This window comes from Schistocerca americana, chromosome 8 (assembly GCF_021461395.2).
Source record: "Schistocerca americana isolate TAMUIC-IGC-003095 chromosome 8, iqSchAmer2.1, whole genome shotgun sequence".
NCBI classification, from domain to species: domain Eukaryota; kingdom Metazoa; phylum Arthropoda; class Insecta; order Orthoptera; family Acrididae; genus Schistocerca; species Schistocerca americana.
This window is the reverse complement of record NC_060126.1, coordinates 260,199,746-260,488,103: the sequence shown is the minus strand read 5'-3', so window position 1 is coordinate 260,488,103 and position 288,358 is coordinate 260,199,746. Positions and strand designations below refer to the sequence as shown.

The following is a 288,358-nucleotide window of genomic DNA, read 5'->3' as shown; positions in this document are numbered from 1 at the left end:
AAATCTAATTTTAGGACTTGGGATTCATAGGAATTCGACTTTGTCACTATTCGCGTGTGGTTTGGCTGTTCGCATTTCATTCACGGGATATAACATTAGCATAGTATGTGATATGTTGTGAACTCATATAAGAGTCTTTTATTTTGGGAGCGGCTTTCATGGAAAGTCCGTTTCGTCAAACTGCAGCGGGATGTTGTGCTAGTACATTTAACGCGTTTGTTGCGCCATTGGACGTTGACACAGTCTGATTGTTAGAACTGAATCGCAACTCGAGGCGCTCACTAGCCTCCTCGCGGTATTTCAGCTTTTCCGCGCACGGTTCAGTGAACACGTTGTGTCGATGGTGTTGTGGTATTTTGTTGTTTGCTGAGCTGGTGCGGAGGGACGAGGATTACCGGGGACAGAGACTCCATTGAAACCATCCCTGCCTCCACATTTTCCAGCCGATTTTGAAGATTTTAAGGTAGGCTAGCACTCGCGCTTTGCAAAGCATTTAACACACTTGATTTCCGATGCACTGCACGTAATCACATCACCGCCTTCGGTTACACAACCGGACTATCACTGTCCGTCGGCCTATCTGCACGTTTAACACTTTTTATCATCATCGTGAATGAAATTATCACTTACTTATAACAACGATGCATTGTTTCGTGTCTGTGGCAGACTTCCACAGCATTTTAAGCCTTCACTTATACACTACTATGTACACAAATTTTTTACAGTTTATAATCAAATAGTTTGTCTTACTTTGAAGCTTGCTAATTGAGAGCTTCGATAATCATGTCCACTTCAATTTCTGTTGCTTTGTTGGTAATTTCCCTAACATTTCGCTTTACATTGTTCATCATCTTTCTCTAAGACTAATTATGCTTTTAGTTCACAGTCACAATACATTAGTTTCTCCGATCTGTTTGCAATTATTATTATTATTATTCTAATTCATTTGAATCGTTCTTTCTATTCATTAGATTCATTAAAGTTATCACTGTCATTTCAACAAAAATTTCCTTTTTACTAGATGTGAGGATATTCACATTTGATCGCCCCCTCACATGAGAACAGAACACCATTCAAGAAAATATTCAAATTCCTTGTCACGATCTCGGTTTGCGTCTCGGATTGACTTTAAAAGGAAAAATAAAGACATTTCAAAACTAGCTTTTCCCGATTTCGTTCACGCGTTTCCTTTTGAAAATCGTATGCCAAACAAGCCTTCCAGGTCAACCGCATTTCTCAATCTGTGACGTCAAGTCTACGGGACGCGCATAGGCACTTTGTAAATAATGTCCAAACTCAGTTACTATTTGTATGTTTTATCACCATGATCCCACTAATTATACATTTCAGCATTGGGTCTGATAACTGCTTGCTGTTTAGTGTGTATCTCAATGACATCTTAATGACATCTTAATCGTCAACAGCGACCGCAGCAGGTCTTCCAGAAAACATTTGCACTTACATACTACAATCGTAGAAGTGGAAGATTGGTCAGCTTCGAAAGAAGCCCTTTCCATGACGTAGGTGAGAATTTATTTGCACCACTTCATCTTCTAGATGCAAAACAGGTTTTCTTTATACCCTCCTCCAATGGTCCCATAGATTATCACCAACTATTGTTTTTGCCTCATTGATGTCTTTATTTACACAAATTCAGAAGAAAGACATTGATATAATAGTACATAGAAGAAGAAATCTAGCAAACAACTCCTTGTTCCTTATGACTTAGAAATTAATTTTCCTTTGCGCCGTACGTCTGCGTACGCGCTGCAATTAAGAACTAGCTGCTTTGTTTTGCCGGCGGTTTCATTGTCATTTTATTCTCGCTTTGACGCCTGCTTGCGCTACACTGCATTGACCTCTATACATGACCTTAAGTCATCATTGCTTTGTCCTGTCACTTTACGCTCTTAGTATTTATTTCACTTATGGCTTTGAATGTATCTGACCTGCGTATTGCAATTACAATTAATGCTACTTTGTTTATCTAGCTGAAGGATAGCGCTTTCGTGGTCATGTTGGTACTTACATTGTATCTCACATGCTTCGTAAACATTACGTTATTTTAATGCAGAGATGAACCTGTTCCAGATTTCTCTGTACATTAGAACTTATCTAGACATAGCTGACTTAGAAACTAGTTACTTGTTGTCCTTTTTAGTGCGATCAGGAACCAATAATTGTCAAGCGACCCTTGTCCTTGACGAAAATAAATTTCGTTTCTCGATCATTGCTCCTTCGACTTAAAAAAATATTTCTTACATACTATGTTTTATTTTCACTTTTTTACATTTCATATCGCAGAAGCCGCCTTGTGAGGCACATCCTTCGCTTTATATTTCATTTTTCTCTCTTAAATATTATCTCCTTAAAACCAAATCTTAAAACTAGAGTTCTTGGAGTTGATTACTTTCTTTTTCAAATAAGATTTTTTTTAATCAGCTTGTCTGTACTTAAATTATGGCTCAAGATAACATATTTTAAATTCTCTGCTGTATAGCAAGATAGACTCACTGTCGTGTAATTTATTCTAACCATTTTTTTTAACGAAGTCAGATCAGTTGTCACTTAGTCACTAGCGGCTAACCTTCACTTGCCATTGTAAAGCTTTCCTTTTGACTTATTTTATAGCATGATACTTTTTAAGATCAGAGTGATGGTATAACCCTTTTATTTTTCCATTTGCGGGATCAGAAATCAGATGATAACCTGTGTGCGGTATATGAAGGATCTCGTGAGGTCCCTCAAAAAGACTTAGCCATTTTCGATTTTTGCGTAAGAGCAACGATGGTTTAAAGTGTGTTTTTAGCAATACCTTTTCGCCTACTTAATATGTTTGTCATACGCCTTCTTGCGTAAATTGGCTTGGGTGGTCAACGTTGTTAGAGCTTGTCTTATTCTGGCGTCTAAACTAGCGCTTGTGTTGTTACACAATTGAATTGACCCATTCATTTTTCTCTTGGTCAGAAGACATCAACTCACCCGGAGTGAAACCAGTAGACAGGTGTGGTAGATTATTCACAATTTCCTGGAAAGGTGACACAAAGTCAGCCCAGCGAATCTGCTAATTTGGTATATACGTACGAATGAAACGATTAAACTCCTTGAACACGCGCTCAGTTGGGTTCGACTGCGGTCTAAACATAAGGATTTGCCTAATTTGATGACTAGCAAGGAAAAGTCTCCATCTTTTGCAGACAAAGTTAGACCCATTGTCTGAGAGAATTGATTCAGGTTTTCCGAATCTAGGAAAGTAATCACGTTCTAAACGATTGATGATTAGTTGAGTGTTGCAGACCTCATAGCATACAATCTCAAATGTTTGGTAAATAGATCAATGATAGCTACAAGGTAGCTTAGTCCTCCACGACCTCGTGGGAGGGGTCCTGCCAAATCTATACCTAGGGTTTGCCTAGGTTTCTCTGTGATAATACGATTCAGAGGCAGTATATTCGAAAGATTAAAAGGTTTTGCCTTTTGGCAAATGATACAGTGTTTCTAGAGTTTGTGAATTCTGCTATGAGGGTTAGGGATGTAGCAGTACTTTGCTATTTTACGCTTACATTTTTCTCGACCAAAGTGTTTACCAGAGTAAGTGTTCTAAATATTCCTGTGGAATGCATACTAGTCAATTATCTGATGACAATGATGTTCGGTGGAAAAGAACTTGATTATCAATTTGTAATGTTTGCACATGCGATGGGTAGGATTAGTTTCGATGATCTGTTTCACACCTCTCCATTTTGGATCAGTTTCCTGCAATTGGAGAGTCTGGTTACAAAGATCAAGAAAATATTTCCGATGTATTGGATCCTTCATCAAAAGAATTCTGTAATTTGACATTTGTTCCAAAAGTTCAGTACTGTCCGAAGAGCCTTCAGGCATGCGAGATAGAGCATCCGCAATAATGTTATCTTTGCCTTTTATATAGATTATTTCGAAGTCATATTCCTGTAAGAAAAGACACCACCTCGTTAAGCGAGGATGTAGGAGTTTACACGTCAGAAGAAAACTAAGAGCCTGATGATCAGAATAGACTTTGATTTTCTTGCCATTGATGTAGTAGTTGAATCTCTTGAAAGCCCAAACTACTGCAAGAGCTTCCAATTCAGTAACAGAATAGGATCGTTCAGTTTCTGTAAGAACCCTACAAGTTACAAGAGACAAGAGAAAAATGAGTAGCTGTTCTGTTCGGTCGCCAGTTATAACGATATGTTTACGTAATGTGTATACATAAATATACAGTTATAAATGTCCCCGTTCGTAGTCGCTAATTATAACAATATGTTTACTTTTGTGCTGTAACATGTAGCTATAATCAGCGGTGGAAATATATTTGCGAACGCCGACCGTGTGCGGCTGTTTCTTGTTGGATCGTCTGATCAGTCGGAAGTTGCATTGCAGAGGAGAGTAAATGCCTATTCAAAATATAATTATTTTTGGGTAGCTCAACATGAATTTTCCAAGGGACCGTAGTTTTATCATGTATTTACCAGTAGAATATGGCACGGAGAAAATATTTCGCCGCATGCAACTTCCGTCCGATTTCGACGAAAGAATTCGTGACTATGAACTCTCTATTTGGCAGAAACATAAAGAAAATTAAATAACTTCATGAAGGAGTGAGACATAGATTCTATACTAAATAAATAGTCCATACAACAGCTCCATTTAACTCTGAATTTATGGCAATTAATAGATCTTAACACTGCAATGAAGGATTTAACATGGATGCCGTTTTGACTGGCACTTCTCTTCTCGTAATGAAAATAATTCCTTTGACGTTTCACATACACGTCGCACAATACATCTACTGCTATGCAGCATTGCCCTTTTAGTATTGCACTTTTACTTTACACTAAAATAATAATATTTTTAACAATAATAATACGGCGGCAAGACATACGCGTTCGACTCAAGTTACAAGAGACAAGAGAAAAATGAGTAACTGTTCACCGAGAATATCTCGTACATCCAAAAAAAATGTGTAAAAGTGTTCTTCTTCTGTCCGTTTTTCGCGCCGCGGTTTTCAAAGTGAGTAACTCAATGTATCTCTGACAGCGGTTCGACAATAAACACGTTACGTCACAGGACGCTCACCTTTTACATTCTCGCAACATTATTTGCTAACTGTAGCTGTTGCCGAGCGACTGCTCGATTAGTGAATGATTTAAAATGATAAGGCAATCACATAATGTTACAAGGTGTTGCATGGAAGCATAATGATAGGGGTGCAGCCCTTGCTCGTGCAGCACGTTAACGACCGTGCATTGCGAGACATGCAGCTAGCCGCCTTGCTACGCTACATGTACTTTGCTGAGGTTCTTGATGGATGACTCCAGTATAGCTTCCTCAGTAGGTGGAGTATGGCCACTCCGTGGAAGACCTCTGTCACGCGATGGTGGAAGGAGAGAATCTGACTCCCAAAGGTGCAGCTCCAGATCATGAAACATTTGTACCTGGATGGCATCAACAAGGATATCTAGCAGCATGTTCACGAGCAACAACACCAGCCCAGTTATCAGATGCATCAAGGACCAGAAGCATATCCACATATTCATCATTTGTGTATATCATACGTCTGCCACACTGGTTTAGAGGTTTACAGTGAGAATATTTGATACGTGTATGCATATACATTGCAGTCTGTCACAGGCACGTTACTCTGCTCGCAACCAGTCTCTGTCTGGTGGACAGCGCATAGAGTATAAACATGCCGTCAGTCCTGCATGCTGTTCCACCTAATGCGCATTAACCCTCTGACGGATATTCTTCTGCATGATTCATCCCGACACCGCTAACTGTAAAATGTTCGGTTTCGAATTACCCTATTTCCCTAATGGTAATAGACGTGATGTTTCCACAATATATTGATAGAATAATAATAATAATAATAATGCAACAGTAAACGATGCAGAAAATAGAACTGAATTCAGGAACATCATCAAAAAAACATAAATTTGACGCATTCGGGAGGACGACGGTTCAATCCCGCGTCCGGCCATCCTGATTTAGGTTTTCCGTGATTTCCCTAAATCGCTCCAGGCAAATGCCGGGATGGTTCCTCTGAAAGGGCACGGCCGACTTCCTTCCCCATCCTTCCCTAATCCGATGAGACCGATGACCACGCTGTCTGGTCTCCTTCCCCAAACCAACCAACCATAAATTTGACACCACAACACAGAAGGACCAGGATGCAAATGGACAGCGGAGCGAAAGAAACAACACAGTGAACACATGAAGAAAATTTGGGCTCAGAAAAAACATAAAAATTAATAATAAAGGAATTCAAGTTCAAATGCTCTCTTAAATGGGAATCATCGAAAATAATAATAATAATAATGCATTGAGATACACACTAAACAGCAAGCAGTTATCAGACCCAATGCTGAAATGTATAATTAGTGGGATCATGGTGATAAAACATACAAATAGTAACTGAGTTTGGACATTATTTACAAAGTGCATTGCTAGTCCTACTGATAACATAAGGCCCTAACGAAAGGTAATAGACATCAATGAGGCAAAAACAATAGTTGGTGATAATCTATGGGACCATTGGAGGAGGGTACAAAGAAAACCTGTTTTGCATCTAGAAGATGAAGTGGTGCAAATAAATTCTCACCTACGTCATGGAAAGGGCTTCTTTCGAAGCTGACCAATCTTCCACTTCTACGATTGTAGTATGTAAGCGCAAATGTTTTCTGGAAGACCTGCTGTGGTCGCTGTTGACGATTAAGATGTCAGATACCGTACCACCTGGACTACATTTACCAAATACAAAATATATGCTTCAACCCAGGATCGAACCATCGACCTCCAGCATAGCAACACAAGATCCTATCTGCTGCACCAACTGTACAGTAGGAAGAACAACTGCTGACAGAGGTAGTTACCATACATGTGGTTTCAGTGTTGCCAGATTGCCACTCTTTCAACATCATTTTTCTGCCAGATGTACTCGCCGGCCGAAATTTTGTGATAGACATTTTTTTATCACTGGCATGTGAGGAATCGTGCTGCGAAGCCCGAGTGTGTAAATTTCGCTTCCCCCCCTATATTAAAAACAATACTGATTGTCAAAAGCTGCTCTCGGGGACTCCTACATTAATATACAAAAAAAAATCTGGCGTTATTTGAAGCCCACACTATCTCTATCTTTGTGTTCCGTTTTTCAGATATGATTGAAAGCAGTCATTCACTCATTGGCAATTCCCCTTATCCATAATGATTCTATTTTTTAACAGAATTTTACGGTCAACAGCATCGAAGGCTGATAGATAAAAAAAATATGCTTGTGACAGATTCATCTTTGTATAGTTCATCAAGTACCACTTTTATTAATTCTGTACTTCTGCTACTCTGGAAACAGAAATGTGCATCTTGGAGGATGTTATATTCATTCAAGTAATTCATTTTTCTGCCTTTCATAATAGATTCTATTATTTCTGAGAATGATGACAGCTGAGAAATGGGCCGATACCTTCTGCATCAACTTTCCTAAGTAGAGGTGCAGCTCTTGTTGTCTTAAATATTCCGGAAAGTTACATGAGCTGAAAGACTGACTTATTATGTCAGTTAACGGGACCTTGTCTATACATTCTCTATACTCAGATGAGAATAACAAATTTGGGTGGCAGTTAATTGTTTACATAAAAGCTGCAATAGTAACAAGAAACCAGAGAACAAGCTTAATTGCACCTTCTGTTTTGTTCACTATTGTCACATTGCACTACAGATGACAATTATGATTGCTAATATGATTTCTTTTTATCATAGGATTTGTTTCTTTGTACAGTTTTTTCGTAATATGCAAAAGAATGTCTGCAACTAATAGCAAAATTGAGCAGCACAGCAATAAAGCTATTATGGACCTGCAACATGAACTCAGTACTACAGGTTAATGGAAAACCTTCCTGAGGAATTCAATACTGGATTGCACAACTATTGCTGTGGCCATATTTGGGGTGTGGATAATAGTGAACTGAGAGTACTGCCCCTTTGAATGTCTAATTGTCAATCACTTTGTTTATCTGATCCAAGTATAAGAAGACTGATTGGCATTTACAAATCATACGCTTGCTGACACCTTTTTCTTTTTTTTTTTTTTTTTAATTTTTGTATATTTTGCTGACTTTGTACTCTGTTGTGGGTAGTAACAGCGTTGTAGTTTCACCATAACTTTTTACTGGAACAGCATTTGATTTTTGGAATTTTTGCTGTAGTTTCCCTGTGATACCTGAACACTATTCATTGGCAAAATTTGCTAGTTTCTATGGTCATTTATCAACTTACTTCTGTCATTTATTTGTAAGTTACTGAGTTTCTGTTTTTTCCCATTTCTTATTTTACATCTTTCTAGACTGCTTTGCTTTTATCTTTAGCATTAAATATTGCTTTGTTATTTTCTTTTTTGCAGCGGGCAACACCTTTCTGTAAAGCTTTTCATATCTTTGATAGTTGTTTAAGAACTCGTGTTTAGTATGGGCTTTTCTAATGGAACTGAGATGGTGTGGGAGGACTTTGCAATACCTGCTACTATCCTCTTGTTTTTAATGGGAATCACTGTTGATGTGGATGTTTTTGGAAATGATTGCTTGAACTTCAGTTTAAATTTTGTGGAGGACTTAGATAATTTTGCATCCACAAAGTTATTTTCTGTATACATTTCTTCCCAGCTTTGGTTTAGCAATACTCTCCAAAAATTTTGAATTTCAGTTTTTGAAAGAGATCTTCTGGACGTCTGCTGTCTGGTTGACTTACCCAACACAGTTTTTACTTTCATTAGTTTGCAGAAATGATCACAATCTATAATATTCCACATGTGGAACACAGTATTCCCTATCTTGATGAACTGTTGACCCACTGCCACTTGCTAAAACTAAGAAGAAAGTTTATGATACTGTTGCTGGTTTCATTCATGATACTTGTGTATATATTTATGTCTCCTTATAATATTATTTTGTGGTCATTCCATGTTGATTTAACCATTCAACCAGAAGGAAAAAATAATAAGAAGAAAAAGTAGTAATAATCTATCAAATTTTAACATTTTATTCCTCTCTGTTTCCATTATATGGTACTTCAAACTTTTGAAGTTAAAGTTTTTTATGTATCATCCAAACAATGTGATATTTGGAGATTCTTTGCTCTATAGTGTGCAGTTCGTAGGAGAAAAATAAATAAAATTAAAAAAAAAAATCTCATACCTGTAAGTAAAAGCATAAAGGAAATATAAACTTACATTTTCTGTATTTTATATTTCTTTTGCAAAAAAGTAAGGCTCATCATCACACTGAATATGACACAAAGGGAAAATTGTAATCACTTTTGTGCAAATAATTCTTAAAGCATGGGCTATCACTTGGGAAAATAAAATTAATAGAATTTTTGTTCTTTTGTCTTTTTCTGTGAGAAGCTAAAAGAAACTATTTTTCAAGTGCCCCGAGTAGTAGAATTTTGAACTTCTGAAAATTTAAGTGAGTAAACTTCAAATTCAATAACAGAATTTAAATGAGCTCAAGCTAACGTAATTTTCTTAACAGCACTACTCACAGTAGAATTAATTTATAACAGTAATTTTTTTCTGAATAGAGCATATACATTCCTGAAAATTGGTATGTTCTTCCAGTTAATGTTTCAGGACATTTAACAAAAGCAAGCATATGAGGATTGAGGACCATGCAAATAACCTCTCGTTTGGGCCAAAGAAATGGTGCTAAAGGTCCTGAAACAGGTGTATATTGTGTGGTAACATTATGTGTTGTTGTATTTAGTTACATGATTATCGCAGAGTACCACAGACTGAAATATTTACAAGCTACATATGTTGATGAGATCACATTTTCTTCTCTCACAAAAGATGCAAATTATTCTTTCAGTTATATTTCAAGGTGGGCTCTGCATAAGTACTAATCATCCTTGCTTCCAAATTCCCTAAACAATCAAATGGCTTAAAATTATCTAAGTTTGTGGTTCCTATAAGTCTCTGAAGTTTTGCGGCTTAAAATTATCTAAGCTTGTGGTTCCAATAAGTGTCTGAAGTTTTGCAAAGCGCGCTATTACGTAAGAATGTGCATGATTTACAGATTCTTCAGCAATAAATTAAAACTATGGTGATGTAAAATAACAAAACTGGAAAGAATGCAGATAGAATTCAATTTCCCAGGAGTTTTTTTGTAAAAAATCCTATTGTGCTAATCTTTTAACTCTCCCTCTTACGCCAACACACTCATTTTTTCCTGTGGCTAATTGCAAAGAATGATCACTCAGCACAAATAGCAAAATCATGTTGTTGAATACATGGGTTTATAAAATTAAATTTATTTTTTTATTGACCTACAGAGCCATCAATGAAATCGTCTTCATCTTTTCTTTGATGAATTCAGTCACAGTTTCTTGAATGTTGTTAACCATGCAGATGTCATATTTCATGTCATAAGATATAACATACACATTTAAATAAATTTTACCTTTATTTTTTAGGTAAATTATAACAGAATGGGAGTGTCCAATAGTATCATTTGGCTTTGTCCTGGTTAGTAAAAGAGTTATTTTCACTAAGGTCCATCGATACTGTGGTAATATTTACACAAGATGAGTCTCTAGGTGTCTTATACTGTAACATTTTGATTGAAATTCGGTGACAAAAGTGTATGGAACAAGTTATTTTCCAATTTAGACGAAAGACCCCCAATAAAATAAATAATCAACCATTTTCTTTTATACTGTTTTTCTTCTGCGCTTTCAGCATCTTTTATACTTGGTAACTCTTTAGACTGTTCATCAGCCTGGTAAAAAGTTATTACTAAATCAGTTCCTCCATGTTTTAGCTACTTTCCTCTTTCCAGGTTTGGCTCTTTTAAAAAGATTCAATTCTTATTGCAAGAAGTAATCAGGAACTTGAAAAATATTTTGAATTTTTCCCAATAACAATTCAGTGATGCTGGTACAGTTAACAACTGAATTTGTTTCTTCTTTGTAGTTTAGTATAAATTTCTCTTTATGTTATGAAGCAGCAAGTCCCTATCAACAGCTTTTTCTTCTACAGTATTTTCTAACAGAGTAGCATTTTCTGGCACTTCAACATCTAATGCAACTTTTATTTGCCTTTTTTACATCTTTCTCTAATTGTAAGAGATTTTCCTTTTGCATATTCCTTTCTAGTCTTCATTAAATTTCAAAGGTGAGTATACTACTTCTGTGAAAGTAGCATTTAAAGAGTTCATAGATTAGAAAATGTGGCCACCAACATGCAAGTATTTGCAGTTTTTTACTAGGTCTTATGATACCATTTTAAAAACAAAATAGTATTTATTAAAAAGGATAGAGATACTGAAAACATACAGTTGTAAATACTTATTTGTATAACAAAAACAAAGAATTACAAAGGATCAAAAACGCCATTCCAAAAACTATCCTAAGTAACAGCACGTGCTTTGAGCATTACTTTGGAAAAAAAAATAAAAACAAATAGAAATTATCCTTTTCCCTTTGTGTGGCATTCAGTGTAATCATGATTCATGTTATCTGCAAAATAAAATACAAAAATGTAAATATACACTGTGTGATCAAAAGTATCCGGACACCCCCAATGTCATACGTTTTTCATATTAGGTACATTGTGCTGCCACCTACCGCCATGTACTCCATATCAGTGACCTCAGTAGTCATTAGACATCTTGAGAGAACAGAATGGGGCACTCCGCAGAACTCAGTCAGGTGATTGGGTGCCATTTGTGTCATATGTCTGTACAAGAGATTTCCACACTATTAAACATCCCTAGGTCCACTGTTTCCAATGTGATAGTGAAGTGGAAATGTGAAGGGACATGCACAGCACAAAAGTGTGCAGGCCAACCTTGTCTGTTGACTGACGAGAGACTGCCAACAGTTGAAGAGGATTGTAATGTGTAATAGGCAGACATTTATCCAGACCATCACACAGAAATTCCAAATTGAATCAGGATTCACTGCAAGTGCTATGGCAGGCAGGAGGTGAGAAAACTTGGATTTCATGGTCGAGCAGCTGCTCATAAGCCACACATTATGCCAGTAAATGCCAAATGATGCCTCACTTGGTGTAAGAAGCATAAACATTAGACGATTGAACAGTGGAAAATTGTTGTGAGGCATGACGACTCACGGTACACAATGTGGCGATTCAATGGCAGGGTGTGGCTATGGCAGATGCCTGGTGAACATCATTTGCCAGTGTGTGTAGTGCCTAGAGTAAAATTTGGAGGTGGTGGTGTTATGGTGTGGTCGTGTTTTTCATGGAGGGGGCTTGCACTCCCTGTTGTTTTGCGTGGCACTATCACAGCACAGGCCTACATTAATGTTTTAAGCACCTTCTTGCTTCCCACTGTCAAGAGCAATTCGGGGATGGCAATTGCATCTTTCAGCATGTTCAAGCACTGTTCATAATACACGACCTGTGGCGGAGTGGTTACATGACAGTAACATCAAGGACTGGCCTGCACAGAGTCCTGACCTGAATCCTATAGAACACCTTTGGGTTTTTTTGGAATGCCAACTTTGTGCCAGACCTCACCGATTGACATCAATAGTGCTCCTCAGCGCAGCACTCCATGAAGAATGGGCTGCCATTCCCCAAGAAACTTTCCAGCACCTGATTGAATGCCTGTCTGCGAGAGTGGAAGCTGTTATCAAGGCTAAGGGTGGGCCAACACCATATTGAATTCCAGGATTACCGATGGAGGGCGCCACGAACTTGTAAGTCATTTTCAGCCAGGTGTCCGGATATTTTGATCACATAGTGTACATCTTTTTTTGTCTTGATGACTGTATTTAAAGGTATGAGATACACAGGTCTGCAGACCCAAGGTTTTCGATGAGTACATGAACAATTTATAACAGAGTCCCTGAGGATCCAAACTGCAGATATACACTTGAAGACAAACACTTTACAACAAGAGTTTACATGCCCACCGTTCATGTGAAGGCAGGCTTCAGCACATCTCCACATCAATGTCCAAACACATTCAGAAATCCCAGGTGTGTTTCAATTGCATTGTCAACCATCCACATGGAGTTCATCGGCGCTATCAACAGGACTGGAATGCATTATAGCTTTCAAATATCCCTATACAAAGAAAACCCAATGGGTTCAAGTTGGTGGGACCTGGTAGGCCTTGATATTGGTGAACCACAACTGATGTACTTGTTATCAAAGATTCATGCTATGTATTCCTGAACTACCAAACGGAAGTGTGCATTTGTACTATCGTGCATGTACCACATACATATCCTTTCATTATTAAGAAATATTATTCAACTGTAGTCTTATACATTAGCAGTGTCATAACACTGACATGACAATATTTGTGCATGTGCCAGTTTGGGAAAGATAATTGGCTTCCAGACTTTTGACTATTAGGAGTATTTGCTTGTTTTAATGTTCTGTACTCAACCTTTTCATTCGCTTCTATAATAATCAAACACCCTGTACACCTGATTCTCCCTCTGTATGTGGATGATTTTATATTGTTGGGTTTTGTATATCTATTGCAGTGCTCCATGTTGCAAATTACATAACATTGCCCTTTTTTTTTTTACTGAAGTTTTGATGACTGTTAGATCTGTTTCAGTTCCAGTGTTATTTGTCCTTGTGGCTTCTTTCTGGTTCTGATGCCCAATAAGCAAGCTTCTTGAATGATATTTTCATTCTGCAGCAGAGTTTGCACTGATATGAAACTTCTTGGCTGCTTAAAACTGTGTGCTGGACCGAGACTCAAACTTGGAACCTTTGCTTTTCGTGGGCAAGTGCTCTACCAAGCACGACTCACGCCCTGTCGTCACAGCTTTACTTCTGCCAGTATTTAGTCTCCTACCTTCCAAACTTCACAGAAGCTCTCCTGCGAACCCTTCAGAACTAGCACTCCTGGAAGAAATGATATTGCAGAGACATAGCTTAGCCACAGCCTGGGGGTGTTTCCTTAATGAGATTTTCACTCAGTGGAGTGTGTGCTGATATGAAACTTCAACTTGGGACCTTTGCCTTTCACGCGGGCAAGGTAGGAGATGAGATACTGACAGAAGTAAAGCTGTGAGGACAGGACGTAAGTCATGCTTGTGTAGCTCAGTTGGTAGAGCACTTGCCCGAGAAAGGCAAAGGTCCCGAGCTAGAGTCTCGGTCTGGCACACAATTTTTACCTGCCAGGAAGTTTCAGCAAGCTTCTTGTTTTGTTGGAATCTATCTGTTGTGAGTCGACAGGAGAAGTTTCTACACCTATGAGCAAAATTTTAAACAAAGTACTTGTTGTCTGGGTTAATTCTGAAAAGGGCCTAGCCTTCCTACCAATAACATGTATTTGACCATGTGTGACCTGAAACTCATACAAAATGTATTCACTAATTAACTCAACCAATCTCCCCTTCCTAATATTGTTCAGTTGTAGACCTTGCCTTTTGAAGCTCCATCTGTCAATAGTCTCAACCGGTACCAGTGTAACATGCCTGAGGTCATTGGAGTCATCCTCAGCCCTGCAGTAGCAAGGTTTACAGCTACTTTAAGGCAAGGTCAATAAAGATGCTGGAACAACTCAACAATGTGCAGTTTGTCCCCCAAGTCTGGGAAGCTATTCTTTCCAAGCCAGCACCTGTATCATATGCCCGGTTCCTATCCAAACTGTGGATACAAAGGCTGTAAGTCCTCTATCACTTGACTTAGCCCTACACTAGCTTTAAAAATGCTAGTGATCTGGTACCTTGACCCAAGCATTTCCTGCAACTGAGAGCCTACAGCTTGCCAGTGGCTCTATTGTACTACCCTACATGGAAGAATTTCACTCTAGATACACAGTAAATCCCATTTCGCAATAACACAGTGTGTGGCAGCCATGTTTCGTCCACACTGTGACAGAACATCAGTAGTGGAATACAAAGTCCACAGGAATATCTGTCGGTGAGAAACAAACACAAGAATAAATTGTGAAAAATTTGCTAGTAATTTTTTTTAATTACTGAGTCATTACTAGGCTAATAGCACATCGCCATAGCTGTTTTTATATTTACAATATACAGAATTCATACAGTGAATGTAAAAACTATTTAGGCACCTTGATGTTTATATCTTGATGCTCATTCAGGAGACAAATCACTGAAACAACAGGGACACAGTGTGGGGCGGCGGGTGAAGTAATATAATAAATGTTTTGTATTTATGCTGTTTGCCGTTCTCAACACTGGCTCTCTAACTACAATATTGGCAACCAGAAAGTGATTAGCAAAACGTGAAGCCTTTCATTAGAATTCCTAGTGCTCACTTCATCTGAGAAATACATTTATAGCTATAGCTTACAGCTCTGAGGAATTAGGAGATTGTCTGGGATTCATAATCAAAAACCATTCTCTCTAAAATGTTCACTATATTCTGAAAGTCTCAGACCAAAAAGAATCCACACAATCTAACTACCAGAGCAGCTCAGAGTCTAATGCGCTGATGCCACTATAACTGTTCAAATTAAATGTTTAAGTGAATGCTCGCGATAATTTGATGATAATGTTCATCAAACGCCATGCTAATAATGGTAGAATGTCTGTCCTGCGGCGGCACGTGAAAATACGACATACGCAAACTAAAGATAGATCATTAACGTCATCCCAAAATTAACACTTCACTCGAAAACCATTTCATGGTTACGCGTATCCCGAGTAACTTATTACTGCATCCGAGGCTGTTTATATCAACGATACCGACGCGACGCGACTACTGGCTCAGGTGGTGCGCTAATCAGCATCTGGAAAGAACTGAGGCTTTCTTCCTCTTGCGCAGCGTTCTTACGTATAAAGCCGCGGTGTGGACAGCTAAGGGAACGCCTGATCAAATCTGCTCTCCCAACTAGCCGCTGGGCTAGTAATGCACCACTTTAAGTTATCGAATAAATCATTGCTTCCTTTGCTGATGGCCAATGAAGCTTTCAATTTAATTGTGCAATCAGCACACAAGTAAATAATCATAAAAGTCTGACGAGGCTAAGTCAAATATTTTGGGCGAGAGAATTAATGTAATTACACTACACGCAGTAGACGAGCTCTGAACTTGCTCTGTGGAGATACGATATAGCTATAGTTTTATAGTTATTCTGTTGAAACTTCTCACATTTTTATGATTATAGCGGATCTCCCTTCTACTTAAATTTAAACATCCTAGCTTTATTTATTCGCCTACTTAATCTATCTTGCTTCCTTAATTTCTAAGACAAAAACCAGAAAATCATGAATTTCAACTCAAATTTTAATTTGTGAGATCCAGAATACAGTTTCTACTAAATTATTATGCAAAAGGGATCTAAATATAAATTTTTAAGTTTCTAGCTCTTTTCTGTTGCGCCAATGATTTTTGCAGAAAAACATCCAAATTTCGAAAATGGTTAAAGTTATTGAACTGTTATCCAACACATATTGATTTTGTATTACTCCTGACATGCTAGAAACGTTTCAGGTTATTTACTTCATTTTAAAGTATTGCGCAATATTTATGACGTCAGAGCTAGTTACAGCGGGTTACGCTGGCACACAATGGAAAGACTGATGTGAATTTTATAAGGCGTGAATATGTTGCTTCCCTACAACAGGCTACAAATTTAAGTGTTAAGGAATTTGTTTTCCGCTTCAAGTGAAAAAAGTTGAAAATGCAACAGTTTCTAAATGCCCCGCAAGTATTTGAAGGTATAACAAACAGTAATCATATAATGTTTCTACAAAATAATTTGGGGTGAACGCTCTTCATGGGTAACTCTTCAAATAAAAAGTGCTTCTGAGGCCCTGTAATGTTACAATGCACTGCAGTAACAAAATGAAAGAACGAATATAACAAGGAAACTGTCTATACTCCACATTAAATATTAATGTCTTAATTTAGATAATAAATCTGCAGGGGTATTGAACTGACGAAACTGTAAAAGTTTGTTCAGCAAAGATCTTCATTTGGATGCTTACTTATAGTGAACAGTGCTTTGGCAACCCACCAATTATGAGGAAAAAAATTCCTAACAATTTATTTGGGCCAACAGTCAGCAATAATACCAAAACTAAAATCAAGTCTGGTGTTCTAGTCAGTCAATCAGTTTCATTTTCCATGGATCATTTGTGTGATTAATCGTAATGATGTAGAATTAGTCATTTTACATTCATATTACATGTCCATTTGTAAATATGACCGCATGCTGAAGATATGCAACTATTTTATTATTATTATTATTATTAGTGCAGATGTGAGATAGTAATTCCTACCCACCAGTTCTTACACATTATAACAATAGATAAATAGTTCCACTGAAAGTAAGGAGGTGTCAAGGATAAACTTTATCAGTTTGTTTACAAATTTAACTTCATTGTGTGTCACACATTTTATATCACTGGGTGAGTGATTAAAAATTTTGGTTGCAGCATTGTGTACCTCTTTTTCTGTTGAAGGTGAGCATACTGTGTAGTAGTGAATGTCATCTTTCTTCTGGTATTACAATTATGAAAATCGTTGTTCAGCAACTCCTTAAACAGATATCTATAAAATGATTGTAGGTGACCACCACATATTGTTTGTACAGCACATATTTGAGCAATGAAGACTTTCTTTCTTAAAGATGAGCTAGCCCAGAACATTTTTCCATATGACATTACTGAATGAAAATGTGCAGTATATGTCAACTTGTTGATTTGCCTCCCTCCAAGAGTTGCAGTGATTCAAAACACAAATATGGCTGAACTAAGTTGCCTTGGGGTTCCAAAATGTGTGTTTTTTTTTCTTTTTTCAATTTAAATTCTCACTAGCATGGACACTTAAAATTTTTGAAGTTACCACCCTTGTTATTATTTCCTCACCATGTATTACACTTTTCGTTGGTGTGGTACCTCTAGATAGTATAGAACTGAATATGTTTTTGTAACTGAGAGTCAGACACCTGGCTGAAAATGACTTACAAGTTCGTGGCGCCCTCCATCGGTAATCCTGGAATTCAATATGGTGTTGGCCCACCCTTAGCCTTGATGACAGCTTCCACTCTCGCAGGCAGGCATTCAGTCAGGTGCTGGAAAGTTTCTTGGGGAATGGCAGCCCATTTTTCATGGACTGCTGCACTGAGGAGAGGTATTGATGTCAGTCAGTGAGGTCTGGCACGAAGTTGGCGTTCCAAAACATCCCAAAGGCGTTCTATAGGGTTCAGATCAGGACTCTGTGCAGGCAGTCCATGATGTTGCTGTCATGTAACAATACTTTTAAAAACATTACTTGCCATTTTTTCTATTGCTGTATGTATGTTTAGACTGGTTACAATACTAGTGTCATCTGCAAAAATAAGTGATTCTTCTTGTTGTATATTAGATAGAAGATCGTTTACATACACAAGAAACAATAGTGGACCTAAGACTGATACCTGGAGAACCCTATAAATGAATTCTCCCCAGTCAGAAGAATCTCCCCTGCTTACACTGGTTGAATTATTAAGTACAACTTCCTGCATTCTTTTAGTTAGATATGACACTATCCACTGGTTGATTGTTCCATCAGTTCAATAAAACCTTAGTTTATAGAGGGTGTTTGAAAAGTCCTATTACGGACTTGTAGGACTTGTAGGACTTGTAGAGGAGAGTGAGTAGATAATATTTTGATTTGGAACCCATTTCTGGAAATGTACCAATGTGCTACAACCATCTGAAAACATGTTGGTAACGTGACCACTTTTACAAGTAATTGATTAGATGTGACCCAGTACATCACTTGTTTTAAAATTTCACTCGTTAACAGGAGAGAAATTGCATTTGTACTCACTGAAAGGTTCTCTCCAACATGACGCAGTATGGCCTCTTCCAATTTGTATGTTCAGCATCTCTTTGGAGCACTACACCTAATGGAGGTGAAGGTACCATTTCTAGAAGCCATTCCATAATTTTAGCAAAAAGTGTATGTGGTGGATGTTGTGGAAAATAATCTCAATAAAGGTGATGAGCATCTCTTCCATTACCATGAGCTTTGCCATTCAGAAGGATCATGTTGGTGTATTCTGCAAATGCGTAATTAGCCATATTGATTTAATTCACACAGACACATGACTGAGGCTTGAAACAGGCCAGAGAGAAACTTCCTGGCAGATTAAAACTGTGTGCCGGACCAAAACTCATACTTGGGACATTTGCTAGTGCTGCAAGGTTCGCGGGAGAGATTCTGTGAAGTTTGGAAGGTAGGAGACAAAGTACTGGCACTGAGTCATACTTGGGTAGCTCAGATGGTAGAGCACTTGCCTGCGAAAGGCAAAGGTCCCGAGTTAGAGTCTTGGTCCGGCACACAGTTTTAATCCGCTAGGACATTTCATATCAGCACACACTCTGCTGCAGAGTGAAAATCTCATTTCAGGCCAGAGATGTTGGACAGACATCAAATGACATCAGCCGATCCAACGTAACCACCCTTCAGCAATCCTACCCTGTTTCATATCTATATCTACATCTACATTTATACTCCGCAAGCCACCCAATGGTGTGTGGCAGAGGGCACTTTACGTGCCACTGTCATTACCTCCCTTTCCTGTTCCAGTTGCGTACGGTTTGCGGGAAGAACGACTGCCGGAAAGCCTCCGTGCGCACTCGAATCTCTCTAATTTTACATTTGTGATCTCCTCGGGAGGTATAAGTAGGGGGAAGCAATATTTTGATACCTCATCCAGAAACGCACCCTCTCGAAACCTGGACAGCAAGCCTCGCTTGCAGAGTCTGCCACTTGAGTTTGCTTAACATCTCCGTAACGCTATCACGCTTACCAAATAACCCTGTGACGAAACGTGCCACTCTTCTTTGGATCTTCTCTATCTCCTCTGTCAACCCAACCTGGTACGGATCCCACACTGATGAGCAATACGCAAGTATAGGTCGAACGAGTGTTTTGTAAGCCACCTCCTTTGTTGATGGACTACATTTTCTAAGGACTCTCCCAATGAATCTCAACCTGACACCCGTCTTACCAACAGTTAATTTTATATGATCATTCCACTTCAAATCATTCCGCACACGTACTCATTTTACAGAAGTAACTGCTACCAGCGTTTGTTCCGCTATCATATAATCACACAATAAAGGATCCTTCTTTCTATGTATTCGCAATACATTACATTTGCCTATGTTAAGAGTCAGTTGCCACTCCCTGCACCAAGTGCCTATCCGCTGCAGATCTTCCTGCATTTTGCTGCAATTTTCTAATGCTGCAACTTCTCTGTATACTACAGCATCATCCACGAAAAGCCGCATGGAACTTCCGACACTATCCGCTAGGTCATTTATTATTGTGAAAAGCAACGGTCCCATAACACTCCCCTGTGGCACGCCAAAGGTTACTTCAACGTCTATAATGTCTCTCCATTGAGAACAACATACTGTGTTCTGTTTGCTAAAAACTCTTCAATCCAGCCACACAGCTGATCTGATATTTCGTAGGCTCTTACTTTGTTTATCAGGCGACAGTGCGGAACTGTATCGAACACCTTCCGGAAGTCAAGGAAAATGGCATCTACCTGGGAGCCTGTATCTAATATTTTCTGGGTCTCATGAACAAATATAGCGAGTTGGGTCTCACACGATCGCTGTTTCCGGAATCCATGTTGATTCCTACAGAGTAGATTCTGGGTTTCCAGAAATGACATGATACGCAAGTAAAAAATATGTTCTAAAATTCTACAACAGATCAATGTCAGAGATATAGGTCTATAGTTTTGCGCATCTGCTTGATGACCCTTCTTGAAGACTGGGACTACCTTTGCTCTTTTCCAATCAATTGGAACCTTCCGTTCCTCTAGAGACTTGCGTTACACGGCTGTTAGAAGGGGGGCAAGTTCTTTCATGTACTCTGTGTAGAATCGAATTGGTATCCCATCAGGTCCAGTGGACTTTCCTCTGTTGAGTGATTTCAGTTGCTTTTCTATTCCTTGGACACTTATTTCGATGTCAGCCATTTTTTCGTTTGTGCAAGGATTTAGAGAAGGAACAGCTTTGGAAAAAGGTGTTTAGTATTTCAGCTTTATGCGTGTTATCCTCTGTTTCAATGCCATCATCATCCCACAGTGTCTGGATATGCTGTTTCGAGCCACTTACTGATTTAACATAAGACCAGAACTTCCTAGGATTTTCTGTCAAGTTGGTACATAGAATTTTACTTTCGAATTCACTGAATGGTTCACGCATAGCCCTCCTTACACTAACTTTGACATCGTTTAGCTTCTGTTTGTCTGAGAGGTTTTGGCTGCGTTTAAACTTGCAGTGAAGCTCTCTTTGCTTTCGCAGTAGTTTCCTAACTTTGTTGTTGAACCATGGTGAGTTTTTCCCGTCCCTCACAGTTTTATTTGGCACGTATCTGTCTAAAATGCATTTTACGATTGCCTTGAACTTTTTCCATAAACACTCAACATTGTCAGTGTCGGAACAGAAATTTTCGTTTTGATCTATTAGGTAGTCTGAAATCTGCCTCCTATTACTCTTGCTAAACAGATAAACCTTCCTCCCTTTTTTAATATTCCTATTTACTTCCATATTCAGGGATTCTGCAACTGCCTTATGATCACTGATTCCCTGTTCTGCACTTACATAGTTGAAAAGTTCGGGTCTGTTTGGTCCAAGATGTTATCTCCACGAGTCGGTTCGCTGTTTAATTGCTCGAGGTAATTTTTGGATAGTGCACTCAGTATAATGTCACTCGATGCTTTGTCCCTACCACTCATCCTAAACATCTGAGTGTCCCAGTCTATATCTGGTAAATCTCCACCTAAGACTATAACATTCTGAGGAAATTTATGTGAAATTTATTCCAGATTTTCTCTCAGTTTTTCTGCCACTAATGCTGCTGAGTCAGGAGGTCAATAAAAAGAGCCAATTATTAACCTAGCTCAGTTGTTGAGTGTAACCTCCATCCATAATATTTCACAGGAACTATCCACTTCTACTTCACTACAGGATAAACTACTACTAACAGCGACAAACACGCCACCACCGGTTGCATGCAATCTATCGTTTCTAAACACCATCTGTGCCTTTGTAAAAATTTCGTCAGAATTTATCTCTGGCTTCAGCCAGCTTTCCGTACCTATAACGATTTCAGCTTCGGTGCTTTCTATCAGCGCTTGAAGTTCCGGTACTTTACCAACGCAGCTTCGACAGTTTACAATTACAATACCGATTGCTGCTTGGTCCCTGCATGTCCTGACTTTGCCCCCGCACCCCTTGAGGCTGTTGCCAGTTCTGTACTAACCGAAAAAACCGCCCAGTCCACGCCACACAACCTCTGCTACCTGTGTAGCCGCCTGCTGTGTGTAGTGGACTCCTGACCTATCCAGAGGAACCCAAAACCCCACCACCCTATGGCACACCCTGGCAAACATGTTTGCAAACAGCTATAGCACACAAATGGTTCTTTACCAGACCTGGGTTCCTATTCTTTCTACACATCCTAGAAGTTTGTAATGGAAATTTCTGAACAAGGTCACATAAAATACCAACCAGTGCTATCTTGTTATTTAATGATTGTAAAATTTGGTGAGAGTTGTCTTTGACTTTTAATACCTTTTCTAAGTAATTTTGAGAAGTTTCTGTAATGTGAAACTACTGCACAATCTTTATTTGTTCTTGCCGACACATACATCTCCCTTTTCCTTCCACAAGTCACTTTAATCCCTCTAGTGATTCAAGGTATGTGGCCTGTTAATCCCCTTTGTGATTAGATTATGCAGAAAGCTATTTTCAAATAATGATATGTGGAATAGATTAAATTTTATGTCAACACCTGGTTCATTATAAATTTCATCCCAGGTCATCTCTTCTAAAATGTTCTTAAAAGCATTTGGCCTTGAGTCACTAATTATTCTAACTGATTTCCACTGAGGAGTATCTGTGTTGTAAGGCACAATCTTATTTATCCTGATGAACTCTGCATCATGAACAAAGTGAGTATTTGTTTCTGGGTATACAGTTATTTTCTTGTGTTGAACTTAATCAAAGAAAACATTAATGGTTAGGGCCTACCATCTGTATCCACCTGTGTTGGAAAATTAATTACTGAGATAAAATTTCAGGATCCAAATAAGGTTTCCAGATGACTTTTTGTATAAAAATCCTATAGAAAATCTACACTGACATGACCACAGACTGTTAACTGCTTGTTGCTGTCTGCAGATAGCATAATATTGAATCCATATGCCTCATAAACAGTTCAAAATACCACAGGGGGTATCTATTGCATTTACAATTAAAAGTGGACTCTTTTTCAGTATTAATTCACAAGCATGCACTTCTCTGTGCTGGTGAGTATAAAATCTATTTGTTTTCATGTCTTTAAATGGATATTTGTCTTCATATATGTAACGACTTCTCTTTTTCCCATATAAGATGCTAGAGGTTGCCAGTGTAGCTTTGGAGTGTGAGTAGTGTCAGCTAATGCCATGTTTTTAGTTTTTATATTGGGTTTGTACAGGAACTGTGAATTGTTATGGCATGGGTATGTTATTAAATCCAAAAGTCTGACTGCTTGAATGAACCAAAGATAACAGGCTTATGCTCATTATCCATCAGATATAGAACATTATTTTTGGTTGCCCTAGTAACAAACATAAATAGTGATTAAAATTTATGTGAACTTGGAAATATAAGAAATTCATCTTCCTTACAACACTTACTATTTCTCAAACGAGAGTAAGCCTGCAACATAATGCTCCGGCCCCGGACTGAATCCATCTGGTGGATTAAAAGTAGGATCAGATGTGTTGCCCAACCAGGATGTGGTTCTAGATGGTTTTCCACATCCACTGAGATAAATACTGGGCTGGTTCGCAAGTCCTATGTCAGTTACATGATTCACAAATGCTTCAAAAACATTGAGAAATTTGACCCCACAATGTACTTTAGATGCATACAGAAGGATACACTGATTCCTTCCCCTGCTCAGCCTTTGGGAGTGGCAAAATTTTCATAATAATAGTCTACATACAGGCATGGTAGTTAGAGGTACAATACCAGTCCCAGCAGTGGCAGGATATGGGGCACTGGAATGGTTGGATCATTGAAATAAGAAATCTTATACCTCATCAATTACAAAATACACAACTCTGCAGAAGTCTGGCAGCAAATGAAGATCTTTTAATGTAAAGGCTAAGAAATGAATTTTAATAATTGAAAATACACTGTACTGAGGTGTATCAGCATTAGTTGAGCTGAGAGTGTACAACATGACCCACAGGGATAGAATAAAGTAAATCGTCATTGAGAGGTCTGCCTGAGTGTGTAAAATCTTATGCCTAAGTGATTCTTCTTCGTGGCTCTGCAGCCCTTGATGGGTCTTGACCTGCTCTAGGAAATCATTCCAGTCAACCTTGTCCAGTGCCTTCTGTCTCCATCCTCTGACACTAATTATTGTTAGATCTTCTTGTATATCATCCAAGTATTGAAGTTTTGGTCTTCCCCTGCTTCTTTCCCATTGGGTTTAGTAGCAGCAATATTTTTATTTGATTCCCTTGTTCCATAAGGAAAACATAGTCAATACATTTCAGGCAGTTCATTTTAATGAATTTTGTTCTTTCAAGATCTTTGTATAATCTATAAAGGTCGAAATTGTGTTGTCTACACCATATGCCACATTCATTAGTTGCCCCGTAGGTTTTGCATAATACGTCCTGTTCAAAATGTCCTATTAACTCTTCACATTGTTGTGTCAATGTCCAGGTTTCTGAGCCATATGTTAGTACTGGTCATATTAATATCTTATACAGTTCACATTTTGTTCTTCTGGACAGATTTCAGTATTTACGCTATGTGGCCAGCATATAATAGGATTTGTTAGCCAATTTTTTGCAGTTATTTATTTCCAAACTAATCTCATTCCATGCTGTTACCGGTGTTCCCAAATTGACAAATTCACTAACAAATTCTATTTGTGCCTGGTCAATTTCTAGCATCGTATTTAGTTCTGGTCTAAGTTCTGTCCTTGAAATATCAACCTGCACCACTCTGTTGTATATTGTGACTATATTGTTGATCTGAGCTGACCTTATTACCTTCTCTAGTGCTGTATTAAAAAGGATACATGAGACTGCATTCCTTTGCCTCAGTCCACAGCTCATCTCAAAACTTGGTGTAAATACCTTTGTATCCATACTTTACATACCACTCTTTCCATAGTCAAACTTACGAGGTGTATTAACTGTTGTGGTATGTTGGTTCTTTCATGACTTCTGTAAGTTTTTCTTTTTATACTATCATTTCCTGCTTTAAAATCAACAAATACATGATGTGTTTCTGTATTGTATTTCATAGTTTTTCCAGTATTTGGCTCAGGTTGAGCGCTCGGTCAATAGTTCATTTGGCAGATCTAAGACTTGCCTGATATCTCCTAGCCACTTTTACATTTTACACAAGTGTAAACCTGGGAGGAGAATATGTTATATATGGTGTTCAGTGTCATAATTCCTATGTAGTCTGTACATTTCAGAATGCCGCCCTTTTATGTATAGCACATATTACTTCCATATTTCAATCATGTGGGATGGCTTATTGTGTCCACATATCTGAGATCAGAGTGTGTAGACATCTAAGTGGATGATTTACACCACACTTCATAATCTTGACTGGCAGTTATCAATGCCAGGTGACTTATTGTTGGCTAGTTTCTTGATTGCTTGCTAAATCTCTTGCATTGAGGTGTCCAAGTTTCCTCTTCTTTCACCTATTAGTTTTCAGTCAGTTCCTATACTAAAGCATTCTCTGAGTATAGTAATTCCTTAAAGTGCTCTGCCCAATAGTGTAACATCCTGTGTTGCTATTAATTCACCATTTTTCCTTTTACATTACATTTTTGGGTTAAAAGTCCCTTCTAAGCTCTAATTAGACCCTTCCATACAATTTCCTGCTTTCATTAGTCTTTTTCATTAAGTCAGTATCCAGTAACTGCCTTCCAAAAGCCTGCCTAAATGATATTAAATATAATTAATTTCTGCAACTTTGGCCTTCTTTATTGGTATTAGGTTTTTCAATTGATATATATAGGTGAAGTCATGTTTGCGATTTTGTGTTCTCTGCACTTGTGCCTTACTTGGTTTTCTGTACTGGTATCGGACTTTTCAGCTGTATAGGTCAAGTCATGTTTTTGAGTCCAGTTTTGTCAAAGTCGACATGTGGTATCAAAGACACTGCTGTATCTGAATATGCAGAGTCATTTTTCCTTACTATGAATTTTGTGATGGTGTGGCATTCTTCCCCCAAAAATTTAGCCACTCAAAATTCTAAATCAATCTCATGGTTAACTCCAGGTACAAATCAGCACGCACACTTAATAATCTGAGGGAGTATGCAAAGCATAATACAGCGATATAGCTAAGCCTTAGATGTTACAGAAAAATCTTTATGAAAGATATATGTGCTGTACCAAAGTTGAACAATGACATGTTTATTACTTGAGGCAGTAACAAAATAAATTCAATTTGGAATGTAAAAAGTAACAACTTGGGTAAATGTAAAGTGGAAAACAATAAGCTCATTATAAAAAAAAGAAAGATAAGTTATCAAATATCCCCTTTCCATGATATTTCTAATATATGTATTCATCACTATACAAATACAATGCAAAACATGACTAAGAACTTGTAAAATGCAAATAATGAAAACATAAGTTATGAGAACTTAAAAGAGAATTTTTTGTCCACTGTACCATATTCAGAGCCAAAAAGGGCCGGAAATGAGATAAAAAAAATTTATGTCAATTTTATGGCATTCCTGACTAGGAGACTGGTGTATTCCCAATAAACAATAAAAACATTATAAAAAAGACTATTCATTTAACAAACAAAATTATAGACTGGTATCACAGCTGTTGTGATTTTCTAAAGTAATTGAAAGAATATTGTTTGAGATGGTTAAACTTTCTGAACAAATACAAAATACTCACTGGAGTTCAGAATGGTTTCAGAAAGAACATGTCAACTGAAACAGTTGTATATCTCATCTCAGAACAAGTTTGCACTGAAGTCGATAAGGTTTAAATAACTTAAGGGTTATTTCCAGATATGTCAAAGGTACCTGATATTATTAATTATGACCTGTTACTGTTATTTGTAGGTATATCAAAGGTACCTGATATTATTAATTATGACCTGTTACTAGAGCAACTGTATTGATATAGCATCTGGGAAGTTGCCCAAGTCATATCTCTGTGACAGCTATTAAAGAGTTAAATATCTCATGACAGTAGACAGTAATCCTCAACATACCAGGAAGTTAACTATGGTGTGCCTCAAGGTTCTCTTTTGGGTCCTCAGTTCTTAGTCTTCATGAATGATTAACAAACCACGTAATAAGGGCACAGGCAATCCTTCTTGCTCACGATACAGGCCTCTTTATCAAGGGATCAAGTGTAGCAGATTTACAAGAAAACATCTCTGTAACAACAGAACAGGTGGGGAAATGGTATAGGGACAACAATATCATTGTAAGGAACTGTATTGATAAAACAGTTCATGGATGAATACCCAACGTCAGTATATGATGGGTACAATATTTCGGCAAATGAATACATTGCCATTATCAGATCTCTAATGAACTGACTGCTTAGGAGGTGGCTTGGCACTTTTATCTCTTCTCTCTCTCCATTCCAATATGCCTCTATTGTCTGCTGTCTGCACCCAGGGATCACCACGTGTCTGGCATGTCCTCCCACCATTAAATCTGTGGTTTGCATCCATGGGCATGTGATAACAGCGTCTTACCTGTTGCTCTGCCTGCCCCTGATGTCATTTCATTGTGGCATGTAGCCTCTTCTTCTTAATCAGACTCAGTGCAGGTTCCAAGGCATTACTAAGGGTGTAGCCACTATCACAACTCATCAGTGGTTTACTTATTCAAATCTCGATAGACCGACATTTATCAGTACCTTAGTCTGGTCATAAGTCATTCCATGTTACTTTGATAGGCAATGTTCCCCAACCACTGATTTTTTATACTACAATCTAGAGTGCAGTTGGTGTTTTCAGAAACAGTCTTCGACAGTACGCACTGTTTGAACTACATATGTCATGCCACATTGGCATGGTATCTGATAGACCTGGACTTCCATAGGTTGAAGTCGTCTTTGAAACTACCAACTATTGCCCATGTTTTAGCTGGCGGATGGAAGACCCATCTTCACTTGGTGTTTCCGGAGAATTCATCCAATCTCACTGGCTGTGCACCACAATATGGAATAGGTGCTACAGCTGCATACTTCTGAGGTTCTTTTTCTATTTCCACAGGTTGTACCATCAGTGTAGGATGTAGGGCTCTCTTGAGTTTGCCACTCCAGCTGTTCTTCTGGAACGCTGCCCTCAGATATTCAAATCCTTTGTTGAAACATCCCTTGTTGGAGAGGGTGCGAGCCCCATGTACCAATGTTTTCAGCACTACATTTCCCTGCACTGGAGGGGGGAGGGCAGGGGAGGTAGCAGCTGTCCACGTGTAGCTATTGTCGGTGTGTATCTTCTTACGGCACATGCTGTGTGCTCACCACAATTTGTGAATCATGTTGAAATCTGTTTTATGTTGTGTCATCTGTCATGTGTATTATGTCAAGAAATTTCACTTTTTTATGTGCATGGTGTAAGAAAACTTATTTTTAAGCATTTCTTTGCAGATAATGAGTTACTTATTTTCAGTTAACAAAAATGTTCAAATGTGTGTGAAATCTTATGGGACTTAACTGCTAAGGTCATTAGTCCCTAAGCTTACACACTACTTAACCTAAATTATCCTAAGAACAAACACACACACCCATGCCCGAGGAAGGACTCAAACCTCCAGCGGGACCAGCCGCACAGTCCATCACTGCAGCGGCTTAGACCGCTCGGCTAATCCCGTACGGCAATTAACCAAAAACACTTATGTGAAATGGCAAACAAATATGAATTTAAAACATAAAATAACAATATAAATAATGAACTTTTAGATACTTGAACTAGATATGCTGAAATACTCTGACAGCGCATTGTGTACAGCTTATTTTCCAAAAATGGTTTTCAGAAACCAGCTTTATTACACATGGGTGGATAAGGTATGAAAGCTTCTTTACTTTATAATGAAGCAAAGTTTCATTTTTCATAGTTAAATAATAGTGGTGGGGTATTTCACAAAATTGCAGATTATTACAGAAGTTGATTATACAGTTTTTTCAAGGATACTAATTACATTTTGACTTTTATGTGAAACTCATTTTTTTACATCATTGTTTTGTAGATATTCTCTGTACACTTAATATGCCACATTACCTTTCAGGATGTCTTGGCTGAAAAAAAGTATATATTGTATTAATTTGACCCCTGTACATAGTGAGCAAGATTCATCAATAGCATTTGGGTATGTTCCCTTGTAAATGAGGGTTCCCAGGCCTTACTAAGGATGTTGCCACTATCACAACTGATCTGTGGTCCCCTTACCTGAATCTTGATAATTATTTAATGACACAGTCCCAGAAGATAGACATCTGTGCCAGAGCTTTAGAATTGTCATAACCCATTCCATGTATTTCTGAAAGGCAGTGTTCCGTGAATGACAACTTATCAAGCCCACTGCACTAGGCTGAGGTTGTCCTTGACACTACCGACTGGTGACGATGATGGCTGGAAGACCTTATTACTTGAACTTTCCTGATAATTGGTTCTGTCTTTCCAGATAATGCACAATAAATTGGAATAAATGAGCTCCATCCTTCCAAGGTTTCTCATCTTTTTTTGCTTGTTATAAAATCAGTGCTATCACGATAACAAAACCTATGAAAGTGAGCATCTCTACCAGGGAGAGGGCAGCTATACAAGAATTAAGAGAAGATCCAGATATCCTGTTCTTACTAGCTGACACAGGCACAACTGAGGTCCTATCTCATCAGAATTATGTTGAGAAGATGCAGGGCCTGCTAGCAGACAGTGCATAATGGAAGACTGACACTGATCCTGCTGAGAAGGTGGAGAGGAAGACTGGTTCTTCTCAAAGAACCCAGCTTGCCAGACAAAGTTGTTAAGAAGTTAACAATGGAGAGAACTGGTTCCATCGAGACTTAATGGATTTCTGAGCGTTCATAAAGATGGAGTAGCTTTACATCCCATTGTTAGCAACATGGGATGCTAAATACCAGAAGTATTTGCTTAGCACTTACATTGTAAAATGTCCACATCACATTCAAAACTATGTGTATTTTGTTGAAAGACAATGACAGAGCTCACAAGGGATCAAAATCTTTAAGATTAAAGTTGTCAAGTTGCATTTTTCACCAGAGTGCCTTTACAAGAATCCTTGGAATTTATTGGCCAGAAATATGACTTGGAGATGACCAACATTTTTAAACATGAAACTCCCTAGCAGATTAAAACTGTGTGCCAGACCGAGACTTGAATTCGGGCGAGTGTCCATGAAAGGCAAAGGTCCCGAGTTCGAGTCTCGGTCCGGCACACAGTTTTAATCTGCCAGGATGTTCCATATCAGTGCACACCCCACTGCAGAGCGAAAATCTCACTCTGGATTTTTAAACATTTCTTGATCTTGACATAGTACCTTTTTTACTGTGGTTTCTGGCCTGGAATCAGCCTAATAGAAACCTACCTGTTTTTATCAGTATGTCGATGACACCTTTGTCATGTGGCCAGATGGAAGAGACAAGCTGAATTGTTTCCTCATACATCTCAGTTCCATAAACCAGAACATCAGTTCTACCTTCGAAATATAAAAGAAACCATGTTCAAATAAATTTAATTTTATAAACCTTTCTCTTCATCAAATCTGTTCTATTATCAGTGCTGGTTGGGTATTATGTGCAACTAGCAATGTAAAATTTGAATGTGATGGAAAAGAACTGACAGTTAAAAGATTAGCACAAAAGGAAAATTTACAAATTTCCCAATGAAATCATATGCTATCTGCAGAAGATTTGTTTCAGTTTTACAATGTTAAAATCACCAAAGTTAAGTTTTTTTTTTATTGCTACAGAGTCTGTAAATCAGACAAACTGCAAAGCTACAAACACTCCTTGAACCAGAAGTTCCCACAACATTGAACCATTAGATTAATTAGGGAACTTAGAAGCAAGGAGGACCCTTAGGGATGCAGAGCCCTCCTTGAACCCTGAAATGTAGTTTATGGAACAAATTGGCATCTTTTGGGGGAAAAGAAAATTTGATCCGATCAAGACATATAGCTTGTAAAGTGTTGAATCTGTGGTACTTTGGGATAATCAGTGAAGTAACAACAGCACAACATGATGTTACTGTCCAGTTCACATCCTTCAGAACCTTTGCCATCATTGCTTTGGCACAAATGAAAAGACGATTGCACAGTTGCCATTCCTGATGTGCTTGCTATTGTTGAACGTTCAAAAACATCAGCTCGAAGAACTTAGAAATTGTCATAAAAAAATTACTGTTATAAATTATGTTCATTGTGAGTAGGATTTTTTTTAAAAAATGAATGAACTTGAGCTTTTTTAAATTCTGTTTATTGTTTAACCATTTAACATTTCAGTTATGTCAAATGTACATAGTGCATGAATAGTAACTAAATTTGAAAAATTTGAATAAATTCAACATTTACAACACTAATTTACTGAAATTTTTACTTTACAAATATTGTTGTATAAGAATGTGGATGCGTACTTTAAAATTCAATGTAGGCACCTGTGACATCAACCAATTGTTTCAAATGACCAGGTTTGGAATTCACTGTCATCTGAAAGAAGTTGGTCTGATATTGCTGATAACGTCCCAAATCCATGCTTCCAATGCTTCCAGTGTGTAATGTTTCACCTGGCACACCTCACAGTTTGCCTAGCCCCATAAAGGAAAGTCACATGGTGTTAGATCTGGAGTTCTTGCAGTCTATTCGTGAGGTCTGCATCTTCCCAGCCAATATTCTGGAGACTCCTCATCCAGCCACACACAGACAACATTTGCAAAGTGAGGTGATGTTCCATGTTGCATAAAAATAATTTTTCAGTTCTATCCCATGCAGATACTTCGGACAAACACAATCTTCAAGCATCTGCCAGTAGCATTCCGCTTTCATTGTCACGCAAGATAAATGGCATAATAACATTTGTAGCAGTCATACTACACAGTCACTGTTGGGTAAGACTGCACCTTCTCCAACGTCACACCAGGAAGCCATTCCGTCCAATAATGGTAATTGTGTCTGCTGATAAAACTTCCCACATGGAATATGGTCTTGTCCCTCCAGAGAATGTTATTAAACAATTGTGCCAACTCAACATCAACTCCCTGTATTCCTACTGCAATCTTAGTCTTCTGGTGCCAGTTGTTGCATGTAATGAGGTTTTGAGGTTTTTTTCCATATTCCATAATTCAATTATTTATTCAAGATATGACATACTGTGTACCTTGCGAGTCCACTTTCATTGCTGCCTGGTGTGCTGACTTCAAAAGGCTGCATAAAAACGTTTCCTGCACCATTTCCACTTTATCATCATATAAAGATGTGACTGAATGAGCAGTTTTCTTGCCTCTTTTACCAAGCCAGTGATCGTTAACTTTCTGTGACAATTGTTTATTGTGTGTAGAGGAGATGCGGTACTCTACCACCTCTACAACAGTACGACGGAATTCCGCACTTCATACAGTGCAACAACTTGTGCTCGCTGTTGAAAATTTGGCCATCTATTCAGTTGCTTTTTGCAGCTCCTCTCACAGCAACTGCACTGCAGAAAACTTAAAAAAACTAGCGCTCACTGAAGGGAAGAAACAGGAAGGGGAGAGAGTGATGGAGATACAGAACAAATGCTGAGGGTTGAGCACAAGTCTGGCCTGACAGCCAGATGTTTGCAGTTCTATTGTCAGTATGTTCCATGAACCAGCTGACAAATTCCTGCACAGTGACTGCAGAAATCTGTATCTTATTTAAGGACCCATATGTACACAATATTTCGATTATGATTCCATTGATAGCAAAACTTTTACAGCCATTTTATAATATATAGTTACTTTTGAGACACCCTGTACATTTTTCAGGACCCCAAATCTTTCAGTAATTTATTTTAGGTTCTCAAAAAAAAATTGAAAGCTATTATTTATTACAAAAACAAAAAGGGGGCATTCCATACCAAGTGGTCCAGGAAAAAAATTATTTGGTGCTTGATCAATCAGAAAAATTTGACGTTGACTGGGTGAATTCCCTGATGATCAAAACTATATTTACAAAATTTTTCTGTTTCTCATTTAGAAACGGCAGTCATTTTTGTTTCAGGCCACAAGTGTTTTTTCCCATTTGCAAGCATCTGTCTTTTTTAATTATTCAGTAATGGGTTGCCTAAGCCTTTTAAATAAAAAATCATTCAGTTCAGCACACACCAGCCTACAAATCAGAACCATTATCACCTATCTGAATATATCCCTCAATACATTTTGAATAGCTCAAAATTGATTAGTCACAATTTTTAAAAAACAAAAACTCAGTTTTTGAACAGCAGTTTTCTAAAGAGAAAGTAATTTCTCAGACTTCATATTTTTGTGCTTTTAGACTACATAGCAGAGTTACTTTTTAAAGTGTGTCAGTGGTTGAGAAACTTACACTAAAAAAAACACACTATTTAAAAAAAATGATTTTTTTGAATTTTTTCGTATTTTGGCCTGAAATATCTTTGTTAGGGGACCAGGTAGAAATCTAGAAATTACACACTTAATAGATCTTTAAGATACCAAACTTCAGTTTAAATTTCAACTTTGAGATTCAATTGAAAGTTATGAAAAAAATTACAAACATTAGTCAAAAATACATTCCTTAACTTCTGCATCACCTAGGCTAATGGAATAAAGTACATCAATCGTATAATTTAAACACGTCAAACTAAACCAACTAATGATTATTTGTTGAGACAATCCTCTGCTGAAAGTTTCAGCAGGCTGGCAGACAGCAACTGCTAGTCTGTACAGACTCATAGGCAAGTCTGTACAGTTCTGTGCATTGTCTTCTCTCTTCCATAAACATCTGTCCTCACGCACTCAGCTCTTGAATCATGCAGTGCAAAAACGGAGTCTCAGTGTTCTATTGGTGTTATTATTAACCAAGCTTCTCATAAAAGTATGCAGGAGAGTTTTCTAAAGGCTACTTGAGTTGAAGATTACAGTAAAGAAGAAAAAGTGTTGTTTTACTTAGATGTTGTTAAATCAAAAAATGGTTCAAATGGCTCTGAGCACTATGGGACTTAACATCTCTGGTCATCAGTCCCCTAGAACTTAGAACTACTGAAACCTTACTAACCTAAGGACATCACACACATCCATGCCCGAGGCAGGATTCGAACCTGCGACCGTAGCGGTCACGCGGTTCCAGACTGAAGCGTCTAGAACCGCACGGCCATTGTTAAATCAACTTGCAAGTACCATGAAATGAAATACTTAAAAAAATTTCATCATCTTTTTGGCAAGTCTTGCTTGGAAATTTTTAAGAAACATAAGAAGTCTGTAACAAAAAGTCTGGAAAAAATAATTTTTGATCATTATTCTAAGACTAAAAGCCCTTTTATCAGTACAGTACCATGATATGCAAGTTTTAAAAATTCACCAACTAAATATGATGATTTGATAGAAAAGCTAAAATCTAAATACCATATTTCAGACAAAGAGAATAAAATTAAGATTATCAGTTTACTGCTTAATTCTTGAAGTTGAGCAAAATGATGAATTTAATGTGTGTGAACATTTGGTTAAATTAACTAGGCATTTAGTAAAAGAGCATGAATTTTACCTGTATCACAAAAGAAAAGTGATCTAATTTGATGGATGGAAAACCAATTGAAAAGATTATGAGGTTTTATGAAAATGACAATAACAGCTATTTGATACCTGGGAAAAACAGTTGTGTTCTGTGGCAGAAAATGGTACTTAGGTTCAAAGACAAAAAAGGTTAATATTGTGTAATTTAAATGACTATTCACTGAATTCAAAAAAGAAAGTACTGACATTGAAATTGTAAGGTCAGAATTGTGTGAGTTGAGACTGAAATGGTGTATTGTTGCAGGGACATCTTGCACCCATAATGTTTGCATTTGTCTGTATCACCAAAATATAAACTTGATGATTGGTGAGGTCAATCCTATAGTTGACTATTAGGACTTTTTGGAAGTTCTGTTATGCAATATTGACAGTTACAATTGTATAATCATGGGATAATGTCAAGATTGTCCAAGCAAACAATATTTACTTGACATGTTTGAATAATTGGAAGAAGATGATTTGATGCCAGATAATACATAATGCTCAATGAATGTTTGGAATACTACTGTAAAATGTAGCCTCATTGACCTAGACACTTTGTGCATTATCCAGTTAGAGCCCGTATAGTGGACAGTGTTATCGCTACTGCAATGGCATACCGCGAGCAGTCCAGTATCAATAACAGCTTCATTCAGTTTGTATTCAGCACTGCAATAACATGCCTTGTAGAGGCACACAATACTTTGATAGTGTCAGGACAGTGGCTTTATTTTCAGTGGGTCATACACGGCAAGATGTTGCCGATTGGTTACATGTCTTTCAAAGTGGTGTGACCAAGGTGCGGAGAAAGTACAGAGACAAGGGAAATGTGAACGATTGACCTCGGAGTGGTCAACCTCATATGACAACACCAGTGCAGGATTGTTTCCTCCAACTTTTGGCATCCAGGCAACCAGTATCAGCTGCCAGAAATATTGGAAATGACTTCTCCGAAGTTTTGCACTGAACCAATGGAACTGATGCAATCGAAGGACCTAGGCTCTTGCACATCAATATTGGACTATTGCAGAATGGAGTAATGTCATGTTTGCTGACAAGACCAGGGTTGGTTTGCGACCAGACACTAGGCGTGTTAGGGTTTGGAGAAGTGCTAGACAATACCAAGAATGGCAATACATTCGGGAAGTATATCCGTTTGTAGGTTGAACTGTGATGTCCTGAGCAGCAGGAAGATGTGTCGCAAATGGAGCTTCAGGGATACCGGGTGACCTCCCTGAGTAAGTAGCCTTACACCGCGTGGGGTATTCGTGGTGTGGACCTTGTAGATCCCCAAATCTCATGAGACTAATATGGAAACGAGTAAAGAAAACATAGAAAAACAAACTGAGGGGCAAACTGAGACCTCAGATATCCAAACATCGGGGTCAGTACCAATGGAAGTCACTCTCACTACTGAATCAGGGTCTAGACCTGAGTCAGAAGTGGGAACTTTAACCGTGAAGCTGGACCAGATTAAGATCAAAGGCTTGTCCGTGGTCCAGAGATTGAAACTACTCAGGGAACAGAGGAAAAAGGAACGGAAAGAATGGCTTCCTAAAGACAAGTGGAGGGAATTCACAGGACTTGAACTTGAGTCCCCCCAGGAAGAAACTATCTCAGGCTGAAGGGGGTAAGCAGACCCCCACTACATGAAAGACAGGTAGCAAGTGGATAAGGGAGGAATCAAAGACTCCCTCCTCCCTGGATAAGTGAGTCCAGAAAAAAACTGAGGCAAGAAATGGGGAACCAGACCTATAGTGCTGCAGTCTCAGTTTCTAGGATGGCACTTATCCAGGAAGGCTATCCACTGGTGGCTATCACCTCGCAGCAGGAGGAATTGGTACAGATGACCCTCTTTGAAAAGATTGGGGGAACCCTGGCCAGGACCCAACTTCAGGAGGGTCTATCTACATTGTGGTGCCCCCATTTTTGTCTGTGAGGGGGTGCACACAGTGGAATGGCTCAAGCAAAAGGTGCCCATTATATCACCATGGGAAGATGCGAAACTGCTGGTTAAGATGGCAGCGGAGCTTCTTAAGACCACAAAGATATGAATATGTGTACCAAAGATCCTTAAGGAAGTCTCTCCTAAGACACTGTTCAGGAAAATAGGGGCCCAGAACCCAAAAGTCTCGACAGAAGACTGGAGAGTGATCAACCAGAAGGTTGCACCAGAAGGACGAACCCTGGTTGTGGAGGTCAGGGATAAGTCCCTGAAGGTGATGCGGGAGCAGGACCTGAAATTGTTTTTAGGGTTCTTGCAGGTCACTATCAGGGTTCTCAAAGACCTCAAAGATGGCAGCAAGACGGAGACTGGAGGTGCTGCAGATTAATCTGCAGCACAGTAAAGGGGCCTTTGCTGCCCGAGTTGCAGCCTGGGGAGGCAGGAAGTGGACGTGGGCCTGATACAGGAACCCTATTTATATAAGGGGGGTGTATTCGGCCTTGGTGGCACTGTAGGTAAGCTGATTTATGCTAGAAATCTAAGAAACTCCAGAACATGCATCTATGTAAGAAATGGAATTTCTTTCATGCCAATGATGGATTTCTGCTCTAGGGATTAGTGACCATTAAAATGCAGCAATGTGAGGAAGGTATCACAAGGGAAATTGTTTTGGCTTCAGAATACCTTCCTTACGAAGACAGCTCTCCTCCTCCCTAGGAGGTGAGGAGACTGGTGGAGACTTGTCATTGGCAAGGTGACCAACTGCTGGTGGGATGCGATGCCAATGCCCACAACCTAATGTGGGGCAGCAAGGACACCAACACTAGAGGTGAGTACCCTCTTGAATTCCTTTTAGCTAACAACTTAGAGATCCTGAATAGGGGCAACTAACCTACATTCAGGAGTAGCAGAAGGGAAGAAGTAATTGACACAATCTTTAGTTCCATGATGATGGGCAGCTATGTCAAACAATGGCATGTGGTGTTGGAGCCATCCTCATCGGACCACATGTACATTAAATTCAAGGCTGAAATGGGAATCAGACAGACCATGGCCTATAGGAATCCCAGGAAAACAGACTGGGAGACTTATAGGAGGGACCTCGATTTAGGCTTATCGGATATTAAAACCTCGATAAGGAATCCAGTAGAATTTGAGGAAGTAGCAGAGGCTGTTACCTCTCCCATAGTGGCCTCATATCAAGACAACTGCACAACAACCTAGAAGTGCACAAATAGGAGTGTGCCTTGGTGGAATAACAACTTAGAAATCCAACGAAAACAGGTACGGAGACTGTTTAATATTGTGAGACGTAAAGGACAACGGGCTCAATATTGTGAGGTCCTTGTCAGCTACAATCTTGCAATCAGACAAGCAAAGAAGGCATCCTGGGAGGTATTCTGTGAGGAAGTGGAGAACACAGCTGCACAAGCCAGACTTCACAAGATTCTCACTAGAGTACCCACCAATCCAGGAGGTACATTGAGGAAAGTGGATGGGGAATAAAGAAAGACAGATCATGAGATGCTGGAACTGCTCCTCAAAACTCACTTTCCTCAATATGCTCTGCTGGACAACACAGTCCAGAATGTGATCCAGAATGTGAAGCACATGAAGAGAGGACTGGGAATTGGCCAAGGAGTGTGTGAACATTAATAAAATCGAATGAGCAGTGGGAACATTCCAACCGTTCAAGTCACCTGGCCCAGATGGAATTTTTCCAGCTCTCCTGCAACAGGCAGGAGAGAAGCTCATAAGAGTCCTAGACAGGCTGTTCAGCGTTAGCTTTGCAGTGGGAATCATTCCCAGTGCTTGGAGGGCAGTGAAGGTTGTCTTCATTCCAAAGCCAGGGAGAATTGATCATACCAAGGCGATGAGACCAGTCAGTCAGTCCTCCTTCATTCTCAAAACATTGGAAAAACTCGTTAATGTATATGTTGGGGAGAGGAGGCTAAGTAGGGCCCCTCTACATTCTAACCAACACACATATCAACCAGGTAAATCATGTCATTCAGCTCTCCACCAACTTGTTGACAAGGTGGAAGAAGCACTTCACTTCCAAGCAGCCCTCTGCATCTTCCTGGATATCGAGGGGGCCTTCAGTAACACAACCTTTGATTCCATGGTAAGGGCAGCAGAGGTGCATGACCTGGGGACCTGGGGACCACTATATGCAGGTGGACCAGGGCCATGCTTAGTGGAAGGAAAGTGGAGGCTACCATGATGAATGAAAAGATGGTAATTAACACCACTAGAGGCTGCCTACAAGTATTAGTTTTGTCCCCTCTATTGCCTCTATTGTGGAATCCAGTGGTGAATGAACCCATTGAGGGATTAAATTCCAGACAGTGCTTCTGCCAAGGGTACATAGATGACTTTGTCATATTAATACTTGGCAAATTTACTGACACAGTTAGAAATATGGCACAAGGAAGTTTGGACATTGTGCAAAATTGGTGCATCAAACAGGATCTGGGGTTAATCCTAAGAAGACTGTTGTGGTGCCATTTATGAAGAGACATATTCAACACTCAAGTTGGAATCGAAAGCTCTTCAATGAAACTCTACCCGTGAAGGGGACAGTGAAATATCTAGGGGTAACCTTAGATGAGAAGCTAACATGGACCCCTCACACTAAGAGTATCTGCTCCAAGGCAAAAAGTACTCTAGTGAGTACTAGAAGGGCTTGTGGCAAAAACTGGGGCCTAAGTCCCAGTGGTATGCGCTGGATATACACCACAGTGGTCAGACCTAGGATTTCCTGTCGGGCCGTAGTGTGGTGGAAAAAAACTGTCACAAAACAGATTCTAAAGCTGTGCTTACACGCTATCATCACTCTGTATTTCTTCTGCAGCCTCTAAATGACAATCTCCGTGATATGCCTCGTCCTCGCTACACAGAAAATCACTGTCGTCTAGTACACTAAGTAACTGTTCCTCTGCCAATTTAACACTTTTCCTGCTCCTTTTCACATAGGAAGGTCTAGGTGTCGGTTCATTAGCCGCCATTACGAACAATATACGTTCGATAACTGACCCCACAAAGCAAAATTTACGCGATTTGATGCTAGCTTAGATGCTGCAACAAGACTGAGTAATCCGACAGTGAGCACGGACGCTTATAAGTGTCAGCCGAACTGGCTCGTGGTTTTCGTTTTTTTCTTTATTGTCATTTTGAAACCTTATACAGGTAGGCAGGCAGCGGCAAAACTACGCCGCTCTTCGGCCACAGATATTACAATTAGTACATATGAAGACATAGAAAAACAAAACAAAATGGTGGATAAAAAACAGTAGACACACAAAGTAAAATACATGGAGCTGTTCACAGGCGTAGTGAAATAAAAAACGTTCAGCACTTGTACACGAACGTAGATGACAGAAATGACACATGTGAACGATGGAGCACGGACGGTGAAACACGAAGGCGCGCGTGCGCACACACACACACACACACACACACACACACACACACACACACACACACACACACACACACACAAAATCCGGGGACCTGCCAGAGGGGAAAGTGTGGGGGTGGGGGTGGGGGTGGGGGTGGGGGTGGGGGTGAGGGACGAGGGAGAGGGGGAGGGGGAGGGTGGAGATGACAGAGGCAGAGGAGAGGAGAGGGGAGTGGGAAGGAAGGTAGGGGAAGCCTGCGGGGAGAGAAGGGAGAGAGGGTGACCTTGGGAAAAAAACACACGGAGAGGAATGGGAGGATCAAAGTTGGTAGGAGGGGTAGATGGAGGGGATGAGGGCATCATTAGGGAGGAGGAGTTGACGGAAGCCACCTTGGACAAGGTTATGGAGGGTAGAGAGAGATGGAGAGCGGGTGGGATGTGGGAATACAGGCGTGGCAGGAGACGGGGGTGGAAAAGGATGGGAGAGACAAGCGGGTGAGGGGGATCAAGTTTGCGGGAGGTGTAGAGGATCTGTATCTGTTTGAGGAAAGGAGGAGGTGTGGGAATGGAATTAGGTCATACAGGACCCGCGTGGGGGAGGGGAGGTGGATGCAATAGGCGAGGCGGAGCACATGGCGTTCCAGGGTTTGTAAAAGGTAGGAGGGGCGGAGATCCAGGCGGGATGGGCATAGCAGAGGATAGGGCGGATGAGGGATTTATAGGTGTGGAGGGGTCCAGACCCCATGTGCGGCCGGAAAGGAGCTTGAGGAGGCGGAGTTGGGAGTGTGCCTTGACTTGGATTGTCCGGAGATGGGGGGGGGTCCAGGAGAGGCGACAGTCGAGGGTGACGCCAAGGTACTTCAGGGTGGGGGTGAGGTTGATAGGACGGCTGTAGATGGTGATATAGAAATCGAGGAGACGGAAGGAAGCGGTGGTTTTGCCTACAATGATCGCCTGGGTCTTTGAAGGATTGACCTTGAGTTGAGCAACCACTGGTTACACCAAGTGGTGAACAGGTCAACATGGGATTGGAGAAGGTGTTGGGAGCGTTGCAGGGTGGGGGCGAGGGCAAGGAAGGCGGTGTCATCGGCATACTGGAGAAGGTGGACGGGGGGTGAAGGCGGCGGCATGTCGGCCGTATAGAGAAAGTAGAGAAGAGGGGAGAGGACGGAACTTTGGGGCACACCGGCGGAGAGGTAGAAGGTGTAGGAATCCGTGTTATGGATGATGACAAAGGAAGGACATTCGGAAAGAAAAGACCCGATCAGATGGATTTAGTTAATAGGAAGGGCGTAGGTTTGGAGCTTGAAGAGGAGAGCGGAATGCCATACACAGTCATAGGCATGTTCAAGGTCAAGGGAGAGGAAGATGGCGGAGCGACGGGAGTTGAGTTGTTCGGAGAGGATGTGAGTGAGGTGAAGGAGAAGCTCATCGGGAGAGAAGGACGGTCGAAAGCCACACTGCGTAGCGGGAAGGAGTCAGTGCTGTTGGATGCGTCGGGTGAGGATGGATTCCAGGACCCTGCTGAAGACTGAGGTTTATCGGGTTTGAGGAACATCAGGATCCGGGAGGTTTCCCACAGGTCGGGGTAGAGGCTGGCCATGGTGGAGAGGAAGGAGGCGGGAGCTTCACGGAGGTGACGATAGGTAAAACGATCGTGATCCTGAGTGGTGTTGTGTTTTGTACGGAGTGTAATGATGATATCCTGAGTAGTGATTGGGGCGTTGAGTTCGTTGTAAGTAATGTTGTCCAAGTACTGGAAGCCAGGAGCGAGTGGAGGGGCAGAGGTATCAGTTCGATCGCGGACATCAGGGAAGAGGGAGTAATCGAACTGGGGATCGTCAGGGAGGGTAAATATATCGGAGAGGTAGGAGACAAAGTGATTGGCCTTACTAAGGTTATCAGGGAAGGGGTGGTCATCATGAAGGAGAGGGTAGGTGGGGGGGGTTAGATCCGGTATGGCGGCAGGAGGCTGACCAGTACTTAGATGAGTTGATAGGTAGGGTAGCATTAAGACGGGTGCATGTCTGTCGCCAGTCCCGGCATTTCTTAGCCGCAAGGAAGTTTCGGACGAGTCATTGTAGTTGCCGGTGGCGTCATAGTGTGTCCCGGTCACGCGTATGAAGGAAGGCATTGTAGATATGGCGGGATTCACCGAGGAGGAGGACGGCCTGTGGGAGTAAAGTGGGATGGTGCAGGTGGATGGCGACGGTAGGGACGTGGGCCTCCGTGGCCTCAGACAAAGTCTGCTGGAGGAAAGAGGTGGCATGGGTAACATCATCAAGGTGGTGGTAGGCGAGGGGGTGGCCATCGACCTGGGTAGAAAGGGTATCCTGGTAGGCATTCCAGTCGACACGGGAATAATCATGAACATATTTCGGGGGAGGGTCAATGCGAGGATCAGGATGGGGGCAATAACCTACTGAAATGGTGAGGAGGACAATGAGATGGTCACTGGCAATGGGTCGTGGCTTGTTTTGATGCTTATCAGCGTCAGCCGCAGTGGCTCATGGCTTGTTGTGACGCTTATAAGCATCAGCCGCAGCGAAAGTGTTAATGTGTATTTCGTCTAACATGAGTGTCACAAAACAATCATGAGGATTCATTCAGGTTTGATACTTTCTCCCTAATGTAAACTAGAAAGTTTGGACTGTTAGGATCAACATTAATATTTGCACAGAGGTTTCTAATAGTACTAGGATGAGGCGGAATAATATTTTTAGTGCTCGGTATGAATCTGGAAGCGTGGCTTGAAATAAAAAACAACAAAGAAGTAAATACTAAAACATGTGGAGAACACCTATGTTTCTCAGGAGGCTTAACTGAAACTGGCTTCTTATGAATTCAGCAGCAGGTTTAATTTTCCCCTCACATTCTAAGTTATCTATCAACTCAAAAATGATGTCTTGAAGATAATTTTCTTCCTTTTTGCACACTAAACTTTCAACAAATATTATGATATTGTCTAACTCATGGATATTATTTACAGTTCTTGAAACTTTCTTGGAAGTGATTTCACAACTCTTAATGCATATGCTTACGCTGAATTCCTGATTAATAATTATGTACAAAATATGATGTGGTATTCTTTCAGTGTCTACATAAAAAAACAGTATATATGAATCTTTCACTGCGTTTGACTACTTTTCACTACAAGTAACAGAGTCAAGCTTCTTCATCAGTTCCTGAAATGAATTGAGGGAAAACTTCTTATATTCTTCTAGAGATTTAATACTGTCCTCTATGGATGCTCTCAGAGCAGCAGCTTCCCTTTTCTCCTGTTTTTCAGAAGGAGATTCTCTGGTTTTTGTCATCACTTTCGAAATATACGAATGACAGTTAGTAAATTTGCTTGGGACTGCATTTTGTCAGAGTTGTGGCTTGCTTAGTGGTACGGTTATTGTAGCCCCAGTTTTCCAGTCTACTGCTTGTGTTTCCCACAGTATATCATCTTCACAGAATGCTAATGGCAGACCTACAAAGCGAAAAATAATATACTACATGCATGTCACTGAAACTTGTACTGATACTCTAACTTCAACTGCCATATACTTTCGTCGATAAGTACGGCTTAAAATGAAAGGTCCCCTAGGAATGAATTTCTCTCTTTTGATCACAGATAACCATTTTCCTTCGTGTATTCTCATCGGCTGGAAATTTAAAAATGTGAACCTTCTTCTTCACATCGTAATTACCGTCACAACCAGGAACACAACACTTATTCACCATGGTGGTGATCACTTCTGAACTGCTGCAGGCAGTATACACTTAAAACAGCAGTAAAGCAATTCCAATCCCTTAAAGCATTTATTGATGGTTCTGTCAACAGTTGCAATATTTATTGGTTACCGATACTTTAAATAAAGTTGCTGTTCCCTGTCAATGAAATGTTGAAACTGAAGAGAGCTTCCAATGACACTGTGGCATCCACAGTTAAAGCAGATGAAGAAATTCCGGCCTTGGTCAGCTTTATATATCCCCATAGGCTTGTCCATTCCTTTCACAGACCATCTACTAAAAATACATGCTGGATTCCCGAGCATCATATACAGGGTGATTATAATTAAAGTTAAACTTTCAAAATGCTGTAGAAGTAACACCACTGGTTAGAATGACGTCAAATTGTAACAGAATATTATCGGAGAAGGGGTCAAAAATATGGCAGAAGAAAAAAAATAGTGTGAAAATTGATCAATAGATGGTGCTGTATGTGTCATAATACGTAGATGAAAACACCTGTCACGTGCATGACCCATTGAAGTTGGTTCAAACATGCAGAGTACAAGGCTTTTCCTCCTTTCACATCAGTGACATTCACCATGACTGTCTCAATACAGCATCATGCGCTGCTTGTAAAGCTGTGTTTCAAGAATGACGACTGTGCACACATTGCTTTGCAGAACTTCAGGACACTGAAGGGTTTGAAAAAAGGCGTTGGTTTGATGACTGCCATAGGTCTGGAGAAAATGATTCAGAAGTTTGAAAAGATGGGTTCTTTTGGTGTGCAACCTGGTAGAGGGAGGAAACAAATTGATTCGACATCAGTGAAAGCAGTGACCACAGCAATGCAGGAGAAGACGAGTGGTGGTGTCCAAACGTGTAGTGCATGGAGAATTTGCCCGAACACTGGACATACCCATGAGCACAATACCTAAAATCCTTCAAAACAGCCTTCTTTGTATCCATGCTACCCATGTGCACAAGTTGCTTCCTGTTGACCTGCCAGCAAGAGAGACCTTTGATTTACAATTTCTTGCTCACATGGAACTGGGCAATGATTGGACATGGAAGATCTTGTGGACAGACGAAGCCCACTTCCAGCTAACAGGATATATCAATACACAGAATTGTCAAATATGGGCAATGGAAAATCCATCACAGGGCCATATTTTTTCGAAGAGAGAGGTGCTTCCAGTCCTGTCACCTGCACCATCACTGGTAAGGGATACAAGTGTCTTTTGTGCATCCACATCATTCTAGCTCTCCAACAGCGAGGATGGGATCAGTTTTATGCAAGATGGCACACGTATGCACATTGCAAATCCAGTTAAGCAGCTGCTGAAGCGCCATTTCGGAAATGCTAGAATTATCAGCCGCCATTTCCCTACAGCCTGGCTATCCCGATCACGTGATCTTAACCTGTGTGACTTCTGGCTATGGGGCTATCTGAAAGACGTTGTGTTCAGTGTTCCGATTGCAAATGTGGATGCATTGAAGGCAGGCGTTGTGCAACACATTCTGAACATGACCTCTGAAACACTTTGATCAGTTGTGGAACATGTTGTTTCTCGATTTCAACTCATTGCAGAAAACAGTGGACAGCATAGAACATGTTTTGTGCCAGTCACACAGAAATTAATAATCCAGTTTGATTTTTGGCCTCAGGACAATCAAAAACCAATGTGAGTGGTGCTTTTTATGTGGTTTTTGGCCTCAGGGCAACTAAAAATGATTTTTCCCATCCGATGTGATATGACCTTGCCATGGTGGATCGGCTTACGTAACTAACAGTATCACATTGTACATCCATGCACACCAAGTAGTCAAATGTATGCCTTAGGCATTGTTGTATGATTCATTTGTCATTTGTAGTCGACCACTATTAAATTATGATGCTTACAGCATCATCTTTTGCTACATTTTGCAACTATTTATTTTTCTTCTGCCATATGGTTTCCCCCTTGCAATTTGATGTCATTTGGATCAGTGGTGTTATTTCTACAGCAGTTTGAAAGTTTAACTTTAATTATAATTACCCTGTATTTCTTCTTCTTCTTCTTCTTCTTCTTCTGCTTTTACGGCCTCATTGGACCACTTCAGTCAATCATTTCTGGTCCTCTTCTTTGGTATTTTCCCCTTCCGAGTGGCCCAGTATCTCTTCATTCGTTCCGATGCCTTTCGTCGTTCCTCATCTGTAAATACCCTTTTCATTGTATGTCGTTTGTCAATTTTTGGTTTAAATCTTATTTCTGTGTCCCTCAACTTCTTTAAATTTGGCGTTTTGTTCTGCAAATCATCCAGAGTTATTTCCAGTTCTTCCATATCCTCTCTTATTTCCTTAAGCTATCCTCCTTGTTGTTTCAAATTCCAGAGTTTCTCAATAATTTTCCTTGATAATCTGGTTTCTGGTGTCCTCAGAATGTGACCACAAAAAGAGATCCTTTTCTTTCGTATAGTATCAGTGATGGGCTCCAGTTCTCTGTATACCACTTCATTTGGAACTATCCGCCATTGCCCAGCTTTTTGATATTTCTTATTTATGCATGTTCTAGCAATTCTTCTCTCTACTTTTAAAATTTTGTCAATTCTGTTTTTCTGGGTGACTTTAAAAAGAGTTTCACTTCCGTATGTAACCTCTGGTTGAACCACCGTCTTGTAATGTTTTAATTTTGTTTTAATTGATAGACATTTTTTATTGTACGTAGACCATGTTAGTTTTTGAGCTTTTATCATTTTATTAGTTCTTGCTCGCCATGCGGGTTTCTCGTCCAATTTATGTGTTATAATTTCACCCAGGTATTTAAATTGTTTCACTATTTTAATTTCCCTATTGTTCACTGTGATGTGATCTATTACAAGTGGATCCGTTACCATTATTTCAGTCTTTTCAAATGATATCTGGAGTCCTAATTTTTGTGCTATATTTTGTAAGCTTGTTATTTGTTTCGTGGCTTCCTGAATATTATTAGCTAGTAATGCTAGGTTATCAGCAAATCCCAAGCAATTTAGGTTTATTTTATCTTTCTTAGTTCCAATTTTAATATTCATAGGATTTTCCTTGTACCATTCTCTCATTACATATTCAAGAGCACCATTGAATAGCAATGGTGATAAACAATCTCCCTGTCTCAACCCTGTTTTAATCGTAAATGGTTCAGATATTTCTCCTCTAAATTTTACTTTGGATTTGGTGTTTGTTAAGGTTAACTGTATCATTTTTATTAATTTAGGATGAAGTCCAAAATTCCTTAATATTTTCATCATTGAAGATCTATGGATGCAATCATACACCTTTTTGAAATCTACAAAGGTTATGACTAGTTGTTTTTGCCTTCTTTTGTAGACATCCATAACTAACTTCAAGGTGATTATCTGTTCTGGGCAGCTTCTCCAGGATCTAAATCCTCCTTGATATTCTCCCAGTTCCAGTTCTAATTGATCTTTACAGCGGTTGTATAGTATTCTTGACATGATCTTATACGTGCAGTCCAAAAGGGAAATTCCTGTATTTATAATCATAAAAGCACCATCAAAAACATCAGGAAGACAATATGTAAATATTTACTCAGGATCTGAACAAGACAGTACTGGCAATTTATTAAGTCTGAAGTGGAAAAGAATTATCCAGTAATATAATGTGTTTAAAGTTCTATCTTTCTGGATTTTCATTTGTTTTATTGCCACTTATTGCTTGAAGTTGATTTGTACACGACTAGACTTGTATTTTGATGAAAGCAGTTTTCACTGATTTTACTTTCTGTTTACTCATTAATGTGACATTCGAATATACATACTGGGTATGAATAGTAATAACAATGAGCAATATTTTTCATCCACAAGCAGGTGTGGGTCAAAAATTAAACTATATAGCTTCTAAAGCTGAAAGACTACTCTTTCTAGATATAACAAGATATAACAAGATAAAAAAGATTAAAGAGCATATGGTTGAGATAAGGGCCCCCCAAAACTACCCAAAATTTGGCACCCAAAACGTTTTCATCAAATTGGCAGGTGTATGTATTTTGATAGAGAAGGACTGAGACTACTCTGCAAAGCACAAGAAGACAGCATGGCTGCGTGCCATATTACCAATATTTTGCTGAATCTGTTGATAAAATTTTGATTTATGGCTGGTTAAAGAGGAACTCTCCAAGTTCCACAATGAATGTTCTGCCATTTTTGAAGTACAGCTGTCAGTAATATATTTTAATTCAGCACAAAAAGTTATTAAACTGTACAGAAGCAAGGACTTGTAAGTTAAAGAGTACCTTCCATACAAGTAATCCAAAGCTGACACACTGACTTGCAAGTAGGTGGTGCAAACTTGGGACACCTATCTATAAGAGGCTGTAGTAATTGAACAAAAGGAGGTGTCAAACTGAAACTTTTTACATATCTATCCAAGACATTGTCGAACCTACTCCAATAATTTTTCTGAATTTGGAAGTGGTTGAGTGGGAACCACCTCTAAATAATGGTTCACTTGATGTGGAATGACCCAGCTGTCAGTAAAATGAAGTCAAATAAAGCTCACAGCATTGTTTACCTGAAAGCTGGGAAGATTTAACAGCTTGATCTGGAACTGGCACAGATGGTTGGTTTGTTTATTTATCAAGTCAAAAGCAAATAACATACAACCCATCTATACACAAATAATAGAGAAACTGAGAGAAGTTGGGAAGCAGAATTGGTAAAATCACATGGGAAGAAATGGAAATAGCTGTGAAGAAGATGAATGGGGGGGGGGGGGGGGGAGGGGGAGGGGGGGGGGAAGTCCCAGGACCTGATGAAGTATCAGTGGACATGATAAGAGCAACAGGTCCAGTGGCAATGCAGTGGCTGTTTAGAGTACTGTCAAGTGTGTGGAGAAATAGTACAATACCTGACGATTGGAGAAGAGGAGACATTGTTCCCATCTTCAAAAAAGGCAATAAAAGACTTTGTAAAAACTGCAGAGGAGTAACCCTTATCAGTCATACAGCCAAGATTTTTAAAGCGTTTTACTAAATTGAATAAGTGAAAAGATAGAAAAGGAGCTGAGTAAAGAACAGCATGGGTTTAGTAAAGGTAGAAGCACGATCAACCTGATATTTTCTATCCGTCAACTGATGGAAAAAAGTTGGAAGTATAACAAAAGGGTGATAATGGTTTTTATAGACATAGAAAAGGCATATGACTCAGTTAACAGGGAAAGACTCTGGGAAGAAATGAAGAAGATAGGTATAGAAGATGGATACATTAATGTAATAAAGACAATGTACAGAAGACACAATTGTAAAATAAGAACACCATTGGGGAACTTTGAATACTTCGAAACAAGGCAAGGACTTAAACAAGGAAGTATTCTATCTCCTGCACTTTTTAATGTTGTGATGGAGGGAATGAATAGGGCAGTTAAAGATATAGTAAAAGAAAAAGACAAGAAGATGATTTTTGCAGACAATATGGTAATACGGGGTGATAAAGAGGTAGATGTGCAGTTACAACTTGATGCATTCAAGGAAATAATGAAAAAGTATGGATTAAAAATAAATAAAGATATGAGTGAAGTAATGGTATTTGGAAGAGACAAAGGGATCAATGGGAATATTACTTTGAATGGAGTACCCCTCAAAGGGTTAGACAGTTTCACTTATTTAGGCAGTGAAATATCTAGTGATGGAAGAATAACTAACGAAATTAATAGGAGGTTACACAAGGAAAGCAATTTCTACCAAATAATAAAACATCTGATTTGGAATAAGGAGGTTTCAGAAAAAGCAAAGCTCCTTATGTATAAGAGTTATTACTTTCCTATTTTCACCTATGGAGGAGAAACATGGACAATGACAGAAAGGAAGTGGAGCAGACCGCAGGGGAAATGATATTCCTCAGAGCAGTTAAGGGAAAAACAAGAATGGAAGGAGTAAGGAATTTAGATATTAGAAAGGACCTTAAACAAGAAAGTATAAGAGAAGAAATCGAAAAAATGAGATTAAGATGGTATGGGCATGTTAAGAGGATGCGTGGGCAGAGACTTCCCAAAATTATGGAAGAATTTAAGATGGATGGAAAAAGACCAAGAGGGTGCCCAAGAACACAGTGGAAAATGGGGGTGAGAACATCTGTGGAAAGGAGAGGTGTGACCTGGCAGCAAGTGGAGGAATAAAAGTGGTGGGAGGAATGAGCCAAATGGAGAGGACTCGTCAGCACCCAGACCCGGCAGTAGCTGGAGCAGATCCAGATACAACAACAACTTGTATACACAACTTCACTAGAGGCAAAATGTGAACATTATACATCTTAAACAACTGGAAACTGTAACTTGGCAACCTCAAGTGGACTGATCATAGCTTTTGTTTACTCTTCTGTGGTACACAAGACTGGGTCTTAGCTGACACTGCAAGAAGTGGTCATTCAAAGTCCTACATTCACAAAACTCAGTTTCTACACTGAGAATCCGTCTTTCTGACATCATAATGAATTTGCTTGAGTGACATCCAAGCAGCTTGATCTAATGAATATTTTTTCACCACCATAGGAGAAGTCAGAGAGATGTTTTGATTTGTATATAGTGGACCAGATAGTAAAAGTCGGGATGTAGCAGAGGACTAAGATGATAGTCTTGCTTACACCAAAGAAGGAACTACACGATTTGATACACTACTACCCAGTACTGCTGCTCTACCAAGCATTCCAGAATCTTTAGAACATGGCAATCATGGCAAAAATGTGATCGATTACTAGTCTATTGACAAACCAACACTATAATTACCAAACTTTTCATTTAAGCAAATGACTAGGTGATAGCTATAGACAGCTTGACCTCCTTGCAGGTTCAAGAAAAAATGGAAATAATCAGTGTTTATAATGAATCTATAAATTTTGCAAGTCCAGGCAAGGTGAAAGTCAGTACATTTCACTTAACAACAATGAGGAAATTCAATAATTAAATGTGATGTGGCAGCACTCCACAATTTTGGAATATGTGGGAGAGACTTTCAATCACACTTTGATTTTCAAACCCACTGCAGAAATAAAAAGAGTGAATATTATTGATTTTAAAACTATCATGGCACACACGCCAGCAGAACGCAGGATGCAGATACACTTGTTGACAGAACACAGTCTGCATAGTGAGCAGAATGCATCGTGTAGTTTGGCAGAAGTCTTTTCTTTATTTTGGGCAAAATCAAAACAAAAAATATTACATCTAAACTCATAGAGACATGTAAACTCACTATCTTCGCGGACTAATTATAACAACTTTAGTAGCATCAATATTTTGTACTGTGAATAAATTCATGAAATAGCAACAGGATGCCTCAGACAAACTCTTATGCATAAATACACTCACTATTTGGTATAGCTCACAGTCAGAGACAAAATGTTGGGAACACAAACAGAGCTAAGAGAAAAAATCCTTGCCTTCTTGTGCATGTGGAGCAGGGAGCAATATATGTCTAGGACATCTTTTCTCTGTATATCAACATGTGGAGGGTTGAGGAAACCAAGAAGAACAGTGCTTGGCAAAATATACAAGTGACCTACAGAATGCAGATTTTCACCACACCAGCACACAAGTGGCATTTGGCAACCTGCCTTTTGTGGTATAACCAAGAGAAATGAATGACAAGGTTAAGACAAATCAGTAGATGTGGAATTTACATTAACATAGTGGGATACACTGTGTGAAAGATAAGAGCCATGCCACCTATTCTGATGCCACCTGCAAGGCAGAATATATTTCATTTGCTAATGACAAAGCCACTGTACCTGCAAAAGTTTGTCGGCACATTGGTCATACAGTTTTTTGTATGTTCCTTGTCTCACACTTGATGAATTTTTATGTTGTTCCACACATATGATATAGAGTATCTCTCTCTCTCTCTCTCTCTCTCTCTCTCTCTCTCTCTCTCTCTTTCTCATGAAAAATTTGCAAATGCGGGCAGCCTTTACATAAAATTAAAATTAGTGTTTTACCAGGCAACACACATGTCTTCAAAATAATGAACAATATAACATCTTAATGAATGCCAGGTTTAAATTATGGTATTTAGGATTTAATTTGACTGCGAATAAAATGTTATGATTGTGAAAACCCAGTAAACAGTAATCTCCTGATTATCCACATGTGGATTACCTGCACATACTTCAGCAGTTTTGAAAAAAATGAAAAACAAAGCCTGAAATATTCTTTTATAATTAGAGTGAATATTTTTGTTTAGCATTCAAATTCCTGGTGGTTAAGACGTAGAAGGCAAAAAGATCAAATTACTGGTTAAATAATGATAGCTATGAATGGAGATATGAGCTGCTATGTGAGCAGATATGGTATCTGCTGGAGGTAGAATGCAACAACAAAGTGATTAAGTACTCCGAGGTGCTGAAATGCATTGATCTGTCATTAGAAAAAGTAAGAAAAAATTCGTTTCACTATACTGGTGTTTGACTCTGCAGAAAATGAGGACTACTGTCAGGAGTAAGTGAAAAAAAAAAAAAATAAATAAAAAAAAATAATAAAAATAAAAAATAAAAAAATAGGGCAGTTACTTCCCGAAAGTGAAATGATAGCAATTGATATCACATACAGGGTCTGAAGAGTAATTTTGTAAAAGTTACAGTCTCCAGCAAGTAATTAATAAGTAATGCAGTGGGTTTCAAATGTGAGGTGTAGTATGTTTTGTAAATGCAATAAATAGCAGTTTCCAGTAAAACATGGTCATTTTGGATTATCTGTGTTTTTCGGATATCCATATTAACCTGGATAATGGAAACATTGGTGTATATATTAAGGTATTCAGATGAATCACTTGTTAATTTTTCATTTATTCCGAGTTCATCCTTATAACTGTTAAAAAGTACAGTATATTCATAACAGCCTTGTTTGATTCTTTGTTTTCTTGTGATTTCTTTTATTGTCACCATGCAACTCTCTTATCAATGATGTGTTAAGGTACAAGCTCCAGTTTATGTTTATGACATCATCTCTTTCCCATTTATGCCAATAATTTGAAATAAGATGTTATTCAAGCATTTAGAAAACTTATACAGGAAACATACATTTCACATTGATTTATGGTTTTTATTAGTTATTACATTGTAAAGACTGCATCTCTACACAAACTTCTTTGAGCTGAATCATATCTCCTCTTATGATTTTGCTCTCAGTTATTGCTTTTAATATATTTTTGAAAACGGAATTCGTAACTAGTCACAAAGACTAATTTATGTACAGTACAAAGACCTTTTTCTGTTCATACATTTAGAGATATTGCTATATTGTCATTTAAGACATGTGGAGTTAATAGAATTTTATGAAAAACAAGTTGAAGACAATACTGGAGAGTCCTAAGTGGAGGAAAGGTAATAGTTCAGCATATACTGAGGCAATCACAGGTATGTTAACATGAAAATTGTTGCCAAGCTTTTGAAAAATGTTCTTTTTTGATAGTACTTTTTTTGTTTCTTTTTTAGTGGTATTTAGAATATTTGATTGAAATCTGTGTATATTGTAATTCACTTTTTATGCACACATAGAATTAGGAAAATTATCTTTAGGATAAGGAGAAATTGAGGAATAAGAAGTTAAATTACACTTTTGTTCTATTTATTTACATTTAAATTCAACCATGGCTGAGAAAGTGATGTCATTGCCATCTGCCAATTACTAGCAGAAGTACTTAAGCCATGTATGAAGCAGAGTAAGTGTGCATTGACCAGAGAAGATAGAGTTGGCTATTCCACTTTCACTTTGTGGCAGCTGAGAAATTATTAATATCTACAGTAATATGACGAATAATTTTGTCCCGAGGAAACATTCAGAAGAGCTGTAAACATTAAATTCGCCTTACCTCTCTTTAAGTTTGTTATGTATTTATCCAATTTTCATGTGAACTATTTACCACCACCACAATTAAAAAATTTAGTAATGAAGAAAACGAACAAAAGAACAATACAAAGCAATTCATGTCTTCTCCATAAACGTAGTTCCTCCATAACCATTAAAAAGCTGCTCTACAATAGTTGACTCCTCTGGTGTGTAACTAGTCTCATTGGCAGGAAAGCCTTAAATCTGGATTCCACATTTTGTCATCCTGACAATCATCCAACACAGGCAACGAGTAGTTATTTGGGCAGGGCTGCACAAATTCAACTTATATTGTCATATCCTTGTGACCCTAATGACTATAACTTTCTTAGCACACACCACAGGTTGGATTTGTTTTAACTTACATAATCCTCTAGTGACCAAGTTTCTTGGTCTTCAGCTTTGATTTTGGTCGAATTTTTGTTTCTTTTATCACCACAAGCATACTAACTTTGCACGTGAAGGATGTCTTCCAATGTGAATTGAAGGTAGTACAATTTTCTTCTAGCACCTTGCTGGTTTTTAGTATAGCATCTTCCCTCAGTTCATTACATCTTTCTTCAAATGAATTAATAAATTCTTTTTCTAATAATTTTATTATCTCCTGTCAAAAGTTGAAATCGAGTTTTCTCAATAGCTATGTAGTATGTTGAATTCTCGGCATATTGAAATGGTGGTACCACTTGGCACCATTCAGTAGGGTTGTCAATACTAAGCTTAGCAATGACTGCACAGCCAAATCTCAATTAATCCTCTTGATCTGTCCATTGCATCTAGTGAGTCCTCCATTATTAAAATGTGTTTCATTTCCTTCTGTCCTGGGGTATTACTTGAATTCTTGAGAAGTAAAGCAAGTCACACAGTTCAAGACTGCCCACACTCAGGGGTAAAGGGCGGGGAGGAAGGCACACATCCCCCCTTCCCCTGCCCCTTAGCTCTCAGAGACACCAATGTAGGAGAAGACAGATTGTTGCTTACTGTAAAGAAGACACATTAGGTTGAAGACTGGAACAATTTAAAGACACTTACATGAAGATTTCGGCCACAGTCTTCATCAGCAAAAGAGAAGCACACACCATTCACACACACACACGCAAGCACACCTCATGCACACATGACCACCATCTCCAGCATCTCGAGCTGGAGATGGCACGCCAGTCGAAGATGCTGGAGTTGGCTGTTATGTGTGCATGAGATGTGCTTTTGTGTGTGTGTGTGTGTGTGTGTGTGTGTGTGTGTGTGTTTTTTGCTGATGAAGGCTGTGGCCGAAAGCTTTATGCAAGTGTCTTAATTGTAACTGTCTGCAACTTAACGTGTCTTCTTTATGGTAAGTAGCAATCTGTCTGTTCCTACATTGTGGATATAGTGTAGTCGTGTGTTTTTCTTTCAAGAAAATGATTTAAAAGCCGGTGTTATGCAGGTTTTTAATGGGATCAGAACTGGAAATTTTTTATGGCTACTTACAAGACGCTATTCATCTTCCAAAATATTAAGGTACTCTATACCCTCGGGTACAAACTATCATACAGGCACCCTTGTATCAGTTGGTCATTACTAGGACTGCGTTTCTGAAATTAGTTTTCTAGATTCTGTCTTACTAATGGCTTCTGCTGATTTTGTTGTCTTTCTTGAATATAGCCAAGAAAACTTGGTAAATGCATCATTAATACTTAGAATCTAGTTGTATCTTGTGTCAGTTGACAGAAATGGTCCCAGTTGATTGAAATGATCCAATATGATACATGTTATATAACAGCTCACTCTCATTGAATAAAGAGTAAAGGAAACTTTCCTTCTTTCTTATTCACAATCAAGCATTGTACACAATACAAAATCATTCTTTTTCACCTTGTCAGTCACATCTTAGTATATAAGAATCTTGTTTTCCTTCCTTTTTAGTTCCCTTAACAGCATAACATATTTTCTTATGCACAAGCATGATGATTTGATGCTGCATAGTGTACGGAACACTGAAGTCTCTATTTTGCCATTGGATTTGAAAAGAATTCCATGTCTCGCTAAAAAGTTTTCACAAGGTTGTTCTTTGAGAATGTTCTTGACTGCTGGCAAAGCATCGTTTCTCTCGAGCTTCCCTGATCTGAGCTGGTAAAGCATTTCTGAAAGCAAACAGTGGATTTACACAGCAGGTTAGAGCATCTACATGTTTCACCCTAGGAACATGCCAGAGTTCAATAGTGCAGGAATACTCTTCTAAGACTAAGGCCCTTCTTGCTATTTTTAGTGCAAGTGCTTCTAATCCATGGTCTTTTGTACTGAAACATGATCTGTTACAATTTAAAAATGTAATCCCAGTAACTACACCAAGAATTACTTTAAGATATTAACAGCTGCCAAGAGTTCAAGCTCATAACTATTGAGTTTTTTCGTTTTGGGGTGATGTTCTTTTACTTATGTAAAAAGCTAGATGAAAGTTATCATCTGGTGATTTTAGTAATAACACAGCTCCAAAGCTTTCTTTGCTAGCACCTCAGTGTAGCTCAGTATTGTATTTTGGTTGTAGACTTTTAAAGCTGGATCTTATGAACGGATATCTTGTATGCTCAAATCTGCTTGACTTCAAACTTATCTTCTTGATTATTCCTCAGTAAATTACTCAAGCATTTGACAACTGTAGAGTAATTTGAGATGAACATCATAAAATATACAGTTAGCTTTATAAAGCACATCTTTAATTTTCAAGTCATTATCAGTGTTGGATACATAAAAAATTTTGATAGCAATTTCATTTTTCGAGCCACTGTCTATAGGTTTAATAATGAATAAGAATATAGGAATGTTGGTAAGCTACTATGAAAAGCACAGTGAACACATTATCGCAGCCAAGACAGACAAGAAGCCAGGCCTACCACAGTAGTACAAGTTAATGTACCAACTACATCTGCAGATGATGAAGAGATTGAAGAAATGTTTGAGGTAAGAAAAATGATTCAGATAGTGATTTAATTGTGGTAGGAGACTGGAATTCGACAGTAGAAAAATGAAGAATAGGAAAAATTATAGGTAAATATGGACTGGGGGAAAGAAATGGAAGAGGGCATCTGGTAGAGTTTTGCACAGAGCACATGTTAATCATCACTGACATTTGGTTTAAGAATCATAAAAGAAGATTGTATATGTGGAAGAGATCTGAAGACATCAGAAGGTTTCAGATTGATTATATAATGATAAGGGAGAAATACAGAAACCAGATTTTAAATTGTAAGACATTTCCAGGTCCAGATGTGGACTCTGACCACAATTTATTGGTTATGAACTGTAGATAAAAACTGAAGAAATTGGAAAAAGATAGGAAATTAATGAAATGGGACCTGGCAAGTTGAAAGAACCAGAGATTGTTGAGGGCTTCAGAGGGAGCATCAGGCAGTGATTGACTAGAACAGGGGAAAGGATTACAGTTGAAGACAAAAGGGTAGCTTTAAGAGATGAAATAGTGAAGACAGAAGAGGATCAAATAGCTAAAAAGATAAGGCCTAGGAGGAATCTTTCAATAACAGAAGAGATACTGAATTTAACTGATGAAAGGAGAAAATGTAAAAATGAAGCAGACAAAAGGGAATACAAACATCTAAAAAATTGAGATTGACAGGAAGTGCAAAATTGCTAAGCAGGAATGGCTACAGGACAAATGTAAGGATTATGAAGCATATTTCAGTAGGGGAAAGATAGACACTGCCTACAAGAAAATTGTGGAGGCCTTTGGGGAAAAGGAGTTGTCTGAATATCAAGAGCTCAAATGGTAAACCAGTCCTAAACAAAGGAGGGAAAGCAAAAAGGTGGAAGGAGTATATAGAGGGTCTATACAAGGGAGATGAACTTGAAAGCATTATTTAGAGAGGGAAGTGGACGTATATGAAGATGAGATGGGAGATGATATACTGTGAGAAGAATTTGACAAAGCTCTGAAAGATCTATGTTGAACCAATAACCCAGGAGTAGATGACATTCTGTTGGAACTACTGATAGCTTGGGAGAGCCAGCCATGACAAAAAATTTTCATCTGGTGTGCAAGATGTACGAGACACGCGAAATATTCTAATATTTCAAGAATAATGTGGTAACTATAATTCCAAAGAAAGCAGTTGCTGACAGGTGTGAAAATTACTGAACTGTCAGTTTAATTATCCATGGTTGAATGATACTAACACAAATTCTTTACAGAAGAGTGGAAAAAATGGTAGAAGCAGACCCCAGGGAAGATCAGTTTGGATTCCAGAGGAGTGTAGGAATATGTAAGTCAGTACTGACCCTACAATTTATCTTTGAAGATAGATTAAGGAAACGCAAACCTACATTTATTGCATTTGTAGACTTAGAGAAGCATTTGACAGTATTGACTGGAATACTCTCTTTGAAATTCCAAAGGTATCTGGGGTAAATTACAGGGAGTGAAAGGCTATTTACAACTTGTACAAGAAATTGATGGCAGTGATAGTAGTCAAGGGTCATGAAACGAGAGCAATGGTTAAGAAGAGAGTGAGATAGGATTATAGCCTGTCCCCAGTGTTATTCAATCTGTATATTGAACAAGCAGTAAAGGAATCCAAAGAAAAATTTGGAGTAGGAATTAAAAGTTCATGGAGAAGAAATAAGAACTTTGAGGTTTGCCAACAACATTGTGATTCTATCAGAGACAGCAAAGGACTTGGAAAACCAGTTGAACAGAATGGAATTTTTTGAAGGGAGGATATACGATAAACATCAACAAAAGTAAAATGAGGATGATGGAATGTAGTCGAATTAAATCAAGTGCTGCCAAGGGAATCAGATTAGGAAGAGAGATACGAGGGCGAGTCATATTTTGTTGTTGTTGTTGTTGTTGTTGTTGTGGTCTTCAGTCCTGAGACTGGTTTGATGCAGTTCTCCATGCTACTCTATCCTGTACAAGCTGCTTCATCTCCCAGTACCTACTGCAGCCTACATCCTTCTGAATCTGCTTAGTGTACTCATCTGGTCTCCCTCTACGATTTTTACCCTCCATGCTGCCCTCCAGTACTAAATTGGTGATCCATTGATGCCTCCGAACATGTCCTACCAACCGATCCCTTCTTCTAGTCAAGTTGTGCCACAAATTTCTCTTCTCTCCAATTCTATTCAATACCTCCTCAATAGTTACATGATCTACCCTTCTAATCTTCAGCATTCTTCTGTAGCACCACATTTCGAAAGCTTCTGTTGTCTTCTTGTCTAAACTATTTATCGTCCACGTTTCACTTCCATACATGGCTACACTCCATACAAATACTTTCAGAAACGACTTCCTAACACTTAAATCAATTGATGTTAACAAATTTCTCTTCTTCAGAAACGATTTCCTTGCCATTGCCAATTTACATTTTACATCCTCTCTACTTCGACCATCATCAGTTATTTTGCTCCCCAAATAGCAAAACTCCTTTACTAATATAAGTGTCTCATTTCCTAATCTAATTCCCTCAGCATCACCCGACTTAATTCGACTACATTCCATTATCCTTGTTTTGCTTTTGTTGATGTTCATCTTATACCCTCCTTCAAAGACACTGTCCATTCTGTTCAACTGCTCTTCCAAGTCCTTTGCTGTTTCTGACAGAATTACAATGTCATCGGCGAACCTCAAAGTTTTTATTTCTTCTCCATGGATTTTCATACCTACTCCGAACTTTTCTTTTGTTCCTTTTACTGCTTGCTCAATATACAGATTGAATAGCATCGGGGAGAGGCTACAACTCTGTCTCACTTCCTTCCCAACCACTGCTTCCCTTTCACGTCCATCGACTCTTATAACTGCCATCTGGTTTCTATACAAATTGTAAATTGTCTTTCGCTCCCTGTGTTTTACCCCTGCCACCTTCAGAATTTGAAAGAGAGTATTCCAGTCAACATTGTCAAAAGCTTTCTCTAAGTCTACAAATGCTAGAAACGTAGGTTTGCCTTTCCTTAATCTTTCTTCTAAGATAAGTCGTAGGGTCAGTATTGCCTCACGTGTTCCAACATTTCTACGGAATCCAAACTGATCTTCCCCGAGGTCGGCTTCTATCAGTTTTTCCATTTGTCTGTAAAGAATTCGTGTTAGTATTTTGCAGCTGTGACTTATTAAACTGATAGTTCGGTAATTTTCACATCTGTCAACACCTGCTTTCTTTGGGATTGGAATTATTATATTCTTCTTGAAGTCTGAGGGAATTTCGCCTGTTTCGTACATCTTGCTCACCAGATGGTAGAGTTTTGTCAGGACTGGCTCTCCCAAGGCCGTCAGTAGTTCTAATGGATTGTTGTCTACTCCCGGGGCCTTGTTTCGGCTTAGGTCTTTCAGTGCTCTGTCAAACTCTTCACGCAGTATCATATCTCCTATTTCATCTTCATCTACATCTACATCCTCTTCCATTTCCATGATATTGTCCTCAAGAACATCGCCCCTGTATAGATCCTGTATATACTCCTACCACCTTTCTGCTTTCCCTTCTTTGCTTAGAACTGGGTTTCCATCTGTGCTCTTGATATTCATGCAAGTGGTTCTCTTTCCTCCTAAGGTCTCTTTAATTTTCCTGTAGGCAGTATCTATGTTACCCCTCGTGAGATAAGCCTCTACATCCTTACATTTGTCCTCTAGCCATCCCTGCTTAGCCATTTTGCACTTTCTGTCGATCTCATTTTTGAGACGTTTGTATTCCTTTTTGCCTGCTTCACTTACTGCATTATTGTATTCTCTCCTTTCATCAATTAAATTCAGTATCTCTTCTGTTACCCAAGGATTTCTACTACCCCTCGTGTTTTTATCTACTTGATCCTCTGCTGCCTTCACTATTTCATTCCTCAAAGCTACCCATTCTTCATCTACTCTATTTCTTTCCCCCATTTCTGTCAATTGTTCCCTTATGCTCTCCCTGAAACTCTGTACAACCTCTGGTTCTTTCAGTTTATCCAGGTCCCATCTCCTTAAATTCCCACCTTTTTGCGGTTTCTTCAGTTTTAATCTACAGTTCATAACTAATAGATTGTGGTCAGAGTCCACATCTGCCCCTGGAAATGTCTTACAATTTAAAATCTGGTTCCTAAGTCTCTGTCTTACCATTATATAATCTATCTGAAACCTTGTAGTATCTCCAGGGTTCTTCCATGTATACAATCTTCTTTCATGATTCTTGAACCAAGTGTTAGCTATGATTAAGTTATGCTCTGTGCAAAATTCTACCAGGCGGCTTCCTCTTTCATTTCTTAGCCCCAATCCATATTCACCAACTACGTTTCCTTCTCTTCCTTTTCCTACTGTCGAATTCCAGTCACCCATGACTATTAAATTTTCGTCTCCCTTCACTACCTGAATAATTTCTTTTATCTCATCATACATTTCATCAATTTCTTCATCATCTGCAGAGCTAGTTGGCATATAAGCTTGTACTACTGTAGTAGGCGTGGGCTTCGTGTCTATCTTGGCCACAATAATGCGTTCACTATGCTGTTTGTAGTAGCTTAACCGCACTCCTATTTTTTTATTTTCGAGTCAAATGAAAACCTTAAATATTTTTTAAAATATTATTTATTGTGCAGAAGTGGTACAAACCTGTATCACTTTTCAACATAATCTCCCCCATGCTCAATGCAAGTCCTCTAACACTTACAAAGTGCATAAATTCCTTTAGAAAAAATTCTTTTGGTAGTCCGCCCAACCACTCATGCACCGCGTGGCGTACCTCTTTATCAGAACGGAACTTCTTTCCTCTCATTGCGTCTTTGAGTGGTGCAAACATATGGAAATCACTTGGGGGCAAGGTCTGGTGAGTATGGTGGATGAGGAAGACACTCAAAATGCAGGGCTGTGATTGTTGTATGGGCAGTGTGGGGCCTTGCATTGTCATCCTGCAAAAGGACACCTGCTGACAGCAATCGCTCTGATTTGATTGCAGGCAGCAGATGATTTTTTTAGGTGATCTGTGTATAATGCACTGGTGACAGTGGTCCCTCTAGGCATGTAATGCTCCAAAATGACGCCTTTTGTTGTCCCTAAAGTGTGTCAGCATAACCTTCCCTGCTGATGGTTCTGTTCGAAACTTCTCTGATTTTGGTGATGAGGAATGGCGCCATTCCTTGCTCGCTCTCTTCATTTCCGGTCGGTGGAAGTGAACCCAGGTTTTGTCCCCAGTAACAATTCTTGCAAGGAAGCCATCACCTTCTTGTTCAAAGTGCCGAAGAAGTTCTTCACAAGCATCAACGCGTCATTCTCTCATTTCAGGAGGCAGCTGCCATGGCACCCATATTGCAGACACTTTGTGAAACTGGAGCACATTATGCACAATGTGATGTGCTGACCCATAGCTAATCTGTAAACATGCTGCAATGTCATTCAGTGTCACTGCAGTTTTCCTTCACTATGGCTTCAACTGCTGCAATTTTCTGCAGAGTCACAACTCGTTGTGCCTGACTTGGATGAGGAGCATCTTCCACAGAAGTCACACCATTTGCGAACTTCCTACTGCATTCGTATACTTGCTGCTGTGACAAACATGCATCACCGTACTAAAGCTTCATTCGTCAATGAATTTCAATAGTTTTCACACCTTCAGTATGCAAAAACCGAATAACAGAACGCTGTTCTTCCTTGGTGCAACTCACAAGTGGGGCGGCCATCTTTATATTGATACTGCGACGGTACGCATGCATCTGCACTGTTTAGATAAAAAGAGAATAGAAGCTTTCAAAATGTGGTGCTACAGAAGAATGTTTAAGATTAGATGGGTTGATCATGTAACTAATGGGAAGTACTCAACAGAATTGGGGAGACAAGGAATTTGTGGCACAACTTGACCAAAAGAAGGGATTGGTTGATAGGACACATTCTGAGACATCCAGAGATTACCAATTTAGTATTTGAGGGTAGTGTGGGAGTAAAAATCAGAGGGGAAACCAAAGGATGAATACAGGAAGCAGATTTAGAAAGATGTAGGTTGCAGTAGTTATTTGGGTAGGATAGAGTAACATGGAGAGCTGCATCAAATTAGTCTTTGGACTGAAGACCACAACGACGACGACCACTATCTACATACAATTTATTGAAGATTGCTCCCAATTCCACTAATGAAAATGAATCTTCAATTAACGATTTCGTAGCATCAAGTTTGCCAGCTTTTGACAAAAAAGCAAAATGAAAAAATTCTCAAGCATTTATGATTTTTCCGTCATCTGGAACTGCTTTGAAAATTGACTTGGGTAATGATTTAATGGCTTCAACGAATGGGAAAGCTATATTTTCATTTACTTTTTTGATTTCACCTGATGATGTCATTCTCTGATATGTTATCAACTTGCTTCACTCTTCAAAATGTTCCAAAATTGCAAATAGTGAATGCTGTACAGTATAATGTCTCAAAATTAATGTGAAGATAAACCAGTCACTGTGAGTTACAACTCAACAGACAACATTTAAATAAGTTTCATGTGTGTGTTTTTGTTTCAACAGGTACTACTACTTTCATCACAACATTTCAAAGTTATCCTTGCATCATCCTGCAACTGTTAATCATTGATAAAAAGAGAATTCTTGTCGTAGATATGAAATCCATTGTCACAGGCAAAAAGGCACTCAGGAAAGTTTGCCGTAAATGCAGATTAGGCAGCCAAAACAGTGTCACTGCTCATTCAGTTGATTCTGGTTGTGTTCCAGAAATTTGTTGGAAAGACTGCTTCAGACTTTCACATAAGCTATTTATCATCACCATGTTTATGAACTGTAATAATTAAAACAAAACAAAACAAATAAAAGAAGAACACAGTTTGACTCTAATCTTCTCCATGAATGTAGTTTATCCATGACCATACAAAATCCCTGCAATATTTGGCTTCTTTACTGTGTCACTAGCCTCGTCAGTACAAAAACTTGAAATCCCCATCTGAGTCCGACACTATGCAGGGTAAAGTAAAATTGTACGGCACAATTGGCTGGGAGTCCCTAAAGAGGGATGTTGAGCTGCCTGTTTGAAGTTCTTTCAATGGGGCACCACTTCAGTGACTTGTGTACTCTTAACCTATCAAGTAACCTTCTAGGGAAAGGGCACCTAAGGTTTAACGTCAGAGCGAAACTATGTGCTGTTCCTTTGTATCTCCACGTTGCTGAGAGGTGAAGGCAGACTGAAAAATTTCCATGGTCCACCCAGGATTTGATTCCGTAACCTCTCTGTTTCCACTTATTTGTGTTAGCACTAGACCACAAGGGCTCGACATTGCGTATGATGTTTGACTATTGTGGATGCAAACAATGGGGGTGAGTACAAGACAATGAAACAAACAGATAATCCTAATAAACATCAGTCTGGAAACCAATCCTTTCCATAATATGATGTACGCACAAGTACAATTATGCCAGTATTACAACACTGTTAATGTCTCAGTGTACATTTATTTCGAAACACTACAATTGATGCATAAAATTACAAAGTGATAAACTATCCTTATTTGACTACCATATTACCAGATACCTAAATACCGGTGTATAACATTTCGAAAAATGTATTGGTCATGCCTCATCAGTACCATGGCTTTCCAATATCCCCCAACTTGAACATAGTGGATATTTTTCGTGGGGATAGATAAAAGCTTTGGTTTATTCCAGTGCTGTTGATACTGCCCATGAACTCCAGGTATACATTGTGTATGGTTGTCAGAGCATTTAGAACACACCTGGAATTCCTGAAAGTGTACAGGCAGCGATAAGGAGATGTGGTAAAATGTTTGTCTTCAAGTGCATATCTGCAGTTTGGATCTCAAGAATTCTGTTATAAGGTGATCATACAATGAGGTGACCTCCTAGTATCGTATTGGACATCCCTTTGCCCAACTTAGTGCAGCAACTCGGGATGTGGCATGGACTCAACAAGTCATTGGGAGTACCCTGTGGAAATACTGAGCCATGCTGCCTGTATAGCTGTCCATAATTGCGAAAGTGTTGTTGGTGCAGAATTTTATGCACAAATTGAGCTCTCAATTCTGTCCTATGAATGTTCGATGGGATACGTGTTGGATCTGCGTGGCCAAATCATTTGCTCAAATTGTCCAGAATGTTCTTCAAACCAGCTGCGAACAATTGTGGTCCAGTGACATGGTGCATTGTCATCCATAAAAATTCCATCTGTGAATGACTGCAAATGGTCTTCAAGTATGTGTACATGAACATTTCTAATCAATGATCAGTTCAGTTTGACCAGAGGATGCAGTCTACTCTGTGTAAATACATTCCACGCCATTATGGAGCCACTGGCAGCTTGCAGTGCCTTGATGACAACTTGGGTCCAGGGCTTTGTGGTGCCTGGACCACACTCGCACCCTACCATCAGCTCTTATAATCCGAAATTGGGACTCATCTGACCAGGCCACGGTTTTCCAGTCACATAGGGTCCAACCGATATGATCACAAGCCCAGGAGAGGCACTGCAGATAATGTCACGTTGTTAGCAGAGGCACTCTGCATTGGTTGTCTGCTGCTGTAGCCTATTAATGACAAATTTTGCCACACTGACGTAGCAGATATGTTCATTGTACAGCCCACAATGATTTCTGCAGTTATTTCACCCAGTGTTGCATGTCTGTCAGTACTGCCAACTGTACGCAAAGGCCACTGCTCTAGGTCCTTAAGTGCAAGCCATCGGTCACTGTGTTGTCTGTGGTGAGTAGGCTGTTGTCGGATCCAGGCCTGGACCCAGTCAAACACATCATCGACTGTTGCGAATCGATGTCTGCGAATGGCTTGTTTTAGAGGTCCAAACATTGAAAGTCACACAGTGAAAGGTCAGGACTGTATGGTGGATGTTCCAGTGTTTCCCACCAAAGCTGCTGCAATGTTGTCTTCACTGCATTGGCCGTGTGTGGGCGGGAATTGTCATTCAGGAGGATAATGCCAGTAACTGATGAATCTCGCCCACAGTGATTCTGCAGTTGTCCAAGACTAAAGCATTCACTTTCGTAACCATTTCTGATGTGATGACACGATGAGCCTGTCCAGGACGAGTATCTTCTTCCAGTGACATGCGCCCCTGAAGGAATCATTTGCACCATTCCACAACACTTGAATGACTCGGACTATACTCACTGTACCCAGCCTTCATCCGTCGGTACATTTCACGGCCTCCACCTCCCTCTGCCACCAAAAGTCGAATAACTCCTCACTGTTCCTGCTTACTCACCTGCACGTTCGGTAGTGGACGATAACTTGTGTGACCACCTTCTCTTCGACGTGAAACCACACTGGCACAATGCAACATCAAATGCTGTGCATGCATCAGTCTCTCTACCAATAGATGGCGCCACCATACCCGCAGTTACGTAGTGCCACCTTACGTGTAGGGGCAAAGGTAGACGCACTGACCAGGTTTCATTTACATGAACATCATCTGACAAATTTTGTTTGATGTGACTGAAGTTAGGTTGGTGAAAATTCAGATACTGCAAAATGGATCATTTGCTTTAAGGAGAAATCCACTTGCGGCAGAGACAGGGAAGCAGGAAGCAAATTTATATATTTCCGTGTGTGTCACATGACTATATAGCACATAAGTGGTTAGGATTGTTTTCAAGTTAACACACCAGTCCACATGCACGCCAATGCATGCACACACAACCACACATACTAGCTGTTCTGTCGCTGTCTCTCTCTCTCTCTCAGCCATCACTGTCCCCCCTTCCCTGACCCCCGTTGCAGTAATGAAAAGTCAAAATGTTAATCTTCTTTATGTATCTGCCATCCACTCAACACCTACTCTACACAGTGATTGATAACATTTATTCCCATTATTTATAATTTGACCATTCCATTTTGAAGCATCTTGTTTTCATACATAAAAATGTTTGGATTTCGGCCTGTGATACTGTATTTTCACTCCACCTTCTGTTATTAAGTTGTCTTGAGTCCCACATTTAACTTCCTTGTCAACTGATGAAACTGGCTTACAAAGTTTACCATAATTGATAAATGATGGGTACAAACATTTTACTGCTAAAAAAAAGTAAAGATTTTTTATGATTGAATACCAGTTAGAATACATATCACAGCCTCTGATAATTGTTGTGCCACAAACTTAGCTTGGACACTGTCACAGCATTGACTACATTTGAAAATGTTCCATTTGTTACACCACAAGTGGCTTACCAAACATGAAGATTTGTGTTTCATACTAAGTAGAAAGTAACAAGTTAATAATACCCAGGTAATTGTATATTATACGAATTCTTCCCGTTGACAGTTAAACTTAGAAAAAGTCCATGTCCAAGTAATAAATGAAGTTGTTAATGATGCAGTGGCAATGAACATATGAAAATCATTTTCCTTCATGTGCATTCTGTTTCTTTGTAAGCTCATGAAGGCTCCAAACATTGCTGAAAGTAGTTAGGCAGCAACTTTTAGAAAAAAAAGTTCTGAAGTAACTTAAATATGTTTATCAGAAGGTACAAATCAAACCTTCAATGTAAAAAGAAAAATCACTTAAAAGTTTTTATTCTATGGCAATATGATCAGCATTTGACAAAAAGTAGGAGGCAGTGTAGTTTTATATATTTTTTTCCCATTGCTTACTGGAAAAGTGGTATCATATGTGTATGAACATATGTATTTTTCTATGAATATTGATAAATTTGTTTTTCAATGGCTCTTTATTACAATAATTATTCATATATCACCATAAAAAGTATGGGTCTACAACACTGTTATGTTCGCACACAATTCCACATAGAAAATTTAGTGTTTTGGCTACTTTACAGCTTTTCTTTACTCCAAAATGAAGTTATTCCAATACACAAATCAAGTGAAAGATAGAAAGTCAGTAAAACAACAGATATTCAAAATAAATAGTGAACTGAATAATATAACATTATAATTTGTCATGTAAATTGATTATAATCATTTTCTGATAAGCATTTACAATTTAGCCTATTATTAACATACAAGACATTTCGTAGCAAATGCGAAATACATGGCAGTTATGTACAAAAACCAGTGCTGTTCTGATGCTATAAGTATTAATTAATTCTACAGCATAATATAAAATAGTCTTTCGAAATTTTGTTTCCTGTGTGTCTAATGTAACACTTGTCATTCACCCGCGGCCTGAACAAACTGAGTATGTGGTAAAAGTAACTTTTTATCACAGTAAAGAATGATGAAGATATTTATATTGCAATGTTTTACATATTACCAATATGCTTTATAAAAGTACCATTTAACAGTCTTTGCAAATGGTATTGTGCTGCAAGAGTACCTGTAAACAAAGATTGATAAGGCACCAGGGGCCCTGAATCATGAAATGTGAATCCTGTTCACAAAAAAATCTGTTACCCCAGCATAAATCTCCAGTAGTGTCACAATACAACAGGCACCATATGCTACATTGTATAAAATAATGAGCCATTGAAAAGCATAGCTGGCTGAACAATATGGCTAAAATTTGCATAAACATCTTCCAATATTTCAACTGTGTTGCAGTATGATGAAATGTGTCACATGCAACCAATACAAAAATACTTCATCCAGTTTCTTATCTTTTTCTCCATCATTCAAAATTACATTTGAATTCATGAAAATGTATTACTAAATATTTTGGCATATATGTTTTCTACAGCTTTATACGAATTAAGACTACCTATGCATACCTCATACACACACATTCTTGCATCTGACAATAACTCAAGAAAAATATTGACACGTTTTGAAATACAACAACATATTGTTTGATAAAATAGAGATTTTTCCCAACAAACAGCAAACTGAACAAAATACACTATATTATTACCAATGCTGTAGTGAAGTAAGTGTCATTAAAGATGTGAAATCTGATTGTCTTTTGAATTACTCCTGAGTATGGAAAAACTTTACTGCAAAGGACTAGAAATAAGCTGCTGTTTAACTGCAGTAACAGACACTTTGTTACATAAACATGTACCAATGATTTGCTAGTAATAATCTGATATAATTCACTTAAAACCACAGGATAAGGGCAGATGTTTAGTTTATTAGTCTGCTTTTCAACTGCACCTTGTTAACTGCTGACTCACTTCATGCTGCCAGATATACATTTTTTGCTAACTATTCATGTGAGACATGTACAGATCCCACAAAAGATGGGACATTCACTAAGTATGCAATAGAGCCAGAAATGTTTCATTCTGACATTGAAACACCTTCAAACAAAGGGAATAAACTTTCCTTAAAGCAACGTTCTTGCTGCAGTGGTAGCAGCACAAATCATACTGTTATTTTTGTTTTCAAATTTACTGTTCTTAATTTTTGCAATGCAGTGCTTTGATGCTAATTTTATAAAAAAAGTATATGAGGAAAATGGATTTATGGTCTGCTTATATACCAGTACCATTATGTAGTTTTATTTACCCTACTACAGTATACTTGATTTTATAGAGGTTATAATGTTACTTGACAGCTAAAAGATATTCAAATATATTCATATATTATGTTTTCACTGTATGAGCTGGAATGACTCTACATGCTTCACATGAAATACCAAAAACTGAGACAGATGCTGGTAATTTTTCTGTGTCACAGCTGTATGTGTCACCATGTTGAGAAGAAGCTCTGCTGACACTGAACAACACTCTGCTGACACTGAACAACATAATCAAGATAACTACCAGTGGAAAAAGAGAGCAAAGTGTGACCCAATACACCACATGTAATTTCAAGCTGGTTTGTGACAACCGTTTACTAACAATACACTTTGAGGTTTAACAGTTTCATTTTATTTCAAACTCTAATTTTAGTGGAGTACTAAGTACGTTGAAAAGTGGGAAAATTGTTCCTGTTTAATTACAAGAGGACAGATACAATTTTAGAGAGTTTCATTTATATTACAAAGTTGGCCGACATACTCTGCTGACTTCTGTCTTTTCCAGTCAGGCTACTGATGAGTGATGACAGTTTAGAGAAGTTCCTCGTGTGTAATTTATTTGTAAATCTTTCAGAAAAAAGAAGTAACATTGTGTGCATTTCCAAAAGGGCAAGAAGATTGTTAGATCATGATAGTCCTCATAAGCTTCCTTCCTCACCCCTAATACATTCATATTGCTATTGAATCTTTGATAATAACTGAATATTGTAACTGAATTATCAGCAAATGAATGGTTTATATGCAGCAGCAGAATTATTCAGAAAATCAGATTCAAAATATTGATATTCTCTCTAGTCCTTATCCTTGAAATAAGAAAAAAAGAATTATTAATGTCAGAGAGACAAACTGAAATTAATGATGTAATTGGCATGTATTGGCTATACATATTCAATATTATCTGGGCAGCAAATATCAGAAATGTGGTACTTCATGAACTTGTCAATGGCCAATTATCTTCATGAACTTGTCAAAGACCGATTATGATAGGAACAGTTGAGTTAACCAGAAGTTAATCACTAAGGTAAGAGGTAACAAAACAATTTTATAACCCACTAAGTGTTCTCCAAACTAATATCATCATACCAAGCTTATATGTAGGTCTGGAAGTCTGATAACTGTAAATTAGCCTTGCACAATGAAAACCTATAGTCAACCTCAAACAGATATAAAACAATCACTTTATATTAATCCCATACACAATAAATAGTCAACAAGCACAAACATACTGAATGGCATACATCTCTGAGGCACTAACATATGCTAGTAAATCTCTGATACAAACTGCACAGTAGCAGACAAAATAAACCATCAATATTAACATCTTTTTCACTTATGCCCCTAACCTGTTTTTACAAGCAATCACTGATACCTGGTCATAACAATAGTTCAAACTTTGTACTAGTATGTCAGATAGCCTGTAACACATTATGTTACAGTACAGTACATCACAGTAAAGAATCACTGAAGCAGCAATCCTCAGAAATATAAAGCAAAAACAGCCCTATTCAATGTCTGATACCTGAGGCAAGTTTGACAATAATTAACCTCCCCTCCCCCACATGTGCTGTCAAATACAGAAAAAAAAGAATTGTTTAATTTCAGGTTTTTTTCATAAAAAATGTTTTTTCTTCACAATCAGAATAAGATAAAGAAAGAAAACAAACACAAGACAGTATCTGCACTTTTTTTAAATGTGAGAACAGGTTGTACAGTTGGGAGAGGGGAGCACAGAGCATTAAAATTTGAGATAAGTTCGAGTAGTTTATCATGCACAGTAAAAGATGAACTTGTCACATTGAGTTCTAGAATGTGAGCAGAATCCAATTACCACATCCCTATACATGTTATTATAGACTGGTTTAGGTCTCAGCTTTATTTCAAATTTTAATTGCTATCAGCAGAATCCTTCAAAACTTTTATTTTAAATGCATTCAATTAATCATTTTCTGAAATACCTCTGCTATATTTTCCTCCTTTCCGTTATTACGAGAAGAAGTTATTATGACTCAAATGTGGAAGATTCCATTTCAGAAGTTCAATATTAATTAATTACTTCTGCACATTTAGCCAACCCTACCCCAGCTATCACTTTGCTTTCTAGGGCTTTTTCCCTATCTTTAGGCTTTTTTTTTTTTAAAGATTTCATGTTTGACGTTCAGTAAATTTTATCAGATACTAATGACTTTGATAAATACTGAATAACTAGTTTCATTCTATAAAAAAGATAAACACTTTTTTTCAGTATGAGGTATTTGACAATCCACTTGTTATAACAGTGAATCATAAGTCTATATATAATTACACAATACCACTCGAACAGAACACTTCAAGCTGTTTGTATAAAATCAACCTTTCTCTGTCAACAGACCAAAGACAACACACCGTTCAGTTGCTTATGACATTTTAACAGGCTAGTAAAAACTATCCAGCAAGCAATAAAACAAATACTGAAAATATTATCTATGTTTCTACTTAAGAGTTAATACTAGTTTCACATATACAGTTTCACTTACAAATGCCACACAAGACACATTCTGCAACAAATATTGGTTGCTGACTACACAACAATTCATTTTGAATATGTTACAATTGAATACTGAGTTCATTGATCTCTCTGAAAAGCATTCACCATCACAAACTGAAACAACTGTCAACGGCATACTACTTCTCTGAGTTGTTAGCCATTTCCATCCTTAAATTAATTGCCATCTTCAAAAATCCAGTGGCCTGCAGTTTTCTCTGTGGGTATTCAACAGTGATAAGATAAAGCATAACAACAAAAAAAGCAATGTAACAAACAAAAGCCTCTACTTTCAGAACACGATTAATACTGCAAATTGAAATTTTTCAGTTCATCATCATCATCATCTTCTTCTTCTTCCTTTGAAGAGTCAACCCACACTTCACTCATATTATGTTGCAAAACATTTTTCAATTTCAACTTCAATATGTTGCTTTAACTCCAAAGGTACAAGAGACATTAAAAGTACCAATTGTCCAAAACTTTTTTAAAACTAGGTGTAACACAAAGTGTCTTGAAATAATTACTGCATTTTCAAGGTTGCCTACTGGACTATCATACAAATAATTTTAAACTTTTATAAATATTATACTGGTTGACCACCCAACAGAATGTTACAGGTAATGCCAACAATGCTGCAGCTATGTGTACCCCTTTAAATATTTCAAAACAAACCAAAATAAACACTTATTGCCTCTACAGTTACTTAACATCCAATACAATTTCCTGTCAAAGGCCAACAACTACTTATAACTTCCCTATTATAAGTAGACACTTATTCCAGGAACAGAAGCATGCGAGTAGTGTTATATTGCAACCACTGAAAATTGCAAGCTGACATCAATATACCAAAGAATGGTGCTCTGGTACAGGACAACAGTATGTACATGTAATATCATTTGGTGTATGCTGTTCCGACATGTTTACACAGTACTCTTCAGGCTACTCCAACAATGTGCAGAACTCTAATAAAAATAGTTCATATATGAAAACATTTATTACCTTCCATACAAATGTGCCTCACACAATAAATATGGTACAGCAGAAAGCCATGACCATTCAATACTTAGAAAAATTATCAGTTAAGTACTGCACTGTCATCATTAATGGTGAGCAAAAAGCCTCCATTGGCAAGAAGCCACGATTAACATATTTGTGCTAAGTCATTTAATAACCAAATACATTAAATGTACAATGAAGAATACGCTATAGAGAATGAGTAGACCTCTCAGTTGCACAGAAAATGCTGTTTTAAAAACACAAAAATTCAGAAGACAGTCCATCAATTCTTTAAAACAGAAATCAGTAAATATTCATGGCTAGTATGTAACTGTTTAGCCATAAACCACTATGGATACTCACAGTTGTGATATTTGTCTACCAACAGCCACCAAATTACTTTGACTTCATGACTGGTCATGGCTATCTTTCATTCAATATTATATCCTCATCTGGACATTCACAAATGTACTTTGTGCCCATTTGCCACTGACACATGAAACAAATTTGTAACAACTAAAATGTTTAACTGTTACAAGATAACTGAGAAAATACGAAACAGCATTAACAACATTAATCTACAGACTAATGCTTAATGTCTCCATTAATTATATTTCAGATCAGCAATAAAAAAAAAGAGTAAAGTTACAAACGAGATTCACATCACACAAATACAGTAGCAAAAATGCATGCACAGTTAAGGTGACATATTCAGAGAAAAAACTCTGCAAGAAAAAAAAAAGAAACCTAATAAATATATTTTCTATGCGCAACACAATTTACAGCATTATACAGCATAGAGAGGAAAAAATTAAAAAAAATCTGTCCTATCTACCCTCCCTTCCAGTTAAGTTCATTAAAATGCAGGAATATACCAGCAAAAATTCTTCCAAACTGCATTAAAATATTTCTTTCACTAACCTACAATGTTTTTGTCTCTTGTGATACTATTTACGGTACAGCACGAAATGTATAACCTACTCAAAATGATGCTCCAGTTCTTCAATTTTAAACACATCTTCTCATACTCAAAAACAAAACTCGAGAAATATTACATTCTTTTAACTTATATGGTTCTAAAAAGTAGAAATTATGTGAACAGCTGCTTGTAATAGAACTTACATCTCAGTTTTTAAGTGGTAAAACACAATGTCCGAGTCACAAATGGCATGAAGTCTGAAAATGAACAGGGAACTAAATATCATAGCATGTCTGCTGTCAGGCTGTCTACAAGTCAGGTGAGACTCACCAGCCCATACCAATATAGTGCTCTGGTTCAATTATCTGAAGTCTTCCATCCAACAGAGGCAGTTGTTGGCACAGTGACAGTTCCAGATGTCTGTTGCTGCTGCTGCTGTTGTTGTTGCTGTTGCTGCTGAATATGGACCTGGCCAGGAGCCGGCAACTGCTGTTGACCTTGGCCCATATCAGGCAGTTTGTAGTGCAATAGCATGTACGAAGGTGGCTGTGCATGTGCCGAGGCAACTGGCGTAGCTCCAGAATTTGAAACACGGCCCCGCCGTCTCTGTGGAAGTATGCCTCGCCGTGCCATGTAGAAACGTATTGTCGAGATTGGAATATTAAATATGTCTGAAACATTCTGGAAGGTCATCCCTTTCTGCACACACTCCGCTGCCTTTTGCAGTTCTTCTTCTGAACGGCGAACTCGCACTGTGGGAGTAGAATGCTGTAATGCAGCTGAAATGTGACTAATATCCTTACTGTCAGCACTGTTGCTGAGACTGCTGTTCCCACTGGGTGCTGGCAATATGGCTGCAAACTGTGGCATAGATTGCTGCATTTGAGCCTGTTGCTGTGGCTTCAGGACACACATCACATTCTGCAGTGCTAGTGCTGAACCCAGATCTGTAGGGACAAAGAAAAAAAAATTTATTTGATACATATCCTCAGATAATATTTTTTTACAGCTTAATGAAACAAGAAATATTAATGTTTAAATGATGTAAAGACCTGGAATGTCAGTTTTCAAAATATCATAATCAGAACAATAATTTAATTGAATAACAGACATCAAAAAAGTGCAATAAATACATAAGTTTGTAAATAAAACTATTACCATAATCTGGAAAAGAGGAATAGAATATTCGGTACAAGATACATACCTCTCTGTGAAAAGTAGGCCACCAATTATGCTCTTATGAAGTCATGGGTGGTGACAACAATACAACAGTGTCAATGGTTTCTTTAGGATCTGAAATAGCTACTGCTTCCTTAAAATCTATGTTAACAATGAACTAAGAAACTATTTCCTACAGCTGCAGGAAACAGTGTAACTCTCATTTAATACTCAGCTTTTGTGATTAACTACTCAGTCTTTGAGTTTAACAAATCCATTTCCCTTTCTTGTCATACTGCATTTGTTATACAAAACCTCAGGTACAATAAGGAAAACTTATTTACTTTTTGTAAACATACTAGTTCTTGACCACACTATTTCGAGTCTATCTGATTTACCTGTACGAGATATCAATGTCTGTATCCACTAATGAAGGTAAGTAAGTTGTAAGAGATGTAGATCTATTCTGCTGTTAATGATGAAACATATTTTTGATTAACATTAGAACTGATATTGTGACCTTCAAAATTTGCAACTACTAATATTCTTCATCAACATAAATATTATTTTCTGTGCTCCCTCTGTGCTGTATGTAGGGAATATAGATATGGTGCCCTGTTGACTTATAGATTGTCAGCAATTATGAGAAGTTTGAAAAAAAGTAACAGGAAAAAAACCATAATCATGATGGCAAATTAAAAGTAAGGAGAAAATCTGACAGCCAAAGTGAAAGAAATAAGATATAAAGTGGACAAATTTTGTTACTTACAAGGGAACCTCCCCATCGCACCCCCCTCAGATTTAGTTATAAGTTGGCACAGTGGATAGGCCTTGAAAAACTGAACACAGATCAATTGAGAAAACAGGAAGAAGTTATGTGGAACTGTGAAAAAATAACCAAAAATACAAACTAAGTAGTTCATGGGTAAGATATGCAACATCAAGGACATCTGAAATGCAGGAGCGCCGTGGTCTCGTGGTAACGTGAGCAGCTGCGGAACGAAAGGTCCTTGGTTCAAATCTTCCATCGAGTGAAAAGTTTAATTTTTTATTTTCAGTTTATGTGACAAACTCTTATGTTTTCATCACTTTTTTGGGAGTGATTATCACATTCACAAGAAAACCTAAATCGGGCAAGGTAGAAGAATCTTTTTACCCATTCGCCAAGTGTACAAGTTAGGTGGGTCGACAACATATTCCTGTCATGTGACGCACGTGCCGTCACCAGTGTCGTATAGAATGTATCAGATGAGTTTTCCTGTGGAGGAATCGGTTGACCTATGACCTTGCGATCAAATGTTTTCGGTTCCCATTGGAGAGGCACGTCCTTTCGTCTACCAATCGCACGGTTTTGCAATGCGTCGCAAAACACAGACACTAAACTTATTACAGTGAACAGAGACGTCAATGAACGAATGGACAGATCATAACTTTGCCAAAATAAATAAAAACTTTTCGCTGGAGGGGAGACTTGAACCAAGGACCTATCGTTCCGCAGTTGCTCATGCTACCACGAGACCACGGCGCTCGTGAGCTAACTGTCTCCATGATATTGCCTATGTCGCCCATGGGCTACTCAGTTTGTATATTTTGCTTATTTTTTCACAGTTCCACACAACTTCTTCCTGTTTTCTCAATTGATCTGTGTTCAGTTTATCAAGGCCTATCCACTGTGCCAACTTATAACTAAATCTGAGGGGGGTGCGATGGGGAGGTTCCCTTGTTAGACATTTCAATTACAGCACACTACAGAAGCAGCTTTAAAATCAGGAAAAGAATTTGAACTCCTAAATGTGCTTTCAGTGTGCTTTCAGTGAACGAAAACAACTCCCAGCGAAGAAGCTTAAGGTGCAACAAAGTTGTGCAGGATGTCTGCAAGCATTATATGGACAGTGGACAAGTCTTTTTCAGTGATTTTTGTCTGCTAACAATAACATTCCACTTGTCAAAACTTTATTTACTGGTATGTTTAAGGCCTAGCTCATCATCAGAATATAATGAGAAAGGGCTATGCCCAAAATGTGTCAATAAATGAAGTTTTAACAAAATGTTGAATGTTGATCTTAGCAATTGAAAAAGATATGATTAACATTCTTAGACAAGCTGCTTAGTGTAAAAAAAGAAAAGAGAGAAACTAAACTCCACCCTAACAAGCCATGAGGACCCAACAGTACCAACTGACCGCAGTTTTATCCTCAGCCCACAGGCTTCACTGGGTGCTGATATGGAGAACCACGTGGTCAGCACACCGCTCTCCTGACTGTATTTCAGTTTATGATACAGGAGCAACTACTTCTCAATCAAGTAGCTCCACAATTTGCCTCCATCCTAGTACTAGCCCAGTCCGACAGCCCTTAACTTCAGTGATCTGATGGGAACTGGTGTTACCACTACGGCAAAGCCGTTCCCATAATGTTTAGTATAGAACGGGGGGAGGGGGGGGGGGGCAATTTGTCAAGGCATTTATGTAAAGAGAGCTCTTATACAGCTGTGCATGCTGAATACTGTTCGAGACTGACACAAAGTGCTTGGAACCAGTGGATCTGTGCCTTTGTGTTAATTTAACATGGCACACCTAGACAGAAAGAAGAAGCAATGAAGACGTTCCAAAAGAGAACAGTGAACTAAGAAATATCCAAAATATAAATTGTTTTCCATTTTTTGTATCTATTAGCTCCAGTAATTTTTTTAACAGTCATAGTGCAATAAGAAATGCTAGGAAAGAAAACCAAGAAGTAAAAAAAATGGGTGAATAGTCTACTGAAAGTAACAAAACGCTAAACTTATCAAGAAATGAAGAAAACAGCACAATATAGGGAAGAATGGTTGCAGTGATAAGGCATAGGCTTTCGAAGATGAACTTCCTTTAACCGAAAACATTCAAACACACACAGTAAGCACAATGAGGATTAAAACCAGAGGAAGACAAAGGTACTGTTAGTAATTACCTATCTTCCATACTAAATTTTAAGGTGACAAATTAAAATCTTGATACAGTTTTTGGTGGTCTTACACACACTTGATAACCTGTGCATCAGTGAAGCATTAACTCAACTGCCCCAACAGTTACTGAGCTTCTCTCTCCAGAAATATTGACAAGGAGTTCCCAAAATTCCAACTCTACATTTATGTTAGTAATTGCTTGTGGTAGCCACAGAATGAGCAAAGACCCAACTGACGTTTCAATGAGTGATATAATCATAATCTTCTGGCAAAGTGGCAAGATTCTGCAGATGCTGTCCTACTTATATCTGCAGCTTGCCCCCTCTTCACATGGCTTCAGGAGGCTAGTTTCACATAGACCAGTGGGCATGAGGGGGGGGGGGGGGGTTGAGTCGCATTGCAGGGGGAGGAGGAAGCACCATTCACATCTGTCTGAGCATTCTGGTCCTGTCTCGCAAGGGTGGACATGCTCTCGAAATATCGCTATCAGTGGATTCCATGCTGCACTCAGTGGGTATCCGCCATATCCGCTTACTAGATTCTCATGAACGCAAATTTCGATGGACTCTTATGGTGCTATCCCAATAGCCGGTGGCTCAGCAGAGCACCTAGGTGTTCTTGAAGTCAAATGTCTGATCTTCATTGATGCTATGTTCTGCTGTCATTGATTTCTCTGTCCGTCCAAGCCTCACATGCCTGATATGCTTCTCACAGCGTTTAGAAATACGTCGCTGAGTTTGTTAATGTACTATTGTGATACTGTAAATTCCTGTTGTGCTGCAGAAGAACTCAGATCTACCAGAGGCAGTGAGGAAATGGCTCTATCCCAGTGTCTATATGGATTGCCCTTGACACCAGAATGAAGTGGTGCCTCTACAGCCAATGCTCAACACCATCAATTTGCAGAACTATAGACAGGCCAAATATCTGGCGAGACTCCTAGAACCCCTTGTGGGGCACTGCTGTCGTCATGTGAAGAACTCAGCAGATTTTGTGAGAATGCTTAAGGCATGCAATAACAAAGAGATGACCTCCTAGTGAACTTCAATGTCACTTCGGTCTTCAAGAAAGTACCTCTGCAATACCTCTGCAAGACTCCTTGGCTCTGCTGAATCAACATTTCGAGCCTCTTTGAACATACACTAATGACCACCTACTTGAAGTGAATTGGAGAGTTTTATGAACAGACAGATGGAGTGGCCATAGGATTCTCTCTTGCTCCACAGATCACAAATCTATACATAAACACTTTGAGAAGTTGGCCCTCCAAACTGTTCACCAAAAACTCCAGCACTTGTACTGCTATGTTGTTGATACTTCTGCGATTTGGGAGCATGTCAGGCAGGCACTGGATGAGTTTCTGGACCACCTTAACAGCATCCATGAAAACATCACCTTCACTACAGAAATAGAGGAGAATGGCTGTCTCCCGTTTTTGGATATACTAATAAGGAAGAAGGCAGATGGCACACTAGGCCATTAAGTATGTCTGAAGAAGACTCTCACAGACCTGTACCTGTGTGCAACAAGCTGCGGCCATCCAGCACAGCAGCAAACAGTACTGTCAACCTTGGTATACAGTGGCGCATGTCATCTGTGATTAAGAAAGCCTGTCAGATGAACTGCAGCATCTGAAGGAGATATTTCACCAAAGAAATGGGTACAGCGAAGTGCAGATTAGGAGGGCTTTCAAGATGAGATGGGTTGGGAAAAATCGGGAAGAGGAAGCAGAAGACAAGACACTCACTTTTCTTCCATACTTGGGACTGCTGTCAGCCAAAATTGGGAGGCTTCTGGAAAAATTGAACATAAAAACCACCTTTTGACCACTGCCGAAGATAAGAGTGGCTTGGCTCTGTGAAAGACACATTTAAACTCAATGTACTAGGAATTTACAGCATTGGTTACGGATGCAGTCAGCAGCACATTGGACAAATGTGGCTATGTATTTCTAAATGCTGTAAGGATGTATCAGGCATGGCGGCTGGGACAGAGAGAAATCGGCGATAGCAGCCCAGAGCATCAAGGAAGAACACACATTTGACTTTTAGAACACCAAGGTGCTCTGCTGAGCTGCCAGCCATTGGGACAGTGTCATAAAAGAGACCATCAAAACTTGGATTCACAAGAATCTTGTAAACAGAGATGAAAGATACCAACTGAGTGCAGCACGTAATCCACAAATAGAGATGGTGTGTCTGCTATCCCCATCATAACAAATTAAACCCTCACCCTGCCCACTAGCCTCTCTGTATGCAGCCTCCTGCAGCCAGGAGGAGGGGGAACGCCACACAGATAAGTAGGACGGCATCTGCAAAAACTTGACACTTCGCCAGAAGATGATGAGTACGTCAAACGTCGAAACATTACAGTTTTATACTACTGACAACCGACTAGAAACCAGAGAGCTTTTCATCATGTATACACTGGGAAAGTCTACATTCAGTTGCAAACTTGACTTCAGAAAGATTGTTCCAGATTCATATTTCTGAACAGCTCTTAGCCCCAATACATTTTGTGAGAATTAAGGACGAAATATTAATACCAGTTCTGAGATTGTTAGTTTTCTGTTCGAGTTTAGATAGTCCCAAGAAAGGAGTGTGCTTACGCTTACTGTCAAGGTTTCTTTTATATTGCTACTTCGTGGAAGAACATAAGCTGAATTTCAAGGTTTGATATTTATTTATCAAAATATATTCTTATGTGCTTATCTCTAACATTAGTGTCTGATTTTTACACACTTTTCATTGCATTAAAAAAGGTAAGCCGATAATGGCCTTCTTAAACTTGCTTATGGAAAAAGCAAAATATGATTTACTTATAAAAAAAGAGTGAATACATAACAAGACAAATATCTAAATACACTAGAATGCCAAATACTGATCATCTGTTGTACTTGTTACACATTACCAGTACAGACATTATAAGAAGTACCAACTGTAAAGCGATTGGTGTTCTTTAGCTCTTCAAGAAATGATGCATAAATAAAATTGCAACATAAGACATAACAGCAAAGGCTAATTATGCTGCAGGTTATATCAAACTACTTCAATTTGTTTTTCATTATTACATTAGCTATTGTCATTTTAGCGTCTACTGAAGTAAGTATATCTTCAAAGCCACAACTCTTGATAGAAAAACCATGCTTAGTTACAAAAGGCTAAAGTAGAATTCAATAAAGACAAAATATAAAATGCGTGGTTCACAGCACAGTTATTAATAGTGTTATTAGACAGATACTGTCAAACATAAGTTCTGTTCTCAAAGCAATCTAGATCCAAGACATTACTGTAGCTATATTGTGTAATTATATGCACAAAATTGACTCAGGAAAACATGCAGGAAAATAATAAACTAAACATATGAATTTGTAATATATGGTTACTCTGACTTATCAAGTGCAAAGATTTGTCTGGTGATAGAGTAATGAACCCTGTAACATAAATGTGTCATTCACAGATATTAGACCAGTTATGAGCTTTGAAGTTTCACATAAATTTTCTAAGATGTGAATGATGACAAAGGATTCATAGTGCATTATTTAAAATACAGTATAATAAAAAGCAGCTTTTATTTCTGTAATATACAAACATTCTTCCCCATATATACTCCCAAAGTCACTGCTTGCACATTTATTAGTTCAAATCCTCTGAATCATATGTATTTCCATTCCAGCAGTGTCTGTAAAATAGGCAATGGCAAATGGATGCTTTTTGTAAAGGAGGCGGCATTTGATGTAAAAATAAAAAAATGTTTGAATATCAAAACTAATATCAGAGACAAATACATACGAAAACCACACACGCACTATTCTGTTGTTTTCTGCCTTTTCTAGTCTTTTTGCTCTTTCACCAGTTGCAGTCTCTGTTATTTATTTCCACAAATGTGCCACTATTCAAAGAAATATGAGGGGACACTCCATTGTTTTGTGTGACTGCCAATTCAATTGTTCCCATGATAACTAAACATAAGTATTTGTTGAGGATCTATAAACACAGGCACTGTGCCATGTGTGTGTCCTTGTAGTACTCAGTTTGTCCGTTTCCTCTAATCCTCTCTTTTTCATCCTCTCCAGGTGAAGAGAACTACTTATGAAAGTAGGTTTTCCTGCCAGTCTTTTGCCACCTGATATAGCATAAGCTCTGTTTTCTGTCGTCGTGATTCTCTTTACTGAAGTGTATATAGTGTCTGACAAACATTATTTTGCTTAGAATTATTTTCACAAAAAATTATGTTTCAACAAATATCATGTAACCCCACATCCTCCTAAAGGATGATGACAGAATGGAGCCAATTTTCTTATCATCATACTGAAGTATTTTCTTTCAGTGCTAATAAATTTTCTTCTTATGATATTTCACCGTGTAAAAACTGAATATGACGTTAGACAAAGGCAACTCTGTGTTCGAACATCAAAAATATCAGGAAAAAGATGGAGTGCTACTCACAATAACGGTGACACACTGAGTTGCAGACTGAATGTGTAACAGTCTATTCCTTGTGCGTCTGTAACTCAACATGTCCTCTTTATGATGAGTAGCAATCTTTTTCCTTTTATTGTTAATACGAAGTTCAGGGTTTCTAAGTCTACATATACTGTCACACTCTGCAATCTAGCCGCATATTATCAGCACCAGATCTTTCAGACTTTTTTATTGCTACCATTTGATCATTAATCTATTTTGGATGAAGGTAGGTGCATCAAACATTTAAGTGATTTTGGAAACATAATCCTCATTAATGTTGTCCTCAGTATATTTTACACATCCTTATCCTTGTAATTAAATCGAGTTGGTGTCTTATTTAAGATAATTGCATTTTACAGTGTAGAGCAAATTATCTCATTACCGCAGTTGGTAAATTCTTTAGAGTAAACTTATTGAATCAACCTTGACCCAAAACTTAATTACTGCTGATCATTTGCAGTTTTTTTTTTTTTTTTTAAGTTGATTCCATACCTGAAGTGCAATACTGAAAATCCACAAAATACTTCACACACACACACACACACACACACACACACAGAGAGAGTATCTCTTTTAAAGCTACACATCCTTCCTGCTGTCAAATAGGTGTAATTCTGACAGACACACGCCCAGTGAAGAGAATATATGTTACATCAATTCATCTTTCAGATCCATCAGTTTTCCAAATATCAAAGCACCTTTGTTGAAAGGTGCATTATTTTGATAAGCTATCCTGTTACCTACTAAAATCCACAACAGATGTTGCTCTACTCTTTGTGAAATAATCAGCAAGAGGTATCCCTTTGCATCTCATAAAACCTTGGCCGTAACTTTTCCAGTCACTGAAATTGGTCTGGCCTTTTTTGGTACTTCAAGCAAGCAATTCTTTTACTGCCATTTCATTTCTACTGTGAACTGGCAAGAATTTTGTGCATAAAAGTGTGGCCCTTATTAATTCTTTGCATAGACTGCACCTTAATTCAGTGACATGTCTATGGCATCATCACTCAAACTGAAAAATCTGTTAACTGCCATCATTCTAAAACCTTCAGGAAGATGGATATGATAACAAAGATAAAGCTAAAACAACAATTGTTGATACGATGTCTGGCTGCTTAAAAAATGGACGGATCAGCCACTCTTGACAACACATTAAAAACTCCTACCTAATAATTTAAGGTACAAATCGGATAGACCCGAGATTCTTAAATACAATGCCATATTCATCTCACTGCCTGCATACCAAAAAGGGCAGATCTTAAGATAAATTAGGCTCTGCCCTTTAACCCAAAAATGAAACCCAGAAAGTTAAAATGTATGGTACTGGAAGTTGTAGACCATAACTACTGTACATTTGGTGGTCTTCTAGCCCAAATAAAGAAGCCATATGCAATTAGAGAGTCTGTAGATGAGTGTGTCCCATCTGTAGATGAGTGTGTCCCATCTGTAGATGAGTGATGACACCTGTTGCCAGTATTTATCTTTACCAGCTGTAAGTAATTATCTACTTTGAGCCACTATTCTTCTCACCAATACATGACTCTATACCTTAATAGCATGTAGGGAGACCGCACATTGAATCAAGATATATTCTGTGCATTATTAAGTGGCTGTCACACCTGCTACTTTGTTTACCTGAATTCCTTCATGCTTTGTTACATATCAGAATAACACCTCATTGGTATTTATGAGGAGAGAAAGGGAGTCTGAGATATCCTGGACTATTTTATGTTCCAAGTACATGTTTTATACAGACAGAAAGGGTACTCCTGAAGTCAAAGCAAATAAGGAGTTACTCAGCACACATGTCTTGTCAGCTTCAGCAGCATCAAGACTGGATACCATTGGATCTCACTATATGTAAAACACAAATGGCTTTAATCAAACAACGGAAAATCCAGGATGGAATATAACAATGGCTTTACTAATCACAAATGGCTTTACTGCTTGTAGACAATTTATGAAAACAGATTCCACAGCACAGCACACTTGAGTAAGAGGTAGCACATGAAAAGAGGACAGTTGAAAATGAAAAATGTCCTTATAAATTAAAGCTCTGAGTCAGTCAGACACAAACATATCTTGATTGGAGGAATACTGGTGATTAGTCACGGAAATCTAGTTCAGTTTTTGGCCCAGCAGAAGTTTAACCCACCGAATGATCCACCAATGCCTAGACTATTTCTTTTTGAAATTTTGTAGTAGCCTCGAAGGAAAGTTAGGTTTTGATGTCTGGTCAACATTAAGTTAAATTGGGCTAGGAAGGAAACCAACTGCAACTTTCTCGGAGGACCAGTTCTCGAGGATAGCCAGGTGAGCATATGAACCACACTTCTCCTGTTTTGAGTCCAGCACCTTAACTGCTGTATGGATTTTCCTGTCAGCTTTTCACTCAGATTACTGAGAGCCTGTGCACACATAGCAATGAAGTATTTCATCTAAACATTATTTTGCTAACTGCTCAAGGTCTTAAAATCATAGTTCATAAAGTTTAAAATGTTTTGTTACATTTCTTAGCAACATGTTACATCAGCGTTAAACATTGTCATATAGCAACAGTAATAAAAGGAATCATCACAGAATATGTAGACAGTTTCTGAATTCCAACTAAAAATAGCACCTCATTTCAACATGAGCATGAAAAATACATAAAAGCGAAAAAGAAGAGAAACCATGCAAACATATAGTCAATTTCTCTAAACACACACACACACACACACACAAAATAATTTATGTAATTTTTAGTTTGTTTGTTTAATTGCAGTTTAATGACCACAGTCTCGGTACACATCGAAATCCCCATGCCACAGTACTGCAGCATGCCACCATGGAGCAATAACAAATGGTAAACTGGAGTATTGTGTGCAGTAATTCCTTTTAAGCACAAGCAGAAATATTGTAGTTGTCATGGCTTATTTAGTAGTTTCAATTGGTCTGGCACAGCTACAAAATTTCTTCTGCTGCCAAAAACAGATTACCACTTGACATCCTACTTTATCAGTGGACTGTGCTATTTCATTTTGGCTCATCTACTTGTGTTCTTTGGTTGTGTGGTGTGAGGATTTCTTTTTATACTAAGACTGTGCAGAAATGTAACAGCAAAAAGTCACAAAATTAATTAAGTAACACAAATTTTTCCAGCTGGTAGCTAAAACTTTATGGCTTCACCTCATAACAAACTCTTTTCAAGACAACTTCAAATACTTCCCCTTTACACCAATTTCATATAAATATTAGTATCTGCACAGTGTGCAGCTACTGTTTGTAGCTAGGTTTCTTTATAAACATGCTGAGGACACTGGCTTCCAAGTCGGCATTATGTCAGCATTTTAACCAGATAATGTAATTTGAAGATTAAGAAAGTAAGGGTGGGAAGACGCAGAAGAGAAGTTGCATGGACTATCTCTATAATCTAGGATGTTTATTAAAAATACAAAGATTGGAATGCCTTAGCTTCATTTAATATGATTGATTTGTGATCCAACATGTAATGTTTCTCCATAAAATAAATTAAAATGTTGGTATGGGTGGTTGTCTAGCTGATGCAAACTTGAACTTTAAAATCCCAAGTTCAGAAGAATTCATGCATGCATAAATCTTTAGGATCGGTGAAGCTTACAAATGCTACAAGCAGCTTTAACAAAGCATGCATACAACTAGTAGAAAGCACAAGAAAACAACACTTAAAATTATTTATCTACTTATAGTGATCATGTTGGTGCTACAGAGATTAGGAAAGATCCTTGTAATCACAGTTGCAAAACAAACTGAGCTCACCAATTACTTCTAAATGATGACAAAATAAATATACACGACTAAGGAAGATGTTTGAATTTGTCACTTTATTGTTTTTAATATTATTCAGTCAGTAGAAAATCTAAAAGAACTAAATATAAATAACTTCAAGTTTATATGGTTCCAAAAAACTTGATACAAGATATCAAATACAATAGTTTGTGTTAAAAGTTATGGATAATATTTACAAAGTTTCCATTTGTGCTTCACAGATCTTAAACAAGCGCGCGCACGCACGCACACACACGCGCGCACGCACACACACGCGCGCGCACACACACACACACACACACACACACACACACACACACACACACACACACACACAGTGGCAGAGGTGGATACTCTTGAACGCACAACATTCTTTACATTCAATCAGAAAAACAGAACCAATAGCAGACAGTGTTTCTGAAAATTCAAATTAATGCCTCACTTGGAAAAAAAAAAAACCTTTTTTAACACAGTGTTTGAATGCAACAGACAAGTAACATCAACAATGATTTACTGTCATGACAATGACAGATTAACATTCCTAACAAGTGAACAACTTGGTTGGGGGAAGGCAAGGGCATGTCATCTCCAGTAGGACCATTCCTAGTAAAGCACCTCTTGCTGTGGACAGTTTTGCTTTTAACAGATTGACATGATGGACAGAAATGTCAAAATATGCACTTGGTGTACAATACGGTCATTTGATTACTGGCAAAGTATATCAGCCTGAGGTACAGAGTAGTTAAACTTTTAATTTCAAACTAAAAAGAGAGCTAAATGTTTTAAATGGCTGAATGCCAGCCAGGAGAAAAAAAGATGCTACAAAGGATGCATGACTCTGTTGACACAATACTGTAGTTTTCTTTGAAACTAGAAAGATGACACTGACTGATTAATTTCTTCTTGTCGGGCACAAACACCTCATTAAACTCCAGGAAACACACAATCATTTTGAGACACTGTGTAGGCATGGTTGCGCTTCAATTTATTCCAATTCAAAATGAAGATGAAAATACTCTCTGATAAGGGTGGGTTGCAAACAGTCTCACAGGAGAAGGAATATGAGTATCTACTTCAATAAACAGAACTGTATAAGCATTATTATTGATCTACATGACATTTCTCAAGTACACTCAACTTTCTAAACTGCAGTGGTGTTGAAATTACATTTAAGTTCACTTTGGCTTCTTCTTTCGTGAGAGTGTGAAGCAATTTTTTTTATCAGCTTTCTGTAATTCTACATTTAATGCAGAAAAATAAATTTTTTTCACCTCATGTTTCCTTTAGAAAGATATGCCATATTCTAATATTATGGCAGAGTTTCACAGTTTTGATACGATATCACTGCACAATGCAGCTACTACTTATCCCTTTACTTTTTTCTGCATGCATGTCTTGGGAAAAATCAGTTTGTAGAAAAGAAGACATATGTGACAACAGACTGATGATGGTCTTATGAGCAAGTGTCACAACCAATTTCCCAGTAACTTTGCTCAGTGGAAGAGGAGTCAAAATAAGTGAATACATGTCTTGGTTTATCTGTAGATATTCAATCCTTTCTGAAAAAACGATCATCAAAGTTTTCAACATAATTTAGAAGCCTTTTAGAACAATAAGCTCAGCCCAATTGGTGACATGGCCTCTCATTTTTTGTGTCTTTTGTTCAAATCCCGATTATTGTTTATATTTATTTTATTTTATTTTTCCATTTATCTATCCATGTCCATAGAAGGTTACTACAAGAAATTGTTTCTTATTGAGTTAGGGGATACAAGGGCATTATAACTGGTTTTCACAATAAGTGTCATACATAGAGTGTAGACTGTGCGTCATGGTATTTTTAGGGGTTACAATTTTTATATATTCGCATATTCTTACATTGGTTCTTAATTATTATTATTATTATTATTATTATTATTGTGCATATGGACCCTGTCTGATCATGCATTAACTTTATGATTCACCTTTCTAATAAGCCCATATAGCTTTCATTCTTTTGCTATGTGCTTTCTTCCTTTCTTCTGACCACTTGGTCCCTGATCTTTTATGGACTTCATTCTCTGGCTTTACTACCCATCTATTTATCTTATGACAGTAAAGTTTCCTGTCTAGTATGTCTGATGTTCCTATCTGTGACTTTTCCAAGTCATATTTGACTTCTTCTGTCCATGGAATGTTCTTCAGTTTTGCAGTGTATGTCAAAATCTTGTAAGTTAGCCTTGAAGATGGGAGTCTATGAATGTGTGAATAGAATTTCAGCCTTCGTTTCCTGATATCTGCGGCAAGGTTGGATAGTTCTTTTGTTGCTTTGCGTGATTTGAGTCTATACCCCTCTTCTGTTTTATCTGGTACCAGCATTTTCCTCGTGGTCTTTCTTTCCTCCTTCAAGATGTTCTCCAGATCACCTTTTGTATTAAGTACTAAGGTTTCGCTTACATGCAGCACTTCAGGGTTAATCACTGTATTATACTGTTTGATCTTTGTATGACTGGACATACATTTCTTGTTGTAGATTTCACATGTCCTCCCATATTCTCGTTTGAGCTTCTGTAACTGAACGTTCTGTGCTTCCTTTTCCAACTCTGTTAGTTCTATGATCTCACTGAGATATTTGAAGTGCGGAACTTGTTTGATCTGCCCATATTGTGTGTTCAGTTCCTGAATGTCGAATTTAGTGCAAATGAACTTTGTCTTCTCGAATGAAATTTGTAGTCCAATTTTCCCCAGTGCATTCCTTGAGGACTGTTTGATCGTTGTATTTTCACAGGCTGCTAGTATCGCTAGGTTGTCTGCGAAAGCTAAACAACTGACCTTGATGTCATCATTCTTTTGCCCAAGTTGAATGGGTTTCCAGTGGTCCTGGGTTTTCAATTCTTTCTCCCATTCTCTGATGACTTTATCCAGAACAAGGTTGAAGAGCAGTGGTGACAATCCTTCACCTTGTTGCACACCGGTCCTTATCTCAAAGGGCTCGAACAATTTTCCCATGAATTTCACTTTTGACTTTGTGCCCATGAGTGTTTGCTTGATGAGTCTTAATGTCTTTCGATCAAGTCCTTATTCTTCTAAGATGCTAAAGACGGACTGTTGATCGACCAAATCATGTGCCTTCTTGATCTAAAATTTAATTCTTATATTTTATTCTTATGTTTATCCTTCATGAAGATTTGGTGCCTTTCGTTGGATGACACTGATTGTAGAAATATTTGAAACATGGAAATTCCAAACAATATGAGTATCGCGTGAGGGCAGGGTTGCCACAGCAACATTTCTTCATATGAATCTCACTGGTAAAGAAACATTAACCCTACTGAAGATTGCATGTGTTGGTAATAATTTCATGGCAGACCCAGTGAATGGATCACTTTTCCAAAAACATTTGTTATGTAATTCGTAGGTGAGTAAGAACAACATTATTTCAGTATACACTGTAAAACATTCGTGTAGTAATCTTCAATGGATATGGGTAGATAAATGAATAGCAAAAATTTTAATAATAATAATAATAATAATAATAATAATAATCGAGTTTCAAACAAAGGGTGCAGAAGTGTGAAGTAATGATGCTAGCTGTTGTGCCACCACTTCCATTGAACAACTTACTCACTAAAACACGCACAAAGTACCATGAAAACTTTGTGTTTTTCTCAAAAAAGTACTTTCGGATAAGCCGAGACACATGTTCGCTTATTTTCACCCCTCTTCCACTGAGCAAAGTTTCTGGGAAATTAGGCTATGGCAGTCGCCGCATTCTCACACATGCTGGAGAGAGCATTTGTCATAAGGTAAGCCTGTGACAGAACAGTACCTGAAAACTGGGATTTCTGCTCCTCACAGGCACTATACTACAAATTTTGCTGTGTCAGCATGCCTCAAGGACCAGGTCTAAGCTTCAACAAACCACTAGATACTCTCTACTTGAATAGCAGTTTAGTCTTCATACAACCAAATTTGTCACTATACCAATCATAGAATTACCACAAAAAAGGTGAAGGAGGCTAATCTCATCTTAGATCATACAGGTCAAGAGCGAAAGTCTCATACCAGTGTTTCAAAGCTTGCTGAAAGAAAAATGTGTGTGAAGTTCTGCATGACATCTATCAAAAAATAAAATATTTTCATTTCCTGTTGACTTGTTAAAACATTACAGCCCTATCGAAATGTGGGTATTTGTGAAAATGTCTTAACAAAAGGGAGAATTAAAGACATTGTAATTACAAAAACTAAAAGTGAGAAATATCTGAAATTATTTAAACTTTGTTCACAGTATTATCAGACATGATTAACACATACACACTTCTGAGCTTTCTTTTCACCATAAATTCGTAAAAGCAAAATAAGAAAATTTTTAGGTTTCTGCAAACTTCAAAACTGTGTTTTGCAGATATGAATATTCATAGGATGTTAACTATTTTGAAAAATGATTATGTGGAAAATTAATTATCATTAATGCCTTAACTTCATAAACTACCCACAGATTTCTTCATAAAAATGAGAGAATCTAAAAATCATTCATTCTTCTTCTTAGATTACTTTCGCTACAACCCCCATCCTGAATATCCTAAAAATTCCATGAGATATTATTTGGAAATTATACTTATGGAAGGTACTGTCAGAGTGGGCAATATTACTTGGTGCAAAATGTGATTTTTATATTAGTCCTATTGGGAGGGGGAGTTTGTGTGTGTGTGTGTGTGTGTGTGTGTGAGAGTGAGAGAGAGAGAGAGAGAGAGAGACCTAATTTTCAACATACTAAGACGGAATGTTAAAGTCAAAAGCCTGCCATGTCTCTAGTAGTTTTTGTTTATTAGTTATATTGTTTTAGTTTTCCACAGCACGAAGAGTTATTTACAAAATATACATTTTTCACAGTCCTGGACTACTAACAAAAAAAAAAAAAAAAAAAACCGAGAGAAACTGAAAATATTCTATTTCTCAAAATACACGCGCGCACCCACACACACACACACACACACACACACACACACACAAGTATATATCTAAGTCCACCAATATTTTTTTTCCAGTGAAATTCATGATCATCATGATTATTAACTGACATTCACTGTGTGATTTGAGATGAAATCACCCAAGTGGCAAAGACATTAATGAGTTTCAAATGTTGTGAACAGTTACACCTCGAGACAGACAACTGTCGCTTGTGATAGTCCACAAAAACAAACCTAAATAATTTTTCACAATTTAAAAAAAAAGTGTCGTACCCAGTACCTCAAAGTGTACACTATGGGTGCAAATAAACACATTTCAGTGACATCTAGTAATGGAATGTTACAGCAAAACAATCTCTTGAATTTTGTTGCACTAGTGCAAGTATTTGTTTAAGCAATGAGATCATAATACAGAGTGCACTTACAGGAACAGTGCATCAGTATGAAAGATCAGATACAAGTGACTGACAAAATTTTGATGTTATTGTCAACTAATATCATACATTGTAGAAATAGCATCATGTAACAACTTAAGTTGGTGTTCAATTTATTCTTTTCTGTGTGGCTGGTTTCAGTCAAAGGCCATTATCCAGCAACTACTGAACACACTTCATGGATACCTAAACTGGTTGCACAATAAAGAAAAAACTGAGCAGCAGGTTAATGTGTTAAATGATGTCATTTCTACAATTTATAAAAAATAACAACAAAAAATATGCAAATGATATCGTGAAAAACTACTTATCTCAAGTGATATCGCGAAAAACTGCTTATCAGTCATCCAGAAAAGTTACTGGATTCTAGTCTGGGAATGCTGCAAACTAAGAACCTGGAAACTTGTGCGTTAAACAACTGATCCTGCGCAAAGCAAGTGAGTCAGCCAATTCTGCATGTAAATAACGATCTGAAGACAAATGTCAAAATATATTTAAAGTTACATACAAAGTTATCCTGTAGCATGTCACAACAAACCTGATAAGTACTTGACCGAGTTCCACAAAGAGGAACTGAGGCAGAATAAAGGTTCTTGTGAAATCAAACACACAGTTATAAGGTTGAATTTAATAGCAGTTCACTTGCAATATAAGGACTGCACAAGCAAATATGCAACAATTCTGCTTGCCTCCCTCACCATCATATCTGTCTGCATAATATTCCTCAACCAAATGTTGTGTTGTATCATCTATAGCAATAAGCCAAAGGACATCGTGGGAATGACATTACAGTCCTGCTGGCAGCTTGCTATTACTGGCACACTGTTAAAACAACACAGCTTTGTTATAGATATCTCTTACAGAATGCCTATATTTTTATTAGTCATCTCTTATTATGATTCTGTATATTTCATGGGATGATGTCTCTCCTGACTACTGGTAAAAACTGTATACTCTTCCATGTGCTCCTGAGATTGGCTTCGAAGAGGTAATACCGTGACACAAAAGCTAATTGGTGAGGCTGGTCAGTAAAAATTATCAGCCATGAGTGTCAACAAAAGGAAATACCTCTAGTAAATCACACTGATGATTTGTTCTGTAAAGGTTATAATAAACAAAATTTAATTGTATCTCAGACATACACTCCCTGGCAGATTAAAACTGTGTATTGGACCTGGATTTATTAACATGGAACCTTGTATTTCATGGGCAATACACTTACTGATGGTACTGGTCTGAACTCATTCAATAAAGTGTTGTCCACAAAAGGCCAGGTTTTTGGTCCAAGTCCTGACTCAGCAAACAGTTCCACAGTTCCAGTATGGTTTGACATCACAGCAGACACCAGTGAAAGAGGAAAGCACATCCTCTAAAATTTATTATATTGGCCCAAATACAAGCCACACAATTTTTAGGAGGGGGGGGGGGGGGGGGGAGAAACTGCAGATTTTTTTGTCACATTTATAAGATATTAATTTAGATAAGTTAAACACTAGCATTTGTATCTTAGTTGTCACTGTTAATTTCTCTATCTGAATTTATTTTATCACTAACAGTATTCCCATCACTGTTCCAAAATATGTTCTCCTTGGCTATCATTCACAGCACTACACGTTCAGTGCTTCTTGAACCCTTTGATGATAAAATTTGATAGTGTGTGCCATGAAGAGTGGCTCCACTCACACATGAGGTTAACTGACAGTTTAATCTTGCTGGATGAAGAAATTGAAGTTATGTACAATCAAACAGAACTGCTAGAAACAGCAATTAACAACGATATTGTTATGAATGCTTGTGTGGGTACCCACCACGATGCAAAATGGGTAGGCAAATTTGGATTGGAAAACACGAACAGTGGGGACCAAAGATTAGAATTTGTGAGCATTACAAACACATAGTTCAAAGTTCGTAACAGAAGAGGTATACATGGAGAGAGTGCTGGATATGAAACAGATTATATTCCAGGCAGTCCAAGAGGCAAACACCAAATAAAATCTAGTCTTGCCTACCAGGTACTGACATTGATAGTGATAATGTAATAGTTATAATCAACTACAATACTGAACTTAATAAGCAATGAAGTGCAACTGGAGTAAGCGATGTACAGAAGGGCTAAAGAATTAGCACACCTGAACAATCTAGACTGGAGACAGACAAGATAAATAAGGAAACTGTTAAGCTGGGAGGAAACATGATGTGTCACTGAAAGGACACAATATGAACTACAGAAGAATAAATTGAAGGCAATGACACTACAGTTGAAGCAAGAAATAGTCGATTTCATAAAAGAATGGAAAAAGTTGAGAAAAAGTAGACTGATACAGAAAAATCAATGAGCAAATAACTACTACCAGCCACACAGAAAAAGGTAGACGAATGAGACAAATAAGTAGGGAGATAAAAGACGACCTAAATAAGTAGGGAGATAAAAGAAGACCTAAAAAAAGGAAGCAGACAAGATGCACTCAAAAATTAGATCACTACAGTTTGAATGCAGAACTTCTAGCAACATAGCCAAGGATGAAAAAAGATAGCATTTCACTTGAACCTGAAGAAGTAGAAGACAGGCAGAAAGATTAAACTGAAGAACTATATGATTATGAAGATGTCAGAGATGATTTAAATTACATAAGCACAATGACAGAAGTATAAAATGAATTCATAGCACCACAAATTACCTGGTTAGGATTCAACAATGTTTAAAACAACTTTAACAACAACGAAGTCAATGGAATAGACAACATCTGTGCTGATTTAATAAATCATTAATAAATAAATAAGATTACTGGAGACGAGGTGAAAAAACTATTGTACAATTTTGTGTTTCTGCTACGAGTATGGAACACTACCAAAGGAATACAAAGTACAATAATTTCCATATATAAGAAAGGAAATGCCAAACACTCTTCAAATTATAGGACCTTAGTTTCATGCTTCAAAAATTCTATTCATTATTGTTAAGGAAATTTGTTTTATTTTATTTATTAATGCGTTTGTCCTTAGACCATTCAGTACGACAGTATTGGACATTTGAGACACATTACAGTAATAATGTACACATGCATAAAACATACACAAAGTTCAAATGGCTCTGAGCACTATGGGACCTAACTTCTGAGGTCATCAGTCCCCTAGAACTTAAAACTACTTAAACCTAACTAACCTAAGGACATCACACACATCCATGCCCGAGGCAGGATTCGAACCTGCGACCGTAGCGGTCGCGCGGTTCCAGACTGTAGAGCCTAGAACCGCTCGGCCACTCCGGCCGGAATACACAAAGTTGAACAGTGTTAGGCGAGGATACAGAAAGGACGTTGGCCACGGCCTTAACAATGAAACCACTTTAGCAATGGGAAAACCATGGGAAACTCAAGTCAAGGTGGCCACATGTGATATGACCCCCACTCCTATCAAATGTGAGTCCAGTGGATTAACAGTGACTTTGCCACCTTACTCAGTACGTGATATGAAAAGTGGGATAGCAGGAAAATATCACATTAATTAACCTAGCGGAGGTTTCTGGTAGACTGGACTGGACAATACTGTTTGAATAACTGAACAAAATTAAAACAGGTTGATAACAAAACAGTAATCAGAGTACAGAAATAAAAATCAATCATGTTAAGAAAGCGGCTAGAATAAGAACAGGTGTTCTACAAGGCTATTCCCTCTCACAGTAATTATTTGTAGAAAGTGCTATACAAACAATGAAAAGTTCCACCAAAAGGATAAAAATTAATGACAAACAAATACATTACATTCAGTTTGCTGCTGATGTAGGATTATTACAGATACTGGAAAGGACATGAACTACAAGTTAAAAATTTTAGCTGATTTCTTGGGAAACCACAATTGAAAAACGCAAGACCAACACTAAAACAGAAAATACAGTAACGAACTGCAATGACCAACAAACTTACAGAAATAAGAGCAATTTACTAACGAACAACCGCATTACAAATAGATACAATAAAGAAATTCATCAAGAGCTTTTTGGTTATTTTAAGCTATGGTTTTGAAGTGTGGACTCTGGGGAAACAGGAAACGATTAGAAACAATAGATATATGGATAGAAAAGAGCCGTGACAACATCCTTGACTGAAAGAAAACTCCAATTAACAAACAATAAAAAAATTGGAGAACAAAGTACACCGTTAACATGATACTGAGAAGAAAAATCAAATTAATAAACACACAATTCGACATAACAGCTCCATAAAAAGGAAAATTTCTGGTGACAAACAAGAGGCAGGCCCAAACTGTCTGTATTATGAAGTGCTATCAATAAAAGGAACTGCAGAAACAACAACAAATAATGAAGCTGGCAAGGGACATAAGAGGACAGTTCCATCAAGGTGTTGAGCGAGTGCATGTTCCCCTTCTAAAAGCTAATCAGACTTTTAATGGCTTGTTTGTGATGACAAAAAACATAAGTCAAACTTTAGGGTTTGACTAGATCTGTCATCATGCAACTACTTTAATCTTTACTTCTGTGTCAGGTGATGGACATCCAAAACTAGCATAGCACTCTGACTGAACAAAACAGCATGTCTGCAATTGCAAACAGTAGTTAGCCTTTCGTCACTAATTCTGTTGTCATCTAGTCTGTTTCTTGGCATGTCACAACAGACAGATATCTCATTGGTGTTGCAGATCTTGTGTAGAGAGTATAAGTGGTGGTGGTGGTGGTGGTGGTGGTGGTGGTGGTGGGGCTGCATTTTGATTATCAGTCTCTGGAAATTTAAGAGTCTCTTGGTATATTCTTCTAGCAGCTCCTTTCTCAGAGAGGTTGTACCAACCAACATTCCCACGGAATTCTGCCTGTGTTGTGTTTAAGGTATTCTGAAGTCTGTAACTGGATTTTGTGTATCCCATCTCTCCACTTATCTTGTACAAAAGAAAGAACCATAGACTTAAGTTGCGCTTATTCGTATTTTGTGGCTGTCTGCAGGATTTGCTTGATAAAATGGCAGTTCATAGCATTCCCTAATGCAATCTAATGCTGCACGTTAGATTCACTCGAAATCATATTTTTGCCAGTTTTTCTACAGGGTGTAACAAAAAGGTACAGCCAAATTTTCAGGAAACATTCCTCACACACAAATAAAGAAAAGATGTTATGTGGACATGTGTCTGGAAATGCTTAATTTCCATGTTAGAGCTCATTTTAGTTTCGTCAGTGTGTACTGTACTTCCTTGATTCACCGCCAGTTGGCCCAATTGAAGGAAGGTAATGTTGACTTCGGTGCTTGTGTTGACATGCAACTGATTGCTCTACAGTACTAGCAACAAGCACATCAGTACGTAGCATCAAAAGGTTAGTGTTCATCACGAACGTGGTTTTGCAGTCAGTGCAATGTGTACAAATGCGGTGTTGGCAGATGCCCATTTGATGTATGGATTAGCACGGGGCAATAGTCGTGGCCCGGTACGTTTGTATTGAGACAGATTTCCAGAATGAAGGTGTCCCAACAGGAAGACGTTCGAAGAAATTGATCGGCGTCTTAGGGAGCACAGAACATTCCAGCCTATGACTCGCGACTGGTGAAGATCTAGAACAACGAGGACACCTGCAATGGACGAGGCAATTCTTAGTGCAGTTGACGATAACCCTAATGTCAGCATCAGAAAAGTTGCTGCTGTACAAGGTAACGTTGACCAAGTCACTGTATGGAGAGTGCTATGGGAGAACCAGTTGTTTCTGTACCGTGTACAGCGTGTGCAGGCACTATCAGCAGCTGATTGGCCTCCACGGGTACACTTCTGCGAATGGTTCATCCAACAATGTGTCAATCAACATGTGTGGGCTGACGAGAATCCGCACGCAATTGTGCAATCACGTCATCAACACAGATTTTCTGTGAACGTTTGGGCAGGCATTGTTGGTGATGTCTTGATTGGGCCTCACGTTCTTCCACCTACGCTCAATGGAGCACGTTATCATGATTTCATACGGGATACTCTACCTGTGCTGCTAGAACATGTGCCTTATCAAGTACGACACAACATGTGGTTCATGCACGATGGAGCTCCTGCACATTTCAGTCGAAGTGTTCGTACGCTTCTCAACAACAGATTCGGTGGCTGATGGATTGGTAGAGGCGGATCAATTCCATGGCTTCCATGCTCTCCTGACCTCAACCCTCTTGACTTTCATTTATGGGGGGCATTTGAAAGCTCTTGTCTACGCAACCCTGGTACCAAATGTAGAGACTCTTCGTGCTCGTATTGTTGACGGCTGTGATACAATACGCCATTCTCCAGGGCTGCATCAGCGCATCAGGGATTCCATGCGACGGAGGGGGGATGCATGTATCCTCACTAACGGAGGACATTTTGATCATTTCCTGTAACAAAGTGTTTGAAGTCATGCTGGTAGGTTCTGTTGCTGTGTGTTTCCATTCCATGATTAATGTGATTTGAAGAGAAGTAATAAAATGAGCTCTAACATGGAAAGTAAGCGTTTCCGGACACATGTCCACATAACATATTTTCGTTCTTTGTGTGTGAGGAATGTTTCCTGAAAGTTTGGCCGTACCTTTTTGTAACACCCTGTATAAGATGTACTCATCACATAAGAGTTTAAAATTTGACTATTGCCAAATTCCAAAGATATTATCACTTATTTGTGAAAATTAAAATTTACTCTTTAGTTAGAGAAAAACTGTAACTGTCCTACTGTACAAAATAACAGCACTGGGAATGTAGTAACAACAACTACCTAAATGACACATCAACAAAGACTTCTATTGTTGGCTCATTTTGAACAGTTATATCCTACTTCAGCTGCATGTACAGAATAAAAGGTTGTATTCATCAATATATTTAAACAACAAAAGTACAAAATACACGAATTTTGAGTAGTCAAAAAAGCCTATCAGTCGGTTGGTCAGTCAGTTCATCCAGCAATCAATGTTTTATTAATTTGTAGGGTTCTGTACCTCAATCGGTAAAAATAGGATCCTTATAAGATCTGCTTTGTCCCAGTGTTAAGACACCTTTTTCTCAGGATCAGTTAGAGTTACTAAGTCAAAAGCTATGTCAAGTACTAAGATCTACAGTCCCTTTGTGGTGTAAATAATTTACTCTTCTAAATCAATGCTATCAAAACATACATATTTTGATACTCGCAAACCTATGTATATACATGCTGAGTCTGGTTGTCTAGCGGTGAAGCGTGTCTGTGGAAACTGAGAGGTCACAGGATCAAATCTCAGTTGGATCATGGATTTTTCAGTCTTTGTTTTAACCTAGCCTTTAACTCTTACTAATGTGAGAAGTCACCAGAAACAACACACGATCTGAGTTCCACATTAAGTTGTAGGTTCCTTATCGCCGGTTGGATAATTAGAGTAGATTACGGACACACAAGTCACCCACGTTGCATCCAGTATAAAGACTAGCACCAGGCCACTGAGCCATATGAAATTGTATGTATTTAAGTTTGTACAGAACCCTCAGAGAATAAGTCAAAGTCACACTTGTGCTGTTTTTTCTTTCTTCTCTGGCTCTGTAATAACTCCAATCTCAAAATGTGAACTACAGTGCTGAAGTTATTAAATAGTTTGAGAAAATGATCTTATTCAGAATATACATTGAAATTAGTGACCTAGAATGTTGACCAGAATTCAAACTCACTCTGTACCTCTCAGACAAAGTGGTCACTGCCACCACACTCCTCCCTGATACAAAATAAAATAAGATCGAGGAACTCTGTCAGAATAGTTATTAATAATGAAATATGATTTAGTGTTCTTTTGAATATCGTTACCAAGAGATCTAACATATACGGACTAGAGTGATATAATACTGATAAAAATTACAGTCACCATAAACAGAATGATTAATTTAGTAGCAGTTGCACGAATGAAAATGTTCTTTCATCAGTGGAAAGAATTTTTTTGTTACATAAAATATTCTTAATAAGAACGAGAAATCAAAATCAAACTTTACTAACAAAACCCAACACATTTGCTATTCAGGTAATCATTCACAGTGATAGCAGACATCATCCACAGTGATGTTCAAGCACAACTATTTAATTAGTCAGTATTTTGGAGCTGTATGATACATTGTTATTACAGGTCTGCCTTTTGGATTCTTTGCAATGCAGTTTTAACTATCTTGTTAGACACTGAAACATTGACAGAACACTAGATGTTCTCTGAGAACACTGTTAACTTACACTAGCATAATACAACGAAACCTAATTCAGATGCTCCCGCCTAACACACTTTCTTGTGTAAAACATTTCTTGATTCCAGACTCACAAAAACATATATAAGAGCCTATTATAGAGCATCTCGCATTTAAACTGCCGATCTCCTGCCTAAGATGTGCTGACCCTTTATTAATGGCACATTTTCACGAAGCTACAGGTAAATTACAAAAACCTGTTAGCTGGTGAGGGTGGTATAATCCAGTAACACAAGGGAATGTGCTGTTTGTTGTTAAGAACTGGACATGGGAAACCTCCTTCCTAAATGTAGCTCTGATTTCTAGCTGCCTACCACATTCCACTTGCAGGTAAAACAGTCTGACATTTCTTATCACACATCCAGTTGTAACAAAGTGTGCAGTCAGAAAACAACAGTATCATTTGTGAAACGTTAAGCGATGCACAACAGCTGTGCAAAATAAGAAGAAAACATTAAGTGGTCAAGACTTTGCAAATCACACAGAGGTAAAACTGAAACAAGGTACTGTTAGCAAACTGAAGAACTTTGAACATATTGCTTCTGAAAAGGAAGAAGTACCAAAGGCCAAAGCTTGTATATATTCTGAACTCGAAAATGGTTTAATTCAGAGAATACATCACCTAAAGCTGTGTCAATGCTTGTAAGTAGGCTAATAATTAAAGTAAATGCTACAGAAATTTCGAGGAAGAAGAAAACAAAAATTTTTTCTGTGTCCTCAGGTCAACTCGACAGGCTTAAGGGAGATGCTGGAATTGTTCACCAAGGAATTTGTGGCAAGGATGATTCAGAAATAAAAAACATACATTACTGCCTGGAAAAACAATGTCTGACAACATGGTACGGAAAATTGTGCCATTTAATGTAGACAAATTTGAACTGTTTTTCAAATTCATGCCTAACAAGTCTTAAACTGTCTGAAATGAAACTTGCCTTGGTGGAAAGCACAGCAGACCGAGTGATGATACTTATTTGCACTAATGCTGACTACATGGAGACGATCTGAAGCTGCTCATAAACAGTACAGCGACAAATCTTTGTTGCCACAAAAAAGTGCAAGTAAACCTATCAGAGATTAGCCTGAAAATGTATCACTCACATAGAGATCATGAAGATGAGATTAGAATAATTACTGCATGCACAGAGGCACACAAACAATCATTCTTCCCACACTTCTTATGTGAATAGAACAGGAAGAAACCTTAATAGCTGGTGCACTGGGATGTACCCTCTGCCATGCATCTTATGTTGGTCTGCAGAGTAGATGTGGATGTAGAATCCCAAGGACAATCTGTCCCATGGCTAAAAGTGCTTGACACAAAATAATATGCTGCCTGTTGACAACTGAACTTTATTTTCCTTCCGTCCAAGTTGACCCAGCAAACTATAGTCGATGGGTCAAGAATTGGAAAAATGACGCGCAAGCACTTTCTTCAGTAGTATCTATAACACATTAACATGCCAGAATCTGTGAAGACACTGAGTCTCCAGGATACACAGTTCAATTTCGGTTGTATATGACGATGGGAAACTTTTAGGCAACTTATCAACCCCCTGTAATTTTTGGGGAATTTCTTTTAGTTCAACCAGATGACTGGTTCAATGTTGTAGACATGTGAAAAATCAACTGTCATTGTTACCGATTATGATGAAGACTGGCAGATAGCCCATAATAAAGAAACACAGCAACATTCAATTTCAAGACTTTCAGTTAATTTTAATGTAACGACATTTCAGATACACAAGATTATAAAAGATGATGCAGAAGATAAAGAGTCCTAAAATGTAGTAGAGGTACAATGCAAATCATAATATGTTTTTTCTAAACATCAGTTCCAATATATATTAATTTGATCTTCAGAGAAGTCTTAGCAGCAAACGTTGAATCATCTGACAAAATTAACTATATGCTTAATGGCATAAAAAAGTCTCTGTTTAAAGATCAGTACAGACTGAAGCCACAGACATTTCATCATTTTTTCTTTTAAGCATAATTTCTGTGTGCCAGAAGAGAATCATCAAAAGCCTCTAAGCCCAACAGCTTTACTTGCTGTACAATAACATATGTTCTGATGACCAAAATAGGGTATTTCATAAATACAGTAAATATATATGGAAGGAGTCCAAACACTGATATTAGCACAAAATTCACAATAGAAGTGTAACAGTAGGTGATTAAAGAATCACCTGCCAAAATAAATATGTTCAAGAGCACTACCAGGTACTGCTGATCAGAAGTATGCGAAAACTAAATGAGAAGACTATGAATGAACAGGATATGAATGTAATATATAATAATAACGCACAAAAATAGAGGTATTGTACTAAGGATATAGAAGGAATGAAGAGACTCAAAAACTTTAGGTGGCAATCAAACAATAGTGGGACTTCCACAATAAATAATTGTTCTGGTACAAAACAGGAGTTCCAACTCAAACACATTACAGAACTTAAATAGCTGCATACTGTAAAAAAATGAATGTTATTACATTCATTAAAATACATTTTGTTTCCCCTTTCCAGTCGAAAAGCGCATCAACTCTATCAAAACTGGTTACTTAGGTTCAAGTTTAAATGTCCATTTTATTAATGAATAATAGTAATAGTTCAATTCTGCTGATCTTATGACACATGAAATTCTGAAGCAGTTATTGCTTCCACTTGACATTTCACTTCATTGATATTGTAATTTGAAGCCATAACACTTGGGGAACCATGTTAAAACTGCCTCCTAACAAGAATAGAAGGAGTTGCAGGCACTATCGTGATGCCAGAGTCATGCCCAGAACATTTGCGGCCACTAATGTCAGTTCTGTGCAAGGCAACAGGTTGAGCAAATACTTGGGGAGCAGCTGGTACAATGGATATTCCAGAGCCAGCAGGGATGGCGATGCTGGCAGGAGTAGTAACCTGTGACCTAATATAAGGTTGCCCATATTCATTAAGTGGCGCAGTCCCAGAAGCTCCCTGCAAACGACAGCTTCGCTTCGCCGTTGTAGAGAATGCACTCCGAATGTTCCATCGCTTCATCCAGTTACGCAGTGTCTTGCGTGGGATGCCGTGCTCCTTCGAAGCCCGGTACACACTGCCTCCACCTTTGACATCCATCAGCGCCGCCCACAGGTTATCGTTGGTGTACTGCCGATAGGGGCGCACCCGTGGTAGCCACAGTGGAGGTGCCGCTGTAGGAAACACTGTGCATCAGAGGAAAGGGCGCAGTCGCTCTAGGTGGAGGGGGAAAGACATTCACATGCAATTACAAAGGTCCACTTTCATATAAATCTCTTTCTATGGTGACAAGTCTAATTACATGCAGGCTGTAACAGAATCAAAACATCCAACCAGTTAAAAAAAAAAGCTGTTACAAAAGCTGAAATTTTCTACACAGATGCACTGCTAATGGGAGATACTGTGGAATGGAATGTATCATAGAAGATGGAGGTGTTCTGAACAGGGAAAATCTATTCACAAGGGGACCTCACAGTCTGGCCCTGTCTGATTTTCTTCGTAGTTACAGGATTTGAAGGTCAGTGCCCAAATGGCAATTTCCTAAAGCAGTATGGAGCAGTTCCCAAAAAATTATTATTTCTTAAATAAGTTGCCTTTGAAGATTAGAAAATTTCTGAGTGGTGCTAAGTACAAAACATCTGTTAAATACCAAAGATTATGTTCGTAGCTTGGTGTGCAACATGACAGGATTGTAATCATTTAGTTGTTGGTTCGGATTCTCACTAGTGCTATACATAACTTCCTTAAATTCCACATGATGCATGGAAATATTAATTAAAGGGTACAGAATCACAATTTTCAGATAAATAACATTTTTATTTTTAATTACTATTCAAATTAAAATGTAAATATTCACAATAAATTAAAGTTTGGTATAAAAATGTGAAACATCAAATAGGAAATCAAATACTTTTTTACTGCTAGAGACTGAACAGTATTACTGACGCATTGAATTCTTTTTACTTGAAAAGGTATTTTACATGTCTGTAACAAATTGTTATGTATTTTCATATGGACACTAACTGAAAGAAAAAATGCTGTTTTTATAAAGATATAGGATAAAATATGTACACTACTAGTGAGCTTCAAATTGGTGAACAGTATTACTGTATTACAACCTTATCATGAAATGCACTGAACTACTAAGAATTTGTTAGTAAACTACATATTTTATATTTAACAGTGGTCATAAGTCATATAATCTTCAAAGTTAATTTATTTGAGTTGTTTTTTAGAGTTGTGTTGTTATGCTTTAGGAATCTGGCACTGACCTTCAAATCCTCATAAGTATAAAGAAAATACAAGAGGGCCGCTATAAGAGGTTCCGTTGTCAGTTCCACACTGTTCACATAAAGATACTGCAATGTTTCACACCTCCCTCTCTTTTACGCCTGCAGTTTCAGTTATAGTATTTGTCTTTTCCACCCTCTGTTTCCTTCCCTGCCCCCACCCCCGACCCCCCCCTCTCACCTCCTTTGCTTCCTGAACACTGAATTTCTTATTCCCTGAGTTTCTAATTGTCCTATTTGATGCACCAAACTTCTCAGCTTTATCTGCTGTTGGCATTTTCCAGTTCATCCACAGCAAATCCTGTTATTCTGTGTTTCCCATGTCTGGGCATCAGTGATTTTTCTATTCGTTTAAAAAAGTCTTGTCTCTTTATTTTATTCTGCAAAAATAGCTGCGAGTTACAGAAACTTTTGCATCTTTTACATTTGGAGAGTTCATCTTGATTGGTTACACTTTGTTAGATAAGGCAGTGTATTTTTGTAAGACAATGCAAACATATCATTAGCAGCGAGCAATAAAATATGTAAAGAAGTGACAAAGTTTTACTATAGGTTTTGGCAAGTCGTGACACTACTGTAACCCAATTAAAATTTTGAAGTATATTACAACAAAATGAGTAGTGTTCAATTAATCAATCTACAGCATTCTGCAGCACGCCTGTTCATGTAAACATGTAGAGGGTAGCTAAAAAGTAAATGAAAATCTAGGGAAGACAAAAAGAAAAGGCACTGAGGATCAATTGTATAACACTAAATTAAACTTTTGTATTGAAGTTGTTATCCCTTGGAAATGGGGTTCAAGTTTTTGGGCTGTGTAAAGGCCTTGCTTTGGCTGAGAAAACATATCCTGTGTATATATGTGGAATCATAACTGATACTCTTTTTTAGTACGACTAAATGCATTGCAGATGTCAGTTTGTCTGATAATCTCACTTTTGTGTGTATGGTTTTCAAGACACATCTGTCTTTCTTCCTTTACTGGTCTGACCCACAGATCATAAGTATTTGTTTGTTACCATACAATTTTCAGTCTTATAATCACAATACAACCAATCTTTATCACACATTGTCCATTTTATTTCAACATCCACTTCATACTGAAAATAGTCCTTATTCTTCAGACAAAATTTGCAATGTAAAGGAATGACATCTGAAGATGAGTAAGGATGAAGAAAAATGTTTGGTCCACTAAAAAGTATATGCCGTGGGTATGGTAAAGAGCAAGTGCAGTATTACATTTACAAAAAATACCCACATTTTCACAATTCATCAGAAAATAACAATCCTCCTTGCACAATCAGCCCATCACAAATCAAGAGAAAGGAAGGAAGATTAGGGTTTAAAGTACCACTGAAAGTGAGGTCATTAGTCAAAGACATCAACTTTTGGTTAGGGAAGTGTGTGGTAGGGAATTTGCTGTGTTCTTTTCAAATGAACCATCCTGGCATTTGCCTTAAACAGTTTAGGAAAAACACTGAAACCCTACTTGAGAATGATGAGGTGAGGATTTGAACTGCTGTCCTTCCAAATGTGAGTTCAGTGTCTTCCCACTGTGTCATCACATTTGGTTGATAAATGAAGACCTGCAGACTACAACAATATAACTGACAGTCTCAATTATAAAGCAGTTACTTAACAATACAGTAAGCCTCAATGAAATTTTTCTCATAAATATTATGATAAGGAAAAATTCTTCCTGAAAAGAAGAAAGGTAACTATAGTTGAGGCATTGAGTGGTTGATAGGCATTAGATCTGAAGAACAACATTGTCTGCACGCTTAGCAATATTTTCAATTGTGTTAATGTACTATCAATCACTGAATTCCTTAACTATATGGCAAGGATTTACATTTATTCCTTCCATTATTTATTGGGAATGTTAAAAACCTATCGTAAAAGAAAATAATAATCACTAAACTTGTTAATGCTGTGTGAGGTGTAAGCACTTAGAAATATTAGACTGTGTTCTGAATTTGTATCTCTCTTTCAATATTCTTGAAAAGAATACTTGTAACTAGTATTTACTAACAGGTAAGGGTAATTATTTAAGGTACAACAGAGATTTGTGTCATTTAGTTTCACAACAAACACGTAATTCTATTTTACAGTGAATGTAAAATCATTTTTGTGTAATTTACTGAAATGTTCCACAGGCCCTACTTTGAAGTAATTACCATTTTTTATGTTTGGCATGTTGGGGATCTCATTAGTCAGAATGAAGCAGTTTTATTTTGCTCTGAATCCTCACTTTTTTTTGGCCAAACATGGCACTCAATATATTCTGGTGACTACACTGAAACAATACTGTACCAAGATTACTTTATACCTGTAATTATGAGAAACTTATGAAGTTGAGATGGTCAACATTGTGTTACAAGCTTTTTCACTTCTGTACCAGTTTAGCTGACTGAGTATGTAGGGAAGGACTGTTAGGACACCAAAACGCAAAACCACAACAAAACGTAAAAGTGGGCACACACAGAGGGAAAAAATGCAACTGCTGTAGTTGGTACTAACTTTATGACCAGTGAGACAACTGTTTCATTTGGTAATGTGTTGAAACTTCCAGAATCTATTCTGAAGCCTGAGTGTATGGTGAAAATCCACTGCTATTACTAACATTATTGGTAAAGCCCAAGTGGCAGCCTGTTAGCCAAAATGACCAAATGGCCTACTCAATCACATAATATGGCTCCTTGCAAACCCGTAATTGTTCAGAATGTTGTTGAATGCTTCAGACACACACCAAGTGCTTACTAAATTTAACTCCCCTGGGTGATATGTCTCGTACAGCAACACTCCTGCTGGAAAGACAGGGATGATCCCTTTGACTTTTTTCACAGTAAACTTTGGTAATAATGACACACACAGTTTCCATTAGTAATATTGTCTTCCTCTGCATGTAACACTTAACATTTCCTAAGAACACATAACACTTCACCCTATTCTTAGATGTTTGCGTAATTTAGTTGGTTATAATTGTCTACCATGTGATACAGGTCCCACTTCAGAGAGAGTGCATTTCTTTTGAATAAAAATCTGTTCAGTGACAAGCCCTGATGACAGAGCATACTTTTGTTACTTTTGTTTGTTAGAAATGGAGAATTACTTTCTTACTCTTAAGCATTACATGAGTAAATGCTTGCCTACAGAGTACATGCAGCACTTAGAAACATACAAGTTATTAAAGTGGATGGCAAGTTCTAGAAATGCAATGCAATAAAAAAATTGAATTAAATTAAAAAATCTGAGGTGAAGTTCTTATCACATACTAAAGCAAATATCACCATGCATAAACACAGACTAATTTTCCGTTTCTGCTGTTTCCAGACTACAAAATAGTAAAGACACAGTGACGAAAAAATGTTAAAGTGATTAAACTATCTAATGCTTAATCGTCTCTTAGCTAAAACAGATATAATATTAAATAACAATAGCTGTAGGACAAACGAGACAGTATCCGTATATCATAAATAATGAACAAAATTTTGTTAAAAATGTGTGTGCAGGCACGCGCGCCCGCCCACACACACACACACACACACACACACACACACACACACACACTAACACCCCCCTCCCCCCCAATGTACCAGTGCTAAAGCTGATGACTTCATAGCAAAAAGACAATTCTTTTGTTCCAATCTTTATTGCAATACACAGAGCATTTGTTTACATAATTGCACACATACAATACAATTCAATTCAGTTAACATATTTACATGGAAAATTGTTCCTAAAACATTAATTAAATGGAAAATTATGTACAACACAACAATACTGTATACTATACAAATAAATACCAAATAAAAATGCAAGCAACCTCATAAATTCACTTACGTATCTACTTTCTTTTTACATATATGAGTACAAATATTCTTTGTGTCCTTCACTTTTAAAGAAGTTTTTTTTTATATGCTTAATAAATAAGAAATACATTATTAAGTAGGCATGGAATGTTTACAGGAGTGGTCGAAAATGCCACATCTCTACATGCAAAAGCATGGAGGATTAATCTTTCCTTTAAGTTTAAACACAATTATTCATTCAATTTCAAACCAAATAAAAAGAATTCATGACTGTATACATATATGTACTTTGCAACCATTAACTATGACACTGCCTGTCTGAAATATACATAAAGAAATGCCAAAAATATTTTACTTACAAAAATTACAGCACTTTACATGAAATTAAACACACTTCCTACACCTGAGGATCAGCTCACATAATATCTTACTCACACATTAGGAACTCTTTCAGTTATAAATGCTTATGAAAAAAAGAGTGTACAAATTTCTATACGATTTCTGGAACTTACAAAAAGCCTCTAAGAGTATAAAAAATAACTGTGAAAGCTATATGACAAATGTAAGGAAGTATTAGCTTTTTTCAGTGAAAACACTCATTAAGCCACAGGCAGGAAGTCACATGCATCATGTCTGACACAAAAATAGTCATCACTTATATGAGGTAGCAAGACACGCAGTATAGATTCACTGACAGTTAACTGCGTAACAGTTCTAATAATAGGCTGCATTTCAAAGTTACATTATCTAGTGATTAATATGTACAACTTTCTTTGCATTTGGAGTCTACTGGTAACTACCAGCTTTATTAATCATAAGAATATCAACTGGAAGAAAAAAGGTCTATTGGCAAACAGCACATGACTCCTGCATCAGGAACATTCTGAGAATCCCAAAACCAATAGAGAGAAAAATATAAAAGATACATATCCAATCATTTGTTTTTAAGTGCACACCAATACATAGTAAGTATACAATAGTAAGTACACAGATAGCAGAAAACATGTCTGCAACCTTTTTTGTAATCGCTCAGGTTCCTCCCTCCATAACACAACACATCCTTTGTAAGGAACTTCTTTTCTAAATTATGCCTCCAAATATGCGAAAGTGTTATAGAAGACTGCTGACAGAGGAGGAGGGAATGAGATTTGAGGCAACACTTACAAAAATTATTGAAAAATTGACAAAGTGCTACTTGAGATTAATTTCAGAGTTGTCTACCCATAAAAGGAAATCCACTATAACTTCCCTGATGACTTAATAAAGACCACTTAAGTGACCTGAAATACGGAAGACATTTTACACAGATCATCCAATAATCTGAGCACAAGGAGAATATCAAGGGAAACCCAAAAAGCATAAAAGAGACTCATTCTCTTCTTACATTATCATATTAAACACAGATTGTTACAGAAAACTCAGACACATAGCTACTCATCAAACCAAAGATACAAATATTTGGTGTACTTTAGTTAAGAACATAACTGGCTCATCACTGTTAGCAAGAAGGCCTCAATAGTTAAGTAGAAGAAACTGAGTAGGAAATAATAATGACGTTACATTTTATTTTTTATCGTAGAAGTCTTTGGAGTACAGTAATATAAACTAAGGTGAGGATGGAGGGTACAGTTCCACGAAACTTACACATCCTTTCCCAACTGGTGGTAGCAAATACTTCCCAGAAAAATTACTACTTTGATATCTAGGAACATTTTGCAGTGCGTCTACACATCAAAAATATCCAATTTCTAAATTGTATATCATTCACCAGATAAATTCTTTCACTTAGAAAATTCTTCTTCCTATATGTATTCTTCATATGTATGTGGGCACTGAAGTTTCTTCTTGTAAATGGCATTCACAAAGTTTTAACAACAGTAAAGCATATGTTTTGCATATTAAAAATCAGTAAATAATGATGGACAAAACAAGGGACAATGTAATGAAAGCCAATTCATGGGTATATACAGAGTGTTTCAAAAATGACCGGTATATTTGAAACGGCAATAAAAACTAAACGAGCAGCGATAGAATTACACCGTTTGTTGCAATATGCTTGGGACAACAGTACATTTTCAGGCGGACAAACTTTCGAAATTACAGTAGTTACAATTTTCAACAACAGATGGCGCTGCAAGTGATGTGAAAGATATAGAAGACAACGCAGTCTGTGGGTGCGCCATTCTGTACGTCGTCTTTCTGCTGTAAGCGTGTGCTGTTCACAACGTGCAAGTGTGCTGTAGACAACATGGTTTATTCCTTAGAACAGAGGATTTTTCTGGTGTTGGAATTCCACCGCCTAGAACACAGTGTTGTTGCAACAAGACGAAGTTTTCAACGGAGGTTTAATGTAACCAAAGGAACGAAAAGCGATACAATAAAGGATCTGTTTGAAAAATTTCAACGCACTGGGAACGTAACGGATGAACGTGCTGGAAAGGTAGGACGACCGCGTACGGCAACCACAGAGGGCAACGCGCAGCTAGTGCAGCAGGTGATCCAACAGCGGCCTCAGGTTTCCGTTCGCCGTGTTGCAGCTGCGGTCCAAATGACGCCAATGTCCACGTATCGTCTCATGCGCCAGAGTTTACACCTCTATCCATACAAAATTCAAACGCAGCAACCCCTCAGCGCCACTACCATTGCTGCACGAGAGACATTCGCTAACGATATAGTGCACAGGATTGATGACGGCGATATGCATGTGGGCAGCATTTGGTTTACTGACGAAGCTTATTTTTACCTGGACGGCTTCGTCAATAAACAGAACTGGCACATATGGGGAACCGAAAAACCCCATGTTGCAGTCCCATCGTCCCTGCATCCTCAAAAAGTACTGGTCTGGGCTGCCATTTCTTCCAAAGGAATCATTGGCCCCTTTTTCAGATCCGAAACGATTACTGCATCACGCTATCTGGACATTCTTTGTGAATTTGTGGCGGTACAAACTGCCTTAGACGACACTGCGAACACCTCGTGGTTTATGCAAGATGGTGCCCGGCCACATCGCACGGCCGACATCTTTAATTTCCTGAATGAATATTTCGATGATCGTGTGATTGCTTTGGGCTATCCGAAACATACAGGAGGAGGCGTGGATTGGCCTCCCTATTCGCCAGACATGAACCCCTGTGACTTCTTTCTGTGGGGACACTTGAAAGACCAGGTGTACCACCAGAATCCAGAAACAATTGAACAGCTGAAGCAGTACATCTCATCTGCATGTGAAGCCATTCCGCCAGACACGTTGTCAAAGGTTTCGGGTAATTTCATTCAGAGACTACGCCATATTATTGCTACGCATGGTGGATATGTGGAAAATATCGTACTATAGAGTTTCCCAGACCGCAGCGCCATCTGTTGTTGAAAATTGTAACTACTGTAATTTCGAAAGTTTGTCTGCCTGAAAATGTACTGTTGTCCCAAGCATATTGCAACAAACAGTGTATTTCTATCGCTGCTCGTTTAGTTTTTATTGCCGTTTCAAATATACCGGTCATTTTTGAAACACCAGGGAAACATTCCACGTGGGAAAAATATATCTAAAAACAAAGATGATGTGACTTACCAAACGAAAGTGCTGGCAGGTCGATAGACATACAAACAAATACAAACATACACACAAAATTCAAGCTTTCGCAACCTGGTTGCTTCATCAGGAAAGAGGGAAGGAGAGTGAAAGACGAAAGGATGTGGGTTTTAAGGGAGAGGGTAAGGAGTCATTCCAATCCCGGGAGCGGAAAGACTTACCTTAGGGGGAAAAAAGGACAGGTATACACACACACACACACACACACACACACACACACACACACACACACACACATATCCATCCGCACATACACAGACACAAGCAGACAAAGAGTTTTGCCTTTACAAATGTCTGCTTGTGTCTGTGTATGTGCGGATGGATATATGTGTGTGTGCGCGAGTCTATACCTGTCCTTTTTTCCCCCTAAGGTAAGTCTTTCCGCTCCCAGGATTGGAATGACTACTTACCCTCTCCCTTAAAACCCACATCCTTTCGTCTTTCCCTCTCCTTCCATCTTTCCCTCTCATTCCCTCTTTCCTGATGAAGCAATCATTGGTTGCGAAAGCTTGAATTTTGTGTGTATGTTTGTGTTTGTTTGTATGTCTATCGACCTGCCAGCACTTTCGTTTGGTAAGTCACATCAGCTTTCATAGAAATTATATTTTCTGGGCAGCATGAAACTGGAGATCAGTAACACATTGGTTCAAGTCTACAATTCCCTTTGGACATGAATGAATTAGTCTGTGAAATCAGAGCTCGCTGTCTCTCTTTGCTGGCAATAATATGCAGAGTGATTTCAGTCATGAGTCATGGCCAGTCACTTTCTATAATGGCATGCAAACAGAAGAAATCAAGAAAACTAATCACTCCACCAAAACGAGCAAGACTCTTAAGTTATGCCTCAGCAAGGGACACAAAGAGAGTTGAGGTATGCACTACTGGTCTACTCAATGGCAACAAAATTAAAGGATTGTTTCAAATGGGAGGTCAGTTTCATTGTGTAACCAGGAAATTTAGTCAGTTCTACTAACAATACTCTGGAACAGATAACTGTTTTGTAAGGGAGGAACTACCAGTTTAGTTACTGCAGCTGCTGCAGCTGAACTGAAATTTTCTGTAATTTGCACGGATTTAAGTTTAACAGTTTAGTATTCATACAGGGCCTACTGACATTTCCAACACCCAAATGTAAGTTTGAAAGTGGATGTAAACAGTGAATTATACTGCAGCTTTGGGTGATTAGTATATGGTACTCTTCCATTATGCAGTAGCTACTATGGAGTAAACTTAAGTAAACTATCTTGCTGACGATCACAAGGTGAATAATTGCTAAAACCTTCCAAGAGGTGGTGTTAATATATATTTGCAGTCAGTGAGTTGCGTAGGAGAAATATTTTGTGGAAACACAGCATACCAGCATTCAGGTTCTTTAAGATTAGTTGGGGACAAAAGTTTTAAAAATTTTCATTTACACAAAGGGGCACATAAGGCAATCATTTCTCTCTCAGTTATTCATAAACAATTTTCTAGCCTGTGCACTTATACCATATCGATCAAGGTGTTAAGATTCCTGCTTATGACCTAATATTTATGCATGTGTGCAACAGTGACTGCTGTTGTTATTTCTTTAGATTATATAATTCAACCTGAGTATCTATTTATCAGTTTTTAACTGCACTTTCATAATATTTAAACATTCACAAGCAAACAATCAAACTGAAGATTTTGAATTAGTATCATACGGCATTCAGCATAAGCCATTGAGACTGGTGATACGCAAAATTTTTCAGAAATAGGAATTATTCTATTGTCATTGAGTACTACCTGTTGTAAGACTTCCGAGAAAATTCATATAAAATAAAGACACCTCCAGCCTGCTCAACCTGCAGCAGCCCTGGACTGCTAAAATTGCATTAATAAATGTAAGGCACTATGAGCACTTAGGTCTGTCTTTAGCAGGATAAGAAAGATTTATCTCAACAAAACAAGGCAAAACTATTTTCATTACAAATACTCAGAAAAATATTTGGCAATTATGCATTACTACTTTTTTACTAGTAAAGATGACTTCAATAATAAGACAATGTGTGGGTGTATATTATTTCTGAAGTTTATTTTATCAGATAAATTTCTGTCAATCAATAATCTAGTAAGTAAAAAAAGCTAAATTTATAGGTTGTTGTGCTTTCTGTTCCCCAGAAACAGTAGGAATGCATTTTTAGTTATATGGTGTTTGCTTGGCTTGTGAGTGTTACAATGAACACCTCTCTTGATATTTTGTCAAGGGCTGAAATATTTCACCTCATTGTGTTTTAGATAGCAGTGTGTGTGTGTGTGTGTGTGTGTGTGTGTGTGTGTGTGTGTGTGTGTGTGTGTGTGTGTGTGTGTGAGTGAGAGAGAGAGAGAGAGAGAGAGAGAGAATTTCGCTAATGTAAAATGTGCTAACTTAACTTTCACAAAGTTTTTTAAGGTACAGATGAAAATTTTTGAATATTCTCATAGCTTACTCGTAGGTTTTAATATTAATTACAGTCCAGTAATCATGCAAAAAACAAATTTTGTAAGAACAACTCCCAAAGAATGTAACTTTCCTCCCTTCCTACCATAAGCATATTTGAGCAAATAACTGCAACAGACATCAGAAAAGAATGTTTACATGAAGAACAAACAGAACAGAAAACGATAAAACAAGGAAATAAATTTATGGAAACATGGGCAGATCACTATTTCGTATCAACAAATTAAACAGTTATGGAGAGAAAACAAACACAAGAACATTACATGTTACTTAGTAATTAAATATCAGCAAGAAATAGAATGTTCCTTGTACTGTAAACCATCTGGGGGAGGGGGGGAGGGAGATACCGCTCAACACAAAAGGCTGCATCCTCTTACTGTGTGGCAATGTTTTGAAAATGATGAATACCTAAAATAGGCAAGGAATCCACTATTTTATATATACTAAGCTCCATCTGAACAGGACTTGAAGGCCCACTGGTACCGAGCGGTCACCGTGTTGTCATCAGCCCACAGGTGTTTCTAGCTGAGGATATGGAGAGGCATGGGGTCAGCATACCACTCTCCCCACTGCTGTCAGTTTTCGTAAGCAGAGTCACTGCTTCCCAATCAGGTGACTCCTCAATTGGCCTAACAACGGCTGAGTGCACTCTGCTTGCCAACAGCTCTCAGCAGACTGGATGGTGACCCACCCAAGTGCTAGCCAAGCCCGACAGCAACTAACTTCTGTGATCTGACAGGACCTGTGCTACCACTGGGGCAAGGTCCTTGCTTAAAATCCTAGTTATCAGTGACACCCAAGCTATTTTTAGGAGACCTTGTTTTAGAAACAATAAAGATATGTTAGGTAACTCCAGCTTACATAAAGAACTATGGGGAAAACAGATGCGTTAATCAGCCCTGGAATCTCTGTGAAGAAAGACAAAGAGCAGGAATAAGTATAACTATCAAATAAATAAAACAACACAATAAACCATTAAATTGGTAAAGTATTCATTTGGAAAATGATGACAACACAGTTAACAAGATGTTTTTATCATCTGGAGTAAGAAATGTGTTAAAAATAGAAACCTGAAATTCTGCAAGTCTGAAAATGGCAGTATCACTTCCAAAGTAAGTCAAGTGTTTCAAACAGAAGAGAAAAAACGAACATCTCCTACCAATTCACCTGTTTAAATCTTAACCAAAGAGTCTTGTGTAATCGAGAACAATCACGGAAAACGTTCATCTCAGCTCTGTTTCAGTCACTATGACATAATAGATTATAGTGGCAACCTAGATGAAATTAAGGTAAATGAATATCAATAGCACGCACCTTTATGAAGAAAAAGAATAAATCTGTATATTGGTGTTCACCTCTTTTCACTCAGTTTTATCTGTTACCTTATGAACAGTACTGATTTATTCTCTCAGAAACTGTTACAGATGACAGGACACAATGCTCTATGGTAACAGTAAGAGCAGAAAGTAATGGTCTAATCCTAACAGAATAAAAGCATACCTTGCAATAGCCAATATCTGTTACACGTCTTGTGGAGCTCATACCAAGAATAAGACCCTAAACTTTCAAACATTGCCTCTCAGAAAGTGACCAGTAGCTGTCATTGAAAAAAATTTAAAGTATTTTTCACTCCTTTAATCATAATTTTCCATCAAATTTCACACTTTATGTAGTAGTGCCCCATTTACTTGTAATTAAATTGTAACAAAGGACATTAGAGAAGATTTTTTTGGAATGACTTATGGTACAGATGAGGAAATAGTTACTATGTATGAGAAAACAGTTTCTGAGAAATCTCCCTTGATTGTGTAACTGCAGGGGAGGAAGGCACATGAATTCAATAAGGAAAATTCCAATGACATTTAAAAGAAAGACCAAAATTGTACACACAGCACTAAGATGTGCACTAGCATTGGGCTGAAGACATTTACAAATGCCATCATCATAAATGTCACCAATAACTATAAGACAAGCACCTGTCTTGGGAAACACAATTTCAGCATAATGGCACTCTTCACCACAATTAATAGCTTATATAACGTCTTTCTAGCAAGTTCCTTCTTTTGAGAATTATTTTAGTAAGGAAGATGGCAGGAGGGATGAGGCAGCCAGTGGTGTGTGTGTGTGTGTGTGTGTGTGTGTGTGTGTGTGTGTGTGTGTGCGCGTGTGTATCTTGTAGGGCACTCCCGAGTGTACACACATGCGACTATTCAAATCTCGGCAATTGGAGAGAGAGATTTCTTCCCTCCACTCATCTGGTTCAAGTTATTACAAATGTATGCAAACTTGCATATTCCGACATCTTCACCTACATGTATTCCGTCAATATACTTTTTGATTCCTTGCCACAGAAATGCAGAATACAAATATTTTATTTCATTCATAATACACGCTTGATTTCACTTTTCTTTCAAAGAAAATCAAATAACTGCTTTTAAGAAAATAGCTTCTAGGAGAACACTTCCTTCAAACAGCTGGAACAGTTATTACCCAAACTAAACAATTTGTTTCAACTATACTCCCATATTTTTGATTTTTATAATTATTTTGCTCAGCATCGCAAATACTGTTCAAAATCATAGACTCTTGTCATCCAATTTATAGTTTACAAGAAAACTGTAATAGAAAGACCTATCATGATTCGAACATATGAAAGTCTATCAAATCTGTTTTTATGCAGTAATATTTATGAGGTAGGTATTTAATTTTGAACATTGATTAAATACTTTATCAAAAACAAATTGAAATACGGTTTATCTCAACATATCAAATGAAAACAGCACGAAGTACTGACATACTGCAATGCAACACAATTCAGATGCATATCAGAAACTTTTTAACTCTAATCATTATCTTAAACTATCATTACCAGGATCTAAGACAACATGTGAACATTAGCTGCCATAAATAAGTGTCAAGCAGCCACTCCACTCAATTTAAAATCATCGTAACTAACTTCTAATATAAATGCATCTCCAATTTTAAAGAAGGCATACTTATAAGACCACAAGACAATCTTCTCTCCTGTCACCCTCTCCCTCCCTCCAACTCCTAGTATTTCCATATGGAGAAAACAAACACCTTACACTGCTCTGATAATTAACAAAGAAAGATATACAAAGGCCTAGCTTACATTCATACACACATGGGATTCATAACCACTTACATTTCACTGAACTAATGACCTATACTACAATTGTCAACTTTTTCTAGGTGTCTGTTCCAGAAGTATACAGTTAATCCAACCTGATCGTAAAACACTAATAATACAGACACCAGTTTTCAAGAACTGCTGTTTCACACGCGCATACTTAAAATGTTTATATTACAAAAAATACTCTCATGAACGATTTTACAACTGTGAAACCCCACAAAGCAACTGCTTTGAATGCCATGTCATGTACTACTTTGCACAGTGAGTGAACAAAAGTATTTCATAAGCACACTCCTGAGACTCAGTAAGAGTAGTCCAAAGTTGCTTACAGGCAATTCTACTTCAAAAGCAACATATAGTTCAATTACAAAAACATTAAGTTTTCAAACTGACATGTAAGTGTGGGTAATATTGTAAATAAACAGGACCAATTTTAAATAAGGTTCCAACATTATACAATAAACCAAACCAGTAACTCTACACCAACTGTTACACCAAACTGCAGTGGATGCCCTGCTTTGTTTGCTCGATTTCTATATCATCATGATCTGGGTCATCATTTCTGCCTTGAAGGCATTCTAATTCAACACGTTTCCTTTAGAATGGTGGTCTGTTTAGTCAATCCTTTTCTTCCTTAGTTTTATTATGACAAAAAAGAAAAAAAATAGAAATTATCATTTATTGCTTATTGTTTTCCTACCATATATTTCCTTTTCCCATATCCACTACTCTTTTTGCAATCAGAAGTGGAGGTGAATTACTATATCGTTGTCACCAGACACTGTCAACACAGGATGGAACAGCAATGGCGCAACTCTCTGTATTTCTAACCTATACAGTTTAAGTGACCATCATATTAAACATAAATTAATGGAATTCTGCTGTAAGTGCTGCCAAGTGTGTGTCATATATGACTTTCAGATTCAGTGTTTCTACACAGTAATACATCATGGTTAATGAAAATTTTTCAGCCTGGAATTCATCTGGATTTCCTACTCACAATAAAAAGGAAATCTGGGCCCCCAAGTCCCAATGTAGCACAAATTTTCAGCAGCCATTTCAGATTTAAGCATTTCTGAATACACTTCACTGACATCACTTCAGTGAATTAAAAGCAGTTCATTTCTGTACAAGGGGAGAATGGAAATCTGATACAGGAGAAGGTAAAATCATAAGTGAGGCAACTGAAAAATTCATGACAGACATTCCATCCATAACTAGAAGACATTTTACCCCTCCCCTTATCATATTTCAGGCTAATTGCATAAAATTTTAGTTACTAGTGCCTCTGTCAACACTGCCAACCATAGGTTTAATTTATAAACTTTTGTTAGAAGTTCTGCTTTGTTTTTTTACTGCTCTCCCTTAAATTATGACTGGTTTTGTTACCTGATAACACAAAAAATTGGTAATTGAGGGCACATTTTAAAATATAGTAGGCATAAAAATAAATGCAAAAGTTTCTTTTCCAGTCACTTAACACTCATAGCGAAGCTTAAAGGAATTGCAATACAAGTAGTAGAAAGGCCCTTCATATCTTTCCCTTCATGCAATGAGTTCTCAGTCAGACCAATTTTCAAGTATAAATACTACAGAGTCATGACATGGCAATTTTTTTTTCCTTGTTACAAAACTTAAAAGTCCACTGGATCATAGTGCATTAACACCAGTTTCACTAAGAGGGGAATCACAAGTGATCAGTTGCTGATGTTGCTTGCCTGTGTGGCAAACCCCAAGGAATGCCCAATCTTGCCAGTGCATCACTCAGCTGTAGTGCATTGAGGTCAGAAATCCTATCATTGGCAAATAAGGGTGATAATCCTTGGGGAGGAAGCCGCATTCAGCCTGTTGCTACACCCAATGGATCCTGTGACAATAATTTTACAATCACCACTCTGGTAAGTGTTTAAAGCTGCAACAGATTCATCAAACTTTTCTACTCTTAAACTACTCAGAATATTTTATAAAATATACTCTCTAAGTTGGAAGTGAACATTTAAATTTCTTATGATGTTTAGAATTTAAAAAACAAAATCTCTTAATAAGAACAAATGAGACAAAGATGCACATTAGGATAAAAAATTAATACTGTAATACAATATACAAACACACAGAGGTTTTTTTTTCAGTTTTGGTTGCAAAAATATCCCCTTTAGATAAAAATAAACATATGAACAGAGAAATAAAAAAGTTAAATGTTACAAGAAGATGGTTAAGGATAGGTAAGCAAATTAAAATCCACACTGTTACTATGCAGACACTTCTTGTCTTATCATTTCTCTGTATAGTTTGTTTCTTTACACTGAATTTTGAGAAACTCATTGTTCCCTTCTCTCACTTAACACTCTTTCAATTCATTTTTTCTTTAATTGCTTAGCTAAACTCAGTGGGGCTACTGCCTGACAGAACACAGCTTTGGCAAACAACAGTTATTTTATTCTAAACTAAGACAACATTAGATGACATTATTGAAGGGGCATGTGCTTGGTACCCATCTCTCGGCACATTAATGGTAGCCAAACAAAAGATCTCTTGCGGTCATGATTTCTGTTCAGCTTCATGATGCTCTGAAAGGTGCTAGCCTTGTAGGCAGGTTGAGGATAGAGGAGGTGGTGTATGCTATGATAGCCTGAAGTGGCAACTCTGAAAATGGTTACACTTCTATACTTTTCCTATGAGAATAACTGATGTCTCTGTTGACAGAGAAAACATGTTTTCACTAAAGAATGACTCGTGGGACAATTTCTTTTGTACACCTCTTCACTCAAAACAAAAATTAAGCATCATACGAAACAATTAGTGTTATGAGGCTGGTTGATCAGGGCACATCTTGAATCCATACACTTAAATGGTTGGTAATAGTAATACCAGTCTATCAATACAAAATATGTTGGAAACAATATACTAAAATTTGAGAAAAGCACTAACACAAGTACAGAATGAAGAATGATCTACACTACTTTGTTGTGTCTAATTTTAGCCCAGGAAGGGTAAAATATGTTTTATTGGTTGCATGCTGTCCACAGCTGCCATACTGTAGTATTTATTCCACAGATAGTTTTGGCCACTTGCAAGCAATACATATAATGTAAATGAATAGTACACCTGTCATATCAGCATGGTGTCCATTCCAAACCACTGTGGTACACATACAGTGTTTTAAACTTGCATGTTAAGTTTTGACATCAGACATGAATAACATAAAACACAAGCACTGACATAGACACAGTTTGGTGCATTTGGGTATCTGGCTGTGAATTAGTGTGTGTACTTACTAGAAACAGTATGGTAGCTCAAAAGATAGTTGCGTGTTTCTGTGTGCCACACAGGTACAGGCAAATAGTTGCATTTCCACACTACTGTTATTGTTTACATTTTGGAATTACTATCATTGCAACAAACTGCTCAAGAATTTTGAACTAGGCAATACAGCTTGCGTACATTGTTCACTCTGTCAACATGCCTCACAGTATCATTTCAGGTTCACATTCCCACTGTCACCAAGTTAATAGAGATTATTAACAGATGCAGCTAGAAGTTAGCATCATCATTCAAACATTCATTATCATAAGACACAAGATATTGAATATATGACTTGTACTGGTCATTTACTGTCAACACCAACTGATGGCCCTTGGAACAGCTGGTTGGAACTTGCATTGTATCATCACAGGAACCCTCATCATGCATTGAATTGAGGGGAGACACTGTGCACTGTTGGTGAAACTGTTTTATGTGAACGGCAGCAATTACCATGTTGCACCAACACAGTACCATTGACTGAAAGGTCTGAGGAGAGGTCCGATGCCATGAAATGTTTTAAAGAAGATGACAATGAAATTCAAATTAAGGGTGAACTTCTTGTGACACCTGGAACAGGATAGTAGTCTACACCTGGAACAGGACAGTAGTCTACACCTGGAACAGGACAGTAGTCTACACCTGCAGCAGATGCTCCAGATAATGCTAGTGCTCATGCAGTGTCACAAGAATTGTCCATTTCATGGTCAACAGTAGAAATGTTTTGCTACCTATTTTTCGTGGAACCCATACAAGATCCAGACATTGCAGCAACTGAAGCCTCATGATACATAGCAATGTTCTGAAGTTGCTCTTTGGTTTCTGGCAAGTACTGAAGTAGATGACATGTGGATCAGCAATGTTCTATGGAGGGATGAGGCACATTTTACACTACAGGAGCAGTGAATACTCAACTGCCAAATTTTGGGTACTGTTGTGATGAAGAGTGCTGCCCTCACAATATGTGACCCTGTGGTGTGGATTCACAAGCATCTTTGTTCGCTGTCTGTTCTTCTTTGAAGAGAATACATCGATAGGGCCTGTCAGGTGTGCTGTGACATCTCCATGTTTTCAAGACCTCCTTGTACAACATCTGATCTCTGCTTTGGAGCTCATGTCCATCGCCCAGAAGGATTTGGTTAATTCAACTTTCCATCAATGTATTATCTCCAGATCTTTTCCAAATGTATGGCAGGCAAGATCACCTGATCTGAATCCATGGGACTTGTAGGTCTGGGGATATCTGAAAGAAAGTATATACCTGCAACACGTTCAGTCTTACCTGATCTAAAGGCCAGTCTACAGCAACACATTGCTCAAATTCCACTGGAACTGCTGCAAGCAACTGCTGATCACATCATCTTATGGATGCAGCATCTTGACATCTCCAGTCCTCATATTCAACAAATTGTGTAAACGGTGGTTAAAATAACATCAATATGATGTCCTTCTCACTTGTCTGACCTTTTATGCCCACATCCCAATCATAATCCATTACATACGGAAACATTTCTAGCATTCACAGAGCCAGATTTGCATCTGGTGACCAAAATGAAACGATCTGCCCCCCTCCCCGCATAATCAGTTCTGCAGCAATGCATTATAATACCTACCCAGTTTTGCTACTTACCATAATTACAACCCACAATTGACATCTGTGAGAAGCTGCAGTTTAATTATAACCACCCGACATCATGTTATCAGCAGCAGATTTTGATTTCAAAGATGTTCACTTTTGAACAGACTGCTTTTATTTTGGTTAACAATAACATTTGTTTGTTTCACAAGGTTTATTCTTTCAGTCCCTCTACATTTGTGGGCATGCAGGTGACACAAAACTTCTTTTTACAGCAGTTTATATTGTACTGTGGTATTTACATGTCTGAATAGTGCACTGGACTTGCCAGGCATTATATGGTTCTTATGTTAACACACACCGAAATGCTGTGTGTGTGTGTGTGTGTGTGTGTGTGTGTGTGTGATGAAAACTGTGTTGACAAGGCACATGAGGTGTGCTTACTTTATTTTACTTTATACATGTAGCTTGAAAACGGTTAACACACGAAATGAGTCGCGAAGTCTGAAAACAATACTGTTCAACATAGTGGAACAATGATTATATGTTCCTCATGATTATAAAATGCTTTGATAGCATACCCACAGAAATAAAATTTCTTACAAGTATCCGAAATGTTGTTATAGGAAGGAGGTTACTGTTTCCCTTTGATAACTCCAATAAAACATTAAGTTATTTAAAAGAAGTAAGCAGGCAAATGCATACCAGGAAAGAGCTACCATATAGCCACAACAGCTTCCACAGATTATGGAAAAAAAAGAATATGGAAACATAAAGCAAATGGCCTGCTAGTTATATCTCTGGACCAAACTGATACATGGAAACCAGCAACACTACAACTTAAGAGGCATCTGTAAAGATGGCAGACAGCAAGTTCAGACGCAGATTCAGAACCTGAATAGAGACTGATATTTCCTACTATGCACTACGTGATAAAACTAAGATTTCACCCCAACTCTGATTGGTACTTGCTGTAGCCACCAGAAATTGAGTACTCTGCACAAGAAGCTTCATGAAGGTGATATGGATGCAAATCAAGGAACCATATTTCTATTCCTCACTGCTTATAATAAGAAAGAACTCCACAAGGGATACTGATGTTATAACTGAAGAGGAACAACTCTAAAATAGTCCATTCTGGGTCGTGGAAGTGTATGGCAACAATTCACCATCACATAACACAGTGGCTGTTTGGTGCTGCAGACACTTCCAGGGTGATCAAACTACTATGAAAAACAAAAAATTTAGTGGTAGACCATCTATTTGTGAAGAACTGGAAACTGCAAAAGAAATCAAGGCTCTGGGGGGTTGAAGACTAGCGTATCACAATTGAGGCAATAATGGAAAAGTGATAAAGCAGTTGTGGATCATTTTCCAACATCTTCCATGAAATTTTGAACATGAGAAAAGTCTCAGCCTGCTGGGTGACAACTGTTTGTACCCACTATCCCTCAAGCCAAATAACCGGAAATGTTGGCTTTGTGTCAGGCCATTCCAGCTAATATCTTATTTGCCTGATCACAATGGTTGAGTACTACATGTATCATTATAACCCTGAAACAATGGAGCAAAGCAAGGCGGAAGTGCAGATTCACCCCTGCCAAAAAAAAGCAAAATCCTAACAGTAATCAGGTTTGATGATGCTGAGTGTATTTTTGTATCTGTCATGGTGTGATGCTAACAGATTATGCTCATAAGGGGCAAACTGTCACAGGAGCATAGTACTGAATCTCTTGACAATTCAGAAAGATAATGAAGAATCATGGAAAGCTGTTCAAGAGGATGTTTCTGCTCCATGACAGTGTCCCAGCTCATTTTGAGTAGGACAAAGTAACACATGCTGCTTATTGGACTATCAAATTTTGCTTCATCCCCTTGCTCTCCTGACATGGTACCCAGTGATCTTCTGCCCTCAGGTGACGAAACGAGCCAATTTTTGAGGCGGAACATGTCCTTAACAGGCAAAGGGCAGATTTAAAGAATTAAGGTCACTGCTGAGTCAGGCATCATTGACAAAATGTGTTGTATTGATGGGTGAACTTTTAGATAAGGAATAACGACACCAAGTTTCATAATCACAGCTTGATTTTGCTTTCTTTCTTCTTCTTGTTCTTTTTTTCCAAGGAAATAGTCAAAACTTTACATCTACCCCTCATACAGTGAAGACCCTAATTTGATGAATTACATTCTCTTCAAAGATTGTGGCAGACTTATTTTGGAACACGAGAGCAGATATTTTTGCATTCAGCAAAAAGTGGAACCTGTTAGCCAACAAAAGTCTATGAAAGTGCGAATTTCAGAATATTTAACTGTAGACTTATTTACCTTTGGCTGAATGAATAGATCATGTCTGGTGACACTGCCAAGACACTGACAGTCTCCTGTTAACAAACATTTAAGGACCTAGTAATTATAATTTGTACAATCGGTGTTTGTGCAGTAGGAGTAGTGAATTATGTTCTGACATGCAAAAAACCTACAAATAAAGGCAAATAGAAAAATGAGGCTCCATGTTTTATTTTGTGGGTTTTGTAGGGCCAATCCTCAATAGAAGTTGCATGTCAATTGTGTCATTTCTCAACAGTTACATAATTTATTTTAAAAAGTGAATATAGGCATTGGTTTCCATAAACCAAAGGAAGAATTACAAAGTAATTATCTTTATGAAGGTAGTAAGAAGTCTATACCACCCTTTTTACAAAACTGCTCTCAGTATTCTAGGAGTATGGTGAGGAAATCTGGTGGGGGAATTGCAAGCACCATTGTGCTTTCTCACAGCATTCAAAACATGCTGTATGGGATTTGACCAGAGAATCAAAATGGCCACTCCATGCACTAAATTGTCTGCCTATTTTACATATTTGTCCAAGAGACAAAACTTGTGTGGTGAAAATTGTCATCTTGAAAGATGAAATCATTGCGTACTTCTCTAACAGAGACTTTCTTAAGAATTAGTAACTTAATTTCTGTAGCACAACTGCTGCACAACAGCATAAACCATGTGATAATTATATACACAGGATGTTTCAGCACAGCAATTGCACATTTTCAGGGGGGGGGGGGGGGGGGAGGGGGAGAGAGAGAGAGAGAGAGAGAGAGAGAGAGAGAGAGAGAGAGAGAGAGAGAGAGAGAGAGAGACCTAGGCAACAGAAAGTCGTCTAGCAACGCATGGTCGGTAAAGCTTTTCTGGCACTGGTGACTAAAAGAAAGGAAGAACATGAACAGGTCTTTATCATTAAAACATCCGCTGTAGACTGATGGAACAGAAGCAAGCTGCAAACAAAATTTATTCCTGAAAATTTTTACACAAATATTTGAGGAATTTTTTACAAGAGCATTTGTTTTAGAAAATTCTTTCCAACTTCTAACTGCTTTACACATTCGTCAACAGAGTTTTGCTTGGTTTGGCCACATACCAAGTCACAGATAATAATAGCAACTGATCAGCAGAACTTTCTACCAGGCCAGTTATAGTGCCCACAAAATCTTAATTATTTACAGTTGAAAGTGTAGCAAGTATAGCACATTCCCCAACACAAATTTCCTTGTAGGCATTTATGAGCGTGTTTTGTCTTGAATGTATGCAAAGTATAAAAAATGTATTCCATATTCATTCAAGAGAGAATATTTGTGCAAGTCCAGTAAGCTTATGTCTGGAAATCATAACTGACAGAATAACGACTTGTTGATCAGTATCATTGGCTAAACCAATGGAATTCATCATTTCTTGAAGAAGTCATTTTAATACTTATTTTGTTCTGGCACACAGAATCACCAATTTTATGGTGATACCAGTACAACTTCAATACAGAAGGTTCTGCCAACAGTTTTAAGTGCTATGATTAATAACACTACTGTAGCTAATGCCCTAAATGCAAGGACGAACAAAACCACCAAAAAACAAGCAGTGAAATTATGTTTTTGACAGCCCATACCATTGTACAGAGAAAAGACTTGACGCTAGCAAAATGGCCCATACATGACGTATCTGTGTTTTTAAACATATGATTACACAGGTTTTTTTCTAGTTTTGACCCATACTAAGTCTTTAAACACAATAAAAAGAAAAAAAACATGACAAAGAAAGAGATATTTTTGCAACCTCTATACACAAAACCACAAATTTGAAATCTGTAACTTGACAAAGATGTTGGCAAGTCTAACTAAACTCATTTCCACAACTTTACCTTAGCATGTCCATTTGCTGAATCCTTCAGTTTCAGCTTGACGCGGTAGTGGAGTGTGGTCATTGGTACACCGTGATGGCGGGCACAAGCCCGGATTGATGCAAACTTTCCTTTGCGGAAGTCTTCTACAGCCTGGTCGAGTGCGTGGGGGGCATACTGCTTGTGTGGTGGCCTCACAGCTGCCATACCCCCCCAGTGCAGGAAGTGGGCGTATGCAGATGCTGGCGACGGTGGCAGAGCATACTGCAGCACTGCCCACAGAGCGACTGCGTTAGTGGGCACCCGCACCGGCTCACGGGGCCATTTCTTCCAGTACATACAGTGCATGCAACCAAAAGGCACTAACACACAAAGCTAGGTGGTCAACTGTGAAGTGGTATAGCAGGACTGCATGCATATACAATAATTTGTAAGCAACAGAAACTGAGATGTAGCATGAAATAAAGATGATTTGCTTTCTACAGAAAAGAAGAAAGATAAAAATTTTGACTACCACTAATACATGTCAAGCACAACAAGTATCTACTGATGTTACTCTACTGGTTGACACAGCGGAACAATCTGATTAAATTCTGCCATGGCTTGTGTAGTTAGGTGCCACTTCCATTTTTGTCCTTCAGTCTCTCATTTGAATGATAAGTTGCACTGCAACATGTCAGAGCAATTGCACAAAAGAGCAAATTTCAACTGTATGATTCATCCTCTGGTTAAGTAACTAGATAAACCCCATCCGCATAAGTACACACGGTGAGAAACTGGGAAAGGAACTATCACCGTAAGCATGCCATCAGGCTTGCAAACCAAATGCTGAGTGTCATGTTAGCTGGAATTTTTATCTTCAACTATAACTGTTTTAATGACAGTGGTCTTTTTTTAGTTAACACTCAGATATGTAGAGAAAGCATTTGTTTATTTTTAACCTTAGGCAATATCAACAATATACTTTATGTTTTAAAAAATATTTATTGTTTCTAATGAGTAGTTCTGTAAGATTCCATAATTGTTTTAACTTTTAACTTAACCCAAGTGACTCTTAGTAGTAGATGTGGCTTTCCACAAGGTACATCATATTGAATATTTTCTGGTTCGACACCCTGCCTACACACAAGTTTCTCCTTAAAATGTATGCTGTGAATAAAAGTCACGTATAATGAAACTGGCATTTTTTTACATTTTTTGTGGTGGTTACAAAGTAACTAATGCGCATAATTGGAAATGAGCTGGTGTTACTAAGAGTGAATTAAAAGATATTTTCATGTTCTGGAGCCTTCTTACACATCAATAACTCAAAAAAAGTATACTCTTAATGAAGGTTAACAACAATTAACAAGTATTTACTTTTTGTGTACAGTACCCGCCTCACGCCACCAGGCAGTACTTATTATTGAAAACATATTGGTATTGCTAGGATTCCCACCTCCCTGAAATATCCCCTGTGTGACTCCCAATAGCTCCTATGTACATTTTGATAAATGAAGGTTTTTATGTTTGTTGAGGCTTTACTGTGACGGCTCAGCATGTGAGAAACAAACTAGTTCTGGCTAAATACTGAAGGAACCCAGCAGAGATGGAACAGAGATACGTGTCAGGTTTCAATAACACTTAAAATAAAGACACTATAGTTTTTCGTTGGTTGAATCAGTTTAAAAATAAACCAGAGCAGTTTCAATAATTCCAATTTACAAAGTAAGAAATTCTTACTGAAGCTACTGCCTCGTCAAACTTCCCTGACTAAGCAAAGGGAGCATGTTAACAAACATAACTGAACTTCACTCACTCAGACTCATTAATAATCAGTTGGTTGACTGCACCATTGATGCACAAGTGCCATATGCATAAATCATGAGTGCTTACTGTTAAATGTTACCACAAATTTAAAGCAGTTATCAGAAAGGCTACAAAATATAGCATAACTGAATAGTACATAGCATATTAAAAAAATAAAAGGACCATCTTAGAATACAGCACTGGGAGCCTAACAAGATCAATAGATGAAAACTGCACGAGATTTTAAGCGAGAAGAAAGCAAAGTCTCTTAGGGAGGGCTTGATGATCTACAAGGAGCATTTGACTGCACAACAGACAAAATTAATGATTAAATTTGGACCACCCATGAATCACAACTGAACATTTTTCCTTCAGACAATTCACAGAACACTTTCATAACAGTAAATAAGCATTTACTGAAATCTGTGATGCACAAAATTTAAAAAAAAAATCATGAAGCCATTTTGGCTAATGGATCTTGCACTTTGTTTACAACATCAACCACAGCGTATCTGTTGCAGGAAAGAACTGAGACTGCTAAGATTGGGAATTTCCACTGAGGCTTTCAGAGAAATAATCAAAATCAAGAAGCCTTCTTAGCAATAACGGCAGTAACAATTCATTCTGAACAAGACAATCCAGTGGTTAAGAGAAGGAAGGAGCAAGGAGGAAATTTTTGACTAACTATTCTGATTTAGGTTTTTCACAAATTCCTTAAATCATCATGTGAATGCCCAGACAGATCTCAGTGTTACAGGTGCAATTAATCTGAACATTTTCCGAGAGGGTTAGTTCATCTTTATTCACTAGGTAAGGAAATACTACATACAACACATGAAACTTATGAAGAACCAAAATAGCAAAAGTAGTGCTTGAAGACTTTTTTCTGATTATTTCTGTCATTTGTGCACATATTGAAAAATTAAGAAGAGAAATAATATGACTACACTGCTTTTCACAGAGAGCTGTAATAATTTCATTTCTCATGTTAACCAAGCAGTTGAGTTTGATCAAAACGGCGTTACCATTCTGTGGATCTCACATCATTTTTGCCAAAAAGATGATAGTGAAATCCATTGAAATGTGATATTCTGATGAACTTCTCAAATGGAAAACCAAGAAATTTAAATTAGTAACAGAAATAATAACTAAAAAACAAGAAATGAGACAGTGAATGCTAATACAATGACTCTGGGAGTTACAACTACTAGATACTTAAAACATTGTGTTAGGTGATCACCTCGCTCATCAAGCACTGCTGGTAATCACATATACAAAATGAAATTATCTTAATTGGTTCTCGTTTGCTCCAACGTTTTTATTTTCATTCTCAGTTCTTCTCCCCACATCCATCCCCCCCTACACCCCCACCATCAATCAATCTTTCAACGTCAAATCATTGTAAATGAAAGAAATCTTTTATCACCTAGTATTTGCTTTAAGCTTTCTAAAATATCTGAAGAGCACCACTACCATATTATACCATAACCACCAGCAACAATGTTATAGCTATAAAAAAAGAAGTTCCAACTGAAGATTTCTGCTAGCATCAACTTACTCATTACATAGGTAGATCAATAATGAACATGTTATAATGATAGATAAATGGACAGTCAGTCAATGAGGTGATTTTTTGGCATATCCAGCAAAGATACACAAAATTTAATAACAAGCCATGGTGTAGAATTTTTGAAGTAAAAATTAAAAATGTACAAATAATATGTGCTTTATAGAGTCACTGGGATAGATACTGGTCAAATAATATTAATATTATTAAATGTTTATCCCCAGTAACAATTCATCAGATATGCAATATTGAACAATCTGCATTCTAGCCAAACCAGAGATTCAGTTCCCCCAAAAATTAAAAGGCATTATGAAATTTCATTTCTTTACCTTCGAGGGCAAGGAAAAAAAGATAAGCCTCAATTCTAACAGCTTTAGATTACAATTGCTTGGTCACTGTGTAGTAATCTCTTAGGACATTTGATTTCATTAAGTAATGTCTGTATCTTTCCACGACGCAAAACTGCATGGATATTGTAACAATGGCAGGTGGAGGCAAGCTTACAATCCTGACCTCATATCTGAAAATCCTTTCAGTGAAGCAACTATGGAAGCACAAAACAATATCATTTTCTCTATAAGGGAGAGACAAAGCAATAAGTAGACAAAAACCATAGAAAACTTGTATTTGAAAAGAGTTGGCCATAAAGCTCAGAGAATCCTGTGACACCTAAGCAATGATCCAACAAAGACCACTGCACATCATAGTATGACTGCCAACCAAATACCACATCAGATACTGCTGAACAGGAAGGCAACCCACAAATCACAGAAACAGAAACTGCAAAGAGATTAGTGACCTCAAATCATCATTCAGCATGGAAGAATTTGAGAAGGCTGTGATATACAAGCTTGGATGATATACAAACAAAGCAAATTAAATACTTTGGCTTAACAACAAAGAAATGGATTCTTCAACTTTTCAACAACTGTGTGAGCAGAAGCCATAGCCAAAAGATATGGTGCAAGAGCTGAGTGATTGCTTTGCTGACACCTGGTAAAGAAGGAAATAATCCAAAGAATTTTAAACCAGTCATACTACTATTGCTAGGAAGATTGATTTTAAATCACCTCTCACCTGTAATTCTCACCCCTTACTTATACCTCAGCAACCTGAATTCCAACCCGGCAAAAGCTGTACCGGACAGCTGCTAAATGTCACCCAGTTTATATAAGACAGGTTTGAAGCTCTTAAAGATGACAGTAGTAGTATTAGTTGACATATCAGCAGTGTATGACACTTTCATTCACCAGTTACTACTAACTGATCTAAAACCTAATTGAGGATTTCAGACTAACTAGGCTTGCCGCTCTTTTGCAGAAGTGCAGGTTCTCTGTTGACTTCCAAGAACCAGCGTAGCCAATGGAGACTACAGAAAAATAACCTCGCGCAGGGAAGTGTGCTGGCACCAATACTGTTCAACATATACATGAATAACCATCATATAGCATCCAATAGCTGAAGTTTCTTTGCCTGCCGATGACCTTGTTCTGGCCACTCAGAGCACAGATTTTGAATCAGTTGAGAACACCCTCATGAGTGCTCTTAACTACAGCACAGAGCAAATTAAACCAAATCTCACAAAGATGTGTGTGGTTTTCATCTGAGGAACAAAGATGCTCGTCGCAAATTAAAGTTGATATGGTCAGCCATCTAACTCTAACAGTATGAAACCCCAAAACATCTAGGAGTGAAGTTCGATAGATCTGTTACTTTCAAAGAGGACTGCATGGACTGCAAATCAAAAATTTCCACCAGGAACAATCTTTTATGGAAACAGGCCAGATCATAGATGGGTAGTCAATTTGAAACACTATGAACCGAATAGCACTCACTGCCTCCTGTTCGAAGAGAAATAGCAAGGACAAAAAGGAAGTGGGGCAGATGAGACATTCTCTGTATGCGCACAAATCACACCCGCAATGACTGAAGTCAAGTAGGAGTCCTAAGAACATCAACAACACTTAGAACCACTGCTGAAAAAGCTGGGTTTAAACCACGTAGGGCTATGACCTACCTCCTCCCTGGCTGGAAAACAGTTTCAGAAACTCTACTTCCTGGCTATTATGAGAAATGGACGATTTGAAAGTCCCTGAACAGACAGATCTGGAATTGGCAGATAAAAGGTTAATTTGGCAATATGATCAACATGATTAGCATGACTGTGGAGAAGACCAGACTGTTCGTCATATGCTTCAATGGCAACAGTGTCCAGCCTCCTGCACAGAAGATGAACTTAATCAAGGAACAGAAAATGCGTTGTGGCCAAGTTTTGGGTGAAAGTAATATAGTCATACAGAATACAATATTATGTTCCTGTTGCAAGAATACATCAATTTTAGTATCATTCCTTGCTGGTCATTTGTTATTTTACATTTAAATAACTGCCTATATCAACACTTACGTATTGCACAGCTGTTTAGTGCTGTTCAAGAAGAAAAAGTTGCACCTATAAAACAAAAACAACTTGAATTTTGTAGAGAAGACAATCCTGCAACACCCTTATAATTCATCGAACAGATTAACAATGTGAAACATGTAAAAAAATGCCAGCCTCTAAAGAATAAAATAAAACACCCATAAAAAATGGATATGGCTCAAATGTAAACTTGCAATAATAAGAGAATAATGGCTGATTTCTACAAATATATATTACATTATTAAACACAAAAATTTAAAAACAGAACACTAACAAGGAGAGGTCCCCAGCAGTGGAATCGACTTTCTAAAGCGATCTATACAGTGATGTAGGTTAAGTTAATGGGTATCACACTATGCATCTATCCACCACGGTAGCCCTAGTTTGCGTGTAGTCGATGGAGGGCAATTTGAATTTTGCATGATACTCAACAGCTTGAAAAAAAAAAAAAAAAAAAAAAAAAGTAGTTCTGTATGCACTTGTTGCCTAGAAGTAATGGATAAAGTAAGGACTTCACATGCAGAAGTTGTGGGTCTTCAGGTGTTTTAAATATTTTTATTTTTAAATCTTTATCAGAATGGCTTTGATCATTATTTGTAGTCAGCTAATTGGTTTACATGTAACTTTTTATTTCTATTCCTTTGTCACTTCATTTCAAACACTGCATCAACTTTTTCATTTGCTCTCACTGTTCTACCTATCATCTTTTGCCACTTAATAATTTCGATTTCATTTCTTCCGTTTCATCATTAATGCATCACAGTTTCTATTCCTCATTTTGCTTGAATTTTGGTTTACTTATAATCCCCTTCTTTCGTTTAAATCTTCATATGCATTATTTTGTATACAGCGCAATACGAATTTTTATTTTAAGTGTTTGTAAGTGGATAAAATAAAAAAATGCACATACCGTAACGAAAAAAACATTTTTCACACCACAGCAGAATCAATATAAATAGATTGTCATTAACAATGTAGGAACAGACACACACATGACATGTTAAATTGCATACAGGCACGGTTAAAAGACAATTACACATTAAGCTTTTGGCCAAAGCCTTAAGCAGAAAAAAAAGAAACACACACCATTCATTCACACAAGCAAACACACCTCACACACACATGACCACCAACTCCAGCAGCTCGGAACAGAATAAATTCTGAGACAAGCTGCTGGAGGTGTACTTGCTTGTGTGAATGAATCGAATGTGTTTCTATTTTTCTGACGAAGGCTGTGGCCAAAAGCTTATGTGTAAATGTGTTTTAATTGTGTGTGTCTGCAACCTAACATATCATCTGTATGGGAAGTAGCAATCTATCTTTTCCTACATTGTCCATTTTCCTACCTGGAGTTTCCACCATTGTTTTATTTTGTCTTTAAATGAAAAACTTGATGTTATAATTACAGTGATATGACAAAGGAATAGAAATTAAAAAGTAACACTTAACCCAATTAAATGAATAAACATAATAATCAAAGTCATCTCCGTAAAGATTAAAACTTTTTTTTAATGCACCTAGCAAAATTCGAATCCACAACCTGCGTGGGAAGCCCGTATCCTAGCCATTATGCTATGCACTCACTTGAAACAACATTACTATTTTAAATCTACTGAGCGACAAGCAAAACTCTGAATTTGTTTCATCGATAACTTGCAAATGAGAGCCCACCAGGGTGAACGGCTGTATTTCCTGGTAAGATTATCTTCAACAGTACTAGAAATAATGGAAGGAGTAAATTTAACAATTCACTGTACAGCTGGGTGGTCAGCGGGTGTACAAACAAGACTGACATCACCCGAAACTTTTAACATCAAAAATGTTTATTAGATACCGATCAAACCCTTTAGTACCTTAACTACTTGAGACGCTGTTAACTTTACTCCTTCCATTGTTTGTACTCTACACAGGACTTTCTATTCTCATATCAATAGCACTATATTAAAGAGTTCTTTTATTATTCTGCAGCACTCTTTAGTCTGACAATCTATTTATGAAGTCAATGGCACATCATTCTTCTCTTCGAAATTCGTTTCCTTAAAATTGTTAATACATTCCAGATAACAAATGAGTTCTGGAGCAGAAATAAAATTAGTCCCTTAATACTGACTTATCCAGCATACCTTAAAATACTAGCCTTCTCACTTTTTTTGGTCATTTATTCTCTTGCAATCTGCATAGAACAAAACTTTACTCAATAAACCATAGGATACAAAAGCAGTGCAATGTAGCACTTAGCTTAAAAGCACAATAGGCTGGTTTATTCTTCTCACAATATAGTCAGTAAACCAACAACAAAATCTATTATTTTTCAGACTATCTGTTGTGAAGAGTGTCAGAAATATCAATGTCCAATTAAATGGCGAGATTAGTATAATAACCCAAAATAATGCTAATACCAAATGTTCAAATACAATACAGTAACAGTATTTTTGAAAAGAGTTTAATGCACATTACTGACTTTTTGGTTCTATACCTAAACATTACACCAACATGAGAAATGGTAGTTCTAAATTCTTTTCTATTTAGTCCACTTATATTGCTATACTTTTTGCAAAATACAGTATGAGAGTGTGAAATGGCCACATGGGTAGGAGGGAGTGAAGAGATGGATAAGAGTAGATGGGCAGAGAGAAGATGAAAAGGAACTAATTGATAAATAATGAAGTCAGCAAGGAACTTGCAGACAAATGATATGCAAGGAATATTTTATAGGATGTTCCAGGCACATTATGTTGAAGAAATTCAATCTTTGTCAGTAGCACACTGAAAGTTACGAATTACAGATATGCTGATAATTTATAATTTTACCAGATTTGCCATTACTTGCTTTCATTTAACTAACCAACTATTTTCTCACAGCAAGCCATTAACTTTGTTCCAAATGTTTTAAAATTAAAATGTTGAGCTACACAGAAAATGGTGTAAAACAACTGCAGAATAGTCCACTGTGCTTCAGTTAAGTAAGGATGCCAAACTGCAAGGTTGACTGTTTCCACATTTGAAACAGCAGTATGAAAGAGCCAGTTTACCTCCTAATCATGCCACAGTAACAAGCAAATTGTATGCCACTTTCCTGCTTACACCACAGTAATAGTTGCTGATTCATATTTATATAAACTATAGGATGTTGGGATTACAGGTATACTATAGACTGTGATAAAGTTTACTGTGAACTTCATGAACTGGTACCACGCGAAATCATGCACTACCTAATATGTTCTAAAACACCATGCATAAAAACAGCATTCTTTTGGGGCTCATACATTGGGTTCTAATGGTGACAGAATGGTAAGGTCAAGTGTTTTGGATAGCCCTTGGGCTAGGGACCATTTGGATAGCCAGCACAGGAGTCATCTCAAGTGTCAATATCTTACAGTACAGGGACAAAGTATGAATATTACACACTTTCTTCTGTTTAGGCAAATCGCGCAAATCAATTGGTTCTTGGTGGACCTTAAGCGGATTATGGAGGCATCATTAGTTCAGGGGCGGTTCTTCAGAAAACCCCAACCGCAAAAAGGGATCTTTTGACCATTTTTTCATACCAAAACCTGCCACTAATTCCTGAACGGCCACACATGGAAAATGGTTTGAGGGTCAAAGTTACTCTACTTGTACACGTAAAATACGCACGTAAAAGTACAGTGTGAGGCAGAAACATCGTTCATAAAGTGACATGGTGTGGAGAAATGTGCTGTTAAGTGTCTCCATTATCATCGGAAGGGTTCTGGTAGCCCCATGTTGCAGTACTGAAGCACATGCAATTTTTTTGTGCATGTTAAGTCAGGTCTGATGTGTAAATTTAGATTTGCATTATCTGAATTGCACATAAGTAAATATCAAAATTTTATTGACCCACAAAGTTCTTTTGATATGAGTGACATGTCCTGCTGTGGCTGGGAAAAGAAGGGAACCAATGAAAAAGGCTCCTACTGGTGCACAAAAAAGGCAAATATGCTCTTATTTTAAAATATTGACTGAAAAGTGGGGTACTGTAACAGCCGCACCTCTGCCAGGTGTGAATGGGCAAGATCCAGTGATAATGAGACACACAAGACAATGACAACGAGGAGAGAAGGCAGCATTGAGGGGGAATGAACGACGCATTAGCAGTAAGAGAAAGAACAAGAGGGAGACTGACAGTGAGAGAAGACTGTAGTAGGACAGATTGAAGGAAACCGTGAGAGAGAGCCACAGAGATAATGACGATGAGTTGGGGTGAGTGAGTGAGAATGCACAAGTGGAAATGAACAGGTATGAGTGACTTAACTGCAATTAACTAGTAGGTTTGAGTGATTTACAGCTAGGAGAGCTTGTGGGAGTGAGAGATGAGTTACACGTTACATATTTGCCTTTATTGTGCTTCTCCAATAAGAGCATTTTTCTGCTGGAGTATTTTACTGGAACATTATTTTTAAGGCCACTTAAGACAGTAGTGCATTACTTCATGCAGAAGAGGATGAAACAATTTCAGTAAAAATATTAATGGGTGGAACTATCGCTATGTTTCTGATTTCTGGACTAGGAAAATATCCTGAGAACAGCAACAGGTTTCTCTTGATAAAATCCAACAAAAAGTTAACCACCAAAGTACAAAGTCACATTAACAGACCTACAAAAGTACCTACAAAATTTTTACTGTATGTCAAATAAGTCTACAAACTGAACACATCTGCTTAACTGCTTGCATACCAAAAACATGTCCCAAGAAGAACATACTAAAATAAAGGCTGTAATTGTGAATGGTGTGTCTGTGGTTTCTCTTATTGAGAAAAACTGTAATATAATTTCTTTAATTAAGTGTTTCATGAATATGAAGATGATATATACCAATAACTGTCTGTAGAATTGGAAAAACACCATAATCCGTATGCAAAAACAAGTATCTAATATCACTTTTTTCTGTTAAATTATACATAGAATATACAGCACTGTTTGCCCTAGTTCTAGCTACTATTGTGCAAATCACTCAAGATGTTGAACATATTTTATGCCTGAATTATCACCTTAATTTAATGCTAAGTAGTTGTTAAATGTATATCTTTGAGGATTTTGAATGCATACGTGGTCTGGGGAATCCAGCCCATTCTCTTTATTCACTGGATCCATACTGTTACAGACAGAAGTGGAAAAATCTTTGTTTCTTGAGTTTCAAAATACTTGATAAACTGCCACAAACACTTAATCAACAGGCACACATTCACAGAATATCTGAACAGTTGTTCAAGTGCATCTATGCAATTTTGTCAGCTAGAATGCAACAGGACATGCTACATGGAGGTTGTACCTCAAGTGCTAGAAGACTCTTTCTGTTCATAATATGTGCACAAATGCTTTAGTAAACAATGCAGTAAGATATGCAGCAAATGGGCCCATCAGTTTTAGGGAAGTGGTTCTACATAAAATTAAGAAAAAAAATTACAGGTAATTACTGTGTTACACAAATTTGCAGGCAATTCTCAACATGAGCACAAATAGTGCAGTGTGCATTGATAAAACAATATCTTTCCTTTACCATCCTTGTAGTATGTTGTACAACAAAACACATCTCCTCTTGTCCTCACGACAGTTGGGTCCTTTTCAAAATGTGCTCCAAATGAACTACCCCTTCTTCCATCTCACACCCCATTACTCCCTGAAGAAAAACTAACAGTTAGGAATATTTCCTTTTACATTCAAATGTGTGCATCAGCAGTACTGGAATTTCACATCCTAAAATCAAGTACTGCCCAGTCAAACAGTCCCTCTGTAATTTTATAGTTTTTCAAGGATTGTTGTTATATTAATGACAAAGGGGAACTACAGAAGCATACTAATAGAATTTCTTAACACAGGATCCAAGAGTGGAACAATAAAGACATACAAATAATGGTATAGTAAAAGCATCTTCAGCCATGACTAGTAAAACAACCATTTGGATATATAAGTTGATCGATACGGTCTACACTTCCGGCGCAAATGAGCAACAAACAAAATAAATAAGCTGTTTTTTATTCCACCTGATAAAAGCACTTGTAAAATAAATTTGTGAACTCCAGTTTGAAGTCCTAGTATATTTTGTTTACTCACCTGATATTAATCTTTTGGAACTGCTTTAACTTTCCAACAATAGAAACAATTTCAATCTCTGGTTTACACAAATAATATAACAGGCTGTACGTAACCAGCGAGCAAAGATGGATGTTCTAATTGTTTGATATGGGCTATGAATCAATAGACAAAGTAAAAACTGAAGGTCGTGCACCTGCCTGAAATATGACAGTGACCACGAAAAAAATGTACAAATTGTGGGGGTTTGTATGCATTGTTCGATCAATAGACTGCTGAGTTTTGTTCGATACTTTCAAGAACTTTATGTTCACTTCTACAGTAAGGGAGTCTACAGCAATACGAAGTTCAACCACTTCCCACCTATTTCGTGAATCAAACATGTAAAATATTACTATAGATATAAATAATTTGTGGTTTAATCACTGCTAACACTATCGATAAGTATAGTTTCAGTGCACGGTTTGTTCTTATGCTTGTAAGTCAAATTTTAACTGCACTGTTGTATTTACCATTATTTTTTGTCGCTCTTGTGGGAAGTGATAATTCTTATTAAAATTTACATTACTTTCATCGGACCATGTTAAACAAGCTATCTTTGTTGAAAGAAGCTTCACAACCATATCAGAGTTTTCACAGTATGGATAATTAACTGAAAAAACATTTTAAGAATATCTTAAAAATTTATTTACAGTTGCGTTATAGTCTGCAACAATATAGTAACAATATGTACATAAAACAGTTACTCCTTACACATAAAGAAAGAAGACAATACATTACATATGAAATGAAAAATAACTGATAAAATTTGGAACAGTTATGTACAAAAGTTCAACTTTTCACTCATATGTCTAACATTTTCAATCTGACATCTCTACTTAGGTACAAAATATATAAAATATTAAAATTTACTGTCCACAATATATCACATCAGTATCTTCTTTATAAGTTAAACTGTCAGTCTTTCAGCTCATTTGTTAACTACCATAACAAATAATATAAAACAATGACTGTTCAGTTAAGATTCTGCACAAAACGACTTCCTCATTCCAAAACAATTTAAGTACATAAAAGAATGAAAACTAAAACATCATTCATGAAATTATATATACATTCAGTTCTATAAATTTTCTTCCAAAAGCTCTTTTTAATAGACATACTTGACAATTATTTCTTCCCCATCACAAATTTAGCACGCCTTTATTACAGTGGCATGAACAGAGATAACCATGAAACAGCTTTCGAGATTCAAAATTATAGTAAAAAAAAAATATTTAAGACACACGAAAAATATAAATTTTGAAAAAATAATAGTGGAAGGGAGATACACACTACTACAAAACAATTGACAGCATTTATATTTTTCATAACTTCACATCACCACCATTCTCTTATATCCTGAACAATTTCCTTCCAGAGTTACCTCCTCAGCTCTCAGAGAAAATTCAATGACTCTTAAAGCTTGAGTTACTGTCTTTATTTCAGTTAGTGAAATCACCATATTACTCTGGTAGATTCTTCAAAGAAGCTTAGCTTTTTTTCTGAAATCAGTTGCCTAGTACAGGTACAGTCTCTCTGGAAGTTCAGTATTTCCTGAATATGAAAAGTTGGTTCTGAATTCCAATATTTAAAAACTACAGATATTTTTATAAGAAGCCATGGAGAGAATTTAAATAGGACAGAATTTAATTCGACATTGGGGTATTATTTATGAGTCTTGACATTCTGAACAGGTTATTCTCATTTTCTTCCATTTTCCAGCCTTGTTTCAGTATTCCCTTATCTTCCTTTCCTTTCTTCAAAATTTTAAAGGAATAATCTCTGCTCCCCATTGATAATGAGTAAGTGTAACATTTTTTTACCACTACTGTCATTTTATCTTGTCTGAGAACAGTCCTTTCGGTTTTATAACTGCATATGGTTTTACCAATTCACGCTCATCTGCTCTCATATATTCCCTTCAGTGTAACCACAAACAATGTATAGCATGATAAGACAATTACTTGCATAACACAATGGTTTTATTAAAGTGAAACAGAATTTTAGTTAAATAAGATTATGTGAAAGAAACACACAAATTTTAATATTTATAAAAATAAAGTGGGAATATATAATTTACAAGATATTTGAAGAACTGGAGAAGTAGCAATCACATGCAGCAGGAAATATTGTACGTAGTGGTATAACACTACTGAAGCAGGAATTTCTCTTGATTACACAAAGTTACTTTCGGATGACAGGTCACTAAGACTTAGGTGCAATATCATTTCTCCACCATTTGTAAATGCGCCTTTGTATGTAATACTCATGTGCAAAGAGAAAAGGCGGGAGGGGGGGGGGGGGGGGGGGGGAGTTTGAAGGAGAGAAAAAGAGTAACTGACTACTTCATCTGAATTAAAAACCTTTTTTAAAAAAGAAGTTCAATTGTATCACCTTCACTGACCACGAAAATACTAATAAGAGCAACTATTTTCAGGCAACATTTAGCACCTCAATTGCTGTTCTAGATTGCCCCTCCAATTCTTGTGCACATTCTCAAGTGTATAATTTTTGTATACATTATTTCACTGAATATCCACATGTTATATTTATCTACTGTATCTATGAAACTGCTCATGTCTGTATTTCATGTCAATTACTATTCAATTACTCAAACACAAATTCTCTCTCTCCCCAGTTACTTTACATCTGAGTAAAAAATTATTTAGGCGGAGTACTTGGAATCTACTGTTATGTCCCAAATATGGTCATTTGTAAAAACAGAAACTATGTGAATATACAACCACATCCTATCATCAGCTCAAATTCTGTGTAAAACACCATACAGACATCATTTCCCATTACAATATTTATTTTTTCAGGCTTTTCTCATCTGGAAAAGCTCTGACGCCATTGTCCATTGTTTCTTTAAACTTTCAGATAACACTCATTTGTTTCACTGCATCACTGTGAAATCACCTATTAAAGCAATTCAGAAATATCACTCAATCCATTCAGATAATTACCTGTAACTGCAGGAAAATTAGAACAGTTGGACGGACATTTGATGTAGCATCAGCTGTGCTTGAACCATCTTTTTCAATACCTGCATTAAGTATTCACTCACTATTAAAGATGCACATTTGGCATCCATTACTGCTGTCAACTTCCTTCTTTTACAGTACTAGGCACTCTTACACTCATGCACGCACACTCTTTGGGTCCACAGTTATACTGACTATAAGCAGCTGCCTGCCAAATGGATGTAGGGGGAGGGGGGGGGGAGACAAGTTTGCAGCAATTGAAAAGTGGAAGCTATGCATGGCAAAGAGGGGTAGAGAGATGTACAGAAAGCAGGAAAGAGAACAAGAGGAGAAAGGAGGCTCTTAGTAGTGGTGGTGGTGAAATGAAGATCAATTACTGCTACAATCACATAGAGAGAGAGAGACAGAGAGAGAGAGAGAGAGAGAGAGAGAGAGAGAGAGAGAAAGCTCATTTGAAAGATGGTATAATTTTCTCAACTATTATACGTATGTATATGCCACTCATTTATCAGCTGCAGGTGTCTTTTTTGTACTGTTAGTTTGTTGTTTCATCACAGAATTTGCATTATTGTGACATATCACAATTATAAACAAATAAATGCCCAACAGTGAAATAGAATTTCTGTAAACACATTCCATATAATAATAATAATAATAATAATAATAATGGTAATTTAAAAAAATTATTAACAACTGTACTTGGAACCCACAGCTGTACATTACCAAGTGAAAGATACATGCTAATTACATTAAACGCAAACAAAATAATCAAATTTAGCAAGTTTACAAGTACAAGATTGATCTGGTTAGATTTTTTTATCAAATAAAATTTTTCTACACTTGTTTCTGCCCACTTACAATGAAGCCACATTCTGTAACTTTTGGGTCTTCTGCAGCTTACTAGTAACAGATACTGACCAATTTTAATTTCAACGTGTTCATTGCTGTTACGGATAAGGTCGCTTGAGTTCTAAGTAAGCAATTAATTATTGCCTCAATACTATTCATTGACCTTAAAATGCAGCTTCGATATTAAAGCACGTTTAACACAAGCAGCATCCATATGTGCTTTAACAAAATACTGCAACTATATCTAAGACAGTTCAAGCAGTGAAATTACTTTTCCTGTGTTCACTCTTACATCTTTTTGATCTGGAATCCGAACTTTACGAATTGATATAAAATGGTACTGTGAAATCAACAGCAATCAGTAAAATGCTTTAATAATTGCTACCTCTCCAGTAAAACAGTGAGTTACATACATAAATTTATGGTAACTTTAAGTAACACCTAAATTTCTATCCACAAACTCAGAAGCATAATTTGCGCCTTATAGAAATGAAATAATGCGTAGGCAACACTTCTGATACAAATCACAAATACTGAATGGCAGTGTTATCTCTAGCTTATGTAAACTCAGGAATACTGAAAAAATATCATTAAATACAGAAACTTAGAAAAGTAACTGAATGACAACACGACTGTGCATCTTCAGTTAACATGTAACACACATGATAAAATTTTATAAAACACTTATTTTATACAGTGGTTGGCCCCATAAGCTACAATAGATGGGTTAAGAGAAATGATTGTCAATTTTACAAATAATCCCATCTAAAATGCTCGAAGACTTTTTGTTATATTATTTCATGTAATGTGTTTTGGATCTTGCTGTCTACAATCTGTAATATAAAAATAAATAGTACTATGTATTCATTACCAGGTAACAGCGAAAACACCTAGAACTTCCAAAATTAAGTTGTGTCAGTCTATAGAAAATCATATGGTGAAGCAATGCGTCAACTGCCACTTAGGCTCAATAGTTTACACAGGTAAAAAGTTCCAGCGGAAAGAGAAAGACCATTAATCAGGTGTGTGTTTCATTGTGCCCCCCCCCCCCCCTCCCTCCCACGCCCCCATATTTTGAAAGGTAATGTAACAATGCAATGACAGAAAAATATATGTATGAAGTGTAACTAAATATAGTACCGCATATTTACTTCATTTCAAATATCATTCAAACTGTTAAACTTATAATTTAACATATATTTTACCTAATATGCTGTTACAACTACAAAAACTATTCTTGTTTATCGTAAAAGACTGATACAAAACTAAATGTTGCCAAACAATGTATCAAAAATGTATATATGTAAAACACTAAACAAATGTAAACTGTTTGAATAAAAAATTGATATATTTTGGAGAGACACCCACTATCTTGAGAAATGACATGAGTAATTAGCACACAGAACACCTGCAGAATGATCAGTTGCAGTGCTGTCACCAGCGACACTGATGGCCCAGTCAGCAGAAGAGTAGTCCAACAAATACCATGAGAACACGAGACAAACAGTACGCATTGCACCAACAGCAATTCCTGAACAATTTCAGGTAAGCGAAGATATGGAAGTGCAGCACAAAGCACTGAAAGAACACCTCTAAATATTCTGTAGGACTTGAGATTGTTACATATAAAAACTGTCAACACTGCAACAAACCACCCCTCAGCCATTCAGAATGCTGGTGATTGAGTTAATAGATGAAAGTTCAATAAGGAGGAAATCATATATAATCATGTAGCAAATTTGATAAATTTTTATTATTATGTTTAGTTAGACCCAATATGTACTTGGTGCTGTCATTTGAACTCTTGATCTAATGTGCATGCTGTTTCACTGTACTATTAACATGTTAACATATAACTGATGTAATTTTAGATTTAACCTTTCTACAATTCTGTATAAGACCAGAAAATCACAAAAAAGAGCCGCTTGTACTCTTACATGTGTAAACTTTCAAGCTAAATTGGTAGTTGATGTCTTACTTAAGCAAATGATTACATACTGACACTGAACTTTAGTTTATATTATTTATTTGATATGTGAGGTTTCATTGTTCTTAGTTGCTAATGTATACACAGCACTTCTTTTTTGTGTTACAGTTGCTTTCAACAACATATCAGAAATTGAAAGACTGCTAACTTAATACGAATTAATATAATAAAAAAATTCCTAAGATACACAGAATCATCTGTTAAAAGTCATTATCGTGGACCTTTATTAGGAATTTACTTCCATCATTGATAAGATTGTCATTTAAAAACCTCTCACTTCCTACAGCAGAAAGGCACAGGATGTCAATGAGGGTTAGAATATATGATTAATCAGATAATACACAAGTGTCCCTTTATACTGGTGCACGAGGAGAATATCACAACTAGTGGTAATAACACAGCCCTATTGCAGTGTAACATTTCTGCTCAGGACTGCAATTGCACAAACTGTATTTAATATGTCATAACATAAAGGACGAGATATTCATATAGAATTTGTCTCCTTCCTAATTTTTTTCCCTCAACTTAAAGCAAAAACTTGTGTAACCCAGTTTGGTGTTTTCGATCTCTTTACATAAACCCACCACCCCCAATTTACAAATTAGGGAATTATGATACAATGGATACTCTGAAGTGACCGCAACACACAATAAACCTTAAGGTGTCTATGACAGCATAACAGTTACATTTTACTATAAAAACAACAAACTTCTGAGAGGGAATATGTCAATTACATTCACAAGGTACACACACCACGAGGCAAGTCCTGGAAAATACAGGATCAAGTGAAAACTTCAGAAGGTGGTGGTAATTTAATATCTGGGCTTGAAATGCTGTATAATGCCAACAAACAACAGCTTCAGAAGGTATCATACAATAATTATGAGACGGAAACCAATAATAATTCCAACAGACACTAAAAGACTGAATGGTGCCAGCACAGCTAATATTCAAAATCTCAACAAAAGTTTCAATATGTCAGTATGTCAAGAAATGTTGGCTTGCTGCTTGAAGTATTTGTTGTACCAAAAGTAACCAACCTGCACACCAATAAATGAAGATAAATGAGGTGCTTGTTGATAATTATAAGCATATAAAGGCCAATTACAAGTTATGAATCACATGAAGATAATTAACCCTTTGCGTACCAATAGTTTACATCTGATACCCATTCTTTTTAAACTGCTAATGCCTTTATCATGAAACCACCAACGCTGTTGCAAGACAGACATCTAGTAGTATACTGAGGTAATTCTACGAAGGTAGTGCATTGTAGCAGTCATTTATGGCTTTCAAGACAACAGTTTGTATGGAGATGTGATTGTAGAAGATAGTGAAGCAGGGTTTTTTGATAGTGGCCACACTGAGATCACTGGCATTGAAAGTACATCTAAATTCATTGTAATATAAATTTGAGTCTATTACTGCTTTTATGAGTGAAGTGAAACCACTAGTGTTGTATGTAGTTTTGATATAAAATGTACTAAATTTTAGGCTCAATTTTGCTAGTTTTAGGCATTATGAGTTCATGGAAGTTTCAAGATGTGTGTGATTCTTGTCTAAGAAAAATGCAAATTTGTTTTCAAATATATTACATGAAATGACAGGTGGTTGGAAACTATGCGCTAGTGGTTCCAAAGTCAAACAACTTTCTTAAAAAATTGATTTTTTACTTCTGGCCAATTTTCTCTGTATTTGTTGCTTACAATTATAACACTTTTGTGAAAAATTTTATAATTATACATGTTTTCATATTGTTGGGACTCAAGGTGTTTAATAAGGCTGAGATACAGTAAATTATTTCTGGAAATATAACAAAAGACACTGTGTTAGTTCAAAGAATATGCCAGCCAGGTACGAAAATATATTGGTTTATTGCAAGCCATGCTCATAAAATCCAGTTTTCACTCCCAGAAACAGTTATTAATAAAAGATAACTGAAATCCATTTCCTTCATAGTGAATGCAAGGAAATGACTAATAGTGTGTTGAGATGCTCTAAACAGAGCCCCAAAGAACCAGTCAGTAAAAACTGCAAGAACCACACAACATTAATGTTGTGACATGACTATATCTGTTCCGACCTCACATTTTAATTAAGACAACCTTCCTTGTTCTTTTTCCCTGAGCCAACTAATGACATTTCACATTGTTTTCTAATAGTATGTTCTTGAACCAACGTAACTGAACAAACTCTTAAATGAAACTCAGATTTTCTCATATGTATTCATATCAAAATTTAATATTAAAGTGTATCCTAAGCCAAATACTGCCTATGCTGTTTAAAAATACAGGTATTGCTACAAACATTAAGATATCACAGAAGAAATTATGTGCTCTTATCAATCACTAAGCAAAAACTGCTGTCTATAGTGAATCCAACAACAAAAGGCTGAAGGAAGTAAATTCTACTAGCAGAAATAGCAAAGTGAGTATTACACCCCACACTTTAATTTACAATGTAGCGGGTGGTAGGAAAGAACACCAAAGAGAGGAGAAGGCAGCAGGAGAGGGTTGGTGGGAGGAGGGGGGTTCCTACCAAGTCACAGAGGAAACGAGACATGTACATACAGCAAACAGCCTTTTTCTTAATACAGTTACTCCTGATTATTCATTTATATATTATTTGTGAATTTAAAAAAAATAAAATAAATATGACATTTTTCTCTAGCAAACAGCAATAAACAACTCACCACATGACAATAAGTGTCACTTCCATTGAATAAACAACTGCCTATGACAACACAGTACCACTTCCATTATTATTGGCTAGCCTGTTCTGTGTAAATTGAAAACAATCTCGGTTTTTCTCAGTTAATCGGCACATAAGTGTCAACGAAGCAAGTTCATCGAAATTTGTAAAACAGATGATGAAGAAACGAAAGAAATCTGTGTTGACATTAACACAAAAATTAGAATTAATTGGAAGATTTGAAAAGGGGGAATCTACTGCAAAACTAAGTGCTGGTTATGGTATTGGAAAGTAGACTGTTCATGACATCAAAAAAGAAAAAGCAGAAAATACAGGATTTTGTAAGGAAACGTGATTCTAGTTTTGTACATCTGCATGGTTTAACCAAAAACGGGCAGGAGATCTCATTGTTTCAGGTGCGGTGTGTGCCAGAAAAGCTTCCTCACCCCCCCCCCCCCCCCCCCCCCCTCCCTTTTCCACAAATCTCTAGGATCAGAGCGAAAATTCAGTGTCTCAACTGCATGACTAACCAGTTTCAAATAATGTCACAGTATTCACAAACTTACTGTGCAAGGAGAGAGGCTTAGTTTAAATATTGCAGCAGCTGATTCCCTCCAGGATGAGTTCCAGAAATTTGTGGAAGAAGGGAATTTCACACCAGACCAAATTTATTATGCAGATGAAAGTGGTCTGTATTGGAAATGTCTGCCAACCAGAAGCCCTGCTTTTTAAGAGCAAAGTTCGTGCTCCTGAACATAAGTCTAAAGTAAGCATTACATTACCACTAACACTTCTGCGAACCACAAATTGAAATTGCTAGTGATTTGACAGCTAAGGATCTCCCTGTGTAATATTACAATAAGAGAGGAGCATGGATGGGTAACAAAATTTTCAAAAACTGGTTCTACAAACATTCAGTACAAATTCAGCAATTTCTAGGGTTGCCACAGAAAGCTATTCTATTGCTTGACAATGTCCCTTCACATCCCAATAAGAGGATTCTCGAAACAAAGAAAAGGGCAGTGAATATGAAAGTTGGGGATGAAAACAGCAACCTTGTTAGTCACTGTACCACACTGTAATGTATTGACACTCTTTTAGATTATATGGACCACAGGGGTTTCAGTACAATGACATTATTGCTCCAAGAAATATTCGCAACTCCATGTGAAAAAATATGTCAACTCCTCTCAGAAGCAGAGCAGCATCAAGGCTATTTTAAGAAATAAACAGGCTTACAGAACACGGATAAACTTTTGAACAAAGAATACGTGCTTGAAAATATCTTGATTGTTTACGCTTTTCAATTATTCATGCATCTTCTCCTCCACATTACCCCCCAATAATCAGGAGTATACTGTATTTTCCTTGAAATTTCTCACCCACTTCAGATAAAATTCATACGTGTAATTATTGATCTACTCCAGATGGTACGTCACTGGTTCATAGCACGTGGGATACAGTAGTGCTGGAAACTAAACTCACTTTTCTGTATCAAGAACAGCAAACACCAGAACAGGAAAAAATGTTGCAAATGTAAAGTTCCTAGTTTTCATAACTTGTGAATACTCTGATCATCTGGATAAATGGAAAAGAAAAAGCAAAATGGATAAAGGAAAAAAATAAATAGTACCTGATATCATTAGGAAATGAAGATACCAACCTTAAGCATTTTCACAATTTTTTTAAGAAATTTTGTACAAATTGTCTAGATCACAAAATATACAGCAAAATTTGATAACTAGTTTCAACTGTTCACACAACTGTCCTCAGATCTAAGAGGACTAGCAGAAACAGAAAACTACTTTAGACAGAATTTACTTAAGTCTTCAGGAATAAACATATTTCAAGGTAAAGTAACGTACATGAACTAATGTCATACTAATCATGATAAAGATAGCAAGGTCAGTCTGCATATCTTGGTACTGGAAAATAAAGGCAGCTGTCAGATGAATGTGAAACATAATCAGTTTTATGGCATTACAAACATAGGGAAGTAATAACATGAAAGTTATAACAGACAAATTCAATAAGGTGCTGGCCACACCAAAGAGGTGAAGTGTTATTCTAAACCTATAGGATAAAAGAAAGAAACAATTTCACCATAGATTAAATCAGTATAAAAGTACTAATAAGCAGAGCACCAACTGGCATTGTGAAGGGTCTATAGATGTGTGTGCTAATGCGTTTTCCTTCTCTTTTGTGTGTGCCTGTCAATGACTCAATACCTCCACTATTTGGCGAGTAATCTCTTTTACTCCTAAATTATTTGCATTCACCAGAACTACTGAACTTGTCTCTGACCTGTTTTAATCCATAAGCAGACTTATAGCTGTGTGTGCATGCGAAAGGTGAACGAGAACTGTCGTGGAAGCAGGCAATGGTGTGCAAGTGCATGTGCAGTTACAAACACATTACATAAAAGAAATATAATTGTAATAACACAGAATAAAAGTAAGGAGTAAGAACAAGGAAAAAAAAGAGAAAAACATTTAACCATCTAATGGTGACACTGTAGTGATTAAGTCGTGACCCATTAAGAGAGAACCGTTGCTAACAAAAGGCAATACAAATTTTGGCATTTAAGCACAAAATAACAAAGGTTGATAGACTGCCAGTGTAAATGAAGCACCACCTCCCAACAGCTGAACACAATGGAGACCGACATCAAGCACACATGAGCAGAGGGATGCAGGAAGACTGAAGTGTAGATTGCAGTCATGCGGGGCAGCACACATCACAAACATATCTCCAGTATATACTAGGCACATATAATTAAACAAGTTCATCGAAAATATTGAAGAAATAGGACTGATTAAATTCTCACTGTTCATTTAGTATAAGCCCAGGTTTTTTCTTGCAACAACAAATTTTGAATTCCTCCAATAAATCAAGCATCCTTCCTTTGGGGCACATCGCACAGCACCTCCATACCATGTCCAATATCCTGCACTGTATGTCCCTCAGCAGCCATGTAAACACTGAAGGCCATTTTATTCCGGGAGTATACATGTTCCCTAAAACAAGTATGAAAAGACTGGATTCATATGGCCAATATAAAACCAGTCATTATTAAATTTAATTTTATACACACTGATTTTTAGCCGTATTTTGTTTAGGATCAAATTGGTGCCAATGACATCTTGTTTATTTAAGTTGTTTGGAAACAAAACCTAATGTTTTTTTATGAAAGCACTGTTCAATATTACGTGCCACAGCTGTTTAAGGCGATTTTTACAAACCTAATTTTAAACTTACAATTATTGTTGTTAGGCAAAGCACTATTACTATTGTATGAAAGCTTTTATTTTTCAAGTTTACTGTAAATATTGGTTACATTAGGTGTCGAGATTTGTAGCCACTGCCTCCGACAGCCCATCTTTGATACTTGTTTTAAGGGACATGCATACTCACAGAATAAAACACCATTCAGTGTGCACATCTCTGCAAAAGGATATACAGTGCAGGATATTGGGGATGGTATAGAGGTGCTGCACCATGCGCCCAAAGAGAGGATGCTTGATTGATTTGAGGAATTAGAAATTTGCAATTGTAAGGAAAAAATGTTCTTATGTTAAATGAATGAAGATAGTTTTACCAGGACTATTTGTTAAATATTTTCAACTGATTTGTTTAATTATGTGTGGCTATTATGTACTGAATATATTTGTGACATATGCTACCCCCACAACTGCATTTCACACTTCTGTCTCCGTTCTCCATCTGCTAATGCATGCTTGATGTCAGTCTCTGTTGTGTTCATGTTCTGGGAGCTGGTGCTTTGTCTACATTGGCAGCCTCTCAACCTTTGTTTGTTATTTTGATTGCTTCTTCTTAATATATTTTATTCTGTACTCAAATGTTAAAATTCATATTTTAAGCCTTGGCATTTAACATTAGTTACATATATTTGCCTTCTGTTAGCAACTGTTCTCTCTTTAGTGGTCATCACTAACTCACTACACTTTCAACATTAGATTCTCAGATGTGTTGTGTGTGTGTTTTTTTCTCCCCTTGTTCTTAGCCCTTACTTTTATTCCATATTATTATATCTCTTTTTGTAATATTGTTTGCAACAATGCTTACTTGGGGACAGCTTACCTGGAAATTCTGATCGCCCTTCACAAGCATGCACAGCTGTTAGTCTGCTTAAGGATTTGTGGTTATATATCGTAGGGCGGTAACAACACACTTTGGATGTCATTTATACATTTATTTAGCACTGAAGTAAGCAAGAACAACATGGCAGTACAAAGATTACAGAGTTCAAAGATATGGCACTTTACACCAAAGGTGCCACATATTCAAACAAGTCACAAACAGGGTTGATCTATTTCGCATACTTGTATATCTGATCATCTTGGTTTCAACAGGTTACATTTTGTAATGATTAAGTGCAAAAAAATTTGTACTCCAGTGTAATTTTAGTAAATTATTATTCAAATGCTGTCTTATCACAACTTATATATTTTATGCTGATTTATTTTCAGTATCTGTAATGAAACTGTTTCTTTTATCCCTTTTCCATCTTGTCAGTATATCCACACACTTATTGAAGTTGACTCCTGTATGACAATGGTATATGTTTTGCATTCAGTACTCACCTACGTCTATAATGCCGCAAAATTAATTATGGTTCATGTTCATGTGACAGCTGCTTTTCCTTTCTTACATATGGCCTAAGATAAGCAGACGAAATGACTGATCTTACTGTATAGATTGATAGTGTCTTCACCATGATTGGCATGTCATTACTTTTAGCACATTCCTTTACTTTGAAGTATGTATATTCCTGAAGACTCGGTTTTACCTAAAGCAGTTTTCTGTTTATGCTTGTTCTTTCAGATCAAATTTAATGTTGTACATAGTTTGCAGTCTAGAAAATTAAAACAACTGTGTACTTTTTTTAAATTTTCTGTAAAGGAAAAATTATTCCAAATCTTAAATTACGATGGTCACATGGTGCCACAGATGAATCAACAGTACAAATGGGCTAATAAGTGAGACTCACACTCCAATGTATTAACGGCCCAGTGCTGACAATTAGATCAACGATGATACAGATACTTGTTTGTGTGTGTGTGTGTGTGTGTGTGTGTGTGTGTGTGAGTGTGTGGGGGGGGGGGGGGGTGTTAATGAGGAAGAATACTTTCAGACCAAAACAGCCCATTGGTGACAATGGACCAAGTTAAAGAGCTGTATGTAAATAGGAAATAGGAGATCAGATGGTTTTAAAAGAGGATGCACATGAACAAGGTTGATGAGTAATGGACAGTGGAGCAGTCAGAATACATGAAGACTAGATGCTTAGCAAGAGTCAAGGTGGTGAGCGACAGTCTGCTCCACTCACTAATGTTACAAATTGGTGATACTGGTTGCCAGACCCAAGAAAAATGCAGCAGTGAAAAGAAATGCCTAAGTCCATGCAGTTATTTGAAATTACTGGTGTGCGTGATTAGAGATGAGTTCTGTTAATCTTCTCCTCCCCCTTACCCCACTACAGTTTTAACCAATCTCTTGTTTTTCTATGAATTTCTGTCTTACTATGTTTGCAATGCCCCCCCCCCCCTCCCCACCTCCCCGACATTTTCCAAACCTAACTCTCATTTTTAACCAACTAACTTCTGGCAATATGTTATTAGCACTCAAGATTTCGAAACTTAGCACTGAATCAAGTTTTACTGCTCAATCCTTTCCTACACAAACAGAACAAAACTGTATAAAAGACCAAGAGTTGGCATAGACATTTGTCATTCAGAGACAGCATAACCTTAGGACTGAGGTACTCACAGACATGCTTGCACAGTTCAGGGGGGGGGGGGGGGGGGGGGGGGGGGGGGGGAGTGCTGCCTGCATGAGGAAATGCTATAGTTTGAGACCTGAGACAGACATTGACTTAGAATGTCAGTAAGCATTACTTTGTAAACATTATCTACAAAAATTTACATCATTGCACTCAACTGTCAAAATTTCAAAAAGCAAGTCTTGATAATCGCCATCTAAGTTATCCATTCTACTTGCATCAGATCATGGGTTACTCGATGCCTTAATTTTGGTAGCAATTATCATTCAAGTATAAGTGGTAGCCTAGTGAGTCATCTGTTATACATTCCACAAAATGTAATATAATAGCAGTTTTAGTGTTTTATCAATGATGTGTTACACTTCTATGAATGACTATAGTTCAACCACTACAAGGCCCAGCATAAGATTTCTTCTTTGCTGGAACGTAATAATATGTACTATTGTTTTCCTCGTTCCTTGTACAGTGCATTCTTATATTTTTAAAACCTATAAAAATGAATGTGAGAAGTCTTCATACAGAAATACAGATGAAGATTAAAAATGTGGTTCATGATACTTGCACTTAAGCTGACTAGGAACAAACAACAACCACAGCCTTTACTAAAAAAAAAAAAAGAAGAGGACTTCAACAATGACAGTATGATTTCAACTTTAAATAATAATAGTGAATTCGGAAAGAAGTCTCTCTACAAGAATCCACGGGAAAAATAAGAATTTCCCTTGGAAGGTAGACAGAGGCTAACAGAAACCCACAAACATATGTAATTTATGTGCAGTGGAACTTTCTGAAATAGCTTCAAATCCACTTCCACCCACATATTCTGGCCTCACACTGTCACGCATCCTTCCATCGACGGTAACGTGGTTGAGAATGGAAATGTGTGAAACATGCCGTACACATGGCAGGGCACCGTCTGCAACCACTGCAGAAAGTGACTACCTTGCGAGACGCATTCTCCGCCTGTCGTCGGCCTGTGTCTCGTTGGCGCATCCGCAAATAGCACCCGCGGCAACGGCGGCGCACGAACCTTGAAAGGCCCTCTCGACGCACCAGTGCGTGCACCACACCCGTGTCGTCGAGCCATCCGGCAGACCCTGCCAACCGAGTCACTATCAACCACCACTAACACAGAAATGGCCGCACCTAATTAGAAAAAGTATCAGCAAGATTCTTTTAACTTTTGTAGATGACAGGCAGTTGCAGTAGAGGGACACCTTAGTACCTTATGAAATCTGAGACAATTTAATGGAATCAGCATTTAAGGAATGCCTGAAACTGCTAAGCAGAAAGTGACCAAATGGTACAAAATGAATTTCTACAAAAAGTGCGATAACAGTGTAAATTTTTAAAATCAAGTGTCTACAGGCATTTTTATTATTTATTTTGAAAGCATACTCATAAACTTTGTCAGAAAGGCTAATATGATTAAAAATTATTGGAATCATGCGATCAATGTTTTGATCTGTACAACAAATACAACTTCCTGAAGATATGAAATAAATATTTAATTTTAATAGACTTTGTATGTTGTTTATTTTGCTTTGCTCACTATCACTAACAGCAGCATAATACCATGCTTTATTCCCCTATCTTTGAAAAAGAATTCTGTGGGTAAATTTAAAAACTTGCCCGCCACATGTCAACCTAACTTATTCTACACTTATCTTTTCCCTCCAAGGCTGAGAGAAAGAAGTGCATTTTAGCTCCATCTGGCAACATACAATATGAACAAATGCCAGTAAGTTGTTCTTAAGTCAAATTCCTGTGTCATATACTGCAGGACACACTTGAAACTAAAATGGAATATGTCTAGAGATACATCAGTAGTATACAGAACAAACTTGGCATATAAATTGTATTTCTGCTTTGGATCATTTAAACGCAGTCTGTAATACTTAATAAGCAGAAGATATTTTTTGTAGTCTTCCTCACCCACAGTGACTTTGCTAATGATAGTAATGGCATTAAATCATGAATAAATTATAAACAAATTGTTACCAGAGTTGCCTGTCTTACAATTACTGTATCTCTCATTATTTCCTGACTGCCTAGCAGCTTTGTCCACTATCGAATAGAATGCTTTCAAACTGTGGTACAGATCTTTTTATATTTGAGAGAGAGAGAGAGAGAGAGAGAGAGAGAGAGAGAGAGAGAGAGAGAGAGAAGAAATACTTTCAGTTGTGTTACTTTAGATCTTTTCAGTCAACACTGATCTAATCAGAACAACAACAACTCATTAAGTTTTTGCTCACCATGGTTTTCATGAGTAAGAGACGTTGCTCCTATATATAGACAGAAATTGTTGTCACACTGTTTTCATCACCTACTGCCTATTTCCTTTATTAAAGGACTACGCAGACAGTCTGTAAAAGTTATGGGAAGACCACCACCCAACATATAAAACTAAGTCCCCTGAATAATGAACCCAATATGTTACTAGTGTGTTTAGTAATGGTACCAATTAAGTTGCTGTTTGTGTAAGAGCAAGACTGCACATTTCAGATGAACACTCAAACACCACTGCTTCATTGTTCTGGTGTGACTATAATCGAGAGAACAAACTCCAAATAATAGACAACCTTCTGTAACACAAAACCTTCTATACAAGTATCTTATTGAAGTCTTTTACAACATTTTCTGTCTAGGGTTTTCTAGTTCAAAATAATATCTCCCGAGTCAATGTTCTACGTAATGGATATAACAAACTAACTAAAATTTGGTGTTTTTTAAAAAAGCAAAGGCAGAAAGGAAAAAGAGGAAATTCAGTCTTTTTAAGTGTGTAACATTAAGATGACAATAATCTTAGTAAGTAAAACTTGTATTGGCATCATAAGCATTTCTAAGGGAAAGGGAAAATAAGGGCATATATGCTGTGAAACAAAATAAACTGAAAGCAAACAGAACAAGTGCACGTGGTTTCAGAAATTTTGGAAATGATATGAACATACCAACTAGTAGATTCAGAAGCTAAGTTACTGTTAGTCAACCATTACTACATAATTAAAGGAAGACAAAGCAACTGAAAGTCTATGTGTAGAGAAAATACTGACAAACTACCAAGAGGTTAATTTACAAACATTTCCAATATTAGCTACAATGAATGATCATTTCTACACATTCCTTTGTGCATAAAATGCTATACTATGCCAAACAAAAGTTCCAGAATTTTTTTTAAAAAAGCTCTCATCTTTGAATTTTTTTTTAACAGGTGTAACTTGCTCGGAACAAACCTGATCTATTACTTCAAACAAAAGTGATGGCTACGTTTTGATTTGCAGTGTTACTTATTATAGCAAAAATATAATAAGCATAAAATATCATGAAGTAGTTATATTTACAGCAGGTTTACAGAGAATAATTCAATATTTTTTCTCTTAAATCCATGAAATCAGACTGCTACGATACATAACAAAACTGACTTCTGATTTTTCTGGCAGCAGTTTCATTATAATAATGCAATAAACTAAGAAAAATGCGAATAATATAATCTTACCTACAAAAGACAACAGTTCAGGAAACAGGCGAGTTCCCTGCAACCGTATCACAGTATTGCACTGCACGGAGAATCTTCATTTTTCCACTGTGTCTGGAACTACTGTCACCAGTCTGACCAATCCAAGTTGAATGGCATGATGACAATTATTTTAAAAATCCACTTGTGGGCTGAGCTTACTCGTCAAACTCACACCAACAAAAGCTTTGTCACTACTGGCGTAAAAAGATTTACAGGTATTTGTCCACGTGTAAGTTAGCATATCTGCTTTGCAGATTAGAGACCTGCATTCCTAATTCTTGTGGAAATATATGTGGAAAATATATATGGTTTCATAACTAAGTAAGAGGCTTTTTAATACTTATCAGTCTCTTCAGAAATACTATTTCAGAACTCCAAATAAATATTAAAAAGTACAGAGGGGCTCTGCTTTTGTTCAGATTTGTAATAGCTTTCTTTCATTTTCTTTTTATATTTAGGCCAAAGGAAGCATCACAAAATGAAAAATCAAGAAATTATTTGAGCAAAGTAAAAGTATAGAAAATCTAATGTCAATCATATCTATAATCACATGGGGGGAACAGGTAACTTACGTCTACTGTGCTGCCTTTATCTATGTCAAGTGAATTCGTGGGGTGCATGACAGTCACAATGAAAATAAACAAATTGTTACAGAAACTAAATGTGTTGCAGTAGTGTCTACAACCATCACAAAAGAAGGATGCTTTAATGTCTATCACCAACAAAAAACTGAAAACAAGATGTAAAAATATTTGAGTTCATACATGACCTCAACATTTAAATTTTTTATTCCAGTGTTTACGCTGTATATGTACCTTTTACAACGTGACCTTCGTAAGTACTTATTTAGTGCTTTTTTCCAAGTGAATTTTATAGTAGCCACAACTCATCTGCTCACTTTTTCTTTACCCATAAAAATGTGTTTCACACATTCACAGATGAATATTTCATTACACTGAAAATACATCATCACACATTGATTACAGCAGTGTACTCTGGATTTAATATAACATGGAGACACACAAATCACATTAAATGCAATGAAAGAAAATTAACATAATATACTATAATAACGTCGAGCAAGTCAAAGTACTGTAAAATTTATACACCCAATGAGTGGTGAAAAAAAAGTACTGTTTGCTCACTACACCACTTACCTGAAAAAAACATAGTTCTCACAAAATAAATGCAGTAAAGTATATACTTTCTGAAGAATCCCTCTTAAGGGAGACTGAGGTTCACAAGGACTTTTCATTTCACTGGGATAATGAACATAGCTACTACATATTTGTATCTGTTTAGCCAGTTTGAGAGTACCTTTGAGCCTAAGCAGTGCAAATTTCTTACATACTGAAACCATAAAGAGTGACCTATGAACACATTATATTTAATACTAAAAGGCAACATTCTAAGTACCTAACAGTCCACACACAAAACAAAAACCTGGGCTGCAAGCTAGCAGTCCTATTCAACAGTTAAGTTACAGAAATTCATTCTGTTTTGGAAAAAATACTAATAGTGACTATCAACAGAAGAAACTTATACTTCATGATCGAGACAAGACGGTAAGAGGAGAATACAAACACCAAAAGGAATGACAACTACTGTTTTGTTCTCCTTCAGAAGAGTTGGGAAATTTTCAGATTTAGATATAACACCCTCCCCCCCAATAAAGTAATTTACTATTGTATGTCTTTCCTCTTTCATACTACAGCTTTCGTAAATACCTTTCAGTTCTTCAGGTCCAAGATCCAGTCTTAAACATTAAAGTGCTATGTTGTCTCTAAACACAAAATACTTTAGTCTATCACTGACAAACTCGAACACATCCTCTTGTTGAAGCTAGAGTTATTTGGAAACATCTACAGAGAACATCATTTAGTACAATAAAGTATATTAACTGGCACATACTAATCAAACTCAGGAATTAAAGTATCTAAAACAGCTTCAAAAAATTAAAACTATATACAGAAAAAAATATGACCCCATTCTTCGTAGGGAAACTGAAACAATTAACAAACACAAGTTGTCTTCACACACGGCACAAGTTAATACTGTTTTTATTTGTACGATATTGACAACCACGTATTCACTCGACCAAAGACTTTCTATATAAAACCGAAGATCGCACAGCTCATGAACTGCAGCAAACAGTCTGCAAGAAAGATATATCAGTGCAAGGCAACTAGTAGAACTATTAGAACTGACTGCTGAAGGAAAATTTGCAGTAGTGACTTTGCTATCATGACTGCAAGAGACAGTAAGCACTGGAAAAAGCGATAAATTGTAGCAGAATACTGCTGTGTACCATTAATAATTCTGATGGAGAATGACTACAATGTGTCTTGTAAGGGGGGTTGGTCAACTTGAAACATTATGAAGGATCATGACTGCTGTACGGTTTTGGGGGAGGGAGGGGGGAATCTCTGCACTGAACACACATGCTATTGCCAGCTGAACAGCTGTGCAAGTGTAAATTTTAATAGGTTTACGAAAGGAGGGAACAAATCAGTATTTTGCCCAATTTGCAAATAAGAGCTATTTTGCTACACTTCCATATATTTCAGACCTTACTGGGAACTCTGGCATCCACTAACAACTGCACTCAAGATGACCACACTTTGTTCCCTCCAAAATGGAACTCCACACCAGATTGTAATGGTGTACTGAATATCATTACTGAAATGAAAGACTACAAGATAAGATGTTCTCAGATGAATCCCAGTTCAGTATAATGAGCAATTCGAACTGAGTGAGAAGAAAACTAAGAATATATTACCATATTAAAACTGTTTAGAACATTAAATAATGACGGACATGGACTCTCTGATTTACAAGGTGGTGATAACAATCAGAAGAGCCATGTGTATTTGGTAATGAGTTTTAAGAGTGGAGTTTGGCATAATGTCAATTACAAAGTCATTAGAGACTACGTGAAAGTTCGGATGGATCACTGAGCCAAGTAGTCATTTGCCTTAATCAATTGTCATAGGGTCACTCACTCACTGACCCCCCCCCCCCCCCAAAAAAAAAATTTTAAAAATGGTTGGACAAAAATTTTAGCTCCATTCCACTCAAATGAGAGGGCATTGTGCAAAGCATTGTACTTTGGCTAAGCTAACACTGCTGTTGCTAAATTATAGTGCATTGTGTTTCACTTTTCTAAAGTGCTGTCGGACCTGATTATCATTTTCACGGATGTCAAACTACCTAGAAATACACAACTGTCCACAGTCCGAGATATTAAATAATGAGACTAACACTTGCATGGAGTGCTTGGCGTGCTTTCCAATCTGAATCCCACGAAACAAAGGAGAAAAACCATACAGACGATACTGCCTTCTAGGGCACTCCATAATTAGCAAACAACATAGGGACAAAAAGGATAACACACCCACAGAACTTCAAAACAGCTTTATGGACATTACACTGGAAGCGAATTGTGCATTTCTGTCTCTGGCTACTGCCTACTGACACGCACTGAGAAGCAACACACTGTCATCACATGAGAGTGTTCCCAGTGTAGTTTTCTGTGTCTGGCCACAAAGGAAAATTCATGCTGTATTGTGTATATGAAGGCAGAACATTCTTTAAATGTTCTGATGATCTTTTACCTCAAAGTATCACTGTTAATGATACCATCATCATAAACTATAATTGTTCCTTAGTAATTCCAAAACATAGTAATTCACCACTGTGTACTACAAAATTAGTGTAACATCAAATACAGGTGCTAAACTCATGGTGAATGTACATAATGTACGTACAGTATAAAAGAATTAATGCCACAAAGGATAAAGTAGGCACTCAATCCTCACACTTTTGTGAAATATGGACAATAAATTCAACTTACATCAAAAAGGCCTCAGTATTTTTGCAAGTACTCACACACTGTAACAGTCACTTCAGTTTTAGATGTGAATGAAGATTTAGTCATTCAGTAATAAACAAAAGAATCTTATTTCACATTATCTGCCGATCTATCCTCCTAGAGCAATTAGTAATCTATTTGACATGGCATAATTAAAATACAAACCATCACAGTGGACAGATACAGACTTTCAAACGTACAGAGAAGAATGCACTCAAATCTGATAAGAAGGAAGGAAAAAAAAATTGCAGATATAAATTTTATCACCTCTGGTAGTCTTTCCAAATTCTCTGGAAAGACACAATGTACTAACTTTAGGCTAAAATTATCACGATTTTAGAAAAACAAATGCAATAAATACTGGAGAATTGTTTAAATAATGCTGTACACCATTTTGCTCCCTGGGACTCGCCTAATTGTAAAGATATAGTCATGAGCAAGGTACAACTGTGACTAACATTAAATACTAAACAAAATGAACCTGAATTCAAGGAACAGGATATAAAATATTGTACTCAAAATGAAAAAAAAAATTTATAAGTTCTTAGCACAATATATTCATTTTCTGAGAGATACACCTACCCAATTTGTATTTCAAATTCAGAGGCAGCAGAATATTATACCACAGCCCTAAACTTGAAAAATATTGAAAACACACACACACACACACACACACACACACACACACACACACACACACAGAGCATGGATACATAGTCATCCCACACACAAAATGTGGCATTATGGCGAAATAAAATTCAGGCAAACCATATTGGAAAGCAAAGATGGTAGAAAGCAGTAATATTTAATGAGACTCATTTCCACAGTGACAATACTACTAGAAATCTATACATTCTTTTTATCTTCAAGCAAATCTAAATTTTGTTGTTGTGATTAAAACACAGTATCAGGGTAGCAAAAAACAAAATTGTTTGTTATCTGAATACATTCAACAACACAAAGAACCTCTTTCAAGAATTAATTTTAATTGGAATTTATGATGGGCAATACTTCCAGTATTTGTGGCTGCTTCCCTTGTCTTAAGATTTGAAATGACAACTGACAAAAGGACTGCTTTCAATTATGATTTTATGTTCTAATTATGTTGTCATTCTTTTTCACTGTCAGTCTGAGTAAGTCAAAGACTCCTATTTCTACTGCCTTAACACATTTAACTTAAACACATCTAATACTAGAAAGGAAAGTGCCTATGAGTATCAGAGAATAATCTCGTCCAGAGGACAAATGCAGAAGGGACAGAGTGGGAGGAGGGAAAGGGTGAGGAGAATAAAAAGTTGAACTTGTTGGTATCTTCCATCCAGTGACCACCAGCATGTTTATAAATGGGCAACAATGCAAACCTTGGAAGTACAGAGCAGTTTTAGAATTACATGAGTGCCCACCAAAATTAAATTACAATTGAATGTCACAGAGTAGTACAACATGAAGAAGATGATTATATTTTCTAACAGTGCCACTCATATTTCAGCTGATTAATAGTGGAAAAATGCAGTAACCTATACCAGCCATATATTTTATACAACTGTGGAGATGATGTTTTAGTAATAATCATATTACTATTGAGAAACCCTCAGTGGGGAAAAGTACTAAATAGTTTTCCTACCTTTTGATGTTGCTCTCAGCTGCTGCTTCCTGCTGGCACTGTTGAAACCCTGAATGTTTAAAGAATGAAACCAAACCCTCTGGCCATTTTCAATATTGTGCATGGGATTTATCGCATAACACCCACAGAAGTGGAAGTGAGTGGTTGTGACAGTAAAGGTCTCAAATAACTACTGGTTCGAAACAAAATCGGCAGTTACTTCCTACGCTAAAATAGGGAAAGTTATATACTCCACATGCTTCAACTTGAAACCAAAAGCTAATAAGCTTTTTCAGAAACTGTAATAAGAACTGATATAAAAAAGAATATTATAAATAACTCACATCTTGACATGCATTATTTGCTTACGTGCTACTATGCCAAAGTTATACACACTCTTCATAAATATACTATCTGGTGCTACACCTATTACAATAAATGGGACACATACTTGACAAATGAGGGAGGGTGCAAGTTAGCATGACATGCTTTTTAACTCACAATGGCTAGAATTGTTTGCTTTCTTTCTGTAACTCTATAGAAAAAAGTAGACATCGACAGAATTGTTTTCTTTCAATGTATTTAACTTTTTAAATTATCTTTCCCGTTTTGGTATGCACATTTTAACTTAGATTACTATAACAAAGCGTGTCATCTCACTGCAACTTGCACTCTCCTACTGGAGCTCACAAGAGTGTAGCACCAATATCAGAACCAGGAGAGCTACACTAATGCTGAAATTTGTATTTTTGCAGTTGTGATCTACTACAATGACTTTCCATTGACTGCAATTGTAATCATTTATTCGTTAAGTTGTAGCTACAACTTGCTGCAGCTTTCCACATATTGTTTTGCACAAAATGATACTGACATATCATACTTAGCACTTTAAATAGTGTACCAGATATGGTGCTTGGTATCTCTCAAAAACCTGATAGGTACTGGAAGACTCTTTAACAGTTCTATTTACCTACAGCTCACAAGTGGAAAAAAAGTTTAGCAGAAATGTCACCAAAAAAACATATTGCCATGTTTCCTGAAAGTTTGAAAAATTCATGGAAAGAGAAAAATGCAGAGGACCAACACTGGGAGGTTTGGATGAATTCCAAAACTAAAAGGTGTGCTGTAGCCACATAAACAAACATTTAATGTATCATATACGGTACCAAGAATGTACTTAAAAGTAAGAAGCAAATTTTTGTCAGTATTCATTTACCAATATACAGTCAATCCATAAACAAATAAGAACACAAAACTTGCACAACGGGAAAGCCCACAATCAAACTTCAATACTTTTAAGTCACCAAAGCAGTGTCTTACAGACACCATTAAAGGAGGTTCACAAAGGAACTGTCAACTGATTCTTTGAGACACAACAAAGACCAAAATGAAGTATGGTACAGATGGCCTCTTACTATTAATGCATCAGAAATTCATAAATTGGGCTCTCTCCATAGCAAACTGACATGTATTTTCCAAAAAGCTCAACTAACATTTTATAGGCAACCCTATTTATCCTTCGGTTTTGTTTTTTCTCCTGCCCTTTTGGGTTAATGCCAATTTCTCTTGTAATCACTCTCTTCTATCCCCACTACATTCTCAAATGTTTGTCCCTAACTTGGCGTATCCACTGCTTAAGACGGATGCTGACTGATCTCTGGGCAATCCTCATCAACTCTTGGTCACTGAACCCTACCATGCACAACATTTCCTCCCCCCCCCCCCCCTCACCCTCTATCTATCATGAACTCCACATTTTCCACATATCTTTCACTATTTCTGAAGGTCATTCACACAACAATTCATTTAGATGATTTAAAATCACCATAAATCTCTGGTTTTATATGGATAACCTCCCATTACATCTTTGCCATCCCCCTCCCTCCATTATTCTCCAGGTTTTGTGGATAACCATCCATTAACACTCTAGCGACCTTCAAAAAAATTCTAGAACTTTACTTTCTTGCTTTAAAGGACCTCCAGGCACACCATTAAATTACCCATTCATTTCTACCCCAATATTGTATAATAGATAAATAAGTACATATGACTAGACAACATTTCCAAAGACATTATGAAATTTGCTTTCTTCTGCAGTTCATCTGAAATTTCAAAACTAATGTGTAAGACACAGGTGAGGAATACCAACACTTCGATTTTGCTGAAAAGAAAAACTTAATTCTGTAGCTGGTACAAGAATTCTCTCTTCCTCTCGCATTAATACAATGAGCCAGTGTACCAACCTTTTTTATAAGAGTAAGATCTTAATAATGATATATTGTTAATGATCATAAAAGTCATCTCCTTCCTTACATTTTGCCTTCAATACCACAAATGAAACCACAAGGAGGTGTCTGCTATCTAGAGGCCAGATCATAAAGAACAGTGTGAAGAATGACAGTAGTTTTACACCAGAATATCCCGAATAAATAATAATGATCAGAAAAGTCTTCACTTCAAGTGAAGATACTCAAGCACACATACTTAGTACTCAAACAAATATACTGGGATTGGTATTCTCCCAGCACCAGAAAAAGAATGTATCAGTGCTCTTATGTTCTGAAACTGGAAACTACACCCTGTGACATGCAAGTATTACTGAATTTTACCTGTTGTTGATTTTTCACTGTTGACCGCATGGTGAGAAGAAATGATGGACTGCCCTGATGGACCAGGTACATCCAGAGGAGATGGTGGAGGGTCTTTGCTGTCCGAATCATCCTAAATGACACACAAAACAGTTTGTTATTAGAATAACCATATTTCATTGCACTTAAGAAGAAAGAAGGACTTGCACTGATTATTGGAATCAGAATTCTTCCTATGACACTATCACAAAAAGACCATTGACACTTACACTGGAACCTAAAACACATACAGTGTAGACCACATTGGTCAACACAAACTGCTAGTATTATAAAAGCAGTAGCTGTCATATCACTCCTCAACCTCTCTCTCTCTCTCTCTCTCTCTCTCTCTCTCTCTCTCTCTCTCTCTCTCTCAGGCAGATTTTTTTATATAAATATCATATGCTGTCAGTGAGAGGATGCAGGGGGGGGGGAGAGAAATATGGGGGGGGGGGGGGAGAGAGAGAGAGAGAGAGAGAGAGAGAGAGAGAGAGAGAGAGGGAGATGGGGGTGAGAGAGAGATATGGGGGGGGGGGGGGGGGGGAGAGAGAGAGAGAGAGAGAGAGAGAGAGAGAGAGAGAGAGAGAGAGAGAGAGAGAGAGAGGAGAGAGAGATAGATAGGGGCGCGAGGGGGAGAGTGGGATGTGGAGAGGGTGGAAGGAGGGGGGTGGGGGGGGAGAGTGGGGGAGGGGGGAAATATCATGAACTAAACAGTGAGGGCACTGAATTGTAACAGCATGTAGGAGTGATATGAATGAACACTGAAAGCAGTACTGATGCCACAGATGAGGAATAATGTAAAGCGGTGAAAGTGTATTAGCCAGGCCAGTCTGCAGATCACAGAGCAGATGAGGGCTGACTCACAATTCATCTGCGGCAAGAGGCACCTCTCCCCCATCTGATCACCTGACAATAGTAAGACAAGGTGAGACAATCATCACAGTAGGCAGGTGGGTGAGTGTGAGCAGTAGTGCGTCCCTTGGGGTTCATCATATAGTGTCTCTTGCACCACCTTTCCACCCCCAATATGGTATAGTCAAAATGTCAGAGATGGGAATAAAACCAATGTTCTAGGAGGAAGCAGAAAAAAGGCTGTTCAATTCCTCTTTTGTAACCAACTAGTATCAAAGATAAAGCATTCTCAATGTCTTGTCTCTGCTGAGATGCTCTATATTAAGGGGCACTCCTAGGAAGTAAAATATGGCGTTGAAGAAAAATGGTTTAATCACATCTGTTGCTGTGGTCTTCAGTACAAGGACTGGTTTGATGCAGCTCTCAATGCTACTCTATTCTGTGCAATCCTCTTCACCTCAAAATAATCACTGCAACTAGATCCTTCTGAATCTGCTTACTGTATTCATCTCTTGGTCTTCCTCTACAATTTTTACCACCCTCCCCTCCCACACTTCCCAACAATTCTAAACTGGCAAGTCCTTGATATCCTGGAAGTGTTGTATCAACTGGTCCTCCCTTCTAGTCAAGTAGTGCCACAAATTTCTTGGCTCCCCAATTCTATTCAGCACAACCTCATTTGTTATGTGACCTACTCATTTAATCTTCAGCACTTTTCTGTAACATCACATTTCAAAAGCTTATATTCTTTTCTTGTCTAAACTGTTTATCGTCCATATTTCACTTCCATAAGGGCTACACAAAGACTAATACCTTCAGAAAAGACTTCTTAACACACCTATATTTGATGTTATCAAATTTATTGTTTTCAGAAACGCTTCTATTGCCACCGCCAGTCTATATTTTGAGTCCCCTCTACTTCAGGCATATTCAGTTATTTTGCTGCCTTAATAGGGAAACCTATCTACTACTTTTAGACATTTCCTTATCCAATTCCTTCAGCACCCTCCGCTTTAATTCGACTACATTCCATCATCCATGCCTTGCTTTTGTTCGTTTTCATCTATTACCCTCCTTTCAAAGCACTGTCTATTCCTTTCAAACTGGTCTTCCAATTCTTTTGCTGTCCCTGAGAATTACAACGTCATCGGCAAAGCCCACATTTTTTACTAACTCTCCCTAGACTTCAAGGACTTTAATTTCTTCTCCAAATTTTTCTTTGGTTTCCTTTACTGCTTGCTCAATGTACACACTGAATGCCACCAGGGATAGGCTACAACCCTGTCTCACTCCCTTCTCAAACACTACTTCCCTTTCACACCTCTCGACTCATAACTGGTGTCTGGTGTCTATACAAGTTTAAAAACAGCTTTCCCTCCCTGTATTTTATCTCTGCTGCTTTCATAATCGCAAAGAGAGTATTCCAGGCAATATAGTCAAAAGCTTTCTCTAAGTCTACAAGTGCTCAAATGTAGGTTTGCCTTTCCTTAACCTATCTTCTAAGATAATTCACTGCATTAGTACTGCCTCATGTGCTCCTACATTTCTCCTAAATTCAAACTGACCTTCCTCGAGGTCAGCTTCTACCACCTAGGCAAGCTCCAAACCTTTCGTTTGTGTGCCTATCGATGAAGCAACACTTCCGCCTTTCAGTGAATTGTCTCCTTTATTCCTAAAAATTTGTAATTTTCAACCAGACCTTTCTGTACATTATTATTCTTCAGTATAGAATTCATGTTAGTATTTTTCAATCACGTCTTTTTAAGCTGATAGTTCAGTAATTTTAACATGTGTCTGCAATTGCTTTCTTTGTAATTGGAATTATTACATTCTTCTTGAAGTCTCACGATATTTCACCTCCAACGTACATCTTGCACAGCAGATGGAAGGGTTTCGCCACGGTTGGCGTTCCAAAGAATGGCATTAATTCTCCCGTCAGAATGTTGTCTACTCCCAGAGCCTTCTTTCGACTTAGGTCCTTCAGAGCTGTGTCAAATTCTTCTTGCAGTATCATGTTTCCCACTTCATCTTCGTTTACAGCCTCTTCCATTTCTATATAGCTTTCAAGTTCATCTCCTTTGTATAGGTCCTCTATATACTACTTCCACCTTTTCACCCTTCCCTTCTTTGCTTAGGTTGGTTGGTTTAAAAGAGGGGGGAAAGGGACCAAACTACCGAGGTCATCGCTCCCTTGTTCCTAACAAAACAATGCCACAAGTAAGGGACCAAACTACCGAGGTCATCGCTCCCTTGTTCCTAACAAAACAATGCCACAAGTGTGAGAATAAAATAGACAAGACACATAACACAAAACGGAAAGAAAGGAAAGACCACAAGAATGAAGGAAAGTCAACGAACACTAAGAGGAGCAAAAGAGGACAAGAGAACAACAGAGAGAGGCAAGAAAGAGTTAGAAGAGAGTAAAACAAGGAAGCAGATTAAAACCAGCCATCCTGCAACACATTAAAACCTTCACCCTAAAAGCACTAGGGTGGAGGACACAGAGGGACAAAGGACAGGCACGAAAACTCAGATCGAATGATAAAACCCACCCTCATGGATGAAACGTAAAACCAAATCAGCTGATGAGGCATTGTCTGCTAAAATCAATGATAACAAGTCCAGCAACCGAAGATGAAATCGCAGGGCGGCCAAAGAGGGACATAGCAGAAGAATATGGGCCACTGTCAACTGGACGCCACACTGACACTGAGGTGGGTCTTCACAGTGCAGGGGGTAGCCGTGGAAAGCCCATGCATGACCAATGCAGAGCCTGCAGAGAACCACAGAGTCCCTGCGAGACACCCTCATCAAGGACTTCCACACATTCGTGGTCCCTTTAACAGCTCCTAGTTTGCTGTGCATACTGAGATTTTGCCATTCCGTCTCCCAAAGCTGAAAAACCTTGCGGCGTAATAACGAATGCAGGTCAGTTGCGGGGATGCCCATCTCCAGACGTGGTTTCCATGTAGGCTGTTTAGCCAGCCTGTCAGCAAGTTCATTTCCTGGGATTCCAATGTGACCAGGGGTCCAGACAAACACCACTGAACGACTGGACCATTCCAAGGCATAGATGGACTCCTGGATGGACGCTACCAAAGGATGACGAGAGTAGCACTGGTCGATAGTTTTCAGGCTGCTCAGGGAGTCAGTACATAAAAGAAAAGACTCCCCAGGGCATGAACGGAGATACTGAAGTGCACGAGAAATGGCCACCAGCTCTAATGAATACACTGCAGCCCTCGAGTAAGGAAAGCTGTTCAATATGGCCGCCGTGCACGTAGGCAAAACCAATGCGACCATCAGCCATCGAGCCATCAGTGTAAACCACTTCAGAGCCCCAGAACACGTCAAGAATCTAGAGGAAGTGACAGCGGAGAACGGTCAGGTTGACGGAGTCCTTAGGGCCATGCAAAAGGTCCAGACAAAGCTGCGGCCAAGGCGTACACCACGTAGGAATAAGTGAACGGACCGCAAGTAGAGATGGTAAAGGGGAGGACTCCAGTTTGGGAGAGAATGAACCGCACGCAAACCGCAATCGTTAGCCCAGACATGGGCCGCCGATGCAGAAGATGGACTGCTGCGGGGCGGGAAAAGGAGACGGTAATTCAGATGCTCAGGGGAACTACGAATGTGTGCTGCGTAACTAGCGAGCAGTTGTGCATGTTTGATCTGCATTGGAGAGACACCAGCCTCGACCAGTACGCTGGTCATCGGACTCATCCTAAAAGCTCCTGTCGCTAGCTGAACCCCACAGTGGTGCACAGGGTCGAGCAAATGCAACACTGAAGGTCCTGCCGAACCATAAACCACACTCCCATAGTCAATTCAGGATTGTACGGTGGCTCTGTAGAGCTGCAGCAGTGTAGAGCGATCTGCACCCCAATTGGTGTTGCTCACACAACGGAGGGCATTGAGGTGCTGCCAGCACTTCTGCTTAAGCTCACGAAGATGAGGGAGCCAAGTCAATCGAGCTTCGAAAACCAGTCCTAGGAATCTATATGTCTCCACGACAGTGAGTGGATCGTCAGTAAGGTAAAGTGCTGGTTCCAGATGAATGATACGACGCCGACAGAAGTGCACGACACACGACTTTGTGGCTGAAAACTGGAAGCCATGGGCTAGAGCCCATGACTGTACCTTGTCGATGGCTCCCTGTAGGCGCCGCTCAGTAACACCAATATTGGAGCAACAGTACGAAATACAGAAGTCGTCTGTATACAGAGAAGGTGAAACGGAGGGCCCGACAGCTGCTCCTAGACCATTAATTGCCACTAAAAATAGAGAGACACTTAATACAGAGCCCTGCGGGACTCCATTCTCCTGGATATGGATAGAACTACGGGAGGCACCAATTTGGACAGGGAAAGTACGGAGCAACAGGAAGTTTTGGATGAAAATTGGGAGCGGGCCCCAAAGACCCCACTCATACAATGTGGCAAGGATATGATGTCGCCAGGTCGTGTCGTACGCTTTACGTAAGTCTAAAAAGACGGCAACCAGAATGTTGGTAAGGCTGATGGACCAAAAGCTATCCACATCAAATAGGTTTTTACCAGGTTTGAGCCATGGTGCTCTCCCGCCATTGCGATGGAAAGACGCCATCGCACCAGATCTGATTGAAGATGACGAGATGTCACTTGTAGTCAGATGAGCGATGTTTAATCATCTGGCTGTGGATCCGATCAGGCCCAGGAGCTGTGTCAGGACAATGTGCAAGGGCACTGAGGAGCTCCCACTCTATAAATGGATTCACTGCAGCATGTAGTGAATGAGAGGACGTTCCCTTCCTGCTGACGTTTCAGTGTGCGAAAGGCTGGGGATAAATCTCCGACGCAGAGGCTCGAGCAAAGTGCTCGGCAATCATGTTTGCGTAGGTAGATAACATGCCATTTATGGTAACATGGGGACACCTGTTGGGGCCTGGTACCCGAAAATATGTTTGATCTTTTCCCACACTTGGGAAGGTGACATATGGCACCCAATGGTCGAGACATCTCTTCCAACACTCCTGGTTCCGTCTTAGATAAGGTACTGAAAGCGGGCACAGAGCCATTTAAAGGCTGCGAGGTGCTATACGGAAGGGTGCCGCTTATGCTGCTGTAGAGCTCGCTGAAGCTCCTCAATTGCTTCAGCGACTTCCAACGACCACCAAGGGACTGCCTTATGCCTCGAGCACCCTAAAGAGTGAGGGATTGCGTTTTCAGCTACAGAAACAATTGTTGTCACCTGCTCAACCATCACATCAATGTTACTGTGTGGGGGAGATTCAATGGTGACAGCAGAGGTAAAAGTTTCCCAGTTCGCCTTGTTTAAAGCCCATCTGGGCAGGTGTCCATGGGCCTGATGCTGGGGCAGTGACAGGAAGATGGGGAATTGGTCACTACCACACAGGTCATCATGTGCTCTCCAGTGGATAGATGGGAGAAGTCCTGAGCTGCAAATTGATAAATCAGTGGACGAGTAACTGCCATGAGCCACACTTAAATGTGTGGTGGCCCCAGTGTTTAAGAGGCAGAGGTCAAACTGAGACAGTTAAGTTTCGACATCTCTGCCATGGCCAATAAGCATGGTACCATCCCACAAGGGATTATGGGCATTAAAATCTCCCAAAATTGGGAAAGGTTTAGGGATGTGATCAATCAGTGCAGCTAATACATTCAGGGGTACCATCTGGAGGAAGATATACATTGCAGACAGTTATCTCCTGCGTCGTCCTTATTCTGACAGCCACAGCTTCAAGAGGGGTTTGAAGGAGCACACGTTCACAACAGAGTTTAGGACATAAACGCAAACTCCACCTGACACTCGATTATAGTCACTACGGTTCCTGTAATATCCCCAATAGCCACGGAGGGTAGGGGTCCACATTGCCGGGAACCAGGTTTCCTGGGGGGCAATGCAGATAGCAGGTGTAAAGCTTAACAATGGCCATAGCTCAGCCAGGCAGTGGAAAAAACTGGACGGATGACGTCGTCATGAGACTGGGAAGGCATGGAACATTCGATGAGGCAGTTTATGCCTCAGGGTCACCTGCTGCCACCAACTTTTTCCTGAACAGTCTGTATCCATTTTGTCTTAGGGTCTGGCGAGATCTAGGTCCTCAGCAGACGCCAAAATCTCCACCCCATCCTCAAATGCAGAGCAAGTAGGTAGCGGTGGTGTGGGTGCCACCGCAATTTCCTTGGTCTTAGGGGTTTTCTTTTTGGATTTCTCTCACTGCTCCTTGGGTTTCCATGGCTGGGAGGACTTCACTGGCTCAGTCTCTGAGACTGAGGATGAGTGTGAAGCTGTATAACCAGCTGCTTTTGGGCTCTTCAGCCACTGGCGCGTGTCGTCTTTCCCACTAGCAGTAACCTGGGAAGGGAGTGACCCAAAGGACCCCTTCCTAGTGAGAGAAGCCGAAGAAGACTTATGCTTCTCCGGCTTAGAAGTGGGGACAGATGCCCCCAATGGTTGAGGGGGTGTTGCTCCCAAAGTAGGTGGTGCAGGAGGAACAGGGAGGGAAATGCCCCCCACCATCAAGGGGGCAGGTGTAGTCTTCCGGCTCAGAGAGGTGACTTGGGTTGGCGGAGCTGATGGTGCCAGCACTGTTGTAGCGGCAGTGTAAGACAATGTCATACGCACAGGATGCAGGCATTAAAATTTTCTCTTAGCCTCAGTGTAGGTCAGTTGGTCCAGGGTCTTGTACTCCATGATTTTCCTTTCTTTCTGGAGAATCCTGCAGTCTGGCAAGTGGTGCTCTCCGCAGTTGACACAGATGGGAGGGGGGGCACATGGAGTACTTGGAAGTGGTGGGTGTCCGCAATCTCGGCATGTGACGTTGGAAGTACAGCGGGAAGACATATGGCTGAACTTCCAGCACTTAAAGCACTGCATTGGGGAAGGCATATAGGGCTTTACATCACAGCGGTAGACAATGATCTTGACCTTCTCGGGCAATGAAGAAGGCACCGGTGACAACATGATTATCCCTTGGACCCTGGTGGACACGTCGGATGAAATGTACATCTTGCTGCTCTAAATTGGTGCGCAGCTCATCGTAGGACTGCAAAAGAAGGTCCCTGCGAAATATGATACCCTGAACCATACTTAAGCTCTTATGGGGCGCGAGGGCATGATAGTTACAGAAACATCCCCCAGCTTGTCACAAGCATGTAACTCCTGCGACTGGGCGGAGGAAGCTGTTTTGATCAAGACTGACACGGACCTCATTTTGGACAAGCCCTCCACCTCCCCAAACTTGTCCTATAAATGCTCAACAAAAAAACTGAGGATTCATCATCATGAAAGATTCCCCATCAGCTCTCAAATATACAAGGTGGCGAATAAGATCCGCTGTTATCCTTAGCCTGATGTTCCTCTCATGGTGTGGCCAAGAAGGGGAACAATTTGGGGTCATACTTCTGTGCGTTGAATTGAGCTCGTGATCGCTTAGAGACTGCTGGTGTTTTACAACCATCAAGAGATGATGGACTACGTTTCATCACGTGTCATCTGCCCTGATGCCACCTACTCCGACCAGAGGCCCTCCCCAAGGGCGCCGCCCAGCCTGCAGCAAAGGCCACCTGGCAGCATGGCCAATTTCTGGGAGTCCCGATGCCCTAGGGGGATGTGGGCATATATCCCTTGGCATATGTGGGGAGTTAATGGTGCAGGCATCAGCAGAGCGATCCCTGTGTGGTCTACAGGGTACATGGCGGTCCCACCACAATGGACTGGATATCAGGTGCAAAGAAGTCCATGGTCATCGTCGACACAGAAAGTGACACTGCATTGTGCATGGTGGAAAACGCACCCAGGTCTTCGTCCAAGAGATGGAGAATGGGTGGGACTGCAATGTGGTGAGAAAGTGGTCTAAAGATCTCAATGCATGATGGACACGATGCACCTTGTAAGGTGCTCTTCCCCAAATGTCTCGCTCTTCGGAAAAATTTTGAAGAATGGAGGTCAAACCCTACAGGGGACCATCACATAAAGGCCAAAACATGTGAAACTCCTTTTAGTCACCTCTTACGACAGGCAGGAATACCTTGGGCCTATTCTAACCTCCGGACCCACATGGGGGCTTTGCTTAGGACTCGTTTACTGTGAGAGCTCTTGATATTTATACAGCTGCTTCTCTTTTCTCCAAAGGCCTCTTTAAATTTCCTTCAGGTGGTATCTTTCTTTCACCTAGTGAAATATGCTTCTAAATCCTTACATTCGTCCTCTAGCCATCTGTTCCTGCACTGCCTGTCATTCGCTTTTTCAGATGTTTGTATTCCCTTTTGCCTGCTTCATTTGTTGCATTTTTGTATTCTATCCTTTCATCAGTTAAATTCAATACCTCCTCTATTATCCAATGATTTCTATTAGGCATGTTCTTTTTACCTATTTGATCCTCAGATGCCTTCACTATTTCATCTCTCAAAGCTACCCACTCTTCTTCTACTACATTCCTTTCCCCTGTTTTTGTCAATCATTCCCTAATGCACCTTCTCAAACTCTCAACAACCTCTCGTTCTTTCAGTTTATCCAGGTCCCATATCCTTAATTTCCTTCTTTTTTGCAATTTCTTCAGTTTTAATCTACAGTTCATAGCCTATAAATTGCGGCCAGAGCCCACATCTGCCCCTCGAAATGTCTTACAATTTAAAATCTGGTTCCAAAATCTCTGTCTTGCCATTATATAATCAAGCTGAAACCTTTTGGTGTCTCCAGGTCTCTTCCATGTACACAGCCTTCTTTCGTGATTCTTAAACCAAGTGACAGTGATGATTACATTATGCTGTGTGTGTGGCTTCCTCTTTCATTTCTTTGCCCCAGTCCATATTCACCTACTATTTTACTCTTCTCCTATGTTTCCTATTATGAAATTCCAGTCCCCAATCACAAATTTTCATCTCCCTTATCTATCTGAATAATTTCTTTAACCTACTTATACATTTATTCAATCTCTTCATTATCTGCACAGCTAGTTGGCACATAAACTCTTACTACTGTAGTAAATGTGGGCTTCATGTCTATCTTGGCTATCATAGTGCACTCACTATGCTGTTCATAGTAGCTTATCTGTATTACTATTTTCCTATTCATTAATGAATTACCCCTACGTGGGTTTGTATTTGTAACCCTATATTCACCTGACCAGAAGTCCTGTTCGTCCTGCCACTGAACTTCACTAATCCCCACTACATCTAACCTCAACCTACACATTTCCCTTTTTAGTTTTTGTAAGTACCAGCACAATTACGCAATACAGCATTCCACGGTCTGATCCATAGACCCCAGTTTTGTTTCTCCTGATGACGACAGCTTACTGCGTAGTCGCAACAAAGAGGTCTAAATGGGGGACTGCTTTACCTCTGTAATATTTTACCCAAGATGATGCCATCATCATTTAACCATACAGTAGAGCTGCATACCCCCAGGACAAATTACAGCTGTAGTGTGCCCTTGCTTTCAGCTGTTCACAGTACCAACACAGCAAGGCTGTTCTGGTTGGTGTTGCAAAGCCAGATCTGTCAATCATCCCAACTGAAGCCCCCCCTGCAGCTACTGAAAAGATGGCTGCCCCTCTTCAGCAACCACATGTTTGTGTGGCCTCTCAGTAGATAGCCCTCCATTGTGGATGCACTTACAATACAGCTATCTGTATCTCTGAGGCACACAAGCCATCCTACCTCCAGAAAGATACTTGGCTCATATAAAAGTAATTAAAACAGAGTACAAGACAGATGACCATGGTAGTCGGCAGATGAGGGAGGGTCAAAGGCTCCTGGGCCCAGCATATGACAGGAGGCACCCAAACTGCCCTAACCTTGCCTTGCTCCCAAAGCAGTTTATACCAACAGATCTGACAATAAAAACTAGTTTCTCAGAGGAAACTAAGAACCAGTTCAACTGGCCATAAGTTATCTGCCAACATCAGAGGCAAAGAAGCCAGAAGACCATGCTTGGCTTTGAGAGTCTGAAGAAGGGTGCATTTCCTCCAGCTTGTAATATATGGTTTCTAAAGCTCCACGATCACAACATGGACTTGGGGCTCATTATACAACTACAGCTTCCGGGAGCGACAGGAAAAGGAGCACCATGCGCCCTAGTTTCCCTTATAGTGCAGATTTTTTTTAGAAGGGACAGCAGTCCATCGGATGGTGTTCCATCTCTCCAAGCGAGTATAGGTCTTATTTGCACTCACAAATGAACACCTGAGGTTATCAAAGCAAATGTTGGGTGAATAACAGATTCTCTGGTCAAACAGGAAGCCAGTTCATTCCCCGGGACACACAACACATGGGACCCACAGAAAGACAAGATACCAATATTATGAAAAGGATAGCTGCCACTCACCATATAGCGGAGATGCTGAGTCAAAACAGACCCCCCCCCCCCCCCAGCCCAAACACACACACACACACACACACATACACACACGACAGTCCTTGGCAGCTGAAGCCAGCAGGTAGTATGACAGAGATCAAACAAAAGATTGTGAATAATAGTTATCACATTGTGACATAACATCAATCAATAGCATGGAGACTACTTATTGAGCTACAACAAACTAAAATTCATTCAAGGCAGCTCTGTTTAATAACATTTAAGGCTCTGTTAATGGCTATTAGTTCTACCATATAACCCCTTCACATTCTGGCAATGTATGTTGTTCCTGACTAGTGGGAGATGGAAAAGGATATTTCACTCTATCAATGGTTTTGGAGACATCAGTGCATGTAACCGTAGCACTCCGAGACTCCTGGAGAACTGAGAGGAACAAACGTCAGAAGGTCATGGGGGCAACAAATGTTAGGTCCTTGAAACAGATCGGCCCTACTTTGTGGTTTAGGTAATACACAAGGAAGAATGCAAGGGAATACATTGGGATTACATTCCAAGTGGTATAACCAAAAAAGGTCCTGGCAGGAAGGCACATTCGAATACGGAAAGTCATTTGAGTTTAAGTGTCTGAGGGTCAACAATCCTGCACAAGCAAGCAAGAGTTGTGCCATCGCAGTCTTTCAAGGTGGCATGCTTTAATACTTTGATTAAAATACTCAAGCTTTCAATACTTGGCTTTATCATCGCCATCAGGAGTTAAAACCATAGACTTCTTATATAGATGCAAAAGCAGCATCTGGAACCTTCCAGGGCGAGCGGGAGTGGCACACAAGCAGAAGGCAAGGCAGGCAACTCCCACTGGCTCCGTCCTGTTGTGGGACCGAGTGATATCAGATGATGCAAGCAGCCAGCACCACATTTGAAACTGTTGCTCCTGCATCTCAACAAGCATCAAGGTCCGTCTTTCCTTTCACTTGCTGTTCGAAACCCGCCCCAATACCACATCTAGTGAGTGTACCTGTGGTCTCCGTTAACACTGTCGGTGTTCTTCTGATTTTGGCCGCTTCTTTTATAAAAGAATTTCAATATGATGGTGTTTGAGCCAAAAATCTTGTCTTTCCACACTTTGTTTTATGCCCGTTTTCCACACAATGTTCAGCCACAGGCGACTTCTAAAGTTTCCTTTGTTTAACATGATGCTCACCAACAGTGCAAATAGTCTGACCTCTGTAAATGCCTCTTACATTCGCAGGGGACACCATACACACCACAAACTCAAAGACCTATGTTGTCTTTAATGGAGTATAATGTATCTCTTTATCTTGGAGGCCGGCCGGAACACTTGTCTCGGTCCATGTCCCTTCAGCACATGTCGTATCTCGCTATTAGTTCCAACACAGTAGGGAAGGAATGCAGCTGGCTTGGCCTCTTACACTGATTCAGCTGGTGTTTCATCGGTGGCACCTGAAAGCTTTTGCAGTTTCTCCCTTGCTCTAACTATTCTCTCTGGACATGCACTTCAAATGCTGAAATTCAGACTCTAAATGATCATGTCAGAAATACTCTTTGCCCATTGTACTACAGTGTTCAGGGCTGCTTTCTTGTGTACAGGGTGTTCAAAACTGTTGCCGGCCCTTGTCACCATCTGACATTACTCGACCCCGCGGCAGAACAGAGCCATTGTCTAACTTGCCTTCTGTGCATGTGCCATTCTGGCCCTCTCTGAAAGGTTTCAGACACTGCCATTACATTTATGCAAGAAGAACACCATGCTAGCCCTGGCAGTAAGTGTTTCTATCTCAGATGATGGCAGAGACACCTATCGAAAGCTCAAGCACTTTATTCAAAGCGATGCGGCTTGTAAACTGAGAAGATTTTATCAAAGCATGCCACCATATCATTCCTCTACAGTGAGGGCATAATGGACCATGTGTGACTGCTAGAAAAACTGTAAAAGAAGAAATCACATGTGCTGAGTTCTTTAGCATTTTACAATACTGCCAGGACAAGGACACAATTGCTCACTTTTCTGTAGTCGGATGCTGTTTCGAACTGTTGCAGTGGATAGAATTTTGAAGAATTCTAGTTACACTATAGTGAGACAGCAAATAAGACAGAACCTATGAACTTTATGTTAACGCCAGAAACCTACTCGACTGTCATCTACTTCTAGCATCAACCTTGTTGCCCTTTGCTGGGAGTGGGTGGGCAGACATAGCCACAGCAGTGCAACAGCGTGCGAGTTTGTGCAAGATGACATCTAGGCAATGTTCCAAGATTGACTGCTTAACTCGCGGAGGTGCCAATCTGGTGTCCAATGAGACCCACATAATAACTGTTAATCTTTCCTATCATGAACTGAACAATGGCTCTGTTGCAGCACTGAGCAACAGCCTTAATTTTTCTCCAGCACTAAGACATCTGCCAATATTGAATACTGTTCATGGAATAGAGCAGTGCATTAGGTATCTCTTGCACAATGCAGCCCAGGATGTCAAACTATCCACTAGCTGTATTCTAGAGAAAGGCAAGTCCACAGAAATCCAAAATTAGCCAGGAGGAACAACATGACTTATGCATATTACATGAGAAATAGGACTTTTTTGTCTTGCCAGCCAAAGGAAATGCCACGGTGGTCCTGAACACCGAACACTACAATTGGAAGGTGCTGCATTTGTTATAAGATGGCACATACTGGAAGCTCAGTCACAACCCGACATAAAACACTGTCAAAAATATATGGAAGTTAATAAAGAACTCTGGTAGGCCAGAAGAAGTGACGAAGAAATTAATGATACATGCTGCCAGACCTTCCAGGTTTTATGAATTGCCTAAGATACACAGAGGAAATGTTACTCTGAGACCTATAGTTAGTGTAATCAGTTCATCTACCTACTTCACATTGTTAACTCGCACTCATTCATTGACACTCTCAGGAAAAGGAAGATAGGTCAAACACCATAATGGTTAGTTTGGATATTCTCTCTCTTTTTGTGAGGGCAATAGTACGAGGCATGCTGGATCTTCTGACTCAACAGTTTCTACCTGAGATCGTCAAGGTGTTCTGCCATGCATTAACAACAATTTACTTCCTGTACTGCAACAAATATTATGAGATGATGAATGGCACCGCCATGGGATCCCCGCTGTCTTCAGGCACTGTGTATTTTTTCATGGAACATATTGATAACCAAGCTCTAACTCTGAGGTTGCATCCATCTCGCTTCTTATGGTATGCTCACACCACCTTCTGCATATGGTCTTATCATAAAAAATACCCTACAGCAGTTCGTCAACCACATGAACTGTGTCCATCCCAACATTGAGTTTACTGTCGAGTTAGAGAGGGATAACTAGCTTTCATTCTTGGATGTTGTAGTTGAGTGGAAGAGAGGAAGCCGGCTAGGTGTACAGGAAAACCTATGTAAACTGACTGATACTCAAACGCCATTAGTTTTCACTACCCTGTACACTTCAGTACCCTGGGCAAAGATTAAGCCCCTTTTACATAATTGACTTTCTTGCCTCAATTGACGACTTAAGACAAGTATGTCTGCTGCAGCAACCCTGGCATTTTGTTCCTGTAGTGAGTGTGGTGTCACCGCCAGACACCACACTTGCTAGGTGGTAGCCTTTAAATCGGCCGCGGTCCTTTAGTATACGTCGGACCTGCGTGTCGCCACTATCAGTGATCAGACCGAGTGTCGCCACACGGCAGGTCTAGTCTAGAGAGACTCCCTAGCACTCGCCCCAGTTGTACAGCCGACTTTGCTAGAGATGGTCCACTGTCTACATAAGCTCTCATTTGCAGAGATAACAGTTTAGCATAGCCTTCAGCTACATCATTTGCTATGACCTAGCAAGGCGCCATATTCAGTTACCATAATTACTTCAGGAATGTATTCTGAACAGATAATATTGTGAATCATGTACCGTAAAGAGCGACGTTCATCATTAATGGATTAAAGTTGAGTATCAAACTAATTACGTCCGCTTTCTGAATTCTCTTTCCTTGTCATGTTCCAGACCTCATGTCAGTATAGTTCTTCCCTCCTCACGCCAGCCTGCATGAGCTAAAACGCGTGCATTTTGGCCTCCACTCGTAACATGGTGTTGGCTCTTCTGCTAACACAAAAGTGAGTCTTGTCCATTTTGAGCACTCATTTTTGTTTGTACGTCAGCGCCAAAATTGCCCGTATTGTGGGAGCTGTCTACTGTGCAGTTTGGCATCTGAATGGTGAAAGTCAGGTTATAAGGGACTAGCCTTTTTTTCAGAAAAATCTAAATGTAGTAACCAAATATAGGAACAAGCAATGACAACAGAGTTTATTAATGACTGAAGAAGAATTCACAGTGGAAGTTTTTCACAGATGTTGCGTAATAAATTGTTCACATTACTGATGACTGAAACAATACGAAAGGCATAATCCTAAATTTCGGAACATATACATTTATCTGCTCGAGAAAATATATTCTTGCAAACACATCAGGCAATATGTAGAACACAGTGAACAGCACCTTTTTGATTTATCCTTTGTATCTTGTTTTCTTAGTAACAACAAAAATTACCTTCCCTGTCCAATAATTTTGACTTTTTCACTGTTGAAATAATTTCCATTAAACACATTTATCTATTATGTTCTTATTTATGTGTAGTGCAGGTTTTTTTTTATATATGAAAGGTAAATACTTTTTGCTTTTAGATTTTTGTCCCTATCTTAGACTAAGAAACACATAGAAAAATATACTAGGACATTGAGTAACTTTCCAATGTGCCACGAAAACAAAGCAAAGAACGTAACAGAGATTAAGAAGACACAAAAGCACAAAATCCATTTCTGTAATACAAGTCCAATCCCAAAGAAAGCATGTGTTGACAGATGTTAAAATTACCGAACTATCAGTTTAGTAAGTCACAGCTGCAAAATACTAACACGAATTCTTTACAGACGAATGGAAAAACTAGTAGAAGCCGACCTCGGGGAAGATCAGTTTGGATTCCGTAGAAACACTGGAACACGTGAGGCAATACTGACCTTACGACTTATCTTAGAAGAAAGATTAAGGAAAGGCAAACCTACGTTTCTAGCATTTGTAGACTTAGAGAAAGCTTTTGACAATCTTGACTGGAATACTCTCTTTCAAATTCTAAAGGTGGCAGGGGTAAAATACAGGGAGCGAAAGGCTATTTACAATTTGTACAGAAACCAGATGGCAGTTGTAAGAGTCGAGGGACATGAAAGGGAAGCAGTGGTTGGGAAGGGAGTAAGACAGGGTTGTAGCCTCTCCCCGAAGTTGTTCAATCTGTATATTGAGCAAGCAGTAAAGGAAACAAAAGAAAAATTCGGAGTAGGTATTAAAATTCATGGAGAAGAAATAAAAACTTCGAGGTTCGCCGATGACATTGTAATTCTGTCAGAGACAGCAAAGGACTTGGAAGAGCAGTTGAATGGAATGGACAGTGTCTTGAAAGGAGGATATAAGATGAACATCAACAAAAGCAAAACAAGGATAATGGAATGTAGTCTAATTAAGTCGGGTGATGCTCAGGGAATTAGATTAGGAAATGAGACACTTAAAGTAGTAAAGGAGTTTTGCTATTTGGTGAGCAAAATAACTGATGATGGTCGAAGTAGAGAGGATATAAAATGTAGACTGGCAATGGCAAGGAAAGCGTTTCTCAAGAAGAGAAATTTGTTAACATCGAGTATAGATTTAAGTGTCAGGAATTCATTTCTGAAAGTATTTGTATGAAGTGTAGCCATGTATGGAAGTGAAACATGGACGATAAATATTTTGGACAAGAAGAGAATAGAAGCTTTCGAAATGTGGTGCTACAGAAGAATGCTGAAGATTAGATGGGTAGATCACATAACTAATGAGGAAGTATTGAATAGGATTGGGGAGAAGAGAAGTTTGTGGCACAACTTGACCAAAAGAAGGGATCGGTTGGTAGGACATGTTCTAAGGCATCAAGGGATCACTAATTTAGTATTGGAGGGCAGCGTGGAGGGTAAAAATCGTAGAGGGAGACCAAGAGATGAATACACTAGGCAGATTCAGAAGGATGTAGGTTGCAGTAGGTACTGGGAGATGAAAAAACTTGCACAGGATAGAGTAGCATGGAGAGCTGCATCAAACCAGTCTCAGGACTGAAGACCACAACAACAACAAGTCAGTTTGACCAAAATAGGTTATAGCTTCTGATGTCAGCAAACCCTACCATTGTCCGTTGTCTCTGTGCATGTGCAATGTGCAGCATACTCAGAAATTTAGAACTCCAACCTCAGCACAATCTATACTCACTGACATCATAGTCACACTAATGACATGGTTAGTTGCTGACTTTCATGCAGGCACGAAAGACGCATGCACTTCGAGTAGTTGATTTTGATCAGAAAGTTGATTGTGTAAAAACTGGCTATATATCTGACAACAAACATTTAGAGTCTCAATTTCTGCACCTGAAGTACATCTTCAGAGAAAATAGTTACATCAAGAAAGAAATTGCAAAAGCTTCCAGGTGCCGCCAACAAAACATGCCTAGTGAATTGGTGAAAGTTGACAAGCTGCATTCCTTTCATACTGTGGAGAAACTCTTAGTAAGATAGGATGCATGCTGAAGAGACATGGGCTTAGACCAAGGTGTTCCGGTCTGCCTCCGAGATGAGAGAGATGTTATGCCCCATTACAGACAACATAGGTCTTTGAATTGATGGCATGTATGGTGTCCCCTGTAATGTGGCAGCATTTACACATGTTTCTAAACCAAGAATATTTATCGAGCAATAGTTGGTACCATTGGATTTGAACACAGAAAATCCCCACTTCACAAGGAGACTCTACAGGATTGCCCCAGAAGATGCCAGTGACCAATGATGATGTACTGAGTCCAATAATTTCACAGCTGGAAGTGCTGTGAGCTATAAACCTGGCAACCGCAGAACAATCAGGAACAGTCACGCCCTGGTAAATACAGAACAGAGTAATGTGATCAGAAATTGATGAGGTGTGGGAGAGAAAGAAGACACATTACACTTTCACATGATGCTAGTGTTATGTTGGTGAATATAGGGCAGCCATTCCAGCATTTTATTAAATGTGGATCACCAAAATTGGGAGTGTGTGGAAACATCCATGCACTGAGTACCCAGGAAGAGTTCTGGATCAGGAGGACTGTTGTATAATAAAACAAATGCATCAATCCAATTTTCACGGGAGAAAACTGGAAGCCAAGGGAAAGGGTCCATACCAGAGGGAATCCTTCAAATAGCTTCTTGGAGCTGGGGTTCAGCCAAGACTATAGACTGGAAACGAAAGCAAATATAGAAGTCATCGATATACAATGCAGGGATAACCACTATTCCGATGGATGTCACTAGCCCACTGAAAGAGATGAAGCAGAATCTAACACTCAGAATCTAACACTCAGCACATGCCTTGAGGGAAGATGTTCCCTCAGGCACTTTGAAAGATGAGTGACGTACCAACTAATCCGAAATGATTGGGGGGATAAAAGCTGGTGAATAAAAATCAGCAGAGCACCTTGAAAGCACCAGTCACAAAGGTCAGCAAAACGTGAAGCCATCACATGTCATATGCTTTATGTAGCCAATGAGACAATGGCATTTCAAAAACTGCATGTCAACTCACCTACACTTCACAGCTCGACCATCATGCATTTTGCTGAAATTTTGTGTGAAAATGTCCCCATTGTTCATTGGTAAAGTCTAACATTCATTGAAGCAATACTAAGGTATATTCACTTGTTTTGACTCCATGTGCGCCTTTGCACAAAGCGGTTGTGAATTTCTGGCGACTCTGAGCTGTCTCTGATAATGTTTTGTTGCAAAAATTAAATTTGGCCATCTTGTACAACTTTATACAGTCTATGAAGAAGAAGAATAATGCAAAGCCATATTCAGCAAGAAAATTTTAGGCAAAAATCACCCAAAAAACTTGGCACCTGAAAAAAATTTCAGTTTGGCTTGTTACATTTCATCTCAGGGATTGAAGGTATGGTGAACATGAAACTTGGCATGAAACTCCCAAATGTTTTTGTGAACAGAACATAGGGTGTATTTGACGCTTCTTTTACAAAACCCGTTTTCTGTTAAAGTTTCAGTCTCATTTGAAACAAGACTTTTTTTTTAAGCACCCCCCCCCCCCTCCTCCTCCTCTGAACAGCAGGTTCCATTTCCAACATGAGGTAACAATGCTGCATAAATTGAGGCAAAGTAGCCAGAAAAATCGTGCTGTGAATAAAGTTTTAAATCTGGCTTCTTATATCTTGTTGATTACAGGTATAATAAACACGAAACACACTAACATGTCATTAACTTACTGCTTTCCAAATTTCTGCAAAATCAGTCAACATTTGATATTCGCAAAAATGATGAAAGCAAACCATATTCAACTTGCTTTTACAAAATCTGTTTTCTATAAACTGACTTCATCCAATCACAGTTGGAAAGAGCATGTCTTCAAAGCATTCAGGAAATCGTGTCCATTTTTCCAACGTGCACTAACAATACCTGTAAATGACTGACTAATTTAAGGGAGTGTGTCACATTAACGGGCTACATTTCAACAACCTGTTGACTGTGTTTTGTTGCATGTATTTTTAATTTGTTAATTGACAAGTAATATCTCACTATATTATCTTGATACTCAGTGACACTGATTACAGTTAACACCGTGATCGTATCTCACATGCCATCTACCGTGGAAATGGCCAAAGTAAATAATCAGTAGTCTTCCAGCAATGAACGAAGGAGATAAAAGTACTTAGTAAATGGATTTGGAAGCAGACAAGTAGCACCACAAGGCACTGGAACCTAAATTAAGAAACTAAATTACGAGCTTGGGATCCTGGATGAAGAAACACCTGTCGCTGGTATTGCACAGCTAACGAGTGTGAGCCCTACAGCAATGGGATTGCCAGTTCATGTTTCTGAACCAGTAGTGACATTGTCACTTCATTACTAGATGGGCATTCTGTTAGTAAAAGAGTGAATGGCCTTTCAGACCATGATGCACAAATTTTAACACTAAAAGGCTTTTATACTCAAACAAATGTCACATATAATTACAAACTATGTAGGAAAGTTAATCCAACGGCAAAAGAGTTTTTTAAACCTCATCAAGGAACAAGAGTGGCAGGATGTTTAAAGTGCCGATAACAGAGATGATGAATATAATGCTTTCCTTAACACATTTATCATGCTCTTTGAGAGTTGCTTTCCATTAGAACATTCTACACAGGGCACTAGCAGTAAAAGGCAGCCCGGGTGGCTGACTAGTGGGATAAGGATATCATGTAGAACAAAGTGGGACTTATATCAAAATGTTAGAAGTAGTTGCACTAAAGCTACAGTAGCCCATTACAAACAGTACTGTAAGGTGCTAAGAAATGTTACTAGGAAGGCAAAGAGCATGTGGTATGCAAAGAGAATAGCTAATTCACAGGATAAAATTAAAACCACACGGTCAGGTGTGAAGGGAGTGTCTGGTCAGCAGCACAAGGTCAACGATATAAAGTCAGTTCGTGGTAAAAATATTTCTGTTACTGATAAATCATACATATGTACAGTATTTAACAATCATTTACTGAGCATTGCTGGTGAATTAAATAAAAATTTAGTTTCTACAGGGAATCATATAACTCTCTTGGAAAATGCCTTTCTGAGACGGATGTCTAAAATACTCCTCTGTAATACAGACAAGGGGGAGATTGAGGCAGTAATTAAATCACTGAAGACTAAGGACTCTCATGGTTATAATGGAGTGTCTAGCAGAATATTAAAATACTGTGCTGCACATGTTAGCCCTGTACTGAGCCATATTTGTAATTTTTCCTTTTGGAATGGTCAGTTTCCTGAACAATTGAAGTACTTAGTAGTAAAGCCACTTTATAAGAAGGGATGAATGGATAATGGAGACAATTTTATATCTATTCCTATTTCATCAGTTTTTGCTAAAGTTATTGAAAAGGTTGTGTATGAAAGGCTAATTGATCATTTAATATCACAGGATTTGCTATCAAATGTACAGTTCGACTTTAGAAGGCGTTTAACAATTGAAAATGCTATATTCTCTTTCCTCTGTGAGGTACTGGATGAGTTAAACAAAAGGTTTCATACACTAGGCACAATTTTTTCATTTAATGAAGGTGTTTTATTGTGTTGCTCACAAAATATTGCTGCAGAAGTTGGACCATTATGGAATACGGAGAGTAGCTCACAATTGGTTCACCTCTTACTCTAGCAACATACAGCAAAAGGTCATTATTCAGTGTTGAGAATGGTTGTGGTGTGGGGTCTGAGTGGGGTACGGTCAACTGGAGGGTGCCCAAGGGATCAGTGTTGGGGCCACTCCTGTTCCCTATTTATATAAATGATATGCCCTCTAGTATTACAGGTAACTCTAAAATATTTCTGTTTGCTGATGACACTAGCTTGGTAGTAAAGGATGTTGTGTGCAACACTGGCTCAGTTTCAAAAAGTGCAGTTCATGACAAGTTCACGGCTTGTAGAAAATAAACTAATGCTAAATCACAGTAAGACTCAGTTTTTACAGTTTCTAACACACAATTCAACAACACTTGACATTTTAATCTTGCAGAATGGGAATATGATTAGTGAAACTGAACAGTTCAAATTTCTAGGTTTTCAGGTAGATAGTAAACTGTGATGGAAAGCCTACATTCAGGATCTTGTTCAAAGACTTAATGCTACCATTTTTACAATTCGAATGGTATATGAAGTGAGTGATCGTCCAACACGAAAATTTGTCTCCTTTGCCTAATTTCATTCGCTTATGTTGTATGGTATTATATTTTGGTGCAACTCTTTCCATTCTAAAAGGATATTTGTGGCTCAGAAATGGGCGTTTTGGCCAGTAGGTGGTGTAAGTTCATGAACCTCTTGTCGACCCCTATTCAGGAAAAAACCAAGTATTTTGACATTGGCTTCTCAATATATATATTCTTCACTGTCATTTCTTATTAACAATATTAGTTTATTCCCAAGACTAAGCAGCTTTCACTCAGTTAATACCCAGCAGAAATCAAACCTGCATTTGGATCAGACTTCCTCAACTCTTGTGCAGAAAGGTGTGCAGTATACTGCTGCATCCATTTTCAATAAGTTACCACTAGTATTCAAAAATCATAGCAGTAATCCATGCGCTTTCAAATCAAAACTGAAGAGTTCCCCCCCCATGATTCACTCCCATTCTGTCGAGGAGTTCCTTGAAAAATCGTGCCAATTTTTGTTGTATTGTTTATTTCATTTACTTAAACATATGGCTTGACTTTTTTCGGGTTCATGAACATATTATTTTTATCCGTTACTACTTTTATGTTGTAATATCATGTACTGACACGTTCCATGACCTTGGAGATTTGCTCCTCAATTTGGTCCTACAGAACTTAACGTGTAAATAAAATAATGTCACCATGGACCAACACATTATAATGAGATATTAACTGTCAGTTTAAAAATAAAAAACCACTTGCAATAAAATATGGCGAAAAGGTTGTTGCAATGGTACATTCCCTCAAATACATTAATCATTTTTTCAGGTTTTGTTAGCACACATAGGAAAACTGAACACTGTTTTCTGAATGCTTGAGAACATGATCACTCCAACGGTGATTAATTTGAAACCAATTATGGAAAACAATTTTCTAAAAGCAAATCGAATGTATCTATCTTTGCCATTTTTACGAAAATCAAGTTTGAACCAATTTCACAAAAATTTGGAAAGCAGTAAGTGAATGTTATTTTATATTGGAAAGCCTTATGCTGCTAAATAGTTGTATCCAAAAGTTTCACCTTTATCATGCCTTTAATCAAAAAAATGTAAGAAGCTTTATTGGCAGCACGAGGTTTCCAACTACGAGGGTAAGTTAATTATTATCCGCAAAGTAGTTATAAAAGTTTATTGTAATCAAATAAGAAAAATACAAGAACATAATTTTTCGACACAAGACTCCTTGTGTTTCAACGCACTCGGTCCATCATTGTACAAGCTTCCTGATGCCCTCATAAATGAAGGTTCTCAGTTGAGCTGCAAGCCAAGACTGCACCGCTTCTTTCACTGCTTTGTCTGAGGCACATCGACAGCCCCTTAATGCCTGTTTGAGTGGATCAAACAAGTGGTAGTCAGAAGGGGCATGATCGGGACTATATGGAGGATGATCTAGTACTTCAAACTGGAGTTATGGAGTATTTCAGCAGTATGGGCAGCAGTATGCCAACGGGCATTATTGTGCAACAATACAATACCTTTTGACAGCAATCCTCAAGGTTTGCTTCAAATTGCAGGCTTTAGCCTGGCAGTAAGCATCTCACTGAAATGTACACTGTTTATTGTTGTGCCCCTTTCCCCATAATGTTCCAGTACTGTGCCTTGTGCGTTCCAAAACACCGTAAGCATCAGTTTTCCTGTGGACTGTTGGCTCTCTAACTTTTTCTTGCATGATGAATTTGGATGTTTCCATTCCATACTCTGCCATTTACTCTCCGGCTCGTAATGATGGATCCATGTTTCATCACCAGTAATAATCTTGTCTAAGAAGTTGCCCCCTTCATTACCATAGCAATCCAAATGTTTTTTTGCAGATGTCCAAGCATGTTTGTTTATGCAAACGCGCTTGGAGTTTGAGTCATTTTGGGACCCATCTTGCACAAACTTTATGAAACCCAAGTCTGTTGTGGATGATTTCAAAGGCAGAACCATGACTAATTTGCAGACGATGTGCTACTTCGTCAACAGTTAATCGTCTAACAGAAACATTTCACGTGAATGCTCAATGGTTTCTTCATTTGTGGCATTAAATGGTTGTCCAGCTGCTCCATCATGCATAACACTTGTGCGACCATTTCAGAATTTTTCAATCCATTCGCAGACACTACACTGTGGCAAAACACTGTTCCCGTACTGTACCGGAAGTCTTCAATGAATTTAACAGCACGGCAGCGATAACAAAATTAACCTGGCAGCTTGAAAATTGCAAAGTTATAACAACAAATAAACAATCAACATAGAAAGACAGTACTACCAAAATAAACAAAAATATAACTAAATTGTGGATAACAATTGACTTACCCTCGTACTTTGCCTCAATTGATGTAGCACTGTTAGCTCGTTTTGGAAATTAAACCCACAACTACTTCTCATTTGAAGGGAAAGTGTACAAAACAAATTTGTGGCACAGCCATAGGCAACTGCATGGCAACCTTCTATGCCAACCTTTATATGGGTTTTCTAGGGGAGACCTTCCTAGCCTCCCAAAACACCAAACCCCTAGCCTGGTTCAGGTTCATTGATGATATCTTCATGATCTGGACCCATGGCCAAGATACCGTATCTTCATTCCTTCAAAACCTCAACGCTTTCTCTCCCATCCATTTCACATGGTCCTCCTCAACCCAGTGTTGATCTCCTCCACTCTGATGGCTCAGTCTGCACCTCTCCATATTAAACCTACTAACCACCAACAGTACCTGCATTTTGAGATCTCTCATCCCTTTCATACCAAAAAACCCCCTTCCATATAGCCTCACTAGCCAGAGACGGTGTATCTGCAGTGATAAAAAGTCTCTTGCTCAGTATGCTAAGGATCTCACCACAGCCTTCACAGACAGGCATTATCCACAGGCATTATCCCCCAGATCTAGTTAGCCAACACATCTCCCATGCCATTTCTTCTCACAACCCCAATCCTCTCACCACCTCCAAAAACCAGCCACAAAGGAGTGTCCCCTTCATAACCAAGGACAACCCCAGATTGGAACAACTGAACCACATCCTTCGTCAGGTCTTTGATTACCTACCCGAGATACTTCCCCCCCCCCCCTCCTAAAGTGGTTGTTCCATCGCCCCCCCCCCCCCCAATCTCCACATCATCCTAGTCCATCCCAATCTCAACCCCTTACCACAAGGGTCATCTCCCTGTGGAAGACCCAGGTGCAAAACCTGCCCAATCAACCTACCCAGCACTTCCTATTCCAGTCCTGTCACAGGTTTATCCAACCACATCAGGGGCTGGGCCACCTGTGAAAGCAGCCATGTCATTTAGCAGCTCTGCTGCAATCGTTACAGTGCATTTGATATTGGCATGACTACCAACCAACAGGATGAATGGCCACCGCCAAACTGTGGCCAAGAGCAAAGCAGACCACCCTGTGGCACAACATGCAGCTGAACATAACACACTTGCTTCACTATCCGAGCCATCTGGATCCTTCCCTCCACCACCAGACAAGAGTGTAAGATCCGTCCAGCAGATGACAGGCGACAGGTTGCTGCTTCAATTAGAAGTTCCATTCCAGATGCACTGTTATTGGTACAATTCCTACAAGTCACATTCAACTGATCTGCAAGCACACACTTATCATTTGCCTGTCAACTGAATAATAAGTTGCACATTTTCTTCAGTTTACAGCAAAAACTTGTAGAAACAGCGTTACTATAAATTATTCATTCATTTTGAGAAGTTCTACAGTTTCCAAAGTACTACAAGTAAAAAGATAACTCAGGCATGAATAGAACCATAAACTCAACAACTATGAATTTTACCCACCATTTGGCATTACCACTACAGTGCCTTGACAAAGTGGTGACAAAGGAAGATAATAGTTTTGGCAATGGGATATGTGAGATGTTAACCTGTTACAACAGTGTAGCTCGCATTAAGAAGGAATCATGGAAAAGAATCGCCATGTAAACAGAGCATTGTGTGTTGGTACTGACAATTTAAGTACACTAGTTACACCTGTAAACAGAAAACTACTAGTCAACATAGTTTGTCACGTGCCACCAGGGAGAGAGTGGAAAAATTTCATAAGAAGTCAAAACAAAAATGAACAGTCTGTGCAACCACAAACTTGAATACTGCAAGAATGATTTTTTGATGGCAATTACATTTCAAACCATACTGTCTGCAGCCTGTGCTACAATAAAGACTAGAAGATTATGGCCACTGCCTCCAATTTGCATCACAATGCAGGAAGCACTTGAGGATGGACATTTCACTTCCGAGCTGATATGCAGTGACAAAGCAACCTTCCAATATCTGGAAAGGTTCATCGCCACAATGTGTGATGTACTGAAAATCCTCAGGAAATTTTGGTACATGAATGAGATTCGCCAATGTGCAACATCACAGATGATGCTGTGTGAGCCATTTTTCTCTTCTGTGAGAAGACTGTGGTGGACTCCTCTCATCATCTGGATAAGTTGCAGTTGTGGCTGTGTACACAACTAACTGCTGATTCTGAGAAATTCATCTTCCAACAAGACAAAGCACCCCCTCATTGGACACTGATGTTTGTTAGTATCTAAACAATGAATATCCAATTAGTGGTTAAGATGATGATACTCTGTTCTATTGGGGCCCCCAGGCTGCCTGAGCTAACGCCTTGTGACTTTTCCATTGGGAATACATTAACAACCTTGTTTACATACCCCTACTGCCAAGAACACTAACAGCAAAGAGAATACATCAACGATGCTGTGATGAGCACTAATAGGATGTTACTACATGAGGTAGAGAATGACCTTGACTACCACTTGCTTGCATGTCATGTGACCACATGGGCACTAGAGGAATATTTGTAGAGAGTAAAATGCAATCTTGGTGAACTTACAGTTCTATTCATGTGTCAGTCATATCTGTACATGTAATACTTTGGAAAACAAAGAGTTCTGAGAATGAATTAATAATTTGTCATACCCCTGTATACTGATTAAGTTTTGTTTGTCCCCTGGGAAAAGTGTGAGTATTTCTCTCTAGAAGAATAACTTATTACCATAAAGATAAACACCACAACAACGAAATTCATTTGACTGAGGGTGGGATACACAATTTAACTGAATTAAATTCGTGATTTATCTCATAGGTGCCAGAGGTAAGACGTTTTCTGTATCTTTGTCATCTATAAATGAGCAAGTGTCTCCATAATTTACTTTATAATAAATCTCCCCCATGAACCATGGACCTTGCCGTTGGTGGGAAGGCTTGCATGCCTCAGCGATACAGATAGCTGTACCGTAGGTGCAACCACAATGGAGGGGTATCTGTTGAGAGGCCAGACAAACGTGTGGTTCCTGAAGAGGGACAGCAGCGTTTTCAGCAGTTACAGGGGCAACAGTCTGGGTGATTGACTGATCTGGCTTTGTAACATCAATCAAAATGGCCTTGCTGTGCTGGTACTGCAAACGGCTGAAAGCAATGGGAAACTACAGCCGTAATTTTTCCCGAGGGCATGCAGCTTTACTGTATGGTTAAATGATGATGGCGTCCTCTTGGGTAAAATATTCCGGAGGTGAAATTGTCCCCCATTCGGATCTATGGGCGGGGACTACTCAAGAGGACGTCGTTATCAGGAGAAAGAAAACTAGCGTTCTACGGATCGGAGCGTGGAATGTCAGATCCCTTAGTCAGGCAGGTAGGTTAGAAAATTTAAAAATGGAAATGGATAGGTTGAAGTTAGATATAGTGGGAATTAGTAAAGTTTGGTGGCAGGAGGAACAAGACTTTTGGTCAGGTGAATACAGGGTTATAAATACAAAATCAAATAGGGGTAATGCAGGAGTAGGTTAAATAATGAATAAAAAAATAGGAGTGCGGGTAAGCTACAACCAACAGCATAGTGAACGCATTATTGTGGCCAAGACAGACACGAAGCCCATGCCTACTACAGTAGTACAAGTTTATATGCCAACTAGATCTGCAGATGACGAAGAAATTGATGAAATGGATGATGAAATAAAAGAAATTATTCAGGTAGTGAAGGGAGGCGAAAATTTAATAGTCATGGGTGACTGGAATTCGAGAGTAGGAAAAGGGAGAGAAGGAAACATAGTGGGTGAATATGGATTGGGGGAGAGAAATGAAAGAGGAAGCCACCTGGTAGAATTTTGCACAGAGCATAATTTAATCATAGCTAACACTTAGTTCAAGAATCATAAAAGAAGGTTGTATACATGGAAGAAACCTGGAGATACTGGAAGGTCTCGGACACATTATATAATGGTAAGACAGACAATCAGGAACCAGGTTTTAAATTGTAAGACATTTCCAGGGGCAGATGTGGACTCTGACCACAATCTATTGGTTATGAACTGTAGATTAAAACTGAAGAAACTGCAAAAAGGTGGGAATTTGAGGAGATGGGACCCGGATAAATTGACAGAACCAGAGGTTTTAGAGAGTTTCAGGGAGAGCATTAGGGAACAATTGACAAGAATGGAGGAAAGAAATGCAGTAGAAGAAGAATGGGTAGCTTTGAGAGATGAAATAGTGAAAGCAGCAGAGGATCAAGTAGGTAAAAAGATGAAGCCTAATAGAAATCCTTGGGTAACAGAAGAGATATTGAATTTAACTGATGAAAGGAGAAAATATAAAATTGCAGTACATGAAGCAGGAAAAAAGGAATACAAACATCTCAAACATGAGATCGACAGGAAGTGCAAAATGGCTAAGCAGGGATGGCTAGAGGATAAATATAAGTATGTAGAGGCATATAACACTAGGGATAAGATAGATACTGCCTACAGGAAAATTAAAGAGACCTTTGGAGAAAAGAGAACCACTTGTATGAATACCAAGAGCTCAGATGGAGACCCAGTTCTAAGCAAAGAAGGGAAATCAGAATGGTGGAAGGAGTATATGGAGGGTCTATACAAGGGCGATGATCTTGAGGACAATATTTTAGAAATGGAAGAGAATGTAGACGAAGATGAAATAGGAGATATGACACTGCGTGAAGAGTTTGACAGAGCACTGAAAGACCTAAGTCGAAACAAGGCCTCTACCATCTAGTGAGCAAGATGTACGAGACAGGTGAAATACCTTCAGACTTCAAGAAGAATATAATAATTACAATCCCAAAGAAAGCAGGTGTTGACAGATGTGAAAATTACCGAACTACCAGTTTAATAAGCCCCGGCTGCAAATACTAACATGAATTCTTTACAGATTAATGGAAAAACTGGTAGAAGCCGACCTCGGGGAAGATCAGTTTGGATTCCATAGAAATGTTGGAACACGTGAGGCAATACTGACCCTACAACTTATCTTAGAAAATAGAATAAGGTAAGACACACCTACATTTCTAGCATTTGTAGACTTAGAGAAAGCTTTTGACAATGTTGACTGGAATACTCTCTTTCAAATTCTGAAGGTGGCAGGGGTCAAATACAGGGAGCGAAAAGCTATTTACAATTTGTACAGAAACCAGATGGCAGTTAGAGGCAAGGGGCACGAAAGGGAAGCAGTGGTTGGGAAGGGAGTGAGACAGGGTTGTTGCCTATCCCCGATGTTATTGAGTAAGCAGTAAGGGAAACAAAAGAAAAATTTGGAGTAGGAATTAAAATCAATGGAGAAGAAATAAAAACTTTGAGGTTCGCTGATGACATTGTAATTCTGACAGAGACAGCAAAGGACTTGGAAGAGTAGTTGAACGGAATGGACAGAGTCTTGAAAGGATGATACAAGATGAACATCAACAGGAGCAAAACAAGGATAATGGAATGTAGTTGAATTAAGTCGGGTGATGCGGAGGGAATTAGATTAGGAATTGAGACGCTTAAAGTAGTAAATGAGTTTTGCTGGGGAGCAAAATAACTGATGATAGTCGAAGTAGACAGTATGTAAAATGTAGACTGGCAACGGCAAGGAAAGAGTTTCTGAAGAAGAGAAATTTGTTAACATCGAATATAGATTTAGGTGTCAGGAAGTCGTTTCTGAAAGTATTCGTATGGAGTGTAGCCATGTACGGAAGTGAAACGTAGACGATAAATTGTTTGGAAAAGAAGAGAATAGAAGCTTTCGAAATGTGGTGCTACAGAAGAATGATGAAGATTAGAAGGGTAGATCACGTAACTATTGACGAGGTATTGAATAGAATTGGAGAGAAGAGAAATTTGTGGCACAACTTGACTAGAAGAAGGGATAGGTTGGTAGGGCATATTCTGAGACTTCAAGGGATCACCAATTTAGTACTGGATGGCACTGTGGAGGGTAAAAATTGTAAAGGGAGACCAAGAGATGAATACACTAAGCAGATTCAGAAGGATGTAGGTTGCAGTAGGTACTGGGAGATGATGAAGCTTGCACAGGATAGAGTAGCATGGAGAGCTGCATCAAACCAGTCTCTGGACTGAAGACCACAACAACGAACATTATGATGTTTAAATAAAACAGAAACGTGTAATTTCAAAGCACACGATATCCTATATTAGTTTACATATTTGTTTTATATTTCATTATTTGTTTGACGTTCTCCTCAGTTGGCATGCAGCAGTTTGGAGTTTGTCAGCAGTAGTCCCTGTATCACAGCAGATACTGCATGGAGCTACGAACACTGCATAGACTACCAAGGAGGCCTTTGGTATAGTAAATTACATCTGTCAACAATGAAACTCAAGAAAATAATATCAATAATGTTCATGTTGAAACTGCTTGCAAAGTCTGAGTTAGAGTGAGCTTAGTATATGCTCGATATACATCTTCGCATGCAAATATAAAATGAATGTTGATTGTTATATGTAACTGTTGAAAATCGTTCTGAAAAAAGTAGAACATTCAGTAGTCAAGGTATCATGGAGAAACTCATACCAACAATTATAATGTTTTTTTGTCACCCAAATCCTTTCAAGGGGTATTCAGTTCCCTGTAGTAGACAGGCAATAGATGAGGTACAGAATCAAAGTTGTGGTGGAGGTGCTGTTACCTAAACGAATTATCCGAAGTGTTTTTTAGTAGTAAGAGCAGAAAATGACAGCGGCGCAGATCATAAGCTTAACTGGGATGGACAGATTAAATTTGGTATAAAAATGATGTCAATCACTTTGTACAATTTAAAATAACTGAGGAGTTTATTCCACAATCTTTCTGAAAACTTTTCCTGGAGCTCTTCCATCTACTCAGGATAGCCATACGCATGTAAGATTTATAATTAGTCACTTGGCAAAGACAATGCTCGATAGGCAATAGGCAAGTTTATGACAGTAAATGATTTTACTCGAGCTTTTGTAGTCACTCAATGTTCAGAAAATGCACAATGAAACCAAAGGCTGGAGTTATTCAGACCTCAAAGTTTGGAAAGTAAGCGCCATTCTAGTGTGGCTTTAGTATTTGTGCATGGAGCACCACCACTGTGACATCTGCACATTCTCTGTTTCACCAAGAGTCCAGCAGTGGCAATATGAACCATGTTCTTTTGCACATTTGCTTCTCATAACCTCAAAATAAGAATGTGGTAATAGAAAATCCCACAAATGTAAAGCCTGAGCAGTAATAAGATTTCTTTTGTTGCTGAATGTTTCAGTAGCAAACATTTATCATCAACAGTGTAGTGAACACAGCCCAGATGTTATGAGTGAAGAGGTTGAGCAGCAACGGGGCCAATTTTTAAGAAGTGGTAGAACAAACATTCATGATGAAGAGAGGAGTGGTAGGCTTCCTTATTTTGAAGCAGTTCAAATGGGACAATCTTGACCACCTCCCATACAGCTCAGACTTGGCATAAGTGATTTTATTATCTTTGCTCACATGAAGAAGTGGCATGCGTCATAGAACTATGATAATGACGGACCTCAAAATGCTGTGAAAGACTGCTTATGTGCCCAGACAGCAGAGTTTTATGAAGAGGGAATTTGCAAATTACTAAAGCATTATGACAAACTTTTAAATCTCAACAGTCACTCTGCTGAAAAATAGCAAAAAGCTGTAGTTTCAAGATGTATACAGTATTAAATTTTTTCTATAAGAGTTTTTTCTTTACAGCCAAGCACAGGTTATATTTCAAACTAACCTCACATAATAACACACTGAGGTGACTAAAGTCGTGGAATACCTCCCAATATATTGTGTAGGGCCTTCTTTCACCTGGCATAGTGCAGCATTTCGATGTGGCATAGGCTCAAAGTCACTGGAAGTCTCCTGCAGAAATATACAGCCATGTTGCCTCTAAAGCTGTAACTGCAAAAGCATTGCCTGTGCAGGATGTTGTGTATGAACTGATCTCTCGATTATGTCCCATAAATGTTTGATGGGATTCATGTTTAGTGATCTGGGTAGCCAATCATTTGCTTAAATTGTAAAGAATGTTCTTCAAACCAATCGAGAACAGTTGTGACCCGGTGAAATAGCAGACTGTCATCCATTAAAATTCCATTGTTGTTTCAGAATATGAAGTTCATGCATTGCTGCAAATGGTTTCCAAGTAGCCAAACATAGCCATTTCCTGCCACTGAGCTGTTCATTTGGACCAGGAGACCCAGTCCATTCCATGTAAACTCAACCCATACCATTATGGCGCCAGCACCTGCTTGCACAGTGCCTTGTTGACAACTTGGGTCCATGGCTTCATGGGGTCTGCACCATACTTTAACCCTACCATCAGATCTTACCAACTGTAATTAGGACGCCACTGACCAGGCCACAGTTTTCCAGTCGTCTAGGGTCAATTTGAAAGGGTCACGAGCCCAGATGAGGCGCTGTAGGCGATGATGTGCTATTAGCAAAGACACTCACATTCGTCGTATCCTGCCATAGCCCATTAACACCAAATTTCACTGCACAGTGTCCTAACGGATACGTTGATTGTACATCCCACTGATTTGGGTGGTTATTTCACACAGTGCTGCTTGTCTGTTCGTATTTACATCTATCTCTACACAAATGCCACTGCTCTCCGTTGTCGGCCAGTGCATTGTACATGGTGAGAGGTAATGCATGAAATCTGGTATGGCACTGTGGATCTCAGAATATCGAATTCCCTAACAATTTCTGAATCTGAATGTCCCATCCAACAAACTTTTACCATCATTCAGCCCGTTGATTTCCATTTTGCAGCTATAGTCACTTCAGAAACCTTTTCACATGAATCACCTGAGTACAAACCACAGCTCCGCCGATTCACTGCCCTTCTATAACTTGTGTGCAGGACACTACCACCACCTGTAATTGTACATAATACTATCCCATGACTTTTGTCATCTCAGTGTAGTTGATCCAAATATCAAAATTTTCTGGAATACCATTTGAACCAAGCTTTGTAATTACATGAAACAACAATTCATCTAACAGATGTTTTAATAACTAAACTACCAAATAGAAAAGGTGAGCACCTTGTCTGTGAGAGGTGGAATCAAGTTCAATCATTGTCGGAGTCTCTTGGCCAATTTTATTATCTAACTAATTTGAGAGAGAAGCCCAAATGAAAAACAACTCTCCGTAGCATTTAAGAAAGCATGGGAAAAACCAAATCAAGGAACTAGCTGTTTCTGAAAAGGACAATATTATCAAGGTCACTGATTGCAGGGTCTTTAAAAACAGCCGTAAATGATGAAATGTCCTGGTGAAAAATTGGGTTCCTCGAGCACTTAACAATAATACTCATACTAATCCTAATAACAACAACAACAACAACTTGTCAAGGAAGCAAAATGGGAAAGAAGTAAAAGTAATGTAGTGAACAATGATGCTATCAAACAGCTTCCTTAATGTGCCAAAAGAAGAGTGATTTTGATGGATGAATTGCTACTACAAAAGGAACACCAAAATGAAAAATATCAGTCTTGATCATGAAGGACTACACCGATGGAGGACCAAATGAAAACTGTATTTGATACAGGAGTGAAGTGAACCTTGCAGTGAGAGACGTGTTTGAGTGTAACAAGACTAGATGGAGAAGTCTGTATTTTCCCATTATTAGCTTGTAAAGATTAGGTGCTATAGTACAAAAGGGGAAAATGGAGACGAAGTTCAACTGACCTTCAGTATATTGGAGTTACAATTTGGCAACTTATGTTAGTATTTGTGGAGGTAAACTTACCACTATGGATAGGTAAATTTTATTTAAACAATAATGTGACAAACCACATGAAATTGGCACTTTTAATGAAGCAGTGCAATATCTGTTGACTTTTAGCAACATAATGCAAAATTGGTGGTTTTTAATGAATTGTCAGCAAAAATATAACCTTCCCATTCTTTCCAGACAACGAACATTGTCATTCTGAGGATATCAGTAACAAATAATTGCTATTTACTGTTGAAATCAGCTACCTACTTTTTCATTAAAGCTGATAGCAGCATTACACTAGTTTATAACCCGTGTTAAAAAGTAAGACCAACAAGTGTTTTGTGTCCATTCATTGTCAATTTTAGTGACTAAACACTACTGTGAGCAATTGATTTGTGGTAGTCATGGTTGAATGCTGTGTTTCATTACGACTAAGCATACTTTTGTAAAAAAGTACCAGTACTTTATATGTAAATACATCATGCGATATAATGTCGATTAGGCAAAACATTTCAGCATTCATCATACGAGGGCAGTTCAATAATAATGCAACACATTTTTTTTTTCTCGGCCAATTTTGGTTGAAAAAACCGGAAATTTCTTGTGGAATATTTTCAAACATCCCGCTTCGTCTCGTATAGTTTCACTGACTTCCGACAGGTGGCAGCGCTGTACGGAGCTGTTAAAATGGCGTCTGTAACGGATGTGCGTTGCAAACAACGAGCAGTGATCGAGTTTCTTTTGGCGGAAAACCATGGCATCTCAGATATTCATAGGCGCTTGCAGAATGTCTACGGTGATCTGGCAGTGGACAAAAGCACAGTGAGTCATTGGGCAAAGCGTGTCTCATCATCGCCGCAAGGTCAAGCAAGACTGTCTGATCTCCCGCGTGCGGGCCGGCTGTGCACAGCTGTGACTCCTGCAATGGCGGAGCGTGCGAACACACTCGTTCGAGATGATCGACGGATCACCATCAAACAACTCAGTGCTCAACTTGACATCTCTGTTGGTAGTGCTGTCACAATTGTTCACCAGTTGGGATATTCAAAGGTTTGTTCCCGCTGGGTCCCTCGTTGTCTAACCGAATACCATAAAGAGCAAAGGAGAACCATCTGTGCGGAATTGCTTGCTCGTCATGTGGCTGAGGGTGACAATTTCTTGTCAAAGATTGTTACAGGCGATGAAACATGGGTTCATCACTTCGAACCTGAAACAAAACGGCAATCAATGGAGTGGCGCCACACCCACTCCCCTACCAAGAAAAAGTTTAAAGCCATACCCTCAGCCGGTAAAGTCATGGTTACAGTCTTCTGGGATGCTGAAGGGGTTATTCTGTTCGATGTCCTTCCCCATGGTCAAACGATCAACTCTGAAGTGTATTGTGCTACTCTTCAGAAATTGAAGAAACGACTTCAGCGTGTTCGTAGGCACAAAAATCTGAACGAACTTCTCCTTCTTCATGACAACGCAAGACCTCACCCAAGTCTTCGCACCCGACAGGAGCTCACAAAACTTCAGTGGACTGTTCTTCCTCATGCACCCTACAGCCCCGATCTCGCACCGTCGGATTTCCACATGTTTGGCCCAATGAAGGACGCAATCCGTGGGAGGCACTACGCGGATGATGAAGAAGTTATTGATGCAGTACGACGTTGGCTCCGACATCGACCAGTGGAATGGTACCGTGCAGGCATACAGGCCCTCATTTGAAGGTGGTGTAAGGCCGTAGCACTGAATGGAGATTACGTTGAAAAATAGTGTTGTGTAGCTAAAAGATTGGGGAATAACCTGGTGTATTTCAATGCTGAATAAAACAACCCCTGTTTCAGAAAAAAAATGTGTTGCTTTACTTATTGAACGACAATCTCTGCATCTTTCATATTGTGAACGATGTAGGAAAATACAGATTGCTACTGACTGTAAAGAAGACACATCAAGTTGCAGACAGGTACATTAAAAGGCATTGGCATATAGCTTTCGCCCACAGCCTTCATATTAACACACACACACACACACACACACACACACACACACACACACACACATATTCAAAATCAGCGCCATAACAAACACAAGCCCAATGATGGACAAGTGAGCAATGACAATAACACGACACCTCTCACTGAGTGTGTTGTCAGACGTGTATGCTCAGATCACATTTTCGCCACACTTTGTGTAAGTGCATGTGAGCTGAAGTAGTGAGTGGAAATTTGTGAAAAACCGAGTGAAAGCAATGCACTAAATAGCAGCTGATTGAGACACCAACCAGGGACACGAAACAGGATGGATAATGTAAGTAAGAAACATAGATAACCTCTACCTTCAAAACAGCTCTCCACAAATACACAATAATTTTCTTCGTAGCTAATTTGCAGATGACATGCTGTCAAAAAAATGACGAAAACAAGCACTAAATTCAACGTATAACAATACAGTTCAGTTAACTATGTAATTTTAAGGCGAGTGTCAAAACAAACCAAAGTAAATTGCAAATACTGTGCTTCTTAGGCCTACAGCAGTTAAATTATTACAAATGTGACATTGTACTTTACAGAAATAAAAATTTGACCCACAGAAGATGACACATTGGTGTCGAAACATGTCTGGGTAAATATAAAAATAAACTAATTGTGTTTGCATAAGACTGATTTCCAAAACAACCCAATTTGTATTTACAATTCCTGAAGGAGAAGAACAGAGGATATAAAGATTTTCACCTTTCCTGGAACTCGTGGCTTTTCATAACCACTTACATGGCAGAACACTTTGAAGAAATAATTAAATTCTTCTACTGTGATAACATGCAGGAGTAGTCTGATGGAGCTACCAGATGTTGAAGTGAACTGGATTCTTTCAGAGGCCTAGTTTGTTAATGAACATACCAATGACATAACCAATATGACTGGCTTCTTAGAGATTTTGATATATCACAAGACATATTAACTTAATTCAAAGTTAAAACAGTTTGAAGAATGTTTCAGTATTATGGGTAAACGAATTTCTGGAGATGAAACAAATGAAATTTAAAACAGATAAATAGGCAAGTGCTTCATGAAGAAGTGCAGCAGGGACTGAAATGCTGGCTTGCATCTTCAGATGAGGTTGTCAAACAACTGTCTTCAAAGCCTCCATGGTTTAACCCAAAGACAACAAGATTAAACCCTGTTAATACAGAAATGGCAAGGGTCTTTCAGTCTGTGCCTGTGTAGTTACTTGAATGATGTATAAATCTCTTCAGAATTCCTTGAAAAGTAAATTTCCATGTAACCAGGAATGTTGGCACAGTCAAATGCCTGCAGGCAACAGCAGTTTATAATCAGCAGTCTGTGGTTGTGGCACTTAAGGCTATTCAGATTCTGTGTTCCAATGTTGACAGTGAGAGGCTATTTTATAACTACAGTGAAGTTTTGATCAGCAGCATAATCTCTCAGAAGATAATCTAGAAATAATAACAATGCTGCCATTTGAAAAACTGGCTGCAGTGTTTGGCTGCAAACTCACTTGCCTTGCATTATTTTTTCATTTACTTATCAAATGTAACAAAAAAGGTTTTTTCCCTTTTTCCTTCTCAAGTCAATTAATATACATGTCATGTGCACGGCATAATAAACATAATAATAGCTATAGTTTCATTTTCAACATAACATTTAAAAAGTGTTAAATTGGATGAAAGTAATTAACCAAAAAGAGAAACTGGACGGGAACCCCCCCCCCCCCCCCCACACACACACACACTGCAAAAAAATAATGCCAAAACTGGCCAAAAAAATCAGGTTTTTTTCCATAACCCTAGTTACATGGTTTTGTTGGATTTAGTATGGGAGTCAATGAGAGCTAATACTGTTGGGGAAGATCTCTAAATAGAGAGGTTTAACTAAAGGAACTGTCATAAACTGTAAGTAGCTGGAAAAATTCAACAGGTAAAGATACTACAACAATCAGAGAAGTGGAAATCCTACAAGCTAGAATAGCTTTAGGTGAGAAAAATGGTAAAACGAACTGGAAGCAAAATTTAAGGAGCCAAGTATTTGAGGAGGAGGAACAACTAAAACCTCTACTAATTACCAATTCAAAGAGTAATTATGCCGATTCAAGACAGAGAAAGCTGTACTATTTTATAAACCTCTATACCCTACACACGTACACATACAAAAATTGTTTGAAGCGAAGACATGGTTAAAAAATAAATGCTTCACTGGTTAAAAAATAAATGCTTGACTGTGGAATTACTGAGCAGTCAGAGAGAGCTTTTTTGTAGTGTGGTGGTTTGTAATGCTGCAATAATACCTGTACCTCATAGCAAGCAGCATCCTAGAAAAACTACAGATAACTCAAAAGATGTTACTTGCGGATGTCAGTTGTCTCAACCGCACGTTCCGAGCCCTTACAAAGTGTGAATGTGATTGTATCGTGACTTCTATCTACGGACAACATATTGAAGAAAATTTTTCCCTATAAATGGACCAGAATAACTATATTTTGTTAAGAACAACAGTATTTAGCATTAAAGAATATCTTAGAATGTTAGAATGTGTGAGGTTTTATGTTTCTTGTTCTTTTGAAGGGGACTCGTTCATCTACTGGGGCTGTTATGCAACCAATGTAAATAATGGTGAGGGGCCCACACACTCAATGCTTGGTGTCTTTCCATTGGGACATTGCTGGCGTGCAGTCACAAATGTAATGACGTGAAATATATCTTTAAACAATGATTTTTATTGGGCCAACCATCAGAAAAAATTCAACACATCCTGAGTTATGTAAAAACAAAGTTGAATGATTATATCATTCCCTAGAGTGTGGACTATAAACAGTAACTTTTACAACAAGATTTTCAAGCAAGCAGTGTCTGTCAGCATATTAGCTTGCAAAAAGGAAACCCAATGGAGGTATCAGATACTTATCTGAAGGCTCGAAACTTGAACAAGAGCATTGAAGTACGAAGATACACACCTGTGCCAATGGAAGGAATTGAATTTTAGCAAAATTCAAAAATATGAGGTACAGAAGTACACTCAATGTGAATGCTGGGTACTGGCAGGTTCTCTCAGAAGCAAAATCACATGCTAATATACTATTTTATTTGGGGCAGTTGTTATTATTTTAAAGTTCTTTTGTATGGCCTCAATGCATTAAGCTTTAAGAAAGACCTATTGGAAAGGTGTTCCTTTAGGTTGATGACGTGCTGGTAACATCCAAAAACTGGGGAACCCACACAGTGATATTAAATTCCTTGCTTGAAAAACTGTCTAAGAAGGCAACCATTGTTGAGTTTGCAGAAGTCCACTTTGGATGTACTGAGATCAAATTCCTAATTAACATAATGAACAGGGTGTTTAGCAGATCCAGAGAGAGTGGTCTTGATCAAAAACTGCCACTCACGTTGAACCAATAGCAACTGGTGTCCTTTTTGGGAATGGTACAATTTTATAGAAGCCAAGTGCCAGGGCTTAGCATGAACTGTATTTCTAAGAAGGCCTTGCTGAAACTCAAAAGCACTGTGGCTGCTTGAAATGAGGAGTGCCAGAAGGAGTCTGAACACACAAAAAAAGATGAGAGTCAGTCTCAATTCTTGGAGTATTCACATGTAATAAAGAAGTTCTGTTTGGTAACTGATACGTAAGGTTACAGGTTTGATACTGAGATATTTCAAGAGAGGTACAAAGGGGAAATAGTGTTTTTCTTGTTATATACGGCAGCAGCAGATCACACAAATGGTACCATTACTGGTTTCTGCTTATTACCAAGTCGTCATCAGATGCTCTGTTGAAACAAAGAAAAAACTAGGAAATTAAATTACAAATCTAATTTCTATACTTGCTTGAATAAGTTGTAATTCACAAACTCAACAGGCCTGGAGAGCAGTGTAGAATGTACATCTAAACACAATAACTGGTGGAACTGGTTGCTGTTAATTGTAGCTTTCAGTTCCAATAATCAGAGCGCAGGTAAGTTTACCCTATGAGTTTATTTCATTGAAGAGTTACTGTATAATATGTTAAAGGATGTATAGTTGTGTGTAGAAGTTAGTCCGATTTGTAATTTAGTTTCCCAGTATTTTACAATTTCCCTTTTTCATTCATTTTAAACTGATCATATGACAACAACGTCCATGAACTATGGACCTCACCATTGGTGGGATGGCTTGCATGCCTCAACGATACACATAGCTGTACCACAAGTGCAACCACAATGGAAGGGTATCTATTGAGAACTGAAACGAAACAAAACAAATGTGTGGTTCCTGAAGAGCGGTAGCAGCCTTTTCAGTAGTTGCAGAACAGTCTGGATGATTGACTGATGTGGCATTGTAACACGATCCAAAACGGCCTTGCTGTGCTAGTACTGTGAACAACAGAAGCAAGGGGAAAACTACAGATGTAATTTTTCAGTTCTACTGTATAGTTAAATGATGATGGTATCCTCTTGGGTAAAATGTTTCAAAGGTAAAATAGTCCCCCATTTGGATCTATGGGTGAGTACTACTCAGGAGGATGTCATCATCAGGAGAAACAAAACTAGCATTGTACGGACTGGAGTGTGGAATGTTGTATACCTTAATCATAGTGATAGGTTAGGAAAACTAAAAAGGGAAATGAATGGGTTGAAGCTAGATATAGTGGGATTTGTTAAGTTCGATGGCAGGAGGAACAGAACTTCCGGTCAGGTGAATACAGGATTATAAATAGAAAACCAAATAGGAGTAATGTATGAACAGGTATTGCAGGTAGGCTACTATGAACAGCATAGTGAACGCATCATCATAATGAAGATAGGCACAAAGCCAACAACCACCACAGCAGTACAAGTTTATATGCCAACTAGCTCCACAAATGAAGAAGACATTGAAGAAACGTATGATGAGGTAAAAGAAATTTTCAGATAGTTAAGGGAGATAAAAATTTGATTGTGATAGGGGCCTGGAACTCGACAGAAGGAAAAAGGAATAAGAGGAAAAGATGGTGAGTGAGTATGAACTGGGGGAAAAGAATGAAAGATGAACTCAATCTGGTAGAACCCTGCACAGAACATAATGTAATCACTGCAAACACTCGATTTAATCACAAGGAGGTTGTACACATGCACTCTGACCACAATTTACTGGTTTGCACTGTAGATTAAAATTAAAGAAAGTGCAGAAAGGTAGGAAATTAAGGAGCTGGGCGTGATTAGGTTGAAAGAACCAAAGGCCATTGAGAGTTTCAGAGGGAGCTTTAGGCAACGATTGACTAGAACATTGACAACAACAACATTTCAACAGAAGACCAGACTCCCTACACAACCTAAAAATGGATTCTGACCTTATCGTCCTTCCCCACCAGACAAAGGTTCCACCACTGTTGTGATGAACCGCAGTGACTACCTGCCAGAAGGTATCCGACAGTTGTCCAACACCTCCACCTACAAGCTCTGCCAGTGACCCCTTTCCTGAGGTCCAATGTAACCTCCAATTCCTGTTAAAAACCTTAGGCCCTTCCCAGAATCTCTCCCCTGAATCCATCTCCCTACTAATCCCAACAATAGCTCACATACCCACCTTCTACATGCTCCCCAAAATCCACAAGCCCAACAATCCACAAGAACATGGAACAAGAGTACAGTACTAATGGGTAGCTTTCAGAGGTGAAATAGTGAAGGCACCTGAGGATCACATAGGTAAAAAGAACATGCCTAATAGAAATCCTTGTTTAACAGAGGAAATATTGATTTTAACTGAAGAAAGGAGAAAATACAAAAAGTCAGCAAATTAAGCAGGTGAAAGGGAATACAAACATCTGAAAAAAGAGAACGATAGGAAATGGAGGAACAACTAAAGAGGAGTGGCTAGAGGACGAATGTACGGATTTAGAAGCACATTTCACTAGGGGAAAGAAAGATACCACCTGAAGGAAATTTAAAGAGACCTTTGGAGAAAAGAGAAGCAGCTGTATAAATATCATGAGCTCTCATGGAAAACGAGTCCTAAGCAAAGAAGGAAAGTCTGAAAAGGTGGAAGGAGTGTATAGAGGACCTATATAAGGGAGATGAACTTGAAAGCTATATAAAGCTATATAGAAATGGAAGACTGTGTAAATGAAGATAAAATGGGAAACATGACACTGCAAGAAGAATTTGATACAGCACTGAAAGATCTAGTTGAAAGAAGGCCCTGGGAGTAGACAACATTCTGACGGAACTACTGCCAGCCTCAGAAGCACCAACCATGACAAAGATGTATGATGGAGGTGAAATACCCTGAAACTTCAAGAACCCAATAATTCCTATTGTAAAGAAAGCAGTTGCTGACAGGTGTGAAAATTACTGAACTATCAGTTTAGAAAGTCACAGTTGCAAAATACTAACAGTACGTCAAGTTCTGGTTGAAAATTATGAATTATTTAGGAGTAAAGGAGACGACTTACTGAAAGGCTGAAGTGCTGCTTCGTCAATTGGGCACACAAACAAAAGGTACGGAGCAAAGCTAGCTCTTGGAAGGCATTTCCTTTTTCTAGCTGTAGCAAACACACACACACACACACACACACACACACACACACACACACACACACACACAGGCCATCTCCCTGTATTTTCTTCGATCGACTGCCAGCTCTCTTCTGGATCACAGTGAATGTAATGGGGTGTTGTTGGGTGATGTAGGAGGAAGGGATGGAGAGAGGTGGGAGGCAGGCAGGGGATTGATGGGAAGTGTCTAGCAGCTCATGGGAGAATAGGGAGCCATAGAACTGGTAGTGGTGGAAAGGATCCAGATGGCATGTGTTGTGAAGCAGCCATTGAAATCTCACATGTTGTACTCTGCTGCATGTTCTGACACTGGGTGGCCCACCTTATTCTTGGCAACAGTTTGGTGGTGACCATTCATTCTAGTTGACTGCTGGTTGGCTGTCATACCAATGTAAAACACTGTACAGTGGTTGCAGCAGAGGTGGTACATAACATGGCTGCTTTCACGGGTGGCCTGGGCTATGACAGGATTGGAGTAGGTGGTGCTGGGTGGGTGTATTGGGCAGGTCTTGCATCTGAGTCTTCCACAGGGGTTCAAATCCCTGTGGCGGGGGACTGGGAGTGGGAGTGGCATCAGGAGGGACTACAGTGCGTACGGCGAGAAGAGCTCTGACAGTTGACGCGGCCTTGGCACATGTGCTTCACGCATCCACAACAATCAATCGGATCGTAAGCTTTTGTTTATGTTTATGTTACTGTGGCAACTTCCCAGTGTTGCCGTAGTGCTGGACGACTGCTGCTGGCTTGCTGCCCATCTGTGCCGAATACTGGCAATTGTGCTGCCAGCTGTCGGAGCACTTCTCTCGGCGTTGGAGTATAGGATCTTGTGCAGGTTGGGTGTTCGGTGAGCACCACTTTGGGGGGGATTTGAAGTATCTTAGGTTAGATGCACCTCATTTCAGGGCATGATGATAGATATCAAAGCCCTGATGAAGGATGTGGTTCAGTCGTTCCAATGCGGGGTGGTATTGGGTGACATGGCAGGCACATCTTTGCGGATAGTTCTTGGGATGGATGTGAGGATCAGATACGTGTGAGGATATGGCATGGGGAAAAACGTTTCTGAATTAGGTCTGGAGGGCGTTGCCTGTCTGCAAAGCCCTTTTGTGAGGTGTTCAGCAGACTGGGTGAGGGAGTTATCATGGCAGATGCATCTACCACTGGTGGCCTGGATGTATGGGAGGTTTTGGTGTGGAAGCAGTGTCGGCTGTCAAAGTGCAGGTAGCGTTGGTGATTGGTGGGTCTGATGTGGACAGAGATGTGGCTGGAGCCATTGAGAGGAGGAGATTGACAGCTAGGAAGCTGGGATGGATGGAGGAGGACCAGCTGCAGTGGATGGGAGAGAAGCTGTTGAGGCTGTGGAAGGATGAGGATAAGGTGTCCTGGCTTTGGATCCAGATTATACCAGGGTGTATACGGGGACAAGGAAAAAAAAATCCCGGATTTCTCCCGGATATCCCGTTTAAAAAATATGCTTTTTCCCAGGCGAAAAACCACTTTTTTTGTGCTAAGTGACAGTAAGTTTTCCGTAGATTTTCCCTCAGAACTGTAAAACTTATCAATCCTTTTAATGGTTAACGTTTTATACAATTGCATAGAAATTCCCAGAAAAAAAAGAAAAGATGGGGCAAAGAAGTTTTTGAGAGACTTTTAATAAAAAAAAGAAATAAAATAAAGAAAAAAGAAATAAAATAAAAAAGAGATAAGTTTTGGAAAGACTTCTGATTTGCAGCAACATATACGCTGCATATTTTCGTATTACGAAAGTATAAATTCGAATTGCACCAAACACAGCGCGTTAGTTTCCGGAGCGTTGAAACCGAGGTTGCGATGTCCTTTTGTAAGCTAGTCATATCTCAAGCCACGAGATCTCGTCAGCCGATGACAGCAGCTATTCAGAGCATAGGACACTTGTTATAGTCAGCCAATAGCAAGATTACTGGTTACATAGTGCGAACACGCAAGAGGAAAAGTTAACGGTTTACATTAATGTACACAGTACTGTATATCTACAAGAAAAGCTAAGCTTTCACATGTAATATTGATCTTTTTTTGCGTGTGTTATACTTTAAGACACATAACACAAATGTGCCAGTAAAATTAAAATTATGACATAAATGTCTCGGTTCGAAATTCTTGTATGTGGCTGGTCCTCAAACTGTTCAGTTTCGAACGCTCTGTGATTTAGATATCCATCCCACTTTCTCACACGTAACATAATTCATCTTGCGTAAAAAGAAATTTACTTTGAAAGTAACGCTTTTCTAACCACTGTTCGCAATACTATCTGGAGACTGTTAGAAATAGGTTCGATTTACCAGTTGCCAGAGAGCGCCAGAAAACAGGCATTATTGTGCGTGTGCAACTGCAGTGGTGTAGGAAGCCCGTATGTTCGTGTGTATAAAGCACTAAGAGAGCTTACATTACACCATAAAAGAAACAGTGCATCAGAGGATACGCCAAAGAGCACCAGAATTTCGTAAACCATACTAAAATGCATAATTCGGCTCGAAGTGCAAATTGGCTTTTTCCAGATTCACAATGAAATAGGTCCCATCTGATATTAAGCTTTTCAATGTGGTTTTTGGGATGTAAATTTTCTTGGAGTACCAGTTCTCTACGATCTCATTTTTGGTTCTTTATTATCGCATAATGCCATATATGGCAGAAGATGATAACGTGCACTTGAAATTCAGCGAACAGTTGGAACTAGCCAATACTGCAGAATGAAACACTTCGTTTCAAATAAAATGATTGCCTCGGCAGAAAGATTAATAAAGCCAAATTTCTTTAGTAAACTTGCAAAAATAACTTCACTGTTCTGCAAGGTGATTAATGCTTGACTGCTACTAACTTGGAAATAAAATAAAATCAGAAAACTGTAACTAATAATATATTTTTACCCTCCGTAATTATGTGAATGTATTTTAATTCACTTGATAGCTCCCGGCCACAGAAATCCGTTTTGTTTTCATTTGACGTGGGAGCTGTACACGAAGAGAAGCAGCGAAATCACTTAAGGTAAACACGGGTCACGTGGAGGTTAACCCAATCCTCACGACAACTCTGTGCAAGCGTGAATCTGGCAGCTAGGGGGCGCAGGAAAAATTTTTCTCGTTTGTATCTGGCTGCTTGCTGCTACTACCGATACAGCTAACAGCCAAACTTCAAGTAGCGGGAGAAGGTACTGCTTATACGCGAGTCAAATGCGCATGCCCAACAGACTGCTGGCAATTGGTCAAATGAACCTAATGTGAACAGTTGTGACGTCATGCTCATTGCAAGCAGTTTATTGTTACGAAGAATTACAGTCTGCACCCTACGGCTTTTGACATATTTTTGCTATTTGCAGATGCTTGTGCATGCACGGCTTTTTGTTGTTGTAAATTGCACATTTCTTTTGCCATTAAAGTTTTATTTTTTTCCCTCTCATTTATATTTTATTGCTGCAGTATCATTCTTCAGTAGCAGGATACAATAACATTCTTTGCTAGAGAATCAATTCTGCAGTCAAAATTACAAAAATTTAACTGAAAGCTAAAAACAATGAAAAATTCCCGGAATTCCGAACCCAGGTTTTTCCCGGTTTTCTCCCGGATGAAAAATTCCCGGGTTTTTCCTGGATTTCCCGGGTCGTATACACCCTGTTATACAGATATCATCAATAAACCTGAAACAGACCAGGGATTTGTTTCCTCTAGGTGGCTCATACAGAGGTTGGCATAGGACGAAGCCATGCTGGTGGTCATGGCTGTGCCATGAATTTTGTTTATATACCTTCCCTTGAAAGGTGAAGTAGTTTTGGGTTATGATGTAGTTGCTTAGGTGTACAAGGAATGAAGTGGTGGGTTTGGAATATGCAGGATGTGGGAGAGGTAATGTTCAACTGCCGCAAGGCCATGGGCATGAGGGATGTTGGTGTATAGTGAGGAGGCATCAGCAGTGACGAGTGGGGATCCAGGAGATAAGGTTGTGGGGATGGTAGAGAGCCAGTGCAGAAAGTAGTCGATATCTTGAATTTGGGAGGCTAGATTTTAGGTGATTGGTTGGAGATGTTGATCAACAAGGGCTGAGATTCTTTCGGTGGGTGCACTGTAACCAGACACAGTGAGGTGCCCCGCATTGTTAGGTTTGTGGATTTTCAGGAGCATGTAGAAGTGGGTGTGCAGACTGTTGTTGGGGTGAGTAGTGAGATGGATTCAGGGGAGAGATTCTGGGAAGGACCTAAGGATTTGAGCAGGGACTGGAGGTTACATTGGGCTTCTGGGATGGGGTCACTCTGACAAAGCTTGTAGGTGGAGATTTTGAACAACTGGCAGCAACCCTCTGGCAGGTTGTCACTCCAATTCATTACAACAGTGTTGGAACCTTTGTTTGCTGGAAGGATGATAAGGTCAGGATGTGTTTCTGGGTTGTATAGGGCAGTGCCTTCTTCAGCTGAAAGGTGTTTGTTCTTAGGGAGGGACCTGGGGCAGGATGGTGCAGCCAGGCTGGAAGTTAGGAATTCCTTGAATGGGACCAGGAGATGTTTAGGTGGGAGTGTGCGAGAATTAGAGTCCTGCATGACCGAGTAAGCGAGCACAAAATACGAGATGGGACGAGCATACCCTAACTGGATAGGCTGCCCGCACTAGTTCTAGTGACCGAGCATAGAAGCCGTGACCGAATACGTAGCATTTACTTCAAACACATTACACGTGTCATTATCCGTGTGAGACTGCAGCCAGTATGGGCTTCTCATTTGCAGTGTGTCTCTCTCTCTCTCTCTCTCTCTGTAATCATGCACCGCGAGGAAGCCAGTGCAGTAACACGTAAGATTGAAACCAATGTTTACACATTGAAGAAACGGGAAGGTCTAAAAAGCCAAGTATGGAGCACATGTTTGTTGGTTGTAGACGAAAACAGTGCGTCTACTGGGTACCTATCGTGCATAAACTGCTCCACATTATTGTGTTTCCAGTCGGGAACCACTCATTTAAAGAAACACAGTTGCTAGAAACCTCACAAAGATACAGCTCCTTCAGGCATACAGGCAGTAATAAAAAATAGTATTACAGCAAAGTGTGTTGCAATGTGTGCTAAAGATATGAAACCTTTTAATGCTGTTTCCGGTGAAGGTTTCAGAGAACTAGGCCTAGAATTAATACATCTAGGTGCGCATTATGGAGACGTTAACGTGGCAGATGTCGTGCCACATCCCTCTGCTATAAGCAGACATGTCAAAGAACAAGCTGATGCAATACGAAACAGCACAATGCCTTCTGTTATTGCGTAAGTTATTAATAAAACGTGCTGCGACAGTTGATATGTGGACTGATTCGCATAATCGGGTGCACTATTTGACGCTGACAACACATTACATTAACACAGATTGGTCACTTGTGAACAATGTTTTATTTACAACAAAATTCCCGGACGTTAAGAAGACGGGAGTAAATATTATAAAAGAAAGTGTTCTATGATTTTAGCTATGTTACGTACCCGTTCTTGGAAACATTACTTTTGTATTAAAAGAGAGAGAGAGAGAGAGAGAGAGAGAGAGAGACAGAGATAAATACATTTTGTGTGTGTGTGTGTGTGTGTGTGTGTGTGTGTGTGTGTGTGTGTGTGTGTGTGAGAGAGAGAGAGAGAGAGAGAGAGAGAGAGAGAGAGAGATGCTTTGGATTTGTACAGTGCAGTGCAGTGCAGAGAGCCGGGGCGAGGCGAGGTGAGACGTCAGCGGTGACCGGTCATGCTCGGTTATCCGCGTGTCCGGAATCCGGACATCAGACATGGGGCAAGTACGTGACCGAGCAGAGTCGTGTGGGGCCGGACACTAGCGGCTCGGTCACCCCGTCAACAGGCGAGCTGTGACCGGTCATACATTGAGCGTTGCAGCACTCTAGCGAGAATCACAGTTGGATTGTGATATGAACAGGATCAGACAAGGTCTGATGTTGGGATTGGATTGGCTTTGGCTGGAAGGGTTGGTGGCATAGTGGCATAGAAGCATTTCCAGTGAAAGGAACAGGAAAAGGAGAGTAGGTCATTAACAAGCCCAACATGCCTAAAGCTGGTAGTATGGCTGAATGCGAGGCCTTCGGATAGCACTAACTTCTGTGGGGCTGATGATTTTACTGGTGAGGTTAACAACAGTGTTCTGAGATTGTTTCAGCTCTGTATTTCATGGAGTTTTGGTAGGAGGTTTTGAAGGATGTGGTAGGCTGAGGTCAGCTAGGCAGAGTCTGGGTGCTATGAGGGGCTGCCAAGGAGGAACACTGTGGGTAGGATGGGGATTGCATAGTGGTGCCAAGATGGGATTAGGAGGTCAGCAGGCTGAATAATTCGTGGAGGTGGTGTTTGGAATGATCTTCTAGGCATTGGAGTGTCAGAATTTCAATATGGTTGATGAGGTGTAGGTAGTGGAGATTGAATAGTAACAGTGTTTTGGGGAGGGAGTGAAGGTGATTCATGGATGCCTGTGCACGGAGATGTATTTTTGTAGAACTAGGTTTGTGAAGTACAGGGACTGTCAGAATCTGACTAGATGAAGGTATCAGGTTTAACCATGTAGGAATTGTGAAAGACCTACCCTCCTAATCCCTTGCCCTACTGTGGAAACACTTCTTTGCTACCAACCCCTCCTATCAAAACTAATCCAATTGCAAGATCAAGTCCTGTCTATCTCAATTCATACCACAATTCACTGTGACTCTCCAACACTCCCACCTAACCATGTCCTCTTATAAGAATTCCTAACTTCCAACCTGTCCTCACCATACTTCCCCAATTCCGTCCCTAAGAACAACAATCCTTCAGCAGAAGAAAGGACTACCCTACACAACCTAAAAATGGATACTGACCTAATCATCCTCCTGTTACACAAAGGTTCCACTACTGTTGTAATGAACCGGAGTGACTACCTGTCAGGGGGCCTCACCCAGTTGTCCGACACCTCCACCTACAAGCTCTGATAGAGTGATCCCCTCCGAGAAGTCCTATATAACCTCCAACACCTTCTTCCTTCCCATGACCTCTTCCCTGTATCCATCTCCCTACAGCCTGTACAGCCACCTTCTACATGCTCTCCAAAATCCACAAACCTAACAATCATGGGCGCCACACTGTAGCTGGTTACAGTGTCCCCACAGAAAGACTTTTGGCCCTTGTCGACCAACATCTCCAACCAATTGCCCAAAACATAGCCTCCTGCATTACAGATACCAACAACTTCCTGCACTGTCTCTCCACCATCCCCACATCCTTACCTCCCAGAGCCCTACTCATCACTGTTGGATGCAACCTTCCTATACACCAACATCTCTCGTGCCCATGGCCTTGCCGCACTGAACACTCTCTCTCCCAATGGCCAGCTGATTCCAAACCCACCACTTCATTCCCTGTACACCTAACCAACAACAAAATAACTCTTAACTATTTCACCTTTGGAGGGAACTTGTGGAACAGCCGTGGGCACCTGCATGGCATCGTTCTATGCCAAACTCTTTATAGGATACCTAGGGGAAACATTCCTAGCTTTTGAAAATCCCAAATCCCTGGACTGGTTCAGGTTTATTGATGACATCTTTATAACCTGGACCCAAGGCCACGACATCTCATCCTCGTTCCTCCACAATCTCAACACCTACTCTCCCATCCACTTCACCTGGTCGACCTCTATCCTTCGTGCCATCTTCCTAGATGTCGATCTCTTTCTCTCAGATGGCTCTATGCACACCCCGGTTCAAATCACACTGCTGCCACCCCTTCCACACCAAAAAAAATCTCTCCCATATAGCCTGGCCACCCATGGTAGATGCTTCACAGACAGGCAATACCCTCAGACCTAATTCATAAACAGTTTCCCATGCCATATCCTCACACACACACACACACACACACACACACACACACACACACACACAATCATCAGATCCATCGCAAGAACCACCCACAAGGAAGCACCCTGTTGTCATCCAATACCACCCCACACTGGAACTGAACTATGTCCTCCATTAGGACTTTGATTATACATCATCATGCCCTGAAATGAGGGACACCCTACCCCAGGTACTTCCAATCCCACACAATCTCCACAACATCCTAATCCATCATTACGCCACTCGCACCCCCAATCCTCTGCCGCAGACATCATGCCCCCAGAGATCATGCCCCTGTGAAAGACCTAGATGGAAGGTCGGGCCACCTGTGAAAGCAGTCATGTTATATACCAGTTCTGCTGCAACCACTGTACAGTGTTTTAGACTGTTATGACAAACAACCAGGAGTCAAACTAGAATGAACGGCCACTGCCATATTGTTGCCTGACACAAGATGGACCACCCAGTGGCAGAACATTGGCGGAGCACAACTGCAATATTTCAATGGCTGCTTCACAACCCATTCCGTCTGGATCCTCTTGACCACTGTCAGCTTCTCTAAACTGCGCAGATGGAAGCTATCCTTACAACAGCACATCCTTCGCTCCTGTAAATTCCACCATCCCCTGCCCCAGTGACCCTGCCCAATTTGTATCCCCACATCAGCTAGTTGGTTGCTATTACCTCACGCCCCAGTCTATGCAATCGCATGCTCAGTCATCCAGTCATCTGCCTTGCACTGCCCCCCCCCCCCCCCTCTCATCCCAGTACACTCACCTGGGCCAGTAAATAGTTGGCAGTGGACTGAGCACAAAGTAGAGAGACAAGGTTTTGTACATGTGTGCAAAGAGGAAGTGCATTCCAAAAGGTAGCCCAGCTCAGTACCTTTTGTTTTTGTGCCTATCAATGATGCAGTGCTTCTTCCTTTCGGTGAGTCGTCTCCTTTATTCCTAAATAATTCATAATTACTGAAGAATACTAGACTGGTAGAAGGCCCCTTGAGGAAGGTCGGTTTGGATTTCAGAGAAACATAGAAACACATGAGGCAATACTGACAATACAACTTCTCTTAGAAGATAGGTTAAGGAAAGGTAAACCTATGTTTGTAGCACTTGTAGACTTAAGATAATACTTTTGACTATGTTGACTGGAATACTGTTTTTCAGATTCTGAAGGTAGCAGGGATACAATACAGGGCAGTAAAGTAGGAGAAATAAAAAATATGGGGTTTGCTGATGACATTGTAATTCTCAGACAAAAGAATTGGAAGAGCAGTTAAACGGAACAGGCAGTATCTTGAAAGAAGGGTATAAGATGAACATCAACAGAAGCAAGACAAGAATAATGGAATGTTGTCAAATTAAATCAGGGGATGCCGAGGGAATTAGGAAATGAGACACTATTTTTTTCTATTTGGACAGCAAAATAACTGATGGTGCCTGAAGTGCAGAGGATATAAAATGTAGACTGGTAGCGGCAAGAAAAGTATGTCTGAAGAAGAGAAATTTGTTAACACTGATTATAGGCTCAAGTGATAGTAAGTCTTTTCTGCAGGTATCAGTCTGGAGAGTACCCTTTATGGAAGGGAAACGTGGACAGCAAAAAGTTCAGATAAGAAGAGAATAGAAACTTTAAAAATATGGTGCTACAGAAGAATGGTGAAGATTGGGTGGGTGGATCATGTAACAAATGTTGAGGTTCTGAAGTGAATTGGGGAGAAAAATTTGTGGCATAAACTGACTAGAAGTAGGGAGCAGTTGATATTACACAGTGAGACATCAGGGGATCACCAGTTTAGTATTGGAGGGAAGTGTGAGTGTGTGTGTGTGTGTGTGTGTGTGTGTGTGTGTGTGTGTGTTTGTGTGTTTGTGTGTGTGTGTGTGTGTATGTAAGGGGGAGGGTAAAAATTGCAGAGCAAGACTAAGAGATGAATACAGTAAGCAGATTCAGAAGGACGTAAGCCGCAATAGTTATTCAGAGATGAAGAGGCTGGCACAAGATTGTGTAGCACGGAGAGCCACGGCAAATAAGTCTTCGGACTGAATACCACAACACAACAACACACAACATCATGACAACTTCATAGTAAGTCGAACTCAGTAGGCCTAACAATACCATTTATGTGACTTGAGGGTGGAACATACAACAACTAGAAATTAGAAGATGGGTACTTTGTTTCGCTAGGTCAGTATGCCTAATTTGTGGGTAAATAGCTGTCACATAACAATTGCTTTTAGAGGTTGATTTATTGATTAATTGAGAGGGTTTATGGGACCAAATGATGAGGTCATCAGTCCAGCAATTCCTAAGTTACTCACAAAAGAAGTGGACAGATCCAGACAAGGGAATAAAATTATAAAATAATGAAGTTAAAACACCCACAGTAAAAGGCATAAGGGTGACACAAAATCTAAAAACTGGAAAAAAGAGCGGTCTTTCCATGGGCGAGTGGTCATGGGGTCCCAGACCGAGAAGATGTGAAGAGAGGTCCCAACCACAACCACCCCCTTCCCCAGGAGTAAAGGAAAACCTTATATCTGGAAATATAAACAACTTTCATGGAGGAAACTGAGGACCAGTCAACCATCCGTGAATCGTCCACCAATATTAAAATTAAGGTATCTGGAAGAACCATACTTAGCACGAAGGGCCAAAAGATGATGACATTCCGCCAATATGTGGGATACCGTCAGCCTGGCTCCACAAGCACACTGTGGGGGTGGTTTGTTACGCAGGAGAAAACAATGGGTGAGTCTGGTATGACCAATGCATAGGTGGCATAAAACAGTGGACTCCTTCCAAAATGAGTGGAAGGAAGAGCATCAAACTGCAGTAGAATCCTTGATTGTTTGTAGTTTATTACTGTGAGCAGTAGCGCATCAGATGTCATTCCCCTTTTGGGCAAAGAGAGATTTGACGTAGATCCGCATATCCACAGCTGGAATCATGAAAGGGAATGGGTGGTAAGTATCTGTTTCTCTAGCTAAATGGTCAGCCCGTTCATTCCCTGGGATGCCCACATGACTTGGGACCCAGAGAAAAACAACTGAGCAGGCAGTACAGCCAAGGGCAGAGAGGTCATTGATAGCAGAGACCAAAGGGTGACGAGAGTAGCATCGGTGAACAGCCTGCAGGCTGTTCATTGAGTCAGTACAATTTAAAACACTGTGGAGGGAGGCCTGACAAACTTAATGGAAGGCTCTGTGAATGGCTAAAAGCTCTCCTATGATCACACTACATGATCCTGGCAATAAATGATGTTCTAAGCCAGTAGAAGACATGAAAGCCTGTGGTCTAGGCACTATCCAAGTGAAGGCATGGGAGGAAATACACAGAGCACATTCAAATGAGATGTAGATCCCAACAGACAGAAGTTAGGTGCATTCCAACTGGCAATCCCAGCCGGAGGGGGGGGGCGAGGGGGGGGCGGGGGGTTCAGGAGGGAGACATCCCTTGTTTGCAAAGAGGGCAGGGTACATGGCATGGTCAGGGAATTGGCAAATGGTGATTGCGTTATAAACCGGAGTTGGTTCTGTCTTATCTGTACAGGGGGAGTCACCGCTTCTACGAGGAGTCTCAATGGGACTTGTGCAAAAGGCATCAAGAGCTAGATGCACCCCACAATGGTGAACAGCATCAAATATTTGCAGAGTGGAAGGAGATGCTGAGCCGTAAACCTGACTACCATAATCTAGTCTAGACAAGACCAGAACACAGAAAAGATGGAGAAGAGTGAAACAGTCTGCACTCCAAGATGTATGGGCCAGGAGGCGGAGAGCATTAAGCTTTCGCATACATTAAGTCTTTAGGTGGCAAATAGGGGTCAGCCACGTCAGCTTTTTATCAAAAATAAGGCCCAAAAAACAAGACTGTGCTACAACATCGAGGAGCTGGTCACCTAAATAAAGTTCTAGATCGGGTTGTACTGTGAGTCGACGACATAAATGCATAACCCACATGTTGGAGAGAGGAAACTGGAAGCCATGGGAGATGGCCCACACAGAGGCCCATTGGAAGGCCAGTGCTCAGCGGGTACTACCGAGTGGGAGAGGCACCAGATGCAAAAATCTTAGATGTACAACGCTGGGGTAACCACAGGCCCAACAGAGGTTACAAGCCCATTGATGGCTATGAGGAAGAGTGTGACACTTAACACAGAACCCTGTGGGATACTGTTCTCCTGAACCCAAAGGGGCACTGAATGAAGTGCCAACTCAAACCCAGAAGAGCCAGCAAGATAAAAACTCACAGATAAAAATCGGAAGGGAGCCACAGTGATGGCACCATGTCAATGCCTTATGTAGGTCAAAGAATACTGTGACAAGGTGTCGGCAGTCAGTAAAAGCCTGTCAGATTGCTGTTTCCCATCTGAGTAAATGGTCAGTTGGAGATCGTACTTCCTGGAAGCCACATTGATACAGGGACAAAAAGCCCCGAGATTAGAGTATCCAAAATAATCTAAAGCTAACCATCCTCTTGAGCAGTTTACAAAGTACATTTGTCAGACTAATCGAGCAGTAGCTGTCAAAAGACGAGTTTTTCCTGGGCTTAAGGACGGGGATAACTATACTGTCCTACCACTGAGATGGGAAAGCATCTGAGAGTCAAATGTGCCTTGTCTTATTGTCTTGAGTCTTGAGACATAGGTTTCTTCTTCTTCTCTTTCAGACGTGGAAGAGGGCAGGGCATAGAGGGAGTATAGGCATCTGCAAGATCCAGAACCAAAAGAGAGCGGGCAACCTGGGGGCGCACAGATTGTGCATCTCGTGGCCAAGTTGGTACGAGGTTTCTGGCCTGTGAGACACTGGGGAGAGGGGTCCCAGGAGGGAGGAGGGGCAGGGGGGGGGGGGGGGGGAAGGGGGCGGCTCATCATTGGCAGGTGCCGAAGAAGAGGGGCACTTTCTTGGCTGCAGTGGAGGAGTGGCACCTGGACGAAAGGTCGTGGGAGCTGCAGGGGAGTGGGAGAGGTGAGGGGAATGAAGGCTGGGGTAAAGAAGAGGTATATGGGGGAAAGGATGGAACATAGGCAAAAGCTGAAAAAGTGACACTGGATGGAGTGTCTCGTATTTTTAGCGAGCCTCAGCATAAGACAGGCAATACTGGAATTTGTACTCTTGGCTCTTCTTTCCTCTCTTGCAAGCTAGGCAATCCCGCGAACAAGGGGAGTTGTGATCATAGCAACTGACACACATGTGGCGGAACACAGGGGTTTTCCTCATGGAGTGCAGGTCCACAGTCACCACATAGAGTCCACTGAACAGTGGGAAGACATCTGCCCAAAATGCAAGCACTGAAAGCACCTCATGGATGGTGGGACGTACGGCTTCACGTTACATCTGTAGCACAGAACCTTGATCTTTTCTGGGAGGGTATCCGCTGATAAGCCATAATGAAGGTGCCAGTAAGTATCAGTACGGTTCTCTTTGCGACACTTCTGCACACGTTGAAAAAATGAATGACACGTCAGTCCAGATTAGCCCAGGTTTCCTCATCAGTTTACAGGATGACATTGCTATGAAAAATCAATCCCTGGACCATATGGTGGGGGGTAGTGGACATTGGGACATTGACAAGACAATCCCAAGCACGAAGAGCTCCAAATTGGGTGGCAGCAGAAGCTTTGCTCAACAGGGAGCCCGACCGCATCCACTCCACTGCACCAAACTACTTCTCAATATGCTCCACAAAAAACTGGCTTTGTGGCAGTGAATGTATCCCCATCTGTCCTAGTACAGATGAGGTAGCGGGGAAAGTGTTTCATCCCAAGACGGCAAGTCTGGCCTCCTCCCATGGTGCTTTTAGGGGTAGTGTATTGACCACATGTGAGCAAAATTAGTCAATCACTGAAAAAGAAAACTCTTGCAGTACAATTGTTACAAGGCACATTGATTTACTGGGGGTCGTGTATTTGCAAGATACTGATCTGAAATAAGATATATTCAAGGAAATCAAAAGAAGGTGTCCGTACCAGAGTGTATGAAAGCAGAACCTGGATATGTAGACTTGGAAACTGAGTTTGAGGTTCTCTTTTGCAGGTAGAAAGAAGCACAAGGTAAAAATCGCTGATGGAAGAAGGGATGGGTGATTTTAGAAATAAAAATGAAGGGATTGCCTATAAGAAGAGTTTACATTCCAAAGCAATTTGGCACAATATACCAACACAATATATAAGTCACTTAGGTTCTAAAAAAAGTGTTGGTCACAACTGAAACTTATTTTTCTAAGGGGAAGAATCGCTTTATGTTTAAGAAGCTACAAACTTCCAAAAATCTATCAGCACATTAAGCATAGAACACAGTTTGCTGATATATACCACAATACCATCGCATTTACGGGGTTTTGTAGATTTAGACATATACACACTACTAGCTAAGTAACCTTGGGCGAGTGACAGGCATTGCAGCTGTCCTAGTGTTCGGGCTAAGTATTTAAAGTTAAACACACTGAAAACAGCTACTAGTAGAACTGCCTTAAGAATTTATTTTGCAGGGTCAAACATCTGTAACTTTTTGCTGATAATGACCTACAATTTACTTCTGCGCAGTTCAAGAAAGTGTTGCATGAGAAGGGGCAAAACAAATTTTAGTACCCATGAACCATCCTAAGCACATCCTGATGAATGTGAAATGAGAGAATTAGGATATTCCTATTGTTGCAATCAACTTCCAAAATGGCCTAATTACAGTTTAGAGTTCAAAAGAACTTTTATGGTTGGCCACAGTTACAGTAGGATACGCTTTGTGACTACCACAAAAAATTAAAAAACAAACAGCAATCATTAAGTATTATTAAGTGTTGTTAAAATTTACTAATAAAATTTTTTTTAAAAGTAGCTGGTGAAATATAAGTAGATTTCTGAACCTGAAAATATCTTAGTAATATCAGCACGTGCTCTGCAATCTGCGAGGGGTATTTTATGACCACTAAAAAAAGTTTTGAAGGCCATCACATTGAGCAGAGATTATTTTAAAAAATAAAGTTTTGTAGCTAAAAGAGTGGGGGAATAATATGATGTATAGGAATGCTGGATAAAGCCAATCTGCTTTCAGAAAAAATTACGTGTTTCATTACTTGTTAAATGAACCTTGTATCTTCATTCAATACTATGTAGCTGTGCTGTCCAGATAAAGAGTTTTTTGCACAGCAACTACAGCAAGTTTTATACAAAATGTTTACTATGTTCTCTTTCAGCACAACATCCCTTCACAGTTTCTCCTTCATGATTTCTGGTTCATTGTCAGCATTGCTTCCCTTTACTTCAGTTATACCCCTTCCCCAAAGTAAAACAAAACAAACTCCACCCCTCTGCTTCTCTGTCTATCCAAGCTTCTTTTATCCTAGATAAAGCAACCTGCCACTAAGTGCATGCTTACTCCTCATGAATATTTCTGACTTGTCTAACCAATAATTTTTATGAGCAAAGTTAAGAAAAACTGTAGATGTAAGATATGTATCATGTAAGACACAGTGTATACTACAGTTTTATTGGGCACGACTAAATGAGAAAATAAAAAAATAATAAAAATTACACCTAGACTGAGAACCGAACTCTTATAGTCAAGTATTCTAACACAAAATTCTACCCACTGCACCAACTAAGCAACACATGTACACAGTAAGATACTTGATGAACATGTGATTACATTGTCGCCATATTATCTTTCTTTGACATTCATTTTCTACTGAACATAATCACACAAAAAAATTTTGTTACAGACATTTGTGTGTCGAGTATGCAAGGAATCGCACAATACTGTCTGAACACACAACAGTTACAAAATGATAGATTTTTATGACTTAATCAAAACACTGCACACCACACCAGAAAAAAATTTTATTAACAAAACATGTTATCAAGTGGATCGATTGTGAATGAATACAGAAGGCCTTACAGTTATTTAATTTATAATCAAAGGCAAAATGTTTACCAAAATACATATGCCAAAAGAGTGAAGATATTTAGTTAAGTACATTTACAAATGAAAGAAAGGTGTGTTGTGTAAAAGAAATCAGTTTTGGAAACGGAAACTCAAAATCCTTATGAGAAGATGATGGGAAAAGGAATATGAGATAGAAGGAGGCATATCTGAGTGTACAAATGTAATACAAATTTGTACATGTACCAAAAACCAGGTTGCTTAAATAGATTCTTGTTGCAAAGGGTATCACAAATTGTTAGGAGGTAGTGGCCAAGGAATAAACATCATCACAGAAATTAATTGATTTACACTACAAATCACTCATATGACAAACTACTGAACAATGCCCAACTTAAAGATTTCCTTGGGAAGATTTGAAGTTGGAGGAGACAGCTAATGCTCGACAATAATGATCATGAAACTTTTCACAGGGATAACCTTTACAACAAAGGAAGAGATAGTACAGAGAGTACACACTCTGTAAATACATGTTAATGCAAAGCAGAAGGGAGTTATAGGAATACAAATCAGTCTGAGATATAAGGATGACGAAATTTGTAAGTACAAATGAGGCTGGTTAGGTACAACTACTGGTGATAAAGTTTGAATATTCTGATGGTTTATTTTAGGGAAATGGAAACTAAATTGGAATATGGGTTTAGTATAGGCTAGTCAAAGGCAATAAGCCTTTGGTGGTTGTATGTACAGTAATACTGGGAAAGGTTTGTACAGTAACTGATTTCAGACGAGTGGTTAATTGTTGTTGAGCTCACAGAAAAAGCCAAATTTGTCATAGGAGAAACTCACGTAGAGAAACCTTATGAAGCAGTTGACGCTTTGTCTACCACAGGAAGCTGGCAAGGGTTTCAGTTAAAGACATTGAGCTGAAGAAGCTAATGAATATAGCAACCAATTATTTTGCTTATTATGGCGTGAGAGAGGACTCAAAGCAGAATCTGCTCAACTACTTACAGCAATAAATACCACAGGAGAGTTTTAGGTTTGAAGGGATTTTATGAAAACTGACGTCCACTCCCGAGTTTGTTTTGTTTCTCATTATAAATTAATAGTGCTACTGTGGAAACAATGGAATGACAGAATTTGAAATGAGGGCTGAACCTTTGAGAATGTTAGTTACTGTGTCTAGTTAGCACAACATATTGTATTCGCATTTTTAACGTAGGCAAAAGATAAATGTATGAGGCCTGTTAAAAAATTCTGGAACTTTGTCCACAACATTTTTTCTGCGCTTTACCTTTTACTTATTATCCATGGTCTCCTTCAAAATACTCTCTCCTGCAATTCATATACCACTCCCAATGTCATTTTCACTTCTGGAAGCAGTTTTGGTACGCCTCTTACTGGATCGCGCGAAGTGCTATCTGCAAATTTTCTTTTATCTTGTCTAGCATTGCAAATATTTGTCCTTGCAATGGGGCTTTCAAGTTTGGAAATACAAAAGAAGTCCATAGGGGCCAAGTCTGGAAATAACGAATGATGAGGCAGCACAGTGATTTCATTTTCTGTTTTAATTTTTTGTGCTACAGTCACACACCAACAGGGTGCAGGTGCGTTACCTTGATGTAAGAGCCATGAATTATCTCGCCACATTTCAGGTGTCGCAACATGTCCTGATATACCATCAATTAACAGTTTGTCCCTGTGGCATGAATTCATGATGAACTAATCCTTCAAAGTCAATGAAAACTCTCAGCATGGCTTTGGCATTTGACCTGATCTGACTAGCTTTTTTGTTCTTTAAGAACCTTTCTATACCCATTGTGAAGATTGAACTTTGGTCTCAACTCATAACCGTAGACCCACACATCACCAGTTACAATTCTCTTAAGGAACATCACCTTCTGATTTGCATGATCCAAGAGCTCTTCACAGATTGTGAGGCAATGGTCGTCTTCACTCATGACAAACCTGGCGGCAACATGATGCATTCCAAGATACTGTGTCAGGATTTCATGAGATGATCCAACTGTAATGTTATATACTTCTGCAATTTCTCAGTCAGTCCGCCTTCAATTGATGTGTGCAATTTCGCTGCCATTCCTGACATCAGCATCATCGGTAGTTGTAGAAGGGCATCCTGAACAAGGGTCATCTCTAACTTCCATGAAGCCATTTTTAAACTGTGTAAACCATCCATTACACTGAGTACACCTTCAGCATTCATCACTGTATGCTTTCTGCATAATTTGGTGTGTCTCTGAAGGTTTTCTCAAGTTTCACATAAAATTTAATGCAGACGCATTTTTCCTCTAACTCTACCATCTCGAAAATCGCAAACTGTGCGACACAATGTTCTACACAATATAGCACTGAATAATAACTAACAGACAACAATGAAACTTCCGGCAGTTACACATTAAACACAGGCGTGTGTAGGGATGCCAAGCACATTTCGCTGCAACACACCACTAGCGGGAAATTACCAATGTCCCGGAATTTTTTGAACGGCCCTTGTATTAAATTTCCTCCTCCTCCTCCATCTAGACTGAAAATTATATTGTTTTTCTTTTAACATGTGATGGCATAGTTAATTAAGGTTGTGCCTTGCAGGAATAAATCAAAACACTATTACTTGTAATTGTGATAATGTTCCAGACTAAAATTAAAATATTTTAAGAATTCCCTGTTACAGTAACACACATGGAAGGTCATGCAATGAAATCTTTAATGCAAAATGTCATTGTCACTGTAAAATATTTGAACTTGTAATGAAAGCTGTCACTTTCGTAGGTGCTATATAATGATGTGTAAGAGGAAGACTATGTAACAGATTGATTTAAGGGAGGGTCTGCCTTGAGCAAACAATTTTTATCTTTTCTTTTATTTCCCAGATATGTTTTGCTGAAGTTTCAGCATCATCACCTTTATTCTCTTTCTTGTTACCAAATGCTGTGGTTTTCCTGGATTTGTATTTTTTATTGCGGTTGTTTTCTTTCAGTCAGTTATTTTTTCTGGCTTTTCCATTATCTTCAATGTGAAGATCTGCACTAAGTTACCCGTATGGCAATTAACATCCACCAGTACAGTGATGACCTATTAGCTGCCATACGATCATAAAAATAGAACCTGAGGTTCATGATTGGATTCCCCGTTAAGTTTATTAAGTGGAGTTCTTCACAGTGGAATGGGAAACTGGAAAAAAATGAGAAACTTTGAAAGAATACAACTGCAATAAGAGAACACACAAATCCAGAGAAACCACAGTATTTGATAACAAGAAAGATAATAGGAGCCCGCTGATGATGTTGAAACTTCAGTAAAACATGTCTGTAAAATGAACAAAAAGTTAAAAATTGTATTTTGCTCAAGGCGGACCCTCTCCAAAAACAAATTTATTTGTAAGCAAACACAGACAACAGAGCTCCAACCTCAAGGCTATGTAATGTTCCAAAATCAAATCATATTTCACACTACCTTTAGTACAGATACAGTTAATGGAAGATACAAATGGGTTTGATATATTTTTATGCAATTTGTTCATAAATATTTTCTGTCCAATTCTCACATGGAGTATGAAGCATTGTCACGGTATTGCCACTAAGAATACGACAACAACGTTCCCTGAGTAGAGAGCAAAGTCATTTCTTAGTCACTGGCAGATGAGATTATATATAAGTACTGAAATTAAACCTAACACAGCATCTCATGAAAAGAAGTACAATTAATTGCATCACAAGCAGCCAGTTACACTTATTAATGACAAATTACAATGTACAGGAGAGGAATGGACGTTATAGGCCTTTTTTAACAGAAGTATCAATCTACGACTCATGTTGAGCAAACCTGAAATATATAACAGGAAATAGCTGTGTATACGCAAGAATATGTCCAATGGTAACTGTACACAAAACAACAATGTCTCAATACGTCGTCCTAGTCAAGTTGGGAACATTAAGTTGGTGAATGACTAAAAACAGCATATTAATAACTCTAGGCAATCCTACTCAACTATACTATAAAACCAAATTTCAAGCTCTGCTGTATAATTACCTGTTAGATGTTCCAATCAAATCTTATCAACATTAGCAAACAACAAGCAAAGTTTAAAATATGTGCTACTGTAGGAGTCTGAATTAAAAGCTGTTGTTTCCCAAGGCTGCTAACACATGACAACACTGTTCCAGATGCTTTAATTAACATCCATCATTAAAGTGATGACCTATAAGCTGACATAGAATCTCAAAAATAGTACCTGAGGTTCATGATTGGCGTAATGATCATCTTGTCTCTCATCATCAACTTCTGTTTCTGCAAAGTTATCGTCCGTGTCTGGCTCTTGCTTTATGTCTTGTTTTATGTCCTTCTGTAAAGGAACAAACAAAAATACTTGACTATAACAACGAAGCAATCAGTAAGTGAACAACACACAAGCCACCACTACCATAGGCTTCTGCCAAGAGAACTGGCAACATAATAGCGGCCATTTCAATGTTTACATGAACAGTGTATCACAGCTCGAAAAGTGGCATGGCTAATTTAGAGGTTGATTGAACTTTTTATGAATATACTTGCAATGTAATAACATAACCTAAAGTATTTGGATTACTGACATCAATAAATAAACATTAATTTTGAACCTCAATTCTCTGCAGTAAAAATTTACATCAACACTGTTGACAGCATGTTCATGTCCTTGATTTAGCTCTGTCATGTTATTTTAACCTGATTTGTTGGTGAGGGTCTGTTTGTTTACAATATCTGTTAACAGCACATTTAATTGCTCTTTCTGAATTCAGAAAAATTTCTTCCTATTCTCTGATAAGACACATGCTTCTAAGGGTGGTTGATTCTCAACTGGCTGTTCTTTTCCTTTATTGTTATTACACACACACACACACACACACACACACACACACACACACACACACACACACACACACAAAACTATGTGTGCCTATCCATAAAACTGAGGTAATATCTCATCATGCAAGTTCAGTTTCAGACCAGGTAAATTTATTACAATCCTCAAACATAAAGACATTTTATTTTTACATACCAGGCGTGCAACATATCAGTTTCCTAGAAAATAAAGAATTGGTGATTTCATTCTATTTCGGATTTGTTTCAGGATGCTAATTGGGACATTTGTCATGTGGTATCAGGCTTGTGCTCAGATCAGTTAGCTCCCAGGCATGTCGGTGAGAAACCCACTTCTCGCGATATCTTTTATTCTTTGGCAGGAGAATGTAAGTTGTCCTAAAATTTGTATAATACAAAATATAATAAATTTTATTGTGAACAAGGAGATAACTGTTATCAGTGCATGTGACTCTGAACTTTGGGAGACGTGTTTGATCTTCAGTGAACATTACGATTGTGCGTGTTTTTCTTGGTTTTTCCTCCAAAATACGTTATCTGCTTTTAGGGAGTTTGAAAAGGAGAGAGTGAAAAAATATGTTATACAGTCATTACGGTGTGTGTGTGTGTGTGTGTGTGTGTGTGTGTGTGTGTGTGTGTGTGTATTTTGATGAAGGCCTTGCTGGCCACAAGCTTATTTGTGACAGCATTTTTGTTGTGCTTACCTGCGCGGCTCACCATCTCCGCTATATTGTGAGTAGCAACTTTCCTTTTCATAATATTATTACATTGCATCCTGGACTTTCCACTGTCTGATGATTCTAATTTTTAGGGTTCTACTGAATCCACTTAGTCCGAAATGGATCATGTCATGAGCTTTGACCCAGATGTTTTTGGAAACTGAAGTGCAGTGACCTAAAATCTTTCACAAGAGTTACTTTCTAAACGAGTCTGACCAGGCCGTCATAACTTATCAAAATCAGTGAGTTGTGGAGTCTGGTCTCTACCTTGCTTATGATATGACAGAATTAATTTATGAAGACTTGAACAGTGAATAGAAGATGGATGAACATTTCATTTCCAAAGTAAGGTCAACTTCTGTTTAGCTTTATTGCACAAAATGCATTTTTGACAACTGGCTTAAGGCCCACCCTGTACATGGATGTTGTGTCAAATTACAGCAGTTCATAACTGGTGGTTTCGAGTACTTACAAGCAACACACAAAATTTGCTTCTGTTCAGGGTCATCTGTCTGATACTAAATTAGTTTGTTAGTTACTTTTATGTTCCATGGTTCATTTTGCACAATAAATCATCAAGATGTGGAATGAGTCATTTTACATTCATGTTGCAAATTAATTTTTATATCTATTTATACTCTAAGCATCACCATATAATTAATTCCCCCCCCCCCCTCCAAAAAAAATGAAAACAAGACATACAGATTGAGTTAGCAATTCCTACCCACCACCTTTTACACATTACAAACGTAGAAAATCTTCTACAGAATAGAAGGAGTTGTCAAGGAGAAACTTTTTCAATTTGTTTTCAAATTTTACCTTGCTATATGTTAAACATTTTATATCACTGCAGATCTACCTGAATTTCATAATAATTTTCTGATGATCTTTGTACACCTAAATGTGTGTATAAAAATTTAACAGCTACAGGAACCAACAGAAGATCTTGAATTCTCATTTTTCATCTTGCACATTCATTTAATATTTAGAAATATGATAAAAGCCTGAATTTGCAACACTGCAATAACAATAGTGATCAAAAGACCATGGAAAATCTACTACAATATACTGTATAGGAGTCTTACATCAGTAAAAGCTCATACAAGACTGTTCAGGATAATATCATCTGGCTTTCACAACTCATCAAAGATAACACTTACCAAATAACTGCCCAAACAGCACATTCTCCCATGTATAGCAGAGCTACCACTTTCATCTATCAGATCTCATATCAGTAAGAGGTGCAGTACACCAATGCCTATCATGGAACCTCATGAGGAGTTTAAAGCAAGGATAAGTGTGTGTGTGTGTGTGTGTGTGTGTGTGTGTGTGTGTGTGTGTGTGTGTGTGTGGTGGGGGGTGGGGGGTTGAAATACACACAGTAATGTAAAACAGGTGAGAGGAACACTGGCTGGGAAGTGAGTGATGTGATAATCTGCACAGTATCCAACTTGACATTTATATACAGATGTGGGTCAAAGTAAAACTTTCTAAAAGCATCTGTTCAAAATATCCTCTCCACTTCATCTATCATGAAAATTCTCAACAGACTTATTGCATTGACTGCATGTTGCGTATACTAATACAACTCAAACTGGCGAGAAATATGACTTGTGTCTCAAATGATGGAAACAAAATGCAATATCACAATGTTATCTGGCTTTCCACTCACCTTCTCACACACAGCAGCACCATTGCTACTCCTTTCTCTCTCTGTCAGTCCACTGTCTAGCACTGGACCAGTTCCTCCACTGTCATCCTCATCCGCCGACCTACGAGGCCTCTTTGCTGGTGGTGAGTCCCGGTCACTTGGTGTTGCAGTTGACACAGACCCAGAATCCTGGGGAGGATTGGAACGAGGCACAGCTGCTGCTGTTGAAGTTGACTGATCAGACCCACACAGCCCCCGTATCTGCAATGCTTCGGCTGCCTCCAATAGTGAATTCAATTCATCCTGACTCACATTCACCTGGGGAAAAATATCAAATATGTTGATTGCAGCTTACCTGAAGTTTAATGTTGGCCAAATATTATTACTAACAAAAAAGTTTTTGAAAAGTGATTTTTTTAACTTAAGGAATATCAGCTTTCATGTCCACAAATAGCAGTATCACTGCAAAAGCACTTGAGAATACAGATAAATACCAACCTTCCAAAACAGAAGTGTGTGCCTTCCTACCAGAGGAAACAGTAACAGCCAAGCTACAACTAATGTGGAAAGCATTTATGTGGATCACCATACAACTGCAAATTACTTAGTCTGGACGGTTATGACAACACCTTGAGATAAAGTCTATGATTGGGCAAATAATACATATTCAGAAATTAAATGAGTTTTGGCATCCAGAAATAAGAGCACTACCACAAATGTCACATAAAATCCACCACATGCTACCACCCTTCAGAGTCATAAATGGAAGAAAAAAAAAAGAGGCATAACAATATAGAAGACCCTCTGTAATCATACAGGAAACTGGGAGTTTCAAGTAAAAACAGCAAGAAATTGAAGTTTTCTTGTGATATAACAGGTGAGATACTGAAGGAAGCTTACAGTTCAATGCCTCACTAAAGAAGGGAGTCAATCTCATGCAGAAGGAAGACAAAAATTATAAGGGGAAGGAAAAAAGTGGGAGGGGGGTGGGAATTAGCTGGTAAGGAAGTATAGGAGACCCACTAGCAGTACCCTACAAAGAGCCTACTGATCAGAGGACCTAGTATTGGTATCAAATAGTGATATACAGTAGGAAATTGAATGCAGCAAAGAATAAGTGAGATGATGCTGGATCACACCAAAATCTATTTCGTCAAGTGACAGGAAGATTTGGATTTAACAGCCACTCAGTACCATTCGAGAAGAGGCACATGTTCAAGCTGAATTAATAACTGGAAATGATATAGGCTAAGTCCTTCTCATAGTCATGTATCTAGCATTTATCTTAATCAATTTAGGGTAATCGCAGGTGAATTAATAAGTTACAAATTGTTAACTTCTTACTGTACTTCAAGAGAGAGAAAAAAATAGCAGACACTGATCACATTACAGTAAAACACAAACCTAATAATTAATAGTATAAAACTTTGCAGAACTTGAAGGCTGAAATGAAAAACAAAATTCACTCTTTCGTCTTGTTTTCAATATCAGCATCAGATAGTTTCTGGATGCTGACGGGTGATTCAAGTACTTTCAAAAAGCTGGCTACAGAGCTTCATTCCAATAACTTCAAGTAATGCTATAATTTGAAAACAGATTAACTGAAACTGTACTTCTGTAAGTTCACAGATATTTTCCATGACAACAAATACTACAGTCTTGTGCATAAATTTCTTACCACCAAGTTGTGTCACATCTATGACATAATTATAATTGATTCAATTGTTTGAGATCAAGTCCTTATGAACTTCACAAATTATTTGGCTAAATGTGTGATGTCCAGAAAAACATGGTCTTTGGCACTTTCCATTTGTCAATGTATGGGATCATGTTTCAAATTTTTCCACTCAAATCTTTGAGATGGAATAAAATGAGGCAATGAAAAAATCTTCTACAATTGTGGTTTTTAATATCTTCTCTTAACATCACATCTTCTATTGCAAAATCGTTGTATTCCAATGATTGAGCAACATTTTCCAAAGCAACTTCACTATCACCACAATGCAGCAACAGAAGCAGAGGCCAAAACTGCTCACAGTAGCAGCAGAAATAATGGCAGTAGAAGTTACCTGTTTCATGATACTGCCTTAAGAGTGTACATCCATCTGCTTGCTTTTTTCATGTACTATATCTTTTGCACGTTTCTCTCTTCAGTTATCCAGTTACTCTTGAAATTCTACTTTCAACACTTTCTCTTTCTAAAATACATCTTCCGATGCAACTACAGCTTTTTATTGTAAACTACTTTTCTGAAAGTTATTTGTTGTCCCACGACAAGTAAATGAGTAAAGAAAAATTCATCTCTTGTATCCCCAGTTTTTCTGTATTTTATCATAATTCAGTCTTTGCATTGTCTTGGTTGTTTCCCGATAATTTTCCACCTGGTATTTTCATCTTATCTAATTATAGTTCAATGCTAGGTATTCACTTGAGCAAAAGCTTCTGTTTTTACTACTTTCCTCAGTTCTTAATTTTTGTGACATTTTCTGCTTCTAATACTCTAAACACCACCAGTATTTTCTCTCCATTTTTAAGTGTTTCCATTTCCTCCCCACTTAGTCACTTCTCCAAAGATTTCTGGCAGATATTCCAACTTTCTTTCTTTAGTTTCAGGCCATAACCATTAATTTAAAAAATTCATATTTAATGTTAATTACAGATTTCAGTTTTTTTCCCAGTAGAGATTTTCAGGCCTTGATAAAGACCATCACTAAATGTTCTTAAATTATAATAAACATTACTGACTTCACTGAATTGTCTTATAATTTCATTCCACTTTTTAATGCTGTTCAAGGTGACTGATTAGTCTGACATGCATTTAATTTTATTTCATGAATACGATTTAATTTATATCAGATATCGAAGTCTCTAACCTAAAGTTGTGTTTACAAAAAAAAACAAGAAGTGGAAAAAAATAAAAACAATCAGTTCATTCTTGTGTTGTCCTGACAGAATCAGCCCACACAAAATATGCTTGTGAGGTGTTTCATGTGATGGATGGTGCCTTCTGATACATATCATCAACAAAATGTCTAAATTTCAATTTTATGTGCCCCTGCAGCAACCTCAAAACTAGTCTGGCTCAATATTTAGTGTAAGGACATTTACCTACCATTAAATTAAATCACAATGACTGTCATGATACACATGTAGAAAATGTATTGCAATGCACTTTCCAGTCTTAAAAGAGATTTCTTTAAAAACTACTCAAATATCCTTTTACATCATTTCAAAGGTTCAGCTGGTATGGAGCTGTCACAGCTGGCACTGGTACATTTCAGGATTTTAACTGTTTCATTATATGGGAGGCTGACTGCCACTACATCATTACAGATGCAGACAAATGAAAATACTGCTACTACTGTCATCCAAACATTATTATTAAATTAATCATTTTTACTTTCACCACCACTCTCAAACAAGTTGTGGGAATGCGGCAGGATCTTCAGCAACTGCCAACATACTGACAGCTGCAGTCCTGCAAAGAGTCTTAACATTTTACATGTATATCTAAAATAGTTATTTTTGTTATCAATATAATAGAGGGAAACATTCCACGTGGGAAAAATATATCTAAAAACAAATATGATGTGACTTACCGAACGAAAGCGCTGGCAGGTCGATAGACACACAAACAAACACAAACATACACACAAAATTCTAGCTTTCGCAACAAACGGTCGCTTCGTCAGGAAAGAGGGAAGGAGAGGGAAAGACGAAAGGAAGTGGGTTTTAAGGGAGAGTGTAAGGAGTCATTCCAATCCCGAGAGCGGAAAGACTTACCTTAGGGGGAAAAAAGGACGGGTATACACTCGCGCGCGCGCACACACACACACACACACACACACACACACACACACACACACACATATCCATCCACACATATACAGAAACAAGCAGACAGGTATTTACAAGCATTTCAGAGGGCATAGCTCTAAGCCGCACTAGACACTACAACAGTTATTTCAAAAATTTTGTGGCCACAAAACTAATCTTATGCCAAATGGTGCAACAGGGTATAAGTACACCAATAGCTTCGCATGAATACATGCGAACTATTTTGTAATAGCCACATCTCACCATTTTTATTCTTCCAACTGAACAAAAATCTTGCACAGCTATGTAGTGTAGTTAACAGCTTTATAGTTTCCAATGTAGTACCAGTGTCTCAAAACATTACATATTGTTTTACACAATTCCCCATAATATTACGTTTCACGTGAAATCTCTGTTTCAGCTATTTCTTGCTCCACTGACAGTTAAGATATTTTGGAGCAAACGACCAGAATAGGAGAAGGTGGGGACATGAAAGAAAAACAGCAAGGAAGATGGAACAGATAGCTACATTCGATATTCCTCCTGACAGAACAGCAAAGGGAGAATAGTTTAAGCATACAGTACACCTTCTTCATTGTAGGGAGAAATACTGTTGGCTAATGTTCTTTTTACCATGAGATCAATGGGAACTGAGCACAGGATCAGATTCAGGGAGGTAGTCAGCTGTGTTCTCTTTCAAGGATGCATTTGTCATAAATGACTTAAGGAAAACACAAAATCTTGATGGCTGGAGAGAGATTTGAAGCATGATTCTCCCTAATGTGATTGAGTCCACTGTTTTAACCACTGCCACCATAGTGTTGTACATATCTTAAAGTAATATATCTAAATATGAACAACTATTCCAAAATAGAATTTGTGAGAAGAAAGCTGAGAAATTACTTTTCTCTATTTATTTTCAACAGTAATACACTGCCTGTGAAAAAAAGAAGCATCTCGAAGACACAGTCAGAAGTCTATTGTGATTTCGTGCAAGTACATACCACAGATGGTTATGTAAAGGATTAGAGCTGCAGTTCTTCGTGAAAAGTACTGGTTGGCTATAATTAAAGTGCAGCTACTCACGGAGGTCCAGTGTGGGCTGTAATTATAGTATTGTAGTGAACCTTAGTAGCAACGCTAAAGTGTTAAAGCGGAATCAGTTTATACTGCAAAACAAATTAGTTCAAACTCTGGCCACCAGGTGCAAATCTATGACATCTACACTATCATTTGACAAGCCATAACATGAGTGAACAGTATGGCTATTAAGAAGAGATACCATCCGTTGTTAGTGAAACTATTTTACATGAACTGCAGCAGTTATAGTACTGCATTGAGAGCGTCGCCGACTGAAAGGCTGGAGGAGAGGCCTGCTGCCATTAAACTGTTTAAGAAGATGATAATGAAATTAAAAAACACAAGTGAGCTAGCTGTGGCACCTAGAAGAGCAAAGTGTCCTATACCAGTGGAAGTTATTCGTTAGGTTACTTTTGTAACTGATCATGCAGCAAGTGCCCTGGCTAATGGTAGTGCTTGTGCAGTGTCACAAGAACTGACAATTCCATGGTCAACAGTACGTAAAGTTTTACAGTTTAATTTACACTGGTATCCATACAAGACCCAGGCAGTGCAGCAGCTGAAACCTCATGATCCACAGCAACATTCTGACTTTCCTCTTCAGTTTCTGGCATGGATCAAAGTTGACAAAATGTGGCCAGGCAACATTTTATGGAGTGACAAGGCATGTGTTATACCACAGGGTGTAGTGAACACACAAAACTGCCAAATGTGGGGTACTGTTAAAGTGTCTGTTGTGCATGAAGGGCATTGCAGATGCTGTGCATGACTGTGGGGTGGATTCACAAGCAACTTTATTCACCATCCATTTTTCTTTGAAGAAAATACACCCATAGGGCCTGTCAGGTGCGCTGAGACATCTGCACATTATAGAGATGTTCTTGCTTTGGAAGAGTAAACTGTGTGATAACCACTCTTTCCATGCGAGATGGGGCACCACCTCATGTCACTTGCACACTGGGAGATCTGCTTAATGCAAACTTCCACAAACATGTTATCTCCAGAGGGTTTCAGATGCCTGGGCTGCAAGATCGCCTGATCTGAATCCATGCGCCTTTTGGCTCTGGGTTTATCTAAAATAAAGTGTTTACCAGGGACATGTCCAGTCTCTACCTGATGAGTGGTGACGTATACCGCAACACTTTGCTCACATTCCAACAGAACAGCTGTACACAACTGTTGATCATGTTGTTTTATGGACCCAACATCTCATCGTCACTGCTCATATTGAACAAATTGTGTGATCAGTAGCTAATAATAAAATCAACATCATGTCTCTCTCACTTGCCTGACCTTTTTCCTCCCACATTCTATTCGTAATCCATGTACGGAAACATTCCCATATGTTTTTGTTGCATTCATAGTGCCAGATTTGCAGCTGGAGGCCAAAATTAGAACAATCTTTTTTCCTGTTTAAATCAGTTTTGCAGTAACACATTGGCGTATCTACTAAGTTTCGCTGCCATACGATAATTACAGCTCACACTGGACCTCAGCGAGTAGCTGCACTTTTAATTATAATCACCTTGTAGAACGGCCACCAGTGTACATTAGCACTGATTGTGTTTAGTTGTTATTACAATACTTGGTAGGGCATATTAGGGGTGTGAACAGTGTTAGATGTTAAATGATCAATGAGGGACACCAAAGATGCCACACCTGAGCCTCGTTGTGGGTGTCCATTTGCCATCATCGTCGAATCTTGCAATATCCAGATTTGTGGGGCATTCAGATGTGGTATGGCACTGCATGGGAATGTGAGAGCAGGCATACTCATCATCCAGCTTCCAAATGACCACATCTGACCTCACAAGGGAGAATTACCTTATTGGGCACCAGGCACATCATGAAACATTGTGTATTATCCTGCACCATTGATTGAAGACTAACAGCAGCTGAAGCAGGGATTTAACACCCCACATGTATGCTATCATTTACACCACAACACAAATGGCTGTGTTTAGAAAGGAGCCTGACTGGCAAACATGGACTGCTGCGAACGGCATCACTCTGCCTTCAATGACAAAATCATAGTTCTGCACTATCCCAGCTGACCATCATCAGTCAGTACATCAGCGACCTGGGAAAAATTCGCATTCTTGCAAAGTTTTGAAAAGGCGCAGCTGTGTTTCTCAAGCCTCTTAGTGTCGGAAACTATCAGGTGCAACTTCAGGTCACATCTGGTAGTGATTGAGGGGATTCTGGTGCAGAACAGTATATCACAGATGTCCTGGGTCCTCATGTGTTACTTCTCTCATGCCTGTCCCATAGTGCTCGTTTTCAACACGTAAATGCTTGTCCACACACAGCATAACTATGAGCTATCTGCACGATGTTGAGGTACTCCCGTGGTCCATAAGATCCACAGTTCTGTCCCCAACAGAACGTGTGAGGCCAGCTCTGGTGTCAATACCACAATATCAGTGCCAGTAGCCTGGATATCAAGAACACCAGCTTGTCTCACGAGAAAACAGCTGTTTTATGACAGCCAAATCATTTCATGCACCAAGCCACAGAGGGTGCAATGTCACACTGATAACAGGGCTCATACTGCCAGGTTCTTTGCTGAAGTAACATCATATGCCCTCACAACCCACAAAGTCTCATTCCATTTTCAACTTGCCTTCTGCATGCCATGCTTTCCTCTCTCTCTTTTGCACGCAGGTAGGCAGTGTATTTTGACCACTTTTGCTGTTTAAAAGGTGTAAGTATTGATGCTAAAGAAACTACAACTTCTTTCCATAGAAGCCAAAGGTGTATGTACTTCTGTGATCGTAACGTCTCCCTCTTTAACACAAGTAATTTCCTCTTGAAGCATTTAACTTCACACTGATGTACATAAAACCACTTCCATGCACAATTACAAAAACTTATGCATCCAAAAACTCAACTTGCGCACAAAGAAGTTGCATGCAAAGTAAAAACTGAGATAGATCCATAGACAATTGAACACTTTTGCTTCAAGTGATCATGTGTGTTTCCTCAGTTTCTTGAAGGGAACTATATTCTTCAAATAAGCTGAGTCCTAGTTTCTGATTCTAACTGCACTTAAACTAAACATACGTACAGTTGGTGTGAATACTACGCAATTTTTACTAAAATCTGAGTGAGGTGACATACACAAATTTCTCATGAATACCAAATCATTGATTCTCCATTCCTTCCCAGTGCAGAGGATGAATCATTTAAGCTGTTACACTCACATATTACCAGAATTGTTTACACTTTTATCATTCCTTATACAAAAGATGAATTGAAAGAAAGTTTTTCTCAATTGAAATATAGACACTCATAGTAGCAATTTTAACTATAGATATGTTGATAATTTTTCCCTATGAAACCACAGTCACTTCTGCTGCTACAATTTTAAATCACAGAGATGAAAATCAACAGTTACACCGACCGACATCTGATTAGTGATTTCAAAGAAATTATAGTATCTAGAACACCGGACTTCTAGAAGTGGCCCTCGAATAGATAGAATCTAGACAAAGACGACTTGGAAGACCATGAACAAGATGAAAAGGCCAAGTGAAGGATAATGTGTACTAATGAGGACTGCAGTGGGAGGAGATGCTGAACCATAGACTGGGAGAAAAGAGAAGTTCGAAAGCGGCCATAAACTACCAGCTTAAGCAGAACGTTTCAGGAGGAGGAAGAAGAAGAATTCTGTTTTTAACAAAAATTAAATGCTGCACTATGCCAAATTCTGTGCTTTCATTTGGAAAGAAGGAAGTGCATATCATTTGATAGAGATACAATACCTCTCCATATAATGAAGTGAAAATTTCTGAAGGACTAAGAGAAGATATACAAGGGCTATCCAGAATGCAGCTCTCATTCAGAAACATCCATATAAACTGACACCTTCCTATTAATTTTCTTACATTATGTTTTAAGCATTGTTAATGATTTGCACATAGACACCAGCTATTGGAATGTAACTAGACAACTGACAATGCATACAGTATGTCTTTTGCATGTGGCCTTGTAATGTCTATCTGGAACAAGCTATTGCTTAGTATATAGATTATGCCACAAGTTCTCAAAATCAGTGAGTGCAGTCTTATGCCAGTACTGCTTTTTCAATTGACTCCAGTGTGTTTAAAGATCTGCAGCACATGTAAACAATTTCTGTGCTATTTCCACACCATAGCTCTCAACGACTGTAATTGTGCCAGTCTTTACTCTGTAGACAAACAACAGTCCCCACAGATGTGATGAATGCAAATTTTGCAGTATTTAAAATAAGCTCTCTAGTAATTCTTTTTCTAGTTTCCAATTTAGAACCATGTCTGGACTGTAAGGTGGATGTCCAAAATGTCTCATTCAAACTGAGGCAACAATTCCTTTTTTTGCCAGGTCACCAAACGTTGTGGTGAAAATAATGTGACACTGGAACACAAAAGAGTATGCTACTTGTTTTGGATAGCTCTTCTCAGTTTTCTTACTGTATAATAGTACGCTCCAGAATCACATGTTTCTATGTTCCATAAAATCCACAAAGAATATTCCTTTACCATCCCGAGATAAGGTAGCCATAACCATTCTAGCTGAAAAAAAGTTTAATGTGCCGCCGTAAGTCCCCCCCCCCCCCTTTTTTTTGTCTGACCAGGCAGTATGACCCCACACAACTGAGTATTGTTTCTATTGTTCACAAAGAAAATCAATGGCTCACAACCAGTCATTGTTTTGTTCAGTAGGCTTCTCCTTTCACATCACAACAAAAAAAGTCTAGCGAAGAAGTCATCTATTGAGTTTAGAGGTTGTGAGAAAATAATTACAAAACCCAACATATACAGAATTTGAGTGTCTGTAATTTTAGTCTCACACAAAACACTTCAAGTAATCTACAGGAAATTAGCCCACAGTTGAGATACTGTGGAAGTCTGATTTCACTTTCCTGTAGTAGTTGTTGCTGCCTCCAAGTTTCTGTACCATTTCATTACTGACCACAGACAGATGGTCACTTTTCTTTTCATCATGAATGGCCCTGCTCTTGAACAAATGACACCACAGATGCACAACACCTGTAATAATCATGTTCAGTTTGTCCACAGCACAGTTTTCACGACAGCTATCAGTAGCTCTGAGATTTAAAAATTGTACTGCAAAACAGATTTGACATTTTTTTCAAATTGAATGCTGATTTTGAATGGCTACTCTAGGTAAACAAAAAGCATTGTGGCTTTCTTACTATTTCAGCTCCCAACACGCTGATCGACTGTGAGTCAGTGTAGCAACTGTTCTGTCCCCTCACCACTTCTCATGCTACATGAAAACTGCAACTTTTTACCGAACATCCCTCACATTTCTACATATTTGGCTGAGATGGAGATTACACTCTTCTCCATACTAAAGAAATACTTAAGGTCAATAGGAATAATCATAAACATGTTCACTGTCAGCTTTACAATGTCAAAGACCATCAATGTCTTTCACTAACACACCTAACTGAAGCAGCCAAACCAAACATCCGTAACTGCCAATGAGTTACTCACGATAATTATTGTCATAAAAGCTGTGAGCTCTCGAACCTGGCCAATCAGAGACTGCCCATGAATTTATACGCCTGTAACCCAAAACATATAAAGTTAAAAGGTTAAACATTTTGTTTGAAAATCATCATGTGGGTGGGGAGGGGAAAAATTTGGGGGGGGGGGGGGGGGGGAGAAGAGAGAGAGAGAATGAGTAACAAATGAAGGAAACATTTCTTTCAAGAAGTTTTTCAAGGCTGTGGACCTGTTCCATCTAAATTATTAGTGAGTCTACCACAATCTGCATTTCAGAAAATCCAAGCAACAAGGATGCAGGTTTCATGTACTGTAAAACTGGAGTACAATGTCTTTTTAATAACTAGGTAATTTGATGAGGAGCCCAAGTTTAGATTAGACGCGAAATATACGACGGCCTTCTCAAAATGGTTCAAATGGCTCTGAGCACTATGGGACTCAACATCTTAGGTCATAAGTCCCCTAGAACTTAGAACTACTTAAACCTAACTAACCTAAGGACATCACACACACCCATGCCCGAGGCAGGATTCGAACTTGCGACCGTAGCAGTCCCACGGTTCCGGACTGCAGCGCCAGAACCGCTAGACCACCGCGGCCGGCGGCCTTCTCAAAAGAAGCATTTAGGGACACAAGAAAAACTGAATATGGATGGACAGATGGAGACTTTAACCATTCTCCTTTCAACTGCTTGCTAACCACTGAAACAACTCACTCTGCCTTTCAACTGAAGCACAAGCTATGCAAATAATACTGTTGTTTCTTAAGAGCAACACGAATGTCTCATCCTCTAGCACTGGAAACATTTACAGAATAGATATTTTATAGAGTGATACCACTGGTGAATATTGGTGCATATACAACAATGTGTATGTCCAGTGCTGGGAATAAAACTCCAAGTCATCATGTTTTGGTAACAATCTCTGTACTGAGATCATAACTTAAAGCACATTTAGAAGGCACTTAGACAGCCATGGAAATAAAGCAAAGAGCAATTAAAGTGTCAAAATGTATGGCTAACTGGAAAAGTGTTGGGCCTATTTCAATTATGCTGGGCAAATCTGAAATATAACTAACTTAATAAATATAGCTAACATAGTTTTATAAGGTTACTTGTAGACATTCCCTTCAAACATCGAGTGAATGGCTGATGCACCAGCACAAGAACAGTCAACCTCACTGGACTTGCTTCCAAATTTCACAATTTTCTTAATTGAGGTTTTCAATAGTCTTCAAAGAACAGTTGTTTACCTTCAGGTCACATACATATATAAGGGGACTCACATTTAGCTTACTGTTATATGGAAACTGCTCGGAACCCCAAGTAATCTCGATACCCCCACAGTCACTTCACTAAACGAAGTGTGTAAATCATGGTGGAAAACTCATCAGCTTCAATAGTAGTTTATAGTAATTAATTCACAACAAATGGTTGGGCAACCTCTTCACTGAACATAATGAATTCTGTGATGCCTATTTATATATATCTTCCAATAGGCAGTCTACTGATCCTATGCTACAACTTCTCTGTCAGTTTTTCATGGCTTTTTACTCTTAAAAGCCGGCACGCAGGAACGCCTCTATGCTGCTGCTCCTCATCCACTTCCAATACATTTAAGAAATACATTCATGACACAATAACAATGTCAAACTACAAACACTGTTCGCAGGCACGCGCGCGCGCCCACACACACACACACACACACACACACACACACACACACACACACACACACACACAGAGAGAGAGAGAGAGAGAGAGAGAGAGAGAGAGAGAGAGAGAGAGAGAGAGAGATGGTTGGTGGGTTGGTTTAAAAGCAGGAGAAGGGACCAAACTACGAGGTCATCGGTCCCTTGTTCCTAATAAAATAATGCCACAAGTGTGAGAATAAAATGGACGAAACATATAACACAAAACGGAAAGGAAGGAAAAGCAACAAGAACGAAGGGAAAGCAACGAACACCAAAAGGAACAAAAGAGGACAAGAAAACAACAGACGCTAGAAACAGAAGAGAGTAAAACATGAAAGCAGATTACAGTGGCTGGCCAACCACGAGAATAAAAAGGGAAAGCCAGCCACTCTACAACACATTAAAGCCTCCACCCTAAAAGCACTAGGGTGGAGGACACAGAGGGACAAACGACATGCACTAAAAACTACATAGAAGTATAAAATCCACTCTCACGGGTGAAATGTAAAACTGAAGCTGCTGTAAAGGCATTGTCGCCCAACCACGAAGCCAGGGTGCTAGAAAAGTTAAAAGTCTGCCGCGGAGCGACTAAAAGTGGGCAGTCCAGCAAGAGGTGGATGACTGCCATTTGGGAGCCACAGCGACCCTGAGGTGGGTCCTCGTGATGGAGTAGGTAACCATGCGTTAGCCACGTATGGCTAATGTGGAGCCGGCAGAGGACAACTGATTCCCTGGAAGAGGCCTGCATGGAAGACTTCCACACATTCATAGTCTCCTTAATGACACGCAGTTTGTTGTGCTTGTTGTTATGCCATTCCGTCTCCCAAAGCCGGAAAATCCTGCGGTGTTAGACAGAACACAGGTCAGCTTCAGAGATGCCTATATCCAGAAGGTGTTTCTGCGTCGCCTGTTTGGCCAACCTGTTGGCAAGTTCATTGCTGGGGATTTCGACGTGTCCTGGGGTCCACACAAACACCACAGAACGGCAGGGCATAGATGGACTCCTGAATGGATGCTACCAGATGGTGGCGAGGGCAGCACTGGTTGACAGCTAGTAGGCTGCTCAATGAGTCAGTACACAAGGAAAATAACACGCCAGGGCACGAGCAGATGTACTCAAGAACATAAGATATGTCCACCAGCTCTGCAGTGAAAACACTGCAGCCAACTGGCAAGGAGTGCTGTACAATATGTCCTCCATGAACAAATGCGAAGCCTATGTGACCATCAGCCATTGAGCCGTCAGTGTAAACCACTTCAGAGCCCTGGAACACATCCAGAATCAAGAGGAAGTGACAGCGGAGAACAGCCAGGTTAACGCAGTCCTTAGGGCCATGCAAAAGGTCCAGACAAAGCTGCGGCCGAGGCGTACACCATGGAGGCTTAAGTGAACGGACCGCAAGTAGAGGTGGTACAGGGAAGGACTCCAGTTTGGGAGAGAAGGGACCGCACGGAAACTGCAATCGTTAGCCCAGATCTGGGCCGCCGATACGGGAGATGGACTGCCACTGGCGGGAAAAGGAGGCGGTAATTCGGATGCTCATGGGAACTATGAATGTTTGCTCCGTAACTGGTGAGCAGTTGCGCACTTCTGATCTGCAGTGGAGGGACACCAGCCTCCACCAGTACACTGGTCACCAGACTCATTCCAAAAGCTCCTGTCGCTAATCGAACAGCACAGTGGTGCACAGGGTCGAGTAAATGCAATGCTGAAGGCGCCGCCGAACCATAAACCACACTCCCATAGTCAATTCGGGATTGAACAAGGGCTCTGTAGAGCAGGAGCGGCGTACACTGATCTGCACCCCAATTGGTGTTGTTCAGGCAACGGGGGATGTTGAGGTGCTGCCAGCACTTCTGCTTAAGCTGACCAAGACGAAGGAGCCAAATCAATCGTGCTTCGAAAGCCAGTCCTAGGAATTTATATGTCTCCACTACAGTGGATCGCCATTAAGGTAAAGTGTGGGTTCTGGATGAATGGTGCGATGCCGTAGGAAGTGCATGGCACACGACTTTGCGGCTGAAAACTGGAAGCTGTGGGCTAGAGCCCATGCCTGTGCCTTGCGGATGGCTCCCTGGAGGCGCTGCTCAGCAACAACAGTACTGGAGCAGCAGTACGAAATGCAGAAGTCATCTGCATACAGAGAAGGTGAGACGGAGGGCCCGACAGCTGCTGCTAAACCGTTAAGGGCCACTAGAAAGAGACACACACTCAATACAAAGCCCTGTGGGATTCCATTCTCCTGAATATGGATGGAACTATGGGAGTCACCAACTCGGACATGGAAACTTCGGAGCGACAGGAAGTTTTTGTTAAAAATCAAGAGTGGTCTCCAGAGACCCCACTCATACAATGTGGCAAAGATATGATGTCGCCAAGTCGTGTCTTATGCTTTACGTAAGTCAAAAAAGACAACAAGCAGGTGTTGCCATCTGGAAAAGGCTGTTCGGATGACAGACTCAATGGAGAGAGAGAGAGAGAGAGAGAGAGAGAGAGAGAGAGAGAGAGAGAGAGAGAGATCATGCTTCAAACAACCTTCAAACGACTTCGCATATGATGTATCCTGCAGAGGCAGTTGGTGTAGCAAGCCTACTGCCTGCTGATTGTAGTATACATCACTCTTCTGTGTCATACTAAATATCAATTCCTGGAGTGGCTGTTGCTTCTGTTTAATTATTCTACAAATTATTTTTCTTAATATTGTATTTCAGTTGTTTTCTCTTTTTTAGCTCTGATTTGCCTTGAAATAATTGAAAATCACATCCAAATTATCTGAAACATCTTCTAACAAAAACTGCTAGCTTTGTTATATCTCCTCCTCTTCCTCCAAGTTATGATGAGAAGCATGATTATATTCTCCATTTCAAAATCTGAGTGACCAAGTGATGGGATTCACAATTTTGACTCATTACTAGATTTTATATACCATTAGAACACTAAATTTTCTGGTAGGTGGAATCCTGCTTTTGAATTCATCCTGTTTCTGTAACAGCTTTCATTAGTAACTAAAGCTATGACTTCTTTTGGATCTGCAAAAAGCCAAAAACCATGGTGAGCCTTTCCTATCCTTCACCATCTTTGGCCCTCGCATGACAGACTAATGTAATATGGTGTCATTGTGCAACAGGATGTCTTTTGCACAGAATTGTTGAACGTTAGTAGGTATGACCAATTTTTCTTAGAATGCAATGTAATACACCCTCTTTACAAATATGTTTTGTCATTTACACATGAACATTCAATTCATTAGAGACCTTTTCTACAATTTCACACCAATCGATTTCACACCAGTCATTGTCAAAGTGACACAAGCAACTCAAACCACACCTAATCTTTGATTAATACATCGATCATACCGTTTACATGAAAAGTACAGAATATGGCTCAAATTCAGACAGAATTTCGTGTGTACTCTGGATTAGCGCCCAAGACCATGTCTTACTTTGTAACTGAATTTAAACGTGGTCGAAGAGCACAAGATCTGGCATGTATTTTACACCTGACAGAGGATCTTTTCTAAACAAATGGTTGACAAAGTTTATGACACTGTGACAGAAGGCAACCATATAAAAACAAGTGTGTGTCAAATAGTAGGCATCAAGAAGTTCCTAATGCCCTATATGAATGTCCAGATAGAAAGAAGCCAACACATTTGTTGACTCCACATCATTAAAGCTTCAAAAAGGAAGTTTCCAAATCGTGAATAGGGAAAATCAAAAGCACATTCTGAAGGACTTCTGGTGCTGTTATGTAGCTTTAGAAGAAATCATGATCCACCACTACACTCAGAACAGCCTAGTGCTGGTGTGAAAGTCCAACGAGAGGGGGAAAATGAGCAGAATCTGTCAACAGGAAAAGTGCAACTGACTTAGTTAGGGCTCTCGTGTTACCATCAAGAGTGGTATTTGAAAATGTGCGAACTAGTAACCAGCTCTTTAGCAGGAACAATATCCTTTGAATTGAATCAAAAAGGTGCTCTCATACCAGAACAAGGCACCTGTTCAGTAGCTCACATAATCAAGAAACATATGCTTCCAATGGGCTCCAACCATGAAGTAAATTAATTACCAAATTGCACAAAATTGTCTTTGAAAGATGAGGAAAGCAGTCAATAATTCCATAATTGTGAATTTATTTTTTTTTATCCATTTTTTTGCACGAGTTCATTTGTGTTTACCGTCACACGTTGATTACTATCTACAAAATATGTATCCACTTCAGTCAATGGGACTCGGTACTGCAGCTGTAACACCAAATATTTTTTACTAATGGCACTAAGCCACAGCAATCCTCCCTTTCTGTCTACTAAATACACACTGCTCCTAATGGCACAGTGACTTACAGTAAATGTCACTGATTTTTTTTTTTTTCCTTTTAAGTATGCTATCTCCCTAATAGTACATAAGAGCGAAAAACATTTTCTACCGCAAAGTAAGAAAAAGTACTTACCTCCCCCTTGTACATAAAATCAACAAGTGCCTGCACCTCCCAGTGTTTCATGTCCTTCATGAATATGATTGGATGTTGACACGGATTGTTCACAAGCATCTTTTCAAAATATGTGCTGCATGCTGACAGCACGACTTTGTGACACTTTATCATTCGACCTTCACACGCAAGAGTGAGGTCGACAAAGTGTTCCGAGGAAAGAAGTCGTGGGAACACATTTTGCAAGTTAGTGGTATAACTATTCCACTTCACACAAAACTGCTGAGATGCAAGCATGATACTGAAAGCCTCCAGCTACGCGGTCAGTGATGACAGGGACAGGGCCAGTATAGACAATCACCTGTAACAATGAACATAATTCTTGATATCAGCCTGTAATCATTTAACAGCATAAATTGCTTTAGAAAATTACTAATGATGCTATACGACAATGTGAAGGGCATAAAACAGGTAACACAAAATTTAGGATCCCAAATGTAGAGCCCACATTTTTCTTCATTCACTGGTCTGTTCAGTTAGTAGACAACCCAGAGTCAAAGCACACACAAAATATCTTGGAGCACATCATGGTATATACTTCATAGCATCACCTACCATTTCAAAGAAACATTACAAAACCAAAATCTTACATATATAACTTTTGTTCTTTGCATCCTCCTATGAAATGAAGGACAGATCAAATTTTAAAATGTTTCCATTCATTAATATCTTATATACACTGACAGAGAAAAAAATCACAACACCATGAAGAAGATGAGCAAGATAGATAAAGTTGGTAGGCGTGTTTCTGCAACTGAAAGATGATGTCTATTCAAACTAAGTGCCAGTCACGAATGTGTGGACCTAGTAGCACCACTATCAGGATGGAAATCAGATTTGTTTTAAATAGACCTGGTAATGTTAGTAAGTGGTAGTTACCTTTGAGATTGAACATAGTGAGGTGATATTCTGGAGAGACTTTAAGATGAAAAAGATGCCATTATCAACAGTTCACGGAGTTTGAAGCAGGTTGTGCAATACGGCTACAAGAATCTCTATGTTACTTTCATAATATTGCAAAAAGACTGCAGGAATATAGCCACTGTTCCATTATTCCTCTGATTCATATTCACTAGAACTGCTGCTGTTCCACAAGAAAGCATTACAGTGATGAGGAACTTAAGTGTCTCATGACCGGAGATTCAGATTTTATAAAAGATGATACTGAAGATGAAGATGAGGTAATTATTGCTCATAGTGACTATGACAGTGGAAATTAATGAGAATATGAGTTGAATAAAAATGAAGATGCTAACTGCCAAACAGGTTTTACTGGTGATTGCTTTGTAGAAAGAGACAAAGCTACTAAATAAAGGAAAACTGTTAGCTCAGACACAAGCAAAGCGAGAAATAAAAATGTGGTAAAAACTTTTGCAGGACCAAATGCTATGTCAGGCTTGTAACACCTGAGATTTCTGGACTCAGTACAATACTTAGCACGGAAATGATTGATCACATTGTAAAATATACAAACAAATACATTCTGCTCAAACCAGAATTTTCTGACTATCAGAGAGAAAGAGATAGTAAAGAAAAGATAAGAAGTGAGCTACTGGTGTCCCTTGGTTTATTTTATCTTTTGAAAATAAAGAAAGCTAACCACACAACTGTACAGGAGCCATGGAATGCAAATGGATCAGGAATCGAAACTGAAAGAACTGTCACGAGATACAATAAATTATAAAACCAGATAAAAGAGAAGGACATCTGATAAGCTGGCTGTAGTACATTCCATTTAGGCGGAGTTTGTGACAAATTCCAAGGGTACGCACAAACTCTGAGTTTTAACCATTGATGTGAAACCTCATGCTTTTAGGGGTTGCTATGGATTTGTACAATATATTCCCAACAAAACTGCCTAACAAGGCATTAACGTATTTTCGCTCTCCAATGCGAAAACATTTTTCATAAGCTATCTTGAGGTATACTGTGGAAAGCAGCTTGATGTAGTCTCAAATTCAGATTTAGAAAGGGAGTCACACAGAGGAACCCAACAGGAATATAACAATGGACAGTTGACAGATAAGCTACCCCCTGGCTTTGTCACTATTAAAGAAAAATCTTCCATCTGTTGGTACACTCAGAAAGAATAAGCGAGAAATTCACTTGGCATTCTTGTCTAAAAAAAAAACCTAGCAGCAGATTTGTCCCTTTTCATATATAAGAAGAATATGACAGTGGTTACATACATGCCGAACAAGAACAAGGCAGTTCCAACACTGTCAGCTATAGACGATTCCCGAAAGCCAGATTTATGTTACATTACAATGCCATGAATACAATTGACCAGGTGTGGCTCCTATAACGAGAAGATGGCTTTAGCAATCTTTTTCATGCTAATGGGCATTGCGGGCATCAATACCTCAATCCTTTTTCACCAAAATGGAGAAAATCAAAGGGTTTCAAGAAGGATTTTTCTAAAGAACTTTGCTTATGATCTAGGGAAATCACATCTAATAGGAAAATCCAAAATTCCAAGACTTCCTAAAGATATTTAGCTGTGCCTCCAAATGTACTGGACAACAATTGAGCAAGTTGGGGAGCCTTGAGGCAATAATATTAACACAAAAATAAAGTGTGATTCACATGAGAGTTTTGTCTGCAGGAAGCATATAATTATTAGGTTACACATGTGAAAAGTGTGAAGTTGCAACTGTAGACTCAAATGACTAGCGATCTGATATTGACCTCTCTCAAATTACTGAGTGGTGAACATGGTCTGCCTGTAACTTAATATAATATTGTTTTAGTAGGCAGTGAACATCAATATATTTATTTTCAACACTTATAGGGAATCAGAACTGTCTTTTTAAACTGTATAATTTAGATGCTTAGATTTATATCTATGTTTATAGTAATAAGCGCCATTAACAGCCATATTAAATATTGAGACCTCCTTTTGCTTTGAAAGGAGTAACAGTTTAGACAGTTTTCTTGATTAGACAAGTGGTACTATTAGTTATTGTTATCAACTGTAGTGATAAAATACTTTTTGTATTAATTATACAAAAAACTTATTCTGATATTGTTAATATCAGTTTGAGTGGTAGAATATCTGCCTTTAAAAAAAAAAACTAATTAATATCAATAGTAACATGAGTTTATAAGGGAATTGTTTTCGAACAGAAAAATGTATGTCGCACACTCAATGTCATGCAACTACTCCTGCACAGGAAAAGTGAGCGCCTGCTGGAGGATTTACGAAAAAATTTTCATTAAAATTATCTTGTAGCATAGAAGAGGATAACATTGTTATGTCTTAAATGTGATTCACGTCTAATATGAACTCCGTAACTGCACATAAAACCACCTTGCAACCAACAATCCATATCTTGTGGTTACATGTTAACCTTATCAGTTTTACATATACCTCTATTCCGGCAAGACATTTCCTCTTATAGACATTTACACAGTATCCTAAAGCAATGTAGGATAATATTCAAAATTAATTACAGGGCCTTGCTCCACAAAATTCACATTAATGACAGCTTTCATAAAAGAAGCACATTTCGAACTAATTTTCAACAAAAAAGTTATAATTTGCTTATTGCAGGCCTTTATGGTGCCTGCTTATACTACTTTGTTTAATCTCAGGGGTTGAACAACTTGTGTAGAAAACCGTGATGCAATTTGGCAGATCCCCTACTTTGCACAAATTCTATAGAAGAATTAATGCTCTTGGAAATTTGCCACCAGATTTTGTGCGTAAACACAGATGATGTTCAGGTCCAATGTTATTGAGTAACTAAAATATGCTACTGGAAAACTTACAGACCCTAAATAATTTATTCTTGACCAACAGAGGCCACATTCAACTCTCACATTTCAACAACAGAATGTAATACTGGTTACCCGTAAACCCAAGACAACTACACGTGTCGAAGGAACTCTCACAAAGTTCAGTTAGGTGTAGAGGTCACTTCTCCACCTCCCCCCCCCCCCCCCCCCCACCCTTGCCCTTGAGTTAAGTCTATACTTTCTCGAAAACAACAATGGTGAAAATGTGAATATTACAAAAGTTTTGGGACCAAGTTGAAATGTTCTGTTGAATCAAACTTACGGCAGCTGGCACAGACTCCAAAACGAGCACGCACGCACGTAGGAGAAACAGTCACTATTGCACAAAACTGTAGGGACAACATACAAGGAAAGATAAGAAAAGGCTTGGGAACATCACTTGACCTACTCAGCCACAGACTCTGGCTGTCCTAGAAGTACTGATCTATACAGGTTGGTCAAAAAGTCTGGAATGCTTGCACGGAGTTGCAGGGTAGGTTGTGCTGAGAAATAATTGTTAAGAAAAAAAAAATCTGATGCACTGTGCCGTTTCCAAGTTAATTAGAACTGAAGCCAGCCAATCAGGCCATTGTGTGTGCAAATTCAAGCAGCCTACCAAACACGATTAATGTCAGTTTTTCTCACTATGTAGATGACAGCAGACAAGACTGCTCAGTCTTACTACCATCCCATGTCCAATTTTTTGTTTTGCTCTCTTGCTCAGTTTCAGAAAACCAAACAAAGAACACATTTGGCAACACCATATCTGGCAGGTCACTTTAATTTGCTCATGCAATGGCCTGACTGGCTAATTTGAAAGCCAATGAACTCAAATGGTGCAGCATATCGAATTTTTTCTTAATAATTATTTCTCATCACAAACCAACCTCCAACACTATTACGAGCTTTTAAGGCTGTTTCTAACCACCCTGTTTAAAGTTTTTAAAATACAACCTTTTGTATTTGATAAGGAATGCAATCAGCTCCATGAAATTTTGCCCAACTGATGAAAAAAAGGGATATTTATTTTTAAACATTCATCTTCATCCTTTGTCACCAATTTAAATTAATTGTCCAAAACATTTAATAAAAGCCACAACAAGCAGGTACAGAGAGTCAAGGATATTAATAAGAAAAGGATGGTGAAAACAAAATATCACAATGGCTTCCAACATCATTTACTCAATTTTTTGGATAAATAATATAAGCCAGGTCATTTCTGATTCATTACAATTGTCTGAGGAACTAGGATTTAAGCTTATATGCCAAAAGATGTGAGTATGGTGCAACTGCTAGTCTAGCACACTACTGTATCGTCTTAAAAAGGCTCAGCACTTAGACAGTTACCTGCAGACTGTACAAGGTTTACAGTGATCACACCCAGGACTGCTACGGGCACAACACATTACATACACTGAAAACTCAGAAAATATTTGACAGCTCCTCTCTTAAATAGGCAGGGGATGAAACCAATGGTTACTCTGCAATTCACACTTAAATATTTGGCAGATCGTGCACAGAACTGCTTTCAAACTATTTCTCTACCATTCCACTCTCAAGAAGCTCAAGCGGGGAAAAAACCAACACTCAAATCTTTCCATATGAGCTCCGATTTCACTATCAAAGTGGGGTAATTTCTCTCTATGTGGCTGGGAGTCAACAAAATATTTTGACATTCAGAGGAGAATGTTAGTGATGCCAGTTTCGTGGAAAGATCTTGCTGTACTGAAAAAATGCCTTGTTTTAATTATTGCCACTCCAAACCACTTATTAAATCTGTGACACTCTCCCCTATCTAACAATAACAGAAAACTGACGGTCATTCTTTGAACTTTGATGTCCTTTGGCACTCCTATCTGGTGAGACTCCTGTATCACACAATAATACTGCAGAAGAGAACAGAGGCGTAGTGTAGACCCTGTCAGTGTAGACCCTGTTAGGTTTGTTGCATGTTCCAAATGTTCTGCCAATAAAAATCTTCAGTTTGCCTTCCTCATGACGTTTTCTGTGATATAGTGCAAATTTAAGTTGTTTTTAATTGTGATCCATTGGTATTTAGTTGAATTGGCAGTCTTTAAGATGGTTTATCACATAACCAAAATTTTAAAGAATGTTTTTAGTACTCATCTATCTTGTTTACTACTACTACTGCCCCCCCCCCACCCTCCCCCAGTCACCACCATAGATTGAGAGCTTTAGCTGCATTGGATAGCAAATGTTTTTCAAGATGACATTAGTGATTTGTGTGCAGATAACATCTGGACAGCAAAACAAGCTCAAACCACATATCTGTGTAAAAAAGTGAAACATGCCACGATATTTTGTGTCTAGTAACTGTAAAATACAAATAGATATGTGCACAGGGGCAAGTAAAGTGCTGCTACAGAAGTAAGGTATTGTGAATGTCTTGAGCTTTGAAGATCAGGCCTTCCTCTAAAGACTTTTTTATTATTCCTATTTACCTGGATGTAAGTTATTGTCTCTTCATAATCTAACCTCTCTGCAACCCCATGTCATCTTCTGCAAGTACTCTTCTGCTCAGTTTCAATTATGACACTAACAAAATGGTTTAACTTATAAACATTCTATCAGAGATCCTTCTTTTCGATTTCAATTCTCTCTCCCAACCTCACAAATCCCTCTACAAACTTTACTGTATCGTAGAACACTGGTCGTTCTTTCAGCATCTATCATTATCAACATTGCAAGTAACATCCACAATTGTTTTATAATTTAATGCCTTATTATCTCAAATCCACTAGGAGAACGCTCCAGATCCACAGCTAAAAGGATCCAATAAAAAACATAAGAAATGAAAAGACCAAGCCTACTGACAAGTTTGCTGAAGAATACAGTGGTGCTGCTGCTACAAGTTGACACCACTTTGTGATTTGAGAGAGATCAGATTATTTTCATCAAACAAACACTTCAGGAGATTGCAGATGTTGGATAATTACTTTCTGACTTCTGGAAACATCGCAACAATTTACAGAACTGCCACTTAAACAGGATACAGCATTTTATATGGTTGGCTGCATCACCACCACTTAATAAATGTGACACATTCCTGTGGGGAGAAAGAGGAATATTCAATATGAGTCGTCAGCTTTGACCAGTGATGTAGGAAAAATTGCAGGGATAAAGAAGAACATACGATATGAGATGTTGGCTTTGACCAGTGATGCAGGAAAAATGCAACAAACGGCTTATACAAAATTGCAACTATAATGTGGTATCGGTGGCAATTTTTTCAAACAGCTTACAGATCAGTGTCACCAAACCCAGGCTCTTGTTAGTTACAGATTTGTTAGCTTCGCCAACTCACAACTAAACTATCACATTCCAACCTAACCTACACCTCGGGAAAAGCTGTAGATCAATCTGTCACCACAACCAAGTTTCTTTGTTAACACAGTAGTTGGCTTTACCAAAAAAACAATAAAATTCAATACAGTAGAGTTTCTATAATTTGACACTTCGCCAGCCCAACACGTCCAATAATCCGACACAACATGCCGAGATCATGTGATGTGGATGAGTGGGACCACTTCAATTGAACAGTTTAGTAAACAATACGTAGTCGGCCTCCAATTTTTGATTATTGCATACATTGTGCAATCAAATTAGTGCCCTCTTTTAACTTGCTTCGACAGTGTTAGTGAATGTTTCATATCTTTCATACAATGTGTCTCAAGCAGGTAGTGAAAAAAGTAAACAAGACATTGACTTTGGTTGACCCAAAATTATTAAAAAATTAAACACAGGAGAAAAAATTAACAATTCAGCTTTGTTCTATGGTGTTGGGTGTGCTACCCTCTATGACATTAAAAAGAATCTCAATAAAATTGAGGGGTTTGTGCACAATTTGAACAGCAAACGCAGTGGCAGGGAAGTGATACAAACTGGTGAGTACCAGTTGATAATTGAAGAAGCTTTGTAAACATGGTTTCTTCATGAACGTAGTAAACACACTCAAAATTCAGGACATTTTATCAAAGAAAAGGGAGATTTTTCTATAAAGAAATTATGAAAAAAGACTATTTCCATACAAGTACCAGATGGCTTGGTGAGTTTAAACAAGATTTGTTATATGCTTGCTAACCACAATATGAAAAGAGTTAAGTCTTTGTCCTAGTCAGATTTATAATGCGGGCAAAAGCAAATTGTTCTGGAAACATTTGTCCAACAAAGCATCCAGGCACAAAGCAGAGGCAAGTGCTCCTGGCAGAAAAATAAAGATACAGTCATGCTCTAATGCTAGTGGAACGCACAAACTTGAGCTGCTTGTCATAGGAAAATCAAAAACTCCCAAGGCGTTCAAAAACTTAAAACATCTAGCATTCAAGTATAAACACCAAAACAGGGCTTGGATAGCATGGGAATTTTTCAGTGAGTGGTTTCACGTGGAGTTCATACCATCGATCAAAGAGCTCCTCAAGAAGCAAAATGTGTCTCAAAGCGTTGTTGGTACTGGATAACTGCCCTGAACATCCACTATGGATCAGAATATTATCCAAACTGTTAAGGTTTAAAAAAAGCTTGCAGTATAGAGTAATTAGTAAAGTGGAAAATGTTATCGAATCATTAACATAAATAAATGTTAAAGATGATGTTTACAACCTTGCTTGGGCTTGGGGAAGTATTTCGACTAAATTGTGGTACGTGTGAGGGATAAACTATGGCCATTATCTTCCTTTATTCCTTTATCAAACATGCACAAAAAATGTTTTAAAGAACATAAACTTATTGAGAACCCATTAACAATGAGAAAACCATGCAGCTCCAAGAAAAAACTGACAATATCTGTTCAAATGATGCTGCAACACACATCTGTTAACATGTAAATGACTGGTTATTCGGAAACAAAGATGAAAATTGTCAGCTGATGAGTGATAAGATTATCCAAGACATGTTAACTACATATGCCAATGAAGAACAATGGGAAACTTTTGACATTACAGACCATATGACATAACAATGCTGTGATTGCACTTAACACGCGTCATGTGGTGGAGGAAAATGACATAGAAGCAGCTGATGTTTTACTTTTAAGGAGGCTGCGAGAGAAAGCTATAAAAATCTCCTCAGTCGGGGCAAGGGGGTGACTGATGACTTCATATCACATAAGAAGCCTATTGATGAAGATGAACATAAAAACGATTAATACATTAAAATTAATATGTTTGTTGCAAAAAAACGTATATAAAGTATTGTTAACATGTAATCTGAGTTCTACATAGTACTTTTCTTCTTGTTTTGTGAGTCAAATGTTTCAATACAAATAAAAAAACAGAGTTTTTCAATGAAAATCCAGTAATCTGACAATTTCTATACTCTAACATATCTCAGATCCATATGTGTTGGATCCTACTGTAAATGCAGCCCCTAACATTACATCACTAGTCAAATCTGACAACTATCAAATATTCCTCTTGACCCTCTTGTGGACTGTGCAAACAACTGGACTGATTGTTTTTTTCTGTCTTGCAAGGAACAAAAAAATAATACATGGAACACACACACACACACACACACACACACACACACACACACAGTTAATAACTGATAACTTTTCATTATTTAACATGTTAACCTTTTTTTAATTAGAAGCCTCAACATGCAGATGAACATTTTACCAATTGAATGGGTATATCATTCTATTATGTCAAACAAGTGTTCAATAGAACTACTATGAGTAGATGTGGTGGTGGTGGTGGTGGTGGTGGTGGTGGTGGCAGCAGCAGTAGTAGTAGTAGTAGTAGTAGTAGATGCTGTTATTGTTGTCAACAACCCTACATGAAGGAAGACAAGTTAGGCCTACGTAAGACGTGTAATCTCTCTCCTATACCACATGTAATAAAAACGGTTGAGACGGTTATGATGACAGTGTATTATGGCTGTACTACATTGGTAGCTGCTTCAAGATGTGGTTCTGCTGAAATTAGAAATCCAGTAGGGCTCACGTGCCTTGAGTGTCAACTCCGTTCTCTGTAAGCCTAAGAACAATTCCTCAAGTTAACATAAATCAATAATTTAAATATAACAGCTTTCAATAACCTAAAAGAGCAGCCCCCTCACACACACACACACACACACACACACACACACACACACACACAATTGTAGCATGGCATCAACTTAATTTTTTTTTTTTTTTTTATCTAATACTAATGCACAAAGCAATTGGTAATGTTTGCATAAAGGGCACTTGGGAAGATTTTGAAGTTTTAGTACTAAACCAACTTTACACATGTTAACAGCTGCAAAAGTGCAGAAGCATGGGATACTAACACGGTAGCATATGGATCTACGAAATGAATTTATAAGATTTATGTTATGGAGAAAGCACAGCAAGCAACATTGTAATAAGCGGAAAGAAAGAAAATTAAGTAAAATATGCGGAGCTTACACCAACTGAAAAGAGCATATCCTAAAATAATCTAATATTCTGAATTTATACTATTTGTGATATTTCCAATGACGGAAGCTACGACAGTGGTCATTTCTTTGATCTTTTTTTCGTAATTGATGATAGGATTCGTCTGACCACATGCTTCAGTCATGAACATTTTCACTGACTCCGAAGTTTTTCCCGAACCCTGGATTCTTATAAATACGTAACAGATTTTCTCAATCACAGAAAAATATTTATTCTGAAATTACGTCAATTCAAACATATTTATTTACTACTAACTGCTCTCTCAGCTATGTGCAACAGCGAATGAAGCGTTAGTCACTCAACATGTGCATCGAATTTGCTCGCATTACAAAAACACCGCAGTACAACCCAATCTCACACTCTTAGTACAGCTGTTCCGGCAGCGAAAGTATTTATTTATTTATTTTTTATTTATTTACAGATAACTGCTTCATACATCAAGAGAGCAGCAACTTTCATCTTTTACCACCGTTACGAAATTGGTGGCGCCTATTATGTTACGATCATGGCTGTTAAAATTAGGAATTTCTAATTTTCACTCATTTTAAGATATACCCTTGCCTAATTCACTCAACAAAATGCTGCTGCTCTAACACCTTTCTCCAGCTCCAGGGTACCGACGTCCATACAATAGTTAATACTACGAATCCGTAAACAGTTTCAGAAACTTCAAAAATATGACGATCATATGTTTTACTATGCACTGCAATAGAAATGTAAGAAATTCTGAAATTTTACTGACGGGGCCAAACACTGCTACGAGATATTTCTAACATTTTATTCTTCACTTATAAAATAAGAACAAAATAAAGAAAATATAGACACTGCAACACCGGTCAAGAGCTCGCGTCTGATTTTGTGCCACTAGCATGTCGTTCTCGCATAAGTCTTGTATTTCATCAATGATAGAGTCATTTCATGTATTATAACAAATTATGGGTTATGCCGGGAGCTAAGGAATTCTATACTACTTGTCATTTTCATTAACAATAGTCCAAGCATATATTTCCACTCAAAGAAAACTACTACTCAGGACATCAAAAAGTTGAATGCGTCTTTACTTATGTCAGATATACTTACTTGCGAAGATTCTACCAAAGAATTTCACGTACTAACCGCAACTTCAAATACCACACACTAATAACGCTAAAAACTGCAGTTTCTCCTTTTTGGTATTACATAGATCTACAACGATAAACAAGTGACCCATAAAACGGTACGGTGGTGATATCTAGGGATGACATTTGTGAACTTATAGGATATTGCTTCTTATGTTATCCCTGGAGTTTTTCAGTCTTCAGCAGAAGTCCCCGTAAGCCTCAAGTCGATAGATGACTGTCTTTGCGCGCCATCTCTTGTTATAATACACGAACTAAGATGGTAAAGACTACACGCAACTTCCTAACAGTTGCATATCGTCATGGTCTATCACATCAACACTAAAAATCTTCGAATGACGCCAAGCCACTTTCGATTTCAGACCGCGCCAGACAATTATTTACAGTTGTCTCTTCCCCCACCTTACTGCACGATCAGTAACTCTGCGCATTGACCATTGTCCTACAGCAGAAGGAGATCCAGCAGTTAGAATGTTAAATTTTATATTGTTTATGGTACAAATCGTACTCTTCCACCATTTTCAAGACAATTTTTTTTGGCTGTGCAGTCCTCTAAACAATTATATACGTTGAATATAATTTCAAATACATAAATTGTACACGGTAATTGCGTCATGGTAACACAAAGTTAGAATTGCGACAAACACCATTTCACGCGGTAGTCGACATGACACGGGAGAAGTATTATAATAATCATGGATAAACAGACTTGGACGTATTTTTTGTGCTTCTTAGACTTAAAAAATAAAGGTGCGTTAAAACCCCGCTACGTACAAAAAATCCCTTTTGCTCTTTCGCATAATTTTAACAAATTAAGTTCGTGTGAACTTTAAGGAAAAACGAAATTTTAATTTAACACCCTATAGAAGACGTAAAACAGTCAGAGCTCTGTATGGACAAGTAGGTGGCATATGGAAAAGAGATATGCGGTTTTCTTGTTTGAGAAAATGTTCGTGTATTTCTCTCAACAAATTTCAGTAATTCACGCAAATCCAGAATCAGCAGTCACGGCACGATTGCGAAGAATTTCGCATGTTCAGCATTGCTTCGCCTAGCCTGGTCACAGGAACTAAATACGGTATGTTTTTAAACACATCAGGGCCGAATCTAGTTTGACAAAGGGAACCCGGTACTTTAACTACTCTAAGCCCGCATCTTTACCGTGCGAATCAATACACGGTGCTACACAAAGCGTACTATTTGTTTATGCTTCGTTTTTATCACTGTCACTAACATTACTATTATTATATTTGCTTTATAAATGAAAGCGAAACGCTTATGGTGTAAAAAATTCTCTTTAACTGAACTGCAGTAAGATCATCACGGAAAACTGAGTGAGTGGTCAACTTTATCTTCTACAGGTACGATAGGGGTATGGAGAAGTTACTGGTGCCTCCTTCAACACCAGATGCTCGAGTTTTTAAGCAGGTTTTTGGGAGATATTTTGCGACTTGTTGAAGTGCCCAAGACATGAGATTTTAGCAGCAGAACCGGAAGGTACAAACAAAAAATAGTTGGACACTCTGAAATGAAAGTAACGTAAAAATATGATGCCCGATTCAAGGCCAGAACATCACATGACCTGAAGGTCACTAACAAACGTTTTACAGGTACCAGCTGCTTCAAGTATTGGGTTCCTGGTGACCAGCGATAATAATACAAAGAATGCGTTAGAGAACTGGTATAAGCAGGACACGAAGTCTAGCTTGCAAACTTACAAATATATAAAGTCTCTCTAATTACATGTTTTTGGTATATTATTCCTTTGTACGACGAGTTGTTACAAATGAATCAGAAGTGTAGACGACGACAGAATCGGATCCGAACAGCCCTGTGGAGAGGCCACACTAACATTATGGTTCCTGAAAATAGACAACAGCCTTCGCAGTAGTCACAGAAGCAACAGTTTGGATTATTGACTCATCTGGCCTAGTGACACTAGCCACCATAGCCTTGCTTATGGTGGTGCTGCGAACGGTCAAAATCAGAGGGGCCTACAGTCGTTTCGTTTCCCGAGAACTTGCCGTTGTGCTGCATGGTTTAAAGATGATGATATCTTCTTGAATATTCTTGAAATAAAACGGTCCCCCATTCGGATCTCCTGCTGAGGCTACTCAGGAGAATGTAGCTGTCAAGAAAAACAAATCTGGCATTCTATGGAGCGGAGGTTGGAATGTTAGATCTCTTAACTGGTTAGGTATATTGGAGAATTTAAAAAGAGAATTTGATAGGGCGAATTTAGATATAGTAAGAATAAGTGAAGTGCAGTGGCAGGAAGATGAGGACCTCTTATCAGGTGAATATAGGGTTATCAACAGTCCTCTTGCTTAGCTGAATGGGGCCGGCATGGTAGCTCACAAGGGAACCTCCCCATCGCACGCCCCTCAGATTTAGTTATGAGTTGGCACAGTGGATAGGCCTTGAAAAACTGAACACAGATCAATCGAGAAAACAGGAAGAAGTTGTGTGGAACTATGAAAAAAATAAGCAAAATATACAAATTGAGTAGTCTATGCGCAAGATATGCAAGATCAGGATAGTATTAGCTCAGGTGCGCCGTGGTCGCGTGGTTAGCGTGAGCAGATGCGGAACGAGAGGTCCTTCGTTCAAATCTTCGGTCGAGGGAAGAGTTTAATTTTTTATTTTCAGACAATCATCACCATACGATTTCTTACAGTTCGGAAAATATACATTGACCTTGTTATTGAAGTCGTGAGCTACATTTGCTGGATTCATATTGCCCACGGAATACATCTCACGTATTTAATGCACTCTCGTCCAAAGTAGTGAACAGTCAACTGCCAGCCAGGGAGCCTCGTTAGCAGGAATACTCTCTCCTCCGTGCGCTGTAGTCGACTGACGTGTGTTTCGATGTTTGTTTAGGTGTAGCGTCCCCATACTACGGCGCAGTTGGCTCGCATCGGACGGACAGATAATAATTGTCTGAAAATAAAAAATTAAACTTTTTTCCTCGAGGGAATAATTGAACCAAAGACCTCTCTTAATCCGCAGCTGCTCACGCTAATCACGGAACCACGGCGCTCTTGAGCTCGTGTTATCCTTGATGGTGCCTATTTTGCGCATGGACTGCTCAGTTTGTATATTTCGCTTATTTTTTTTTATAGTTCCACACAACTTCTTCCTGTTTTCTCGATTGATATCTGTTCAGTTTTTCAAGGCCTATCCATTGTGCCAACTTATAACCAAATCTGAGGGGGGTGCGATGGGGAGGTTCCCTTGTCAGTGTGTTCGGTTGGAGAGGCGCTGGCCCTCTGTAAAAAAAATAACTGATTAAAGGAATCAACGATCGACTTGAACGGATGTCCTGTGACGTCCGCCAGGGCCAAACGCAACGAACGTTATCGAACAAAATGAAAAAAGAAAACCAAAGGAAAACAAAAAAATGGTAACGTGCTTGCCTCCCATGCAGTGGGTCCGGGCTCGATTCCCGGCTGGGTTGGAGAATTTTCTCCGCTCGTGAACAGGGTGTTGTGCTGTCCTCATCATCATTTCATCCTCATCACCGGCACGCGAGTCACCCAATGTGGCGTCGACTGCAATAAGACCCGCACTCGGTGGCTGAACTTCCCCGGTTGGAGCCTCCCGGCCAGCAATACCATACGATCATTTCATTTCATTTCAGGGTTATCAACACAATATCAAATAGGGGTAACTCAGGAATTGCTCTAATAAAGATTAAAAAAAACAGGAATGCAAGTGAGATATTAACAGCGTAGTGAACACTTTTTATAGCCAAGATAACTACATATGACAACTAGCTCCGCACGTTATGAAGAAGCTGAAAGAATTTATGATGAGGTAAAAGAAATTATTCAGATAATTAAGGGAGATGAAAATTTAACTGTACTGGAGGACTGGAATTCGATAGCATGAAAAAGGAAGAGGAGGAAAAATGATTGAACACATGGACTGGGGAAAAGGAGCGAAAAAGGAAGCCGCCTGGTAAAATTACATCTACCACCTATTCTCAGCAAGACACCTTATGGTGTGTGGCGGAGGGTGCTTTGTGTATCACGTTACTTCTTCCTTTCCCTGTTCCAGTCGCGCATGGTTCGGAGAAGAACGATTGCCTATAAGACCCCGCGTGGACTCGAATCTCTCTATTTTACCTTCATGGTCTTTTCGCGAGATATACGTAGGAGAAAGCCATAAGGTGGCTGATTCGTCTAGGAACGTACACCGACGAGCAATATTCAAGTACTGGTCGAACGAGGGCTTCGTAAGCTACTTCCTTTGCTGAAGAACATTTCCTGAGAATTCTTTCAGTGAATCCGTCTGACATCGGCCTGACACGCGGTTAATTTGTTGTTCCATTTCACATCGCTCCATACCCATGCTGCTGGATATTTTGTGGAAATAACTGCTTCCAGTGATTGTTCTGCGAAATCATGTAATCACACAACAAAACGTCTCTCATATGTAAATTAAAAGAGGAGATGGAGAGAAAGGTAAGGAAAGCGTTTACTATTGCCAACTACATCGGCACATTAGGCGGAATCAGCAGTGACGAGTGAAAATGTATATCGCACCAGGATTCGAACCCAGGATCTCCTGCTCACTATTTTTTTAAAACGCTCTATCCTTCTTTTTTATTATTTTTTTAGGGCAAGTGCTCTATCAACTTTTTTTAAATTAACTTAATTTGTAGGTTTTTTTTAACTAAAAAAAACCTAAGTGCCACCGCCACTTTTCATTCTATAACAAAAAAATCTGGTCCACTTCAGGCGTTGGCTCCTGACAACCTACTCCAGAGAGCTACCTATATACCAGGGCAAATATGGGAAATCAAGGTTAGGGCTATCCTACAAACAAAACAAAATCTTCCTTTTCCTGAATTTTATTTTTATTGTTTTTTTTTATTTTTTTCCTCTTTTCCTTTCCTTTCTTTTTTTTCTTTTTCTTTTTGTTGTGTAATTGATCAGAGGGCTTCTGCGCCCCGCTGGTAATATGTTGAGTCACGTCTTCTCGAAATTGATGTGTTCCGTTAAATTGTTCAGAAATGTTCATTGGTTCAAACAGGAAACCTTCTTCTCTCTTGGCTTAACACATTCCAGCTGCGAGGCGGGTCGTGGAAAGCACTCGCAAGGAAGTTTGAGAAAAATTGTCTGTATTTTGGGTGACGGACAACGACATTTTGACGGTCTTTGAGGTATGTCCAAAAATCGAGTACAGAGTCGACAGTTTGTTCAAATAGGTAGTGAATGGCATGTCCGCGAATCCAATTCACAGCATTGGTCTTTGTCCGAAGAAAATAGTCACGTTCCGGAAATAATAATGAAAGGGGAGTAATCCGATCCGGAATGTCACGCGTTAGAAAAGCCACAATACGACGAACCAAGTGCCTAACCTCCGCCGCCGGTCCGCAAACAAACCAATGTTCATCATTTTCTGGCACTCCACGCGTGGAACATAGAGGCGATTGGGCGAGGTGGATACGATGAAGGCGAAATTGGTTGATTTGCTTGCCATTGACAGTTAGGTACCAGACAGATTGAACATTCGTGTCAAGGTAACAGGCGAACACCACGCGCCATACACGACGCCAGTCAATCTGGGGGAACTTTTGTTCAATCGGGTCAGGTGGACGACCTAATTGGAGGACATTGTATACTGCCTTTGTCTTGAGTAAAAGTTGTCTTGGTAAGGTGAGGCGTAGATAACTGAGTTTAAGAAAGAAGTATGGTATATAATGGAACTGGGCCGGAACATCAGAGATCATCACTGGGGCTGACAGTGAGACCGGCGAATATGCCGACAGGAGGAGACCAGTGAGGCTCGTTGGGCAACGTGTCCAATACCGTCATCTGGGAGCTGACAAATAGGGCGCGAGCTCTATCCGGCACGTGAAACAGACCTATCCCACCTCGTTCATGGGGAAGAGTAAGGGTTGCATAGTTAACTTTGAACAACAGCCCAGAGCTGACGAAAGATGCCATCGCTGCCAACATGCGACGTGCCACAGTAAGCGGGAAAGGTAGAACTTGTGCTACATGGGGAACTCGGGATGCGATATATATACACTCCTGGAAATTGAAATAAGAACACCGTGAATTCATTGTCCCAGGAAGAGGAAACTTTATTGACACATTCCTGGGGTCAGATACATCACATGATCACACTGACAGAACCACAGGCACATAGACACAGGCAACAGAGCATGCACAATGTCGGCACTAGTACAGTGTATATCCACCTTTCGCAGCAATGCAGGCTGCTATTCTCCCATGGAGACGATCGTAGAGATGCTGGATGTAGTCCTGTGGAACGGCTTGCCATGCCATTTCCACCTGGCGCCTCAGTTGGACCAGCGTTCGTGCTGGACGTGCAGACCGCGTGAGACGACGCTTCATCCAGTCCCAAACATGCTCAATGAGGGACAGATCCGGAGATCTTGCTGGTCAGGGTAGTTGACTTACACCTTCTAGAGCACTTTGGGTGGCACGGGATACATGCGGACGTGCATTGTCCTGTTGGAACAGCAAGTTCCCTTGCCGGTCTAGGAATGGTAGAACGATGGGTTCGATGACGGTTTGGATGTACCGTGCACTATTCAGTGTCCCCTCGACGATCACCAGTGGTGTACGGCCAGTGTAGGAGATCGCTCCCCACACCATGATGCCGGGTGTTGGCCCTGTGTGCCTCGGTCGTATGCAGTCCTGATTGTGGCGCTCACCTGCACGGCGTCAAACACGCATACGACAATCATTGGCACCAAGGCAGAAGCGACTCTCATCGCTGAAGACGACACGTCTCCATTCGTCCCTCCATTCACGCCTGTCGCGACACCACTGGAGGCGGGCTGCACGATGTTGGGGCGTGAGCGGAAGACGGCCTAACGGTGTGCGGGACCGTAGCCCAGCTTCATGGAGACGGTTGCGAATGGTCCTCGCCGATACCCCAGGAGCAACAGTGTCCCTAATTTGCTGGGAAGTGGCGGTGCGGTCCCCTACGGCACTGCGTAGGATCCTACGGTCTTGGCGTGCATCCGTGCGTCGCTGCGGTCCGGTCCCAGGTCGACGGGCACGTGCACCTTCCGCCGACCACTGGCGACAACATCGATGTACTGTGGAGACCTCACGCCCCACGTGTTGAGCAATTCGGCGGTACGTCCACCCGGCCTCCCGCATGCCCACTATACGCCCTCGCTCAAAGTCCGTCAACTGCACATACGGTTCACGTCCACGCTGTCGCGGCATGCTACCAGTGTTAAAGACTGCGATGGAGCTCCGTATGCCACGGCAAACTGGCTGACACTGACGGCGGCGGTGCACAAATGCTGCGCAGCTAGCGCCATTCGACGGCCAACACCGCGGTTTCTGGTGTGTCCGCTGTGCCGTGCGTGTGATCATTGCTTGTACAGCCCTCTCGCAGTGTCCGGAGCAAGTATGGTGGGTCTGACACACCGGTGTCAATGTGTTCTTTTTTCCATTTCCAGGAGTGTATTTACATATCGAGCTCGTTGGAGAATATCTAAGGATCGAAGGCGATGGCCCATAAGACCTGCTCTGATCATTAAAAGGAGGCGTCGGCAGTTGATGGGGGCTGAACGCCGGAGATCAGATGAAAAATCTATTCCCAAACAGCGAATTGCATCAACGGTGGTAAGAGGTGTAACGCACTCCACGGGAAGTCCCGTGCCAATGAACATAACTTGTGACTTACGTACGTTTAAAGAGCTACCCGATGCCTCACCATAAGTCGCTACCCACGTCAAAACAGCTCGAACCTCGTCGGCATTACGTAAACAGATGACTACATCGTCAGCATAGGCCGTGCAACAGAATCGGTAGCGATCTATGGACAACCCTACCAAACGTTGTCTTAGTCCACATAGCAAGGATTCCAAGGAAAAGGCGTACAAAAGCGCTGAAAGAGGGCAACCTTGACGTACGGATCGACCTATTTTTATCGGAGGAGTGAGTCTGCCATTGTACATAACCCTGGACGAGGCAACCCGCAGAAGGCGCATCACTACCGTGATAACGGCGATTGGTAAACTCATATGGTGGAGAACGGCCGTAAGGAACGAATGGTCAACCCTATCAAAAGCTTGACTTAAGTCCAAAGACGCAAGTGCCCCAGACAGGCGTTGTGCCTGTGTAGCGGCGATCATATCCCTGTAGCGGCATAAAGCCGTGCGGATATTGTTATCCCCTCCCAAAGATGCTTGGTCTGGCGACACAACATATCGGGCAACGTTTTTAAGTCGTGCCGCCAAAAGGCGAGTGAAGATTTTCATATCACTGTTAAGGAGGGTGATGGCCGATAATCACTGATATTGTTGCCACCATGCGGTTTACGTACAGGAATAATCATTCCTTCCATGAAAGCGTCTGGCACAGGTACTTCCGGAGACATCAGTTCCCAACAGATGGAGGTGAAGGTGGACTCTAACAAATCACGGAAGGTGTGATAAAATTCGAGGGGAAGACCGTCGGGTCCTGGGGAGCGATTGATGGTTCCTGCCCAGATCGCATCGCGGACTTCGTCATCAGTCACCTCTGACGTCAAGTCAATCGCCGCATCTCCTGGGATGCCACCGGAGTTGAGCTGTGAGACTTCCTCGATCAACTCTGGGGAATGTGGAATGGCGGCGTAGAGCTGCTGGTAGTGGGCATGAAGCACATTCCCTATTGCAGATTGGGTTACGTAGCGACGCCCTTCTTGGTCTGTTAGGAAGTGAATCAATTTTCGGCGTAGATTTTGGAGTTCTTGGATGATATGGTACATCGACGGATGTTCATGAGGCATGCGATCAGCAGTACGAGATCGTACTATCGTTCCTTCCAAATGCCTCCGCATGAGGTTGGAGATTTGGGCCTTAGCATGGTTCATCCTTGTATGGCGCTCAGGGGAGGCTGGCATCGTGGAGCATTCTCGTAGGATCCTGTAGTAAAAGTCCATAGTGCTCTTCCTCCAGGCTACAACATCTTTGCCATACCGGATCAAAGTTTTTCGAAGAGCAGGTTTTGCACACTGGATCTACCAGGATATGGTAGACGGATAAGTGGGACGGCGTCTATTACATGTGATCCAAGTGTCTTCTATTAGAAGTCGACAGTCAGGTGAATTAAGAAGTGCCGTGTTCAGTTTCCACAAACCACGTCCGTGCCATACTGACTGTCTTGTGAGAACAACATCACAGAAGTAAGCCTCATGATCTGAGAAAGCAACAGGCCAGATTTCAGCCTGTCGAGTGTGTTGAATTAGGGATCGCGAGATGTAGATGTGATCCAGTCGGCTAGAGGAGTGCGCAGTGTAGTACGTAAAGCCCATAAGATCACCGTGAACATGTCTCCACGTGTCGACAAATTGTAGCCGCGTGACGACTGTTTCCAGAGCTGCGCATGGTGAGTGACGCGGCAATTGATCCTGAGGTCGCTGGGTGCAGTTGAAGTCTCCAACCATGACCCAGTCATCGTGTGGTCCCATAAAAAGGGGGTTAACTTCATTCGCGAAGAAGGTATTGCGTTCACGACGGTAGCTGGAGCCCGACGGCGCATAAATGTTGACGATGCGTACACTAAAGAGAGTAAGGGCCATACTTCTGCCGTTGGGTAGGCATAGGACATCTTCGGCAGGAAGACCTTCTCGTAAAATGATGGCAACACCACAACCGGTGTCCGAAGCGGGAGAAAATGCGCTGTGAAGCCATGTGGTGGTGAAAAATCGGCGACATGCACTTCCTGAAAAGCGCAATATCTATGTCCGCATCATAAATCATATCGCGGAGCAGCGCTAGTTTGTGGGGCGCACGAATGGTCGCGAGGTTAATCGTTGCGACACGATAATGCTGGTGTTGGAGTCCCACAGGCACAGGTGGGGCTCCTTCTTCAAGAGCGAGAGGTCGTCGATCTTGCCGGTCCGCTGAAGAGGTTGCTATTGTGGGGAGTTTGCGGGCGGGGGCGCAACCGATGGAGGCGCCTCATCATCAGCACAGTCCACCCCAGTCCCTTCGATCTCCACGTCGTCTGCCCAGGAGACTGATACTGCGGTAGGGCATCGGCTGTGCACATCATCCACGTGGAGAGGAGACGTAGTTTTCGGCTCAGCGGATAGGCTCTCTTCAACGTCGAATTGTGGTGGCGACGGCGCCAGTAAGGAGGGATGTTCGTTGCCAGTGGTCGCCTGTGGCGGGTCGTTCGCATCAGACTTTTGGTCATCAAAGAGCGGTTTGACGTCCATCTTCGGGTCTGCATCCCTGGTCTCCATCCGTAGAATGGATTCATCAGGGGGTGTACGGCTACGTTTCTTTCTCTTTCGTGTCGACCCTTGTTTTCGAACATGTCGTTCAGAGTCTGATTGCGGGTGGCTTTCGTCTGACTCCGGACCAGTCTGAAGGAAAGCAGAAGTAGGTACCACTCCCGAATCAACGTCCAGCTCAGAAGCATTTTCAGTCACAGTGCTGCGAGGATTCGGCAGATCAAGATCTGGCGTCTGTGGCACCTCAGGAGGAATCTCAGTAACGGTTGCATCTGCCTGATCAGACGACGTCAACGGAGCCGGAAGACCCTGTGTAGAGGTGCTACCTTCCTTGGCAACCTTGGCATATGTGACAGGGATCTGAGTGATCACCACTGGGGACGTTTCCTCGCCGACCGGCGTCTGGATCAGGCGGCGTCGCATGCAGGCGGATCTGACGTGGCCTTCTTGTCCACAACCCGCACATGTTCGGGGTTGGCCGTCGTACATGACAATGGCTCGCACCCCGCCAATTGTCAGGTATGATGGTATATGTTTTTTCAGTTCAATTTTGACCTGACGCACACCATTAAGGACATGGTAGGTCGTGAAGGTTTGCCATTTTTCCTCTACGTAACCGATGACATTACCGTATGGTTGTAACGCAGAGACAACTTCGTCCTTCGGCACTTCAAAAGGTAGTTCAAACACCATAATCGTGCCTTGACCGTACTCTGCAGGTCCAACTGTTACAGCTCCGACGTGACCATCAGACTATTTGAACTTAAGTCCATTGGCATGGCGGCGAATAACATCTTCACACACCTCGGTGTTTGTCATTTTAATATAAACGACACTACTCATGATCGAAAAATGGATTCCGATAACGTGGTTAGGATCTAAACGAACTTCTTCACGTATGAACGTTTCAACTTCATGTGCACGAGGTCGCGCATGTTCAGCTGGGAAGGAAACTTTAAGGGTCGCACTTGCGGTAAGCGCTCGACATGTTGTTCACGGTGGACGGACACAAGCCTTAAAGCTACGACGCGGAAGTAAACAAAGCCTGCAGCGGAGCACTGGCCGGCGCGCGGGGCCGTCCGCACGCTGCCACAGCTGAGAGCCGACTTAACACAGTGTCATCGCATCTGCGTGGACTATCTCGACACGCCTTACGGCCGATCCACGTTCCCACCTATCTGCAGTCGCTCTCCATGTCTTCCACGCTCGCTACTCTGGGATTGCCGCAGGAGGTCGGATGTACTTGTGCATCTGCACTGAAGCAGGTGGATCCATTGTCCATATAGGCGAATTAATTATATGAATGCATGGTGTCTGCTCTTTTGGACACGTCCGAAAGAACAGGCCCACATTTATTACAGTTTTGTAAGACTCTAATATGGATTTATTAAGTTATCAATAATTGCTTTCTCTCAATTAGTAGCATTAATGCAGTGGACGTAACAGGTTCCTCGCATAGTCCACCCGTTACACAAGTAAATTTTGCTCTGTCCCCTACATCACTGATCATAAAAGTGAGACATATACGTGACAAATGCTCAATAACTGCTTGATTTCTCGCTTCGAAACAGTTAAATGAATTAATCGACACCACGACACGGCAGTAACCACACTACTGGCCATTAAAATTGCTACACCACGAAGGTGACGTGCTACAGACGCGAAATTTAACCGACAGGAAGAAGATGCTGTGATATGCAAATGATTAGCTATTCAGAGCATTCACACAAAGTTGGCGCCGGTGGCGACACCTACAACGTGCTCATATGAGGAAAGTTTCCAACCGATTTCTCATATACAAACAGCAGTTGACCGGCATTGCCTGGTAAAACGTTGTTGTGATGCCTCGTGTAAGGAGGAGAAATGCGTACCATCACGTTTCCGACTTCGATAAAGGTCGGATTGTAGCCTATCGCTATTGTGGTTTATCGTATCGCGACATTGCTGCTCGCGTTAGTCGAGATTCAATGCCTGTTAGTAGAATATGGAATCCGTGGGTTCAGGAGGGTAATACGGAACGCCGTGCTGGATCCCAACGGCCTCGCATCACTAGCAGTCAAGATGACAGGCATATTATGCGCATGGCTGCAGCCACGTCTCGATCCCTGAGTCAACAGATAGGGGGCCGGCCGAAGTGGCCGAGCGGTTCTGGGCGCTTCAGTCTGGAACCGCGCGACCGCTACGGTCGCAGGTTCGAATCCTGCCTCGGGCATGGATGTGTGTGATGTCCTTAGGTTAGTAAGGTTTAACTAGTTCTAAGTTCTAGGGGACTGATGACCTCAGATGTTAAGTCCCATAGTGCTCAGAGCCATTTGAACCAGCCATTCAACAGGTAGGGACGTTTGCAAAGACAACAACCATCTGCACGAACAGTTCGACGACGTTTGCAACAGCATGGACTATCAGCTCGGAGACCATGGCTGCGGTTACCCTTGACGCTGCATCACAAACAGGAGCACCTGCGATGGTGTACTCAACGACGAACCTGGGTGCACGAATGGCAAAACGTCATTTTTTCGGATGAATCCAGGTTCTGTTTACAGAATCATGATGGTCGCATCTGTGTTTGGCGACATCGCGGTGAACGCACATTGGAAGCGTGTATTCGTCATCGCCATTCTGGCGTGTCACCCGGCGTGATGGCATGGGGTGCCATTGGTTTCACGTCTCGGTCACCTGTTGTTCGCATTGACGGCTCTTTGAACAGTGGACGTTACATTTCAGATCTGTTACGACCCGAGGCTCTACCCTTCATTCGATCCCTGCGAAACCGCACATTTCAGCAGGATAATGCACGACCGCATGTTGCAGGTCCTGTACGGGCCTTTCTGGATACAGAAAATGTTCGACTGCTGCCCCGGGCCAGCACATTCTCCAGATCACTCACCAACTGAAAACGTCTGGTCAATGGTGGCCGAGCAACTGGCTCGTCACAATACGCCAGTCACTACTCTTGATGAACTTTGGTATCGTGTTGAAGCTGCACGGGCAGCTGTACCTGTACACGCCATCCAAGCTCTGTTCGACTCAATGCCCAGTCGTATCAAGGCCGTTATTACGTCCAGAGGTGGTTGTTCTGGGTACTGATTTTCAGGATCTATGCACCCAAATTGCGTGAAAATGTAATCACATGTCAGTTCTAGTATAATATATTTGTCCAATGAATACCCGTTTATCATTTGCATTTCTTCTTGGTGTAGCAATTTTAATGGCCAGTAGTGTACATAAGGGCTACTATTGTGCTGACACAGTTATTGTTACTATTACTAGCTGTGGTGAGACGCAAAGCATTAACAGCCTGAAATCTTCCTATTTCTGCCAGTTCACAAGTAACAGGTGCAGCAATCAAGTGATTCATGAACAGTAAGTATAGTGCACACATTTTAACTTGGTTGATTTCAAATGGGGTTGCAATGTGCAGGTGACACAGGTGCCGCAATGGAGAGAATGCAGGGGAAGTTTGTTTTGTAACAAGTGTCTAGCCTCACTGTGGATAGCTGACTTTCTTATCTGAGAAGGAGTTGTGGATAGAACTTGCGATGTACTACGAATTCCTTTCCACTCATTCTAACACACACACATACACACACAAACTAAATATCATTCATCTTTCATCATTTAAAAAATAAAGGTATCGTTTATTCTACAGTTTAGTTAGCTGCTAAAGTTGGTGATAATGTGGAGTAAGGGATTTTTGGGGGGGGGGGGGGGGTGGAGGCACAGATAGCACGGGGAGGTGGGACTAGCTAATGTCTGATTGCACTCGGGTGTAATAGTCTAAGAAAGGTTGGAAAACAACTGATTTACTGGTTATGAATTGAATACTAAAACTAAAGAAATTGCAACAAGTAAGGTACTTGATAAGATATAACGTAACTAAACTGAAAGAACTAGGAATTGTTAAGAGTTTCAACGGGAGCATTAGGCAGAGTTGGACGGAAACATAGGAAATGAATATAGCAGAAGACGAATGGATAGCTTTGAGAGATGAATTAGTGAAGTCAACAGAGGATGTAGTAGGCGAAAGGTCAAGGCCTAGCAGATTTATACTAGACGTTACCATTTTAAGTATTTGATCCTCTTTGTTCACCACCAGATATCAAATTTAATCTATGAAAGGAGAAAATATAAAAATGCAGCAACTGCATCTAATAAAATGGAACGCAAAGGTATAAAAATTAAGACTGACAGAAAGTGCAAAATGGTAAAGCAGAAATACTTAGAGATATGCAAAGCTATAGAACGAGTACGAAGATGGGAAATATACAAGTCGCATGTAGGAGAATTAAAGACATCTTTACAGCTGAGAGAAGCAGCTGTATGATTTCCAAGAGCTCAAGCGGGAAGCCAGTGATAAGCAAGGAAGAGAAGATTGAAAGGTGAAAGGAATGTATAGGAAGGACTATACAAAGAAAACGAACTTCAGATTAGTATTATGGAAAGAGAAGGGGAGGTAGATGTAAATGAGACGGAAGATGGGATGCCACGAGAAGAATTTGACAGAGCGCTTTAAGACTTAAGTCGAAACGGGGCACTTAGAGTAGACATTTCCTCAGAATTATTTAGATCTTCGAGAGGGCTTACTATACGTAGCTATTCCACGCGGTAAACAAGACGAATTAAACTGGCGAAATATCTTCAGAATTCAAGAAGAATAGGCTACAGCACTACTTCACTCTCCTGTTCCTGATTTAGGATGGATGTGTAATCCGTGTGTCGTTGACCGAAATTACGCCCACTTACAATGCGGGGGATGCACTGACTTCTGATTAATAACAGCACCTGAACAGGCCGGCGTACGGCTGACAGCGAGACTGCTTTAATTATCTTTTTTGCGTCTTGATGCTGGTATTTTCCTTTTTTTTTGTGAATTCGATTTTAGCTGCAGCGCCCAAGATCGCTCGGCTAATTCCGCGTGGCGACTGTATCGTCGATATTTTTTATGACGGTAGATTATGTTTATTTTCTCAACTATTGCTTTCCTTTCATGTCCACGACTCTTGTAACTGCAATTGGGTTTTTCTGTATAACTTGTAGGCAACTTCTCACCCATCGTATTTCATCCCTGGTACCTTCAGAGTTAAAGAATGACTGCTCGCTGAATGTACGAACTGAATAAAGTTGAGGGATAGGCTACAGCCATGTCTCATAGCGTTCTCAGTTACTGCCTAACCTTTCGCATCCTTCGACTCTTACAAATGAAGTCTGTATAGCTGTAAATAAGCTTTTGCTTCTTCTGTTTTCACCCCTGATAGCTACATAATTCCAAATAGTGTATTTCCGTCACATTGCCAGATACCTACCTACGTAAAAGAAAAACTTATTTCATGGTAACTTTCGAGAAACAGTTAAATAATTAGTCTAATGCAATTATCAGACTGACACTCTGGAAAAATTGGAGAATTGACAATTAAGTGAAGTCCAGAAAGTCAGCACCTTTTTTCTCTGCGTTGTGCAGCAATAGAAGGGTTTTTAATAATGGAGGTAGTGTGAAACAGATAAATATAAAATATTTATAAATCAGCAAAATTGAACCATTAAATATGACGCATAAGGTGAGAGCTAAACAAAGAACACAAATGGGGAATCTATGCAAGAAATGAGCATGCTATCTAGATCATTCGACGCAACTGGTGAGCATCAAGCATAGCTGGGTAAAATTGACTCGGGTTTGTTGCTGCGTGAGATATCGATCACTCTATAAATGTCATCGCGAGTAACTACGCTCGCACATTACAACCAGAATTCACTGTATGTTACGGACGATTTCATACATGCTTGAAGCGTTATATCAAAATTAAAAGCAGAAGAGGAGGAGGAGATTAGTGTTTAACGTCCCGTAAAAGCAGAAGAATTGAGCCGCTAATCTCATAGAATCAAATCAAAGATACTGATTTCCACAGGCATAACATCTGTTGCTGAAACTATTTTACAGACTTTGGCGGTCGCATAAATGCATTTTTTCTTTTCTTTTATTGTCACTTCACTCCACACCACCACCATCCCGCTGCCCACCGCCTTACTTCCCCCCTCCCCCCCTCCCCCCCCCCCCCACACACACATAACCACGTACCTGCTCCCACGTCAAGGACGAGCTGGCAACAGCCGTATGGAAGTTCTTCAGCCAAATTATATTAAAAATATAAACGTACTTCTTTGGGGATAAAACGAGTAAAATGCAATAAAATGGTTTATTCTTGTAATTTAGCTTAAAAACAGAGTTGGCGATGGTGTGACTGGTGATAACAAGGGAACCTCCCCATCACACCCCCCTCAGATTTAGTAATAAGTTGGCACAGTGGATAGGCCTTGAAAAACTGAACACAGATCAATTGACAAAACAGGAAGAAGTTGTGTCGAACTATGAAAAAAATAAGCAAAATATACAAACTGAGTAGTCCATAAGCAAGATAGGCAACATCAAGGAGAGCGTGAGCTGAGGAGCGCCGTGGTTCCGTGATTAGCGTGAGCAGCTGCGGAATGAGAGGTCCTTGGTTCAAGTATTCCCTCGAGGAAAAAGTTAAATTTTGTTATTTTCAGACAGTTATTATCTGTCCGTCCGTCCGTCCGATGCGAGGTAACTGCGCCGTAGTATGGGGACGCTACGCCTAAACAAACATCGAAACACACGACGTCAGTCGACTACAGCGCACGGAAGAGAGAGCATTCCTGCTAACGAGGCTCCCTGGCTGGCAGTTGACTGTTCACTACTTTGGACGAGAGTGCGTTAAATACGTGAGATGTATTCCGTGGGCAATATGAATCCAGCAAATGTAGCTCGCGACCTCAATAACAAAGTCAATGAATATTTTCCGAACTGTAAGGAATCGGAAAGTTCCTTAAGGGATCGAACGATTGTCGAACATTTGTATGATTATTTCCCACATTTGTTGATAAACAGTACGTGTGGTGATGATTGTCTGAAAATAAAAAGTTAAACTTTTCACTCGAGGGAAGCTCTCATTCCGCAGCTGCTCACGCTAACCACGGGACCACTGCGCTCCTGAGTTTACATTATCCATGATGTTTCCCATCTTGCCCATGGACTACTCAGTTTGTATATTTTGCTTATTTTTTCATAGTTCCACACAACTACTTCCTGTTTTCTCGATTGATCTGTGTTCAGTTTTTCAAGGCCTGTCCACTGTGCCAACTTATAAGTAAATCTGAGGGGGGTGCGATGGGGAGGTTCCCTTGTAAGATGTAGGTGATGTTGGCGCTATCTGGCGAGTTTTTTGAGACCAGCTCCAAGTAAGTTATTTGAGGGCAGGAAAGAATGACAAGACGGATGAAGGGCAATACAGATGAATGGATCGCTATCTCTGGAAGCCACAAGATTTAAAATAAACAGGTGCTACCGCCTGTTCCCGCAGCAGTGTGACGTTACTCGATACATATCAGCAGAGGTCGGGAGCCCTCCCGACTGTGTCGTCATGCTTTCAACTGCTGACAGGCACAACGTTCAAACGTTTGCAATGTAGCTGCACGGTGAACGTCAATTAGTAAAGAGTTTAGCGACGATAGAGATATTACTGGCCCATTGGTGTCACATTCAATCCCGACCTCCCAAATAATTAGGAAAAAACGAATCACGAGGCCAGTAAAGAAGGAGTCAGGCGTTTACTGTTGTTGTTGTCTTCAGTCTTCAGTCCTGAGACTGGTTTGATGCAGCTCTCCATGCTACTCTATTCTGTGCAAGCTTCTTCATCTCCCAGTACCTACTGCAACTTACATCCTTCTGAATCTGCTTGGTGTATTCATCTCTTGGTCTCCCTCTACGATTTTTACCCTCCAAGCTGCCCTCCAATACTAAATTGGTGATCCCTTGATGCCTCAGAACATGTCCTACCAATCGATCCCTTCTTCTTGTCAAGTTGTGCCACAAACTTCTCTTCTCCCCAATCCTATTCAATACCTCCTCATTAGTTATGTGATCTACTCGTCTAATCTTCAGCATTCTTCTGTAGCACCACATTTCGAAAGCTTCTATTCTCTTCTTGCCTAAACTATTTATCGTCCATGTTTCACTTCCATACATGGTTACACTCCATACAAATACTTTCAGAAACGATTTCCTGACACTTTAATCAATAGTCGATGTTAACAAATTTCTCTTTTTCAGAAATGCTTTCCTTGCCATTGCCAGTCTACATTTTATATCCTCTCTACTTCGACCATCATCAGTTATTTTGCTCTCCAAATAGCAAAACTCCCTTACTACTTTAAGTGTCTCATTTCCTAATCTAATACCTTCAGCATCACCCGACTTAATTCGACTACATTCCATTATCCTCGTTTTGCTTTTGTTGATGTTCATCTTATAACCTCCGTTCAAGACACTATCCATTCCATTCAACTGCTCTTCCAAGTCCTTTGCTGTCTCCGACAGAATTACAATGTCATCGGCGAACCTCAAAGTTTTTATTTCTTCTCCATGGATTTTAATACCTACTCCGAATTTTTCTTTCGTTTCCTTTACTGCTTGCTCAATATACAGATTGAATAACATCGGGGAGAGGCTACGACCCTGTCTCACTCGCTTCCCAACCACTGCTTCCCTTTCATGCCCCTGGACTCTTATAACTGCCATCTGGTTTCTGTACAAATTGTAAATAGCCTTTCGCTCCCTGTGTTTTATCCCTGCCACCTTTAGAATTTGAAAGAGAGGATTCCAGTCGACATTGTCCAAAGCCTTCTCTAAGTTTACAAATGCTAGAAACATAGGTTTTCCTTTCCTTAATCTAGCTTCTAATCTAGCTACTGAGTACTTTAAATGTCATTTCAAAGTAATTTTATGCTATCACATCTGCAGTAAGTATTATATTTATCATCACTTTCAGCGACTAGAACCATCTTCCAGCTAGACAATTTATTCATATACTGGTTGTCGCAGTGTGTCTCTGTCGAAGAGTACCGGTATGTACCGATCTCCCATGAGTAGAACACTAAAAGTGAACAATTTTAGGTGCCAGAACGCAGCACAAGTCTTCAACAATATAACCCTCCTCCCCCCTTGCACCCCCTGCCCGCAACCACCATCATAAAAATCACAAATATCGATTTTTGTTTTGAAAACATAGTATAAGACATAATTGGTTCAAATGGCTCTGAGCACTATGGGGCTTAACATCCATGGTCATCAGTCCCCTAGAACTTAGAACTACTTAAACCTAACTAACCTAAGGACATCACACAACACCCAGCCATCACGAGGCAGAGAAAATCCCTGACCCCGCCGGGAATCGAACCCGGGAACCCGGGCGTGGGAAGCGAGAACGCTACCGCACGACCACGAGATGCGGGCTAAGACATAATTTTTTACAAAATTCTGTTCTGAAATTATGCAAACATCAATGGGTGAAACTATTTTTGTGGTTCTGATGGTTACGTAAATGCTTGATTTTCTTTTCTTTAGTGGTCATCATCCCCCGACACCACCTGTTCCGACATCGAGGGTGGAGCTAGCAGCAACCATATTGAAGTTCTTCAGCCAAATTATATTAAAAAACTTTCGTGCAGTTCTTTACAGATAAAACGATTAAAATGCAATAAAATGGTACCTTTTCGTGTTTTTAGCTTGAAAACACAAATGGTGAACCTGTGCGGGACACAACGTAAAGAAAGTGATTCGTTTCACGGTTGCAGATAAATGGAAAATATATGGGATTCCTGAATAGTTCATTAACAATGTAAAATATTTACGAAATGCCGATTTGCCTTTCTAAATAAGCGCCAGAAGCTCTTCGTTAAAGGGTGTTAGGTATTTTGTTTTATTAAAAATATAATGCCTTAAAAAGTGCAAAAGTAATTAAAAATTGAAATTGTTATCATTCCACCACACAGCACCTCACCCCACTCCCCAGCCCGTCGCATCACGTTGGTCACCCATTGCCACGTTCCTTAGTGCCGTGGCAGATTATATTTGTATTAGGCTAGTACATAAGTTCGTAGCGTTTTTGTTTTGCATGTTGGTATTCTAATTGTTATGCGTTTTTTTATCGTTTGTCATTTTGTGTTTGTAGTTCACTGTTGCAATTTGAGCTTACATATTGTCATTTGGAGATAGTGAGTGGAGCTGTGGACGCCAGAAAATGGAGTGCCAAGTGAATAACACTTTATTTTACAGGTCCGTCTTGATCACATATTTGAAACTGAACATGTAGTACATAATAAGTACCTAAGTACTTACAATGTACCTACATGTTTAGTTTGACATTGATACTACATCAGAAAATTTTATGATCTGAAGACGGCAGTGGCCGAAACCGGTCATAGTGAATTGTAAAAAAAAAAAAAAAAAAGTATGTGATCAACGCGGACCTGTAAAATAAAGTGCCAAAAATATGATCACGGACTCATTTTCAGACTATATGACTTCAGTTGCCAAATGGATAAATTAGAACATTTCCGACATAGCCGCGCGGGATTAGCCGATCGGTCTCAGGCGCTGGAGTCATGGACTGTGCGGCTGGTCCCGGCGGGGGTTCGAGTCCTCCGTCGGGCATGGGTGTGTGTGTGTTCATCCTTAGGATAATTTAGCTTAAGTAGTGTGTAAGCTTAGGGTATGATGACCTTAGCAGTTAAGTCCCATAAGATTTCACACACATTTGAACATTTTTTCCCGACATATTCTTCTGTTTGAGTTCAGCAGGGGTGGGGGGTGACTGCAGCAAAAGGCAACCAGAAACACTTGCACTATGTATGGGGATAATGACACTGGACAGAACACGGCAAGAAAATGCTTTTCTCGTTTTAAGGAGGAGCTTTTTGACATTAGTGGCTCTCCACGTTCAGGAAGACTTTCGGGGCTTGATGAAGATCGTTTAAACGCGTTAATCCACAATGATCCACGTCACTGTACTCGAGAACTGGCAAATGTGGTGAATTGTGGTCAATCCACCATCGTGCGACATTTGTGTTTAGCGGGGAAAGTTCAGAAATAGGGTGTGTGGGTATTGCATGTTCTAAGCCAAAATCACAAAAAATCAGCATCTCTGCTTGCTCATCATCAATTGGTTCGTGAACAACATTGACCTTTCCTATCCCGTATCGTTATTGGTGACGACAAATGGTGTCTTTGTGCTAAAATTAAGAAAAGATAGGAACAGCTGAGCCCAAACAAGGCAGCAACTCCGAGTACAAAGACCTTCACTCACCCACAAAAGGTTATCCACAGAAGACAGTGTTATGCTTCTGGAGAAATAGCGACGGTGTGGTGCATTACGAATTGCTTCTCCTAGGTGTAACCAACACTGTTGACTCTTATTGTCGATAGCCGAGACGTTTTGCAGACGCAGTTCAACAACAACGACCAGGAAGACTGCGTAAAGTGAAACTAAACCATAAGAAGCCCGACAGCATTGCTAGACTGACAAAAAATGTTATACAGTGGTTGGATTGGGAAATCATTCCACACCAGCCTTATTCACCTGATTTTGCGCCAACAGATTTTCACCGTTTCCGCTCTCTATGGAACAACATTTAAGGAACTTCCTTTCTGGATGAAAATGACGTCCGAATATGGCTCGACAAATTCTTCACTTTCAAACAATGTGAATTTTACAGTCGCGGAATCGAAAAGTTACCCGAGCCTTGGCAGATTATAGTAAATGGTGAAGGAGAATGTATTACTTATGATTAAAGTATCAGTTGCGTGTATCTGTTGTGTTTATTAAACTTACGGAAAAACGCTACGAACTTATGCACCAGCGCAATAGTTACGTAGCAATTTAATACACGTGTACTATTTTAAGTCTCCTATACCGTATTCTCTTGTGCTGCCTTCAGTGAGTTAAAAAAATCCCTGGGAGGTGCCCCAACGCCCTACCGATGCGTACCAGCGGAAATGAAGTCCTGGTGGAAGGGTTAGAAAGTGCGACGGAGTAGTGACGGCTTGAACAGTTGCGCTGCCTCGCACCCTTGTCTTCCACGGCTTTCGCAAATCTTAGGGAGCAAAAATGAAATGATCTAGCCCCAAGTTATGGCGCGGTAAATATTAACAGGCTGCCGGGTTTTGAAACTGATTTCCTATCCCGTATCCGACCGTGTAAGTAGTGATAGGAGCAACCGTTTGAAAACCATCGATTCTGTTGGTTGCTCGAAAACAATGCACTCTCTCGGTTACAGTTTTACGTTTCTGTTGAATAATTCTGTCATTCTTTTGAGTGAAAGTAATCTCGTTCTTTCTTTTCAAGTGAAACCAATCTGTAGTTCTACAGTGTTCGATCTTTCGGCTGAAGCCACTCTCCAGTGTTTTAGCTGAGGAAGCTATCCGTTCATTCTTCTAAGTGAAACCAGTCTGTAGTAGTTTCATTAGCTAAACTTAAGTTGTGGTATGCAGTCAGGGTGAACACACTCCCAGAGGGTATCTGTACCTCCAGCGATACGTGAAGACATCTCAAGGGTACGCCAAAGTTGAAATAAGCATTATACATATACATTTAATTATGTACTGTGGCTTCAGAGAGAGCTATGATTCCAATTCCTCTCAAAATGAGGTGTCTTTGCAAACAAACTGTTTTCTAAAATATAATAGAAGATTTAGAACTAAACGGAGCGGAATATGGCAGACGTAAAGTCACTTAATGAATAACTTATAGACAATGATGCCATAGTTGTCCGTACTGATAAAGGGAAAAATGGCTGTTGTCCTTTCTCAGGAGTATGTGGAAAACGTTGAGCAGTTTATTGCTATTAATGACAATCTTAAGTGCAGGCATCAGGCAAATTAAAGAAACTAGGATTTTTCCAGATGAGAAGTGAAAGAAACGACTTATAATGATGAACCCTAAGACACTTAGACTCTGGGCGACGATTAAATTACCCAAACCTGACCATTCGGCAAGACCAACCGTCAATGCACGGGGCGATGCAGTTTCAAATTTGAGAAATTTGTTGCAGATTTTCTAAAAGAACATTTTTTCTTCAGGTAGTCTAGAGTGACAAAAAACAGGGAAGATTTAATCGTTGTTTTTGTTGTGCTCCTCAGTTCAGAGACTGGTTGATGCAGCTCTCCAGGCTACTCTATCCTGTGCAAGCTTCTTCATCTCCCAGTACCTACTGCAACATACATCCTCCTGAATCTGCTTAGTGATTTCATCTCTTGGTCTCCCTCTACGATTTTTACCCTGCATGCTGCGCTCCAATACTAAATTGATGATCCCTTGATGCCTCAGAACATTTCCTACCAACCGATCTCTTCTTCTAGCCAAGTTGTGCCACAAATCTCTCTTCTCCCCAATTCTATTCACTATCTCCTCATTAGTTACGTGATCTACCCATCTTCCTTTACTGCTTTCTCAATATACAGATTGAATAACATCGGGGATAGGTTGCAGCCCTGACTCACTCCCTTCCCAACCACTGCTTCCTTTTCATGCCCCTCGACTGTTCTAACTGACATCTGGTTTCTGTACAAATTGTAAATAGCCTTTCACTCCCTATATTCGACCCCTACCACCTTCCTTAAGTACATCGCTCTTGTATAGACCCTCTATTTACTACTTCCACCTTTCTGTTTTCCCTTCTTTTCTTAGAACTGGGTTTCCATCTGAGCTCTTGACATTCATGCAAGTGGTTCTCTTTTCTCCAAAGATCTCTTTAATTTTCCTGTAGGCAGTATCTATCTTACCCCTAGTGAGATATGCCTCTACATCCTTACATTTGTCCTCTAGCCATCCCTGCTTAGCCATTTTGCACTTCCTGTCGATCTCATTTTTGAGACGTTTGTATTCCTTTTTGCCTGCTTAATTTGCTGCATTTTTATTTTTTTTTCCTTTCATCAGTTAAATTCAATATTGCTTCTGTTACCCAAGGATTTCTACTAGCCCTCGTCTTTTTACCTACTTGATCCTCTGCTGCCTTCACTATTTCATCCCTCAAAGCTACCCATTCTTCTTCTAATGTATTTCTTTCCCCCATTCCTGTCAATCGTTCCCTTATGCTCTCCCTGAAACTCTGTACAACCTCTGGTTCTTTCAGTTTATCCAGGTCCAGTCGCATTAAATTCCCACTTTTTTGTTGTTTCTTCAGTTTTAATCTACAGTTCATAACCAATAGATTGTGGTCAGAGTCCACGACTGCCCCTGGAAATGTCTTACAATTTAAAACCTGTTTCCTAATGAGCCATTAGGTTCGCCAATAGTGGTTGTAAAATTTATTTTTATGTCTAGTGGGAAACAGCACTATGCTATCACGGTGGCTACGTGGCTTGGGTCGTGGGCTGGTTCCGAGTTGTAATTGAATCACTACTCCAAGGGGTCGCGACTTTCTTCACCTGGCGATTGAAAAGGAGATTACCTGTCGCTCGTGAGCCCGTAAGGAGTCCTGCACACAGACGAGAAGGTTGTTTTACCCCACCCAGACGTTTTTCTCAGCTCTCACAACCCTAGATGGCGAAAATAAAAAGGTCTGGACCCAGTTACCAGGTAAGGCGACGGCAAATGTACTATTTGCAGGGGCTCCCTGATTTGTAAATACTGGGAAAGCTGAGAGGATATCACAACAATATGAAAGAATTAAGGAGTAGCAAAACAGAGGCATATGATGGAATCAGAATTGATCAGGCCGAGGGCAGTCTTCACTGACGTCATCCAATGACAAACGACACAGAAAACGTGTAATGGATCATAATTCTGTATTTTGTATTGTAAACTAAAGTGCAAGCAGGCGAGTTTCCACTCTCTCGACCCAACTACGTCATAAGGAGCAAATACAGGCAGTTTCACAATTTTAAATCGGTCCTTCCGAAGCTAGCCCGGGAGTGTTTATTTTCCATTAACTAGGTTAACAATGTAGAGGATGGTTTGGTAATTCTTATAAAAAAGCAAGAGAAATGTTTTTTCGTAAATAACTCACCTTACTTCTCGACATAATCTCCTTTGAGGAATATACTTGATCCACCGATCCTCCAGCATTTTTAACCCATCGGAATAATAGGTTCTGCCAAACTCAGCAAAATACTCGTTAACTGTAACTGTGACTTCCTCATTTGATGAAAATTTATTCCCGGCAAGACAAAGTTTCAAATTATGTAACAGGGGCTGGGGCTGAGTCTGGTGAATAAGGTGGATGAAGATTCAATTCAGAGCCAAATTCAAGCAATTTTGCCATTGTTTTCACCGATGTGTGGGATGGTGCACTGTCCTGGTGAAAGAGCACTTTTTTGAGCGCGAAACCTGGTCTTTTTTCAGACAACGCAAATTTCAAACGCTCCAGCAATGGAACATAATAGGGTCCAGTTATGATTCTACCCTTTTCGAAGCAATCGATGACGATTCTTCCTTGGGAATCCCAAGAAACAGTGGCCATCACCTTACCAGCTCACCTGCCTTGCCTTCTTCGGTGTACTTTCACCAGCCTTTACTCACTGTTATGACTGCCGTTTTGACTCTGGTGAGTAATGATGGATCCAGGATTCACAACAGTCAAAAATCTGTGCAAAAAGTCTCGTGGATTGAGATTAAACATCGCCAGACATTGTGTTGAAATGTTGTGCCGGATTCGCTTTTGGTCGACTGCGAGTAATCGCGCACCTGTCTCGGACGCAGCTTCTTCATAACCCGTTCTGTAATGCATATATGCATTCCCTTCACTTGTTTAAGCCTAGTATTACGCACATTTATGCGAACGGGAATGCTCAGTAGCAGCCGGGCTACACGTACATTTAACAATTAAGCGTCAGCAAGAGCATTAGTGATGAAATCATAGGAGGCAAAGTTGTGCAACCTCAGTAGGGACAAGATCCGACTATTCGGGAGTAGGATCTTACAATCTGAGCCAGTGTTCCGAGACAAACTTCCGTCACAATGTCCTCAAACGTGACGTCAGATCCGCCAAGCAACAGTGATCTGAACGCCCATTGGCTGAAAGTTTCGATATGTATATGTAGGAAACGAGAGAAGTGTCCTTATTGGCTGAGGGAGAAAGGGGGGGTGGTCTCTCTTGTCCTTCGGGAAGACAGGGCGAGTTAGTCGCCAGGAGCCACTCAAAACGCACGGTCGAGTAACCGGGGCGGCTCTAAAAGAACGGTCGCGAGTACATATTTCAGATGTTAAACAAAATTTAAAGTGAAGTTATTAGTTATAAGAACGCCGTGTGTCGTGGGCAGTGTCTATCATTATGTAAAGTCAGAAAACGGTGTTAATGTGTGTAAAGGGTCGAATATAACTACGTAGTCCAGAGCCGCCATATTGCAAATGCTGATTCTGTGACGTGTGTGACAAAGCAACTTCTGTAGTAAAACAAGTATAGTACAAACGTTGTTGACAATTAACAACTGGCATCCCTAAACACTCCAATGAGGGTGTTGTAGTTGTCAGTGCAGGACATTGTGCATTAGCTCAGCTGAGATGCCTACCGCCTCAGAAATATCACAAATTTTTATGCGGCGGTCTTGCATTAGCATGTCATAGATTTTTTTCAGTTATTTCCTTTGTGGTGGCCTCAGTTGGGTGGCTGGTTCGCGCTTCATCTTCAGTTCTTGTCCGACCACACTTACATTCATTAATCCAAAAGTAAACGTTATTCAATGATGGTGCGGACTCCAAGTAAACTTCGTGCAAGTCTGTTTTCATTTGTGCGGCAGTCCAACCTTTCAAATGAAAATGTTTAATAACGACAAGAAATTCGGTTTTCTCCATTTTCAATCGCAGTCGACACACTGATGTTAACAATTAAACAGTACGCTGTTCATTGTTGAAATACTTTATATAATCCTTGGAATAATCTAGCTTACCAACCAAAAAGGCGGAACAAAAATGTTCCATTCTTTCATAGAAATTTGCCAGACTTATGAAACTACCACCATATGGAAAAGAGAAATTAGCAGCTAACATGACTAACTCAAGAAACACACATGAACAGAATGTATGTAAATACTCACACAGGCTGATTCAGCCATCCTGAACGGCAGTTACGGCGCTTTTCCGCGAAAGGCCTCTTCCCCCCGCGCCACAAGCGCTGTTCGCTCTTCTGCTTACTAAAGTGCGCGTCATTTACGACGGCGGCCGAGTTTAGGTTCGTTCTGCGCATCTGACGTCACAAAACACAGTCAGCCAATGAACAGAGAACGACGTTGCCAGAACTCGACTGCAGTGCAGACCACGGACGAGTGTCTTCAGTTTTAGAAACGTTCAGTCATAAATAAAGTAACTGAACAAAAGCAATGTCTTGATAGCAGACTTTCTATAAAAGAAAGTTCGGAAAAAGCATTCTTTATACCAGTTGCTTCATATTCTATTAATGAATTAAACCAAACAAGCAATTAGATTCCTAATTCAGGCGATAGCAGGGAAATTCATTCTCACTAACCACTTTTTCGCAATAAAGAACAGCGGTAATTGTTTATTTCCTATTGTACTTCGACGAAACGTGAGTAATTCATGGCCATACCAACAGTGTTTGTCGGTATTTTGCATGCTTGTTTAAACACCTCCAGGAATGTTCTTAATTGCCGAGCTGCGGTAGCGTAATGGTTAAGTTATTTGGCTGCTATCCAAAAGGTTCCAAGTTCAAACCTTGTCTGATGTCTAACATTTTCTTTATTCAAAAACCACATCGAAGTGTCTTACTTCATAAATTTTTTTCGTTTGAATGTAATTTTTTGAAATTTTGTAGTGGCAACTAAAATCGACCATACGGAAAGTATACGCTGTGACTTTTACCTCTGAAAACTCTTCAAAATTTCGTACAATGGTGTACTATATTTAATGCTGCACAATAACTTTGTTGAACATCGAAACAAAATTAATTCATTTATGGGGGGAAGGTATCAGTCAAGAAGGTGTGTAAAAAATCAAATTTTTGGGCCAAATAGTTTTTGTGAAATCGAATGATAAGTGTGTCAAAGCAGTTGGAACACCATCTGTCTGCACAGGCGAGCAGTGCAGTGATGACAAAATCGCGCACAGCGCGGAATGCGGGGAGCACGTCTCTGTAGCAGCGAAAGGGTTAATGCGGCCGTGGTTGCTTTACTTCGTTAACTACGCGCTACCCCCTAAACGTACGTTTTCGAACTATTCTATACTATACTATGGCTCTGCTTCTCTTAGCGCCTACAACTGGCAATGCAGCAATCTCCCGCGTCTGGGCTGGCATGCGCGAGCCGTCAAGATAAAAGAATTGAACTATAACAGTCTTGTACCCAAGACTACGACCAAATCGGAGAGAGAATGTTGAATCATGAGAATCAGATCAACATGACAAAGGCGTAGATTTCGGTGAACTTACCACACACCTGATTGTCTGTAGTCATAGCGCGAATTCGACTAAGGGGCTACCGGAATCTTCCTCGACCTTTTCTGAGTTTCAGAGCTCGTGTCCACCTGGCAACCCGATGTAATGACACGTCAAATTTTCTATCGCAATTATAGGCTTTTGCAAAGAGAGGGGGGGGGGGGAGGAGTGGAGAGAGGGACACGAGGCTACCTGTGGACTGTTAGAATACTAAGTATACGAGGTGCGAAAGTAAAGTAATGAGACTGATGTGAAAAAAAATGTTGCTTACCGTTTTAGTCACGTTTAGTGTTGTCTCCTTCAAAGTAGTTCCCTTCGTATTGCACACACTTTTTCCAGTGATTCTGACATTGATGGTAACATTTCTGGAACTCATCTTCTGTCATATCCTCCAAGACCCTCGTCACAGCTTTTTGGAAATCTTGTGTTGTTTGAAAATGGTGTCAAAAATGTTCAAATGTGTGTGAAATCTAATGGGACTTAACTGCTATGGTCATCAGTCCCTCAGCTTACACACTACTTAACCTAAATTATCCTAAGGACAAACACATACACCCATGCCCGAGGGAGGACTCGAACTCCGCCGGGACCAGCCGCACAGTCCATGACTGCAGCACCTTAGACCGCTCGGCTAATCCCACGTGGCGAAAATGGTGTCCCTTGGCCGCCGTTTTGACTGTTGGAAATAGAAAAAAGTCACACAGAGCGATATCTGGTGAATAAGGTGGCTGTGTTGGTACTGAAATTTGTTTTGAGGTTAAAAATTGCTGTACTAACAGAGCAGTATGGGATGGCACATTATCATAATGCAGAATCCAATTATCAGCAATGTTGCATGGACACGAAGAACTCTTTTAGGAAGTCTTTCTAAAATTTCTTTGCAGTAATATTGGTTAACTGTTTGTCCAGGAGGCACCCACTCTTTATGAACAATTCCCTGGTCAAAATGACATCTGTCCGTGAGGTTGAGGGTCGTCCACTGCGGCCTTCATCTTCAACATTCGTTCTGCCTTAACTAAATATTTTATGCCAACGAAAAACTTGAGCCCTTGAATATAACCTCCTCTCAAAAAGCCTTTTGAAGCTTACCATAAGTTGCGTCGTGTTTTCACCCAATTTAACACAAAAAGAAAGGGCATAAAGTTGCGCAATATTATGTGGTTCCATTTCCGTGACGAGAGACACAAACACATGTTAACTTGTTACAGCACAACTCAAGACTCAGCAGTTGCATCGAAGTACTGTTTGGACTACAAGCAGCTTATAGACCAAGGTCAAAGATATTGTGCCTACGCAAGCCTGCAGGGTTGCCACGTCTTGCAAGGAAAATCAGTCTCATTACTTTATTGTTGCACCTCATAGATCATAAATCCATTGCATAATCCTCACACATTGCTGTGACTTTCTGCAGCCGTATTAAACCATGGATATTTTTCCGTTGGTGAGATTTTCCATATTCATCTACTCAAATGCTAGGTTACTCTTTACCCAAAAAACATAAAACAATGTAGCTTTCAAAACAAATTTTGTTTAATTTTGAATATGAATGAAAAGATCGTATGGAATTGTTGGCCGGGATGTCCCAGTTGGGTTCGGCTGCCAAGCACAAGTCTTATTTCTATCCGCTCCACACTGGGCGACTTACGGCTGGTGATGAGGATGAAATGATGATGAGGACAACACAACAGCCATACCCCGAGCAGAGAAAATCTCCGACCTGGCAGGGATCCAAACCTGGGCCCAGTGCATGGGGGGCGAGCACATTACCACCCAGCTAAGCAGGTGGACTGTTTAATTTTAATTATGATAGACAATGTTAAAAATAAAAGGTGTGAAAATAAAGCAGTAGGTCCATTAACATCATCGTAGGGTGAGATGTTCTAAGCAAAGTGCTATGAAGGGCTTAATATATCACCTGACAAAAAAAGAAGAGGAGGAGGAGACGAAATGTAACTTCACAGGTTGAGAGGGTGTATGAAGCTATTTTGGTGATTGCAAAATCGCATCAGTTTGGAAAGAGGTTGGCAGTGAGAGCCCGCGTATTACCATGAAGGAGCACACACTATGGCCCTATATGCATGCACTGACTCAGTTGGCAAGGGTGTCAGAAGGCTGTTGTGTTATCTCCTGTGAGAAGGTGGCTCATAGCTGTCGTAACTGGTCCTTGATATCCTACACACTCGCAATGGCACAGAGTTGATGTCCGAGCTGGTCCCCCACATGTTCTACGGAGGACAGAGCTGGGTGTTTTGCTGGCTACGCGAATATCTGAACACCACGCCGACCGTTCATGGAGACACGTGTCGTTTGTGAATAAGCATTGTCCTGATGAAAAATGGTACCACGATACCATTGCATGGGAAGTAACACACGAGGGCGCAGGATGACCATGTCGTAGCACTGTGTTGTCATCTGGAGTCATAACTGGTATGGTTCCCCACACTATGACACCAGGAATAACACCGCTATTCTCTCCAAAGCGTCGGAAGAAAGGGGCTCTCCCAAAATCGCCACCATACACGTCAACGATGCTCATTTTTTTTAAATTTTACACGTCTAATTTCGTAGTACAGAATCAAGGAGAAGTTAAACAGGAAAGTAATAACAGTCAAATTAAAATGGTTATGAATGCTAAAAACACATGGCGCTATAAGTTTATGTAAACACAGTCAACAATATAATCAGTTTAATTTTTCAAGCAACTCTTTGACAGAATAGAAGGAGTAACCCATGAGGAAACTCTTCAGTTCGGATTTGAAAGTGCGTGGACTACTGGTAAGATTTTTGGATTCTTTTGGTAATTTATTGAAACAGCATGCTTTTCTGCACAAAAGTCAAGGAGATGCGATCCACAAATGCAGATTGCATTTCTTCCTAGTATCAACTGAAAGCTGCTTATTCTTGGGAATAAGCTG

At 39.3% G+C, this 288,358-nt stretch overlaps 1 protein-coding gene across 2 annotated transcripts; it reads right to left on the bottom strand.

Moving 5' to 3' along the window:
- Window positions 1-73,326: 73,326 nt before the first annotated feature.
- Window positions 73,327-257,096, bottom strand: LOC124544714 (protein bric-a-brac 1-like). Of its 2 annotated transcripts, none has more exons than XM_047123359.1 (6): window positions 256,948-257,096; window positions 245,613-245,952; window positions 229,083-229,379; window positions 226,066-226,176; window positions 163,557-163,668; window positions 73,327-74,438 (listed from the first exon to the last, which is right to left on the bottom strand). In XM_047123359.1, exons 2-6 carry the CDS (start codon window positions 245,886-245,888, stop codon window positions 73,849-73,851), a joined length of 1,386 nt encoding a protein of 461 aa, XP_046979315.1. In that variant the 5' UTR covers window positions 245,889-245,952; window positions 256,948-257,096; the 3' UTR covers window positions 73,327-73,848. The 2 variants fall into 2 exon arrangements, with proteins under 2 accessions (XP_046979315.1, XP_046979316.1); XM_047123360.1 differs by lacking the exon at window positions 73,327-74,438 and adding an exon at window positions 101,944-102,607.
- Between the last annotated feature and the right edge of the window lie 31,262 nt (window positions 257,097-288,358).

Excerpts from the sequence above, each read along its gene's own strand:
- LOC124544714 (XM_047123359.1), bottom strand. The coding sequence starts at position 245,888 with ATGCTTGCATCTCAGCAGTTTTGTGTGAAGTGGAATAGTTATACCACT. Across the intron at positions 229,380-245,612 it reads ATTTTATGTACAAGGGGGAG|GTGAATGTGAGTCAGGATGA; the intron begins GTAAGTACTTTT and ends ATTTTTCCCCAG. Across the intron at positions 226,177-229,082 it reads GTGCTGCTGTGTGTGAGAAG|AAGGACATAAAACAAGACAT; the intron begins GTGAGTGGAAAG and ends GTTCCTTTACAG.